The 288,358-nt window shown below is 38.7% G+C and overlaps 2 protein-coding genes and 1 pseudogene across 10 annotated transcripts; 1 reads left to right on the forward strand and 2 right to left on the reverse strand.

Moving 5' to 3' along the window:
- Positions 1 to 14,021: 14,021 nt before the first annotated feature.
- ARHGEF9 (Cdc42 guanine nucleotide exchange factor 9) lies at positions 14,022 to 227,023 on the reverse strand. 9 transcript variants are annotated; one of them, XM_059157426.1, is made up of 10 exons: positions 226,457 to 227,023; positions 160,381 to 160,560; positions 126,167 to 126,358; positions 100,556 to 100,735; positions 83,409 to 83,641; positions 78,680 to 78,809; positions 71,339 to 71,470; positions 53,957 to 54,200; positions 36,777 to 36,845; positions 14,022 to 17,314 (listed from the first exon to the last, which is right to left on the reverse strand). In XM_059157426.1, exons 1-10 carry the CDS (start codon positions 226,484 to 226,486, stop codon positions 17,133 to 17,135), a joined length of 1,572 nt encoding a protein of 523 aa, XP_059013409.1. In that variant the 5' UTR covers positions 226,487 to 227,023; the 3' UTR covers positions 14,022 to 17,132. The 9 variants fall into 9 exon arrangements, with proteins under 9 accessions (XP_059013409.1, XP_059013414.1, XP_059013413.1 ...); XM_059157431.1 differs by lacking the exon at positions 226,457 to 227,023 and adding an exon at positions 187,062 to 187,080; XM_059157430.1 differs by lacking the exon at positions 226,457 to 227,023 and adding an exon at positions 186,200 to 186,327.
- On the forward strand, positions 165,839 to 173,092 carry LOC131822082 (large ribosomal subunit protein uL22-like; annotated as a pseudogene).
- Positions 186,368 to 187,027, reverse strand: LOC131821372 (uncharacterized). The gene has a single exon (XM_059157435.1). It carries the CDS (start codon positions 186,547 to 186,549, stop codon positions 186,370 to 186,372), a length of 180 nt encoding a protein of 59 aa, XP_059013418.1. The 5' UTR covers positions 186,550 to 187,027; the 3' UTR covers positions 186,368 to 186,369.
- Positions 227,024 to 288,358: the final 61,335 nt, after the last annotated feature.

The raw sequence follows: 288,358 nt of genomic DNA on the forward strand, positions 1-288,358 counted from the left end.
ATTTCTGCTCTGATCTTTATGATTTCTCTTCTCCTGCTGGGCACAGGAATTCAGTAAAGTGTCAGGATATAAAATCAATGCACAGAAATCAGTTGCATTTCTCTACACCAACAGCAAGACAGAAGAAAGAGATATTAAGGAGTCAATCCCATTTACAATTGCATCCAAAACCATAAGATACCTAGGAATAAACCTAACCAAAGAGACACAGAATCTATACTCAGAAAACTATAAAGTACTCATGAAAGAAATTGAGGAAGACACAAAAAAATGGAAAAATGTTCCATGCTCCTGGATTGGAAGAATAAATATTGTGAAAATGTCTATGCTACCTAAAGCAATCTACACATTTAATGCAATTCCTATCAAAGTACCATCCATCTTTTTCAAAGAAATGGAACAAATAATTCTAAAATTTATATGGAACCAGAAAAGACCTCGAATAGCCAAAGGGATATTGAAAAAGAAAGCCAACGTTGGTGGCATCACAATTCCGGACTTCAAGCTCTATTACAAAGCTGTCATCATCAAGACAGCATGGTACTGGCACAAAAACAGACACCTAGATCAATGGAACAGAATAGAGAGCCCAGAAATAGACCCTCAACTCTATGGTCAACTAATTTTCGACAAAGCAGGAAAGAATGTCCAATGGAAAAAAGACAGCCTCTTCAATAAATGGTGCTGGGAAAACTGGACAGCCACATGCAGAAAAATGAAATTGGACCATTTCCTTACACCACACACAAAAATAGACTCAAAATGGATGAAGGACCTCAATGTGCGAAAGGAATCCATCAAAATCCTTGAGGAGGGACGCCTGGGTGGCTCAGTTGGTTGGACGACTGCCTTCGGCTCAGGTCATGATCCTGGAGTCCCGGGATCGAGTCCCGCATCGGACTCCCAGCTCCATGGGGAGTCTGCTTCTCTCTCTGACCTTCTCCTCATTCATGCTCTCTCTCACTGTTTCTCTCTCAAGTAAATAAATAAAATCTTTAAAAAAAAAAAATCCTTGAGGAGAACACGGGCAGCAACCTCTTCGACCTCTGCCGCAGCAACATCTTCCTAGGAACAACGCCAAAGGCAAGGGAAGCAAGGGCAAAAATGAACTATTGGGATTTCATCAAGATCAAAAGCTTTTGCACAGCAAAGGAAACAGTTAACAAAATCAAAAGACAACTGACAGAATGGGAGAAGATATTTGCAAACAACATATCAGATAAAGGACTAGTGTCCAGAATCTATAAAGAACTTAGCAAACTCAACACCCAAAGAACAAATAATCCAATCAAGAAATGGGCATAGGACATGAACAGACATTTCTGCAAAGAAGACATCCAGATGGCCAACAGACACATGAAAAAGTGCTCCATATCACTCGGCATCAGGGAAATACAATTTTCTTTTTAATTTCTTTTCAGTGTAAGAGAATTCACTGTTTAGGCACCACACCCAGTACTCCATGCAATACGTGCCTTCCATAACACCCACCACCTGGCTCCCCCAACCTCCCACCCCCACCCATTCAAAACCCTCAGATTGTTTTTCATGGTTCACCTCCCCTTCCAATTTCCCTCAACTCCTTTCTCCTCTACATCTCCCATCGTAAGAAGTTAAATAATGTAGGTATTTCTCTAATTTCTATATGAAGTAGACTTTCTAGTAATAAAAGAAATAGGGGATAAAAGCACAAGGGTAAATAGTAGGTTAAATAAAAAATAACATAAAACGTGGTTTATGGCTTCTTAATCTAAATTTGAAAGTGTCAAAATGGCAAAGGAATAAGCTGACTACATATTGTCTTCAAGAGACACACTCAAAGACACAAGAAGTGTTAGAACAAAAAGTGAAGAGTCCATAGTCTCTCATGGTGCACATCCCCTTCCAATTTCCCCCAACTCCCTTCTCCTCTCTGACTCCCCTTGTCCTCCATGCTATTTGTTATGCTCCACAAATAAGTGAAACCATATGATAATTAAATCTCTCTGTTTGACTTATTTAACTCAGCATAATCTCTTCCAGCCCCATCCATGTTGCTACAAAAGTTGGGTATTCGTCCTTTCTGATGGAGGCATAATGCTCCATCGTGTATATGGACCACATCTTCCTTATCCATTCATCCGTGGAAGGGCATCTTGGTTCTTTCCACAGTCTGGCGACCATTTCTGCTATAAACATTGGGGTACAGATGGCTCTTCTTTTCACTACATCTATATCTTTGGGGTAGATACCCAGGAGTGCAATGGAAGGGTCATAGGGAAGTTCTATTTTTAATTTCTTGAGGAATATCCACACTGTTCTCCAAAGTAGCTACACCAACTTGCATTCCCACCAACAGTGTAAGAGGGTTCCCCTTTATCCACATCCTCTCCAACACATGTTGTTTCCTTTCTTGCTAATTTTGGCCATTCTAACTGGTGTAAGGTGATATCTCAATGTGGCATTAATTTGAATCTCCCTGAGGGCTAGAGATGATGAATATTTTTTCATGTGTCTGATAGCCACTTGCATGTCTTCATTGGAGAAGTGTATGTTCATGTCTTCACCCATTTTTTCACATGATTATCTGTTTTGTGTGTGTTGAGTTTGAGAAGTTCTCTATAAAGACTATACTTTCAGGAATCATTTCTATAGTTTGAGAAGTTCTCTATAGATCCTAATATCAACCTTTAGTCTACTGTCATTTGCAAATATATTCTCCCATTCCGTGGGTTGCCTCTTTGTTTTCTTGACTGTTTCCTTTGCTGTGCAGAAGCTTTTGATCTTGATGAGGTCCTAAAAGTTCATTTTTGCTTTTGTTTCCTTTGCCTTTGGAGACATATCTTGAAAGAAGTTGCTGTGGCTGATATCCAAGAGGTTACTGCCTGTGTTCTCCTCTAGGATTCTGATGAATTCCTGCCTCACATTGAGGTCTTTTATCCAATTCGAGTTTATCTTTGTATACTGTGTAAGAAAATGGTCGAGTTTCAATCTGCTATGTACAGCTGTCCAATTTTCCCAGCACCAGTTATTCAAGAGACTGTCTTTTTTCCACTGTATATTTTTCCCTACTTTGTTGAAGATTATTTGACCATAAATTTGAAGGTCCATATCTGTGCTCTCTACTCAGTTCCACTGGCCTATGTGTCTGTTTTTATGCCAGTACCATGCTGTCTTGGTGAGCACAGCTTTGTAGTAAAGCTTGAAATCAGGTAACGTGGTGCCCCCAGTTTTGTTTTGTTTTGTTTTGTTTTGTTTTGTTTTGTTTTTTTTCAACATTTCTTTAGCAATTCAGGGTCTCTTCTGATTCCATACAATTTTTTTGGATTATTTGCTCCAACTCTTTTAAAAATACCAGTGGAATTTTTGTTAGAATGGCATTCAAAGTATAGATTGCTCTAGGCAGTATAGACATTTTGACAATGTTTATTCTTCTGATCCAACAGCATGGAATGGTCTCCCATCTTTTTTTGTCTTCTTTGATTTCTTTCATGAGTGTTCTGTAGTTCCTCAAGTACGGGTCCTTTACCTCTTTGGTCAGGTTTATTCCCAGGTATCTTATGGTTTTTGGTGCTATAGTAAATGGAATCAATTCTCTAATTTCCCTTTCTGTATTTTCATTGTTAGTGTATAAGAAAGCAACTGATTTCTGTGTAATGACTTTGTATCCTGCCACATTACTGAATTGCTGTATGAGTTCTAGTAGTTTGCGGGTGGAGTCATTGGGTATTCCATATAAAATATCATGTCATCTGCAAAGAGAGAGAGTTTGACTTCTTCATTACCAATTTGGATACATTTTATTTCCCTTTGTTGTATTATTGCTGTTGCTAGGACTTCTAATACTATGTTGAACAAGAGTGGTGAGAGTGGGCATTCTTGTCGTGTTCCTGATCTCAATGGAAAGGCTGTCAGCTCTTCCCCATTGAGTATGATATTTGCTGTGGGTCTTTCATAGGTAGATTTTATGAAGTTCAGAAATATTCCCTCTATCCCTACGTTTTAGTCAGGAATGGATGATGGATTTTGTCAAATGCTTTTTCTGCATCAATTGAGAGGACCATGTGGTCCTTCTCTCTTCTCGTATTGATTTGTTCTATCACATTGTTTGATTTGCAAATGTAGAACCATCCTTGTAACGCAGGGATGAATCCAACCTGGACATGGTGGATAACATTTTTAATGTGCTTTTGGATCCTATTTGCTAGGATCTTGTTGAGAATCTTAGCATCCATATTCATCAGGGATATTGGTCTGAAATTCTCCTTTTTGGTGGGGTCTTTGCTGGGTTTTGGGATCAGGGTAATGCTGGCTTCATAAAAAGAGTCAGAACGTTTTCCTTCTGCTTCAATTTTTTGAAACAGCTTCAGGAGAATAGGTGTTACTTCTTCTTTGAAAGTTTGGTAGAATTCCCCAGGGAATCTGTCAGGTCCTGAGCTCTTTTTTTGGGACTTTTTTTAATATCATTTTTAAAATTTTTTATAAACATACAATATATTTTTATCCCCAGGTGTACAGGTCTGTGAATCACCAGGTTTACACACTTCACAGCAGTCACCTTAGCACATACCCTCCCCAATGTCCATAACACCCCCCCCCCTTCAACCTTCCTCCCCCCAGAAACCCTCAGGTTGTTTTGTGAGATTAATAGTTACTTACGGTTTGTCTCCTTCCCAATCCCATCTTGTTTCATTTATTCTTCTCCTACCCCCTTCACCCCCCATGTTGCATCTCCACTTCCTCATATCAGGGAGATCATACGATAGTTGTCTTTCTTTGATTGACTTATTTCATTAAGCATGATACTTTCTAGTTCCATCCATGTTTTTGCAAATGGCAAGATTTCATTTCTTTTGATGGCTGCATAGTATTCCATTGTGTATATATAACACATCTTCTTTATCCATTCATCTGTTGATGGACATCTAGGTTCTTTCCATAGTTGGGCTATTGTGGTCATTGCTGCTATAAACATTCGGGTGCACGTGCCCCTTTGGATCACTACGTTTGTATCTTTAGGGTAAATACCCAGTAGTACAATTGCTGGGTCATAGGGTAGCTCTATTTTCAACATTTTGAGGAACCTCCATGCTGTTTTCCAGAGTGGTTGCATCAGCTTGCATCCCACCAACAGTGTAGGAGGGTTCCCCTTTCTTCACATCCTCGCTAGCATCTGTCATTTCCTGACTTGTTAATTTTAGCCATTCTGACTGGTGTGAGGTGATTTCTCATTGTGGTTTTGATTTGTATTTCCCTGATGCCAAGTGATGTGGAGCACTTTTTCATGTGTCTGTTGGCCATCTGGATGTCTTCTTTGCAGAAATGTCTGTTGATGTCTTCTGCCCATTTCTTGATTGGATTATTTGTTCTTTGCGTGTTGAGTTTGCTAAGTTCTTTATAGATTCTGGACACTAGTCCTTTATCTGATATGTCATTTGCAAATATCTTCTCCCATTCTGTCAGTTGTCTTTTGGTTTTGTTAACTGTTTCCTTTGCTGTGCAAAAGCTTTTAATCTTGATGAAATCCCAATAGTTCATTTTACCCTTGCTTCCGTTGCCTTTGGCGATGTTCCTAGGAAGATGCTGCTGTGGCTGAAGTCGAAGAGATTGCTGCCTGTGTTCTCTTCAAGGACTTTGATATATTCCTTTCTCACATTATGGTCCTTCATCCACTTTGAGTCTATTTCCATGAGTGGTGTAAGGAAATGGCCCAATTTCATTTTTCTGCATGTGGCTGTCCAGTTTTCCCAACACTATTTATTGAAGAGGCTGTCTTTTTTCCATTGGACATTCTTTCCTGCTTTGTCAAAGATTAGTTGACCATAGAGTTGAGGGTTTATTTCTGGGCTCTCTATTCTGTTCCATTGATCTATGTGTCTGTTTTCGTGCCAGTACCATGCTGTCTTGATGATGACAGCTTTGTAATAGTGCATGAAGTCCGGAATTGTGATGCCACCAACTTTGGCTTTCTTTTTCAATATTCCTTTGGCTATTCGAGGTCTTTTCTGGTTCAATATAAATTTTAGGATTATTTGTTCCACTTCTTTGATAAAAATGGATGGTATTTTGATAGGAATTGCATTAAATGTATAGATTGCTTTAGGTAGCAGAGACATTTTCACAATATTTATTCTTCCAATCCAGAAGCATGGAACCTTTTTCCATTTCTTTGTGTCTTCCTCAATTTCTTTCGTGAGTCCTTTATGGTTTTCTGAGTATAGATTTTTAGCCTTTTTGGTTAGGTTTATTCCTAGGTATCTTATAGTTTTCGGTGCAATTGTAAACGGGATTGACTCCTTCATTTCTCTGTCTTCTGTCTTGTTGTTGGTGTAAAGAATTGCAACTAATTTCTGTGCATTGATTTTATATCCTGACACTTTACTGAATTCCTGTACAAGTTCCAGCAGTTTTGGAGTGGAGTCTTTTGGGTTTTCCACATATAATATCATATCATCTGTGAAAAGTGGTAGTTTGACTTCTTCTTTGCCAGTTTGGATGCCTTTAATTTCCTTTTGTTGTCTGATTGCTGAGGCTAGGACTTCTAGCCCTATATTGAATAGCAGTGGTGATAATGGACATCCATGTCATGTTCCTAACCTTAGCAGAATAGCTTTCAGTTTTTCTCCATTGAGAATGATATTTTCGGTGGGTTTTTCGTAGATGGCTTTGATAATATTGAGGTATGTGTCCTCTATCCCTACACTTTGAAGAGTTTTCATCAGGAAGGGATGCTGTACTTTGTTGAATGCTTTTTCAGCATCTATTGAGAGTATCATATGGTTCTTTTCTTTCTTTTATTAATGTGTTGTATCACATTGATTGATTTGCATATGTTGAACCAACCTTGCAGTCCTGGAATAAATCCCACTTGGTTGTGATGAATAATCCTTTTAATGTATTGTTGAATCCTCAGTGCTCTGAAGCTAGAACTCAATCACAAGAGGAAATTTGAAAAGAACCCAAATATATGAAGACTAAACATCATCCTTCTAAAGAATGAATGGGTCAACCAGGAAATTAAAGAAGAATTGAAAAAAAAAACATGGAAACATATGATAATGAAAATACAACAGTTCAAAATCTGTGGGACACAACAATGGCAGTCCTGAGAGGACAATATATAGCGGTAGAAGCCTTTCTCAAGAAACAAGAAAGGTCTCAAGTACACAACCTAACCCTACACCTAAAGGAGCTCTAGAAAGAAAAAGAAAGAAACCCTAAACCCAGCAGAAGAAGAGAAATCATAAAGATCAGAGCAGAAATCAATGAAATATCAGGGAGATCATATGATAGTTGTCTTTCTCCGCTTGACTTATTTCGCTAAGCATGATACACTCTAGTTCCATCCATGTTGTCGCAAATGGCAAGATTTCATTTCTTTTGATGGCTGCATAGTATTCCATTGTGTATATATACCACATCTTGAAATAAAAACCAAAAAAACAATAGAACAAATCAACGGAACTAGGAGCTGGTTCTTTGTAAGAATTAATAAGATTGATAAACCCCTGGCCAGACTTATCAAAAAGAAAAGAGAAAGGACCCAAATTAATAAAATCATGAATGAAAGAGGAGAGATCACAACTAACACCAAGGAAATACAGACAATTATAAGAACATACTATGTGCAACTGTACGCCAACAAATTTGACAATCTGGAAGAAATGGATGCATTCCTAGAGACATATAAACTACCACAACTGAACCAGGAAGAAATAGAAAACCTGAAGAGACCCATAACCAGTAAGGAGATTGAAACAGTCATCAAAAATCTCCAAACAAACAAAAGCCTAGGACCGGATGGCTTCCAGGGGGATTTCTACCAAACATTTAAAGAAGAACTAACTCCTATTCTCCTGAAACTGTTCCAAAAAATAGAAATGGAAGGAAAACTTCCAAAATCATTTTATGAGGCCCTCATCACCTTGAACCCAAAACCAGACAAGGATCCCATCAAAAAAGAGAACTACAGACCAATATCCTTGATGAACACAGATGCGAAAATTCTCACCAAAATACTAGCCAATAGGATTCAGCAGTACATTAAAAGGATTATTCATCACAATCATTTGGGAGTTTTTTGATCACTGCTTCAATCTCGTTACTAGTCTATTCAGTCTATTCACATTGTCTATTTCTTCCTGGTTCGATTTTGGAAGTTTATAGTTTTCCAGGAATGCATCCCTTTCATCCAGGTTGTTTAACTTATTGGCATGTAACTGTTGATAATAGATTCTGAGGATTGTTTCTACTTCCTTGGTGTTAGTTGTTATCTCTCCCTTTTCATTCATAATTTTATTAATTTAGGCCTCTCTCTTTTCTTTAGGATTAGTTTGGTGAAGCGTTTATCAATCCTATCGATGCTTTCAAAAAAACAGCTTCTAGTTTCATTGATGTGTTCTACTGTATCTCTGGGTTCTATCTCATTGATTTCTGCTCTAATCCTGATTATTTCCCCTCTTGTGTGTGAAGTTGGCTTAATTTGTTGTTGATTCTCCAGTTCTCTAAGGTGTAGAGACAGCTGGAATATTCTAGATTTTTCAATTTTTTTTGAAGGAGACTTGATGGCTATGTATTTCCCCCTTAGGACCGCCTTTGCTGTAGCCCATAGATTTTGGGTTGAAGTGTCTTTATTCTCATTGGTTTCCATGAATTGTTTTAAGTTCTTCTTTGATCTCCTGGTTGAAAGAGGGGAGAAGGGAAGTTATACATATAAGTAAAGGCAGCCAGTAAGGAGTGTGTTATTTAACTAACTACTACATTGGGTAATTGAAATTTAATCTCTGGAAAAGATCCAGGAAAAAGTGTCAAACACACTTTTGAATTATTACATCTGAGGAGTAAAGGAATCAGGGTAATTTTACCTTCCCTCATCAGTCATTGGTTTAAGGCTATTCCCACGGTATGAAAAGCAGTAATTCCCAGCCCTGCAGTAATCCTGGCCTTCTAGATAGATCGGTAGATGATAGATAGATCTATATCTTCTAGATATTATAAAATTATATATAATCTAAATATATATATATATATATAATCTAAACATTATATATAGATTCTAGATATTATATATGAAATCATATATAGTCAGTCCATTGTGTGTGTGTGTGTGCGCATGTGTGTGTGTGTGTTTATGAGTGTGGGTTGCCTTAGCTAAGGCTGAACAGAAGATAAGGGTGTGGAAACTAGTGACTGGGAGGCTGGACATTTACGAGGGGCCTAGCTGAAGCTCCACATGTGGTTGGTTTGGTATGAGAGCTTGGAGAGTCTCATTTATCCCCCAAATTCACACAGATAAATTTGTACTTGAAGGCAATTTATCATTCATAAGCACAATGCAAGTAGGTGCAGTGTTTAATTTCTTCATTTCTATATTTCAGAACCTGGAAGTACTAGGCATGCCAGTAAATATTTGATGGATTAATAAATGAATATGGAGTCTTTTACTCATGTGATTTAATCTGCCAGGATTTTAATCATGTCATTCTCTTCACTTAGAATATCTTTAATTTCTTTTTCAACTTCCTGCCTTATGAATTTTTCACATATGTGTAAATACTTTGTCCTTGCCTAAAGAGAGGTCTGGCCTTTATCCTCAGCTTCTGGGTAATCTCTAAGCCTTTGGAATATTGGGTCTCATAGGGGTGTTTTTGTTTGACTGGGAGCCTTGGGTTGCCTGAGATTCTAACAATGTGATTTAGGGTGGGGTTTTGGGCCACACCAATGATGTGATTTAGAGGAGATTCTGGGTTACCTGGCATCAGCCCATTTCTTGAGGAGACTGGAGATCAGTCACAGGGACAGTGATGGAGACTTGATAAAATCTCAAGAAGCCTGGGTAAACTTCTCTTTCTAACAAAATTCCATGAAAATTGTCATGTATTAATGCCAAAAAAGTAACAATGTCCCAAGTCCACAGGGAAATGACAACTAAAACTCTCCATATGATATGTTTTCGGAGTTTGTCCTGATTTCTTCCCTTAACTGATTTTAATATGCACCCTATAAGTTTTAAAAACCATGAATATAACAGTTCTGTGAGTCTTTCTAGTGAATTATCAAACCTAAGGGTGGTCTTGGAGACCCATGGACTTGGAATTGGTGTCAGAAGGATGATCTTGTGTGGATTGCTTCTTTAACATTTCAGTAGCTCTAACCTTCACAACATGGTAGAATTGTCCCTGTTGTCTGAGGCCTAGTTTAAACTTTTCCTTCTTTGGTAGAGGTTTCCAATATTCATCCATATCTATTTCTCCTGTCTTTCAGAACTTACAGGACTTTTGTAGTTTCCTGTTCCCTTGAAGTTGGTTGAGGCCATGTGATCAGTTCTGGTCCTTTCGGCTATGACTGGAAGCAGGGATAGAGAATTAAGTGTAAATGGGAAACACTCTAGGCCTCTTTCTCCAGCTGTAGTGATTAGGGAAGTATGTGTTAAGATGGAGGTGTGACAAGGTAGAAGCAACCCAGACTGTATATTATCATACGGCAGATAGCTGATTTGGAGAATTACCTAGACTTATAGAAAGATTTGCATGGGAAAGAAATAAACTCCTGTATGTTAACCCATTGAGATTTTAGGAATATATGTTTCTTCAGCATAACCAAATTTATCCTGACTGATTACAAAGATGTCCTCAATCAGAATTAACCATTCCATTCTCTGAATGCCTCCAGAACCCCATCCATCTCTGTTATGACCCATGCTTATATGTTGCCACCAAATTCTGAGTGACTGTGGAGAGACTTTAGTCATCTTGGTATCTCTAATATACCTACTATACTATACCTAGTATACTGGCCCAGACTGCATTATCAGGATATGTGGATTGAATCTGATTCAGGGTTTACAGATTCTGGATTGAAAGGTTTGTGGAGAAGCATGTTTGCTGTGAAGATGAACATAGCCTTGTCTAGGAAGCTACCTTAAATGACCTATTGGTGAGCTAACTAGAAATAATAGAGGGTTCTAAAGAACACAGGGCTACTGCCTTCCCATGTACATTCCTTCTCTCCCTCTCTTTCTCAACTATATAAGAAAATAGTGTCCCCGTGACATGTCTGGAGAAGGAGGTCACAGCCCAAGACAGAAATAGGAGAGATTATACTGGAATAGTGTGCTTCCAGGGGACATGAATCTTACCACAAAACATTCCTCATCAACTCTTACAAACCCAGTTTATCTAATCTACCTATGGCCAGGCTTAACTATAGTCTTGCAGGTGGTGGGACTTGGGGTAATACTAAGAAGTTTCATTTTGCTACCTTGGGCCTGGGCAAACAAGATCTACCTCATCAGTCCCTTATCTTAGGACAGAAGCTTCTGGGAGCTGGTAGTGAGTAGTTCAGCATGAATAAGGAAATCCAAAAGGAGCCAAAAGCTAAGTGGGCCAAGCAGCACGGTGATGGCCTCAGTAACTAAAGTACTGAAGTAAGCTGAAGCCTTGGTCCTTATCCCACTTGCTCTTGGTACTAGAGACAAAAACCTATGGCTGCATTCACATGTTGGAGGTCTGTATTAGAAAACCTAAGAGGGCTCTCAAGGAGAGTGCAGGGGTGAAATTCATTTGTATCAGATCATTTCATATTTTTGATTCCAGGCTTTCCCAACACACGCAGCTTCAGAAATACTCTGAGAGTAAGTAGCTCTAAGATCAGTTTGACGGGGGATGAGTTTTGCATGATGAATACTCACAAGCTGGGAAACTTTGACTAGTCACTTTAAATGAACCTCTGGTTTCTACTGTGTTAAATGCAGTTAATATCCTCATTGCCAAATGGTTGTCAAGGGGATTACACAAGACCCTATACATTGAAAGGTCATTGAAAATAGGAGCAACTGTTGTATATAAACAATGCATTAGCATCCTATATCAGACCTGGTGGGAAGCTTCCCAGGATATAGATATGTCAGGGGGACTTATTCTAGGAAGAGGCCTTTCCTGGAAACTGGGAAGAGTCTCCTTTCTCTGTTTTAGTTCTGGCCATCTGCGAACACCACAGATATCTCTCTCCACCCGTGAGCTTCCCAGAAGATCCTGGGGAAAAGTAGAATAATAAACCATCATCCTTGGTACAATGATCTGGGGATTGGCTAAGGCCCTCCCCTTTGAAAGTCTCCTAAAAATGATACTTAATTTTTTTTTTTTTAATCTTTCTAGTTACTTTTTTTTAAATTTATTTTTTATTTATTTTCGGCATAACAGTATTCATTATTTTTTCACCACACCCAGTGCTCCATGCAATCCGTGCCCTCTATAATACCCACCACCTGGTACCCCAACCTCCCATCTACTACCCCTTCTGTCCTCAGTCAAGGGGAGAAATTTAGTACTTAGAAAAGGCAAATTGGAAACTTAATTAGGTAAGTGGCACTTTCATCAATGAATATGGAGGCACTCGCAACACTGAATAGGGTGTGTTTTTTTTTTTTTTTTAAACAAAACTGAGGGCAGCAATTAGGTAAATGTTCTTAGTAAATAAGCTTGTATTAGAGCCATTATTTATGGTAGTAAAGAATATGAATGATCATGTGGGCTATATGGAGCTTCCAGAAATAATTCTTCTGGTGATGAGAAAGGCTTGATTTTAGGTAGATTAGGAGAGAATCAGCTGCATCCCATAATGTAAGACCTCCCCAGGATTTACCTCCCCAATCTCCATTCTAGGACCCTCAGAAGGTAGTCAGGGAATATTCATACCAGAGGCAGTCCTCTTGCTCTGCAGGGCATAATTGAAATTCACCTTTGGAAGCTGATGAAGCTGAGAACTGGCAAGATGGAAAATGGATGTCTGAGAACTGAGTGTTCTGAATTTGCTGAAAAAAGATTACAGACCCCATGGAAAAGAGAAAAAGTGGGGACAGTAGAAAAAGAGGTTAAATTGTGAGAGAGCCAATAAACAGAGAAAGTGCAAAATTTATTGAGGGAGATGTTTTAATAATTACATTCTCCATATTCATGATTAGGGACATCCCTTAGTCCTAATAGACAGGGCTCACACCCTAACCCAGAGGCACAATATCTGCTCTTCCTCCTAACTCTGTAGCTTAGAACAATTACCTGGTCCCTTTCAGTACACAAGCATTTTATTAGTTAGTGTTTAGTCACTCTGGAAACAGGCAGGTGAGGCAGTGTCAGAACAAACCCACTATTGTATCTCTGATGGGCAAGATAAGACACTACATGTGAGCCTTGCAGGCAGCAAGGAGCATTGACTTGCAGACAACTCTATGATGAATACAACAGTAAGGTCACTACACTCACTTTGGGGGGTGGATAAGGAATGTTTCTACCTCTAAGAAGACAGAACCAGGATATGATATGGCTTCTGGCTAGATTCATGCTAATCTTCTTGTATCGTTCCAATTTTAGTATATGTGCTGCTGAAGCGAGCACTTCTGGCTAGATTCAAAAAAAGAACCAAAACAAACAAAGAAAAAGAGAAAAATAAATTTAAAAAACCCACAGACTCTTAAATAACAGAGAACAAACTGATAGCTTCTGGAAAGAAGGGTTAGGGGAATGGGTGAAAGAGATAAAGGGAATTATGAGTTACTTATTGAGATTGGCATTGAGTAATGTATAGAATTGTTGAATCACTAAATTGTAATAAGTTGTATATTAGTTGAAACTAATATAACACTGTACGTTAATTATACTTCAAATAAATAAATAAATAAATAAATAAATAAATAAATAAAAGCAGCTTTTAAGCTCCCATGAGTGCCCAGGGCAGGTACTGGATTTGTAGCTGCAAGGAAAAGGAATGGGGTCAGTAATGGGCTCTCAAGTCTTATCAAAGGGACAGGTGACATGAAGAACTGTCCCATGTATAAAGACACTCTAAGTGTCCCTGATTACATGATCAAATTTGTCTCCAGAAAGGACATGGAAGGTCACAGGAAGCCCATGAGATGCCTGCCAACAGAACAGCAGGGCTGGCAGGCCAAGACTAGGTTGGGATAAGCTTTTCCCCATCAGGAAAATTCCCTTTATTTTGCAATTAGTGAAATGCACACACACAGGAAAGAAGACTCTGCCTAGAAGTGTCTTTTTACTTCTTTTATTGAACTCCATAAATATTTTCATAAGGCTTTGTGTCATTACAACATCATGGTTTTGTTGTTAAACATTTTTTTAAACACACAACTTTGACACTTGTTTGACGAGGTCAAACAATCAGAAGAAACGAAATAATAACTGGCAAATGCAGAGCAGCAGGGGTAATCAAAATCACTGTTACCCATCCATCCACCCCAGCCCACCCCAGCCCCAAAGCACTAAAAGATCACTATTCGGCTTCACACTAGAATTTTTAGAACTCTCTTGCTGTCCTTGGTAAATCCATTAGAGTTATACACATAGAGAGAAGAGGAAAGAGGGAGAGAGAAAGAGGAGTTAGATTTCTGTGTTAGGACCATCCTACAGCAGGGCCCATAAAACACACTAGCAAAGCCTTTTGGAGAGCAAATCCAGACCTCATTGAGTTGCAAAAAGGGGAGCTTGGGGGCCATGCACACATAGAGGAAACTACAGAGTTCTTGGGGGATAGCACTGCTGTGGGAACACAGAATAGACCTGGACCCTGATTCCAGATAACAGGGCTCCCCTTGGGGCTGTTAGACACTGGTCTGCTTTGTTGCCATAGGCTGGGGGAACACTCCAACCAATGGTAAACTGATTTCTGGTTGTTTTCACAAGTTATTGGCATCTGGTGAGGCCAGCGGTTTGGGTAGATAAGAGGTGGATGGCAAGAGGTAATATTCCTGATCCTGGAGCTTTGGACACAGGTTCAGGGGAAAAGGGCATGGAGGGAGGGCAAGGGTACTTGGTTAAGAGATGTTGTAGGCCCAGGGACTTGATAAGCATTCCCTCTTGGTTTGCTCCTAGCCCCTGGAGAAACACATCAAGGTTAAGCCTAGTGGAGAAGAATGGAAAGTAGGAAAAGAATGTATACTTATGGGAGGCCTACACAGCCACTGAAATAATGCTCTTTTCCAGGGAAGCCATTGTAGCTTATGCACTGGATACCAGGTTCCTTGCCAAGGCAGGACTTCAGTAGCTGGATCATTTGCTGAGCAGTTGTGGCCAGTCCCGAGCCCCAGCCCTCTGCCCAGCTCAGGGTTACCCTTGGCTTACCCCACAAGTCCAATTTGAATGTGGCAGAATGAAAGCAAACAGCTTGTAATTTGATTCCCACAGAGGAATAATTCCCAGGCTAAGCAGGGCCTGGTCTGTGTCAGGAGGCATAGAGCAGCAATCAGTTCAGCCATACTTAGGGCCTCATGCAGCCATGACTGCTGCTTAGTAAGCTGAGGTCCTTTCATGATGAAGTTTTCTCCTAGGATCCAGAGCAAACTCACAATTTCTAGATTCCTCATTATAGTGGTTCTCCATAGCAGGGCCCATTCTCATTCCTTTGTACTCCATCCTCTTTGCTATTCAAGGTCTGTCAACCTGAAGGACTATGTGAGGAGGAGGAATAGGTACTCCTGCACCCAATAGGGAGCCTGCCTCTTAGTGGGAGAAGTTAATTTTGTCTAAGTATTAAAGTCTGCCAAAAATCAGCCTGAGGGTAATATCTCTACCTCAGATATTTTCTCCATAGAGAAGTCTCCCTGGGCTCCACACTTACTTGTTTCCAATGTCCTGGGATGGGTCAATGTTGGAAATAGGGCCTTCTTAGAATGAGACTAATTCTTTAACTATGCTAATAGCAGCAATTTTCCTGTGCCAGGAGAACAGGAAAAAGATGGACAACAGGGAGAGGAGAAGGAAGGAATCATGAAAGACTGTTCATGCGATCTGTTAACAATGGGGGAAGTCTCACATAACTTGAGTGGTAGGAGCTGCAGGTACATATTTTGGGCTAGGGCTGCCTCTTTCCATGACCATTCCTGTTCTTTCCTTTAAGAGGTTATGGTCAGCCTTGGATCCTGTCCAGGTCAATAATTTGAAGGCAGCTGATGATCTTGGTCAGATGGGCTCTGTCTTGACCCTTCATAGGCTCCCATAAATGCTGTCTGTAATCTGAAAATGGAAGCAGGGATGACCAGGCCCCTGAAATTATTCCAGTGGGGAATCCCAACTTTAAGCTTACTTGGTACTAGAGGCAGTTGAATTCCTCCCCCAGGGCAGCAGAATCTCAGTCCCTTTGCTTCAAGTTCAGATCTTTCAGGTTAGGGGAAGGAGAGGCCTAAAAGGAACACCATAACCAAAACAGCTTGAAGAAGAAAATAACTGGTTCAAGCTAAACCCCAGATGCAAAATTGCTCATGACCCAGCAGTGCTATTATATGGGATCCCCCAGTTCTAGGAGAAGAGCCCAAATGCAGAATGTTCCTTGAACAGAAGTCTTCTTCAGAATTATTATACTGACTCTCCCTTGATTCTGTTTGGTTTTGATCCCTCTACGACATCTAAAACACAGTGAAAGCAATAGAAATATCGAGCAGTTATGTCACAGGGCACAACAGAGCATGTCTAGACTGGCATGACTGAGGACAGAAGATGCAGGGAAAAAGCTGTCTGGAGCAACTGCAGAGCTGTAGAAACATTCACAGATGGTCAGCTGAGGGAGATGAGAAAGGTGAATCTTCCCTTTACCCATTGAAAAGTAAAAGGGAAAAAAAATTACACACTCCCAAACTCTATCACATCAAAGTAAATTCAAAAGTTATCAGCATCAGTATCATCAGGAAAGAAAAAAAAATACAAACACATCTATGGTAATAATGACAAGTTAATGAATCACTCACAGGAGAGCAAAGAGTTTATCTCAATTAGAAAAGGAACACACAGAAATGTAAATTTCTGAAAATAAAGGGGAGGGAGACAGGGTAAAAACAGAAAACTTCTAAGAAGGGATCACATATTTAGAAGTCATTGGTACCTCTTCCTACCAACTATAGATTTCACTTCCCCAAAACAACAGAAAACTTTTTTTTTTTTTGGTCCTTCTGTGTGTGTGTGTGTGTGTGTGTGTGTGTGTGTACTCAAGGGTCTCTGTGTGTGTATATGTGTCTCTCTATATATAAATATATATATCTGTATATATATTTATATATATATAAATTTCAACAGTGCTTCTCCAAAAAAATGTCCATCTATAAATATAATTATATTTACTTTATTTTAAAATTATCTGTCTCCCTGTAGTTATTTTTTGAAGGGAGTTAACCTGCTGAAGTTTTGCCAGAATGGTGACTGGCTGCGCTTGGGTTCGGTGAACTCAAAGACCTGTGACTGAGCGATGCCATCGGGGACCAGGTACTGGCCCTGGTTTAACGGGTCCTGCGGTGGTGGGTAGGAAGGAGGAACTGAGCGGGCAGAGTTGACACCTAGAGTAGATGGGAGAGCAAAGGGAAAGAGTATAAGTTAAGTAGCAAGGAGCTTCTCAAATTACCCAGTGACCACTTTGAACAGACAGTTAAAGGCAGCCTATATTAGAGAGTGTGAACAGGAACTGAAAATCATCCAAAGGAAGAAGTGCATTCCTTAACAGATTTTGGAACAACACACACTTTCTTTCCTGTTTACTCAGGTATCACTGAGAATCTTGTGGTGTTGTCACCAGTAGTTTTACAGATGAGGATACTGAGACCTGGGGTGAAATGTCATACCCAAGGTCATAAAGCAAAGGACAGAATCCATATTCTTTGATTTCTCAGTTCAGAGCTCTTTCTCTTTTTTAAGATTTATTTATTTATTTGAGAGAGAGAGAAAGCTAGAGTAGGGGTAAGGGGAAGGGCAGAAGGAAAGGAAGAGGAGAGAGAAACAAGCAGACTCCAAGCAGGGCAGGGAGTCCAATGCAGGTTTCAATCCCATGGCCATGAGATCATGACCTGACCCAAAACCAAGAGTTGGATGCCAACTGACTGCACCACCCAGGCTCCCCAAGAGCTCTTTTCAAGACCCCATGATCCATTATGCCAGACTTGGTCCTGCAAATCACCCAACAATTTCCATTTAATTTCAAAGGAATTTGTTTTTCTCCCCCCTCAACTATCCCTGTGTCAAAAGAGCCTGACTTCAAAGCATGTCTTTGGTTGGAAAATGGGTTTCTAAAAGCTAAGGTAAAAGTGGTCCAGTATTCTACACCCGGGTATAGTGATGGAGCCATATTTAATATGAAAGTAGCATTGGTAAATGAGGGAGAAAGTAAAGAAGACATGATTCATGGAACACAGGTAAGACTTGGAATAGATCTGTGACCTTTCAAAGGGAAAAATTCAAAAACTGCAACTTTCATATAAGTTTTTACAAACTTCAAAATTCACATGAATAGGGGATTCCGAGGCGTGTGTGTGTTGGGAGGGGTAAATCTAAAGTTCAATCGTAACGTATATTCAGAACATAATAGCATACCGCATAGGATTCAGAATGCAACAAATACCTCTCTGTTCCTCCCAAATAGCTACCTCATCTGCTATCCAATGTGTGAAATTTCAACATTCCAACTTCTTTGTTTGCCTTTGTTTGATAACTTGATCTCATTACCTTAGAAGTAGCATCATACTAAGCCATAGTCAGCCACTGGCACTTCAATAGGAACCAATGAGTTATTTTCTAAAAGCCAGTATTATTTTGCTATGCTTGGGTTATTTTGTTTTCCAGATTTATTGAGATATAATTAATACATAAAATTCTGTAAGTTTCAGGTGTGCAATGTGCAATATCTATCTACCATCTATCTATCTATCTATCTATCTATCTATACATTACAAGATGATTACTACAATAAGGTTAGTTAGTATATCCATCATTTGACAAAATTACCTTTATTTGTGTTGAGCATTTAAGAACTATGCTCTTAGCAATTCCCAAGTTAAAATATTAACTATATTTACCACATGCTATATATTATACCCCCAGAATTCTTCATCTTATAATTAAAGTTTGTGCCCTTTGACCAACAACTTGATTCTTACCCCATCTTCAGCCCCTGGAAACCACCAATCTACTTTCTATTTCTATAACTTTGTTTTTAGATTCCAATATAGGTGATATCATATAGTATTTATATTTTTCATTGTTTGTGCTTTTGGTGTCATATGCAAAAACTTGTTACTAAAACCATGTCAGGGAGTATTTTCCCTATATTTTCTTCTAGTATTTTTAATGGGGTTCAGCCTTACACTTAAGTCTTTAATTCATTTTGAGTTAATTTTTCTGAGCAGTCTATACAGATAGAGGTCTAATACATTCCTTTGCACATGAACATCCAATTTTCCCCAACACCATTTATAAAAGTCTACCCTTCCCCGCTGAGTATTCCTGGACTCCTGATAAATATTAGCTGACTATGGGTTCATGGTTCATACTTGGGATCTTGATCCTCTCCCATTAATCTATATGTCAGGTTTTATGCCAGCACCATATTGTTTTGATTACTATAACGTTGGAATGAAGTTTGAAATCAGAAAGCATGACACCACCAGTTTTGTTCATTCTCAGGATTGCTTTGGTTATTTAGGGTCTTTTTTAGTTCCATATGAATTTTATAATTTATCTACTTCTGTGAAAAATACCGTGGAATTTGAGACAGGGATTACAATATCTACAGATGACCTTGGGTAGTAAGGGCATTTTCACAATATTAATTCTTAAAATCCATGAATATGAAATATCATTCCATTTATTTGTGTTTTCTTCAATTTCTTTTATACATATGAAATAGTTTATAGTATATGGATTTTTAACCTCCTAGGTTAAATGTATTCCTAAGTACTTTATCCTATTTTGTGTTATAGCAAATGGGATTGTTACATTAATTTATCTTTTCAATGTTCATTTTTACTGAAACACATATGATTCTTGTACTTGTATTTTGCATCCTGAAACATTATTCACTTCCATTATTATTCTAGTATTCTTTTTTTTCCAGATTGGCTTTTTAAAAAATATTATTTCTTAAAAGAGTCTTTATATTTAAAATCATGTCATCTGTCAACAGAGACAATTTTACTTCTTCCTCTCTGACTTTCGTGCCCTTTTCTTGCCTGACTGCTCTGGGTAGGACTTCCAACAGTATGTTGAATAGAAGTGGTGAGAGTTGGCATCCTTGTCTTGTTCCTGATATTAGAGGAAAAGAGTTCAACCATTTACCATTGAGCATGATTGTTAATAGTGGCAAGCTTGTTACATAAGGCATTTATTATGTTGAAGTATATTCCTTGTATATAAATTTTATTGAGAGTTTTTAATCATGAAAATATGTTGATGTGATTTCACTTATATGTGGAATATAAGGAATAATGCAGAGGACCATAGGGCTAGGGAGGGAAAACTGAATGGGAATAAATCAGAGAAGGAGACAAACCATGAGAGACTCTTGACTCTTGGAAATAAACTGAGTTTTGCAGAAGGGGAGTGGGTGGGAGGATGCAGTAACAGGGTGATGGGCATTAAGGAGAGCATATGATGTGATGAGCACTCAATGTCATACACAACTAATGAATCATTGAATACTACATCAAAAACTAATGATGTTCTATATGTTGGCAAACTGAACTTAATAAAAAAAGAAAATATGTTGAATTTTTTCAGATGCTTTTATTGCATCTGTATAGATGTGATTTTATCTTATATTCTGCTAATGTGGTGTATCACATTTTTTGACTTGCATATATTGAATGATCCCTGCTTCCTAGAGATGAATTCCACTAGATATTGGTGTATGAACCTTTTAGTGTGCTGTTGAACTTGGTTTGCTAGTATTTTGTTGAGAATTTTTTGCATCTATATTTATCAGAAATATTGGCTTGTATTGTCTTGTATTGTTTTTATATAACATTCATGTCAGTGTAACCCCAACCTCATAAAATCAGTTTGGAAGTATTCCTTTCAAGTTTTTGGAAGAGTTTCAGAAGGACTTGTGTTAAATTCTTCTTTAAATGCTTTATGGAATTCACCAGAGAAACCATCTGGTCCTAGGTTTTTCTTTTTGGGAGGATTTTGATTACTAATTCAAAATTAGTAATTATTGGTTTGCTCAGATTTTGCTGAGTCATTATTGGTCATTATTGGTTGCTCAGATTTTGTATATCTTTTTTTTCTGTCAGTTTTATTGAGCTAAAATAGACATATTACCTTGTATATGATTAAAGTGTACAACATAATGATTTGATGCTTGATATGTTTGATACTGAAAAATGATAACCATGTTAAAGTTACTTCACATCTATCACCTCACATAGTTACATATTTTTTCTTTGGATAAGAACTTTTAAGATCTATTCTCTTAGAAACTTTCAAATTTTCAATACAGTATTATTAACTTTAGTGACAGTGCTATATAGAACTTAATTGTTTTGTATCCTTTTACTACCTTTACTCATATCCCCCACCACATACCCCCTTTGACTACATTTACACATATTTCCCGCTGCATACACCCTACATCTGGCAACCACCAATCTGTTCTGTTTCTATGAGTTTGAATTTTCTTACATCTCACATATAAATGAGATCATAGAGTATTTGTGTTTCTCTGAATTATTTCACTTAGAATAATATCCTCCAGGTTCATTCATGATGTGGCAAAAGGCAGAATTTCCTCCTTTTATGATGAATAATTTTCCGTGTGTGTGTGTGTGTGTGTGTGTACTTTATTCACATTTATTTTATCTATTTGTTTGCCCCATTTAGGGTGTTTCCATGTCTTGGCTATTGTGAATAATACTGCAATGAACATAGGGAGCAGATTTTTTTTTTGATACAGTGATTTTATTTCCTTTAGATATATACCCCAAACTGGAATCACTGGATCATATAGTAGTTCTATTTGTTTTTTAAATTTTTTGATGAATTCCCATACTGTTTTCCATACTGGCTGTACTAACTTACATTCCTACAGTATACAAGGGTTCCTTTCTCTCCATATCCTTGTTAATACTTATTGTTTGTCTTTTTTTTAACATCTTAATTTTATTTTATTTTTTCAGTGTTCCAAGATTCATTGTTTATGTACCACATCCAGTGCTCCATGCAAGATGCGTCCTCCTTAATACCCATCACTGGACCAAACCATCCCCCCACTCCCTCCCTGCTAAAACCATCAGTTTGTTTCTCAGAGTCCACAGTCTTCATTATTCATCTCCCCTTCTGATCCCCCCTTCATTTTTCCCTTCCTTCACCCAATATCCTCCACGCCATTCCTTGTGTTCCACAAGTTAATAAAACCATATGATAATTGGCTTTCTCTGCTTGACTTATTTCATTCAGCATCATCTCCTCCAGTCCTGCCCATGTTGATACAAAAGTTTGGTTTTCATCCTTTCTGATGGCTGTGTAATATTCCATTGTATGTAAGGACCATATCTTTATTCATTCGTCTCTTGGAGGGCTTCTTGGCTCTTTCCAGTTTGGTGACTGTGGCCATTGCTGCTATGAACATTGGGGTACATATGGCCCTTATTTTCACTACATCTGTATCCTTGAGGTAAATACCCAGTAGTGCAATTGCAGGGTCATAATGTAGCTCTATTTTTAATTTTTTTGAGGAATCTCCACACTGTTTTCCAAAGTGGCTGCAACAACATGCATTCCCACCTACAGTGTAAGAGGTTCCCCTTTCTCCACATCCTCTCCAACACTTGTTTCCTGCCTTGTTAATTTTGACTATTCTAATTGGTATTGCTTGTCTTTTGATGGCCATTCTAATATGTGTGAAGAGATATCTCAATGTGCTTATTTAAATTTCCTGAAGATTAATGTAATGTTGTGTACCTTTTCATGTACTTAGTGGACATTTGAATATTTTCTTTGGAAAAGTATCTATTCAGGTCCTTTGCCTCTTTAAATTAAGTTATTCATGGGTTTTTTGCTATTGAGTAGTATAGCAAAATATTTTAATATTTAATATTTTAGATATTAACCCCTTATCACATATGTAGATTGCAAATATTTTTCCCATTCTGGAGGTTGCTCTTTTATTTTGTTCATTTTTGTTGTGCCGAACCTTTAAATGTCATGTGATCTCACTTGATTTTCTTTTGTTACTTGTGCTTTATGTGTCATGTCCAATAATTCATTGTCAAAACCAATGTCAAGAAGATTTTTCTCCCACTCAATCATTTGAGTGGTATAACATAGGGGTCTAGTTCATCCTTTTGTATCTGAGTATCTAATTTCCCTAGAGCCACTTATTGAAGAGACTGTCCTTTTTTGACGATTCTTGCCTCCCTTGTCAATTTTTACTTGAGTGTATATGCATGGGTTTATTTCTGGGATCTAAATTATTTTCTATTGGTCTGCATATCTGTATTTTTCCCAGTACTAAACTGTTCGATAATCATAGTTTTGCAATACAGCTTTTTTTAAAAAAAGGTTTTATTTATTTACTTGTCAGAGAGAGAGCAGGAGATCACAAGCAGGGGGAGCTGCAGAGGGAGAGGAAGAAGCAAATTCCTCACTGGGCAGGGAGTCAGATGCGGGGCTCAGTCCCAGGACCCTGAGATCATGATATGAGCAGAAAGCAGACGCTTAACTGACTGAGCCACCCAAGCACCCCTGTAATATAGCGTGAAGTCAGAAAGTGTGATGGTTCCAGCTTTGTTCTTCCTCAAGATTGTTTTGGCTATTCAGGGTCTTTTATGGTTGCATACAAATTTTAGAATTGTTTTTTTTTTTAATTCTATAAAAAATGTCATTTGAATCTTGATAGGAAATGCACAGAACCTATAGATGGTTTGGGGTATGCAGACTTTTTAACAATATTAATTCTTGCAATCTAGAGGCATAGGATATTTTCCATTTTTTTCATAAATGTATTAGAGTTTTCAGTGAACACATCTTTCACCTCCTTGGCTAGATTTATTCCTAAGTATCTTATCATTTTTGATACTATTATAGATGGATTGTTTTATTTTGTTTTTTGAATAATTCATTTTTGGTGTATAGATACTACTGAGTTTTGTATGTTAGTTTTGCATCCTGAAATCTTACTGAATTCATTGATTAAATCTAACAGGTTTTTTTTTTTTTTTGTAGAGTCTTTGGAATTTTCTACATATAAAATCCTTTTTTCTTCTCCTTCTTCTCCTTCTCCTTCTTCTTTTTTTTCCGTGAGTGCCAACTCCAGTCCTTTAGTAGTCCATGCCACTGCTCCTTAGGTCTGAGCCCCTAAGCCCTGATTTGCTCTCTGGCTTTTCCCACAGAGTTCCCTCCAATTCTTGTCCAGACCTTCTGCCAGCCCTGCTGTTCCCTAGCTTTCTTCTTCCCCAGTGAAGGATCTATAGTTTAATTATGCTTGAGCACTATACTATTCTGTTCTCCTTGCTATAAAACTTCTGACTAATTTAGCTCTCTTGTGTTAATCTGCCAGATGTGGAATATATTTCCCACCAACCTTGCCCTTTATTTCTTTACCTTCTGAAACCTATATGCCTTCCCTGAGTCTTCAAACTAAAATCAGAGCTATAAATGACACCATGCCAGGCATAATGAAGCTTAATCTCTGTTCAAAACATTTATTCATACTGTATTCTAAATGTTCACTTTTGTGTGCTAAAGATTTTACCAGTAGCAACAAGTCATTAGACAAATAAGTATCAAGTGCAAATCAAGCTAGACCAGTCAATAGTCCCATTCAAAATGACTGGTTGGAACAGATAAATACAAAGTAGAAAGTGGAAAGGAAGTTCCTTCTAATTAGGAAATAAGGTTTTATATGACCTCTCCATCAATATGTTTTATCTTTCTTTTTATCTTCTATGAATTAAGAAATTAATAAGTATCCAGAAAATGGGGAGGTGAAAAATCAAATCAAATTCATCTTGTATAGTTAATCTAATTTCCAGTCTAGGCCAGTTATGATTCTCAAACTTGAACCTGTATCAGAATCACGCATCATAGGTCTGAGGAAGAGCCTGATAATTTGAGCTTATAGTACATTCTTACATGTTACTGATGATGTTGGAGTAAGGACCGCACTCTGAAATCAGGACGTGAGTCCTCCTGCTTTGTTCTTCCTTTTCAAGACTGTTTTAGACATTCTGGTTCCCTTGCAATTCCATATGAATTTTAAAATCAGCTTGTCAGTTTTTCTGAAGAACATATGCAGATGGCCAACAGACACATTAAGAGATGCTCAACATCACTAATCATCAGGGAAATGCAAATAAAAACCACTATGAGATATCACCTTACAGCTGTCAGGATGGCTAAAATAAAAAAGACAAAAACAAGCGCTGATGAGGATGTAGAGAAAAAGGAACCCTTGTGCCCTGTTGATAGAAATGTAAATTGATGCAGTGACTGTGGAAAACAGTATGGAATGTCCTCAAAAAATTCAAAACAGAAATATTATATTACCCAATAATTGGATGTTAAACTAATGGAAAAAAAACACTAATTCAAAAAGATATATGCATACATCCCTATGTTTAGTGCAATAGTATTTACAATATCCAAGATTGGGAAGCAACCTAAATGTCCATCAGTAGAAGAATGGATAAAGAAGATGTATATAAATTTATATATAACTTTATATTTATATCTTCTTTAATAACTTTAATATAAATATAAAGTTCTATATAACTTTATATACATCTTCTTTAATAACTTTAATATAAATATAAAGTTATATATAACTTTATATACATCTTCTTTAATAACTTTAATATAAATATAAAGTTATATATAACTTTATATATATCTTCTTTATCCATTCTTCTACTGATGGACACTTAGGTTGCTTCCCATGTTATTTTTTTTTTTTTGCCCATGTTATTGCAAATGACAAGATCTCATCGATTTTTATGGTTGTGTAATATGGAATATTATACAATCATAAAAGTGGATGAGATCTTGTCATTTGCAATAACATGGGTAAACCTAGAGGGTATTGGGCTAAGTGAATTAAATCAGACTGGGAAAGACAAATGTCATACGATTTAACTCTAATGTGGAATCTGAAAACAAACCAAATGAGCAAACAAACAAAAAGCAGATTCAGACCTGTAAATACAGAGAAATGATGGTTGTCAGAAGAAAGTGGGGTAGGCAACTGCATAAAGGGAAGTGGGAGATACAGCATTCCAGTTATGGAAAGAACAAATCATGGCATAGAATAATGAATACAGTAAATTATATTATAATAGAATTGTATGGTGACAGGTGGCAGCTACACTTGTGGTGAGCACAACATAATGTATAGAGAAATTGAATCACTGTGTTATACACCTGAAATGAATGTAACATTGTGTGTGAACAATACTCAAAAAATAAACTAAAAATAATCAGGTGGTCAGTCTCTACAAAGAAGTTGACTGTAATTGAGAGATTATTTTGAATCTATAGATCAATTTGCAGAATATTGCCATTTTAGCAACATTAAGTCTTATAATTCATGAACACAGAATGTTTTGCTATACAGAACTTTTAAAATATCTTTTAACAATGTCTTTTAGTGTGCAGATAATAAGTCTTATACCTGTTTTATTAAATTTATTGCTAAATATTTTGTTAATACTATAAATGGATTTTCTTAATTTCAAGATTTTTAATGTGTATAGAAATAAAATTAATTTTTATATATTGCCGAATTCATTAATTAAGTCTAATAGTGATGTGTGTGTGTGTGTGTGTGTGTGTGTATGTGTGTTCTGTAGGGTTTTCTATATGTAAGATTGTGTTATTTGCAAATAGAGGTACATTTTACCTCTTCCTTTCCAAACTGAATACCTTTTATTTCTGCTTCTTGCCTTATTGCCTTGGCCAGAACCCCCAGAACAATAGTGAATAGAGGTGAGGAGACTGGGCATCATTGCCTTGTTCCCGATCTTAGCGGAAAAAACATCAGTCTTTCATCACTAAGCATGGTGTTAGCTGTGGGTGTTTTATAGATGCTCTTAAATACATAAAATCTTGTCATCATAAAACAGAATCAATTTTACTTCCTCCTTTCTGATTTGGATACAGTTTCCTTCTTTCTCTTGCATGACCGCTCTCTGCTTAAGACGTCTAGTATTACAGTGGAAAAAAGACAGTCTCTTCAATAAATGGTGCTGGGAAAACTGGGCAGCTATATGTAGAAGAATGAAACTCAACCATTCTCTTACACCGTACACAAAGATAAACTCTAAATAGATAAAAGACCTCAATGTGAGACAGGAATCCATCAGAATCCTAGAGGAGAACATAAGCAGTAATCTCTTCTATATCAGCCACAGCAACTTCTTTCAAGATATGTCTCCAAAGGCAAAGGAAACAAAAGGGAAAATAAACTTTTGGGACTTCATCAAAATCAAAAGCTTCTGCACAGTAAAGGAAACAGTCAAGAAAACAAAGAGGCAACCCACGGAATGGGAGAAGATATTTGCAAATGACAGTACAGACAAAAGGTTGATATCCAGGATCTATAAAGAACTCCTGAAACTCAACACACACAAAACAGACAATCATATCAAAAAATGGGCAGAAGATATGAACAGACCCTTCTCCAATGAAGACATACAAATGGCTATCAGACACATGAAAAAATGTTCATCATCACTAGCCCTAAGGGAGATTCAAATTAAAACCACATTGAGATATCACCTTATACCAGTTAGAATGGCCAAAATTAGCAAGACAGGAAACAGCATGTGTTGAAGGGGATATGGAGAAAGGGGAACCCTCTTACACTGTTGGTGGGAATGCAAGTTGGTGCAGCCTCTTTGGAGAACAATGTGGAGATTCTTCAAGAAATTAAAAATAGAACTTCCCTATAACCCTGCCATTGCACTCCTGGGTATTTACCCCAAAGATACAGATGTCGTGAAAAGAAGGGCCATCTGTACCCCAATGTTTATAGCAGTCATGGCCACGGTCACCAAACTGTGGGAAGAACCAAGATGCCCTTCAGTGGACAAATGGATAAGGAATATGTGGTCCGTATACTCTATGGAGTATTATGCCTCCATCAGAAAGGATGAATACCCAACTTTTGTAAGCAACATGGATGGGACTGGAAAAGATTATGTTGAGTGAAATAAGTCAAGCAGAAAGAGTCAATTATCATATGGTTTCACTTATTTGTGGAGCATAACAAATATCATGGAGGACAAGGGGAGTTAGAGAGGAGAAGGGAGTTGGGGGAAATTGGAAGGGGAGGTGAACCATGAGAGACTATGGACTCTGCAAAATAATCTGAGGGGTTTGAAGCAGCGTGGGGTAGGAGGTTGGGGGAACCAGGTGGTGGGTATCAGAGAGGGCACGGATTGCATGGAGCATTGGATGTGGTGCAAAAAATAATGATTATTGTAATGCTGAAAATAAAAAAAATTTAAAAAAAGACGTAGTATTATGTTGCATAGGACTAGTGAGATAGGGCACAACTGTGTTCTTATATTAGAAAAATAGTTTCCAAACTTTCACCATTAAATATGATGTTGGCTGTGGATTTGCCATGTATTGTCTGTATTATGTTGACATAGCTCCTTCTATACCTAATTTGATGAGAGTTTTTATCATGAAAGTATATGCTTTTTCAGAATCTATTGAGATGATTAAATGATTTTTATCTTCCTATTAATGTGTTGTATTAATATCTTGCACCTCAATAATGAATCCCACTTGATGATGCTGTATGATCCTTTTAATGTGCTATTCTATTTGGTTAGCTAGCATTTTGCTAAGAAATTTTGCATTAGGAATATTATCCTTTGGGTTTCTTTTCTTATACAGTCCTTATTCGGATTTGGTATTAGTGTAGTGCTGGCCTCATAAAATGAGTTTGGGGGTATTCCCTTCTTTTCAATTTTTTTTGAAGAGTTTGAGAAGGATCAACATTCTTCAAATTCTTTGTACAATCCACCAGAGAAACTATCTCTTCTTGAACTTTTCTTTGTTGGAAGGTTTCTGCTTACTAATTCAATCTTTTTTGCTCATTTTTAATATGTTCTTTCTTTGTAATTCAATCTTGATACATTGTATTTTTTTGAAATTATTCATTTCTTCTAGGTCATCAAATTTGTTAGTATGTATTTGTTCACAGAATCACTCTCATGATTCCATTTCTGTGGTATCATATGTAATATCTGATTAATTTCTGATTTTATTTCTCTCCCTCTTTCCTAGTCTAGCTAAAGTTTTGTCAATTTTGTTTATCTTTATGTAAACAAACTCTTGATTTAATTGATCTTTTCTACTGTTTTTCTGGTCTCTACTTCTCCTCTGATCTTTGTTATTTCCTTTTTCCTGCCAACATTGGACTTAAACTTTCTTCTTTTGCTTGTTCCTTGAAGTGTAAATTTACGTTATTTGATTTTTTTCTTTGTGCAAGCACTATGACCATTAGCTTCCCTCCTGGAACTGATTTTGCTACATCCAATAACTTGGTTTTTTGTGTTCTCTTTTACATTTATCTCAAGATTTTTTTTAAATTTCCCTTTTGATTTCTTCTTTAACTCATTGGTTGTTCAGGAGTGTGTTGTTTAATTTCCACATATTTGTGAACTTTCCAGTTTTCCTTCTATTGATTTCTAGTTTCACACCATTGTGGTTGCGTGATACTTGATCTAATTTCAGTCTTCTTAAATTTGTAAGACTTGTTTTGTGACCTAACACAAACTATTGTAGAGCATGTTTCACTTGTCTTGAGAAAATAGCTGCTGCTATATGTCTCTTAGGTCCATTTGGTCTAAATATATTTCCAATTCAATGTTTTCTTAATCATTTTTTGTCTAGGTGATCTATCAACTGTTGCTATTATTATATTTTTATTTCTTCCTTCAGATATGTTAGTATTTGCTCAATATATTTAGGTGCTCCATATTAGGTGCTCCATATATTCATGTTCTGGGTACATACATATTATATCTTGATGAATCAACCCTTTATCATTGTATAATGACCTTCTTTGTCTCTTGTGATTTTTTTACTTATAGTCTATTTATCTGTTATAAGGATCAGATAAATACCCTTGCTCTATTTTTGGTTTTCACTTGTGTGGAATATCTTTTTCCATCCCTTAACTTTGAGGCTATGTGTATCCTTAAAGATGAACTTAGTCCTTTGTAGGCAGTGTATAGTTTTGTCTGTTTTTTCTTTTATCTATTCAGCCATTCTATGCACATTGATAAGACAATTGAATCCATTTACATGCTGGGGGGGTGGGCAAATGGGCTAAATGGGTGATGGGCATTAAAGAAGGCACTTATTGGAATGAGCACTGGGTGTTATATGTAAGTGATGAATCACTAAATTTTACTCTTTTCTAAATTATTTTTATTAACATATAATGTATTCTTTGCCCCAAGGTTATAGGTCTGATTCACCAGGCTTACACATTTCACAGCACTCACCATAGCACATACCCTCCCCAATGTCCATAAACCAACCACCCTAAATTTTACTCTTGAAACCAGTACTACACTACATGCTAACTAACTTGAATTTAAATAAAAAAATAAATAAATAAATAAACTAGAGGGGTGCCTGGGTGGCTCAGTGGGTTAAAGCCTCTGCCTTTGGCTCAGGTCATGATCCCAGGGTCCTGGGATTAAGCCCCACATTGGGCTCTCTGCTCAGCAGGGAGTCTGCTTCCTTTCCTCTCTCTCTGCCTACTTGTGATCTCTGTCAAATAAATAAATAAAATCTTTAAAAAAAACCTAGAAAAATAATAAAGTAATTATTGATAGGTAAGGACTTACTATTGTCATCGCATTAATTACTTTCTGTTTTGCAATTTTTTTTGTTCTTTTCTTCCTCTCTTCCTATCTTTCTTTATGAATCAATGGTTTTCCTAACTGGTATGATTCGATTAACCTCTTTTGTGTGTGTGTATCTGCTGTTAAGTGCTTCCTTTATTGTTACAATGAGGATTACATAAAACACCTTAGAGTTACAACAGTCCATTTTATGCTGATAACAAACTAACTTTGGATACATAATAAAACTACCATTTTACTCCCCAACCCCACATACTGTGTTTTTGATGCCACAATTTACATCTTTTTATTGTTATTCATTAATAAATTATTATAGTTACAGTTATTTTTAATCACTTTAATCATTTCATACTTTATCCTTATAAATATAAATATAATTAATTAACACACCTCAATATTAGAGTATATTAATTAGAGTATTCTGAATAAAATACTTTCTTTACCTGTGTGTTTTATGTTCATGTTACTACTCAGGACCCTTAAATTTCACCTGAAAAATTCCTTTCAGCATTTCTTGTAAGATAAGTCTAGTGGTAATGAACTCTCTCTCTCTCAATATCCAGCTCTCACTCTCTCTCAATCTCTCCTTCTCTCTGGGAAAGTCTTTCTCTCTCTTCATGTCTAAACTTCCCTGGTTATAGTATTCTTGGTTGACAATTTTCTTTTTTAAGAACTTTGAAAGAACATCCCACTCTCTCCTAGTCTGCTAAGTTCCTGCTGAGAAATCTTTGAATAGTCTTATGTGGGTTCCCTTGTATATGAGGATTTTTTCTCTTGCTGCTTTTAATCTTTTCTCTTTGTCTTTGATTTTTGACAGTTTTATAGTGTATCTTGAAGAGCATTTGGGTTGAAATTGTTTGGAAACCAGTGAACTTCGTGAAGCTGAATATTCAAATACCCAACCAGAATTGGAAATTCCTCAGTTGTTACTTCTTTAAACAAGCTTTCTCCCTCTTTTCTTCTCCTGGGAGTCCAATATTTTATGGAATGCTTCTCTTAATCTTATCCCATAACTCACATCAGCTTTTTTCACTTTTTAAAATTCTTTTTTCTTTGTTCTACTCTGGACGATTTCAAATGACCTTTGACTCCAGAAATTCTTTCTTCTGCTTGTTTGAATTTGTTGTCGAGGTTCTCTATTGCATTTTTTTCCCATTTCATTCATTGTATTCTTCAGCTTTATAATTTCTGTTTGGTTCTTATAAATTTTAGTCTCTGTTAATTTTCTTGTTTTCTGTACTGTTTTCCTGAATTTGTTGAATTGTCTCTCTATGCTTTCTTGTAGCACACTGAACTTCCTTTAAAAACTATTTTGAAATGTTTACTGGAAAAAATTGCATATCTCCATATCTTTGGGGGGTTCATTTATTTAAAAATGTGTTCCTTTGGTAATATCAAGTTTCCTTAAATTTTCATGTTCCTTGTAGTCTTGGGTTGCTGTCTTTGCATTTGAAAAAGCATTCACTTCCTTTAGTCTTTATTGACTGATCTCTTTTTCTATGCATCTAATCAAGGTTATTTGTGGGTTTCTTTGTTTGTTTGTTTGTTTTTCTCCATGAGTAGTCTGGAACTTTTCTGCTGGACTTCTGAACTTTCACAAAAGCACACTCATCTATGGGTGATTGTCAAAATCAATTTTTTTTTTTTTTAGGGGGAAGACAGTAGAAAATTATTCTGCCATTTTGATGATGTCCTCTAACAGGCAATTTTTAAAAGTGGTGAGTGTCAGAAATATGAGTGTACTGGGTGCCAACAAATGATATGAGAATACTAGGGAGAAAGTCTGGGAAGTGTTCATTTTAATTTCTCAATTAAGCTTTTTATTTTGAAAGTATCACAGGTTTACATGCAATTGTAAGAAACAGTACAGAGATATGCTTTGTAGCCTATGCTCAGTTTCTTCCATGATAACATTTTGCAAAACTGTAGTACAATATTACAACCAGGATATTAACATTGTTACAGGACACAGAGAAGAGATAGGACATTTCTGTATCAGGAAATCACTAGTTACTCTTCCATAACCACACTTCTCTCCTGACCTCTCCACTCCCCCTTAACCATTAGCAATCACTAATCTGTTCCCCATTAGTAAATGACAATGTTTCAAGAATGTTACATAAATGGAGTCATACCATATGAGACTTTTGGGGATTGGCTTTTCTCACTTAGTGTAATTCTTTGGATAGTCACCCAAGTTGCTGCATATAGCAATAGCTGGCTCATTTTTATTCATGAGTAATATTCCATGGCATGGATATTCCATAATTACTCACCCACTGAAAGACATCTGTGATCTTTCCAGATTGGGCTATCATGAACAAAGCTGCCATAAACATTTGTTTAGAGGTTTTTTTTTTTTTTCCTCCAAGATTTTATTTAAATTCAAATTATTTAACATATAGAGGTGTTTTTTGTTTGTTTGTTTTTTGTTCTGTTTTGTTTAGTAAAAGTAATTTTTCATTTCTCTGGGACAACTACCCAGGTATACTTTCTAGGTTATATGGTAGTGGTATGTTTTGTGTCTTAAGAAACCATCATACTATTTTCCAGAGTGGCTGTACCATTTAGCATTCTCACCAGCAAGGTATAAATGATTGAGCTTCTCTAAAACTTTGCCAGCATTTGGTGTTGTCACTATTTTTTATTTTAGCCCTTTTAAGAGGTATATAGTAGCATCTCATTGCGGTTTTCATTTGCATTTCTCCAATGACTTATAATGTTGAACATCTTTTCATATGCTTAACTATCATCCATATAATCCTCTACAGTAAAATATCCATCTTTTGCCCATTTTCTAATTGGAGTGTGTTTTTTTTTTAACTGCTGAGTTTTGATAGTTTTTTATATATTCTAGATAATAGTGTTTTTCTCAGATACATGGTTTGCAAATTTTTCCTAGCCTATAACTTGTCTTTTCCTCCTCTTCATGTGATCTTTCATAGAGGAAAAATGTCTATTTTGATGAGGTCCATTTTATCAACTTTTCATTTCATGGTTCAAGCTTTTGGTATGAAGTCTAAGAACTTCTTTGCATAGCACTAGATGAAGATTTTCTCCTTAAAAAAAAAAGTTTTGTAGCTTTAAATTTAAGCCCATTATGTATTTTGAGTTCATTTTTGTAAGGTATGAGTTTAGGTTGAAGTTTATTTTTGATCTATGGCTGAGGCAGCATCTGTTAAAAAGACTACCCTTCCTCCACTAAATTTCTTCTACATCTTTATCAAAAATTACTTGGGTATATTTGTATAGGTCTATTTCTGGTTTCTTTGTTCTCTTCCACTAATACAATATGTCTATCCTTCTCCCAATACCACACTGTCTTAGTTATTGTACCCATATAATTTGTGTCAAAATCAGTATAGACTGAGCACCCCAACTTTACTCTTCTTTTTCAAGATTATTTTAGTTACTTTAGGATGTTCATTCGATTTTTGAAATGGTCCTATAGCCTGTGGAGATGGGATCTTTGCTCATGGTCCTATGTAGCTCCATGATGGCAGACTGAAATAGGTTGATAGACTAGGAATTAGTATTAAAATTCCAATATGTTATACATCAGTCTTAAAACTAAGACAGTATAAAAGGTAAACATAAAATGCCTTCCTTGGAGCTAGGCTTTGTCCTCTTTGCTTATCTTACAGATAGACTTCCTCTCCTCCAGAGGAGTTGATAAGGACCCATGGCATTATGGATGAGGTCAGAAGAGAACACTAGAATAATTTCCTATCCAATTACATCTGCCTTAGAGAAATCTTAACAACAATGTTCCCATCACTTCCAGGAAGCGGTCACTGTAAGGGTTAAAGAAACTGGCTTTTATGGGTATCCGGAAGAATTCCCTTCTTGTTCTTCATATGTATAAAACTATTGAATTCCTAGGTTTGACAATTGTTTCCACATGTGTAGTTACCTCGAGTCTCAAAATATATCAGTCATTATAGTCCTGGACTAGGCGAGTCTTGAAAACTAGAAATAGAAATGAAGAAGGATATTTGTAGGAATTTTGCAAGGTTTGAAAATAAATGAGTTTGAAAACTTTAGAATCGTTTAAGGTGGAAAGTTGCCCATGTGAACCAATGTTTAGATACTGGAGAGTAAGAGAGAACCTGAAAGGAATAGTGTTGTGACTAGACAGGTAGAAAAGGAACCTGACACAAAAGCTTGGTATGAGTGAGCTGGATTATTTTGCAATTTGTTGTTTTATGGTTGTTCTTGTGCTTTAAGAGTTCATAGTGAAAGCAAACAAACAAACCAAAAAATAAACAACAAACACACACACACACACACACGCACACACAAACAGCCAGCCTCAGATAGGTTTGAGGGAATCTGAATTGAGGTAAATGGGTCCCATCCCATCATGAATGCCACTGTGGTGAGGACGGTGGAGGGGATCAGAGTAAGAGAAGTTCAAGGTTTAAGAGCCTCCAGGAAACAGGAAGCTATTAACACAGTAGCCTCTTTATAGCTTGAGGATTCCCCAACTGACTGGGATTCTGTTCTGCTTATATCTATGTATAAGGAAGGAGCACAGTCTCTCATAGGGCTGCCCTAGTCATCCAGATCATAGCTCCACTGACATTAATTCCAGATAGCTTTCTAACACTATTTCTCATGTTTTCATTCCCAGGAGGTTAGGAGTGATTGCCTTTAATTCCCTGTCTGAAGATAATCACATTTTCAAGATGAGAGAAAGAGCCAGTGAGTGCCTCCCAAGGGCAAGAAACAATAAACAGTAAAAAGGAAGACATGTCTAGCCAGAGGGGCCCCAACTAGGTGCACTGTTTAATTGGAGATCAGATATTCACAGGCACACAGCTTCCTTGGTGGAAAGGAGCTTCATTTGGGAATAACTAAGGGTGCTTTATGTGGTCACTAGAATTTCAGGCAACTTGAATCTAATCATTTTGTATGGTGACTCATTCTGAATTAAAGAGACTACTTAGAAAGCAGAGGAAGGGGCTGGGGAAAGTGAGGTCTCATTAAGATCACCTACACGTGGGGAAAATGACAGTGGTGGTCAGTAACAGAAGCAACTGTCAGTAATTGAGGTGAGACAAAAAAGTGAGCTGTTCTTTCCCAGCATGGAGAGCCAGCAGAACCCTGAGATAGTGGGGTAAGAACAGTGGACTTATAATCAAGATGAGTTAAGTTCACAATCACTTCACCCCAAAGATCTTATTTCCTCATCTGAAAATGAGGCTAATAATGCCTTCCTTTTCAGAAGTAGCATAAAGATAAAATTAAAGAACTTACATAAAATGACTGGTACTGAAGAGGCTTCATGAATTACTTTCTTTTGTTCAACTAAGCATTTTAATTATGTCTACTTCATGAAAAATGAGAAAATAAAGCTTCATTTGATAATAAAATTGATTCTTAAGGTATTTAGATATTTTTTTTTTTTTTTGAGAGAGAGAGAGAGCACGCGCTAGTGTGGGCCCATGGGGGTAGGGTGGGAAGGAAGGGTCAGAGAGAGAGAGACAGAGTATTTCAAGCAGGCTCCAAATCCAGTATGGAGCCCAATGTGGGGCTCTATCTTAAGACCTGAGGATCATGACCTGAGCCAAAATCAAGAGTAAGACAATCAACAGACTGAGCCTCCCAGGTGCCCCTATTTTCCTTTTTTAAAGTACTTTAGTTTATGGTTCAGAGAAAGAGAATGAATATCTGAATCTTCTGTCTTGGTTCAGTATGCAGTTCTCCATCCTGATTTGAAACTCCTAATCTTGAAAATGCCCACAAGCAAATGAAAGAAAATCGTATACATATTCCCAATATACTTATTAATAAAATTTATCATTATTATGGACTGTCTCTAAATTGTGAATAAAGTTTAGCTTTTCTCTCTCTTTTACTTATGTAAAAAGGAAAAGAAATAGAAATTCTATTTTTTCCTGTACCCAAAGAACTATCTTTGGACCTAACTACCTTACAGTATTTACTCCTAAGACTTATGTCTTTAGGACCATTTGCCACCTCTTATCAGGGACACCTGGAAACCCAAACACTCACCAACACAGTAAGTGAAAGTCAGCCTGGAAACAAACCTACAGATAAGCAAATCACATAGTTTATGGCTTCCCAGTCTCACAAAGAGAGTAAGTGGGGCTGCTGGGGTGGTGGTGGTTATAGGCAGCTTTACCTTTTTGTTTAGGGACTTTTCTCACAGTCATTGCAGCCTGCCTCTTCTGGTTTTCAGAAATTTCAAAGCCTATAACATAAAAATACATGATTCTGTTATAAAAACATAGACCTTTCTTAAATGTAAAATTAGTACAACTTTTCTGAAAGAGTGATTTTGGCAAGATATAGCAAAAGTCTTGAAAAACAAATAAATAAATAAATGGTGAGCGCTTGAACAAATATTTAGCTATAGCAATGCATTTCATAGTAAACAGAGGCAAAAAAAATGAGACCATGAGTTAAGAAATTGTTAAATGAAGAATGGATGAATAAAGTTTGGTGTGAAGTGGAAAACTATTTCTCAACCACAAGCAAAAACATAAACAATAATGAGTCAAAAAATAAGAGATTACAATAAGAGATTTTTTTAAGTCTCAAAAGGAAGAAAAAATCAATAGCAAAAATTAATGAAGTAACAGAAATGTCTATTTAAGTCCTTTGTCCATTTTTAAAATTAAGTTATTTGATATTTTGCTACTGAGTTGTAAGAGTTCCTTATATATTTTGGAAATTAACCTTCTATCAAACATATAATTTGCAAAGATTTCACATGCCATAGGTTGCCTTATCATTCTGTTCCTTTGCTGTGCAAAAGCATTTTATTTTTCTGTAGTTTTGTTTTGTTGACTGTGCTTCTGGTATCGTATCCAAAAAAAAATCATTACCAAGATCAATGCCAAGAAGCTCTTTCCCTATGTTTTCTTCTAGGAGTTTCACAGTTTTGGGTCATACAATCATGTCTTTGACACATTTTGAGTTAGTTTTCATGTATGGTATAAGGTAGGAAATCAACTTCATTTTTTTGCATGTGGATGTCCAGTTTTCCCAGCAACATTTATTGAAGAAAACTCCTTTCCCAATTGTGTATTCTTGGTACTATTGCCAAAAATATATTAACTGTATATGTGTGGGTTTATTTCAAAGCTCTCTATCTTATTCCATTGGTCTATATCCTATATTTATGTCAGTACCACAGTGTTTTAATTCATGTAGATTTGTAATATATTTTCACATGATACCTTCAGCTTTGTTCTCCTTTCTCAAATATCTTTAGCTATGATGGGTCTTTTGTGGTTCCACATGAATTTTAGGATTGTTAATTCCATTTTGGTAAAAAATACCATTAGAATTTTGATAAGTTCACATTAAATTTAGAGCTAACATTGGGTAAAATGGATATTTTAACAATATTGTCTGTTTATTTATGTGTTCTTTAATTTCTTTCAGCAAGATTTTATATTTTTGGTGTATGGTCTCTTACCTCCTTGGTTTATTCCTAAGTATAATCACATCCATCTTGATGTGATTATAATTGATACTGTTTGCTTCATTTCTTCTTCACATAGTTCATTGTTAGTTTATAGAAACACAACTGATTTTTGTATGTTGATTTTGTACCCTTCAACTCTACTGAATTCATTTATTAGATAAAAAAGCCTTTTTTTTTTTTTCCTGTGGAGTCTTAAAGGATTTCTATATATAAAATAATAGCATCTACAAACAGAAATAATTTTACTTCTTCCTTTCCCATTTGGATGCCTTTGATTTATTTTTTTTTTCTTGCTTAATTTTCCCTCGCTAGGACTTCCACTATTATGTTGAATAGAAGTGGTGAAAATGGGCATCCTTTTCTTGTCATTGATCTATGAGAAAAAGCTTTTAGTTATTCCCCCATGAGTATGATGTTAGCTGTAGGCCTTTCCATAGACCTTTATTATGTCCACGTAAATTCCTTCTATACAGACTTTAATGTGAGTTTTTTATCAGGAAAAAATGATAACTTATGTCAAATCCTTTTTTTCTGCATTTATAGCTATGATGATGTGATTTCTACCTTTCATTTAATTTTATCACATTAATAGATTTGCATGTTAAGCCATCATTGCATCCCAGGGACAAATATGACTTGGTCATGGTGTATGATCTTTCATGGTGCTGCTGAATTCTGCTTGTTTTTTTTTTTTTAAATATTTTATTTATTTATTTGACAGAGATCACAAGTAGGCAGAGAGGAAGGCAGAGAGAGAGGAAGGGAAGCAGGCTCCCAGCTGTGCAGAGAGCCCGATGTGGGGCTTAATCCCAGGATGCTGGGATCATGACCTGAGCCGAAGGCAGAGGCCTTTACCCGCTGAGCCACCCAGTCGCCCCTGTTGCTGTCTTATCAAAGATAGTTTCATGTGTTCATTAGTGATACTGGTCTTTAGTTTTTTTTTAATATTTAATTTTTTATTTTTTATAAACATATAATATATTTTTATCCCCAGGGGTACAGGTGTGTGAATCGCCAGGTTTACACACTTCACAGCACATACCCTCCCCAATGTCCATAACCCCACCCCACTTCTCCCAACCCCCCTCCCCCCAAGCAACCCTCAGTTTGTTTTGTGAGATTAAGAGTCACTTATGGTTTGTCTCCCTCCCAATCCCATCGTGTTTCATTTATTCTTCTACTATCCACTTAAGCCCCCATGTTGCATCACCACTTCCTCCTATTAGGGAGATCATATGATAGCTGTCTTTCTCTGCTTGACTTATTTCGCTAAGCATGATACGCTCTAGTTCCATCCACGTTGTCACAAATGGCAAGATTTCATTTCTTTTGATGGCTGCATAGTATTCCATTGTGCATATATAACACATCTTCTTTATCCATTCATCTGTTGATGGACATCTAGTTCTTTCCATAGTTAGGCTATTGTGGACATTGCTGCTATAAACATTCGGGTGCACGTGCCCCTTCAGATCACTATGTTTGTATCTTTAGGGTAAATACCCAGTAGTGCAATTGCTGGGTCTTTAGTTTTTTGTTGTTTTTTTGTTTTGTTTTGTTTTGTTTTGCTTCTTTGTTTTTGTACTGGAAGACTTAATATTGTTAAAATATCCATTCTGGTGAAGTTTATCTACAAATTCAAAGCAATCCTATCAAAACTCTCTAGTTCCATTTATACAAGGTATGAGTAAGTTCTGTAGATCTGCTGTATAACACTGAGCCTATGATTCATATTACTATATTATGCACTTAAAAATGTGTTAAAAGTATAGAGTTCACGGTGTTTTTATCACATAATAAAACAGGGTAGAGGTTTCCCCACAAAGGAGAAGAAATTCTCTCTCAGCTTAAGCCCATGTATGCAGAGTCTCAACCGTCTCATGACCCTCCTGCCTATAGATGACAGCTTTGGACTATGCCCATAAGTTTGAGCCTGCCCTTGATCTTGCATTTGACTGCCTGCTCCATAGATATTGGAGTTAATTAGCCAGGTTTTGTAATCACATAAGCCAATTCCTAGAATAAATCTCTTAATAATACATTGTCTATGAGTTATGCTTCTCTGGTTGAACCCTGATTGACAGAAGGAATTATAGTTAGATTCTATATTCCTCATCTAGAGAGTTATTTGTGATAAATTAAATTTAAAAAAAAAACAAGTTATAGAGTAATATGTTTGCTATAATTTTATAAGTAAAAAAGTTTTTAAAAAGCCTTATCTGTATATATGCTTATATGAACATAAGTATGGAAATAGGCATACCACAATTATACTGATTATCTCACAGAGCATAGGAGTGACAGAGAAGGGAAAATAATGTTAAACTTTATTAGACTTTGGTATGTGTTTAAATGGTTATTAAGGCCATGTATTCATTTTATCATTAAAAGAGAAAAAAATAAAAAGCAAAACAAAACACTATGGTAAATGCATATGACAGCCATAAAAATAATAATTAAAAATATTAATCTCAGGAGAGGCAAGATGGCAGAGGAGTAGGGGACCCCGTTTCCAACCAACCCTCTGTATTTAGCTAGATATCTAACAAATCATTCTGAACACCTACAAAATAAGCCTGAGAGGTAAGAATATATATCTGGGTCTCTATAATCAGAAAAACACTGCCTGTCACCAGGTAGAAAGGGCAGAGTTGTGAATCTGCGGGAAGATATCAGAAGATAAACAGAAGGGGGAGGGAGCCTCCATAAGCTGGTTCCTGGAAATTTATGTAATACCAGAGTGCAAAAGCCTCCTGTGCCAGGGACGGAAAAAAATCACAGAACAGTAGCAGCCAGGAAAGGGCTTTAGAGTGGCACCCAGACATGATCCAGGAGCTGTGGGTTGTGCATGGTTGCTCCTAGTTTTAGAAGCACAAAAGGCAGGGACATGCCAGGGCACCTGGAATGCCCTCTGAGAGAGTCACGGTGGGTGCACACCATCAGAGACAGCAGAAACGGAAACTGTGTTCTGGAGGGTTTAGTGAAGAGAGCAGACATCAAATTCTCTGCTCTAGGACAGATGTTTGGGTGTGGCCATTTTTGCTCTGACCCTTGGAAGAGGTGCAGAAAGCTGCCAGAGAACAAAAGCTCAAAAAAATGGGTTTCCACTGAGACCAGCATTTCCCCAAAGGGAGCAGTGCAAATCTGCCCAAGCAGGGTTGTCTGAGAAACAGTGTGGTAGGACCCTCCCTAAGAAAACAGGCTGGAAGAACAAGAGGACCACAACTTTGTGTTCCCCATAAGACTGTAAAATCCCAACACCAGGGGAAAATAGTATATTGAGCTCTAGGCATTTCCTCACAGCTTGTTTATTTTTCAGATACAACTCTCTTTTACTTTTTATTCTTTCACTTATGCTTCTTCTGTTTTTTTTTTCTTTTTACCTTGTTCTTATTTAAACTAGATATTTAAGATATCAATATTGAAGATATCAACTTAGATTTCATAGTAGCCTTTTAACTTGTACTTTTTTACACCTATATTTTTATAGATATATGTTTCATTATAGTCCTTTATTCCCTTACTCAGTACTTATATATATGTATACATATATATGTATATATATATGTGTGTTTGTGTGTATGTATATATACATACAGACACATATATGTATATAAATACATATAAATACACATATATACATATATACACATATATATGTGTCCATACACACACACATTATATTTTACTTATAATTTTAGGAAGTAATGTTCTCTAACAAACAGACCAAAATACACTCAGGAAAAACTGAAACATCCAAATTTGTCCACACTGAGAGATTATATGCCCCCTTCCTCTCACCCCCTTTTTAATTTTTTTAAATTTTATAAATATTATTCTTGTTTTTCATTTTGGTTATTTTTTTGGTGGTGGCTTCTGACCACTCCATATTTTCCTAGGGTGCATTTAGCTTGGGTCACGGTTGATATTTTGGGGTCTGTACATTCCTTCAACCAACCCTCAAAACAATGACTAGGAGGAGAAACTCCCAACAAAGAAAAGAACCAGAGACAATGGTCTCTGCCACGTATATAATGGATATGGACATAAGCAAAATATTAGAGATAGATTTCAGGGTAGCAATTATGAAGTCAATAGCGAGGCTTGCAAAAAGCATTAGCAACAATATAAAATCTATAAGGGCAGATATGAGATCTAATCTGGCCAAACTTAAAAATGCTATGAATGTGATGTACCCTAAACTGGATATTCTAACAGGCAGGGTAAATGAGGCAGAATAACAAAATAGTAATCTAGAGGATTGGCTGACAGGAAGGAAGGAAGCCAAGGAGAATAGGGATAAGCAGCCAGAAGTCCATGAGATCAGACTTAGAGAGATCAATAATGCTATGAAATGATCCTATGTCAGAATTATTGGAATTCCTGAGGGGGTGGAGAGAGAAGACTAGAAGGTATATTTGAGAAAATCACAGCTGAGAACTTCCCTAATCTGGGGAACAAAACAAGAATTTGTGTCCAAGAGGCAGAGAGGACCCCTCCCAAGATCAATAAAAATAGACCAACACCCCGGCATATAATAGTGAAAGTTGCAAATCTTAGAGCCAAGGAAGCTATGCTCGGAGCAGTTAGGGGAAAGAGATGTCTTAGGTACAGGGAGGAATATCAGAATAATATCAGAACTGTCCACAGAGACCTGGTAAGCCAGAAAGGGCTGGCAAGACATATTCAGGGTACTAAATGAGAAGAACATATAGCCAAGAATACTTTATTCCATAAGGCTGTCACTCAGAATGTACAGAGAGACAAAGAGATCCTAGGAACAGCAGAATCTAAAGAATATGTGACCACCAACCAAGCCCTACCAGAAATTTTGAGTGGGGTTCTATAAAAGAAACACCCCAGGAGTAATATAGACCAGAAATTTACAGAGACAATCTATAGAAACAGGAACATTACAGACAATATGATGGCAGTAAGCTAGTATCTTTCAATAGTTACCCTCAATGTGAATGGCCTAAATGCTCCCATGAAATGGCACAGGGTTGCAAACTGGATAAAAAGACAGCATGCATTCATATGCTGTTTGTAAGACTAATTTTGAAACTAAATCACCTCCAGATTGAAAGTGCGGGAATGGAGAATGATTTATCATGCCAAGAGACCTCAAAAGAAAGCTGAGGTAGCAATTCTCATATCAGACAAATTAGATTTTAAACCAAAGACTGTGGTAAGAGATGTAGAGGGGTTGTCTCCCTCCCAATCCCATCTTGTTTCATTTATTAGGGAGGGTATGTGCTGTTGAGTGCTGTGAAGTGTGTAAACCTGGCGATTCACAGATCTGTACCCCTGGGGATAAAATTATATTATATGTTTATAAAAAATAAAAAATTTAAAATAAAAAGAGATGTAGAGGGACATTATATCTTCTATTTAAAGGGTCTACCTAACAAGAAAATCTAACAATCATAAATATCTATGCCCCCAACGTGGGAGCAGCCAACTAATTAAGCCAACTGTTAACCAAAATAAAGAATCATATTGATAATAATACATTAATAGGAGAACTCAACACTCCACTCTCAGCAATGGATAGATCATCCAACAGAATATCAACAAAGAAACAAGGCTTTGAATGACACATTGGACCAGATGGATTTCATAGATAAATATAGAACATTCCACCCTAAAGCAACAGAATACTCATTTCTCTCGAACGCACAAGGAACTTCCCCCAGAATAGACCACATAACAGTTCACAAATCAGGTCTCAATTGATACCAAAAGACTGAGATTATTCCTCGAATGTTATCAGGTCACAATGCTTTGAAACTAGAACTCAGTCACAAGAAAAAAATTGGAAGGAATTCAAACATGTGGAAGTTAAAGAGAATTATGCTAAGGAATGAATGAATCAACCAGAAAACTAAAGAAGAACTTAAATAATTCATGGAAATCAATGAGAATGAAAACACATTGGTCCAAAACCTACAGGATACTACAAAGGCAGTACTAAGGAGGAAATATATAGCCATACAGGCCTTTCTCCAAAAATTAGAAAAACCCCAAATGCACAAGCTAACCTTACACCTGAAGTACCTGGAGAGAGAAGAGCAAATAAAACCTAAGCCAAGCAGGAGAAGAGAAATCACAATGATCAGAGCAAAGATCAATGGAATAGAAACCAGAAAAACAGTAGAACAGATCAATGAAACTAGAAGATGGTTCTTTGAAAGAATTAATAAAATCAATAAACCTCTGGTAGACTTATCCAAAAGAAAAGAGAAAGGACCCAAATTAATAAAATCACGAATGAAAGGGGAGACATAATGATTAACATCTAGGAAGTAGAAAGAATTATTAGAAATCATTACCAGCAGCTACATGCTAACAAATTAAGGAACCTGGAAGAAATGGATGCCTTCCTAGAAACTTATAAACTATCAAGACAGAAACAGGAAGAAATTGGGAATCTGAACAGACCAATAACCTATAAGGAAATTGAAGCAGTTATCAAAAAACCTCCTAACAAACAAGAGTCCAGGGCCAGATTCCCCAGAATTCCCAGGGGAATTCTAACAAATATTTAAAGAATAAATCATACCTATCCTACTGAAGTTGTTTCAAAATATAGAAACAGAAAGGAACACTTCAAAGCTTGTTCTATGAGGCCAACATTACCCTGATCCCAAAACCAGGCAAAGACCCCATCAAAAAGGAGAATTATAGGCCAATATCCCTGGTGAACATGGATGCCTAAATACTCAAGAAGATTATAGCCAATAGGATCCAACAGTACATTAAAAGAATTATCCATCATGAGAAGGTACATTTTATTCCTGGGATGCAAGTGTGGTTCAACATTCACAGATCAGTCAACGTGATAGAGCACATTAATAAAACAAAAGACAAGAACCATATGATCCTTTCAAATGATGTATCAAAAGGATTTGACAAAATGTAGCCTTCTTTTTGGATTAAAACCCTTGAGAATGTAGGGTTGGGGTAACATTGGTCAATTTCATAAAAACCTTGTATGAAAAGCCCACACTGAACATCATTCTCAATGGGAAAAGCAGAGAACTTTTCCCTTAAGGTCAGGAACATGACAGAGATGCCAACTCTCACCACTATTGCTCAACATAGTTCTAGAAGTCCTAGAATTAACAACCAAACACCAAAAGAAATAAAAGTCATTCAAATTGGCAAAGAACAAGTCAAAAATCTCTTTTCACAGATGACACCATACTTTATATGGAAAACCCAACAGACTCCACCACAAATTACTAGAACTCATATAGCAATTCAGCAATATGGTGGGATACAAAAATCAATGCACAGAAATCAGTTACTTTTCAATACATTAATACTATAAGTGTAGAAAGTAATTAAGGAATACTTCCATTTACAAGAGCACCAAAAACCATAGGATACTTAGCAATAAACCTAAACAAAGAGGTAAACTATAGAACACTTATGAAAGAAATTGAGGAAGGCACAAAGAGATGGAAAAACTTCCAATGCTCATGAATCAGAAGAGCAAATATTGTTAACTATGCTGCCCAGAGCAATCTACACTTTCAGTGCCATCCAAATCAAAATATCAATAACATTTTTCAAAGAGCTGGAATAAACAATCCTAAAATTTGTGTGGAAGCAGAAAAGACCCCAAATCGCCAAGGAAATGTTGAAAAAGAAAAACAAAGCTGGGAGCACCATGTTGCCTGATCTCAAGCTATCTTACAAAGTTGTGATCACCAAGACAGCATGGTACTGGTACAAACACACACACACACAGATCAACGGAACAGAATAGAGAGCCCAGATATGGACCCTCAACTCTATGGTCAACTAATCTTTGACAGGGCAGGAAAAAATATCTCATTGAAAAAACACAGTCTCTTCAATAAATGGTGCTGGGAAAATTGGACAGCTATATACAGAAGGAAGGAAGGAAGAATTCTGGGGAAGGAAACAAGAATTTCTCTCCAAGAGGCAGAGAGGACCCCTCCCAGGATCAATTCTCTTATACCATACACAAAGATAAACTCAACGTAATACAGGTATACATCAAAATCCTAGAGGAGAACTCAGGCAGTAACATTTTTGACATTGGGCACAGCAACTTCTTTCAAGACACATCTACAAAGGCAAGGGAAACAAAGCAAAAATGAACTTTCAGGACTTCAACAAGATAAAAGCTATCCCAAAGATACAGATGTAGTGAAAAGAATGGCCATATGCACCTCAATGTTCATAGCAGCAATGTTCATAATAGCCCATCTGTGGATGGAGCCGAGATGCCCTTCGGTAGATGAATGGATAAAGAAGATGTGGTCCATATATACAATGGAATATTACTCAGTCATCAGAAAGGATCAATACTCAATTTTTGCATCAACATGGATGGGACTGGAGAAATTATGCTGAATGAAATAAGTACAGAAAGTCAATGATCTTATGGTTTCACTTACTCATGGAACACAAGGAACGGCATGGAGGATATTAGGTGAAGGAAGGGAAGAATGAAAGGGGGGAATTAGAGGGGGAGATGAATATTGAGAGACTATGGACTCTGAGAAACAAACTGACAGTTTTAGCAAGGAGGGGATCAGGGGATGGTTTGGCCCAGTGATGGGTATTAAGGAGAGCATGTTTTGCATGGAGCACTGGGTGTTACATGTAAACAATGACTCTTGGAACACTACATCAAAAACGAATGACATACTACATAGTGACTAACATAACATAATAAAAAAACAATAAATAAAGGGTGCTGGTATTCAAGATCTATAAAGAACTTCTCAAACTCAACACACACACACACACACACACACACACACACACATACACACAAATCAAGAAAAAATAGGCAGAAGACATGAACAGACACTTCTCCAAGGAAGACATACAAATGGCTAACAGACACATGTTCTGTTCAACATCACTAGCCATCAGGGAAATTAAAATTAAAACTACAATGAGACACCACCTTACACCACCTAGAATGGCAAAAAGTAACAAGGCAGGAAACAACAAACACTGGCCAGAAGGTAGAGAAATGGGAACGCTCTTACACTATTGATGGGAATGCAAAGTGGTCCCGCCACTCTGAAAAACAGTATAGAGGTTCCTCAAGATGTTAAATATACAGCTACCCCATGACTCAAAAATTGCACTACTAGGTATTTAACCCAAAGATACAGATGTAGTGGAAAGAAGGGGTATCTTCACCCCAATGCTCATAGCAGCGTGTACAGAATAGGCAAAATGTGGAAGGAGCTGAGATGTTCTTCCAAAGGGGAATGGATAAAAGAAGATGGGGTATATATATACAATGGAATATTTATCAGCCATGAGAAAGGATGAATACCTACTATTCATATCAACATCAATGGAACTGGAGGGGATTATGCTAAGTGAAATAAGTTAAGTGGAGAAAGACAATTATCATATAGTTTTAGCCATATGTGGAACCTTAGAAATAACAGAAAATCATACAGGCAGGGAGGGAAACCTGAAGGGGGGCAGTCAGATGGGGAAACAAACCATGAGAGAATATGGACTCTGGGAAATAAACTGAGGGTTTCAGAGGAGGACGGGTATGGGGTGATGGGGTATCTAGGTCATGGGTATTAATGAGGGCATGTGTTGGTGTGGGTACTGGTGTTTTTTGCAACTAATGAATCATTGAAGATACATCTAAAACCAGTGATGTAATATAAGGTGGTTAACTAAACATAATCTTAAAAAAAATACTTACTGATTTATGGCATAGAAATGCAACTGATATCTGTACAATGATTTCATAACCTGCCCCTTTGCTGAATTCCTGTATGAGTTCTAACAATTTTTTGGTGGAATCTTTTGGGTTTTCTACATAAGAGTATCATGTCATCTGTAAAAAATGAAAGTTTTACTTATTCTTTGCCAATTTGGATGCCTTTTATTTCTTTATGTTGCCTGGTTCCTGAGGTTAGGACTTCCAGTACTATGCTGAATAGCAGTGCTGAGATTGGGCATCCCTGTCATGTTACTGACCTTAGGGGAAAAGCTCTCCATCTTTCCCCAATGAGGATGATATTCACTTTTCTTCATATATGGCTTTTATGATATTGAGGTATGTTCCCTCTATCCCTATACTGCAGAGAGTTTTAATCAAGAAAGTATACTGTATTTTGCCAAATGCATTTTCTGCATCAATTGAGAAGAACATATGGTTCTTGTCCTCACTTTTATTAATGTGGTGTATCACACTGATATGCAGATGTTGAGCCACACTTGAAACCCAGGAATAAATCCCACTTAGTCACGGTGAATAATCCTTTTTATGTATTGTTGGATCCTACTGGCTACTATCATGGTGAGAATTTTGGCATCCATGTTTGTCAGGGACATTGTTCCATAATTCTCATTTTTCAGAAGAAAGAGAAATTAAGGAATTGATCCCATTTACAATTGCACTAAAACTCATAAGATACCTGGGAATAAACCTAACCAAAGAGATAAAGATGTGTACTCTGAAAACTATAGAACACTTAGGAAAGAAATTGAGGTAGACACAAAGAAATGGAATAACATTTATTGCTCATGAATTAGAAGAATAAATACTGTTGAAATGCCTATGCTACCTAAAGCAATCACACATTCAATGAGTCCCTATCAAAATACCATCAGCAATTTTCATAAAGTTGGAACAAACAATCCTAAACATTGTATGGAAACAGAAAAGACTCCAAATAGCCAAAGGAATGTTGAAAAATAAAATTAAACCTGGTGGCATCAAATTCCAGGCTTCATGCTATATTATAAAGCTGTAATCATCAAGGCAGTATGGTACCAGCACAAAAACAGACACAAGATCTACGGAACAGAACCCAGAACCCAGAAATGGAGCTTCAACTATATGATCAACTAATCTTTAACAAAGCAGGAAAGACCGGGCGTCTGGGTGGCTCAGTGGGTTAAGCCGCTGCCTTCGGCTCAGGTCATGATCTCAGGGTCCTGGGATCGAGTCCCGCATTGGGTTCTCTGCTCACTGGGGAGCCTGCTTCCTCCTTCTCTCTCTGCCTGCTTCTCTGACTACTTGTGATCTCTCTCTGTCAAATAAATAAATTAAATCTTTAAAAAAAAAAAAAAAAGCAGGAAAGACCATGGAATGGAAAAACGTTCCTTCAACAAATGGTATTGGGACAATTGGACAGCCATATGCAGAAGAAACTAGATAATTTTCTTACACCATACACAAAAACAAACTCAAAATGGATGAATGACTTAAATGTGAGACAGGAATCCATCAAAATCGTAGAGAACACTTCTTTGATCTTGGCCACAGCAACTTCTTGCTCAAGATGTCTTCAAAGGCAAGGGAGACAAAAGCAATAATAAACTTTTTGGACTTCATCAAGATAAAAAAACTTCTGCACAGCAAAAGAAACAATCAACAAAGCGAAAAGACAACCTACAGAAAGGAGAAGATATTTGCAAATGTCTTATCAGATAAAGGGTTTGTATCCAAGTTTCATAAGGAAGTTATTAAACTCAACACCCAAAAAAGAAAAAAATCTAGTCAAGAAATGGGCAGAAGACATGAGCAGATACATCTCCAAATAAGACATAAAAATGGCCAACATGAAAAAATGTTGCAAATCCCTTGGCATCAGGGAAATACAAATCAAAGCTACAATGAGATCCCATCTCACACCAGTCAGACTGGTAAAATTAACTTATGAGGAAACAAGGATGTTGGCAAGGATGTGGAGAAAGGTGAACCTTCTTACACTGTTGGTGGGAATGCAAGCTGGTACAGACATTCTGGGAAGTTCCTCAAGAAGTTAAAAATAGAGCTACCCACAACCCAGCAACTGCACTACTAGGTATTTATCCAAAAGATATAAACATAGTGACCTGAAGAGGCACCTCAATCTTTATAGCAGCAATGTCCACAATAGCTAAACTATGGAAAGAGCCCATATGTCCACCAATAGATGAATCAATAAAGAAGGTGTGGTATGTATGTATGTATGTATGTGTGTGTGTGTGTATATATATATATGGAAATAGAGGGTATTATTGTGGGTGAAATAAGTCAGAGAAAGGCTAATACCATATAATTTCACTCATATGTAAAACTTAAGAAACAAAACATATGAACATAGGGGTAGGGAGGGAAACATAAAGTAAGATAAAATTAGAGAGAGAGAAAAACCATAAGAGACCTTTAACTATAAGAAACAATCTGAGTTGGCTGGAAGGGAGGAAGATGGGGGGATGGGGTAACTTGGTGATGGGCATTAAGGAGGGCATGTGGTATAATTAGCAGTTAGTGTTATATCTCACTGATGAATCACTGAACTCTACCTCTGAAACTAATAATATACTATATGTTAATTGACTTTAAATAAAATAACACAAATTTAAAAAACAAATGATTTAGAGAAATGCTAATGATATGATATTAAATGTAAAATGAGGATATAAAATTAGAACTGTTCATCATGGAGAGGTAGAGTTTGGGGGAGACATAAAAAAAGATTCAGCCATCTTAGCCCTAGTATTTTATTTACACACAATAGAACAGGAAAGAAATATATCAAATATTTACAAAAGTTATCTCTTTCTGGGTAGAATGTTTTAATGTGATTTTTAATTTTCTATTTTTCTGTGTTTTTCCCCAAAATTGCCTACAACAAAAGTGGTATCATTGTAATTAGAAAAAAAGAATGTTTTAGAAAAGATAATATAGGTTTGTCAGAAAGTAATTTCTGTAGCTCCATCCATGTCATTGCAAATGGCAAGTTTTTGTTATTTTTTATGGTTAAGCAATATTCCTGTGTGTGTGTGTGTGTGTACTACATCGTGGAAGGAGCTTGAGTGTATTATACTGAGCTAAATAAATCAGAGAAAGACAAATACCATATTATTTAATTCATATGTTGAATTTAAGAAAAAAATGAGAATAGGGGGGACAAAAGAGAGAAGGAAACCAGAAAGAGATTTTTAAAATATAGAGATCAAAGAAATTGTTATCAGAAGGGTGGTGGTCTGGTGGAGGGGTTAAAGAGGTGATGGGAATTAACGAGTACAGTTTTTATAACAAGCATATGGTGCTGTGTGTAGGTGCAGAATCACTAAATTGTACACCTGAAATTAACATTGCACTTTATGTTAACTATCTGGAATTTAAATTAAAACTTGAAAAAATATTTAAAAAAAAATACTTTCTGGAGGCTTTTTTATTAGAAGCAGATTCTTTTTTTTCTTTTTTCAGCAGTATCCCATTGTGATTTTATTTATTTATTTATTTATTTATTTATTTATTTTTAATTTTTTATAAACATGTATTTTTATCCCCAGGGGTACAGGTCTGTGAATCACCAGGTTTACACACTTCACAGCACTCACCAAAGCACATACCCTCCCCAATGTCCATAATCCCACCCCCTAGAAGCAGATTCTTAAAGTTACAGGTTATTAGGGCATTGTGTGGGAAATACCACAATGGAACCAGACAGAATGGTGGGGATCTTCGAGTTGACCTAGGGTCTATATAAAGCACACTAAGACAACTCCTTTAATAGGTTTAACAAACCAGATGGTATCTGAGGCTGCTGCTGCCTGCCACTGAAACAGTCCAATAGTATTTCTGTATGACTCTACATCATGTCCCATTACAACGCTCATAAGTTAAAAGCTATCTGGCTTCAGTGGGACTCTAAATGAATTATTTTTTTAAAGACTTTATTTATTTGACAGGCAGAGATCAAAGGTAGGCAGAGAGTCAGGCAGAGAGAGAGGAGGAGGAAGCAGGCTCCCTGCTGAGCAGACAGCCCGATGCGAGGCTTGATCCCAGAACCCTGGGATCATGACCTGAGCCAAAGGCAGAGGCTTTAACCCACTGAGCCACCCAGGCGCCCCTCAAAATGAATTATTAATGTGCACTCTACCCAAACTTGAGGAGAGAACTAGGATTAGATTAAGTAGTGTCTTTCTGATCATCCTTCCTTATCTCTGAACCATTTAAATCCTCAACACTGAAGGAGAGAAGAATCCATTTGCACCAGAACTCAATGGGTAGGCCCATTTTTCTAGAAGCAGTTTCTACCAGCTCGAGCATATAAGTGTTTAAATATAAAATCCTATCCAACTTTTGCATCAACATGGGTGGACTGCAGGAGATTATGCTAAGTGAAATAAGTCAAGCAGAGAAAGTCAATTATCATATATGGTTTCAGTTACTTGTGGAACATAAGGAATAACATGGAGGACATTAGGAGAAGGAAAGGAAAAGTGAAGGGGGGGAAATAAGAGGGGGAAATGAACCATGAGAGACTGTGGACTCTGAGAAACAAACTGAGAGTTTTAGAGGGGAGGGAGTGAGGGATGGGTAAGTCTGGTGGTGGGTATTAAGGAGGGCACATGTTGCATGGAGCACTGGGTGTCATGCAAACAAGGAGTCTTGGAATACTACATCAAAAACTAATGATATATTGTATGGTGACTAACATGCACAATAAAATTTTTAAAAAACCTACTCTCATTAAGAGCGGGGCAAAAATAGAAACTGTGTCTTCTCAAGGAATTACAAAGCTTGGCTGTTTGTTTTTTTTTTTTTTTAAGATTTTATTTATTTATTTGACAGGGAGAGATCACAAGTAGGCATAGAGGCAGTCAGAGAGAGAGAGAGGAGGAAGCAGGCTCCCCGCCGAGCAGAGAGCCCGATGCGGGACTCGATCCCAGAACCCTGAGATCATGACCTGAGCCGGAGGCAGCGGCTTAACCCACTGAGCCACCCAGGTGCCCCCAGTTTGGTATTTTTATGCTAGAATGGCAGGACCATGAGCAAGAGACCACATAGAATTTTGTAAACCACAGAGCTATAGTCAATGGCACCTAAATCCCACAGTTGGAAAGCAGCATGAAAAATCCTTCTACTAGTTATGTACCCTCGGAAAAAGGGGAACAACCTATTTAAAGCAAAAAAAAAAAAAAAATGTATGGCTTAGTGTAACAGAATCATGCAAGTGATCATGGTTTTATACCCAGCTATATTTTCTACAATTTATTTTAAAATGCTTTTATACAGAGAGTGTGATATATACATGCACATTAATTTTAGTCTGTGCTCTAGGGGCATTTAGTTAACATCTGAAGCACCTTAATCAGGCATACACACTCAAGAGGTAATTTGTTAACACAGTAAATACTCAGAAGACTTTGTTCCAGACACAACTATTTCCAGCAGTTCAGTCACTTTAATACAGGAGGCCTAATTAGCCTAACACATGTTAAAAATGAATTTTCATTGGTAAAATGAATGTTTTTCAGGATGTGTACTAGCCACAAATGTCTTACAGTACTTGGCCCTCACAAGACCTGGGTATAAAAATCTAGTGAACCCTATAGCTTTTACCCTTTAGAAGGAAGCCTTAAGCTCAAGATTTAAAATAGGTATGACGTCTTGTCCTCCATCAGAGGATTTTGTCACCAGACTCTAAGTAGAAAGTTAGTCAGCTCGTCCTTGACTAACCTCTTCACAGAAGATGCTGCCATGTATCTAAGAACAAAAATGGGACTTCACTGAGATTACAGAACATGTTGTATGACTTCTTTTGTGTTTATTTGCTAATAAATGTTTTTATGTTTGGGAGAATTGAGACTGAGGTTTGCCTCCATTGTAATAGTCTTATCTAGGTATGAGACTGTGATGGAGGCAAATTATAACTCTCACTTAACTCTGACTAATAGAAACTGATAACTGGCAAAAAGGACCTAATAATAGGAGACCACCAAAATAGATTAGGTCAGTTTGCAACAGAAATCTTCCCTCTGCTTCTAGAAAAATGAAAACTAATTCAAATCCTCTATGCTCTTCATAGCTATATTCTTCTTTCTCTTCTCAGGTCACTTACCGATTTTTTCATCTTCCTGTACCATTTTCCTCTCTTCTCTGAAAGCTCTGAGCCAGCGTATTTTCTCCTCCAGCTTTTTGGCAAAGAATAGATGTATCTCCTCAGTCTCCTTGTTGTGAAGCTTGAAGGCATTTTTCATGCTGACATTAAAGTCATCATCTCTGCCATCTTCAATGTCAACTACTTCATATTTATCCATGTCAATGCGGCCTTTGTAGTACAGGATATCTCTTCGGATCAGGTCCTAGGTGAGAAGGAAGAAAAGGCTTTTTACTGAAGGTATGTGGACAGTAGGTACCAGGAGAGTTGGCTCATGGGCACAGCAGGACGCTAAGGCTGCCATTGTTTTGGAGCACCATAAGGGGTTGGTTTGGTCAAATTTAGGCAGGTTAGTTTAGCAGTATGACATTGATACCTTGGTTAGATGCTCTTAGAGAAAGCCTTTGTCCTACAACCAAGGACTCTGTCTCAGACCACAGCATCAATCCTTGTATGTGTTTATAAGATGCATATATGGGAAGCAGGATGTAGTAAACCACACAAGCATTCCTAGCATGGGACTTTTCTTTTCTAAAATATTTACAAGCCCTCCAGAACTATGAAATAAGTTAGATGTTTGTCTTGGGCAAACTTGGGAATTCAAGCAGGATAAGGAGCCTGCATATCAGAATTGGGATGAGTGGTAAGAGTACCAAGGTGACCACAGGCTGCTGGACAGGAAGGATTACATGGAAATGGTTGAATACTTAGCACTCTGGGGGATTTTAGAGAAGGCCTAGTCTGGTAGGGGAAGTGGGGGTAAGAGTGAATAAATAGCTTCATATATTGATTTGAATGAATCTCACAAATATTACCACATGAAACACATAAAAGTGTAGATAGATACAAACAGTATATGGCCTATCTTTTATTATTGTTGTTTTACTCTCTGGTATCCAGAATTGGATCAATAGTCTCAGTCTATGAGGTACTCATCATTAGTTCACACAGGGTGCTCTTATTCCTCATTTTTTTAATTACATACTTTTAATAATACATTAAATTTTGGTGAACCTGCTGCTCAATTTAAAAGCTAAGGTGTTGCAACTTCTTACAAGATAAGTCTCCAAAGGCAAAGGAAACAAAAGTGAAAATGAATTTTGGGGGCTTCATAAAGATCAAAAGCTTCTGCACAGCAAAGGAAACAGTCAGGAAAACAAAGAGGCAACCCAAGGGATGGGAGAAGATATTCACAAATGACAAAACAGGCAAAAGGCTAATATACAGGAACTATAAAGAACGCCTCAAACTCAACACATAAAAAACAGACTATCATATAAAAAAATGAGCAGAAGACATGAACAGACACTTCTCCAATGAAGACATACAAATGGCTAACAGACACATGAAGAAATGTTCACCATCACTAGCCATCAGGAAGATTCAAATCAAAACTATATTGAGATACCACCTCACACCAGTAAGAATGGCCAGAATTAACAAGACAGTAAACAACGTGTAGGAGAGGATGTGGAGAAAGGGGGACCCTCTTATACTGTTGGTGGGATGCAAGTTGGTGCAGCCTCTTTGGAGAACAGTGTGGAGATTCCTTAAGTAATGAGAAATAGAGCTTCCCTATGAAACTGCAACTGCACTACTGGGTATTTACTCAAAAGATACAGATACAGTGAAAAGAAGGGCCATCTGTACCCCAATGTTCATAGCAGCAATGGCCACAGTCACCAAACTGTGGAAAGAACTAAGATGCCCTTCAAATGGACTAATGGATAAGGAAGATGTGGTTCATATACACTATGGAATATTATGCCTCGATCACAAAGGAGGGATACCCAAGTTTTGTAGCAACATGGTCAGGACTGGAAGAGATTATGCTCAGTGAAATAAGTCAAGCAGAGAGAGTCAATTATCATATGGTTTCACTTATTTGTGGAGCATAACAAATAGCATGGAGGATATGGGGAGATGGAGAGGAGAAGGGAGTTGGGGGAAATTGGAGGGGGAGACGAACTATGAGAGACTGTGGACTCTTAAAAACAATCTGAGGGTTTTGGAGGGGAGAGGGGTGGGCAGTTGGGTGAAGCTAGTGGTGGGTTTTGTGGAAGGCACATATTGCATGGAGAACTGGGTATGATGCCTAAACAATGAATTCTGAACACTGAAAAGAAATTTAAAAAAATAAATTTAGGCCATTCTAACTGGTGTAGATATCTACAATATATCTCAATGTGGTTTTTGAATCTCCCTGATGGCTAGTGATGATGAACATTTTTTCATGTGTCTGATAGCCATTTGTATGTCTTCATTGGAGAAGTGTCTGTTCATGTCTTCTTCCCATTTTTTGATATGATTATCTGTTTTGTGTGTGTTGAGTTTGAGGAGTTCTTTATAGATCCCGGATATCAACCTTTTGTCTGTACTGTCATTTGCAAATATCTTCTCCCATTCCATAGGTTGCCTCTTTGTTTTCCTGACTGTTTCCTCTGCTGTGCAGAAGCTTTTGATTTTGATGAAGTCCCAAAAGTTTATTTTCACTTTTGGTTCCTTTGCCTTTGGAGACATATCTTGAAAGAAGTTGCTGTGGCTGATATCGAAGAGATTACTGCCTATGTTCTCCTCTAGGATTCTGATGGATTCCTGTCTCACATTGAGGTCTTTTATCCAATTTGAGTTTATCTTTGTGTACAGTGTAAGAGAATGGTCGAGTTTCATTCTTCTACATATAGCGGCCCAGTTTTCCCAGCACCATTTATTGAAGAGACTGTCTTTTTCCACTGTATATTTTTTCCTCTTTTGTCAAAGATTATTTGACCATAGAGTTGAGGGTCCATATCTGGGCTCTCTACTCTGTTCCACTGGTCTATATGTCTGTTTTTATGCCAGTACCATGCTGTCTTGGTGATCACAGCTTTGTAGATATCACCAAACACCAGTTAGAATGGCCAAAATTAGCAAGACAGGAAACAAGATGTGTTGGAGAGGATGTGGAGAAAGGGGAACCCTCTTACACTGTTGGTGGGAATGCAAGTTGGTGCAGCCTCTTTGGAGAACAGTGTGGAGATTCCTCAAGAAATCAAAAATAGAACTTCCCTATGACCCTGCAATTGTACTACTGGGTATTTACTCCAAAGATACAGATGTAGTGAAAAGAAGGGCCATCTGTATTTACCCCAATGTTTATAGCAGCAATGGCCACAGTCACTAAACTGTGGAAAGAACCAAGATGCCCTTCCACGGACGAATCTGTAAGGAAGATGTTGTCCATATACACTATGGAGTATTATGCCTTCATCAGAAAGGATGAATACCCAACTTTTGTAGCAACATGGATGGGACTGGAAGAGATTCTGCTGAGTGAAATCAGTCAAGCAGAGAGAGTCATTTATCATATGGTTTCACTTATTTGTGGAGCATAACAAATAGCATGGAGGACATGGGGAGTTAGAGAGGAGAAGGGAGTTGGGGGAAATTGGAAGGGGAGGTGAACCATGAGGGGTTTGAAGGGGCAGGGGGATGGGAGGTTGGGGGAACCAGGTGTTGGGTATTAGAGAGGGCTCAGATTGCATGGAGCATTGGGTGTGGTGCAAAAATAATGAATACTGTTATTCTGAAAATAAATAAAAAATAAATTTTAAAAAAATAAATAAATAGATTTTTGAAAAGGAAAAAATAAAAGCTAAGATGCTGAACAGACATTTTTCCAAAGAAGATATACAAATGACCAACAGACTCATGAAAAAAAAAAAAATGCTCAACATCACTTGGCATCAGGGAAATAAAGATCAAAACCACAATGAGATTCCACATCACACTGGTCAGGATGGCTTAAATGAACAACTCAGGATGAGTATTCAGAGAAAGGGAAACTCTCTTACACTGCCGGTGGGAATGCAAGCTGTTACAACCACTCAGTATGGAGGTTCCTCAAAAAATTAAATACGAGCAACATCTTCCTAGGAACAATGCCAAAGGCAAGGGAAGCAAGGGCAAAAATGAACTACTGGGATTTCATCAAGATCAAAAGCTTTTGCACAGCAAAGGAAACAGTTAACAAAATCAAAAGACAACTGACAGAATGGGAGAAGATATTTGCAAACGACATATCAGATAAAGGACTAGTGTCCAGAATCTATAAAGAACTTAGCAAACTCAACACCCAAAGAACAAATAATCCAATCAAGAAATGGGCAGAGGACATGAACAGACATTTCTGCAAAGAAGACATCCAGATGGCCAACAGACACATGAAAAAGTGCTCCATATCACTCGGCATCAGGGAAATACAAATCAAAACCACAATGAGATATCACCTCACACCAGTCAGAATGGCTAAAATCAACAAGTCAGGAAATGACAGATGCTGGCGAGGATGCAGAGAAAGAGGAACCCTCCTACACTGTTGGTGGGAATGCAAGCTGGTGCAGCCACTCTGGAAAACAGCATGGAGGTTCCTCAAAATGTTGAAAATAGAACTGCCCTATGACCCAGCAATTGAACTATTGGGTATTTACCCTAAAGATACAAACGTAGTGATCCAAAGCAAAGGGGCACGTGCACCCAAATGTTTATAGCAGCAATGTCCACAATAGCCAAACTATGGAAAGAACCTAGATGTCCATCAACAGATGAATGGATAAAGAAGAAGTGGTATATATACACAATGGAATACTATGCAGCCATCAAAAGAAATGAAATCTTGCCATTTGCGACAACATGGATGGAACTAGAGCGTATCATGCTTAGTTAAATAAGTCAAGCAGAGAAAGACAACTATCATATGATCTCCCTGATATGAGGAAGTGGTGATGCAACATGGGGGCTTAAGTGGGTAGGAGAAGAATCAATGAAACAAGATGGGATTGGGAGGGAGACAAACCATAAGTGACTCTTAATCTCACAAAACAAACTGAGGGTTGCTGGGGGGAGTGGGTTTGGGAGAAGGGGGTGGGATTATGGACATTGGGGAGGGTATGTGCTTTGGTGAGTGCTGTGAAGTGTGTAAACCTGGTGATTCACAGACCTGTACCCCTGGGGATAAAAATATATGTTTTTTATAAAAAATAAAAAATAAAAAATAAAAAAAGTTAAATACGGAGCTACCTATGACCTAGCAATTCTGCTACTAGGTATTTATCTAAAGGATATAAATGCAGTGATCCAAAGGGGTACCTGTACCTTAATGTTTACAGCAGCTATGTCCACAATAGCCAAGCTACGGAAAGTGCTGAGATGTTCATCAACAGACGCATGGATAAAGAAGATATGGTGTGTATACATACACACACTTGTACACACACACACACACACACACGATGGAATGTTACTCAGCCTCAGAAACATGAAATCTTACCATTTATATCTATGTGGATGGAACTAGAGGGTATTATGCTAAGCAAAATAAGTCAATCAGAGAACGAAAATTATCATATGATTTCACTTATATGTGAAATTTAAGAAACAAAACAGGATTATAGGGGAAGGGAGGGAAAAATAAAATGACATGAAAATATGCAGGGAATGATACCAATCTTTTGATACCGGTTGAGTCCTGATTTAGGACCGAGGATGTGATCTATTCTGGAGAATGTTCCATGTGCACTAGAGAAGAATGTGTATTCTGTTGCTTTGGGATGAAATGTTCTGAATATATCTGTGATGTCCATCTGGTCCAGTGTGTCGTTTAAGGCCTTTATTTCCTTGCTGATCTTTTGCTTGGATGACCTGTCCATTTCAGTGAGGGGAGTGTTAAAGTCCCCTACTATTATTGTATTATTGTTGATGTGTTTCTTTGATTTGGTTATTAATTGGTTTATATAGTTGGCTGCTCCCACATTGGGGGCATAGATATTTAAAATTGTTAAATCTTCTTGTTGGACAGACCCTTTGAGTATGATATAGTGTCCTTCTTCATTTCTTATTATAGTCTTTGGCTTATAATCTAATTCATCTGATATACGGATTGCCACTCCTGCTTTCTTCTGATGTCCATTAGCATGGTAAATTCTTTTCCACCCCCTCACTTTAAATCTGGAGGTGTCTTCGGGCTTAAAATGTGTTTCTTGGAGGCAACATATAGATGGGTTTTGTTTTTTTATCCATTCTGATACCCTGTGTCTTTTGACAGGGGCATTTAGCCCATTCACATTCAGGGTAACTATTGAGAGATATGAATTTAGTGCCATTGTATTGCCTGTAAGGTGACTGTTACTGTATATGGTCTCTGTTCCTTTCTGATCTACCACTTGTAGGCTCTCTCTTTGCTTAGAGGACCCCTTTCAATATTTCCTGTAGAGCTGGTTTGGTATTTGCAAATTCTTTCAGTTGTTGTTTGTCCTGGAAGCTTTTAATCTCTCCTTCTATTTTCAATGATAGCCTAGCTGGATATAGTATTCTTGGCTGCATGTTTTTCTCATTTAGTGCTCTGAAAATATCATGCCAGCTCTTTCTGGCCTGCCAGGTCTCTGTGGATAAGTCTGCTGCCAATCTAATATTTTTACCATTGTATGTTACAGACTTCTTTTCCTGGGCTGCTTTCAGGATTTTCTCTTTGTCATTGAGACTTGTAAATTTTACTATTAGGTGACGGGGTGTGGGCCTATTCTTATTGATTTTGAGGGGCATTCTCTGAACCTCCTGAATTTTGATGCTCGTTCCCTTTGCCATATTGGGGAAATTCTCCCCAATAATTCTCTCCAGTATACCTTCTGCTCCCACAATGCTCTAAAGCTAGAACTCAACCACAAAAGGAAGTTTGGAAAGAACCCAAATACATGGAGACTAAACAGTATCCTTCTAAAGAATGAATGGGTCAACCGGGAAATTAAAGAAGAATTGAAAAAAATCATGGAAACAAATGATAATGAAAATATAACGGTTCAAAATCTGTGGGACACAACAAAGGCAGTCTTGAGAGGAAAATATATAGCGGTACAAGCCTTTCTCAAGAAACAAGAAAGGTCTCAGGTACACAATCTAACCCTACACATAAAGGAGCTGGAGAAAGAACAAGAAAGAAACCCTAAGCCCAGCAGGAGAAGAGAAATCATAAAGATCAGAGCAGAAATCAATGAAATAGAAACCAAAAAAACAATAGAACAAATCAACGAAACTAGGAGCTGGTTCTTTGAAAGAATTAATAAAATTGATAAACCCCTGGCCCGACTTATCAAAAAGAAAAGAGAAAGGACCCAAATAAATAAAATCATGAATGAAAGAGGAGAGATCACAACTAACACCAAAGAAATACAAACTATTATAAGAACATACTATGAGCAACTCTACGGCAATAAATTTGACAATCTGGAAGAAATGGATGCATTCCTAGAAACATATAAACTACCACAACTGAGCCAGGAAGAAATAGAAAGCCTGAACAGACCCATAACCAGTAAGGAGATTGAAACAGTCATTAAAAATCTCCAAACAAACAAAAGCCCAGGGCCAGACGGCTTTCCGGGGGAATTCTACCAAACATTTAAAGAAGAACTAATTCCTATTCTCCTGAAACTGTTCCTAAAAATAGAAATGGAAGGAAAACTTCCAAACTCATTTTATGAGGCCAGCATCACCTTGATCCCAAAACCAGACAAGGATCCCACCAAAAAAGAGAGCTATAGACCGATATCCTTGATGAACACAGATGCGAAAATACTCAACAAAATACTAGCCAATAGGATTCAACAGTACATTAAAAGGATTATTCACCACGACCAAGTGGGATTTATTCCAGGGCTGCAAGGTTGGTTCAACATCCGCAAATCAGTCAATGTGATACAACACATCAATAAAAGAAAGAACAAGAACCATATGATACTCTCAATAGATGCTGAAAAAGCATTTGACAAAGTACAGCATCCCTTCCTGATCAAAACTCTTCAAAGTGTAGGGATAGAGGGCACATACCTCAATATCATCAAAGCCATCTATGAAAAACCCACCGCAAATATCATTCTCAATGGAGAAAAACTGAAAGCTTTTCCGCTAAGGTCAGGAACACGGCAGGGATGTCCATTATCACCACTGCTATTCAACATAGTACTAGAGGTCCTAGCCTCAGCAATCAGACAACAAAAGGAAATTAAAGGCATCCAAATCGGCAAAGAAGAAGTCAAATTATCACTCTTCGCAGATGATATGATACTATATGTGGAAAACCCAAAAGACTCCACTCCAAAACTGCTAGAACTTGTACAGGAATTCAGTAAAGTGTCAGGATATAAAATCAATGCACAGAAATCAGTTGCATTTCTCTACACCAACAGCAAGACAGAAGAAAGAGATATTAAGGAGTCAATCCCATTTACAATTGCATCCAAAACGATAAGATACCTAGGAATAAACCTAACCAAAGAGACACAGAATCTATACTCAGAAAACTATAAAGTACTCATGAAAGAAATTGAGGAAGACACAAAGAAATGGAAAAATGTTCCATGCTCCTGGATTGGAAGAATAAATATTGTGAAAATGTCTATGCTACCTAAAGAAATCTACACATTTAATGCAATTCCTATCAAAGTACCATCCATCTTTTTCAAGGAAATGGAACAAATAATGCTAAAATTTATATGGAACCAGAAAAGACCTCGAATAGCCAAAGGGATATTGAAAAAGAAAGCCAACGTTGGTGGCATCACAATTCCAGACTTCAGGCTCTTTTACAAAGCTGTCATCATCAAGACAGCGTGGTACTGGCACAAAAACAGATACCTAGATCAATGGAACAGAATAGAGAGCCCAGAAATAGACCCTCAAATCTATGGTCAACTAATCTTCGACAAAGCAAGAAAGAATGTCCAATGGAAAAAAGACAGCCTCTTCAATAAATGGTGCTGGGAAAATTGGACAGCCACATGCAGAAAAATGAAATTGGACCATTCCCTTACACCACACACAAAAATAGACTCAAAATGGATGAAGGACCTCAATGTGAGAAAGGAATCCATCAAAATCCTTGAGGAGAACACGGGCAGAAACCTCTTCGACCTCAACCGCAGCAACATCTTCCTAGGAACAACGCAAAAGGCAAGGGAAGCAAGGGAAAAAATGAACTACTGGGATTTCATCAAGATCAAAAGCTTTTGCACAGCAAAGGAAACAGTTAACAAAATCAAAAGACAACTGACAGAATGGGAGAAGATATTTGCAAACGACATATCAGATAAAGGACTAGTGTCCAGAATCTATAAAGAACTTAGCAAACTCAACACCCAAAGAACAAATAATCCAATCAAGAAATGGGCAGAGGACATGAACAGACATTTCTGCAAAGAAGACATCCAGATGGCGAACAGACACATGAAAAAGTGCTCCATATCACTCGGCATCAGGGAAATACAAATCAAAACCACAATGAGATATCACCTCACACCAGTCAGAATGGCTAAAATCAACAAGTCAGGAAATGACAGATGCTGGAGAGGATGCAGAGAAAGGGGAACCCTCCTACACTGTTGGTGGGAATGCAAGCTGGTGCAGCCACTCTGGAAAACAGCATGGAAGTTCCTCAAAATGTTGAAAATAGAACTGCCCTATGACCCAGCAATTGCACTATTGGGTATTTACCCTAAAGATACAAATGTAGTGATCCAAAGGGGCACATGCACCCGAATGTTTATAGCAGCAATGTCCACAATAGCCAAACTATGGAAAGAACCTAGATGTCCATCAACAGATGAATGGATCAAGAAGATGTGGTATATATACACAATGGAATACTATGCAGCCATCAAAAGAAATGAAATCTTGCCATTTGCAACAACATGGATGGAACTAGAGCGTATCATGCTTAGCGAAATAAGTCAAGCAGAGAAAGACAACTATCATATGATCTCCCTGATATGAGGAAGTGGTGATGCAACATGGAGGCTTAAGTGGGTAGAAGAAGAATAAATGAAACAAGATGGGATTGGGAGGGAGACAAACCATAAGTGACTCTTAATCTCACAAAACAAACTGAGGGTTGCCGGGGGGAGGGGGTTTGGGAGAAGGGGGTGGGATTATGGACATTGGGGAGGGTATGTGATTTGGTGAGTGCTGTGAAGTGTGTAAACCTGGTGATTCACAGACCTGTACCCCTGGGGATAAAAATATATGTTTATAAAAAATAAAAAATTAAAAAAAAAATGACATGAAATCAGGTAGGATGCAGACCATAAAAGACTCTTAATTATAGGACACAATCTGAAGGTTTCTGAGGGGAGGTGGATGGGGGATGGGGTAACTGGGTGATGGGCATTAAGAAGGGCATATGATGTAATTAGCACTGGGTGTTATATGCCACTGATGAATCACTGAACTCTACCTCTGAAACTAACAATACACTATATGTTAATTAATTGAATTTAAATAAAATATAAAAAAATTTAAAAATAAATAAAAGCTATGATGTCACAGCAACCTTAAATCCCATGCTCATCAATCCCGTGGTTTCTTCCCTCTGCAGCCTTATCTCATCTTTATCTATTCCACTTATATGAGGTTTAAAAACCTATAAAGGAATGCCACATAATATATAGGAATGCATACATATTTACAGAAATTATACAAAAATATGACAATGACACATGCAAATTCAAGAGAGTACAAAGAGAAAGAAGATGGAAGGAAGGAAAAGAAAGGTAAAGAGCAGAGAGATATTTACAGAAATTATACAAAAATATGACAATGACACATGCAAATTCAAGAGAGTACAAAGAGAAAGAAGATGGAAAGAAGGAAAAGAAAGGTAAAGAGCAGAGAGGGAGAGGAGAAAGAATGTATTTGTAATGAATTATTTCTTAGACTGGGTAGTAAGTACATAGGTACCCATTATATAATTTATGTATCTTTTTGAATGTCAAATATTTTTTTAAAGGTTTCATTTATTTATTTGACAGAGAGAGAGATCACAAATAGGCAGAGAGGCAGGCAGAGAGAGAGGGGGAAGCAGGCTCCCTGCTGAGCAGAGAGCCCCATGTGGGGCTCAATCCCAGGACCCTGAGATCATGACCTGAGCTGAAGGCAGAGGCTTAACCCACTGAGCCACCCAGGTGACCCTGAATGTCAAATATTTTATGAATTAAAAAAAGAGGGATAGATGAAATGACCTGTGGATCTGTGGAATGTAAGGTCTGATAAGTATCTCTCAGAGTGGTCTTTCAGCTCCTCCTTCTCTTAGGACTACTCTCAACTCCCCCTGATGGCACACTGTAGAGAGCAAAATGGACTCTCTTATGTCAAGCAGGGATCTGTGTCATGTAATGATGCAGGTAGTTAAATGTACTGCAGCTACAAGATATTGTTGGGACCAGCATCAGCTGGCACCCTAGAACTGATAATGAGTGGAACCAGAGGAGGTCTGCAGGGACCCAGAACCAATTAAATCCCTTTAAAAGGGGGAGAATTTTTGCAGCAAACTATCAGACTCTTGAGACATGAAGTCTCTATGTCTGACCACTTAAAAAAGGCAACTGCCACCAAAGGCTCTACCCGATTGATCTCTGACCAGAACCGAGATCCCTCACTGCTTGAACATAATAAGCAGTAAGTGCTGAGAGCTGACCAAGACCAGACTGAGGCCTTATCTCAATGGCACACCCACAGACAGACTTCATGTTTGGTTCATTAACTTCCTACACCTCTTCTGTTATTTGTTGTGTGCTTTGTCTTATGTCCTACCCTGTGTTGCATAAGTAGCCAAGTTTTATCACATGGTGAAATGTCATTGACTTTGGAATCCTAAACCTGCTTTATAATTGTGATTAACTTTATGACTGAATAAAGTTGACACTGGAAAGACACAACTCATGTGTGCACCTTCATAGCATGCCCATGACACACATCTATTCTTGGGACATGTGGTGTGACTAAGTCTGGCCGAGAATATCCTTTGTCTTGAGAGATGCCTTCTAGTAGCCAACTCATTCTGACCAACTTTCCCTCCTCTTTGTATATATTTGGCCTTTTAGACAATTTCACAGAATCAGAAATGCTCATTAATTTTTGTTAACATTATACAGTTTGGTTAAACTATTCCTATTCTGCTGAATTGTCTTACATGCCTCACTTTTCAACTGCAGGCTACTTGCAAAGAATTTGCCTTTGTAATCCTGACTCTTCACACTGCATGGTAAACTGGGTGTTTTGCTTTGTCTGGGGAGGGCTGTCTTTAAGAATTCCCACTGTAGCTGTGTCCATTTCAAAGTCCAAGGCTATGAAATACAGGTGTTGTTGAATTGATTTGCAAGAAACAATGCCTACATTGTTCTTTTTCATCCCATAATCACTGTGCATATAAATAAGCTGTGCTGAGTACAGATGAGTTCTGATTTGTTGGGTGTCTCTCGCATCAAGTTCAAAGGAGAGGAAAAAGTCAGCTATACAGAGTGGGCCAATGTTGCTCCAAGATTGATTCAGAGCCTGGGTTCCTTTTACCATACTCAAAATAGACAAGCTCAATCCTGGCCAAAAGGATGGGGTTGTTCCCACGCGCTGACTTCCACAGTCCTTAGGAACACTTTATGAGACGTGCATAAAAAGTGGGCCCTGTCAGTCCAATATAACTACAAAAGCAGGACAAGCTAAGGAGAATGGATTGATGTAATCTAGTTTGATCTCATAAAGGCCTGAAACATGGCTTAAAACACTTAATACAAATACACATAGACCTGGGAAGCTAGGTCCAAACTGTACAGCTAATAGGTAGGTAACCATTTGACTAGAATAGGTAGCCTTAACCACCCACTATTCCTAACTTCAGCCAATGAGGCAGGGAAACTGAAGGACTCCATAAAAATCTGTTTTTCACTCCTTTTTCTGCTTCTATTCTTGCTAGGACATCCATTCCTATCCCACTTTACACACGTTTTGTAATGCAAACAGCATATGTCCTCCTTATAAAGGACAGGAGTTAATGATTTCTCTAGAATAGGTAATATCTAAAGAAGGACCAGATGAGAATGACTGGACAAAGCTACCATGTGTGTATTTTAGACAACCATGGCTAGACCTCTCAATACCAAGGCCCCCTGGCTCCAAAGAATAATATCTGGGCCCTTGTCCTTGTTCTAACTGGTACCTAGATGCCTGAGAGGACAACTATATCAGAGCACCATCTGCAATAAAACCACCCAGACCCTGAACAAATGAGACTAACACCTTTCCTTTCTTAGTCTCCCAGAAACTCTGTATCTACTCTCTCTCTATCTTCAGGAATCTCTGCTTTCACATCCTGCTGGCTCATGGTTTATTTCCATCCTTTATGAAGCCAAGAACACTCTTGGCTGGTCCTACAGGATCCTCTTTGGGTCTTTGGACCCAGCCTGCCAGCATCACATACAGCTTTCTTTAACTCTGAGTTGGTGAGTCATAATCCTTGTCAGCCTTTACAATCTTTACTAGTTTCCCGAAACAGGAAAGGATGTACCTGATCTTGGAGCTAAATTAAAAACACCAACTGAAACGCCCATTATTTCTTTAGCTATTTAATGATAACAATAAACTTGAGAGAGTTCTGCTTCTGTGGTAGGAGAGTAGGACTAGACAAATGTGTGATTAAGGTTCTCCCTTTTCCTACTCTTTATAGCTCCCCAAAGTGTTGAATGTGAGTTTTCATGCACAAGATTAGTCATAAAGCCAAGTTTAGGGATGTGATAGGAATTATTAAGAATTACCTACTGTTCAAAAAATCCCATCAGAAAATTGTAGCCAAGGCCACAAAGCAGCATGCGACACATATGGAAAGAGTGTGAGTTATACAGACTCCTAGCTGCTTAACCTACTAGCTATGGCCTTGGGAAAGCCATTTTATCTCTCTGCACCTCAATTTTCTCTAAAAATGTTTGTAAACCTCAAATCTAAACATGCAATTTCCAGGTCATGAGGCTAGCCTTGTCTAATAAATATGGTCCTGAGCTTTCTTGGTCCCAGAATAATTTTTTTATTTCTTAATTTTTACTATTTATTTATTTATTTATTTATTTGATACACGGAGAGAGAATACAAGCAGGGGGAGTAGGAGAGGGAGAAGTAGGCTCCCCACCAAGTAGGGAGTCTGATGCAGGGCTTAATCCCAGGATCCTGGAATCATGACCTGAGCTGAAGGCAGATGCTTTACAAATGAGCCATCCAGGTGCACCCAGACTAATTTCTTTGGTAAGCCTTCAAAACTCCTTTGATGAACCTAAAAATCTCACTTTTTTCTTCCTGATCCATTTAAACTTTCAAAATAATTTAAATATTGTGACAAAAATAAATCAAAGCAAAAGTAACTAAATATTTTAAACTTTACATAGCTACCTCTATGTCCTTGGAAATTCCATTTATCCTTTCAGGGTGGGGGTGGTCGCAGATCTATACTTAGGTTCACACTAATGTGTCCTCCCTGCCCCAACAATACCTCTTATTCCAATCCAATTCCAGCCTTCAGGTCAATTTTACAGATTCTTCTTCCTCAAGTCTTCCCTGAAGGCATCTCTAGCTCAAGTTGTTGCAATTTCCCTTTTCTGAATGCTAGCACTGATAATGAAGACTCTTATAGAACTTATATTTGGCCACCACACTCCTGAGTTACATTAGTTCCATTTCACAACTTGTAGTCTGCTTATTAAGTTGTGCTGAAGTAGTATACCCTCCTTGCTCTTGCTTCACTCAGGGGCTTCCCAGGGAAAAACAGCTGACAAAGCCTCAGAAGTTTCTCTGCTCAGCTTCTGGATATGGCAGAAGAGGGAAAAAGCCCTCTGGAATCCTGGTTGTCTAAGGTATCATTGGGACCAGGCTGCCCAAATGCCACATGTTAATGGTGGTCTGAGTGCTTTCATAGGCACATGGTGAATAGGTGTCCGACACCACAGATGCTATTTAGGTCATCACAAATTCCTTGCCTAAGAGCGTGCCAGCTTTCCTATTTTTCCCTTACACTCATCCAAGCTGGAGGATATCAAGGGTGCCAGTGCTTCTCCAGAAGGTCCCTGGCAGTCTGCAGACAAGCGCCAAGCCTAGCCATGGATCCAGCAAGGAGCCTACTCCAATTCCTGACATTATATAATTCAAACAGTTGGGAGATAATTGAATTTGACTTCACTGGGTATTCATGGGGTTTAGTAAGACACTGCAAACATTTTGTATAAATGACAGATGCTGCAATCAGGGGAATGCAACTCTTAGGGACTGCAGTCTGTCTCACTTGCTTGTCAGTAAGGTCTTTTTAAGAGGGGCCCCAGTTACTGCCCACCCCTAGCCTTGACCACCCTGGGTTTTCTCTCCAGAGCCTGAGGAAGGCACATAGGGATGGGACTAGAATTATTTTTCTCATTATTTCATTCCAGCATCTAGAGTACATTCTTAATAACAGAATAATAACAGCAACAATGGTAACAGTTAACACTTAGCATATATCATATGCTAGACACTGTTCCAAATGCTTTTCATTTCCCTAGCTTTATTGAGGTATAATTGACAAAGATTATATATATTTAAGGTATACAATGTGATGTTTTGTTATATGTATACATTGTGAAATGATCACCACAATCAAGCTAATTAACATATATATCTCACATAGTTACTTTTTTGTGATGAGAACACTTAAGATGTACTTTCTCAGCAAATTTCAAGTACACAATATAGTATTGTTAGCTATAGGCACTGTATTGTATACTAGCTCACCAAAATCTATTCATCTTGCATAATGCAAAGTTTTCACCTTTTGACCAGTATCTCTCAATCTCCCAAATCCCCACCAGTCCCTGGCAACCACCACTCTGCCTTTATGACTTCAACTGCTTTAGATTCCACATAAAGTGAGATCATATGGTATTTGCCTTTCTCTGTCTTATTTTACTTAGCATAATGTCCTCCAGGTTCATCTGTGTTGTCACAAATGACAGGCACTACTCTATTTTAAAGGCTAAATAATATTCCACAATGTGTGTGTGTGTGGTTGTGTGTATGTGTGTGTGTGTGTGTGTATGCATGCATCACATTTTCTTCATGCATTCATCCCTCAGCAGCTAAATGCTTTGCACTTATTAACAGATAATCCTCACAACAATCCTACAAGTTGGGTACTGTTATAACCTCATTTTATGAGGTACTATAGTTAGAACAGTTAAGAAGCTTACTCAGGAACCAAAGCTACTAAATGGTAGAGTTGGGCTTTGAGTCCAGACTACCTGGCTCAAAAATCTGTGCTTGTTCAACTATTGCATATACTGTCTCTCTCAAAAGAGATTTGCTGAATGAATAAATAGTAACACCAAATATGCAGTAATTAAAAAATACCAATAGCTAACATTTACTAAATACTATGAGCCAGGCACTGCAACTATATTGTTTCATTTAACCTTCACAACTTCTCTTCTCTGTAGAACCATTATGATTTCCATTCTGCAAATGTGAGGCACAGAGAAGACACAGCTCATGGGAAAAGTTGGTACCTTTCTGGCTGGCCCTAGAACCTATGCTCTTAATACTATAATTCACTGCTTCCCACTACCTTAGGTGGTCCTCCTCAACACATTCTGAGATGAATTCTATCATCAGTCTGATTTGGCGCTGAAGAAAATATGAACATAAAGTTAAAAAAAAAAAAAAACTGGCCCAAGGTTAGAGACAGTAGAGCCTACAGCCCAAATGTTCTGGTTTCAAATCTGCATTTCTTTTCTGCTCTTTCCCTAACCTCTGTTGCTATTGTTACATTTCTGAGTCCCGAATCACTCATCCTCCAAGTCTGGCCCTTCAGTACATGAAGAAATGGCCCAATGCAGAAAGTTCCTTGAACAGAAGAAGTCTTCCCTCCAGCATTGTTATACTCTATTTAGTGCCTGATCCTCCTAAAATACAATGGAACTAACATAAATAACTAGTAGTTATGAAACAGAGGACAACAGAGTATGTCCAGGAGGGTATAATTAAAAACAACGGATACAGAGAAAAAGCTGTTTGGGACAACTTCAGAGGTGTAGAATATTAGTGGGTGACTGAGGAGAAAGGAAAGGGGATTTCCACCTCTCCTCTGGTGGTGGGGGGGAAGGAGAAGAAAAGGAAAAATTCCCCAAAGCAGCAAAATAATTTCCAATATAATCATCTCTGGAAGAAAATAACAAAACACATGCATAATTAAAATAACAGGACAATAAGATGCAGTGGAGCAGAGACAGCCATCACAGAAGACAAGAAGAAAGAGAACAAAGAGTCTTATTCTATATTTTTTTAAAGGAAAATTGACAAAGAGGGAAAAATAGCAAAAGTTAAAGAAGGAGTCACAAAATTAGAAGCCACTGGTGTTTTTTCCCACCTACTATAATGACCACTTTATTGGGAGCTGGGGATAATGGAGAAGGAGGGTCTGATGCTCCTGAGGTGCCCATCTCCCATCTCCCTCAAGAAAGAAGGGTTTGGGGTTACCTTCTTGCAGAGAACCATCTGGTGGTCAAACAGGAAGAAGACCCGCTGCTGGTTCCGGCCATAGGGCTGGTAGATCCAGGCCATTTCCCCAGTGTAGATCAGTTCCGAGCTCCTGTCTAGGATGTCCTCACCCTGGGAAGAACATGTGATAGTGAGAGGGAGCCAGGCAGAAGGGATGGACCTGTCACCTGCCTGGAAGCACTAAAAACTGGACATAGACTGGGGCAAGAGGAGTACAAAAAAGGCCTGGTGGGGAAAGAGGGATAGAGAGGACTCCTGGGAATCCTTAGGCTCCATGAGTGGCAAAGACCCATACTCTTGTTCACCCTTGGGTCCAATGAGCCCTACTACTCAGGACTGCTATATTCCTTCTATGCCAGTTGCTCTCTAGCCCAATAGGCACCAAGGTTCATTCTGGTTCTATGAGATTTCTCTTTTACTTTCCTTGTCTTTTTCTCTATTAATTTCTCTTTCTGCATCAGTCCTTCATCCCAGATCTATTCTTTTAGTCTCTTTCTTATACCTGAAGAAGAAGCCTAAGGAAATAATAGAAGTCTCTCTGCTTTCCAAAGGAGTAAAAAAAGGGGACAAGGGAGGGCAAGAAGGAGACAATGATAGAAAGAGAAAAAGAGAATACATTCGGTCTCTTAAAAATTTTTTTCTTCTGTCAATTTATTAAAATACATTGATTAAATAGGAATAGGAAATAGGAAACTTCACAACCATATTATTCATAGCCTGAAACCACTCCTCTTCTTGCTGTATAGTCAGACAGAAAAAAAAAAAAGTACCAACACATCTGACTTCTAGCTAATTCAGTTCTTCAATTTTACAGAGATTCTAAGGCCCCCTTTTCACAGTAACTCTGCTAGGTCAGAGGTACATGGGTTATATGTCAGATGCCAAGGCAGATTTGGCACCTGTTCTCAAGAAGCTTACAGTCAGGAGGAAACTAATGCAGGTTGTGCACAGAACTCTTGGAACATGAGGCAAACTACACCAAAGCCCTGGGCACAGGGTGTGTTCCAGGACCTATATAAAGATAGGGATAAAAATCAGTAGTCCAGGATGCAGGAAAATTAATACTAGCATCAATGGGGTACCTGGATGGCTCAGTCAGTTGAGGCTCTGACTCTTGATTTTGGTTCAGGTCATGATTTCAGGGCTGTGAGACCGAGCCCCATGTTGAGCTCCATGCGGGGTGTAGATCCTGCTTGAGATTCTCTCTCCTGCTCCCTTTGACCACCCTGCCCCTCTCTAAAAAATATATATTAACACCTATGTGCATCAGACATTTACTTTTGCTCTATTTCTTCTGAGGTATACAAGAAGCCTGGGAGGTGGTCTTACTCTCACTTTATAGTCCAAGAAATGTCAGGTGATCAGCTAAGATCACCCAGCTCATTAGCTAGATATCCATGACCCAAGCCCAATTCTGTCACTCCAGAAAGTATACTCATTCTTGCCACAATATTACACTGTCTTTAGACCAGTCAGTCCCTTCCTGGCTCTTGGTCTCAGTTTTTCCAGATGTTAAATGTGGTACATGACGATGATCTCTAAGGTCCTAGCCCTGATACTCCAAAGTTAAGATCTCATCTTTGCATCCCAAATTTTCAAGTCAAGGTTAGAGATGGAGATCCCTGCATTAGCCCTATAAATAATTAGGACAGCCTAGACAGGCCAGTGGGCCAAAGAGAGGGGTAGCTGGAAATGGTATTCTTTAGCATACTACTTTTTCCAGTCTAAGTGATGAGAAGGAAAAGGGCAGCTCAGTGGAAATATTTTGTAATAATATAACCTCAAAAAGAAAGCTCACAGATACTGTGACTCCAGTTTCCATTTCAGGGGTTCCTTGGAACTTGAGTAAACATTCATCCTCAAAGGGCCCACATACTAACACAGAATTTCTGGGAGAAGAAGCTCTTAGGGTGAGAGATTTGTGCAGGGCTTTTCTGTTATATGTATGGGAAGCTGAGAGTGGTACCTGTCTGCCACATCCCACCCTGAGACAGGCCAGGAAGATGTGCTACAGTCCATTTTGGATATATATAAAATGAAAGAAAGCCATAAAAACAGGCTAAGCCCAAACAAAGTTGGTCAAGATGACTTTTTTTTTTTCAGGATGACTTTCAAAGTTACAACCACTGTACCAGCCAGGAATATTCCTATTGTAAGAACTTGCAACACATAACTCGGAAAGGAAAGGAAAGGAAAGGAAAGGAAAGGAAAGGAAAGAAAAGAAAAGAAAAGGAGAGGAGAGGAGAAAAGGGAAAGGGAAGGAAAAGGGGAAGGGAGAGGAAAAGGAAGGTGAAGGGAAGGTGAAAGGAAGGGAAGGTGAAGGTGAAGGGAAGGGGAAAGGAAATGGAAGGGAAAGGTAGGGGGAAGGGTAAGAAAGAGAAGAGTAAGTAAAGGGAAGGGAAAGGAAGGAAGAGGAAAGAAAGAGAGGAGAGGAAGAAAGAAAACACCCTTATGCTCATCAAGTTGATTGATGTCACCTCTCTGTGTGCCAGTTTCCTCATCTTCATTTTTTTTTTAAATTCTAAGGTCAATTTTTATTTCTACAAAAAAGGTAATCAAAAGAGTATAAAAGGCATGTAAAGTATATTACTGAGTGAACTTCAAGTGGAGGTGAGTCTGCAAAGACTGTGAATCTAGAGGGAGATGGAGGGCCATCTTGTTTCTGGGCTGGCCAGCTGCTCTGAAGGAAGAGATCAGCAGACCACTGACAACCCCGCACTGGTGCTGGCTATAGCCAAGTCCTGCCAATTGCAGACAATCTGAACCCTGGAAAGGGTCAAATTGTGCCTAGGGAGGATGATAGTGAGCTGCACTATATTTCCTTATCTTCAAAATGCATTCCCTACACTGACTGGCATCTTTAAAATGAGGGTAATAACAGTACCAATATCATATGGCTGTTGTGTAGATTATGTAAGTTAAAACATGTAAAGTGCTTAGGAAAGTACACTTCATACTGTAAGTTCTCTTGATTATCATTGTGCATTCTATATCCTATGTCACATATTCCCATTAATACTCACAAGAACCCAATGAGGAATGTACTGCTATTACCCCCAAAACTAAGATCAGAGGAATTGGAAGTAAGTTGCCCAAAGAATCCAGAATCCAGAATCCAGGCCAGACTCCCTCCAAAGCCACCAAAGAACAGTATAATGATAATCCTTAGTGGAACAACTAGCTACCTTGAAAGATTTATGAGATGAGAATCTCCGAAGACTTGGGTTCTGGGCCCAGTCACCAACTCACTCTGTACCCTTGGGGAGTAGCTTAAACACTCTCAATCTATTTTCTCAATTGAATAATGGATAATACAACAGTTCCTGCTTGTTTCACTTCACATGGCTGCTTGAGGCAAAAATCAGATCATACAAGGGAAATGGCCCTCTCAGAGTTCAGATTTCTCACCCTTTGCCTCTTCCACCACACTTGCACCATATATTTACTTTGCCTTGCCCCCAAAAGTACAATACCTTCCCATTGCCACCTCCCCTATGTACATGCTGTTTTCTTTCATTCCTCCAGGAATTTGCACATACTGTTCCCTCTGCCTGGAACATATTTGCCCCAGTGTAAAACCAAGGCCACTCATTCATCTCAATAGCCCAATGTCCAACACCTCATTCTAGTTATAGGCTGATTTTTCTGATGTGAGGCTGTAGCCTAAGCAGATCTAGGGAAAGAAGAACAAGGGAAATACCCTACTTTTCATATAGTTCATTTTCAGTGCTGCCTATTCACAGGATAGCAGGGAAATAACAAATCCAGCCAGCTTTACACTTGATCTCCTGGTCCCAGAAGTATGCCTCATCAAACTACCTTAGCTTTTTAAATAGATGTTTTTCTGTTTCTATGATGTTGGGTGTCTGTGTTTCCTACGACGTTTTGGATTGAATTATCCAATGGTAAACTGGAACTGGTCTTTGGGTATTACACAAGCGGGCTGTTAGGGGAGTGGTGTCACCACAATCATATACAGTCAAATTCTCAAACATGAGCTACAAATTTGGGCTCATGGTAAAAATTTCTGGTAGGGGGGGAGATTAAAAGGAAGCTTCCAGGGATATGTTCCTTTTCATTTACTTTCAAGTGGATCTAATGAGTGTGAAGGGTAGCAATGTGACAGCTCAACCAACCATCAGCATCAGAGAAATTAGAAATGTAAATTTCCCTAAAATTATAGTCTATAAGAACAGATTCTTCTCCCTGTTGCTTTCTCAGCCTCTCTAAGGTATGGATTATTACTTTAATGTATGGATGATACTCTTACTCATCCATTTATTTTTTAGGAGCCCTGGGCAGTGGGACAGAGCAGAGGGTACTTCATGAACTCTAGTTCTCATGGGAGGGGGGTGGGCAGGGAGCAGGGTTGATAACTAGAGTTGAAAAAAAGAAGTCCTGAATATTTATGGAATAAGTTGAAGTAGGGTCAGGTCTGGATATAAAACAAGGCCTCCTACTCTCTATTCAGATATTCTGATTTACTGAGTAGGTACCAATTGCCTGTATGCTGCCAACCCTCAACAATCTTTCCCAATTCTCCTTCAAAGTAGATTAAGCCCTGAAGGTTTCCCCTATGACTCTTCTTTTTAGTTTGACAAATAAAGCTGAAATTATCATGTTGATGCTTTGGCAGCCACCCTATTTGTTCAGACTTCTGGGGGAAGGCAAGAAATCATTTTCTTGATTTGCAAGGCTTGTCCACAGCAGCCCTCAGCAAGCTGTGGGACCTTTCTTTGCTTGTGCAACTGCTTGGACAAGTAGAACATACAAAGAACCTCTATCAGGGAACCAGTAAGGTTTGGCTACTTATGTCAATAGCTAGCAAGTCATGGAGTGGATATGTCTTATTGCCTTTTCAGGGTGGTCCTTCAGTACTCATCAACCTTTAGCCATACTATGGTTTGGATATTTCCCCCAAGGAATTCTTACTACCTGCTTATATATGGACCTTTTACTGCATAAACAAGTCCCTGCAGCATCACCAAGGAAAGCACCTGGGGTGTGGGAAGCAGAAGGTTGAAAAGAGTATGTAGGCAGCAGTGAAAAGAATACCACAGAGAGAATCTAGAGAACAGATTAAAATTTTAGCTTTGTGGTCTTGGTCAAGAATAGGCTTCTCAGACTTTCACCATCATTACAACATGTGTGTGTGTGTGTGTGTGTGTGTGTGTGTGTGTGTGTGTCCCTGGACAGAATTGTTGATGGGGAGAGTGGTCTCCTAAAAGCCCTGGTGATTGACATTCTAGAAGTCTTGAAGACTAGATATGACAAACATAAGACACTTTAGGCCTGCCCTCTCAAATGTACCCACCAGGGTTAGATGGAAAAAAGCTTCCTCTAGAGCTAGGACATTCCACAGTGAACCCAGAGTCTGAAAAAGGAACCATAAGGAATTTTTCTTCTTACCAAATTAGATGAAGAAGGACTTCACCAAGTAGCAGGGTGTCAGGGTTATACATATAGGCTCAGTTGAGATTAGCATGATTATGCTAACAAAGGAGGCAGAGAGTAACTATTCTCTCATTGATCCTGGCTCAAAATTGCCACTTTGTTTCCCATCCCCCACTTCTAGACAAAAGCATATGAAATTCTTTCTTAGATGCTGAGTCTTTAAATCATAGTTCAGAGTTTTTGAGTTTGGTATTAATAAGGTTCCCTGGATAAGGCAAAGAATTTCAAGCTATTGCTGGTCCTCCATGGCTCTACCTTCAATTACTGGAGGCTCAGAGCATATGGAGGAATTAGATCTCGTAGGCATAGGAAGAGGGAAAATGTGCCAGGGAATATGAAAACAACGCTTCTGGGAACCTCCTTTTACAGAGAACCCTGCAGGAGTAGAGAAAAAGAGGCCTGATAACCAGACACAATTTCAGAGTCCCTTGGAGTTGATGGGCTTGTTAGAGGTCATTTAATCTAGCTTTTTGCTTTTGATCAGGCAACTAGCCAAAGTAAGTCAGATACAAGGGAAGAAGAACCATGATTCCCTAGTAAGTCTGGGCCAGTGTTGGTTTCCTCTTAAGAGCAACAGGGTCTCTTCATTCCGTTTTCTTCATCTCAATCACTCCTGTTTTCTACTCTTACAGCAACATTATCCTTTAAAGAAGACTAAAAAATATGCCAAATGCTCAGAACTGTGGTCTTTAACAGCCATCTACATTAAGAAGGATCAGAGGTAGCAGAATAAACAAAAGATGATTTTTTTCTGGACTTAAGTAAAATAGCTGTTTGCAAGGCTGATGCTTAATCTTCTTAAAATGTGCTACTGCTTGAAATGCTAGGGAAAAACTACCTCTCAATCACAGGAAATGATACCAGAATTGAGGCAAGTGGAATAAGGAACTGGTTCAACTTCTACACTGTGACTATGAAGCTTAAGATTGCTCTGACCACTTCCTGATAGCATGACCAGCCTTTCCATCTTGGTTACGTTAGCCTTACAGACTGTCAGATTTCACAATCTGCATCTGAGAATGTGAAATGCCATGACCCCTGGTTCTCTTGGTGGGCACAAGAGATAAACACTAAATGGTGTACTCAACACACCTACCTGTGAGGCTTTATAATTCACAGCTCTGTTTCTACTGAACAGAAACCCAAAGAACCTCAACAGAGCAGTGGCATGAACAGAAGCAAAATCTCAATTTATTTGTTAGATTGTATATAGCTTTTGCAAGTGAGTGTCTAGGAAATAAGTCTTTAGTGATCTCATTCACTGAAGACTTTCTGAGTTCAGAGAAGTGGCTGTTTCCAATGAAATAGGAGGCTTTCGGGAATTATTTTTATAAGCAAATGATAAAAAACAGAATTTGGTCTGTCAATTCGGCAGGAATGATGACCTCAGCCTCAAGGGTGCAAGCTTGGGTAGACCTAGTAAATGTGTCAGGGCAAGGTAATCTCACCAATGGAAAAAAGATGTATGTTGGTTGGCCTGCACCAGAGAGAGAACCAACTTTATATTCTGTGTCTGGGAGTGAATTAGTACATACTACTTCTTAATCAAGTGTTCACCTGGAGGTGATAAAACTCCAGGACTGGAAAGGAGCTTAAAAGTATATTGAGTCGATCCAATTTGTTTTCCTGGCAACACCCAAAGAGATGAACCTTTCTTTTCTTAACGAAGTGTTGCCTCAAAGATTTTTCCAACCTTCTTAGAAAGCTACTCAAATACACCTCTCATTAGTAGAAAGTTTTGCCTTGGCTCTAAATCCTTTCTGCTGCTCTTTAAATTTAATTCCTTTTCATCCATCTTTGTCTAAGATGTGATATTCTAGCTAAGCTATTCAGACTCCCCAGTGCCCCTGTTCATGAGGATCCTACCTCCCAATCTAGGACAGACGCCTGCCACTGGGCAATCTTGTCAATATTCTCCAAACGCCGCTTGCGCTCATTGATCTGCTGAGTCACATTTCTCATGACAGCCAGAGCAGCTGCCACATACCTGTAGTCACTGTGAAGACACAAAAGTACAAGTTAGATGTATCAATGTGTTAGAGAACCAATGTGTTGTGTGCCAACCCTAACATCTAGTCTTCTCTTCCTATTTAGTAACAGAGCCCTGATTTTCAGATGGAACCCATGCCACATTGAGTAAAATATTACATTTCCTATCTCTTTACAATAGTGGGTGATTATGTGATGAGTCAAGTGATATGCAAATAATAATTCTGGGTGGAGATTTTCAGAAACCTCCTTTAAGGAAGATAGCATATGCTTCTTTAGCCCTTACTCAATTTTGATGCTTGGAATGTAGATTGATGGTTGAAGTTCCAGCAGTTATCTTGGACCATAAGAAAAACTCCCTACTCCTAGGGAGAGATAACAGAAAGTTGGAAGGAGCCCAAGTTTTTGATAACCACTGAGCTACCACAGCAGTCATGGACTGCCTACCTGCAGACTTTTTTTTTTTTTTTTATCGTAAAAGGGAAATAGACCCCTATCTTTCTTATAGCTCTATTTTTAAATTTTTTTTATTTTTTCAATGTAACAGTATTCGTTATTTTTGTACCACACCCAGTGCTCCATGCAATCCATGCCCTCTCCAATACCCACCACCTGGATCCCCCAACCTCCCACCTCCTGCCCCTTCAAAACCCTCAGATTATTTTTCAGAGTTCATAGTCTCTCATGGTTCACCTCCCCTTCCAATTTCCCTCAACTCCCTTCTCCTCTCCATCTCCCCTTGTCCTCCATGCTATTTGTTATGCTCCACAAATTGACTTTCTCTGCTTGACTTACTTCACTCAGCATAATCTCTTCTAGTCCCGTCCATGTTGCTACAAAAGCTGGGTATTCATCCTTTCTGATGGAGGCATAATACTCCATAGTGTATATGGACCACATCTTTCTTATCCATTCGTCCGTGGAAGGGCATCTTGGTTCTTTCCACAATTTGGCGACCGTGGCCATTGCTGCTATAAATATTGGGGTACAGATGGCACTTCTTTTCACTACATCTGTATCTTTGGGGTAAATACCCAGTAGTGCAATGGCAGGGTCATAGGGAAGCTCTATTTTTAATTTCTTGAGGATTCTCCATATTGTTCTCCAAAGTGGCTGTAGTGGCTGTACCAACTTGCATTCCCACCAACAGTGGAAGAGGGTTCCCCTTTCTCCACATCCTCTCCAACACATGGTGTTTCCTGTCTTGCTAACTTTGGCCATTCTAACTGGTGTAAGGTGGTATCTCAATGTGGTTTTAATTTGAATCTCTCTGATGGCTAGTGATGATGAACATTTTTTCACATAGCTCTATTTTCTTATCCAATCTGATATAATCAGCCACGGATCAAGAAGGGAACCTTATACCTGGCATGGTCCAGAGCTTTGCCATCTCTTCTACTGCGTATTTCTAGAGAACTCTACCCAAAATCACTGTGAAATAATATCTACTCTTTTCCTCCAGTACGATATACAGATAGGATGTAGCACAGTGGTTAAGAAAAGACTCTGGATCTACACTCTTTGGCTCAGACCCTAGTTTTGTCACTGAGTAGTGGTCTTTGGCAAGCCTCACTGACTCTCCCAATGACTCAGTTTATTCATATGTGAAATGGGAGAATTATAGGAGGGTTTGTTGAGGGTTTAATCATCCACATAAACTGTTTTACTTCTGGCCTATAGTAAATGTTAGCAGTATTATTAGTACAAATAAAACATTTCTCTAGAACAGACACCACATGGGTTACCTCTCAAAACCTCTAGTCTCAGAAGTGCAACTTTAGGCTCAGTTTCCTGGGACTTTGGATGGCCTACTTGTTAAAGTTTATATTGTCCTTCCCAATTTTCTCTGCTTGTCTGATCTGACTTCCAGTCAAATTGCCCCTATGAAAAGCAGATTGAAAGTGAGATCCCAGACATTTGGTGGAGTTACAATAGACAGAGAGGGCAAGAGGATGAATTATGATTCAGTCTTAACTAATCTTTCCTTAGAAAAGCTAAGCATGCTTTGTGGTCATTAACCTGCTTACTGTCCCAGCACTAATTAGAAAAAAAAAAAAAAAGGAGGAGAAATACATACACAGCAATTGTCTTTTTCTTTCCTAATACACTGAAGTGTGGGGTGGTTGAATAATAAGAGGCACAGAGAAAGCAGCAGTTCTAACTGCCAGGTCAGACACCATGTAGCACTTCCTCTTAGATGGTCTCCTGTGTTCTGTGAATACCTGCCAGATCATAGTCTTTAAGTGCTACTAAATTTTATCACCTCCAGTGGTAGGATGCTCACTGTACATCCTAACCAGTTTATTCTGTCTCAAGACAACTTAAATTAAAAAAAAAAAAAAACTCTCTTAAATTCTTATTTATTCTGAGCCTTAATAAATGTTAGTTATTAAAAGTTTTTCTTCTGGACCCAACTGCTGACTTATATTGAACTCATGGTTGACTAATGCTTCCTAAATCTCTTTAAATTATGCTGTCTAGGTCACCTAGGTGGCTTGATGTGTTACGTGTCTGCATTCGGCTCAGGTCATGATCCCAGGGTCAGGGGATCAAGCCCCACATCAGGCTCCCTGCTTAGTGCGGAGTCAGCTTCTCCCTCTGCCCTTCTCCCTGCTTTCCTGCTCTCTGAAATAAGCATATTTTTAAAATAGCCTGTCTAGAAGCTGCATCTCTCTAAGCTGTCCTTGAACTCTGTCTCCGTCTTGATTTCTTAGACCAAACTGCAAAACCTTACGTTTGTTCTTTTATTTTTATTATTTTTATTATTTTTTTAAAGATTTTATTTATGTATTTGTCAGAAAGAGAGAGAGAGAGAAAGCGAGCACAGGCAGAGAGAGTGGCAGGCAGAGTCAGAGGGAGAAGCAGGCTCCCTGCGGAGCAAGGAGCCCGATGTGGGACTCGATCCCAGGATGCTGGGATCATGACCTGAGCTGAAGGCAGCTGCTTAACCAACTGAGCCACCCAGGCATCCCACCTTACGTTTGTTCTTTTTTAAAAAAATCAATTAGTCAATATATGGTGCATCATTAGTCTTTGATGTAATGTGCAATGATTCATTAGTTGCATATAACACCCAGTGCTCATCACATCATGTGTCCTCCTTAATGCCCATCACCCAGTTAGTTACCCCGTCCCCTAACCACCTCCCTTTCTGCAACCTCAGTTTGTTTCCTGGAGTCAAGAGTCTCTCATGGTTTTTCACTACCTACCTCCCTCACAGCCAACACAGTATGGCAGGCAGAGCTACCAATGGTGGTATTCTCTCACAAAGGGAGAGTCCAGTGTTACCACATTTGGATTCAAATCTGAAATTTGTCCAAGGCTCCGGAAACTGAAGCACATGACCATTATTTGCTAAAGAAACACCATCAACTTAAAAATGAACCTAGGGACTGGTCCTAGCTTAGCATAAAGAAAACCAACTGACCCATACCCATGGCCTTTTACAACTAGGTCTGGAAGTCAGCTCCAAGAAAACCAGATAATGGAGTCAAGTGAAAGTAGGAAGTGGGTCTAATGAGAATTAGGCTGAAAGCTAAGGGAAACTGGACAACAGTCTTCTTTCTTCTTAGAAGGTTCAATCAAGAAGAAAGCTGAATGAGTAAAAGATCAGGGATTTAATACTAATTAAAGGCAGGCTATAAAAAGGCTGAGGGCTCTAGGTCATAAAGTAAAGCATGTGAAAGAGTAGGGGGGTGGTTCACTCATTGCTGGAGATGACTCTCAGCATATACTTCACTGGTAGGCTTATTTGCTGGTAGGTCATTTCCATTCAGAGAGAGATAAGCTTCTTGGTCATTTTTGGGTTGGTTTTCTCTAAAAAAAACTACTGAAAAATTAAAAAAAAAATAAACTTCAGAAGAAGTCTTAAGTCTCTTTACTCCCCAGTCATGCTCTGAGTCTGCAGAATAGGCACAATAGGGGCACCTGGGTGGCTCTGTGGGCTAAGCCTCTGCCTTCAGCTCAGGTCATGATCTCGGGATCCTGAGATAGAGCCCTGCATTAGGCTGTGTGCTCAGCAGGGAGCCTGCTTCCCCCTCTCTCTCTGCCTGCCTCTCTGCCTACTTGTGATCTCTGTCTGTCAAATAAATAAATAAAATCTTTTTTTTTTTTTTTAAAGAGAGAAGGCATAGTTGGGATGAGCCAGAAGAGGGTGGAAAAGACTAAAGAATACCAGAGATATAGGCTTGCAGAAGAAATCTAAAGTCAGTACAAGTTATGCAGGCTGTTACTAGGATATTGAATCTATCAAACAGAGCACAATAGACAGCTGAACAATTATTCCATCTAGATTATTTCCCTTAGATAAACCTAGGGCTAAGGACCCAGCTAATCTCCCTAAAGGCACGGTGTTAAGTTGTGCCATAATGATAATGCATACTGATTTTTTGTGCATTGTGATTCCCATGTTTATAAGAAACTCTCACAAGCATTCCTTTGCTTTACACATAGAATAACCCTGCGAGGTAAGCAATGATATATTGCCATCCCATTGTGCAGAGAAGTTAACAGAAGGAAGCTCAAAAAAGCTAAAGGACATGTGTTCTCAATAAAGACCAACATGTAGATGAGGCTCTCCTAACCCCTACTTTCTTTTTTCTTTTACCTATGGTCCTGGGCAGTATATTTGAGGAGCTCAGCCAGTTGTAAGGGATACTTGCAGATCTTCTGCACAGGAGTCAAAAGGAAACCATCAATAGCAATGTCGATCATCTGCTGCAAGAGGCGACAGGCCTCAAAGAAGTGCTGGTAGCGGCTGTCCTTCATTAGTTTAGAGAGTTCCATGCAGGCATCCAGGTGGTTGTTACAATATTCAGAGTATATCCAGAATCCATCTTGCTATGAACACAGGAAAAATGGAAAGAAAAATAAATTTACTGATAATTCCAAAAAAAGTTTTGGAGAAATGAAAAAACAGATCTTGTCCTTACCTAGAAATATTAAAATGGTAACAATGTGAATCTTTCCTAAATTGATTCATAATTTTTATAATAAAATAAAGAAATTATTTGGGAAGTAGACAAACTATAAACATTTGTATAGAAAAATATAAGTAGGAATAGTAGTGAAATTCTATTAAAAAATGGTAATGACAGAACACCGCTCCTCACAAAAGTGAAAACACAGCAATAAAATTCTGGCACTGGATTTTATTTTATCTTTTCAAGTTTTTATTTTAATTCCACTTAGTTAACATACAGTGTTAGTTCAGGTGTACAAATATAGTGATTCAGCAATTCCATACATCACCACCCAGTGCTCATCAAAACAAAGGCACTTCTTAATCCCCACCGTCTATTTAACCCATCCACCCACCAACCTCCTCTCTGGTGACCATCAATTTGTTCTCTATAGGTAAGAGTCTGTTTCTCGGTTTGTCTCTATTTTTTTTTTCCATTGCTCATTCATTTTGTTTCTTAAATTTCACATATGAGTGAAATCACATTGTATTTGTCTTTCTCTGACTGACTTATTTTACTTAGCATTGTATCTTCCATCTCCATCTGTCTTTGCAAATGGCAAGATTTCATTCTTTTGTGTGTGTGTGTGTGTGTGTGTGTGTGTGTGTCTGTCTGTCTGTCTTACACACCACATATTCTTTACCCATTTATCTATTGATGGACACTTGGTATGTTTCCATATCTTGGCTATTGTAAATAATGCTGTCATAAATGTAGGGTTGCATATATCCTTTTGAATCAATGTTTTTGGAATTTGGGGGTAAATATCAAGTAGTGTGGTTATTGGATCTTAGGATAGTTCAATTTTAACTTCTTGAGAAACCTCCACACTTCTTCCACAGGGGCTGCACCAGTTTGCATTCCCAATAGTGCAAGAGCATTCCTTTTTCTCTACATCCTAGCCAGCACCTGTTGCTTCTTGTGTTAATTTAGCCATTCTGAAAGGGGTGAGATGGTATCTAATTGTGGTTTTGACTTTTGCTGATGATGAGTGATATTGAGCATTCTCTCATTTGTCTGTTGGCCAACTGTATTTCTTTGAAGAAATGTCTGTCATGTATTCTATCCATTTTTTTAAATTGGATATTTTGCCTTTTGGGTGATGAGTTGTATCAGTTTTTTACATAATTTGAATACTAACCCTTTATCAGATATGTCATTTGCAAACATCTTCTCCCATTCAGTAGGTTGCCTTTGACTTTTGTTGACTGTTTCCTTAGTTTTGTAGAAGCTTTTTATTTTTATATAGTCCCAATAGTTTATTTTTGCTGTGGTTTCCTTTGTCTCACGAGACATACCTAAAAAAGTTTCTATGCTGATATCAGGGACATTATTACCTGTGCTCTCTTTTAGGATTTTTATGGTTTCATGTCTCACATTTAGATCTTTAAACCATATTAAATTTATTTTTGTTTATGGTGTAAGAAAGTGGTCTAGTTTCATTCTTTTGCAGGTAGTTGATCAGTTTTTTGTTGAAGAGACTGTCTTTTCCCCATTCGTTCCTGCTTTGTCAAAGGTAACTAAACATATAATTATGGGTTTATTTCTAGGTTTTCCATTCTGTTCTATTGACCGATGTGTCTATTTCAGTGCTAGTACCATAAAGTTTTGATTACTATCACTTTATAATTTAATGTGAAGTCTAGAATTGTGATAACTCCAGCCTTGCTTTCCTTTTTCAAAATTGCTTTGGCTATTTGAGGTCTTTTGTAAATCCATATAAATTTCAGGATTATTTGTTCTAGTTGTGTGAAAAATGTTGTTGGTATTTTCATATGGATTACATTAAATATGTAGATTTGTTTGGGTAGTAGAGACATTTTAACAATATTCATTCTTCCAACCCATGGACATGGAATGTTTTCCCATTTATTTGCATCATCTTCAATTTCCTTCATTGGTCTTTTATAGTTTTCAGACTACAGTTCTTTCACCTCTTTGGTTAGGTTTATTTCTAGCTATCTTATTTTTGGTGCAGTTATAAATCAGATTGTTTTTCTTTATTTCTCTTTATGCCTCTTCATTATTAGTGTACAGAAATGTAACAGATTTCTGCACATTGATTTTTCATCCTGCAACTTCACTGAATTCATTTATAAGTTCTAGCAGGCTTTTGGTGGAGTCTTTCAGGTTTTCTAATTAGAATATCATGTCACCTGCAAATAGTGAAAGTTTTAATTCTTCCTTACCTATTTGGAAACCTTTTATTTCTTTTTGTTGTTTAACTGCTTTAGCTAGGGCTTCCAATAATATGTTGAATAAAAATGGCAAGAGAGGACATCCTTATTTTGTTCCTGACCTTAGGAAGAAAGGTTTCAAGTTCTTCCCAGTGAGTACGAAGTTAGCTGTGGGTTTTTAAAATATGGCTTTTATTATATAAAATATATTCCTTTTAAACCTACTTCCTTGAAGGCTTTTTATCATGATTTGATAATGTGCTTTGTCAAGCACATTTTCTGCATCTATTGAAATGATCATATGGTTTTTATCAATTGTCTTATTGTTGTGATACATCATGTTGGTTGATTTGAGAATATAAAACCGCATTTGCATCCCAGGAATAAATCCCACTTGATAGTGGTAGATGATTTTTTTTAACATATTTTTGGTTATGGTTTGCTAATATTTTTTGAGTATTTTTGCATGTATGCTCAGCAGGGATATTGGCCTGTAGCGTTCTCTCTCTCTCTTTCTGGTGCCTTTATCTTATTTTAGTGTAAGGGCGATACTGGCTTCATAGAATGAATTTAGAGGTTTTCTTTATTCTTTTATTTTTTTGGAATATTTCAAGAAGAATACATATTAACTCTTCTTTAAATGTTTGGTAGAATTCTCCTGTGAAGCCAATTGATCCTAGACTTTTGTTTGCTGGGACTTTTTTTAATTACTGACTCAGTCTCTTTGCTGGTAATCAGTATGTTCCAGTTTTCTACTTCTTGCAGTTTTGGTAGGTTATGTGTTCCTAGGGATTTATCCATTTGTTGTATTTGTTCTATGTTCCCTAATTTTGTGGCATACAGTTTTTCATATTTTTTTAAACAATTGTTTGTATTTCTGTGCTGTTGGTTGTTATTTTTCCTCTTTTAGTTATAATTATAATTATTTCAGCCCTCTCTGTCTTTCTCTCTTTGGTGAGTCTGGCTAAAGGTTTATCAATTTTGTTGATCTTTTCAAAGAACCAGCTTCTAGTTTCACTGATCTGTTCTATTGATTTTTTTAGTTAATATATCATCTATTTTTGTTCTCATCTTTTTCACTTCCTTCCTTCTGCTGGTTTTGAATTTTATTTGTTGTTTCTTGTCTAGTGATAAAGGAAATGTTCAACTTTTAATGTTTGTGGACCCTGCTCCTGGGCTCCAAGGGAAGCTGTACTTTTATAAGAATCAGAACGACTTCACCAAACTTCAAAGTATGGGCTCTATATATGCCCTGAGCACACATTGTGCATCTGTTTTGTTGCAAATACCAAAAAAGAAATATTTCAAACTAGAGATAGGAGTAAAAATCTCCCCAAGTTCTATTTCCAGAGCTCTGAAGCCTGCAAACTTGCATATACTAAAAGCATAATATAAAGTTTGTAATTTTCTGAAATGTCCTTCATCATGACTTGTTTACTCTTGAAACAAAATAAAACAAACAAAATAAAAATGGTGGGATTATGGACCTTGGGGAGGGTATGTGCTTTGGTGAGTGCTGTGAAGTGTGTAAACCTGATGATTCACAGACCTGTACCCCTGGGGATAAAAATATATGTTTATAAAAAATAAAAAATTATTAAAAAAAAATCTCAAAAACAAAAACAAAAACAAAAACAAAACAAAACAAACAAAAAAAAACAAAATGTATATAACCCTGTATAAACATTCCTTTTCTGGAGCACTTTCTTCCATGTTAAGACTGTGTATCTTGTGCTTTTGTCCTTCCTTGGGCTTGAATAAAACTCTCTTCCTTTAAAAAAAAAGAAATTCTAAAAGGTTTTTATTTTCTTCCAAGTTTTTATTGTAAATTCAAGTTAGTTAACATACAGTGTGATATTTGCTTCATGAAAAGGATTTAGTGATTCATCACTTACATACAATATCTAGTGCTTATCACAAGTGCTCTCCTTAATACCCATCTGGTTACCCACCATTCCTCCAGCAACCCTCAGTTTGTCCTCTATAGTTAAGAGTTGGTTTTACAGTTTGCCTCTTTCCCCCTGTGTTCACCTGTTTTGTTTCTTAAATTCCACATGAATTAAATCATATGGTATTTGTCTTTCTCTGATTTATTTCACATAAATGGCTCCATCCATATCATTGCAAATAACAAGATTTTGTTCTTTTTGTGGCTGAGTAATATTCCATTGTGTATGTACACACACACAAACACACACACACACACACACGGATGTATACTTCTTTATCCATTTATCAGTCAGTGAATATTTGGACTCTCCATAATTTGGCAAGTCCAATATTTGGACTCACCATAATAATGCTGCTATACACATCAGGTGCATGTATCCATCTGAATTAGTGTTAATGTAAACTTTTCTAAATACTTAGTAGTGCAACTGCTGGATCATGGGGTAGTTCTATTGTGACCTTTTTGAGGAACTTCCATACTGTTTTCCAGAGTGGCTGCACCAATTTGCACTCCCACCATTAGTGTAAGAGGGTTCTCCCTTTTTCCACACCCTTGCCAACATCTGTTGTTTCCTGTGTTATTTACTTTAGTTATTCTGGCAGTTGTGAGGTGATATCTCATTGTTGTTTTTATTTCCCTGATGATGAATGATGATAAACATCTTTTCATGTATTTGCTAGCCATCTGTATGTATTCTTTGGAAAAAATATCTATTTATGTCTTCTGCCCATTTTCAACTGGATTATTTGTTTTTTAGGTATTGAGCTTGATAAATTCTTTGTGGATTTTGGACACTAATCCTTCATCAGATACAAATATCTTCTCTCATTCTGAGGGTTGACTTTTAATTTGATTATTGTTTCTTTCACTGCGCAGAAGCTATTTTATCTTGATAAGGTCCTGAGAGTTCACTTTTGCTTTTGCTACCCTTGCCTCCAGAGATGTGTATAGTAACAAGTTGCTATAACCTATGCCACAGAGGTTGCTGTTTGTGCTCTCCTCTAGGATTTTGATGGTTTCCTTTCTCACATTTAGGTCTTTCATCCACTTTGAATTAACTTTTGTGTATGGTGTAAGAAAGTTGTCTAGTTTCAGTCTTCTGCATGGTGTTGTCCAGTTTTACCAACATCATTTGTTGAAGAGACTGTCTTTTTTTCCCATTGGATATTATTTCCTGCTGTGTTGAAGATTAGATTGACCATACACTTGTGGGTCCATTTCTGTGTTTTCTATTCTTTTTTTTTTTCTTTTAAAGATTTTATTTATTTATTTGACAGAGAGAGATCACAAGTAGGCAAAGAGGCAGGCAGAGAGAGAGAGAGAGAGAGAGAGGAAAGCAGGCGATCTGCTGAGCGAAGAGAAGAGAAGAAGCGAAGAGTTCCCCGATGTGGAACTCGATCCCAGGACCCTGGGATCATGACCTGAGCCGAAGGCAGCGGCTTAACCCACTGAGCCACCCAGGCGCCCCCTGTATTTTCTATTCTGTTCAATTGATCTGTGTCTGCTTTTGTGCCATATCATACTGTCTTGATTATTACAGCTTCATAATACAGCTTGAAGACCAGAGTTGTGTTGTCTCCAGCTTTTCTTTTCTTTTTCAGTATTGCTTCAGCTATTTGGGGTCTTTGTGGTTCCATTCAAATTTTAGGATTGTTCGTAGTAGCTCCATGAAAAATGCTGGTAGTATTTTGATAGGGATTGCATTAAATATATAGATTGCTCTGAGTAGTATAGACATTAACAATGATTTTCTTCCAATCCATGAACATGGAATGTCTTTCCATTTCTTTGTGTCCTCTTCAATTACTTTCATCTGTGTTTTACAGTTCTCAGAGTACAAGTCTTTCACCTCTTTGGTTAGCTTTATTCCTCAGTATCTTATGTCTTTGGTGCAATTGTAAATAGGATCAATTTCTTAATTTCTCTTTCTACTGCTTCTTTATTGGTGTACAGAAATGCAACAGATTTCTGTATTTTCATTTTGTATTGTGTGAATTTACTGAATTCATGTATCAGTTCTAGCAATTTTTTGGTGGAATCTTTCAGGCTTTCCACATAGAAAGCCTCATGTTGTCTATAAAGAGTGAGAGTTTTGCTTCTTCCTTGCCAATTTAGATGCATTTTATTTATTATTGTTGTCTGATTGCTGAGGCTAGAACTTCCAATACTATGCTAAATAATAATGGTGACAGTGGACGTCCATCCCTGTCTAGTCCTTCACCATAGAGAAAAGCACTCAATTTTCCCCATTGTGAATGGTATCAGCTGTGGGTTTTTTAATATGGCCTTTATGATGTTGAGGTATGTTCCTTCTCACCCTACTTTGTTGAGGTTTTTATCAAGATGAATGTTGTATTTTGTCAAATGCTTTTTCTGTATCTATTGAGAGCATATGTGAGCATATGATCATATTTCTTATCTAGTTTCAGTCTTCTGCATGGTGTTGTCCAGTTTTACCAACATCATTTGTTGAAAAGACTGTCTTTTTTTCCCATTGGATATTATTTCCTGCTGTGTTGAAGATTAGATTGACCATACACTTGTATCTATTGAGAGCATATGAGAGCATATGATCATATTTCTTATTTCTTATCTCTTCTCTTATTAATATGGTATATCATCTTGATGGATTTGCAAATATTGAACTGTTCTTGCAAACAATGAATAAATCCCACTTGATCATGGAAAATGATTCTTCTACTGTACTGTTGGATTCGATTGGCTAGTATTTTGTTAAGAAATTTTTGTGTCCATTTTCATCAGGGATATTAGTTTGTAGTTCTCTTTCTTAGTGGCATCTTTGTCTGGTTTTGGAATCAATGTAATGCTGGCCTCATAGGATGATCTTGGAAGTTTTCCTTCTATTTCTATTTTTTGGAACAGTTTGAGAAGAATAGGTATTAAGTCTAATGTTTATTAGAGGAATAGCTCTGGATCCAGATAGCACCTAGATAGCTCTGTCGGTCAAATGTCTGCTTTCAGCACAGGTCATGATCCCAGGGTCCTAGGATCAGGTTCCTTATTGGGTTCCTTACTCAGCAGGGAGCCTGTTTCTCCCACTGCCTGAGGCTCTCCCTGCTTGTGCTTGCTCTCTCACTTTCTCTCTCTGAAAAATAAATATTTTATTTGACAGACAGAAATCACAAGTAGGCAGAGAGGCAGGCAGAGAGAGAAGGAAGCAGGCTCCCCGCTGAGCAGAGAGCCCGATGCAGGGCTCAATCCCAGGACCCTGAGATCATGATATGAGCTGAAGGCAGAGGCTTTAACCCACTGAGCCACCCAGGCACCCCTAAATATATAAAATCTTAAAAAAAATAAATGTTTAGTAGAATTCTCCTGGGAAGCCATCTGGCCCTAGACATTGTTTATTGGGAGATTTTTGTTCACTGATTCAATATTTTTGTTGGTTATCGGTCTGTTCAAGTTTTATATTTGTTCCTTTTTTATAGTTTTGGCAGTTCATATGTTTCTAGGAATTTATCCATTCCTTCATATTGCCCAGTTTGTTGCATATAGTTGTTCATATATTCTCTTGAAAATTGTTTGTATTTCTGTTGTGTTAGTTGTGATCTTCTCTCATTTGTGATTTTATTTATTTGGGTCCTTTGTCTTTTCTTTTTGATAAGTCTGGATATGAGTTTATTCATTTTATTAATTTTTTTCAAAGAACCAGCTCTGTTTTCATTGACCTATTATATTTTTTGTTGTTTCTGTGTCATTTATCTCTGCTCTCATCTTTATTCTTTCCTTTCTTCTGCCGGTTTTGGGTTTCTATTGTTCTTCTTCTAGCTTCTTTAGGGGTAGTTTGTATATTTGAGATTTTTCTTGCTTCATTTTTTTCTTTTTCTTTTTTTTTATTAAGTTCAGTTAGCCACTGTATATTACATCATTAGTTTTTGATGTAGTGTTCAACGATTCATTAGTTGCATATAATACCCAGTGCTCATCAGAACATGTGTCCTCCTTAATACCCATCATCTGGCTAATACCTCCCCTCTGAAACCCTCATTTTATTTCCATAGTCCAGAGTCTCTCATGGTTCGTCTCCCTCTCTGATTTCTCCCTTCAGTTTTCCCTCCCTTCTCCTATGGTCCTCCACGTCATTCATTATGTTCCACATATTAGTGAAACCATATGATAACTGTCTTTCTCTAATTGACTTATTTACTTAGTATAATACCTCTAGTTCAATCCATGCTGATGAAAATGGTGTGTAATCATCTTTTCTGATGGCTGAGAAATATTCCACTGTATATATGTACCACATCTTCTTTAATCATTCATCTGTTAAAGGGTATCTCAGCTCTTACAGTTTGGCTATGGTGGACATTGCTGCTATGAACATTGGGGTGTCTGCACCTCTTCTTTTCACTACATCTCTATCTTTTGGGTAAATATCTTTAGTGCAATTATTGGATCATAGGGTAGCTCTATTTTTAACATCTTAAGGAAACTCCATACTGTTTTCCAGAGTGGCTGTACCAACCTGCATTCCGACCAACAGTGTAAGAGGGTTCTCCTTTCTCCACATCTTCGGGTAGATTTGTTATTTCTTGTCTTGTCAATTTTTGCCATTCTAACTGGTATAAAGGGGTTTCTCATTGTGGCTTTGATTTTTATTTCTGTGATGGGTAGTGATGTTGAGCATTTTTCATGTGTCTGTTAGCCATTTGGATGTCTTCTTTGGAGAAGTGTCTGTTCCTGTCTTCTGTCCATTTTTTGGACCAGATTATTTGTTTTTTGGGTGTTGAGTTTGAGAAGTTCTTTACATATCTTAGATATCAGTCCTTTTTCTGTATTGTCATTTGCAAAAATCGTCTCCCATTCCATGGATTGCCTCTGTTTTGTTGACTGTTTCCTTTGTTGTGCAGAAGCTTTTTATCTTGATGAAGTCCCCAAAGTTCATTTTTGCTTTTGTTTCCCTTGCTGTTGGAGATACGTCTTGAAAGAAGTTGCTGTGGCCACTGTTGAAGAGGTTACTGCCTATGTTCTCTTCTAGGACTTTCATGGAATCCTGTCTCACATCGAGGTCTTTCATCCATTTTGAGTTTATCTTGTGTATAGTGTAAGAGAATCATCGAGTTTCATTCTTCCCCAGCAGCACTTATTGAAGGGACTGTCTTCTCCTTGTTTCTTGAGGAAAGCCTGTATTGCTATATACTTCTCTTTTATGACCGCTTTTGCTGCATCCCAGAGGATTTTGAGGGTTCTGTTTCACTTTCATTTGTTTCCATGTATTTTTTTTTATCTCTTCTTTAATTTTCTGGTTAACCCATTCATTCTTTAGTAGGATTTTCTTTAACCTCCATGTATTTCTGGTCTTTCCAATTCGTATCTTGTGGTTAACTTCAAGTTTCATAGTGTCATGGTCTGAAAAGATGCATCATATGATCTCAGTCTTTCGCTATTTGTTGAGTCCTGATTTGTGAACCAGTGTGTGATCTATTCTGGAGAATATCTAATGTGCACATGAAAAGTATGTGTATTCTGCTGTTTTAGGATGGAATGTTGTGACTGTATCTGTTAAATTCATCTGTTCCAATATGTTCTTCAAAGCCACTGTTTTCTTGTTGATTTTCTGTGTGGATCACTCTAAGTGGGGTGTTAATCTCCTACTATTATTATATTACTATGAATTAGTTCCTTTATGTTAATTATTAACTGTTTTATATATTTGGATGCTCCATGTTGGGTGCATTTATGTTTACAATTCTTATATCTTCTTGTTGGATTGTCCCATTTATTACTGTATAGTATCTTTCTTTCTTTTAATTTTTTTCAATGTTCTAGAATTAATTGTTTAGTGTCTTTCTTTTTCTCTTTTTATAGACTTTATTTTGAAGCCCATTTTGTATGATTTAAGTATTGCTATCTGGTTTTCTTCTGAATCCAGTTGCATAATAAATATTTCTCTATCCCCTCACTTTCAATGTGTAGGGGTTCTTGGGTCAGAAATAAGTATTTTGTAGGCAGCACATAGCTGGATTTTTTTTTTAATTCATACTGTCACCCTATCTTTTGATTGGACTATTTAGTCCATTATATTCAAAGCAATTATTGATACATATTTATTGCCATTTCATCATCTGTTTTATAGTTATTTTTGTAGTTTTTCTTTTATTTCTTTCTTCTCTCCTCCACAGTTACTGTTTTTCTTTAGTGATATACTTGGGTTCCTTACTGTATTATTTGCATATCTTTTACTGGTTTTTGATTTGTGGTTACCATTCAGATTATATGTAACATCTTTTGCATATAGCAGTGTATATTAAGCTGTGGGTGCTTAATTTTGAACTCATTCTTTACTCCTTTCCCCTCCACATTCCAGATATTTGGTATCGTATATCCTTTTGTTTTGAGTTTGTCTTGACCGAAATTTACAGCTATAATTAATTGCTTTTTGCTTTTGTATTCTCTGTTTGTCATACTCTTACTTGGGATTTTTGGTTTCCACTTACAGAATGCTCCTGAACATTTTTTGTAGGTCTGGTTTAGTGGTCATGAATTCTCTTAACTTTTGTTTGCCTGGGAAACTGTATCTCTCCTTGTATTCTGAATGATAGCCTTGCTGTATAAAGTATTCTTGGCTGAAGATTTTTTTTGACTTTCAGTACTTTGAATATTTAGACTACATCCTTCTGGTATACAAAATTTCTGCTGAAAAATCCTCTGACAGTCTTTGGGTTTTTCTTTGTCAATTTAATTACTATGTGTCTTGGTGATGACCTCCTTGGGTTGAATTATTTTGTTGCGGAGGGGAATCTCTGTACTTCCTGATTCTAGATCTCTTTTTCACTCCCCAGATTTGGGAATTTTCCAGCTATTATTTTTTCAAATATATTTTCTGCCCCACACCCTCTTCTTCTGGGATCCCTGTAATGCAAATGTTATTACACTTAATGGAGTCACTGAGTTCTCTAAAGCCTATTCTCATTATGCAGTATTTGTTTGCCTTTCACCTTTTCAGAACAACCTAATTTTTAAAAAAGCAAAATAGCATATTAAGTCTACATTAACATATTAAAATGAAAAATCATATGATCATTTTTGTAGATATATAAACATTTGAAAAAACACATATATGATAAAAAGCCACGAATACACTAAGATTAGAAAGAGAAGCCTCCAATATGATAAAGGTCAACCATGAAAAAAACTAAAGCTAATATCATTCTGAATGGTAAAATACTGAATGCTTGCCCCTAAGACCAAGTACAGATGTCTACTTTCACTATTTTACCAGTGCAATAAGACAAGAAAAAGAAAGAGAAAGCATATAGATTGGATATAAGGAAATAAAAACTAATGTAGCATTGCATATAAAAAAATTGAAAAATAAATTAAATGAAGAAATAAACTGTCTTTGTTCAGAAATGATATATGATTATATGTGTATACAATCCTAAAGAATCTATAAAAAATACTATAATCAATTATTAAATTAAGTAATATGTCAGGATTCAACATCAATACGCAAAAAGAATTGTATTTACCTTGTGTTTATCAATTATTTATTTATCATAGCAACAAACTATAGGAAATTAAAATAAAAATACTCTTTACAGTAGCAACAACAACAAAACAAAAACCAAACCAAAACAAACAAACAAAAAAAACACAAAAAACAAACCAAAAAAAAACACCTAGAAATCAATTTTTAAAAATAAGTTCAAGATTTATACCATGATAACTAGCAACAATGCTAGAAGAAATTATAGAAACATAGATAGGTATTTGTTCACAGAGCTGAAAGCCTACAAATTTTCCCAAAATTAAATCTACAAATTTATTTCTATCCTAATCAAAATGTTGGCAGTGTTTTTGCTTGTTTGTTTTTTGGAAGAGCTTAAGCAAGCTGATTTTCCTCCCAGTTTTATTGAGAAAAACTGGACATACATCACTGTATAAATTTAAGGTGTATAGCATGATTGTTGAATATATATTATAAAATGATTATATAATAATAACATCCATCATCTTATATAATTACAATAAAGAGAAGAGAAAGGGGTGCTTGGGTGGCTTATTGGTTGAGTCTGACTCTTGATCTCAGCTGAAGTCTTAATCTCTGGTTCATGTGTTCAAGCCCCATATCAGGATCAAAAAAAAAACCAATTATTCCCTGTGGTGAGATAAATTTATATAGAAAAACAAATCACCTATAATAGCCAAAATTGTTTTGAAGAAAAATTAATTTGAAACACACTACCTGCTTTTAAGACTTGTTATGAAGCTATATTAATCAAGATAGTGTGATTTTTTTTCAACCTATGTATGGTGGTAGATGTTAGCTAGACTTATTGTGATCATTTTGTGATCATTTTGCAATATATACAAATATCATATCATTATGTCATGCACCTAAAATTAATTCATTATATGTCAATTATATCTCAATTAAAAATAGCAATAAGGGGTAAATACCTAGGAGTGCAATTGCAGGGTCATAGAGAAGTTCTATTTTTAATTTCTTGAGGAATCTCTACACTGTTCTCCAAAGAGGCTACACCAACTTGCATTCCCACCAACAGCGGAAGAGGGTTCCCCTTTCTCCACATCCTCTCCAACACATGTTGTTTCCTGTTTTGTTAATTTTGGCCATTCTAACTGGTTTAAGGTGATATCTCAATGTGGTTTTAATTTGAATCTCCCTGAGGGCTAGTGATGATGAACATTTTTTCATGTGTCTGATAGCCATTTGTATGTCTTGATTGGAGAAGTGTCTGTTCATATCTTCTGCCCATTTTTTGATATGTTTGCCTGTTTCATGTGTGTTGAGTTTGAGGAGTTCATTATAGATCCTGGATATCAGCCTTTTGTCTGTACTGTCATTTGCAAATATCTTCTCTGTACCTCAATGTTTATAGCAGCAATGGCCACAGTCGCCAAACTATGGAAAGAACCAAGATGCCCTTCAAAGGACGAATGGATAAGGAAGATGTGGTCCGTATACTCTATGGAGTATTATGCCTCCATCAGAAAGGATGAATACCCAACTTTTGTAAGCAACATGGATGGGACTGGAAGAGATTATGTTGAGTGAAATAAGTCAAGCAGAGAGAGTCAACTATCATATGGTTTCACTTATTTGTGGAGCATAACAAATATCATGGAGGACAAGGGGTGTTAGAGAGGAGAAGGGAGTTGGGGGAAATTGGAAGGGGAGGTGAATGAGAGACTATGGACTCTGAAAAACAATTTGAGGGGCTTGAAGTGGCAGGGGGGTGGGAGGTTGGGGTACCAGGTAGTGGGTATTATAGAGGGTACGGATTGCATGGAGCACTGGGTGTGGTGAAAAAATAATGAATACTGTTTTTCTGAAAATAAATTAATTAATTTAAAAAAGGAAAAAACAAAATGAGATAAGGAGATAAATATTCAAAACAAAAAAAATAACAATAAGGAATAACAATATGGTATTTGGATATGAATATTCACACAGGTCACTAGAATACAATAATGTCCTTAAAAATAGTCTCTTATATATATGACTGATTTTTGACCAAAGTGCCCAAGTAATTCAGTGTAGGAGTTAAGTTATTTCAATAAGCTATGCTGGAACAAAACTAGATATCCATGTGGAAACAAATTAACTGTGACCCTTATTTTGCAACATATATAAAAATTACCTGATAAAAGATCAGAGACCTACATATAATAAACAAAACAAAATAACTTTTATAAGAAAACAGGAGAAAATTTTGTGACCCTGGGCTAGGCAAAGTTTTCCTAAATAAGACCCAAAACGACATGAATCATTAAAGAAAAGAGTGATAAACTGAATTTCAACAAAATTGAAAGTTTGTGCTTTTCAAAGACACTGTTAAGAAAATGAAAGGCTAAGCCACAAACTGGGAGAAAATATTCCCAATTCATATATCTGACCAACTACTTATGAACAGTAAATTAAAAATCTCTCAAAACTGAATAAGAAAGCAACCTGCTTAGAAGTGTGGAAAAGACATGAACAGACATTTCACCAAAGATTTTATACAGATGGCAAATAAATACATGAAAAAATGCTTCACATAATTTGCAATTAGGTAAATGCAGATTAAAATCACAAGGAAATGTCACTATATACCTATTAGAATGGCTAAAAAACAAACAACAAAAAGACACCTAACATGAAACCTAGTAATCCCACAGATGGAAGGAACCTAGCAAACAACCCAGATATCCTGGACTCCACTAATGAATGAATGGGTGGTATATTCATACAACAGAATGTTATTAATAAAAAAGAACCAACTACTGGTACATGCAACAACAGAATGATATCAAAGGCACTCTGGTATATAAAAGATGATAAACACAAAGACTACTACTGTATCATTCCATTTTTATGACACTGTAGAAAAAGTAAAATTATGGTGACTGAGTGCGGATCACTGTTTAGCCAGGAGTGGGAACAGGGAATGGTTACAAAGGGAGAATAAGAAAACTTAAGGAAGTGGTAGAAATGTTCTGTATCTTGATTATATGGTAGTTATACAACTATATATATTTGTCAAAATTCATCAAATTGTACACAAAAATTGGTGAATCTTACTATAGGTAAATGACATCTAAATAAAGCTGATAAAAATGACATTGTAGAAGTGAATAAGAAGGTAAACAATCTAATATTTTTTTAAAAAGGCAAACTAACATGTAAAAGAAATGATAATATACATGATCAGGTAGGCTTCATTCTAACAATACAATAATTTAACATATAAAAATCATTCAATCCAAATTCACTGCTTTAATATATTAAAGGGTAGAAGCACTGTGATCATTTCAACAGATCAGTGGTTCTTTTTGTCCTCCAGGTGACATTTGACAATGTCTGGAGACATTTTCGTTGTCACAACTCAGTGGTGCTGGGGTACTACTGGCATTCAGTGGGTAGAGAACAAGAATGCTGTTAAACAGACCACAATGCACAGGGAAGGCTCCAACAAAGAACTACTATTCTATATTCTATTTCCCAATCAACACTGTGATTATGATATCTATATATATTGCTATAAGTTACATACATCTAGTCTGTTATTTACTTAACTACGTACATCTAGTCTACTGTTCTTTGCAACATAATACTCTACAGTAAGCATCCCCTATATGTTTTTTATTCATCTTCTGGTGGTAAATAACTAAATTGCTTCTAATTGTACTCAACCACACACAACACCACCATACAATTAACAGCCTTACAAATGCTCCCTCATGAACCTCTGTAAGAATTTCCCTGGGATATATATGGAAACACTATTTCATACATATTTTGTAAGATACCATGTCAACACTATATCATATACATATAAATACTACCCTGGTGCTTTCTGACATGACTGAACCATTTTAAATACTGTGCAGAAAAAGTTAACATATCAGGCCTGAGACTATGATTCTTAGAAAGACCTCCTTGGAAGATTGGCTCTTGGCTGGTATCTTGGAATGTGGATTTCAAGAGGGGTCTCATCATTCCCTGACATGAGTGGCTCACTATGCCTTCACAGTTTATATACACAATGTGGCTTATGCTGAACACCTGCTTCTCATCTGAGAATCTGGAACTTTGGTACATTCTAGGCAGAGCATGCTCACATGACCAGCCCCCACAAAAATCTTGGGTACTGATTCCCTAATGAGTTCCCTGATAGAAAACATTTCACATGTATTGTAACAACTCATTGCAAGGGGAACTGAGTGTATCTTATGTCACTCCACTGGGAGAGGTATCTTGGAAGCTTGTTCCTAGATTTCTCCAGACTTTGTGCCATGTGCCTTTTATTTCTGCTGATTTTTCTTTGCATCCTTTAGTTATAATAAATCATAACCACAAGTGTGACTATATACTGATTCCTTTGAATCTTTCTAAGAAATCACTGAACATAAGATCAGTCTTATGAAATAGTCCCCCAACAAACATATGGGGAATTTGCAAAAAGATTTACTCCTAGTTGCACACTTTTCTGTGTCATTTGAATTTTGTATCATGTGCACATAATTTTGTATCATGTGCACCTCTTTAAAAATGAATATTTTATGCAGAGGAGAAGAGTTGGAAGAACAACTAAGTCCCCTGTGAATGAACCCCCTCAAAAAAATTAGAGAAACACAGAAGTGTACAATGAATGCTTCTTATATTCCAGATGAGGAAGCCCAAAGAAGGTAAGGGACTTACCCCAAATTACCTAGACAGTCATTACAGACACAGGACTCAAATCCCTGCTCTCCTGTTTCCTAGTGCTCCTTCCTCTAAGTCACATGACCCCTTTTCCTACACTTATTACTTCCTCTACCTTATTGTTCTCCTCTAAATGCCATAAAGGGGTCTATTTTCATGCTACTTTCATACTTCTCAGATCCCTGGCTTGTCCATGTAGTTTCCAAAACAATAAGTTCCATAGAAACTGATCCCAGCAGGTACAGAATAAAGAAAGTGAAGAAAATTCTACTGTTAGGTTTCTTGAAGGAGAGGAAAAAGGGAAGGGAATGGCTAAGAAAAAGTCCTAGAACCTCAGTACCTTCCTCAGTCCTCACACCCTGGCAAGAAGGTTACATCAGGGTTGTAGGAATCTATCCCCACCACAGGAAAAAGAAGCTGAGCATGACCATACAGTTCATAAACTTCTTCCATTTCTTCCTGTCCCCTTTCCAAGGGGAAGATACTTACGTGCTCCAGGAAGCAGGGTCCTATCTCACTGAGGTGGGGGTCATCATTGTTGTACTGTTTCTCCAGGTCTCTCACGAAGCCCATCTGAAACCTGTAGATGTCTTCAATGTTCCCAAAGATTACTTTCAGTTGCTCATCACTGAACATGTCCCTTCTCTTCCGGCATTGCTTCAAGTAGCCCTGCAAACAAAGGAGAAGCCCAGGATGAGGATGTTCCTGAATCCAGGAACTTTACCATTTATTAAGCACTAAGAAGGTTCCTACTTTATGAAATTGACACAGAATAATCATTTCCATTTTTCATATGAGGAAATTGAGGTTGAAAGAAGGAAGTCCCTCTACCAGTGAATTATTAGGAAAGCTTCATCACAAGCAAATTTCTTCAGAGTGCAGAATCCAGAGTATAGAGCTTTCCCCACCATTCTCTATGACAAGGAGCCAAAAAGCCATAGGGCCCTTTCTCAGAAGCTGATCAAACACAAATATTTTTTACTCATTTTAGGAGTTATTAGATTTAGCTAGATCCATTAACATCTCAAAATTTCCCATTTCTTATAAGACCAATCTAAATCGTATTAATAACATTGACAAAAATTTGGAAACAGAAGCTAAGTTAGGAAAACTTTGAATTAACAAATACAAACCATTCCTTAAAGATAGCTGATCAGCAAAGATCATTTGGATGAGCTTGGCAAGTAAGTCCACAAGTGCCTGGGCATGGTATTTAACAGAGTGAGTACTCAGGACACATTCGTGAATAAACATATGAATTAATACAGCTAACCATTGATAAAAGGGTAAATTCAATAAAAGAGATTTTTGATCTGATAAGAGAGTACTAAGATAATACAACCAGACTCGCGGCACAGTGTAAGTCAGTGTAGAAAAAGAAAGAAAGAATTAAAAAAAAAAAAACAAAAAAACTTCCATTCGGAACCAACTGGTGTAGACTGCTAATGGCCACTGTGTTCATTAGATATTATTAGTGCATGAAAATATTCTTGGTGAGACTAAATTATGGTCATTTACTTTCATCTAAAAGTTAAATATGATTTTTGTAATTGGGGTCCAAATGAAGAACATTATAATGACTAACAACTGTCTACACCTCCACTTTGTCTCCTCTTTATACAGCTTCCAATGTAACCATCATCTAGGCATACCCCAGGAAAATTCTCATTCCTGACTTCAATGCCCTTTACCAACACCAAGCAAAATCTCACTTCCATGATCACTTCCCACCTTCCAATTCAGCCATTAAATACTATGTGTCTTTCAACAACTTGCAAATTAATAGTCTGTGCCTGTGTTGATGTTTAACTAATGGCTGGTTTTCTCTTTGGTTGACATGCTCAAGATGTCCTGTATTTATTAATATTTAATTCCTGACCAGGAGAAATATATCCTCTATTTCCCAAATACCCTAAGTGCTACTTCTTTCAGTGAAGTAATTCCCGAAATTCTGCCTCCCTAGTAATCATCCCTAGACTAAGGGACAGAAAAATAAACTACATGCCAGAATGCAACTCCCAGAGTTTGCTTGTTTCTGTCTCCTTCCCCCCATCTCTCTTTCTTTCACCCTATCACCTTTGGAAATGTATTAGCCATAGTGGAGAAAGGAAAGCAGTGAGCATATCATCTGGCAGGAACTTTTCCATTTTGACCTTAGGTGAAGGGGCACAGATTTCCTCATCCCTTTCCCAGTATTCCTCCCTAAGATAAGCCTGTGAGCACAGCTGGAAAAAAAATGGTAACAATGTCACATCAGCATGTCATTTCTGCATAAATAGTAGGTACTGGTGAGTAACCATATTGGAAGACATAAGAAACCAGCTTGGACACCTCATTTATCTCCTGAGAAGCCAGTTAAGGAAATACCTAATAGTTCTGCTCACTGCTCCTATTTGAAAGGTGTCAGGGAAATAACAAATTAGCATCACATCCCCAAGGTATAGCAGGGATGCTAGAGCTAAGCACCACTAGGGAATATAACAGAAAAAAAGAAGGAAAAAAGTGAGTTCTGTTACAGAAAGAACTGATAGAGATGTCAAAGCAGTTTCCTAATTCCCTAAATATACTATTTATTGCCATTATCAAGAACATCATTTTCTTTCTGTTAGATTATATATGTTGTAGCAAGGGCATATTAACTATATATAAGGAGAAATGTAACTGCCCATAAGATGGGGGGGACTCTAGAGTGTTGTGTCAACTATTTTTCTTAAAACTCTTTTTTTTAAAAGCTAATGCTAGATATAAATATATTTTGGTGCATTTAGATTGATACAGCTATTAGATATGATGATTAGAAAGACTGTCTAGGTCTCTTCAACAAAAGGTTTTGGGAAAATTCAACAACCGCATGCAGAAGAATGAAACTCGACCAATTCCTTATACCATCAACAAAAATAAACTCAAAATGGATGAAAGACCTAAATGTGAGACAGAAATTCATCAAAATCCTAGAGGAGAACAACCACATTAACCTTGGATGCAACAAATTTTTGCTATACATGTCTTCAAAGGAAAGGGAAACAAAAGCAAAAATGAATTACTGGGACTTCATCAAGATAAAAAGCTTCTGTATAGCAAAGAAAATAGTCAACAAAACTAAAAGGCAACCTAAAAAATAACAGAAGATACTTGCAAATACCTTATCAGATATAGGGCTACTATCCAAAATCTATAAAGAACTTATCAGATTCAACACACAAACCACCCCCCCAAAAAATCCAGTCAAGAAATGGGCAGAAGACAGGTACAGACCCTTGCCCACACCATGTCTCCCAATCAGAGAGTTCTGCAAGGCCTCAATTCTCACGGAAGTAGTATCCGGTTTCATTTAACCAGGAGGCCAGCAGACACCTAGTTAAAACTAGCCATACTCAAGCCAAGGACCAAACACTGTCCCCTGCAGGCAAGGAGAGCCATTGCAAATGACTGCCCTGAAGGATAGCACAGCCAAAACACAACAGCAGAGGACACTAAGCACATACCAGAGACACTCCCTAAAGCACCAGGCCCTGAACACTACATGATGATCTGTTCTTTGAAAAGCCATTATTTTCAAGAGTAGGACACATAACTAGCATTTCTAACACAAAGAAGGCAAAGAATTAGACAAAATGCCAAGATGTAGGAAATCATCCCAAATGAAATAACAGGAGAAGGCTGTGGTCAGAGATCAAAGTGAAACAGATGTTTAAAAAAGAAAAAAAGAAAAGCCTGATGGGACATTTAAAGTACCAATCATAAGGATATTCACTGGGCTAGAGAAAAGAATGGAAGATTTCAGAGAGGAACTTCCTGCAGAGAAAAAAGATTTAGAAAACAGAAATGAAGAATGCAGTAACTGAGACTGGACATAAGATTGATGCAATAAACACCAGGCTGGAAAAGCTGAGGAATAATTACAGATACAGAAAACAAAATAACCGAAAATAATGAATCTGAACAAAAGAGACAAAGAAGAATTATGTTACATGAGAATACAGAGGGAACATAGTGACACCATCATAGCATTATAGCATTATAGCATTCATATTATAGGAGTTCCAGAAGAAAATAAAGGGGGTAGAAATTTTGAGAAATAAGAGCTAAAAACATATCTAATTTGGGGAAGGAAATAAACATTCAGGTCGAAGAGGCAGAGAACTCCTATCAATATCAACAAAGTCAACAAAACACCAAGACATATTGTAAATAACTTGGCAAAATATAGTGATAAAGAAAAACTCTAAAAAGCAACAAGACAAAAGAACTCCTTAACTTATAAGGGAAGATCTATCAGGCAAGCTAGAGATTTCTCAACAGAAACTTGACAAGCCAGAAAGGGCTGGCATGCTATATTCTGCATTAGAAATACAAAAAAACTACAGCCAAGAATACTCTATCTAGTAATCTCTTTTTTAAGATCTTATTTATTTATTTATTTATTTGACACAGAGAGAGAGAGAAAGAGAGAGAGAGAGAGAGAGAAGGACCACAAGCAAGGGGAGTGGGAAAGGGAGAAGCAGGCTCCCCATGGAGCAAGGAGCCTGACTTGGGCTCTATCACAGGACCCCAGATCATGACCCAAGCCAAAGGCAGACACCCAAGTGACTGAGCCACCCAGGCACGCCTATCCAGTAAGATTATCATTCAGAATAGGAGAGATAAAGAGTTTCCAAGACAAAAAATTAAAGGAATTTGTGAACACTAAACCAGCACTGCAAGAAGTATTAAAGGGGATTCACTCAGTAGAGAAAGAGCCCAAAAGTAAAAAGAAGACCAGAAAGAAACAGAGACAGTCTAAGGAACAGGAACTTAAGAGGTAAGGAAAAACAAAATGAAATAAAAACAGAGGTGGGAGAAAAACCATTGCATTCAGTGACATTATATCTTTTAATAATTACTCTGAATGCAAATGGAGTAAAAATTCAAATCAAAAGAAACACAATGTTAGAATGGATTTAAAAAAAAAAAAAAAGAACCATTGATGTGCTGCTAAAGAAGATTCATCTTAGAGGGACGCCTGGGTGGCTCAGTTGGTTAAGCAGCTGCCTTCGGCTCAGGTCATGATCCCGGCGTCCTGGGATCGAGTCCCGCATCGGGCTCCTTGCTCAGCGGGGAGCCTGCTTCTCCCTCTGCCTCTGCCTGCCATTCTGTCTGCCTGTGCTCGCTCTCTCCCCCTCTCTCTCTCTGATAAATAAATAAAAAAAATTTTTAAAAAAGAAGATTCATCTTAGAGCCAAAGGCATGTCCAGAAAATGAGGGGATGGTGGTGGGTATTAAGGAGTATACATGCTATGATGAGCACTGGGTGTAACTAATGAATCATTGAACACTACATCAAAAACTGATGATATACTATACAGCAGCTAACTGAACATTAAAAAAAAAAAGAAATAAAATGAGTGGATGGAGTACAATTTATCATGGCAATGAACATCAAAAGAAAGATGGAGTATCCATCCTTATATCAGAAAAACTATATTTTAACCCAAACACTGTAATAAGGGATGAAGAAGGAGACTATACCATAATAAAAGGGTCTATCCAACAAGAGCTACAATTAAAAATATATATGCCCCAACATGGGAGCAGCCAACTATATAAAACAATTAACAACAAAGTAAAAGAAATAATAATAAAATAATAGTAGGGAACATTAACACCCCACTCACAGCAATGGAAAGATCATCTATGCAGAAGATCAACAAAGAAACAAGGGCTTTGAAGGACGACCTAGAACAGATGGACTTCAGATATATTCAGAGCATTTCACCTAATGCAGCAGAATACATATCCTTCTTGAGTGTATGCAACATTCTCCAGAATAGATCATATACTGGGTCAGACCACAATATTAAAACTTAAAGTGAATCACAGGGGAAAAAAAAAAATGGAAGGACCATAAACATGGACGTTAAAGAGTATCTTACTAAGGAATTAATGGTTCAATCAGGAAATTAAAAAAAGAATTTTAAAAATACATGTAGCAAATGAAAATGCAAGCACAACAGTTCAGAAAATTTGGGACGTAGCAAAGGCAATCCTAAAAGGGAAGTTTATAACAATACAGGATTTTCTCAAAAAACTAGAAAATCTCAAACATACAACCTAAACTTACACCTCAAGGAGTTGGAAAAAGAACAACATATAAAGCCTAAATCTAGCGGGAAAATAAATAAAATCATAAATGAAAGAGGAGAGAACACATCCAACACCACAGAAATACCAACAACATTAGAAGAATATGATGAGCAATTAAATGCCAACAAATTAGGCAACTGGAAAAAAAAAAAGATACATCCCTAGAAACATAAACTACCAAAACTGAAAGAGGAAGAAATAGAAAAGTTGAACAAACCCATAACCAGTGAAGAAATTGAATCAGTAATAAAAAAAATCTCCCAAGAAACAAGCATTCAGGGCCAGATGGCCTCCCAGGAGAAGTCTAGAAAACATTTAAAGAATAATTAATACATACGCCTCCGAGTCTGTTTCAAAAAATAGAAATGGAAGGGAAACTTGCAAACTCATTCTACAAGGCCAACATTACCTTGATCCCAAAACCAAAGACATCATTGGAAAGGATTATCCCTGATGAAAATGGATGTGAAAATTCTCAACAAAATACCAGCCATGAAAATCCAACAGTGCATTAAAAGGATTATTCACCATGACCAAGTGGGATTTATTCCTGGCCTGAAAGGATAGTTCAACATCTACCAAACATTCAATGTGATACACAAAAGGAATTAAAAGAAAGGATAAGAATCTAAGAATCTGGGGTGCCTGGATGGCTCAGGGGGTAAAGCCTCTGCTTTTGGCTCAGGTCATGATCTCAGGGTCCTGAGATTGAGCTTTGCAACGGGCTTTCTGCTCAGCAAGGAACCTGCTCCCCCCCACCACCACTTGCCTCTCTGCCTACCCACACCTCTTTCTCTGGCAAATAAATAAATAAATAAATAAATAAAAATGTTTAAAAAGTTTAAGAATCTAAAAATCATATGATCCTCTAAGTAGCTGCAGAAAAAAAGAAATCTTTCTTAATAAAAACCCTCACTGCCGGGCGCCTGGGTGGCTCAGTTGGTTGGACGACTGCCTTCAGCTCAGGTCATGATCCTGGAGTCCCGGGATCGAGTCCCGCATCGGGCTCCCAGCTCCATGGGGAGTCTGCTTCTCTCTCTGACCTTCTCCTCGTTAATGCTCTCTCTCACTGTCTCTCTCTCAAGTAAATAAATAAAATCTTTAAAAAAAAAAAAAAACCCTCACTGCCTAGGGAGAGGGGGAACATACCTTAGTATCATAAAAGTCACATAGGAAAAATAAGTGAATATCATCCTCAATGGGGAAATAAAAGAGCTTTTCCCCTAAGGTAAGGAATACAGTAGGGATGTCCACGCTCACCAATGTTGTTCAGCATAATACTGGAAGTCCTAGCCAACACAATCAGAAAACAAAAAGAAGTAAAAGGTATGCAAATCAGCAAAGAAGAAGTCAAACTCTCACTCCTTGAAGATGACATGAAACTCTATGTAGAAAACCCAAAAGACTCCACCAAAAACTGCTACAACTGATACAGAAATTTAGAGCTGATATAGGATATAAAATCAACAGAGGCCAGACACATTTCTATACACTAAAAATGAAGCAGAAGAAGGAGAAATCAAGGAACCAATCCCATTTAGAATTGTGCCAAAAAACATAACTTATCTAGGAATAAACTTAATGAAAGAGGTAAAGGATCTATACTCTGAAAACTATACAACACTTATGAAAGAAACAGAGGAAGAAACAAAGAAATGGAAAAACATTCCATAATCAGGGATGGGAAGAATATTATTAAAATATCTATGCTACCCAAAGCTATCTATGAATTCAATGCAATCCCTATCAAAATACCACCAATGTCTTTCACAGAGCTGGAACAAATAGTCCTAAAATTTGTATGGAAACAGAAAGGACCCCAAATAGCCAAAGGAATGTGGAAAAAGGAAATTAATCTGGTGGCATCACAATTCTGGATTTCAAGCTGTATTATATAGCTGTAATCACCAAGACAGCATGGTACTGGCATAAAAACAGAAACAGGTCAATGAAACAGACAGAAAATGCAGAAATGGACCCTTAACTCTATGGTCAACTAATCTTCGACAAAACAGGAAAGAACACCTAATGGGAAAAGCAGTCTGTTCAACAAATGGTGTTGGGAAAATTGGACATCCACATGTAGAAGAATACAAAAGGATGACTTTCTTACACCAAACACAAAAATAAACTTAAAATGGATGAAAGAGTCCAAGAAATCCTAGAGGAAAACACAGGCAGCAACATCATTGGACTTGGCCACAGCAACTTCTTCCCAGACACAGCTCCAAAGGCAAGGGAAACAAAAGCAAAAATGAACTTTCAGGACTCAATCAAGATAAAAACCTTCTGCATAGCAAAGGAAACAGTCAACAAAACTCAAAGGCAAACTATGAAATGGGAAAAGATATTTGCAAATGACCTAACAGCTAAAGGGTTCACCTTCAAGTTCTATAAAGAACTTCTCAAACTCAACACCTAAAAAACCAAATAATCGGGCACCTGGGTGGCTCAGTGGGTTAAGCCACTGCCTTCAGCTCAGGTCATGATCTCAGGGTCCTGGGATGGAGTCCCGCGTCGGGCTCTCTGCTCAACAGGGAGCCTGCTTCTCTCTCTCTCTCTCTCTCTCTCTCTCTCTATCTCTCTCCCTGCCTCTCTGTCTACTTGTGATCTCTCTGTCAAATAAATAAATAAATCCTTTCTCTTTTCTTTTTGATAAGTCTGGCCATGGGTTTATCAATTTTATTAATTCTTTCAAAGAACCAGCTCCTAGTTTCGTTGATTTGTTCTATTGATTTTTTGGTTTCTATTTCATTTACTTCTGCTCTGGTATTTATGATTTCTCTTCTCCTGCTGGGTTTAGGGTTTCTTTCTTGTTCTTTCTCCAGCTCCTTTAGGTGTAGGGTTAGGTTGTGTACCTGAGACCTTTCTTCAACAAAGCAGGAAAGAATGTCCAATGGAAAAAAAGACAGCCTCTTCAATAAGTGGTGTTGGGAAAATTGGACAGCCACATGCAGAAAAATGAAATTGGACCATTTTCTTACAACACACATGAAAATAGACTCAAAATGGATGAAGGACCTCAATGTGAGAAAGGAATCCATCAAAATCCTTGAGGAGAACACAGGCAGCAACCTCTTCGACCTCAGCCGCAGCAACATCTTCCTAGGAACATCGCCAGAGGCAAGGGAAGCAAGGGCAAAGATGAACTATTGGGATTTCATCAAGATCAAAAGCTTTTGCACAGCAAAGGAAACAGTTAACAAAACCAAAAGACAACTGACAGAATGGGAGAAGATATTTGCAAACGACATATCAGATAAAGGGCTGGTGTCCAAAATCTATAAAGAACGTAGCAAACTCAACACCCAAAGAACAAATAATCCAATCAAGAAATGGACAGAAGACATGAACAGACATTTCTGCAAAGAAGACATCCAGATGGCCAACAGACACATGAAAAAGTGCTCCATATCACTCGGCATCAGGGAAATACAAATCAAAACCACAATGAGAAATCACCTCATACCAGTCAGAATGGCTAAAATTAACAAGTCAGGAAATGACAGATGCTGGTGAGGATGCAGAGAAAGGGGAAACCTCCTACACTGTTGGTGGGAATGCATGCTGGTGCAACCACTCAGGAAAACAGCACGGAGGTTCCTCAAAATGTTGAAAATAGAACTACCCTATGACCCAGCAATTGCACTACTGGGTATTTACCCTAAGGATACAAACATAGTGATCTGAAGGGGCACGTGCACCCGAATGTTTATAGCAGCAATGTCTACAATAGCCAAACTATGGAAAGAACCTAGATGTCCATCATCAGATGAATGGATAAAGGAGAGTGGTATATATACACAATGGAATACTATGCAGCCATCAAAAGAAATGAAATCTTGCCATATGCAATGACATGGATGGAACTAGAGGGTATCATGCTTAGTGAAATAAGTCATTCGGAGAAAGACAACTATCATATGATCTCCCTGATATGAGGAAGTGGAGATTCAACATGGGGGGTTAAGGGGGTAGGAGAAGATAAATGAAACAAGATGGGATTGGGAGGGAGACAAACCATAAGTGACTCTTAATCTCACAAAACAAACTGAGGGTTGCTGGGGGGAGGGGGTTTGGGATGGGGGTGGGGTTATGGACATTGGGGAGGGTATGTGCTATGTACCCCAGGGGATAAATATATTATATGTTTATAAAATAAAAAATTTATAAAATAAAAACAAAGAAATACTAATGGCCAACAGATAAATGAAAATGTGCTCCGCATCACTTGTCTCCAGGGAAACACAAATCAAAACCGCAATGAGATACCACCTTATGCCACTTAGAATGGCTAAAATCAACAAGACAGGGAACAACAAATGTTGGCATGGGTGTGGAGAAAGGGGAATTCCCTTACACCATTAATGAGAATGCAAGCTAGGGCAGCCCCTCTAGAAAACAGTATGGAAGTTCCTTAGGAAGTTATAAAGAGAGGGTAGGGGAAAAGACGGTCAGGAGTAGGGGACTCTATTTCAAGCAGTCCCCTCAATTGAACTGGATATCTATGAGACCATCCTGAACACCCATGGAATCAGTCTGAGATGTAAGATGATACATCTGGATCTCTACAAACAGATTATCTCTGGTGGTTAGACTTGAGGTATGAATCTGGAAGCTGTGATTCTGTGGGCAGATATCCGAAGATAAATGGAAGGGGAAGGGAGCATCCATGATCTTGCACTGGAAAAGCAAAATACTTCCATGATGGGGACCAGGCATAGGCTCACAGATGAGTAGCAGCAGGGAAAAAATTTAGGGCATCCCCTAAGCTGAAACCTGGAGCTTTGGGAGTGCAGGTAAGAACTGGGGTGGCTTGTGGTTTTAGAAGCACACAGGACAAAGACATGCCTAGACCTGGAACTGAGGGCTGGGAGTGCTGCTGTGGGGTGTGCACACCAGGATGCTGCAGTTTTTAGCAGCACAGACAAAAAACAGAGTCAGTATGGCCTGGAGGGCTTTCCGGAAAATAGACAGTGATCACTCTGTTCTGAGACAGAAGTTTGGATATGGCAATTTCTACTCTCTCAGAAGAGATGTAGAAAGCCACCAGGGAAAGCCACCAGAGAACAAAAATCCCCCCAAAATGGTTTTCACCAAATCCACCACTCCCCACCATGGAGGCGGAGCAACTCTGCCAAACAGGGTTGCCTGAGTAACAGCACAACTGGCCACTTCCCCAGAAGACAGGCTGGAAGAACAAGAGGCCAACAACCCTAAGGTCCCAAACAGGTGCATCTTGCTTGGTTTATGGTCAATAAAATGGACTCTGTAATTCCCTCATGTACCTCTCAATAGAATGACTAAGAGGAGGAACCCCCAACAAAGGAATGATTCAGACACCGTGGCCTTTGCAACAGAATAGATATTAATACAAAGAAGATGTCAGAAATTGACTTCAGAGTAACAACTATCAAGGCCATATCTAGGCTTGAGAAAAATATTAACCACAATATAGAATCTCTAAGGGCAGAACTGGGGTCTGATCAGGTGGAACGTTAAAATGCTATGAATGAAATGCAGTCTAAACTGGATACTCTGACTGCCATGGTAAATGAAGAAGAAGAATGAATTAGTGAGATAGGGGATAAGATGATAGAAAAGTAGGAAATTGAGATAGCATGGCAAAAATAAAGTAAAATGCAAGGAATCACTGAGAGAGATTAGTGACTCAATGAAACATTCCAGTATCAGAATTATCAGGATCCCTGAGGGGGTAGAGAGAGACACAGAGGGGGGGGTGGTGGTCTAGAAGATATGTTTGAGCAAATTGTAGCTGGGAACTTCTCTAATTTCAGGTAGGAAACAAGAGGCAGAGAAGACCCCTGCCAAGTTCAATGATAACAGACTGATGCCACAACATATAATACAATTTACAAATCTTAGATCCAAGGAAACAATCTTGAAGGTGGCAAGGGGGAAGAAATTTCTTACATACAAAGGGAGGAATGTCAGAATAATGTCAGTCTTCTCCACAAAGACTGGGCAAACCAGAAAGGGCTGGCAAGACATATTCAGGGTACTAAATGAGAAGAACAGGAACCCAATGATACTTTATCCACCAAGACTATCATTAAGAATGGATGGAAAGGAACTCTTAGACTGGGAGAAAAGACCAGCAGAAACTGAAAGAATACCTGACCACCAAGATGGTCTTCCAAGAAATATTAAGGGCTATTCCACAAAAGGAGAAAGAACACAAGAGTGATATAGAACAGAAATTTATAGAGACAATCTATAGAAACAAGAACTTCACAGGCAATATGATTTCAATAAAAACTTATCTTTCAATAATCACTCTCAATGTGAATGGCATAAATGATCCCATACAATCACACAGGGTAGTCATTTACCCAGTTGAAGACTGGGTAAAATAACACGACCCATCCATATGCTGTCTACAAGAGACATATTTTTTAAAAGAGTGTATTTATTTATTTATTTGTCAGAGAGAGAGAGAGAGCACACAAGCAGGCAGAGTGGCAGGCAGAGGCAGAGAGAGAAGTAGGCTCCCTGCTGAGCCAGGAGCCTGATGCGGGATTTGATTCCTGGACCCTGGGATCATGAGCTGAGCCGAAGGCAGTGGCTTAACCGACTGAGCCACTCAGGCGTCCCAGAGATGCATTTTGAACCTAAAGATATATCCAGACTGAAAGTGAAGGGGTGGAAAAACATCTTTCATGCCAACAGGCCTCAAAAGAATGCTGGGGTAGTGATTCTCATAGCAGAAAAATTAGATTTTAAACTACAGACTGTAGTCAGAGATAAAGAAGGACACTACATCATTCTTAAGGGGTCTGTCCACTGAGAAAATCTAAAATAAAGAGTCAAATTGATAAGAATACAATAATTATAGGGGATCTTAACATGCCACTCTAAATAATAGACAGATCATCTAAGCAGAAAATCAACAAAGAAACAAGAGTTTTGAATGACACATTGGACCAGATGGACCTCATAGATATATACAGAAAATTCCAAACTAAAACAACAGAATACTCATTCTTCTTGAAAGCACATGGAATTTTCTCCAAAATAGACCACACACTGGGTCATGAATCAGGTCTCAACTGATACCAAAAGACTGAGATTATTCCCTGGATATTCTCAGACCACAATGCTTTGAAACTGGAACTCAACCACAAAAAAAGGTTTGGAAGATATCCAAACACTTGGAAGCTAAAGACCATCCTGCTCAAGAATGTTTGGGTCGACCAGGAAATCAAAGAAGAACGTAATCAATTAATGGAAACCAAAGAGAATGGAGATACACTGACCCAAAAACATATCAGATAGAGCAAAGGTGGTCCGAAGGGGAAAATAAATACCCATCCAAGCCTCACTCAAAAATTAGATCCCAAACACAAATTAGCTTTGATATTAAAGAACTGGAGAAAAAAGAGCAAAGAAAGCCTAAGCCATGCATAAGAGGAGAAGTAATTAAGATTAAAGCAGAGATCAGTGCATTAGAAACCAGAAATACAGTAGAGCAGATCAACAAAACAGGAAGCTGGATCTTTGAAGGAATTAATAAAGCACTGGCTGGACTTAGCCAAAAGAAAAGAAAAAGGACCCAAATTAATAAAATTATGAATTAAAGGGGAGATATCATGACTAACACCAAGGAAATAATAAGAATTACTAGAAATTATTATCAACAACTATATGCCAATAAATTAAGCAACCTGGAAGAAATGGATGCCTACCAGGAAATCTATAAACAACCAAGATGGAAACAGGAATAAATTGACAACCTGAATAGAACAATAACCAGGAGTGAAATTGAAGCAGTGAATAAAAAAATAATAATAATAACCTCCCAAAAAACAAGAGTCCAGGGTCTAATGGATTCTTTAGGGAATTCTACCAAATATTCAAGGAAGAAATAATTCCTATTCTCCTGAAGCTGTTGCAACAATAAACAGAAGCAAAACTTCCAAACTCATTCTATGAACCCAGCATTACCCTGATCCCCAAACCAGGCAAAGACCCCATAAAAAGTAGAATTATGAAACAATATCCCCATGAATATGGATGCAAAATTCTCCACAAGATCTCCTAGCTCAGAGGAACCAAGAATACAAAAGGATTATGCATTGTGACCAGATGGGATCTATCCCTGGGATGCAAGGGTGCTTCAACATTCATAAATCAATCAGTGTGATAAAACACATAAATAAGAGAAAAGCCAAGAACCACATGGTTCTCTCAATTGATGCAGAGAAAGCATTTGGCAAAATATAGCAACTTTTCATGATTATGCTCCTCTTCAGAGCATAGGGATTAAGGGAACATTCCTCAATTTCATAAAATCCATCTATGAAAAGCCTATAGTGAACATCATTCTCAATGAGGAAAAGCTGAGAGCTGCTACCTTAACATTAGGAACATTACAATGATACCCACTCTCACCACTATTGTTCAACATAGTACTACAAGTCCTAGAAACAGCAACCAGAAAACAAAAAGAAATATAATGTATTCCAACTGGAAAAGAAGAAGTCAAACTCTCTCTCTTCACAGGCGACATGATAATTTATGTGGAAAACCTGAAAGACTCCACCACCAAACTGCTAGAACTCTTACAGCAATTCAGCAATGTGGCAGAATACAAAATGAATGAACAGAAATCAGTTCCTTTCCTATATGCTAACAATGTAACTGCAGAAAGAGAAATTAGGAAATCATTCCATTTACAATAGCACCAACAACCTTCAGATAACTTGAAATAATCATAAACAAAGAGGGAAATTACCTCTACTCTAGAAACTACAGAAAAATTACAGTAGGAAACTGAATAAGACACACACACACACACACACACACACACACACTCAGAAAAACATTCCCTGCTCAAAATCAGAAGTATAAACATTGTTAAAATATCTATGCTGCTGAGAGCAATCTATACTTTCAATGCCATCCCAATCAAAATATCAGCGACATTTTAAAAGATTTATTTATTTATTTATTTATTTATTTATTTATTTGACAGACAGAGATCACAAGTAGGCAGAGAGTCAGGCAGAGAAAGAGGGAAGCAGGCTCCCCACCGAGCAGAGAGCCTGATGCAGGGCTTGATCCCAGGACCCTGGGATCATGACCTGAGCCGAAGGCAGAGGCTTAACCCAGTGAGCAACCCAGGTGCCCCTCAGTGACATTTTTAAAGTGCTAGAATAAATAATCCTTAAATTTGTATGGAATGAAAAAGACCCCAAATTGCCATAGAAATGTTGAAAAAGAAAAACACAGCTTCATGGGCATCACGTTGCCTGATTCCACGCTTTATTACAAAGCTATGATCACCGAGACAGCATGGTAGTGCCACAAAAATGGTCAAATAGATCAATAGAAGAGAATAGAGAGCCCAGATATGGACCCTCAACTCTATGGTCAACTAAGTTTTGAAAAAGCAGAAAAAAAATCCAATAGAAGAAAGATAGTCTCTTCAATAAATGGTGCTGGTAAAATTGGACAGCTATATACAGAAGAATGAAACTCGACCATTCTCTTACACCACACAGAAAGATAAACTCTACATGAATGGAAGACCTCAATGTGAGACAGGAATCCATCAAAATCCTAGAGGAGAACACAGGCAGTAACCTCTTCACCATCAGCCACACTACTTTCAAGACATGTCTCCAAAGGCAAGGGAAACAAAACCAAAAATGAATTTTTGAGACTTCATGAAGATAAAAGGCTTCTGAACAGCAATGGAAATGGTCAACGAAACAAAGAGGCAACCCATGGAATGGGAAAAGATATTTCCAAATGACACTACAGATAAAGGGCTAGTATCCAAGATATATAAAGAACTTCTCCAACTCAACACCCAGAAAATAAATAATCAAGTCAAAAAAATGGGCAGAAGACATGAACAGACATTTCTTCAAAGAAGACATTTATATGGATAAAAGACACATGAAAAAAAGTTCAATATCACTAGTTATCAGGGAAATATAAATAAAAACCTCATTGAGATACCACTATACACCAGTTAGAATGGCAAAAATTAATGAGAGAGGAAACCACAAATGCTGGCGAGGATGTGGAAAAAGGGGAACCCTCTGACACCACTGGTGGGAATGCAAACTGTTCCAGTCACTCTAGAAAACAGTATGGAGGTTCCTCAAAAAGTTAAATAGAGCTACCCTACTACCCAGGAATTTCACTACTAGGTATGAACCCTGAAGATACAGATATAGTGAAAGGAATGGACATATGAACTCCAATGTTCATAGCAGCAATATCCATAATAGGCAAACTATGAAGGAGCCAAGATGTCCTTCAACAGATGAATGGATAAAGAAAATGTGGTTCACATATACAATGAAATACTACTCAGCCATCAGAAAGGATAAATACCTCTGTTGCTATACTGAGCTTGTGACCTATAAGAAGAGGCCAAGATGTTTGGAAGTTGAGAACGAAAGATCCTTCTAAGATGAAAGGACTCTACTGGGCCAGTGCCAGTGAGAACTCTGAAAAGGTAATTTTGTACATTAGAGACTTAAGTCTGTTACTCTAGAAAATAGGAATAAGGCTAATATCATCTGCCCTATTGGAAAATCACATGGCACAAGATGTAAATATACTTTGCTGAAGATAATACATGCATGTAAGCAACTATATTTTATCTTATTTTTTTTATTGTGTTATGTTATTCAACATACAGTACATCATTAGTTTTTGATGTAGTGCTCCATGATTCATTGTTTGTATATAGCACCCAGTGCTCCATGCAATCCCTCCTTAATACCCAACCACAGGATCACCATTTCCCCTATGCCCCTTCTTTTCTAACATGCTCATTTTGTTTCTCAGAGTCCACAGTCTCTCATTGTTCTTCTCCCACTCTGATTTCTCCTCCTTCATTTTTCCCTTCTCTTAATGTCCTCCATGCTATACCATATCTTCCTCAAATAAGTAAAAGCATATGCTAATTGGCTATTTCTGTTTGACTTATTTTACTTGGCATAATTTCTTTCAGTCCCATACATGTTGATGCAAAAATTGGGTATTCATCCTTTCTGATGGAGGCATAATATTCCATTGTATATATGGACCATCCCTTCTTAATCCATTCATCTTTTGAAGGGCATCTTGGCTCTTGTCACATTTTGGCTATTGTGGGCATTGCTGTTATGAACATTGGGGTGCATATGGTCCTTCTTTTCACTACATCTGTATCTTTGGGGTAAATACCCAGTAGTGCAATTGCTGGGTCATACATAGTTCTATTTTTGAAACCTCCACACTATTTTCCTCCAAAATACTTGCACCAATTTGCATTCCCACAGTGTAAGAGGGTTCCCCTTTCACCACAACTTCTCCAACATTTGTTCTTTCTTGTCTTGTCAACTTTTTCCACTCTAACTGGTGTAAGGTGGTATCTCAATATGGTTTTGATTTGAATTTCCCTGATGGCTAATGATGGTGAACACTTTTTGATGTGTCTATGAGGCATTTGTATGTCTTCTTTGGACAAGTGTCTGCTCACGACTTCTGCCCAATTTTTGACTTGATTATCATTTTGGGGTGTTAAGTTTAAGAAGTTTCTTATACCTCTTGGATATCAGCCCTTTGTCTGTAGTGCCATTTGCAAATATCTTCTCCCATTCTGTGGGTCATCTCTTTGTTTTACTGACTATTTCCTTTGCTGTGCAGAAGGTTTTCATCTTGATGAACTCCTGAAAGTTCACTTTTGCTTTTGTTTCCCTTGCCTGTGGAGACCTGTCTTTTTTTTTTTTTTAAAGATTTTATTTATTTGTGGGAGAGAGAGAATGAGAGAGAGAGAGCATGAGAGGAGAGAAGGTCAGAGGGAGAAGTGCTCTCAGGGAGCCCAATGGGGGACAAAATCCTGGAACTCCAGGAACACGGCATGAGCTGAAGGCAGTCACTTAACCAACTGAGCTACTGAGATTCCCTTGGAGACATGTCTTGAAATAAGTTGCTGTAGCCAATGTTGAGCATTTTGAAAAATGCTGTTGGTATTTTGATTGGGATGGCACTGAAAATATAGATTGCTCTTGGCAGCAAAGTCATTTTAATGATGTTTATTTTTTCCCATCCATGAGCAAGGAACATTTTTCTAAATTTTTGAGTCTTATTCAGTTTCCTTCATAAGTATTCTGTAGTTTCTAGAATACAGAGTATATATATTCTTCTGATCCATGAGAATGCAATGTTTTTCCATCTTTTTATGTCTTCTTCAGTTTCTTTTATGAGTGTTTTCTAGTTCCTAGAGTACAGATACTTTACCTCCTTAGGTTTATTCTGAGATATCTTATGGTTTTGGGTGCTACTGTAAATGGAATTGATTCTCTAATTTATCTTTTGGTGGTTTCATTCTTCATGTATGAGAAAGCAAACAATTTTTGTGTATTGATTTTGTGCCCTGCTACATTACTGAACTGCTGTATACGTTCTAGTAATTTGGGGTTGGAGACTTCTGGGATTTCCCTATGAAGTATCATGTCATTTCCCAAGAGAGAGAGGTTGACTTCTACTTTGCCAATTTAAACACCTTTTATTTCTTTTTGTTTTCTGGTTGTTGTTGCTAGGACTTCTAATACTATGTTGAACAATAGCAGGAAGAGTGGGAATCCTTGTCGTGTTCCTGATCTCAATGGGAAGGTTCTCAGCTTTTCCCCACTGAGAATGATATTCACTGTGGTTTTTTCATAGACTGATTTTATGAAACTGAGGAATGTTCCCTCTATCCCTATACTCTGAAGAGTTTTATTCAGGAAAGGATGCTGTATTTTGTCATATGTTTTCTCTGCATCAATTAAGAGGACCATATGATTCTTGTCTCTTCACTTATTTATGTGTTCTACCACATGATTGATTTATGAATGCTGAAGCACTCGTGCATCCCAGGGATAAATCCCACCTGGTCACAATGCATAATCCTTTCAATGTATTCTTGGATCCTATTAGGTAGGATCCTGTGGAGAAATTTGGCATCCATATTCATCAGGTATATGGGTCTTAAATTCTCCTTTATTATGGGGTCTTTGCTTGGTTTGGGGATAAAAATAATGCTGGCCTCCTAGAAACAGTCTGGAAGTTTTCCTTCTGTTTCTATATTTTTGAAACAGCTTCAGGAGAACAGGTATGATTTCTTCTTTGAATGTTTGGTAGAATTCCCCAGGGAATCCATCGGGTGCTGAACTCTTGTTTTGGGGGTTATTGATCACTGTTTCAATCTCCTTACTAGTTATTGGTGTTTTCAGGTTGTCAAGTTCTTCCTTTACAGTCTTGGATGTTTATAGATTTCTAGGAATGCAGCCATTTCTAGGATTCTTAACATATTGGCATAGCAATTGATAATTTCTGATGATTGTTTCCACTTCCTTAGTGTTAGTCATGATCTCCCCCTTTTGTTCATAATTTTATTAATTTGGGTCCTTTCTCTTTTCTTTTGGATAAGTTTGGCCAGTGGCTTATCAAACTTACTAAATTTTTCAAGGAACCAGCTTCCAGTTTTGTTCATTTGTTCTACTGTATTTCTGGTTTCTGATTCATTGATGTCTGCTCTAAACTTAATTATTTCCCTTCCCGTGCCTAGGTTAAGCTTAATTTGTTGTTGATTCTCTAGATCTTTAAGATTTAAAGATAGTTTGTGTATTCTATGTAGAAATAGAAATAGATTTTTCTATTTTTTTGACTAAGTCTTGGATGGGTATGTTTTTCCCCCTTAGGACCACCTTTGCTCTATCCCATAGGTTTTGAATCAATGTGTCTTCATTCTCATTGGTTTCCATGAATTGATTAAGTTCTTCTTTGATTTCCTGATTGATCCAAACATTCTTGAGCAGGATGGTCTTTAGCTTCCAAGTATTTAAATTTCTTCCAAACTTTTTCTTGTGGTTGGTTCCAGTTTCAAAGCATTGTGGTCTGAGAATATGGAGGGAATAAACTCAGTCTTTTGGTACTGGTTGAGACCTGACTTGTGAACCAGTATGTGGTCTATTCTGGAGCAAGTTCCATGCGTGCTTGAGAGGAATGGGTATTCTGTTGTTTTAGGGTGGAATGTTCTGTATATATCTATGTGGTCCATCTTGTCCAGTGTGTCATTTAAAGCTCTTGTTTCTTTGATTTTCTGCTGAGTTGATCTGTCTATCGCTGAGTGGAGTGTTAAGATCTCCTACAATTAACATTATCAATATGTCTCTTTATTTTGGTTAACAGTTAGTTGCTCCCATGTTGGGGGCATAGATACTTACAATTGTTACATCTTCTTGTTGGATATACAATTTAAGAATGATATATTGTCCTTCTGTATCTCTTACTACTGTCTTTATCTTAAAATCTAGTTTGTCTGATATGGGAATTGCTACCCCATCTTTCTTTTGTAGTCTGTTGGCATGAAAGATCCCTTGACTTTCAATCTGGATGTATCTTTAGGTTCAAAATGAGTCTCTTGTAGACAGCATATGGATGTGTCCTGTCTTTTCATCCAGTCTACTATCTGTGCCATTTTATGTGAGCATTTAGGCCATTCACAGTGAGAGTGACTATTGACAGATAGGATTTTTCATCATTTTGCCATGAAGTCCTTTTTTCTATAGATTGTCTCTTTACATCTCTGTTCTGTATCACTCTTGGGTTTTTTTCTGCTTTTATAGAACTCCCTTAATATATCTTGCAAGGCCAGCTTAGTGGTCGTATATTCTTTCATTCTGGGCCAGTTCTGGAAGCTTCTTATCTCTCCAACTATTCTGAATGACAGCCTTGCTGAATAACAAATTCTTGGCTGCATATTGTTCACATGTATTACCCTGAATATGTGTTGCCAGCCCCTTCTGGCTTGCCAGGTCTCTGTACAGGTCTGATGTTATTCTGATGTTCCTCCCTCTGTATGTAAGGAATATCTTCCCCCTTGCTGCCCTTAAAATGGTTTATTTGGTTCTAAGATTTTTGAGTTTTACCATCACATGCAGAGGATTGATATGCCCTCATTGATCTTTGGAGGCTGTCCTGTCTGCCTCTAGAACACAATCAATTGTTTCATTCCCCAGATTAGGGAAGTTCTCAGCTACTATATGGTCAAGTATATGTTCTAGTCCTTTCTCTCTCTCCACCCCATCAGGAATCCCAGTAATTCTGACAGTGGAACGTTTCATGGTGTCATCAATTTCTCTAATTCTGTTTTCATGGACTTTATGTTGCTTGTTCCAGGCCTCCTCCTGATCCTCCTTCTCTATCAGTTTGTCTTAAAGATCACTAACTCATTCTTCTGCCTCATTTACCCTAACTGTTGGAGTATCTAAATTAGATTTGATCTCATTGATAGCATTTTTAAGTTCTGCAGATCTACTCTCACTTTTGCCCTTAACAAATCTCTGTTGCCATTAATAGCTTTCTCTAGCCTCACTAAGTCTATTTCTGACATCTTGCTTAGATCCATATCCATCCATTAGATCTGCTGGAGAGGCCATTGTCTCTAGGTCTTTCCTTTGTTGGGAATTCCTCCTACTTGTCATTCTGTTGAGTTGTGGTTGAGGTGATGCACAGCTAAAAATAACAATCACTATCCAGGCAAAGTGCACCCTGGGAGGTTTCAGAGCAATCAAATGTTACCACCAAAAAGAAAAAAAAAATCCAGCCAACATAAGCCCCAAGAATAAGATTTATAAAGTACAAAAACAAAACAAACAAAACAAAAGTCCAACAAAAGAAAAAGAAAAAAAAACAGCCCAAATGAGCCCCAAGTGTAAGATTTATAAAGTACAAAAACAAAAGCAAACAAATACACAAAAAGACTGACAAAAGAATAAAAAATAAATAGGGGAGGTGTGAAGGGAGGCTGGTTATAATCCCCGATATGTGGGCAAGGAAAGGTATTTCAGTTCTTCCTGGGTATATCTTGTTATCTTTGTTAAAGAACTCAACTTTCCAGAGATAAGGATAACTAAAACTGGTGTATAAATATATAAAGATAGTATTGAGTAGGGAAAAAAGCACTACACTGAAGCTTGTATCTATCTATCTATATATTAAAAAAGAAAAAAGAAGAACATTATATATATGAAAAACTTCAAGTAAAAATGTTATTATGGAATATGTTTTATTGAACATCTAGTTGAAATGGTGAGTGGGTTAAAAAAAAAAAGAAGAAGAATCATGAGAAAGAATTTTAAAAAAGAAAGACAAACGTTTTCTCTAAGAAATATAGTCTATGAGGCAATACCAGTAGCTTAATATACTCTTTTCCCCTGGTATTGGGTTTTTACAGTTTTACGGGGGACCCTGTGTTTGTCGTCCTCTTGTTCTTTCAGCATGTCTTCTGAGGTAGGGGCCTGCGGTGTTGTTTTTCAGTCTATCCTGCTTGGGTGGAGTTGCCCTGCCCCCTATCAAGGGGCTGGGCTCTATGGAAATCAGTTTTATGGGCTTTTGTTCTCTGGAGGCTTTTGTTCTTTGGTGGCTTTCCATGCCTTTTCAGAGAGAGTCAGAGCAAAGTAAACTGTCTGCACCCAGATCTCTGCCTCAGAGAGAAGGCACAGACTGCTCTTCTCTGAATCCTCCAGAACACACTGTCTCCACCTCCGCAAGCCCTGTTGAATACTGCAGACTCCCACAGGCAGTGAGCACCCTCAGTGACCCTCTCAGTGGTCATCTGAGGCCCCTGCTTGTCTCTGTAGCCCTGTGCCATCAAAAACGCAAGTGATACTTGTCTGGGTGAGCCCAGTCCTAGTGGCTGCCATTCCCAGGACTCATGTTCAGCTGGATCCTCTCAAGCATGGGTGGGCAGCAGCTGTGGCTGGTCCCAGGTCAGTAGGCTTAGGTCTGCGCCTGTGGCTACCTGGTCCCAAGAATTTTCCCTTAAGTCCCTTTGTTCTGTTTGAGTGCTGTTATCAGTCCCTTTCCATCTTGCAGCCACTGGTCTCTCCAAGCTATAGCTGGTCCACAAAGGCAGGAGCACTTTCACATTGGGGTATTACTTTCCAATGGCTCATTTCTGGTGGCTCCCTCACCCTTCTGTTTATTCTCTGATATCTGTCTGTGCAATTCCAACTCTGTCCTTTGTACCTTTCAACTGATGAGCCTCTGCCCCCATACAGATCCAGAAGTGTGTAATCTTACATCTCAGGCTGATTTCATGGGTGTTCAGAGAGCTCTGGTAGATATCCAGCTCAATCCAGGGGACCAACTGAAATAGGGTCCCTTACCCCTCTGCCATCTTACCCCCTTAGAGGCCTTGTATTTAATTTTAACTTCCAACAGTATTTACTGAGCACGTGCCATGTGCCAGGAACTGTGCTAGGTTCCTCTCCAGAGGAGGAGACAGTGTGTTCTGGAGGATTCAGAGAAGAGCAGTCTGTGGCTTCTCTCTGAGCTGGAGATCTTGATGCAGTCTACTTTGCAATGATCCTCTCTGTGCTAGGTATTAGGGAAATATCAGTAAATTAACAGGTAAAATCCCCTGCCCTTCATGGAATTTATACTCTATAGGAGAGAAGAGCAATAAGGAAAACATGTAAGCAAAACATACAATATGTCAGCTAGTAATATGTAAAATAGAGCAAAATAAAGCAGGAAAGAGGGAAGGACAGTACAATTACAATTTTAAATAGAAAGTTCAAGGAAAATCTCAAGGAGAAGGTGATATCTGAATAAAGACTTGAAGGAGGTGGAAATGGGAACCATGAAGATATCAGGAGCAGGAGTGCTCTAGGCAGAAAGAAAAGCCAGTCCAAAATCTGTTGCAAGGGGCATGCCAGACATTTTTTTTTAGGAACAGCAAGAGACCAGAGTGTCTGGAGTAGGGACCGAATATGGGAAAGGTGATGGAGATGAAGTCATAGAGGTAAGAATATGTTGCTCACACAGGACTTTGTAAGTAATAGTAAGAAACTGACTTTTGCTCAAGGAGAGATTGTCAGCCGTCATATGGTTTTGAGCAGAGGAGTGATATGACCCAACTTAGATCTTGATAGCATCCCTCAGCTGTCAGGTAAATATCAGACAGACCCTATGCCATTACAAGACAGCTAGCATTTTATAGCAGTGCTCCTCAAACTTTAATATATAATGTAAGTCAAATAGGAACCTTGTTAAAATGCAGAATGTTACTTGGTAGGTCTGAAGTGTAGCTAAAGATTTTGTATTTCTAACAAGCCCCCAGGTGATTCAGATGCCAGTCTAAAGCAGAACACTTTGAGGATAAGAGATATGTCCAAGGCTAGTGTGGAGCAGAACTCTATTATATGTTTGCTGAATGAATGACTTATCAGTGGTTTGATTCCCAATGCCACATAGCACATTTCAGAGGGTAATTTTCAGCTATTTGTATGAAGGTAAGGAAGAGGAAAAGATAAAAGAAAGACATGGATGTTTGGGTGAATAGATGAAAAGGAAAGGAAAAGAAAACTACCTTTTTACAAATGACTATAATATTATGTTTACTTAGTTTATCAAGAACTTAAGGCTTTGGTGTAGTTAAGCCCACTGGACATATCAGAAAAATAAAAAGTCAGAGGAGTTAAGAGGCAACTTCAAGGCCAAGGAGATCCTAAGTGACTAAGTCAGGATGTGAAAGTGAGCATTCCATGTCCCCACAGGGTTGTTCTTTCTACTCTACTGCTTCATAGAGGGGAAGTAGAGATAACCATCAACCTCCCTAGAAGGGAGGAAAAAAATGAGTTGAGGTGAAAAAAATTAAGGCCCATAGTCCCTGGATTTGATCTTTCTAGATCTGCACTGTCCAATGTGGGTGCCATTTAGTTCTGTGTCTATTTAAATTAAAACCAAATAAAATTTAAAATTCCATTTCTCAATCATAATAGCCATGTCCCAACCACTCAATAGCCATAGAAGGCTGGCTTGTCAGTACCACATTGGAGAATGCAGAAGTATTTTATCACCATAGGGAGTTCTATTGGGTAACAATATTCTAAAGAAACAAGAACTTTTAAAAGTGTCAAATCTGTATTATTGATTCCAGAGCAGGTCCTGACCTCACTCAATAGAACTCAGGGGACAGATATTAGGACCTGACCCCTCATCTGGAAAGAAGGAGATAAACATATTCAAAGTAGAGTTTTCCCTGGGTCAAGCAGAATATTGTGTGTGTGTGTGTGTGTGTGTGTGTGTGTGTGTGAGAGAGAGAGAGAGAGAGAGAGAGAGAGATATTTTTTAAAACATTCTTTCCTCCATTTCCCATTGCTATTCCCAAACTGTTCAGTAACATGCCATTTGAAAATGTCGGCTTGTCTCATGAGCTCAAGAGAGGATGAGAAAAAGGGCTCTCATTCTTACTCAGGTTAGAAAGATGGAAGGGATAGAGTCAGGGAATGTGGAGCCACATCTGGGGAGCAAAGTGGCATGTTGAAGGAGCTGGGATTTATCTACTCCATCCTTATCTCCTCCAGATTCCTCCCCCTAAGCACTATTCAAGTGTTGTTCAAGTGAAGGAAGAGGACCAATAGCATCAGTTTCAATAGGAATGCCTCTTAGACATAGAGATGTCTTGATTTACCCAAGACTGAGATTTCACAACTTTGGGGAGGCAGAGGAGGCTGGAATCTGCATGTTCAACAAGGCACTCCAGGACTGTTCTGTACATTTAGGTTTGTGAACCACTGAGTTGGAGGGAAATGTGTCTGTGCTTTAATGAATGAAGTCAGGCTCTTATGTGGTGTGGCAACAACAAAATCAGAAGCTAAAAGCATAGAGGTAGAGGTTGAGGGAAGGGAAGATGGGGTGAGGGAAGCAGGGAGACATAGAAAAAGAAGGAATATGAAAATGAAAGATGAAACTTAGAGAAAGAGAAACTGATACAGGGACTGAGAAGCTCCAAGGGAGCTATTTCACCCACTGAGCAGAATATAGGAGGCCAATCCAGGTGCTCTTTTCAATATCTTGGAACTGTCACAGGAAAGCTCAGCAGCGTTGTTGGTTCTTCATGAAAATGTTCTTTCCCCCCACCCTGGGTGCCCCCACATACACTATCATAGCTGGGCCTACCTCACAAATGTCCTTGAGGTGCTTGATATAATGACGTTCGGTGCTCATGATCTCATTGATGACATTGGCTCGCATCTGGTCCCGGTTCTGTAGTGGCCGGCCCAGACAGAGGCAGTCTGAGTTGGGGTCCAGGTGCCCATTCTGCACATCACTGGGCCCTTCCTCCACCCCATCCTCCTGGTTCACCCAGAGCTGTGGAAGCAGGCAAAAGAATAATAATAGTTTCCTTCTTTGAAAAGTTTCTAGCCAGGCTAAAAAAAAGGATAAACTAAATTCTTCAAGTATTCATAGAACACTCAACCAGAGGCTCCTGGTTTGACTCTATGTGGCTTGCTGGCTTTAAGCATGATTTTAATCCTCTCTAGGCCTCTGATGACCTATCTGAGAAATGAAGGATGCGAAATGATACAACTAAATTATCTCCGAGAGGTTTCTTATCTAAGATTTCAGAGGAGAAAAGAGTTACATCAAGCAGAACCCATTTTTTTTTAATTTGATATATATATAGAGAGAGAGTTCACAGAAGGAGAGGGAGAAATATGCTCCCTTCCAAGAAGGGAGATGATGTGGGGCTCAATCCCAGGGCCCTGAGATCATGACCTGAGCCAAAGGCAAATGCTTAACTGACTGAGCCACCCAGGTGCCCCAAACAGAACTCATTTGTGCTTGAGCATATCTAAGTAGCACAGCTGGATTTAAAAAAAAAGATGAAGCTATATATCTCAGGTATTGATCAAACATAATACCTATGAGCATGGAAACCAAAGTTGGATACTGAACGGAGCATCTTGAAAACGGGACCTTCAGTGTTCATTAACACCAAAAGATGTACAAATAATAATTAAAATTTGACTGTAAAATGCCTTAGGTATGTAAAGATCTCTACATCTTCAATGTTGGAGTGGACATGACAGAATGTCCCCAAACCACATAATAGCAACAGTTGATTGAGCACTTACTATACAGCAATCACTATGCAAAGAGTTTTCAACTGTTACTCAGTCATGCTAGCATATACCATTCTTATCTCTATTTCACAGAAGAGGAGACTGGGGCTCAGAAAAGTTAAGGAATTTCTCCCAAGTCACACAGTTAGGAAAGCAGAAAAGCTGGGATAGGAATGAGGTGGTCTGACTTCAAAGCCTGTTTTCTTAATGACAGTACTAGCATCTTTGCACCTCTGGTTTTATGGAAAACAGGAAAGAGTAGGGAAGGGCTTGGGCTAAGATGATCTGAGAATTATCAGAATCATCAGAAATAGATACAGTTGGTAAGTGTTGAAACTATACATCCCAAAACATAAAGGCAAAGTGATACAGGAAAACCTCTTTTGGGGAGGCTGTGTGAGATGTTTCTGGATCTGGCATGACAGCTTAAATCAGGGAGATGGCTTATCTCCCTAGTCCTAAGAAGGTGGAAGGCCAGGGGGTCAGGGAAAAGGGAAGGGTGGAACATTAGTAGGAGTGGTAAAATCTGCCAGGGTACTTAGACAAAGAGCTTGTCAGTTGTCTCAACAGCTTTAATCAATAGTCCATTTTTCCCTTCCATACCCTTTCCCCCTGCACAAACTTTCTCTACTTTCCTGCCTCCAAAACCTGAGATCAAGCAATTTAGATGCATCACTATTTCTGCCACCAGAAAGGCCTGTTGGTGAGTGGCCTTAGAACGACAGAAGCTTTGGGATGGAGCTAGAGGAACATTAGTTATTTCTAAACTCTGTGTATTCTCCCCTCTCTTTTTTCCTCATAGAGAATGAGGGTTGGTTACCACCCAGCAAACCTAGAAATATCACCAGCATATAGTCTATGTATTTGTCATAGGCCATAGCAAGTAAAGAACACTTCATTTTAATGCACTTTGCATACACAGCCAAATGTGCAAAAATGTATCTCCATTCAGAAACTTTCATCCTTTATAAATGTTCTTTTGGAAGTCTCTCCATCTTTCAAAGGTCAACTTTGTGTCTTCAATATGCTAACAGCTGCCCTATAATACAATCAATAGGCAGTGATGAAGGATGATTAGTCAAGGAACAGATCTGTTCAAAAAGTGATTCTAAGGCATTGAAGCAAGCACATCATATACATGTCATCTATGTGAAACAATAAAAGCCTCATCCTATAATAATCCATTAGGTTTTCCCAGCTTTTCACAATGTAAGCTAAACTCTGTGATAAAAAGGGTACCAAACGCAGGCTTTTAAGAGATTTAAAATGAAACATTTATTTTCGTCTCAGGAGTTTAAGACAAGTCAATTCAAAATACTGGCTTTTGGGTGCTGGAATGAGATGACTCTCTGGAACAGTTCCAGTGGGAAGGAACAAGGATATCTGTCAGAGTGGGATTGAGACAAGCAAATGTCTAGAGACTGGCAAGTTGGAAGACTTTCCTGGAAGTCTTCTCAGAGTACTTGAAGACTATTTTCTTTAACCTTTACTGAACGCTAAGCAAAGTTGGGTTAATGCAATGCAATTTAACAAAAGTCTATTTTGGACCTATTCTTTGCCTCACCACTAACTACAAGACACAAAGATGAGCAAGATTTCTAATTCCTCCCCATCCCTCCTGCCTCAGCAGTTCCAGGGAGTGCTTTCCAAATCAGAAAATATCACTGGTCTTCATCTCTTCCTAGTCCATTTCCATTGTCATGGTCCCTTCTCCCTAGGTGATTTCCCTGGGTTATCTCCCAGTTCTAATTCCTCCCATTTGTCATTATCAGAACAATGTCCTTAACTATTACATTGATTGGATAGTCTCAGCCTCCAAAATCCTCAATAGTACCCCATTACCAAGTCCAAATCTCTCACCCTAGAATTCAAACATTACCATAATTTGGCTTCAATTTTCATTTCCATCCTTAGCTTCTACTATGTCCTCCAGGAAGACTAGGCTTCTCCCAAACTGGTCTACTTTCTGTCTACAAATATTCCGAACCATGGTCTTTAATCCCATACTTGATCATGTAAATAATAGAATACAGAGGCTTTCAACCATTTCAGCAACAATGAACCAACATATCAACTTCCTGATAAGAAACTTAAGCCCATAGAGGAGAAATAATGTCAGGGAATTACCAACTTACCAGATCCCCATTTTAATATGCTTTTTTATTTTGTATACATCTTCCTTTTTTTCCCTTTGTTTTTTTTTTTAACTACACAATAGATACAGAAATACATTTGCTTTGTAAAAATTTAAAATAAAGAAAAAGAAGAAAACCCAAAATATTAAAATCAGGAATAAAAGACTAAAAGTTACTGCCAAGCTAACAGAAATTTTTAAAAAATGATTCAAGGGAACACTATGAACAACTGTATGCCAAAAATTAGATAACCTGATGAAATAAATTCCTAGAATGATAAAAACTACAGAATATGACTGAAAAGGAAATAGAAAATCTGAATAAACCTATGACAAGTAAAGAGCAATTAAAAACTTCTTGGGGCACATGGGTAGCTAAATTGGTTAAGAGTCTGCCTTCAGCTCAGGTCATGATCAAGCACCATATCAAGCTCCCTGCTCAGCAAGGAGCCTACTTCTCTCTCTCCCACTACTCCTGCTTGTGTGCTCTCTCCCTCTCTCTTTCTCACTGTCAAATAAATAAGTAAAATCTTGAAAAAATTTTCTTACATGGGAAAAAGAAAAACAAAACAAAACAACAACAACAAAAGGACCAGATTGGCATCACTAGTGAAGTCTACCAAACATTTAAAGAATAATTAACATCAATCTTTCATAAACTTTCAAAAAATAGAAATGCAGAAATTCCCAACAAAATTTTTGCAAATCAGAGACTTCTCCAATGAAGACATACAAATGGCTATCAGACACATGAAAAAATGTTCATCATCACTAGCCATCAGGGAGATTCAAATTAAAACCACATTGAGATATCACCTTACACCAGTTAGAATGGCCAAAATTAACAAGACAGGAAACAACATGTGTTGGAGGGGATGTGGAGAAACAGGAACCCTCTTACATTGTTGGTGGGAATGCAAGTTGGTGCAACCACTTTGGAGAACAGTGTGGAGATTCCTCAAGAAATTAAAAATAGAGCTTCCCTATGACCCTGCAATTACACTCCTGGGTATTTACCCCAAAGATACAGATGTCGTGAAAAGAAGGGCCATCTGTACCCCAATGTTTAGAGCAGCAGTGGCCACTGTTGCCAAACTGTGGAAAGAACCAAGATGCCCTTCAACGGACGAATGGATAAGGAAGATGTGGTCCATATACACTATTGAGTATTATGCCTCCATCAGAAAGGATGAATACCCAACTTTTGTAGCAACATGGATGGGACTGGAAGAGATTATGCTGAGTGAAATCAGTCAAGCAGAGAGAGTCAATTATCATATGGTTTCACTTATTTGTGGAGCATAACAAATAGCATGGAGGACATGGGGAGTTGAAAGGAGAAGGGAGTTGGGGGAAATTGGAAGGGGAGGTGAACCATGAGAGACTATGGACTCTAAAAGACAATCTGAGGGGTTTGAAGCAGCAGGGGCGGTGGGAGGTTGGGGTACCAGGTGGTGGGTATTATAGAAGGCACGGATTGCATGGAGCACTGGGTGTGGTGAAAAAATAATGAACACTGTTATGCTGAAAATAAATAAAAAATAAATGAAAATAAATAAATAATTTTTTTTAAAAAAAATTGCAAAGCAAATCCAGTAACAGATATATTTTAAAAAATCCACATTACCAGATGGAATTCATACCAGGAATGCAAGGTTGATTCAACACATGAAAATCAGTCAACGTAATACACCATATTAATGGAATAAAGGTTTAAAAAATACATAAGCATCTCAATATACACAGTAAAAACACTTAGAGAATTCCAACACCTTTTCATGATGAAAAAAGAAAACATTCAACAAATTTGGAATAAGAAGAAGCTTTCTCAAACAACTGATAGAAATTTATGGAACACCCATAATTAATGTACTTAATGATGAAAGGCTGAATGCTTTCATCCTACAATCAAGAACAGACATCACTTCCATGCAACATGTATACTGAGGGCTAGAGCAATGGAGAAAAAAAATTCAGATTAGAAAGAAAAATTAAAACTATTCACATATGACATAATTTTAATATATATATTTATATAAATTTTTATATATAATCATATATATATATTTAATCCTAAGGAATCCACACACACAAAAATCCTGTTATAACTAATAAATGAAGTCAGCAATGTTGCAGGATATAAGATCAACATACAAATTCAAGTGTTTTTCTGAAAATAAAATTAAGAAAACAATCCTATTTAAGTAGCATCAGAAAGAACAAAATCCTCAGGAATACATTTTACAAAAGAAGTGTAAGACATGCACAATGAACACTGCAAAACATTGCCAAAAGAAACTAAAGACCTAACTGAATAAAAAGATATCTCATGTTCATGGATTGGAAAATTTAATATTGTTAAGATGGTAATATTGTGCAAATTGATTCAGATTCAACACAATCCCTATCAAAACTCTCAGCTTGTTTCTTGGCAGAAATTGATAAGCTGATTCTAAATTTCATACTGAAATTCAAAAGACAAGAATAACCAAAATGATTCTGAAAAAGAACAAAGTTGGAGGACTCACACTTCTGATGCCAAAACTTACTATAACCAAGTGAGTGTAGTACTGGCACAATAACAGATTTAAAGATCAATGAAATAGATAAGAGTACAGAAATATACCCAACATTTATGCTAAACTGATATTTTTCAAAGATGTCAACACAATTCAAAGGGGTAGCATATAGTCTTTTCAACAAATGGTGAGGGGGCAACTGGATATCCATACGCAAAAGAATAAACTTGGACCCACACCTCCACTACATATGAAAATTAACTTAAAATGGATTAAAGACCCAAGTGTAAAAGCTAAAATGATAAAATATGTAAAAGAAAACACAGAAGGAGATTTTTGAGACCTTGGATTTGGCAACAGTTTCTTGCATATGACACCTAAAACAAAAGCAACCAAAGGAAAAAATTTAGACTTTATTAAAATTTAAAAAATTTTGCTTTGCAAATGATAGCATCAAGAAAGTGAAACAAACCACAGAATGGAAGAAAATATTTGCATATACTATATCGGATAAGGATCTAGTATCCAGAATATATAGAACTCAACAATAAAAAGGAAAATAGCCCATTTATAAATGGGCATAGTATCTGAACGTTTTTCCAAAGAAGATACATAAATGGCCAACAAACACATGTAAAGATGTTCAACAGCACTAGCTATCTTGGGAATATAAATCAAAACCACAATGAGGGGGCACCTGGGTGGCTCAGTGGGTTAAAGCCTCTGCCTTTGGCTCAGGTCATGATCTCGGGGTCCTGGGATCGAGCCCCACATTGGGCTTTCTGCTCAGCAGGGAGCCTGCTTCCCCTCTCTCTCTGCCTGCCTCTCTACTTGTGATCTTTCTCTCTGTCAAAATAAATGAATAAAATCTTAAAAAAAAATTAAAAAATAAAAAAACACAATGAGGTATCATTTTTAGACTGGTTATAACAAAAAACGGGCAACTGCATGTATTGAGTAGGATATGAAGAAATTGGAACCCTCATACACTGCTGGTAGGAATGTAAGTTGGTACAACTACTGTAGAAATCATTTTGGCAGTTTTTCAAAAATTTAAACATACTGTTACCATATAATATAACTCAGCAGTTCTACTCCTAGGTATATAGTCAAGGCAACTGAAAATATATGTTCACACAAAAACTGGTATACAAATGTTCATAGCAGCATTACTCATAATAGCCAAAATGGGAAAACAATCCAAAAGTTCAACTGATATATTGATAAATCAAAATACGGTATGTATGTGAACACACCCACACACATACAAATATACACAAACACAAAATACAATACTATTTAGCAATACAAAGGAATAAAATACAATACAGATGAAACTCAGAAGCAGCATGCTAAGTAAATGAAGCCAGACACACAAAGAGCCACATATTATACACCACTTATATAAAATGTCCCAAATAGACAAATCCATCAAGACAGAAAGCATATTAGTAGTTTCCAGGGGCTAGAGGGAGGGGAAAATGGGGAGTTAGTGCTAATGGTTGCAGGGTTATTTTGGGGGAGTGAAGAAAATGTTCTGGAATAGTCAGTAGTGATTGTTGCACAATGAATATATGGTTATTGAACAACACAGATGTTAGGGGTGCGAACTCCCCACACAGTCGAAAATCTGTGTATATCTTTTGACTCTAAAAATTTAACTATTAATAGCCTACTGTTGACCAGAATCCTTACCAATAACATAAAAAATTGATTAACACATATTTTGTATGTTGTATTATATACAGTATTCTTACAATTATGTAAGCTAGAGAAAAATGTTATTAAGAAAATTGTGAAGAATATACATTTACAGGACTATACTGTATTTATCTTTAAAAAAAAAAAAACTATGTATTAAGTAGACCTACACTATTTAAATCCATGTTTTCCAAGGGTCAACTACACTAAAACCCACTTTAAAATGGTAAGTTTGAGTAATACCCAACTTTTTCATCAACTTGGGTGGGACTAGAGGAGATTATGCTAAGTGAAACAAGTCAAACAAAAAGTCAATTATAATATGGTTTCACCTATTATGGAACATAAGGAATAGTGTGGAGGACATTCGTAGGAGAAGGGAAAAATTAAGAGAAAGAAATCAGAATGGGAGTCAAACCATGAGAGACTATGGTGCCAGGAAACAAAATGAGGATTTTAGAAGGGAGGGAGGTGGGGGGATGTGTGAGCCTGGTGATGGTTGTTAAGAAGAGCAAGGGATTGCATGGAGCACTGGGTGTTATATGCAAACAATGAATCATGGAACACTACATCAAAAACTAATGATGTACTGTGACTAAGATAACACTATAAAAATAAATAAATAAAAATAAAATGGTAAGCTTTTGGAATATGTAATATATCCCTGTAAAAAATAAAAATATTAAAATAGTCTAGATAAGGTGACAGTCCCCCTTTGGCTACTCCTCGTCCTAGTTATTTTCCACCTTTTGTAAGGAAATTATGGTTATAAATTTGTATAATCCCGGCTGACGCTTCCCCATGCTTTTATATACCCATACACATACTCCAGTGAATTCATTGTTCCACATGTTAAACTCATGCTAATTCCTCTCCTGATACACACTCTTCAACATATTTAGTAGCCTCTCCCTGCAAATGGTTTAGTAGTTCTTAAAGGAGAGGTGCCATAACATCCAGTTCTCGCCGGCCCCAGCATGATGCCTTAGCACCTGTGAAAAGTGCAACAGGGGCTTAAGCAGTGTCACAGAAAGCCAGACTAGCCCTGGCTCTAGCAGTGTAATGTTTCTGAGAAAAGAATGGGTAAACAATACTATCTAAATGTTACCTCAATATTTTCAAAGGTCAAATCTAGTCAGCCAGAGAGGAATAAAAAGTGATCCATCCTCTGAGAAAGTAAAGGGTTACCAACAGTAACATTCAACAACAGAATCTCAGAGTTGTTAGATTGGAGTTATAAAGGAAATGGTAGGTCTCCAAGTCCATACACCTTCATCCCCCTAATCAGCACATAAACCCCCTTGACAATATCTGCTGCCGATCAATTACCTAGCCATTATGCTTGAACACAACCAGTGATGAAATTGCTATTTTCCAAGACAGCCCTTTCCTTTTTCAGGTAGCTCTAATTATGAGCAGGGCCCTCTAATGTGCCTCTGGTTTTACGAAAGCACCAGCCAAAAAACTCAGCAACAGGGCAAAAGACAGACAAGAGAATGGGATTGGAGGAAATGAATTCTTCCTATAACAGAGATCACTGAAACCCCCTTCTCTGCCAGAACAGTTAATCAATGGAAAAGTGGCTGCAAGGTAGAGGTGGAGAACAGAAAGAAACCTTGTGTGCTATAGGCACAGCTCCCACTTCTTGCACGCATATTCCCACCTCTGTCTTGGAGCCTCAGTCCCAGTTTCCAGGAGAATCAGATATGCTTAGAGATGCCTGACAATGCATACCAGGAAGCGTTTTACATTCCTATCTGGCACAAAGCCAAACAGCATGACATGTATAATCAGGCACAAAAACCATTCTTTGCCCCTCAAGGGAAAAAGATTTAATAACTGTCACTAATTACATGAAAGATCATTATAATAAAACTGCTGACAAATTGTTTTCCTTTTCCAGCTTAGACAAAATGAGCAATGAGCTTCAACCATAGCAAAGAAAGTATGAAAGTTTTGGTTATACAACAGACCAAAAAGGAAAAAAAAAAAAAAAAGACAGTAAAGGAAAAGATAAAATACAAGACAAGACCTGTGTGGATGTCCTGTCTCAACATTTATGGTTACTTATTAACATGTTAGAATGGACCTAGCCCACTGAATTCCACTCCTCCCTAATAAAGACCAGTAACATCAGTCAGGTGGCTCTTGCTGATCATTCTAACACACCCGACTTATATATACCTCTACCCTTGTATCCTTCTAATGGCTGCCCTCCACCCTACGTACAAGAAGACTGTTTCTCCTACTGTTTCTTACCATCCTTCTATTGTTCTTGGCTTCTCTGAAAGCCTAGCTCAAGAACAGTGCCTTCCCATTTCAAAACAGCCCTGCAAGGCAGACAAATATACCTTTATTAATCCTACATTCTATATGAAAAATCTAAGGCCAGACAGGATGATAGCTGGCGCACAGTAAATAAGAAGCAGTCAGGATTCAAGCAAGGTCTTTAGACTCAGGCCAAAATTAAGAGAGACTATGATGGAATTGAAGGATAGGGACTTCAGAACCTGGATTCAAATCCTGACTCTACAATTGTCTTGCTGAGTAATGTAGAATAAGTTACTTAATATCTCGGATCCTATTTCCTCAGCTATAAAATAGAGAATAATATTGATCTACTTCATAGGATTATTGTGAAGATGAAATAGAGTAATACATATGAAACCCTTAGAATATTCCCCAGCACAGAGTTAAATATAACTGTTATTATTATTATTATTATTATCCTCTAAGTTGACACCATCTTCCTTAGAACCACAAGGAAACATGGCATCTGGGAAAAACTGTTCTCTCTAGCCAGGAAAAGGACTTAGGAGGCACTTTTGTAATAAGCTTCATAATTTCCACAAATATCTCACATTCCAAATGTCATTTCCTTGATAGATTTTTTTTAAGATTTTATGTATTCATTTGAGAGAGAGAAAAAGAGACAGAGGCAGAGATAGCAGAAGCAGGGAGAGAGGGAGATGGAGAGTGAGAAGCAGATGCCCTGCTGAGCTGAGAGCTCAACATGGGGCTCGATCCCAGAACCTGTAGATCATGTTCTGAGCTGAAGGTAGATGCTTAATCATCTGAGCCACCTAGATGCCCCAACAGGGAGATTCTAAATAGCTGTCACTAAGGGAGACTGAGGCTGAATAGGAGAAGTTGATATCCTTTGCCTATGACAAGGCTCATCCTAAAGTGAGGGTTCAAGCTAGAATGGGGGTGGGCACAGTAAAACACTTCATAGATGACATAATTCTTCCTAGTCAACAAAAGTAGATGCCTTTGGCAAAGTTAGAAGCTGCCAAATCAATATATAAAAGTCAACAGGTTTATTTAAATTAGCAGATATCGTCTAGGGAAAAATATGATTTTTCAATGATATTTATAATTATAAAACAATACGTAACTCCTAAAAGTAAGCCTAAGAAAGTATGCATAAGCCTTTGGAAAGAAAATAAATAAGCTTTCTTGAGAGACATTAAAATTTAAATAGAGAGAAAAACCATGCTTTTAGTTAGCCTCAATATTGCAAAAATGTCAATTCTCTTTAACTTGATCTAGTGACTAAATTTTTTCAAACAGAAATCTTAGTAGAGATTTTAGAACACTTAATAGGTTCATTATAAAATGTATATAAGTCTAAAAAGAAAAACAAGAATAGCCAAGACATGCCTGAAGAAAAAATTAAGGTGGAATGACTTACAAAGATATAATAAAACTATAGCAATGAAGATAAGCCAATGGAACCAAGTAGATGGTACCAGAAATTCAAATATATGAGAATGTGATTCATGAAAGATTACTGCAAATTATTGAGAAAATAAGAATGTATATAATAAATGGAATAAAATAAAAATCAGGTCCCTTTCTCATACCATATATAATAAATTCTTGAGGGATTATATTCTTAAATCTAAAAGCAGAGCTATAAAAAAACTTTCCAAAACAACTTAGAAGAATTACTTTATAGTCTCAGAGAAAATTTCTTAAACAAGAAACAAAATAATTTCACAAAGAAACTTTGAGTGGGAACTTCTCTCTAAAAAGGTAGCATAAAGTGAAGCCAAGCTAGCCATTAGCTGGGAGGAGATGTTTGCATAAATGATTAGTCTTCACAATGTATAAAGAAGGTCTTTAAAATGTATAAAGAAGGTCTTTAAAAATGAAAGAATGACCAACAACACATTAGGGAAAAAAATGGGAAAAAATTTGAGAAACACTGAAGGAATCATGAAAATGGCTCAATCTGTTCAGATATATTAAATGTGTAAAGTAATACCACAACAAGATATTTTACAGCCACCAGTTTGGCATACATTAAAAACATGACAATGGGGAGTCGAGGGTGATTATTCAGTTGAGTGACTAGATTTTGGCTCAGGTCATGATCTCAGCATCATGAGATTTGAGCCCGATATCAGGCTCTGTGGTCAGTGGGGAGTCTGCTTAAGATTCTCTCCCTCTCCCTCTGACTCTCCTCTTCTCTCTCTCTCCCTCAAATAAATACATCTTAAAAACTTTGACAACAAAACTGTTCAAAATGTGGGGGTAGAAGGAACTAGATGTCTCTTGTGGAAAGTTTGTTTAAAGAAACCATGGCTGAAAACTTCCCAAATCCGGGGAAAGAAGTGGACACCAGGTACATGAAACTCAAAGTTTCCTAGTCAGGTTCAATTCAAAGACTTCACTAAGAAACATTATAATAACAATATAAAAAATCATGGCTGCTTAGGTCGTCTCAGTTAGTTAAGCATCTGCCTTCAGCTCAGGCCATGATCTCAGGGTCCTGGGATCAAGCCCCACATCTGGCTCCCTGCTGAGCCGGGAGTGTACTTCTCCCTCTCCTTCTGCCCCTCCCCCTACTCATGCTCGCACTCTGTCTCAAATAAATAAACAAAATATTTTTTAAAAATGTCAAAAATCAAAGACAGAAAGAATCTTGAAAGTACCAGAGAAAAGGAGCTCATCACATACAAAAGAATCCCTATAAGGCTATCAGTGGATTTCTCAGCAGAAATCTTGCAGATCAGGAAAGTGGGATGGTTTATTCAAATTACTGGAAGAAAAATAGTGCCAACCAAAAATACTTTACCCAACAAAGCCATCAAACAATTGAAAGAGAGATAAAGACATTCCCAGATAAGTAAAAGCTGAAGCTCACCACCACTAGAACTGTCTTACAAGGAAGGGAATTCTTCAAGCTGAAAAAAAGATGCTGACTGGGAACACAAAATTGTATCAAAGTATAAAACTCACTGGTAAAAGTAAATATATAGTCAAACTAAGAATACTCTAATATTGTAATATGGTGGTATGTAAATCACTGAATTCTAGTATAAAGACTAAATGACAAATTATAAAAAAATTATAGTTATGATATTTTGTTAATGGATACACAATATAAAAAGATGAGGAAGTATTGAATCACTATGTTGTACACCTGAACCAATATTAACTAATTAACTAATATTAATTAACTGTATGTTAATTAACTGGAATTTAAATAAAAACTTTTTAAAAAGGGAAAAAAATGTAAGGAATGGCATCAAAAACAAAATCTGTGGAGGGTAAAAGCATTGAGCTTTTGTATTTGGACAAACTTAAGCTGTTATTCTACTTAAGAAAGATGGTTAAAAACTCTTAAAGTGTTTTGTGTTAACCTCACAATAACAATAGAACAGAAACCTATAGTAGCTACACAAAAGATAAAAAGGAATCAAAGCATACCAATATGGGAAATCATCAAATCACAAAAGAAGAGATCAAGAGAAGAAGAAAGAAAGAATCAGTAAAACACCCAGAAAACAATGAACAAAATGACAATTGCAAATACTTATTTTTTTAAAGATTTTATTTATTCATTTGACAGAGCTCACAAGTAGGCAGAGAAGCAGGCAGAGAGAGGGAGAGGAGGAAGCAGACTCCCTGCTGAGCAGAGAGCCCAATGTGGGGCTTGATCCCAGAACCCTAGGATCATTGCCTGAGCTGAAGGCAGAGGTTTTAATCCACTGAGCCACCCAGGTGCCCCCTCCCTTTTTTAAGATTTTATTTATGCAAGTACTTATTTACCAATAATTACTTTAAGTGGAAATTCATTAAAATCTCTAATAAAAAGACAGAGTGACTGGATAAAATATAAGACCCAACTATATGTTGCCTATGAGGTTGACTTCACCTTTAAGGATATATTTAGGCTTCTTAAATTCTACATGAGTGAAATCATATGTTCTTTCTTTTTCTTCTTTCTCTGACTGACTTATTTCACTTAGCATTATATCCTCTAAGTCCTTTCATGTTGTTACAAATGGCAAGATTTCATTTTTATGGCTGAGTAATATTCCATTCCATATGTATTTATTTTCTCTAACCATTCAACTAATCTAGATTGCTTCCATATTTTGACTATTGTAAATAATATTGCAGAAAACACAGCAGTTCGCAAATCTTTATGAATTAGTGTTTTCATTTTGTTTGGGTAAATATGAAGTAGAGGAATTATTGGGTCATACGGTAATATTTTTTGCTTTTTTAAAAACCTCAATACTGTTTTCATAATGACTGTGCTAATTTGCATTCCCCCAACACTGTACAAAGGTTCCTTTCCACAGCCTTGCCGACACTTGTTATTCCTTGTATTGATTATTTTAGCCGTTCTGAGAGGTATAAAGTGATATCACTTTGTGGTTTTAACTTACATTTCCCTGATTATTAGAGATGTAGAACATCTTCTCATATATCTGTTGGCCATCAGTATGTCTTCTTTGGAAAAAATGTCTATTCAGGTATTTAAGAAACAGTACAGATGAACAAACAAAGGAAAGAAGAGACAAACAAAAATAGACTCTTGAACGCACAAAATCAACTGGTGATCATCAGAAAGGAAGTGGATGTGTTGTTTATAAAAGAGATAACAGAGATTAAGAATACACTTATATTTTTTATCTTTTTTTGGAGAGAGGAGAACATATATCTGCGTACACATATGTGTGTGAGAATGGGTAGGGGAGGGGCAGAGGGAGAGAAAGAATCTTAAGCTTGATCTCAGGACCACGAGATCATGACCTGAGCCAAAATCAAGAGTTGGATGCTTAGTCAAGTGTTGGACTGAGCCACCCAGGTGCCCCAAGAATATACTTGATAAACACCAATAAATATATAAAAATTTTGAATCATTATTTTGTATACCTGAAACTAATATAACACTGTATGTTAATCATATGCAAATTTAAAAAGTAAAAGAAGAAAAGTATACATACAGGCTAAAAATAAAGTAATGGAAAAAAGATATTCCATGAAAATGGAAACTGAAAGAGAATAGGGGTAGCTATATCTGTATCAGAAAAAAAAAAAAAAAATGACAGAGCACCTGGGCAGCTCAGTGGGTTAAAGCCTCTGCCTTCAACTCAGGTCATGATCCCAGGGTCCTGGGATTGAGCCCCACATTGGGCTCTCTGCTCAGCAGGGAGTCTGCCTCCCCGTCTCTTACTGCCTGCCTCTCTGCCTACATGTGATCTCTGTCTGTCAAATAATAAATGAAGTCTTTAAAAAAATGATTAGAAGTCAAAAACTATAATAAGAGACAAACAAGGTAATAATACAATCATAGAGGGGTCAATATATCAAGAAGAATAACAATAGTGAATACATGTGCAATCAACATTTGAACCCTTAAATATATAAAGCAAATACTAACAGACCTAAAGGGAAAAGCAGCAATACAGTAATAGTAGGGGACCTCAGTATTCCCACTTTCAACAATATATAGATCATCCAAGAGAATATTAATTCAGAAACATTAGACCTAAACTACACTTTAGATTGGATGTATCTAATAGACATACACAGAAGATTCCATCAAACAGCAACAGAATACACATTCTTCTTAGGTACTCATAGAATACTTTCCAGGACAGACCATGTGTTGTTAGGCCATAAATGAGTCTTAACCAATTTAAGAAGAATGAAATCATTTCAAGTATCTTTACTAACAACAATGAAAATCAAAACAATAATGAGATATCACCTTATATATGTTAAAATAGCTAATCAAAAAGTCAAAAGGTAACAAGCATTAGGATGTGGAGAAAAGTGAACTCTTCTGAACTATGGGTAGGAATGTAAATTGGTACAGTCATTATGCAAAAACATTTTGGAGGTACCTCATAAAATTAAAAGTAGAACTGTTATATGATCTAGCAATTTCACTTCTGAGTACATATCCAAAGGATATAAAATCACTATTTAAAAGAGAATTCTATACTCCCATGTCAAATGTCAATGTCAAAGAAGTTCGTGCCTGTATTCTCCTCTGGGACGTTATACAGTTTCATGTCTCACTTAAAGGTTTTTAAACCATTTTGAATTCATTTGTGTGTATGGTGTAAGAAAGTGGTCCAGTTTCTTTCTTATGCATGTTGCTGACCAGTTTTTCCAACACCAATTGTTGAAGAGACTGTCTTTTTCCCTACAGATATTTATTCCTATTTTGTCAAAGATTAATTGACCATATAGTTGTATGTTAATTTCTGGGTTTTTTATTCTGTTCTCTTGATCTATGTATCTATTTTTCTGTCAGTACCATATTGTTTTGATCAAGACAGCTTTGTAATACAAATCGAAGTCTGGAATTGTGATACCTCCAGCTTTGTTTTTCTTTTTCAAGGTTGCTTTGGGTATTCAGAGTCTTTTGTTGTTCCATACAAGTTTTTGGATTGTTAGGATATGAAAAATCTCCAAAAAGTACTAGAAATTGAATCCAACAAAATATTTATAAGAGAAAAAAAAATCCTGCCACGTTACTGAATTGCTATATGAGTTCTAGTGGTTTAGGGGTGGTCTTTTGGGTTTTCCATATAAAGAATCATGACACCTGCAAAGAGAGAGAGTTATTGTACAGAAATCAGTGACTTTCTTATTCACTAACAATGAAAATACAGAAAGGGAAATTAGAGAATCAGTTCCATTTACTACAGCATCAAGAACCATAAGATATCTGGGAATAAACCTAACAAAAGAGATAAAGGATCTGTACTTGAGGAACTAAGAACACTCATGAAAGAAACTGAAGAAGACACAAAAAGATGGAAGACCATTCCATGCTCTTGGATTGGAAGAATAAACATTGTTAAAATATCTATACTGCCTAGAGCAATCTATACTTTTAATGCCATTAAAATCAAAATTCCACAGGTATTTTTCATAGAGCTGGAGAAATAATCCTAAAATTTGTATGGGACCAGAAGAGACCCCAAATTGCTAAGGAAATGTTGAAAAACAAAAATAAAACTGGCGGCATCACGTTACCTGATTTCAAGCTTTACTACAAAGCTGTCATCACCAAGACAACATGGTACTGGCATAAAAACAGACACATAGACCAGTGGAACAGAGTAGAGAGCCCAGATATGGCCACTCAATTCTATGGGCAAATAATCTTCGACAAAACAGGAAAAAATATACAGTGGAAAAAAGACAGTCTCTTCAATAAATGGTGCTGGGAAAATTGGACAGCTATATGTAGAAGAATGAAATTCGATGATTCTCTTACACCTTACACAAAGATAAACTCAAAATGGATAAAAGACCTCAACATGAGACAGGAATCCATCAGAATCCTAGAGAACATAGGCAGTAACCTCTTCGACATTGGCCTCAGCAAATTCTTTCAAGACATGTCTCCAAAGGCAAAGGAAACAAAAGCAAAAATGAACTTTTGGGACTTCATCAAGATCAAAAGCTTCTGCACAGCAAAGGAAACAGTCAAGAAAACAAAGAGGCAACCCACGGAAGGAGAGAAGAAATTTGTAAATGACAGCACAGACAAAAGGTTGATATCCAGGATCTATAAAGAACTTCTCAAACTCAACACACACAGAACAGACAATCATATAAAAAATGGGCAGAAGATATGAACAGACACTTCTCCAATGAAGACATAAAAATGGCTATCAGTCACATGAAAAAATGTTCATCATCACTAGCCATCAGGGAGATTAAATTAAAACCACATTGAGATACCACCTTACATCAGTTAGAATGGCCAAAATTTGCAAGACAGGAAACGTGTGTTGGAGAGGATGTGGAGAAAGGGGAACCCTCTTACACTGTTGGTGGGAATGCAAGTTCGTGCAGCCACTTTGGAGAACAGTGTGGAGATTCTTTAAGAAATAAAAAATATAACTTCCCTATGACTCTGCAATTGCACTACTAGGTATTTACCCCAAAGATACAGATGTAGTGAAAAGAAGGGCCACCTGTACCCCAATGTTTATAGCAGCAACGACCACGGTCGCCAAACTGTGGAAAGAACCAAGATGCCCTTCAACAGAAAAATGAATAAGGAAGATGAGGTCCATATACACTATTGAGTATTATGCCTCCATCAGAAAGGATGAATACCCAACTTTTGTAGCAACATGGATGGGACTGGAAGAGATTATGCTGTGTGAAATAAGTCAAGCAGAAAGAGTCAATTATCATATGGTTTCACTTATTTGTGGAGCATAACAAATAACATGGAGGACATGGGGAGATGGAGAGGAGAAGGGAGTTGAGGGAAATTGGAAGGGGAGGTGAACCATGAGAGACTATGGACTCTGAAAAACAATCTGAGGGTTTTGAAGGGGTGGGGGGTGGGTAGTTGGGGGAGCCAGGTATTGGGTATTAAGGAGGGCACATATTGCATGGAGCACTGGGTGTGGTGCAAAAACAATGAATACTGTTACACTGAAAAGATATAAAAAATAAATAAAAAATATATAAAAACTTAAAAATAAATAAATAAGTTTTAAAATTCAATAAAAAAAATCATTCAGCATGATCAAGTGGGTTTATTCCTAGGTTGCAAATGTGGTTTAAATTAATCAATGTGACACTGCACATCAATAAAAGAAAGGATGAGAACCATATGATGATTTTAATAGATTCAAAAAAAGCATGTGACAAAGTAAAACATCCTTCATTATAAAATCCCTCAGCAAAGTAGGGTTAGAGGAAACATATCTCAAGATAATAAAAGCTATATATGAAAAATCCACATCATCCCCAATAGGGAAAAACTAAGAGCTTTTACTCTACAGTCAGAAATAAGACAGGAATGTCCACTTACACCACTGTTATTTAAAATAGTACTGAAGTCCTAGCCATGGCATCAGACAACAAAAATAAAAGTCATCCAAATCAGCAAGGAAGAAGTAAAACTTTCAATATTTGCAGATAACACGATGTTCTATATAGAAAACCCAAAACATTCCACCAAAAATGCTAAAATTAATACACAAAGTTAATAAAGTGGCAGGATATAAAATCAATGTACAGAAATCTGTTGCATTTCTATACAAAAAAAATGAAGCAGCAGGAAGAGAAATCAAGGAATAGATCCCATTCATAATTGCACCAAAAACTGTAAGATACCAGGAATAAAGCTATCCAAAGAGGTGAAAGACCTGTACTCTGAAAGCCATAAAACACTGATGAAAGAAACTGAAGATGACACAAAAAAATGGAAAGACATTCTATGTCCATGGACTGGAAGAACAAATAATGTTAAAATGTGTCTACTACTCAAAGCAATCTACACATTTAATGCAATCCCTATCAAAATACCACCAGCATTTTTTTACAGAGCTAGAATAAACAATCCTAAAATTTGTATGGAACAACAATTGATGATTTTCTTTTTTTAAATCTCCCCAAACCCTAAAATTTCCTGGCTATATGAGTCAACATCCATTGCTCACAGATCATTTTAAGAAGGATGAAATCCAAGCCTTTTGGCTGGATCCAATTCAAGTTCAGTCATACACAAACATCAGCTAGAATTTCTTTCCCTAAGCAAGACCCATGGAGGGCCACAGGTAATGACTCCTAGAGAATGAAAACAAACAACATACTGATAACATATCAATGTTGAAGGCTAAATAAAGGGTCCACAAGACATATTATTAGCCAAGTGAGATTACAGCGATATGCATCCTGTTTTTAAGGCCTGTTTCTAAGCATTTTCAAACAGCATAAACTTCGATCATCAAAAATTAATGATGTATTTTATGGTGACTAACATAATGCAATTAAAAAAAAAAACCCTTCTAGTAGGCAGCTTACTAGGATTAATAGAAACAACACTGAGCTCAACAGCCAAAAGGGCTAAATTAGAGATTTGGTTCTGCTCTGCAATTCTAACTTGCTATATAACTCTAGAAAGTTATGTCTAATTTGAGGCCTCATTTCCCTCATCCCCTATCTGCAATGGGGATGAGAAATACTAGTGATGAAAGACTTTCAAGAGATAGGACATGTCTTAAGTGATCGATGAAAGTTTAAAGGATGCCCCTAGATAATTAAAGGAACTATCATAATAAACAGGTTTCTCCATTATGACATTTGTTTAGCTAGTAAACGTAATGGGAGAATGGGATTCCAGGCTGAGGACATACTGCTTTTAATTGAGCATGCTAAAGCCATGGAGGCTCCACTGGTGAGGAAGGGCTCCATAAATACTTGGTAGTGATGATAATAATGGTGAGAGTGACAGAAGTCCTTCCAGAGAAAGAACTCCCTTCTTCTTCCCATTCATTCCCTCCTTTTCCCTTGGGCTCTGCTCTCCCATTACCCACCCCTGTCCCTGTTATCTGTTTAGTGTCTATCTTGTATTTAGCAAGTCCAAGAAAGCTGAGGCAGTTATTTTGTTTAGTTATCTATTATCTGTTTAGGGGCAATTACACCTTCTGGGTCTTCTACTGCTGGATAGGGGGCAGTGGATGAGTGGTAAGGTGGGTGGTTGTGAAGTGCTGGTGGTAAGAGGAAAGGAGGGGTAAAAAAGTCAGATCCCCCAAATGTTATCTTCAACTACTTTTTAACAAGGAACTCTGAGCCCTAACCACCTCAAATATATTTCTCCTTGTATAGCTGCATATTTTCTCAGCAAAAAATAAGAAAATCAAAGTGAAACAGAGAAGTGGCCTTTTATGATGTAGAAAAGGCCTTCCTTCTACCTTTTAGGACATCATCTGCATTTCCAGGAGGCCTTTGTTTTGCCTTCTCTAGCACCACTCCTATAGAAGGATCAAGGGGGAAGCACCTGGGCCTAGCACCAGTTTAGATATTCTGTTGTAGAAAACCTCCTTCCCAGCCTCCCTCTCAATACTATCATACCGCATCCAAACAGTCATGTCAGTTTAATGTTTTATGTGAAGGAACAGAAATTAAGCTGAATGGATATACTTGTGAACTCTAGTTATTTCTGTTCCAGAGCTGAAGGGTTGTATTTGGAGATAAAAGTAGGGGACAAGCAGGGAATAGTCTCCAATATGTCCCCAATCAAGAAAGAAAAGGGACATCTGGGTAGCTCAGTTGGTTAAGCATCTGACTCTTGATTTCAGTGCAGGTCCTAAATTCAGGGTCATGAGATCAAGCCCCACATCAGGCTCCATGGTCAACACAGTGTCTACTTGAGATTCTCTCTCTCTCCTCTCTCTCAAATAAAAAAATAAACAAAACCTTAAAAAAGAGAGAGAGAGAGACAAATAGAGCAAGATAGGCTAACAGAAAAGCTTTTGGAAAAGTAGTAAAGGCCAAAGGGAAGAAGATGGTTTGCGGAGGTTTCTCTTCATGATATACTTCCTTGGAATGGCATCTTATGACTGATAACTTATGAATGGGATCAGCTAGGAAATTCAAGAACTTTTAGGAGACACCCCAACTTAAACCAGTAACTGCTGTCCAGGGATTAGAATTTTAGATCTTTGAGATTGGCAGAGACTTAGTGCTGACCCTTTGTTCTGACATATTGTAGTCCCAACTCATCCACACCCATGTTTGATACCCACATAGCAAAGCAGATCACCTGACCAGATGTACTGCCCTGGGAAACAAGTTATCTCAATGACTGTAACTGGTAAGACCGAGGATGGGAAGGAAAGATAAGAAAGAAGTAGACATAAACCCAAACTTGGTAGACTTGGAGATTTCATAGCCAGGGTCTATCTAAGGTGTGTCCTGATCTCTCTGAGGGGATCAAGAAAGGTAAAGGCTGGCCCTTGCAAAGTCATAAAGAGGTCTGGAGACTAGAAGCCTAGGCAATGTTACTGACAATCCTGGCTTTTGTATGGCTTAGCCAGGGGTAATTTTGGCCCCAGGAGAGGACAGAAACATGCCATCATGAGAGAGCTAATAACCCTGTCATCTTGGAACTTGAACCACAGGACAAGAAGGAACCAAAAGAGAACTTCCAGGGCTAAGCTATCATGATCTAGTGGTCCTGACAGTACCAGTGGCACTCTTTTGCTGGGTGGCTGTCTTCTGCACTGGACTCTAGTCCTCAAGAAACTAAACTCAACTTTCAAGTTTCTCTTTCAAGGGAAGAGCAAACCTAGTCTCTCATGGGGACATAGACCTCAAAATTGCTAACCTCATTTCATAACAAGTAGGTCTTTTGAGCCCCACAATGTTCATGGGAAATGGGGAAAGCATTGAATTGTGAGCCCCAAGAAGCTGAGGCTTCAGGTACTACTCTAAGTCTCTAAGTAACCTGGGTCTCTGGAGAAGTTGGTCTCTGTACTCTGGTATTCATCTGTAACCAGAATTTGCACCTCTCTGCCCTGTTCTGCTAAAGTTAGAATTTTGCATATGAGAGATGGTAAATCATAGCCATGTCTGCAAAGACAATATCAAACTGTCACATGTTTTTCAAATGTCAGGGTCTGATATTTGAGAAAAAGCAGGGCTCAACATCCTCATTTTACAGATGAGAAAAATTAAAGGTTCAAAGATATGAAGGAATATGTTAAAGATCATACCACTCACAAGCACTGGATATAAGATGTGAAGTCAGTACTATCTGACTCTCAGTCCAGTCTTCTAGAATTTGAATTATTTCCTATGGGGCATGGAGCCTTAGCCATGTGGAAGGTGAGCTGCCCCCAAGGAAATGGAAGTGCTGGGAAGGTGTGTATGCTTATAGCCCTCTCTTCCCATTGTGTCTCTGTGAACATTTTTATTCCCATCTACCTTTTTTTTTCTTTGCTTAGCTCCTTTCCTTGCTTCTCTCATGGTCCCTTCTCCTCTCCAAATCATTATCAGGCAAAGATTTGATATCAATCATTTATACTTCGGATTGAATAGGCTAAAGTTAATACTCACTTATTTTCTCTCAGTCTGTATCCTAAAACAAAGTTGTAATTACAAAATGAAAGTCTATGATTCCTAATAAAGAGCAACCTGGCTTCAGGGAGACAGTGGGAGAGGCATATATAAAGAGGTGAACTTGAGGTCTGAATATTCACACCTCTGTAAGCTTCCTAGTCAATGGATATGGGTAACTTTGGCAGAGACCAAGAGAAAACTGTTTCTTAACTTAGAGTCCGGCTGCTCAAAGAACAGGAAAGCAGTTTCTGAGCTGAACTGGTTCATCATGCCACCCTGTGTCGCCCTCCCAGGTAGTACTAACTGGTCAGTGCCTCACAGAAACAGCCTCTTCACCTGGGGATAAGGTGTTACCTGTTAATATGTCAAAGGTCTCTCCACCCTCTAATCAACAACTATAGCATTGACCCAAATCCTTCCTGTTCCATTGGGAAGCTCTATCAAATTAATTTGATGTACTGTTCTCAGTGGATGCAGACTGGTAAACACAGGTAATCCTGACTCTAGAATCATGAAAAAAACCTCAGATTGGTGCAGATAAGGCCTTTAGAAACCACCTGGCCCAACCCCTTGAGTTGTCATTTGAGACTGAGGCCCAGAAAAGGAAAGTTCCATGCCTCACATTCCCCAGAGAATTGGAAGCAGAGCTGGCCCTTCAAATCAGGTCTCTGACTTCACAGCCCAGTGTTCCTGCTACTTTCACTGTGCTCTTCCTGCACAATAATATGTCTAATGTTTTATCTCTCCCAACCCAGGAGCTTTACCATTCTCTATTCCTCTACAGAGACTGACCCCTGCTCAACACACACAAACTGACCTTTGTTATGCACACATGGCACATTTCCAATAGAGAAGAACCATTCAACCTCAAAAGGCTAGCATAGTTTCTGCCTAAAACTCCCTATTAATTTGCCTCTCCTGTCCTCTTAGTATCATCTGCCTGTGTTCTTGGTTCCTCTAAGGCAAAAGACTTAGGAAAAGTCAGCCTATGACTCAGGTACCCTGGATCTGAGTTCCAATCCTAATCAAGGAAGGGGGAGGATATTTAGATTCCTTAAGGACACATACATTCAATTGATCAGTCCAGCCCACCATGCTCAGGGAGTACCATCCTTAATGATGATATCTGCCTTCTTGCTTAAGGTTCTAGTCTACTTTGCTTTATCCATATCCTCTGAATGGCAATAGTACATATATGTCTCTGAAAGAAAATGGTACCTATATGTATTTAGACCAGGAGGTGTCAGACTCCCTCATGACTGGATCTCTAACAGGAATAGTCCATATGAGGACCCAAACTCTTTGCTCCAACACACATATCCTATAGATTTGTAATTAGTGCTCATGTTCTCCAGAAATTAGTACCCTGTGTCAACTTGAGGAATCAAATCCATTCTGGGAACAGAGATAAAGTAGAAAAAATCAATTCTCTCATTCAACACTAAGATATCCCAAATCAAGTTTTTTCAAAGAAGACTCACTTCTTGAAACTACAAAAGAAACCCCTGAGCTTCTGAGCATGGTTTCTCTAGTAATCCTCCAGTAAGCAGGACAGGGTACCTGGAAAGAGGCCTTTTGAGATGTCAGATACATTTAGCCCTTGTGTACCTGGCCCAAGAAGGCAGGTGTGCTAAGTGCTGAACAGTTACTTTTGTTCAGGGCTTAGTAAATACCTGCAAGGAGATATTAATAGCACTAGCAATGAGAAGCCATGAGGAGAGAAAAAGGTTTACCCTGACTCATAATGATATCTGTATTGATGAAAAAAAAAATCATACACACAATTATTATTTTCCAAAATTTCATACATCTCCAAGAGCATTCAGTCAATCATGGTCTTCCTCATCTCAGGTGATCAATACCACCAAGGTAGTATAGACATTGTACTAGGTCAGCACAAAGTAATCTTTAAATGAACCCAGGGATTGGATATAGAGAGAAAAACAGGCCTTGGGGCCAGATCACAGCTTTTAACTCGGGTAGCCAGTCAAATTACTGATTCATTTTATGTATCAAGAACTGGGCCTCAGGAGAAAGATCCACCACCAAGAGAATAATACAGACTCTGTTCTACTGGTGTCAGCTCTTAAATATCATTTGCCTACTGAAAAAAGCAATGTGTTTCAAGAAATTAGCTTAGATTACAGCATAAGGATTATCAGCTTTAAATGAGGAAGTAGACAAGTAGTTCAGATTTTCCTGACACATGTTGGCCAGTTCTCAGAGGGTCAGAATGATTTGGTTATCCTGCCTGGAAGCCATGGGATATACTATATGACCTTCAAGGTTGCTTTAAATTTGGGGGATTCTAAGAGAGATTTGAATTTGGAAATCCCCTGGGTCACGTAACAGCCAGATTTAAGGTATTCTTTGAGCTACAGATGTCTCCATATTTAAAAAAAAAAAAAAAAAACTTTTTAAAAAATTTTTTATTTCTTTTCAGTGTAACAGTATTCATTGGTTTTGCACCACACCCAGTGCTCCATGCAATACCTGCCCTCCATAATACCCACCACCTGGTTCCCCCAACCTCCCACTGCCCCACCCCTTCAAAACCCTCAGATTGTTTTTCAGAGTACATAGTCTCTCATGGTTCACCTCCCCTTCCAATTTCCCTCAACTCCCTTCTCCTCTCCATCTCCCTTTGTCCTCCATGTTATTTGTTATGCTCCACAAATAAGTGAAACCATATGATAATTGACTCTTTCTGCTTGACTTATTTCACTCAGTATAATCTCTTCCAACCCTGTCCATGTGGATACAAAAGTTGGGTATTCATCCTTCTGATGGAGGCATAATACTCCATAGTGTATATGGACCTCATCTTCCTTATCCATTCATCCGTTGAAGGGCATCTTGGTTCTTTCCACAGTTTGGCGACCCTGGCCATTGCTGCTATGAACATTTGTGTACAGATGGCCCTTCTTTTCACTACATCTGTATCTTTGGGATAAATACCTAGTATTGCAATTGCAGGGTCATAGGGAAGCTCTATTTTTAATTTATTGAGGAATCTCCCAAGATATGTCTCCAAAGACAAAGGAAACAAAAGCGAAAATGAACTTTTGGGACTTCATCAAGATCAAAAGCTTCTGCACAGCAAAGGAAACAGTCAACAAAACAAAGAGGCAACCCACAGAATGGGAGAAGATATTTGCAAATGACAGTACAGAAAAAAAACCCTTCTAATTAGTCAAAGGATACACTTGATGATCTCATCCAAAGCATGTGCAGTGAGAAGCCAGTAAAATGGATTATGTGACTGCATATTAAGTGTTAATAATGCCATTGGAAATTCTCCCTAGATTACAGAGATTATAGATTACAGATTACAGATAAATCTCTGTAATCTAAGAAGAAAGGACCTTCTTACTAATATCACAGATCCTGTAATGAGTCACCTCTAGAACCACAAATAAGACTTTCTACATAGATGGTTAAGGCTGAAGACCTATCTCCATTTGAAGCTTGAGTGGATAAACAAGGGCTGGCATAAATTAACTCATTACAAGAAAGCAAAACAGTGTTGCCATTAGCCTACAATGGGAGGCAGGTCCTCAAATGTTAACAGTCTTCTTAGCAGACCAAGTATATCCTTTCCTGATTGTTCAACAGCCTGGAAGGTACAGGATTAAGATTCAAGAGGGGCATAACATCACTAAAAATTGTAGATTAGGATGCACAAAAAAACCAGTCTCTCCACTGTAATAATCCTTAGCTAGTGAAGACTGACAGGACCAACATTTTCAGAATTCTAGACTCTGATCCAAAACTTATTGTAACCAGGGTTTTTCTTGATGTAAAAAGAGAAAGCTAGAATGTGATAATAGAATACAGAGGCTTTTTTTCTCATTTGACTACTATCCCCATTTCCCCAGCAGCTGAAAGGAAGGTGGTCCATATTCCTCATGCAAATTGTTGGTGCCAGACTAATGGTCTTGCCTTGCTCTTAAAATGGTATGGCTGTGTGTTTTGACCTGTTTGGCCCTGAAGGACAGACACAGTGGCTGACCTTTGCTTTGTACCCTCTCCCCCTTGTGCTAAAGTGGCTTTCTAGCCTGTGACTGCCTATATTGAAAAATTTAAAGACATACATTGCTCCTGATCACCTTGAGTTAGGCATGGCAGAAGAGGAGAACAGAGAACAGACCCAACACAGCACAAGAAGGAAGAGACTGAAGAAGACATTTATTGGGAACATAATAACTGGGAAGGGCCATTGTACATACTGAGGAAATGGGGCACAGGATACATGCATTGGACCAGATGCATGAAAAGATTGTAGGTTTGCACTTTTTGGAGGATCTGTGGGTCCCATGCAAGCAGCAAAGTAAGAAAAGAAAATTAAGGCAGAGCTGTGGGCAGCCTGGAGTAGTACTGAAGAAGTGTCCCAGCTCAGAGCTAAGCTTCAAATACCAGGACATTAGTTGTTTTTTTTGTTGTTGTTGTTTTTTCGTAGTTTAGTATTTAAAAAAAAAAAAATCTCTCAGGTCACAGGCTGACCAACAAGAAAACAGAACAGACTTTAGTGACCACACATGATAAGGAATGCAGTCTGATTTTGTTTGTTTGTTTTTAATTTATTTATTTGGTGGGGGGATAGTTTGGAGAATTCACTAAATAAATAGACAACAAGAGAACGACCAACAATAGCAAACCCTGGGGAAGGTGGAGAATCTGGTTTCTAGGGTTACCACACTATAGTGTTCAAAATGTCCAGTTTCAACAAAAAGAAATCAGAAATGCATAAAAAGCATATAAAGGTATGCAAAGAAACAGGAAATTATGGCCCATTCACAGGATAAAAAAATGATACAAATCATATCTGAGGAAGCTGAGACACTGTACTTACTAGACAAATATTTTAACTGTCTTAAAATTCAGGAGGTCTAGATATAAGTGCTGCCTTTTCCACTAACTCTGTACAATCAAGTCACTTCCATTCTCTGGATTTGTCTCCTCATAATCTATACAGTGAGGTGGTCTGGCTGATCAGTATTCACAAGCTAGGACCTGGAGAGACAATTTAGCCCATAGATGTGTTTCACTTGTCCCTCACAGTGTTTCTTCCCCCCCCCTTTTTTTTAAAGATTTTATTTATTTATTTGGCAGACAGAGATCACAAGTAGGCAGAGAGGCAGGCAGAGACAAGGAAGCAGGCTCCCTGCTGAGCAGAGAGCCCGAGGCGGGGCTCACTTCCCAGGACCCTGAGATCATGACCTAAGCTGAAGTCAGAGGTTTAACCCACTGAACCACCCAGGCACCTCCCTCACAGTGTTTCTTTTTAAAAAAAAGTCAGTCACTGGTCAACATTTTTAAAATATGGAGATTTTTTACATAAAATCCAATATTTGGATTTTCTTGAAAAAAACTGGAAGATGTCAGCCCCCTGGACTTTCCTCCCTCCTACACCCTACCTCACCAATGAGAACCATCCAAATCACTTTTGTTCACTTTAGAAGGCAGAGATTTTCCAACTGGATATAGACTCATGCATACTCTAGTCTCAGATTGTTTTACTCATGTAACCGGTCTAGACCCTACCAATATCTAAGTTGCCCACTGCTGACTAAAATGAGTCTTTCTATCTCTAAATCTGCTATTAGTATAAGTTTTCATACAAGTGACTATCTTTCCTAAAATATAGTTAAAGAGATTCTACACAATTAAAAGCCAAGTAATACTCTGAAATAGTGAGCTTCCCCACAAACAGAAGTTCTATTTGTGTGACATCTGATCTGTAAAATTGCAAGGAATGACAGTAATGAACTAATTACTTCATCCTTTCATACACTGCCCCAAGCCAGGACAGAAACCAAAGAAATCTAGAATTTGAGGAAACAAGGAAAATATATGCTGATGACATCTGAACGGGCTCTATTTTCTGACCAAAACCATGTTTTATCACATAGGCTTCACATACCACCACCAATAACAGGTTGTCATGTGCCCTGTGCACATCCTGTCCTCAAGTGGGGAGTATGTCCTCCTGAGACCATGGCCCAGAGTCAGAAACAAAGCCCTTTTTTACACAGTGACAAAGAAAAAGAGCCTGAATTATTTGAGGTTAGTGTTCAGTATGTAAAAATCCTACCCCTGTGGTAGGATTTGTAACTTCTAGGTACCATCATATCCCAGAAGCTTGCTTTCAGCTCCCAAGGGGGAAATCAGCCCAGGAAAGCAGCTAAAGATCTCAACAGTTAGATATGGGGACCAATGTTCAACAAGCAGTAATTTACTTAACCTGACCAACAGCTAGGAAGGCAAATCAACTCCTGTAGTGCTCTTGTGAAACCTTATCCCATGTTCAGAAGGGAGAAAATCTGAGAACACACACACAGAATAAAATTCAGAACAATAAGAGAGGCAGATATTTGACTTTGTAGAAGACACACACACCTAGCAATTTCCTGTAAAATAGCCAAAATGGGACCAAACTTCTTATTTATAGGTAACCAAGATATCACTGGTTACCAATTTTCACAATACTCAGTCATCCCCAATTTACAAGGAGGAAAACTGAGTTTCAAAGATATACAGGAAACTACTCAAGCTGCACATCTAATAGCACAATAGAAGCAAGAATCTGGGTTTCTTACAAAAGTAAAAATAAACTATTGAGACTTCTTCAAAATAAAAAGCTTCTGCATAACAAAGGAAACAATCAATTATAGGTAAATGGGTGATCTACCCATCTAAAGGGAATCTACAGAATGGGAGAAGATATTTTCAAATGAAATATATAATAAAGGATTAGTATCCAAAATATATAAAGAACTTATAAAACTCAATACTCAAGAACAAATAATCCAGTTAAAAAATAAAGAGAAGAAGTGGATAGACATTTTTCCAAAGAAGACATATACACGGCCAACAGATACATGAAAAGATGCTCAATATCACTGATCATCAGAGAAATACAAACAAAACTACAATGAGATAGTACCAGACACCTGTGAGAATGGATAAAATTAAAAACACAAGAAACAGATTTTGGCAAGGATGTGGAGAAAGTGGAACCCCCTTGCATTGTTGGTAGGAATGTAAACTGGTACAGCCATTCTGGAAAACAGTATGGAGGTTTCTTAAAAAGTTCATAATAGAACTACCCTAAAATCCAGCAAATGCACTACTAGCTATTTACCCAATGGATACAAAACTACTGATTGAAAGGAATACATGTATCCTGATGTTTATAGCAGCATGTTCAAAAATAGCTGAACTATAGAGAGAGCCCAAATGTCCATCAACTGATGAATAGATAAAGAGGATGCAGGGAGAGGGTGCGTGGGTGGCCCATTCAGTTAAATGTCAGTCTTCAGCTCAGGTCATGATGCCTGGGTCGTGGAATCAAGCCCTCTGTTGGGCTCCCTGCTTGGTGGGGAGTCTGCTGCTCTCTCTCCCTCTGCCTGCCATTCCCCCTGCTTGTGCTGTCTCTCTCTGTGTAAAATAAATAAATAAATAAGAGGATGGGGGTGTGTGTGAATAATGGAAAACTACTCACCCATAAAAAAGAGTGAAATCTTGCCATTTGCAATGACATGGATAGGGCTAGAGAGTATTATGCTACATGAAATAAATCAGTCAGAGAAAGACAAATAACATGATTTTATTAGTAAGTTGAATTTAAGAAACAAATGAACATGGGGTAAAAAAAAGAGAAGAAAGTCAAAAAACAGTCTCTTAACTATAGAGAAAGAACTGATAGCTACAGAAGGGGAGGTGGGTGAGAGGATGGGTTAAATAGTTTATGGGTATTAAGGAGTTCACTTGTGATGAGCAGTGGATCTTGTATATAAGTGATGAATCACTAAATTCTACATCTGAAACTAATATTGCACTACATTTTAACTAGCTGGGGAAAAAAGAATCTGGCTTTCTTAGATTGCACACTAGATTTTAATCTGCTTAATGAAAGGTAGGGCTACCTTAGGGGCACCTGGGTGGCTCAGTCGGTTAAGCAGCTGCCTTTGGCTCAGGTCATAAATCTCAGGGTCCTGAGATTGTGTTCTATCTTGCTGTCAAATAAATAAATAAAATCTTAAAAAAAAAAAAAAAAAGGTAGGGCTAGTTGGACAGAACTAAGTACCCTTGATTATTCATCCTAGGACTGGGATGCTCACACAACAATGGGACTTCCAGGAGGGGAATGGGGATTCTACAGTGACCAAGTTGGTTCAAAGATCTACAAAGATGTCCAGCTGGTATGGAATTCAGAAGAAAGTGTTTTACCACCTACTATACTTTCTTGTTATATGCCAAATAACCTAGGGATAGTGTTTTCAAGGAGCTACTGAATCTCAGCTTCCAGTGAGTCTGAATAAAGCAGACAACTGTCCCATAACATGAAAGTTACAGTATCCCAGGAAATCACCCATCTACCTACCAACTACATCAACATTAACGAAGATTCAATAGTTCGGTATGATTCCTCTCAATGTCCTATCTAGACATGTTGGAGCTTGAATAAATTCTAGAAAGTGCTTCAGAGATGGAGTAAATAAAAGCCCATGATCATATACCAAACGGTTGGGAGAGCCATGACTAGAACTCAGGCCTCTTATTTCTTAATATTTTTACTACCATTTCTATAAGACCATTCTACCCTCAATGAAAATCAATGTAGAATAATGGAGATAGTGATTTTATTTTAAAAATATCGACTAGGAAGAAGTCTACATAACCTCCATCATTTAATACCTTGTATATCACAGAATCTTACCAGAAATGTAAACCTAAACATAAATACTCATTAAGGAGAATTGAAGTTCTACCTGTGAGATAATATTCATATCATTCATGCAACAGCCTGACTCCATTTCTTTTTACTGATGATACCAGAACAGTGGGCCACTAAGGTTCTATGGTACTCCCCTGGAGAGATGAAAAGACCATTCAACTATTGTTAAGCAAAAAGGTTCACAATGATCTAATGTTCATTCTGAAAACAATCTCAGGCAACATGAAATGCTATCTTAGTTTCTCAAAGAATAAACATTATTATAGTAGACAGAATATTTGATCTCTAATTTATAATTTTGGCCCTATCATTAATGGTCCTGGTCTATTATCACAGTCCTCAGTCTACACTTGTGTTATTTAATACAGTAGCAACTAGCCACATGTGGCTAATGAACCCATGAAATGTCACTAATATTAATGAAAATCTGTTGTCAGTATAGAATACACTCCAGATTTCAAATACTTAGAAAAATATATTTATTAATAATGTTCATAATGATAATATATGATGTTCTATGATAATATTTTAGATACATTGGGCTAAGAAAAATATATTAAAATTAATTTCACCTATAATTTTTTTTACTTTATTTTTTTACTATGGCCATTAGAAAAATTTAAATTATATTTGTAGCTTGCATTTGTGGCTCACATTATATTTCTACTGGACTGTGCTAGTATAGACCAGTGGTTCCTAACATCAAAGATTCTGATTTAACTAGCTTGGAGCCTGAGTATTGGTTTTTTTAAGCTGCCCAAGTGATTTATTTCATCATGTAGCCAAGACTGAAAACCACTAGGCTAGACTCCATACCATGCATGCCTGAGTCAGCCAGTAGTTTTCTCAAAGGTCAGCTTCAGCCCATGCTAGTGGCTGCTGGAACCGTGTGCTTAGAGATACACTTGTCCTGACCTTGCATGTAAAAGCATAAATGTCAGTTCATTAGTAAGCCAAAGCCTGGCTTTGCCATTTGCCTCTCTGAGTCATTCTGCTTTGCTCAATCATTTTGCCCCATCCCTTGATTTACTGTTTATTATAAAAATGATATTTTGGGGTACTTGGGTGGCTCAGTTAGTTAAGCATCTACCTTTGGCTCAGGTAATGATCCCAGGGTCCTAGGATCCCCGATGAGTGGGGAGCCTTGTTCTCCTTCTCCCTCTGTTGCTTTCTCTGCCTGTGCTCTCTCTTTCAAATAAATAATTTTTTTCAAATGACATTCCACAGAAAGTGAAATACATTTGGATTGGAATGACAGTTTAGTCCTCCATTTAAAGAAGGATCTGTTAGCCCAAGATACACAAGCTGTTTCTTTATAGGACCTCACACTCATCCCAAAGGGCCATGGTTACTGATGTGTTCTTTCTGACTACCCCTGAGACCAATTCATCAAGCAGCAAGGCTGAGCTAAGACAGAGATAACATTTGAAGACTCAGATGGAAGATGCCACATAAGTAAAGGAAAAAGGACTGGATATTTCATTAGGAGATTCCCAGGACAGAAGATGATGAGAAATCATTTTGTCCATCCCTCTGCTTCTAAGTACTGTCCTCATCTAAATCATTCTAACCAGATAACAGTATTTCTTGGGTTTACAGTCCTCCAAGGAAAGAGGTCTCATTTAACCATTAAGTCCAGCCTTGATACATATACCTTTTGGGACTAATAAAGTAGTGGTGGTAATAATGAGCAAGTTACTATTTGCCAAGTACCCAGTGTGCGACAAGCACTATGCTAAGTACTTTACTCCCCTATGTGATCTCATTTAATCATCATAAAAAGTCTGTTATCCCTGTTCTTCAGATGAAGAAATCAAGGTTCAGGGAATTAAGTCTTGCCAAAAACCAAGGAGTTGGGAAGTAGGAAAGGTGATATTGCCTTTCAGGTTCTCTGATTTCAAATAATCTGCTCCTTCACTCATGTCACAATATCATCATTGTAGTCTTGAGGCCCTTCATCTTCCAAGAGCCCAAACTACTCTCATCTTTTGTTTGACATCAGGTATCCTACAGAAGATACTAACAAAAGATGATAGATATGGTAAAGATGATCATAAGACATCCTGATGTAGCTTGGGTACTTGTACTGCTACAAAGTTGTTTCCATGTGCATGATCTCATTCATTGTGATATCCACTGGGATTAAAGAACTATCAACACCATTTTGTGGGTGGGGAAAATCAGAGCTCACAAATACCAAAGAACAGATTCTAGCTCATAATTCGTAAGAGCTGGGATGCCAGGCCAGTGCTCTTACCCTGTAGTATCTTGCCAATTGGTGACCTAGAGGAAACAGAAACTGCTAAGGAGCCCTTTCTCAAGAGCCTGTTCCATTAAAGGCCAGGTTCTTCATGGCACAATGTCAAAAGGGCCAAGGTCTTTTAAGCACTATCAAGTTGCCTGCTTCCCACCCTCAATACATTTTAGATCCCAGACACCTGACTCAATGTAAAATCTGCAATCAGTAAACTGTAGCCTCTGAGAGGGTAGGGAGCCAACAGTCTTATATTAACAGCTGAAGACAACACATGGGGGTATTCACACTTCCCTAAATAAGAAAAAGAAGGCAAAGGAGGCAGAGGGGAGTGAGAAGGGAGGGGAAGGGAAGAGAGAGATCTATAAAAAGAAAGAACAAAAGAGGGGAGACAAGGAAAATAATAAAAGCAGAAAGGAAGAGAGATAAAAAATGTAAGTTCACAGCAATATAGGGTTAAAAGAGTCTTCAAAAACCAACCAGACCAAAAGGGAAGTGATTTGTACAAAGTCACAACAGGTAGGAGGCAGGAGACAGACAAATATGGGGATTGTTAAAATAATCAAAGAGAAAAAAAGAAAATAATTCAAAATTAGAGGGGAAAGATTAAAGGAGGCCCATGTCTTGGGTAAAAGACCAAAAAAGGGAAAGGAAATGTGAGAGGAGGCACCAGGAGAGAAATGAGAAGAACAAAGGCTGGAGAGGGGAAAGTCAAGGGTAGGTAGCCAAGGAGACAGGAGAAGAAAGTGAAGGCTGAAGAGAGAGGAGAGTGAAGGCTGACACTCACCCTCACAAAGCTGGCAGGAAACCATCCCTCCTCATCGTCGATCTGGCCCCACCACCAATCCTTGTTGGAAGCATCCAAGACTTTGATGACGTCGCCAGCCTTAAATGCCAACTCCCGGTTGGCCATGGTGACGTGATCCCATACTGCCTCAGCACTAACGATGGAATCTCCAGTGATCAGCTTAGGAGACAAAATGAGAATGTGTTCAGTCCACACAGCTAGCTACCTTACCTGCCCCTTACCCCACCCACAGAACTCTAGTAGTTATGGAAATACTGACATACTGGTGGTGAAGGGTTGGGGAAAGGGAGATGGCACTAGGAGCACAAGCTCCACTGGACCACAAGACAAACAATACTTGTCAACTCTCCATTAGCCAGTGGGTGGAATGGCCCAGAATGTGAATATGGACTACACAGGCCTCATGTTTTTATTCCTACTCATGAGCATTTTCCCCAGAGAAAAAAAGAAAGTTCAGTGCCAGGAATGGGTGAAGAGGTTGAAATCAAAGGCCAAAATGAAACTCAAACATATTTGCTCTAAATTTCCTGTGTTCTCCCCCTTGTCCTTCTCCTCCTTGGAACTGACCAATTGAGAGCTGGTGGTACATTATTGAACACCACTGTACCCCACCCTCAAGGGGTTACAGACCATGGCATTCCTCACACACAATGGACTCCAGTCCTGCAGTGTCCTGTTCTCACCCACACATGATGCCATCCAGAGAGGTCATGGGTATGAAAGAATATGACTTTCTGTGATGCCTTGCTTCCAAGAAACTCAACCTTGTCACAAATTCACTCAGTGATTTGTTACCACCACTCTATGAGATAAATAAGGAGTCTAGATTGAATCCTGCATTTGATGGATGGCATAATTGAGCCAACAGTGAATTTAAGGGGAGAGTTCATGATCACCCAGCAAGGCAGGGGCTGTGCAAAGATCTTAACCCTGGTCATTAAAGTCTGTGACAAGTGGGACTGGGCTACAGCAAACAACAGGAAGACATCTATCCCATTACCACATCACACACACACACACACACACACACACACACGAACTCATAACACTTGTCTAAGCACAGTGATAGTGATGAAGATGGAGGAAGAGTCTGCCTCTATTTCTGGCTGCCATCCTGATCCCTGTGTTGTTTGTTCTTTTTCCCCAACTGGTTCCAACCTATACAGGCCATCAATCTTCCTGACATTCGGAGAAACAGATCCCAGGACAAAGAACATATGGCTTGTCAAGGCAAAAGATTCAAGAACTCTTTCTCTAGCACTAAATTTCTGAACATGTTCTCTAGAAGTCAATTTTTCTATCAGTCTGCTTTGAGGAAGAACTGATTCCCCAAGGTAACTGTAGCTCCACAAGACCAAAGACAAAACAGTTCAAACAACAGAGAAAGAATATGAAGCATGCAACTGGAGGATAACCCATGGTTATGAAATTAACACATTACATACATATGAAAACACACTCACGTACTGATCTTTTGACTTAGTTAAGTAATTATGTTGGTTAGGTAAGGCATACTGGGAGCTCCTCAGCACAGATGCAAATGAGATTTCCAATGGGGTCTTTTATAACACTATCTTTCAAGTATCTCATCCTTTACTATTTATAAAGTATTTTCATATCTACTTCACCACTTGATCCTTACTGAATGACTAGGCCTCACTATTACCCCTATTTTAAAGATAAGGAAACTAAAAGGCTCAGATAGGTGACCTGTCCTTTGTTCAATCATACAAGTAATAAATTATGGAGCCTGGCCTTCTGATTGCATGTGTTCTAATACCCATGATACCATACTATCAATGCTACAGGGAACTCCTAGAACTCCATCCATAATATCAGAAACCAGATGACTCCTATTTGTAAAGAACTACAAAGAGAGAGATATGGACAGCCACCTTTAGTCACCAATTGTCCTGCCTATGAAATGTTTTGTTTTGTTTTGTTTTGTTTTATGATGAACCTGCTTTCTTCCAATTGCACTAAAATTTAATTTGTTCTTGTTCTGGTCTCAGTGGAGAATTGCTGGTAGCTGGCCTTAATAACATAAATCTTGATTAAAAAATTTCCCTCTTCTACCAAAGATGGGTTCCAACTGGTGTTGTTAGAGCTCAATAAGTACATACAGCCCCAACCCACAGCACCATGAAAGCCTGTGACTTAAAATTATTACCTTGGCTTTTTAACCAAAGGTCAAGCATATCTTGGCATCAGTTCAGCCCTCAGCTCAGGATGCTATCTGTGATGCTGTCTGAGGTACCCTAGGCTGATTCCACTGCCTGTGCTCTTTCTATAGTGGTCATCTTTTTTAGCAACTTCATGTTTGGCTTTTCCTGGCAGCAGTGGGCTCATTCTTGTCCCCATTTAGTTCAGCTGATCTGCCTGAGCCCTCAGATCACAGAGCTCAGCTATACCCTAGACAAGGACAATCTAGGATACGTTGACTATAATCCAACTGGTAATCCTGTTGTCAGGGCCTACCTGGAATCAAAAGCAGTCAGAACTAAATGGCATTTAAAAGGTTGTCACCCTTAAGCCATTTCATAGATCAGGTACAATATAGCAAGAGAACTTGCCTGCAGTCATCAGATGGCCAGCTTCCTAGACCATGCTTTCCTCAAAGTAACACTATAGATAGAGAAGGTAGAAAAGAACACCTGTATTTAAGACCTTCCTCTGCTACTTGCTAAAGGTGTGATGATAATGATGATGATGTTATTAGCTAGTATGGAGTACTTGTTATATGTCAGGCACTAGTCCATGAACTTCACACACATTAATTCATTAAAGCCTCAGAGTAGCTCTTTGAGGAAATAGTATTATTATTCCTATCTTAGAGGTGAGGATATTGAAGCTCAGAGAGATTAAATAATTTTCCAAAATTTACACAGACAATAAGTATTAAAGACATAATTCAAATGCAGCTACAGTATGGCTCTAGAGTATCTGCTCTTACAAATTATGGTCCCACTGAGTCAGTTTCTTTACCTGTTAAACAATATTGAACAAAGAGTTGATGGATATGTGTGCAGACATAAGAGAAGAGTAATCCGAAAGAGGCTGGTAGCTGTATGGGGTTCCTGTAGTCTCCAATTACAAATATAAGCAGAAATAAGGGTATGTTACATGCCTATCCTCTGAGTTGTTTTAAAAGTGAATTAAAACTGGAAGGTATTATGCTCCATGAAATAAGTCAGTCAGAGGAAGACAATTATATGGTTTCACTCACATGTGGAATATAAAAAATAGCAGAGGATAAAACTGAATGGGAGGAAATCAAGGAGACAACAAGAGAACATGTGATGTGACACTGAAGATAGACCTTAAAGAATGGGTAGGATTGTAACAGATATGGGAGGGAGAAGGAAAGGCATTTGAGGCAGAGCAATGAGGAATGAGATTACATAAAGTCTCATAGGTAAAGACCATAGGGAATTTGATGGCAAACAGGTAGTAGAGTTTGGAAAAGGCTAGGAAGGGGTTGGGGGAGTTGGGGAAGGAGAGATGGAAAGCTAGGCTGGAGTCCTTTTTGAAGCCTCTTTAATCTGAGGAAAAGGAGGAAGTCTATAGCTTGGCTTTTGCCAATCTCCCCCAAGAAAGCAAAGAGAGAAGGCTCCCAGCTGGTTTCTCTTTCCAGGGATACCAGCCCACCCTGTGAATGACCTTCAGTAGTAGTTCTCGACTTCTTGGAGGACTTATTAAAACACAGATTACCAGGCCCCCCAAGTCTAAGTGTCTGATTCAGTTGGTCTCTATTTAGAATTTTATTTGGTTGAGAGAAAGAAACAGCAGAGTGAGAGAAAGAGAATGAGTTGGGGGCAGGGGCACAGGGAGAGGGAGAAGCAGGCTCCCCACTGAGCAGGAAGCCTGCCTCAGGACTCAATTCCAGGACCCTGGGATCATGACCTGAGCCAAAGGCAGATGCTTAACCGACTGAGCCACCCAGGCGCCCCTAATTCAGTTAATCTTAAGCATGACTCAAGAGGTTGCATTTCAAACAAGTCTCCAGGTGATGCCTATGTTGCTGGTTTAGATACACACTTGGACCTTCATAGTTTAGGCTCACCCTTGCCTCTCCTGATGTCTCATTTTTCCCAGGGATCCCCATGCCACCCTGTAGGTTGGGCTCCCTGCCTAACCGAAAGGTTTTCCTCAGTGGTTGGTATATCTGAGAAAGGATATTTTGGGTCATGTAAGGAGAACTCCCAATGCCAGGCCTTGCCAATATACAAAAAAAGTGGGATCCCAGTTATCCAGAGCCGTAACAACTCTCCTGTCAACCTTTCAAAGCCTCACTTACAGATCCAACTTTTATCTTTACCCTGGCAGGGACCTTCCACTCTAGCCAAACTGTTTCTCTTGCAGGCAGATGTACTCTTACCTCCGTGCCTCTGACTCAGACAAAGCCTTAGCCATGGTTAAGTACAGGAACACTAGATTTAGGCTGCCTCTTGCTAGTTGTGTCATCTTCATCTGACTGTTTGTTAATCCCTCACCTGATGACTCCAGTTTGTATTCTTTCTTCCTTTGCCCTTTCACTAATTTTTAAGTAGGATAAGAAGAAAATAAGGCAATATGGACTTATTCAAGTTGTCAACCAGATGTACACTTAGGAAGATCTAAACAATCTGCTTAATTCATAATGCATAGCAGTTTTTAGTCTCTACAACCTGATCCTTAAAATCAGGCATGTTCTCAGATCACAACAACAGAATTACCATCTCTGTCAGGTTGCAGAACATACTATGGGGCTAAGAAAATTATTTACGTTATAAGTACCAGGTTGTCTATAGGACAGTCTGTTGTTGATAGGATTTATGGCCAAGTGGCTTGTGGGGTGGGCTGCTAGTTTTGCTGAAGATGGTCATCAGGGAAAGGAGAAAAGATGGCAGGTAAAGAAAACAGGGAAAGGAGAAAAGATGCCAGGTAAGAAAAACACCACTATGAATATTTTTTAAATCCCAAGAATGGATTTTTCTCTTCCCTACAACTTAATTCACACCTGGCTGATTTCAGCTTTAACCTGGATGTTGCTATCACCCATAACTAACTAACTAAATAAATAAATAAATAAATGTATGTACTGAAAGGAAGTATGCAAATATCATCTTTTCATGACAGGATCACTTTTCCCTACTTTGTTCGTGTGATTTGTGAGTCACTGCGCACCAGCTTGCTTCAATGTCCCATTGTACCATCCATTTTTCACTTTAAGAAAATGAAAGATCTGAGGCGCCTGGATGGCTCAGTTAGTTAAGCATCTGCCTTCAGCTCAAGTCATGATCCTGGAGTCCTGGGATCGAGCTGCATGTCAGGCTCCCACTCAGCACGTAGTCTGCTCCTTCCTCTCCTTCTCACCTCTCCCCCGGCTCATGCTTTCACTTTCTCTCCTCCCTCTCTCTCAAATAAATAAATAAAATCTTAATAAAATAAAAGACCGATGGTTAGTGTCAGCAACACCTGGAAGACACAAAACCCAGCTGGATCGCTTGATTTGGAAAGGTGAGCCTAGATAAGGGTCAGGTTCAGCAAGAGCAAGATGGATCACCTGAACCAAAGTCCAATATGTATTTGGTCGCAAGCCGACTCATACCTGTCAGGACCTAAAAGTTTGGGAAGCCAAGATAAGCTTCTGAATTTTCTCGCTCATTATAGACAAAGAATAACACCTTTCTGTACTTCTTCCAAAGAGATTACATGTGATCTTAGCTATAAGTGACCAAACATATATGAAAGAAGTAGAGTTACTTGCTTGGTCTGGACCTTAGCAATGGACTGTTCTGATAATGAAATTTCGGCCACTAGCTCAACCTGACAGGCCCAGTGAGATGCAGGTACTGCCCCAAAGTTCATGATGTTAAGTGTTTGGTCTTGTTGAAGAAATAAGTCCTTTAGAGAAGATGCAACCAATTGGTCAAGGATTGGACAGATCGAGAAGACATGTTTCTGGACCACCAATCAAGCATGCCCCTGTTGGCTAGAGAAGTCTCTCACCCAGGGCACCTCCCAATCTGATAAACATCAGCTTGAATGCCCAAAACACTGGAAATAGTAGTTATTGTCAAGTTATTCTGGGATCTTTTGGCATCACCCCAGTGTCTCGAACACATTAGACAAGGCTTTCAATGTGTGGTTCACAGACCTGCTGCTCAGAATCACCACAGAATTTCTAAAAAGCAGCCCAAGTGATCACGAATCATACATCATATTGAAACAAGTGTCTTAAACTTACTAGAGCCAAAGTTTGAAATACAAGAATTTTCTCTTACTGCACTGGATCATTTGGAAGAAATCAGAATCTCTGAAACTCTGTCTCCTGGCTTATCCTTGTATTAGATTCCAGGCAAGCCAAGGAGTTACAGTAGCTTGTCCAGGAGAATCTTCCCAGTCTACCTTGAGAGGCTATCTGCACCTGCTCTCTTGAACTCCTACTCCCTCCCACCTCTGCCCTGATCTTCAGCCCTCAGGTCCCCGGTGGCCTTAATGGAAAAATCCTTGCAGGATATCTCTATGCTGTAGTCTAGAAGCAATTTCCAAGAGCTATGATCAATCTATTCAAATCAGACTCTAATATTCTGAGACAAATTATTAGTAAAACAAAGAAACAATGACTCAGCAATGCTCCCTCCATGAGCTGAGTCAGAAGCATACCTCTTGAACTGGAGGTTACCCTGACCCTTCCTGTCTCTTGAGGCAGACTGGGCTCCATCTCCAAAATATTCCTGCCCTGGGCATTGTGATCTTCTTCCTGGACTTGCTGTCTTGCTGTGGGTACTAAGTTCCAGCCACCCATTAGCTTCTCTTTGTTGCCTTCAAACCTTGAGAGATGGCCAGGCCAGACCCAAGGAAGAGACAGGAAGCCCAAAAAAACCCCAACCCCTGAGGTTCCTTAGACCTATCTAAGATTCTGAACCTGGGTTCTTGAATTACTTCATGTGGTTCTACTGGGACCAGCCCTGTGATCCTTAACTTCTCTTGGATTGTGACCTGAAGGCCAGCCTTGAAATTTCCTAAGAAGCAGTGGGGGTGGGGATCCTCTAGGTTTACAGAAGGGGAGCGGGAGGGGGCTAGAACTACATGATGAATCTGTCCTCCATGCCTCCCACATGTATAGTTCCATATTCATAAACACCACAGCTAGAGGGTGGGTAGGCAAGGCAGAGAGAAGAAAGGAAAGTCATTTTTTATCCATTTGACAGATGTCGTGTTAAAACATTCTAAGGGAAGGAGGGCTGTAGGTGGGGGGAGGAGCAGAGGGAGAGATAGGTTAGAACTAATGGTTCTAATATGGTCTTTAAACATGGCCATCTGCTCTAAGGTGGTGAGAACAGGAATAGCACTTATAGGAGCATTTTGACCTGCTCCTATATCTGGAGAACAGGAAAAATAAATATATTTCAATCAACTTAAACCACCTTGAAGTCTATTAAGCATGCCCACCCAGGACACAGATTTGCAAAGACTCTGAGACTTTTCAAAGAGAATGTAATATCCTCCTAGGGAGTCCTTAAAACCCAAAAAGGAAATCTGCATTTAAAGAGCCCATGCGGGGGGGGGGGGGGGGGGGGGGGGCGGGGGCGCCTGGGTGGCTCAGTGGGTTAAAGCCTCTGCCTTCCGCTCAGGTCATGATCCCAGGGTCCTGGGATCCAGTCCCGCATCAGACTCGCTGCTCAGCGGAGAGCCTGCTTCCTCCTCTCTCTCTCTGCCTGCCTCTCTGCCTACTTGTGATCTCTGTCTGTCAAATAAAATAAAATCTTTAAAAAAAAATTTAAAAATTTAAAGAGCCCATCGGAAAGCAGAAGATGGTTTCCAGTGGCTTACTGATTTCCCTCTGCCTATTGACTCACAGTGAGAGAAAAGACATTGGCCAAAGCACTAAGCAGTGCTTTCGATCCCTGTCAGCAATGATTCCTATTCAGGGATGGGCCATGTCTCTAGCAGAGTATAGCACAATCCTGGTTTTCCAGCAGACATGGTAAGTAATGGATGGTGGATGGCAGGGGTGTTTGGTGAGCAGCCACTGGACAAGGCACCAGAGGACAAAATGGCTGAGTTGGCTTCCCTTCTGGCAGAGGGATGGATGTAACATCTAAACTTAAGCTGTCAAAGAGGACACAAGCACAATCAGACCCACACTCAAGGCCTAGGAGAGATAGCATTGGGTCTTTGTTTGCATAAAAAGTAGTTGTGCTTATAACAACAGAACTTCAAGTAGGTCATCCAGGCTTATGCAAGACAACTTCTGACTATTTAAGCTAGGTGAAAGAGATGAGGGCAGAGGAAGGAAGGCCCAGGTAAACTGAGGAACAAAGCAACCAGTACAGTGCTAGAACTTGAACCTATTCTTCTTAACTCTATGTCATGTTCAAGAGACTGACAGTGGATTCTTCTTATTGTTGTTGTTGTTATCATCATGATTATTATAGATTTTATTTATTTATTTAATGGGTATTAAGAAGGATACTTGTTATAATGAGCACTGGGTATTACATGTAAGTGATGAATCACTAAATTCTACTCCTAAAACCAATACTACATTATATGTTAACTGACCAGAATTTAAATAAAAAAATTTGAAAATAAGCTATAAGCAGGTTTTGACAAGAGACAGAAAGGAGGTAAAAGGAACAGAGAGGAGGCAAAGAAAATGTGGAAACAAAGAATTCAGAAGAGGGATGAAGTGAGATTTAAAAAAAGGTCAAAAGACAAAACTTGACTCTTGAGTTTTGCCATGAACTATCTTGACCCAGAATAGAGCTCCAGTTCAGGAATGACCTTTGGGTTGTACTATCAGAAGAAAGGGCAATGCCTTCTCCACCCAGTTCAGGCCACTGGGTTCAAGTTATCCAAAGGGGCTTCTATGAAAAGAGTTAAGTAGCACCATTTCCATGTGCTTAAGCACATTACAGTTTCTAAGTTGCTTTCACATCATTTCATATTCATGAGCTCACTGGATCCTCCTAGCAACTCTAGAAGACAAGCAGAGTAGGAATGAGACCTTACATTTTAAAGATAAGAAAATATCCCAAAGGATGCCAAAGGATGTCACTCAGCTATCCCAGGAGCAGAGGCTAGAAGAGAACCAAGATTTCCTGACTCATAGTACAATGCTTTTCTTATAATAATAAAATATGGCTGACTGCTTACTATGTGTCAGAGATAAATCTAAGTTTTTACATAAACTAACTTATTTGATCCCCATCTTAAAAATGAAGAAACCAAGGTTTGAAGAGATGATGTGATTGCTGGAGGTCACATAGAGCCAGAACCAAAACACTAGTAGTTTTACTCTCGAACCAGTGCTCTTAACCTCTGCTCTCCATGACAAAGAACATCCAAAGTATAATAAGTCATAGAACAGTGAATATATTACCATAAAAAAGAGAAAATGAATATATCTATACACGCTTGTATATTCATAAAACATTTCTGTGGAAGGACTCACTGGTGGCCTCCGCAGAGGAAGCCAAGTGGCTGGAGGGGAGGGGCAGGAGGGAGACTTCCCATTGTACACCCGCTGGTATCTTTTAGATTTTGACCACAGAAATGTATTTCTTATTCAAGAATAGAATAATAAAAAAGGACATGTCTAGAGTCAAGAGAGCTAGGGAAACTGTGTGGCTGCTTCTTGGCAGGACTTTGGCAGCTCACCCTTTCCTATTCACCTCCTTGTCTCTCAAACTTGAAGAACAGAAGGTATCTCTCTCATTTTCCCTTTAGTTTCCACACCCCAGAAACTGTCTAATGCCCTAGAAAGGACCATACCAAAGTTATCCTATAGGTTTTAGCAGCACAAGTGAAAAACAACACTTTCAGTTAGGTTCCTACAGCCAATCAGGGGGACATAGGAAAATAATGTATTAGTGGCAGGACAGATGAAGAAGACACAAAAGGCCATCTTCCCCAATACCTAGCACCAAGGCATGAGCTCCACAGATTATTCCATCTCCTTCCTCTCACCAATCAGTCTCAATGTATCTGTCCTGGGTGTTATACACAAACAATGAATCATGGAACACTACATCAAAAACTAATGATGTACTACTGTATGATGACTAACATAATTTTTTTTAATGTATCTGTCCTGGGCTCAGAAAGGCAAAAATAAACAATCTAGAAAGGCTCCAGGAAATCTGGCCCAGCTCAAGAGTCTGTGGTGTACAAGGAAAAACACTAAATGAGAAAAAGTCAGCCCAGCTGAGATGTAATGTCCACATCAAGGCCAGGTGAGAATCAGCCTGTCTCAAGGGAATTTTCTAGCTTTGGTTCTTGGATTTCCACTATCTTATCCCTCAAGAGCTGGCAAAATACTCCACAGAACAAGACCCTCAAACATTTTCTCGGATACCTTTTGGCCTAAACCCTTATGCAGGTCAGCCACACAAAGCTTCTGTACCCAGGAAGCTGTGAGGAGGTGGGGGTAGTAGCCAAGGAGGATAGCTGCCTTCAGGGACTCTTATGAAGTAGCTTAAATGGGCAACACAACTCCCTCTCACAACAGCTTAGCATCTTCTCCATTACTTCACAGCTTCTAACCCACAGGTGAGTAGGACATGAGCTACTGTAGAATGGACAAAAGGTCAGTGTGTCTTTTGTGGGGAAGCAGGGTACTGCTGGGGAAGGCTGGGGCCCAGATAGCCACCCCCCCCACCATTATGTTTCAGAGACAAACCTAAGTTTTTAACATATATTAACTTAAGCTGCTACTGGCAGCTTCCTTTAGCACTGGAATTCTGGCTGGTAGCTTGAAGCTAGATAGATCTGAAAGCATGATTTCTAATCCTGAATCCACCACTGCCTAATCCTACATCATCAGGCTGGTCCCTCCCTTCTCTAGTCCTCAGTATCCCCGTCTGTAAAATGGAGCCAATATTGGCTTAAAAGAAGGACATGGGGAAGGAGTGAGAAATAAAGAAAAGACAAGCTCCTGAACTACCTCTAAGCTACCTGTAATAATGAGCTGGATGTATTCTTAACAATCCAAATAGCAGCAAAACATGTTCAACATTTTACAAGGCACTTTTCTTATCCTTTGCCATGATGAATTCTTGCACCCAACAATCCTGAGATTTATAATTAAGCCCATTTTACAGACCAGAAAACTGAGGCTTAGAAGAACTTTGCCTACAATATACGGGGTGAAGAGAAATCTGAACTTCAGCTACAGAGTTCCTGACCCACCCCCTTTCAGCAAAGCAGGTGAAATGACCCTGAGTACAAAATGGAATAAGGCACTCTCCCCGGGTCAGAACTGCCATTCTAAGTTGCTTCTTCTGGCAGGTGGCAGGTACAGGTGGTCTGACTTTGCTTTTCCTAGTACAGGAAAAAGTCCTTGATCCTGATGTCCTCCACTTTTCCCCACTGCCAAGGGTTCCCAAGGAGTCAAAACTATATGATCACCTAAATGTTGCAAACCTGTTTTCTGAAAAAGGATTGACCTAGCATTGAAAAGTATCTGTAAGGGTGAGGGTGACTTCAGCATGACTTTGCCCAACAACAGTGCTATGAGGTTTCCTTCCCTCAACGCCCTTTTCTTTTTATGGCTACTGTGAGAAGGATCAGGCCTGGTAGTTGGTGGGTGAGACTAGTTTAGGGATGGAGGTATAGCTTTGTGGGTAAAGAATAAGTACATCTGCAAAGCATTATCTCAACTCTTTCTTTGCCAGCATCTGAGGGATATACCGACTGTTTTACCTGCAGGTCAAATAAGAGCCAGACAGAGGAGGGAAACCTGACCGAGGCACACTATAAGTTGCAGAATAGTAACTGGAATTCATGTTTCTTGATCTCAAGTCCAAAGTTGAGAAATGAGCATAAGGCTGTGACAGTCAACAGTATCCTGCTCAGACTCTGAGGCTGCTGCTGTTTGCCGGTGCAAACCTGGCACACTCTAACCTCTTCACTGCTTCATACCATTCAATCCAGACCCAGTCTAGGATTCTCTCCTTTCAGCTCCAGCCTTTGATTATTAAAGGCCAGAAAGGCCTCCCCAGGACATCCCGACCTGGTTTCCGGCTTGAGAAACTCTAAAAATAGCAGGTCTTCATTAGTGGGGCCAGATGGCTCAAGCTGTTATGCCTAGGGGCAGGGTTGTGGTCATTAAGAATGTGGCTATTCAAGAGGCCTAGGGTGATCTCTGAAAATGGCTCACTATTCATTTGACCCAGAACACCCTAACAAATCACAACAAGAGGTTCAAACCTCAAGAACATACATGAAACTGCCCAGGCAATCGAGGATATGCATATCTGAAAAATCACCAAGTATCTTAAAGATGTCAGTTTGCATAAGCAGGCACCCCTGTGCCATTCCATCGCTACAATGGTGGAGTTGGTGGATGAGGTGTGCCCAGGCCAAACAGTGGGGTTGGAAACAGGGCCAGTGCCCCCAAAAGAGTACTGAATTTTTACTGCACATGCTTAAAAATGCAGAAAGTAATACTGAACTTAAGGGTTTAAATGAAGATTCTCTGGTCATTGAGCATACCCAGATGAACAACCACCCTCCTAAGATGCAGCATAGAAATTACAAGGCTCATGGATGGATTAAGCCATACATGAGCTCTCCCTGCCACACTGAGATGATCCTTACTGAAAAAGAGCAGATTGTTCTTAAACCAGAAGAGGAGGTTGCACAGAAGAAAATGATATCCCAGAACAAATTGAAGAAACAAAAAGTTATAGCCCGGGAGTAAATAGTAAATTCTGCATAAAATAAATGGAAATAAAACTAAAAAAAAATATTGGAACACTGCATCAAAAACTAATGATGTATTTTATGGTGACTAACATAACACAATGAAAGTTTAAAAAAAAAAAGAATGTGTTTGTTTTCTCTACCCACCACTGAAACAGAAGTTGGGACTCTGTACCCCTTATGCATCCTCCCTCCCACAACTTAAAAACACTTGATCTGGCCAAGTTGTTACTTCATTCCTAAGAAAAGAATAAGCTTTAATACCCAGTTACTTTATGTTTTCTAGGGCATTATTCAAAATCAAATTATTCCATGGTGGTTTGTTAAGTAGACTGGGGATGGAAGAGCTGGATATCTTTCTGCATTGATCACTGCAAATTTATCTTCTCCATCTGCATATTAGTTCAACATCTGAGTTCAGTTGTAAACATTGTTTGCCTTGAAGACCCTGCTATAACACATACCATCTTAAGCATCCATTTTATTCCTGATGGGGCCATTGCCTTGTTCTACCTATTTGGAAAACTGTGACAACAAGCTGGTCCTAAGGGTAGCATATGTTCTGGATCAAAGTGTGTCCCACAGAGATGTGTGGGGCATGTGAGTATGTACCATAGGTGTGTTCAAATGTGTCTCATGTGGGGAGGGTGGTTTGTTCAAGTAACTCCTTAAAAGTGTATCTCAGGAATAAGAGTGTATGTCCTGGGGGTAGGAGCACATCTGAATGTGCATCTCAGCATGCCCCATATGTATCTGGGTGTACAGTTGTGCTTTATATGCATTCATGTGTGTCCACACACATAAATTTGCATAATCATGCATCATGTGTATCTTTGTGTATATACTCTGCCTGTAGAGAGTATGCCCAAGTGTGAGTGTACTCCATTGCTAACCGAATGTATGTGCTCCAAGCATGTCAATGTAAAAGTGTACTCCACATGTGTATCCCAAATATACCTCACAGAAAGAAAACTTCCAAACTGAACATGAAGGGGCATAAATTCTAGGGCCACCCTTCTGCATTTGGCAAGGCCTCTCATGCATCTCTGGATGATATGATATTTGAGGGGACATACCATAGGTGAAATAGATGTATCTGAATTGCCAATTAGTTCGATGCTAATCTAGCCAGAATTATCCAGTGACATCTGCCTGGTTCTATCTGCTACTGACTAACTTTTATAACAAGACTTAGATAGAAGCAAAGTACAGAAGGCATCTTTAGAACAATCTCCTTGCCCATTTGGTATGGATGGGTTGATAACATGCTAAGCTCTTCCTTGCACACCACTGCTTTTAAGAGGCAGCACTGATCTGAGTCAATATGAGCAATTCTCTGAGTTTCGATTTCCTTAGTCATAAAATGGGAAATAATCCTGGCCTTGCTCACCTCATAGCATTGTGGAGAAAAGGCCAATGTGGCAGGACTATACAATGGTCCTTATCTTCTCACCTAGACCCCTAGAGCCACGAGAATGTTCCATATAAAATGATGTAGGCAAAGGTGAAAATGTTGATTTGTCCTAAGTAGGTCATTTGTCAAAAGCCTGTAAAATTTCTAACACAACTCTTAATCATATCATGAAAACTCAGTAATGCTCATCACAAATCCTAGCCAAGAAATTGGGGGCCAAGAATTGATTTTTAATTGCCAAGTGCCTAGATGGTTCTGGCTTGATGGACTTGAGAAGGCACTAAATAAAAACACAGTTAATTCTGGCTTTCTTCCAAGCTCTTCTTTTAGCTTTGCAGGAGACAGGGAGAGAAAACGTTCCTCTGCTATTCATAGCAGCATGTGTGTGGACTGGTAGGGGAGATGGAGCTGAGGATAAATAAAAGAAAGCTCCCTATATAAAAAAAAAATCCAGCTTTCCACCAAGGAATCAAGACATGAGCCAGGTCATAGGACTTTTATACTTTTAAGGGAGGGAAGCAAAAAAAAAAAAAAATTCCTTCATGCTGTGATGGAGAAGGCAAAAAGACAATGATATTTGTTCAATGTCACCCAATGACTGAGTTCATTTGCAGGCTCTCTTAAATCATTCATATGTATTTCATTAACAAAACCTTTGTAAAGGGCTACTGAGCATCAGTTCCCTCCATTATAGCAGTCACATAGAGATTTCTGACCCAGACAGTTCTCAGGGATTTTCGACTCCAATTAGCAGAAAAGAAAACTAACTCAGAGAAGCTAAGTAATTTGCCCAAGATCACAGAGCTAAAAAATTATAGATTACTAGTTCAGTGACCCTTTGCTTCCCATCACACTATACAGATTTCCCTCACCACCCCTGAAAGGCAAGAGCAGCTTGTAAGTCATGGGTCCAGGAACTCACATCCTTACTAGGCAACGTGCTAGTTCCAGTACTACTATAAACATACTGTATTTCCTTGGATGAGTTCTTTCTCTTTCTGTGCCTAGTTTCCCAGCTTCCACAATGAAGGAATTAGATTAAGAACAGATGCAATACCCCTTTTCTAGAAGGTATAGCTATCTGGAATGATGTTAAATGGCACTATAACTTCAGAGCTTGAGCCCAGATCAGTTATATGACAATAACTCTTTGAGCCTCATTTTTCTCATTTGTAAAATGATAATCCCTGCCCTTCCTACTTCACAGGGCCACAGAGAAGATCAAGTGAGATAATCTGTAAAACCCAATGATCAGTGTAAAAAAATGTTCAAGAAGGAGAGTCAAGAATCAAGTGAGTAACACTAGCCCCAGAAGTCTTTCTCTAAACCCAAGTACAGAAAGTGTCTATGTACATTCTGTTCAATAAATCTTCCTGAACCTTCCTGCACAATTCAACCTATATTCTTTTTTTTATATTTAATATAATTTTTTTATTTTTTATAAACATATATTTTTATCCCCAGGGGTACAGGTCTGTGAATCACCAGGTTTACACACTTCACAGCACTCACCAAAGCACATACCCTCCCCAATGTCAACCTATATTCTTAAAAACAAACACCTCACTGGTTGCAAGTGCAAAGGAAATTAGTAAGTCCCTCCACTCCCTTTGGGCCTTAACCACAAAGCAGTCTCTCAATTCTGTGTGTGTTCTGAGCCCTCCCACTATACTAGGTCTACCATAGCCACTCCTAGGGATGCCTGGCTCTCCCTTGTCTGCCTCTTTGCTAATACCAAAGCACCCACTACTGCCCAGCCCTCCTGCCAACCAGCAGGGTTCACAGAAGGAGGAGGAAGGAAGAGAGTGGGTGGAAGAGAGGCTGTGGGAGGTACAGCTAAAAGTAGCTACTGTCTTTAGGCACCACATTCTAAGGGGGTGGAGGGTGGGCTCTTAGCATATCCTTCCTGCAGCCAGCTGGACATGAAGGTACATGGCTCCCCCTCCTCTAATGAAGGCAGGCAGGTAGAGAGATCAGAGTTGCCAGAACTATTCCCAGAGCTCTTCTGCACCCTGAGGGTAGATGGTTGCACAACACAGTGCTGCATCCAGGGCTCTCTCCCTCGGGAGAACTAATGTAATCTGTAGGAGATTCTAGGATTCCTCTTTTGTACCTCATCTCACTGCCTGATACCTCAAGGTCTGCTGACAGGCCTGCTTCCCTCTGGTAGGTTATATAATACTACTGTTCTCCCAGTTTCTGTGTCAGCTTGCTTTCTCCAGCCAGACTTGAGAGTGCATTTAGGTCTCTGATAGAGCCAAAGGAGCACTAAGCCAGCATCCTATAGCATAGGTAGCATGTTACAGAGGATAAAGTCCTGATTTGAGGGGTTGGGATCCCAGGCCCATCACTGAAATCTTGGAAAAGTCCCTTTTCCCTTAATTGTTTCACTTGTAAAATAGGAAATGGAAAAGGGAGAGGCATGCTGCCGATCTCCAAGGTATTCTTATCTCTGCCTGAACCTTCTCTCCCACCCAGGGCTGTCCCATCTTCCAAGCAGTCTGTCTGCACTGGGCAGAGCTATCCCTGCTCTCCTAATCCCAATTCCCCTAGTGACTAACTAAGGTCTACACTGGCAAGATGATTACCTGAAATTCTAGACTCTGTCCTTCACCTCTGTCCTAGGCTGATTTCAATCATACGACTTCTGCTTTTTTCTGTTCTATATAGAAGTTTCTGGCTCAGGGGCGCCTGGGTGGCTCAGTGGGTTGAGCCTCTGCCTTCGGCTTGGGTCATGATCCCAGGAGCCTGGGATCGAGTCCCGCGTGGGGCTCTCAGCTCAGCAGGGAGCCTGCTTCTCCTCATCTCTCTCTCTGTCTGTCTCTCTGCCTAAAAAAAAAGAAGTTTCTGGCTCAAATTTCATTTGAGAACATGGATCTTCTATTGAATCCACTCCTCAATTTTAATGACATGGAAACTGAGGCCTAGTGGGGAAGGGCCTTGATCAAGTTCTGGCAGCAAGGTAGGAACAGGACCATGGCTTGCTTCCAGGGGCCCCAAGGCCACTTCCAGTGTTTTTATTCCCTACTGAAGGTCTGCCTTCCATATACTGTCTCTGCTATGGATGCATTAGTTTCCCTCTCCTCTGCTACCAATGCTTAACCTTGATGCTGAAAGACTAAATGGCCAACTTTTGTCAGGGGAAACTTGCACAGAAGAATGATAAGGACAAGAAAGAACTTACCTCAAACACATCCCTCCTTTAATGTTTCCTTTTTCCTCCAGGTTAGCCCTTTTCTCCTTTCTTTTAAACTTCCTCTGTTAGTGGAACCTCTTCAATTCTGAGTCATGACCATATACTGACCAGGGTCCACTATGTAGGCTACACTGGAAGAAGAACTGCAAGATGTGGTATCAAGGGGCCTGGGTCAAGAACTACCACCTCTTGAACTGTGTGACCTTGAGTAAGTCACTTAATCTCTTTATGCCTCAGTTTCCTCAACCACTTCCTGATTTTGGAAGTAGCCAATGAAGTAACTAGGGAACTTTATTTGTTAAAATAAAAATTCTTATTAACAATATTGGTATTAACTAAATAAACAGCTACTTAAAATACCACAGGAAGGAGTCCTGGGCTGTCAAAACAGCCAGCCCCTATTCTCCTTTCCCAGAGCTATGAGACTGATATTTTATCTATAACAGGCAGTTCTCAATTATCCACACAACACGTTTTTTTAATGACTGCTAAATCTCAAACTGGCATCCCAATGCCACTCAGCTCACTGTAGGGCTCCCCTCCCTGCTGGCAACTATTGTGTGCTCAATGAATACAACCTATAGTTGAGTGTTTTAGAAGAAACTTAAGCCAAATAAAATTAGGAAGGCAAGTCTATTACCCCCCAAATCACCTTATGCATTCCAAATCTGCTATAAGGGATCGGTGGATTACCGGATGGTTTTGAATAATAATATTCTTAATCATTTTGATCATTTTTATTAATCACAACGTAAGCACACATCATTAGAGCCAGAAGAAATCTTTGAAACCAACTAATCCTCCTAATCTTATTTGAAGATGAGGAATCCAAATGTCAAAGGGGAGAAGTAATTTACCCAAGGTCAGTCAAAAATGAACAGGATCTTCCCCACTATTACAGCAAATGCACAGGGGCTCTTTTTCCTAAAGGGTTCAAACCATCTCACAACTCATAATTTTAAATTCATATAGGTCCCCAGACTACTCATTCTCTAGGACTGAGTCCTTTTTAGAGTGGGCACAAGCCCCGCAAATTCATCAAGGCCCCCACAATCCTAGAATAAAATCTCACCATCTGCAAAGCCTGCCTATTCACGTGTGTGATAAGCTAGATTCAGGCTGATCTGACATTTCCTTTTAACATAGCAGTCATCCTCATCCCTGGCTGAACATTCTTGTCATCTCATGGAGCTTTTAAAAAATATTGATGCCAGGGCCTCACCAGATCTCCCCCAGAGATTCTGGGAATTCGTCTTGTTAACTTCCTGTGCAGCCAGGCCTGAGAACCACGGGTTAATAGAAACAGTTCAGCCTGGGAAGTCATCAGAGAGGGAGACCAACCATAAGAGACTCTTAAGTATAGGGGAAAAAAATGAGGTTTTTCTGGAGGGGAGGGGGGTGAGGGGGATGGAGTAATTGGGTGATGGGCATTAAGGAGGGTAGATGATGTGATGAACACTGGGTGTTATATGCAACTGATTAATTATTGAACTCTACATCTGAAACTAATGATGTACTATATTTGGCTAATAGAGTTTAAATAAAATAAATTTACATATATAAAGAAATTTCTTTAAATATTTATATGTATAGACAAAAAATAAAGAAAAAAAAAAAACAAACAATTCAGCCAACCAAGTGAAACATGCACAAATATTTCCCTGAAATTTTGAAAGCCAAATATATTCTGCTTTAAAGCTATATCTATGATGTCCTGCTTTTTCTTTTTTTTTTAAGATTTTTTTTTTATTTATCTGACAGAGATCACAAGTAGGCCGAGAGGCAAGCAGAGAGAGAGGAGGAAGCAGGCTCCCTGCAGAGCAGAGAGCCCGATGTGGGGCTCGATCCCAGGACCCTGGGATCATGACCCGAGCCGAAGGCAGAGGCTTAACCCACTGAGCCACCCAGGTGCCCCATGTCCTGCTTTTTCTAAAAGAAAGTGATGGTACACAGAATCTACAGTTGTGGCACTGGCCTTCAGCAAATCATGGACCCAGTTAAGAAACATAGTTAGAAAGAAAAAGAGAAACATACAGTTTATGGGTATTAAAAGAAATTGGGAACTCTGGAGCCTGCAATAAGATTTACCAGGATTAAGATGCCAAGTGAGGGGCGCCTGGGTGGCTCAGTGGGTTAAAGCCTCTGCCTTCGGCTCAGGTCATGATCCCAGGGTCCTGGGATCGAGCCCCACATCGGGCTGTCCGCTCCGCGGAGAGCCTGCTTCCTCCTCTCTCTCTTTCTACCTGCCTCTCTGCCTACTTGTGATCTCTGTCTGTCAAATAAATAAAGTCTTTAAAAATAAAATGCCAAGTGATACATACTCCCTTTTTCCGATGAGGTCATTGGCTTGGTAGATGATTACCACGAACCTAGAATACATCTAGGTTCTACAAAGCATACCAACAAATCTATCATGCCACATTTTCCTTTTTTACACATTGGTAGGATAAATGATGGCAGTCCAGTGGATTCTGCACTGGTTGACCAGATATATACAAAAATTAAAGGGCTGTAACTCCAAGAAGGGGCTCTGGTGAAATGAACGCCATCTTATTTTTTTCTTTTTTTTTTATTAACATATAATGTATTATTTGTTTCAGCAGTACAGGTCTGTGATTCATCAGTCTTACACAATTCACAGCACTCACCATAGCACATAACCCCCAATGTCCATCACCCAATTGCCCCATCCCTCTACCCCCCGCAGCAACCTTCAGTTTGTTTCCTGAGATTAAGAGTCTCTTATGGTTGAACATTTCTTTAAATCACCAATTCAGATGGTACTTATTCAGTTTCCAAATAATGCAATGCTAAAAGAAACTGCTAATCTGCTTCATGGCATAAAAAAAAAAAAAGAAATTAGCCCACCACCCCCCAAGCATGAATACACAAACCGATGGAAATAAAGTTTAACTCATGTACTGCTAGAAGGGACTGCTAATTTGTTGCACAGTATAAAGAAAAAAAAAATAAGGCCCATAAAAAGCTAGACTGGACTAACCAAGCAAAATAAAATTTAATAAATTGGGTTCAAAAAAGTCTCAAAAATCCAATTCCACAACAGAGTAGAAGACTGGACTGAACAGCAAAGCGTTTGAGCCTACATTCCAAAAAGGTAGTACAATGGCCCTTAATGCTGACTGCACATTTGAATTACTTTGGGGAGACTTCAATTTTTAATTTAGGGAAAAAAAGTTGCCAGGGACCTATCTCACACCAATTAAATCAGAATTTTTCAGAGTGGGGACTTGGAATGGATATTAAAATCTCCCCAACTGATCTCAATGTTCAGAAAGAATTGAGAACCAGTAGAAGGCAACATTATTAGATATTTCACAGACAGATCAAAGTCCCTTTGTACTTAATCCTGATCAAGTAGCACCTAGAGTAGCATAGTAGTATAATCAGTTCTGGGCAACACCACTTCATAAAGAAATATAGAAAAATAAGAGTATTTTGAGAGGAAAGGAAATTGGATGAAAACTGCAGCTCCTTCAAAACCATCCTGTATTTTAGGCTTCACCTATTCACATTCCTTTCTCTTTAAAGATTCCAGATACTGAGTTTTCATAAGATTAAAAGAAATTTTCTGATGTATATTTAAGATAGTCATTTTATTGAATGAGAAATTCTGTGTAAAATTGCTATAAAAATGAAAAATATGAAAAAGCACTAAAAATATGAGTAAGCTGAGGGAGATAGTATGACTTCAGGAATGACTCACAAACCTACCTCTCCACCTGACCTCATTCAGCTTCACACTAGTTGGGGATGATCAACTCTGACTCTCCCCACTCTCCATTTGAAAGGCAGACCTATGTCCATGGCACCAATATCTCTGACCTTTACTTACCTCATCTGTAAAACAGGGAATAACAATCATCCCTACCCACTTCACAAGGGTGATGTGATGCACAAAATTAGAAAAGATGTGAAATTGCTTTGTAAATTCCACAGACCCATGTACTGACAAGGGATTACTAGTACTGTCATTACTGGATTTTATCCCAAGTCTTCTCTATCCTCTAGGCACTTCCCCTTCATAGCTTTTCCACTTTGTACTTTGATGCCAAGGTAAACCATGCTTAACTAAATGTTCTTGAGAGCTAGACCCACCTAATGACAGAAGACACTCTGGGCAGATATCAGAAGAGCTAAACTTTGATCAAGGATTCTTAGAAAGCCAGAGCCTCAGTTGGCCTAAAACAAGTTGCAGAACTAGAAATAAAAGCCAGAAAGTATAAAATCCCTCACCTCCATATCATTTAGGGGGCAAAGCAACTGGGGCTGGATCCAGAAGTTTAGTATGAGATCTTCTAAGGAAGCAGTTATTTTGGGAGAACAGGTTCAGTTCCCAATTATGTCCTTGTCCAGAGCAAACACTCAGAGGCCAAGATAACAGACAAAGGCTAGGGGGACATGCTTTGGCCCATGTAACTGTAAGTTACTGCAACTGTAAGACTGTGCCTTTTGCTCATAGCCAAGTACTCTCAATCTAAGCCTCACCACAGGGCTAATTACCTTACCCACAGGCTCACTGGGATCTCGAAGCTCTCAATACTTAATCACACACAGTGGTGAATGAGAGAATCAGCCAAGGCCAAGCCCAAGCCCAACCTGTTCACCAGGCTTACAATCAAAATGGCCTTCCTAATTTGCCCAGCCTTCCCATTTGGAAACTCCTCAGAAACCAATGACATAAAAACAAAATCCCCTAAATTCCATATAGCGGCCAGCCTGAGCAGAGTTCCCTAAGCCACAGACAAAACTGGGGCACATTACACAAGTAGATGTTACAGGTTCTGACAGATAGGGGCTGTCTCAATAGGGAAAAAGCACTGCTCAGTTTGTTCCCACCATACTATCCCTTCACCTCCTCTCTGCCTCAGCCAAAAGTCAGGGTGAAAAAAATATTTTTCATGATCTACAGACTTCCTTGCACTAAAACTAGATTGTGAAATGACTCAGTTAATCTTAGGAAGACATTTGGAAGAAAGGAGAAAAGAATTTGAACCCAGGAGCTTTCCAATAAAGAGCCCCAATGACTGGAATGAGGCTAGTATGGTTAATGAGGCTAATATACCTTCTCTGGATGTGTTTTCTAGGCATTTGCAGGCAATGAGGATCTTGTTTCTTCTTTGTTCACCAACCCCCCCACCAAAGCATCTCTCCAAGTCCTGCTGGGCTGCAGCTCCCTTTCCCTAGAGCCCTTTGTGCCTGGACCTTTTAAAGGGTGGGCTCCAGAGCTCAGCAGGAGCTAAGTGATGCAGGAGGTTGCTAGGATACTGGTAACAGGCTGCTTTTGAATCCCCTGGTGGGGAACTGGGAGGGAAAATTTCTGAGCTGGAATTCTGTCCTTTCTAAGAGCAAAAGCTTATCCTCTACCCAAAGAAATCAGAGAAGAGGTAAGGAAGCGAGAAACTTAGTTGGAAAAAGCTGGGACAATCAGAGATGAAAACCCCTCTTCTCTTCCTACTCCTCCTTCTCCCACCAACCACCCACTTACAGCAGGAATGTGGGCAGGGTAGAGGAGGCTGTATCAGAGGGGAGAGTAAATGGAAGAGGGAGAAGAGACAGAAGAGGGAAGAATAAAAAGTCAAATGCAGAGGATTCCACTCTTCTGGGCTGCATTTTTCATTTTCTCCCACTCTTCTCTTTTTGCATATCCTCACAAGTCTGAAGGAGAAATGCCAAACCTTTAGGATTCACAGAAGTAAAAAGTCATACTGCCAACTTTGGTTCTCTACTTCCCAAACTCCCTTTTAGCTGCTCTTGGTTGGCCTGCCATCTGGCTAGCAACATCTCCTTATTTGCCTAGAGATAAGTTAATTTGAAAAATGCTTACCCATTTTGCCAGCTAAATTGCTGATGGAAGGGCTCAATCAAGTGACTCCTTTAGCCTAAGGGGCTGTGGGGTAGAAGGGTTGGAGGAGTGTAGGGGAAATACCCATCCAATCTGGCACCGGTCAAATCCTTACAGGCCCTAGCACAAGGAGGCCATTCAGAACTATGGAACAGTCAATGCATGCCCTGCTATTTTTCCTCATTCCTAGCACAACCAACCCCCACCCACTTTCAAGAGTGTGCACCCTCTCCCCTCTATATACACAGAAGGGTGTGCATACACACCCACAAACATACTGCCACACACCCTACACACATACATTCACAAAGGTTCTCTGCCAAGGGTCTGTCAGGCACCCAGAGGTGAAGATTGTGGCATTTCATGACCCTACTTTGCCACAAACCTGGCTCAAAGACTAGCTTTAGAGAACCCTTCTCACCTTAAAGGGGGGGAAAAGCAAAAAGCATTCCATTGCTATAGTCCAGTTTTCTTCCCATAAAGCTAGGTAAAAATTCTCAAGTTTTTCCAGATACCAGCAACCAGGTATTTCCAACCCCGCCCCATCATCCATTGATAAAGATTTCATTTTCCTTTTCACTTGTCTTTCCAGTTCCTCCCCTTCTGATTTCAAGTGCCTCTAGGCACCCAAAATCACCGAATGCAATAACTTGGAGGCCACTTAGTCCAATCATCCCCAAATGCCAATGTTACAGGGAAGCCCAAACACACTGAGAAGGAAAAAAAAAAAAAGCCCAAGGTCAAATAATCTCTCAACAGAAAGAACCCAAGTCTGTAGCTGCCCAGCCTAGAGATTTTCCTGTCCAACATGTCTCAAAACAAAGTGCCCAGCCAAAACATAACCTTATTTTAGATAATACCATTGGAGCTAAGAGTATGTGGTGGGGCAAGAGGAATCACAAGATTTTCTTTGCAAAGAAACAAGTTCAGTTCAATCCAGCCCCCTCCCAACAAAGGAACCAGAGAGTAAATAAGAATCTTCCAAGATCATGCTTATACCATGGTACAACAGAATAATATTAATTTTTTTTAAAAGCCTTTTACCCACTCGGTGCCAAGTGCACATACCCTGAGGCTCAAAACCTCTTTTGACGCCATTAAATAATATTCTCTGGATTCTGAGATCAGGACAATTTCAAGTGCCCTTCACAGCCCCTTTCCCTTCATAATCATTTCCAAAGAGATTGAACAATAAGACATGGAACTTGACAGCACAATCCCAGCAGATTTGTACATCACACGTGAGCAGCCAACCCCACGGGTGTAGGGGGAACATGCGTGTAGACTGTATGCACCCTGATTCATTGTTACATGGGCCAGAAACAGCGCTATTTCAAGTCAGGTAAACATAGAATGGAATACCTGCCAATCAGTGGGAGGAGGTAGGGGGAAAATAAGTATCTTGTACATTGGCATCAGAGACCATTTCCTGGCTTTTCCAAAAGCTTTTTTAACAGAAAGAAAAATATAAAAATAATAGCAATAATGACAGCAATCACCACCACTACCATCTGATAGAGAAATGCAAATATATGTCAAAATTGAATGTTGCTTCTAGCTCCTGTTTTCCCCAGCTCTCAGCCCATTCCACGCAGACTTTTTTTTGCGGGGGGGGGGGGGGGGGCGCTGCTCAAAACTTAATTTAGCATGTTACATACTTTCATTTTGTTATGGAAATCCTTCAATTAGAAACCTCTGATCTTTAAAGAACAAGAAAGCAAACAAAACCCACCACTTTATCATTAGCACTAGAAAGTTCTATTTAAAAACGTAGTTCAAGAACATCATTGCAAATAAAGATTATCCAAAAGAGGCATATACATGTACCATTATTCCCAAGGTGGGTAAAGAGCTGGATTTTGTTGTTTTTTCAGATGACACAGAGAAAATCCACAAACTCAAATCCAGGGGTACAATCTTCTTTGGGAAAATGAACCCAAACAGCTCTTGTCAATATCTCTTCTTGCCAATTCATAAACATCAAAGAAGACTTTAATGCTTCAGTCCATAATTCCAAAAAAACTGACAATTAATGCTATAAGAAATGTTTTAAAGATGGCTTATTTCCAAATTGGAAACTATGAACTAAACCCTAGACAGCTAATTGAGTCAAAGGACACAGTCACCAACTGCCAGCTCAACGCACCCCACCATATCACTTCTCAAATTCTTACTTATCATTAGAAACTAAAGAATCGTTTTTCCTGAATTCATTCCTTGTTTCATTTTTATTCCCTCTTAACATCCAGTGCAGGGCTGACTTTCCTAAGATGTCAAAAATCCATCACACTCTTCCCACAACCATCCTTGTCCAGAAACAAACCCAAATTCACTCCTGATGGCAAGAGATAATTTTTGACTAAAATTCCTTGACGGAAATTATAGGTAGTTTTCAAAAAAAATGAACTGAAAAACAAAAACACCACACACAGCAAAGCCACTGTTTAAGGACGCAGATCTTGCTCCGTGAACACCACATAGATGGAGAATGCACACACACACGCACACTTAAATAGAATACATTTCTTTATCAACTATTTTACTCAAGCAATAAGCAACTACATTCACAGGCATATTTAAAAGACAAGACATGACAAAAGATTTAGGGAGAGATAATATACCAACGTCATACATATCACAGCGAGGCCATGTTGAAGCTCAAAACGTTTTCCCCCCTGAGTAAGAAAGCTTGCTTTCTCTCTCTTTCCCTGTCTCTGTCTGTCTGTCTCTTTTTTATTCTCGGTGGTTCTCGGGATGAAATCAAAGCGAGAGTTCGCAACAGCTCAGGAAGCTGGACTCCATTCAGCGCGTTCCCAGGAAAAACATGAGTATGACATTGACAAGCAGGAGGACTACAATCACGGCAAAAACAACTACAGTTTGCACATCCAGGGTCATGGTGCAATGCAGAACACTGTAGTGTTCCAAGTGGGGGGCCGGCAGATTGGGAGATGTCAGTCTCTGCTCTGTCAGACTGTCCATACAGCCACCATGCTAGAAGGGAGAGGAGGAAGTCGGATGGTTGGGGAAGGGCTGGGTTTGGCGCCCGAGTTTGGTATGGGGGGGGGAGGACGGGGACAGGGGAGATTGCTTTCCCCCTTCTCAGGATTAAGCTGATTTTTCTTCCCTAGCTGAGAAATCTTAGCTCGCGCTGAAGTCGGCAGAGTCCAGCATTCTCTCTCGGGCGCCAAGCAAAAGGCAAAATCCTGGCTTTTCAAGGGAAAGGCGGGAGGAACCAGTGCGAGGTTCTCCTGCGCCTGCTCGGTTGTCTGTCCGGGCGTGCGTCTGTCCAGCTGCCTGGCTACAGGTCAGTCGCGGTCTCCCCTACTCCCTCTAGGTCGCTCGCTTTCCTAGTTTCCTCGTTTTTCTAGCCTGGTTGCTTGCTTTCTCCGCGGGTCTCCCGGCTTCCAGCCTTTCATTTAAATCCTGCCTTGCTGGCTCTCTCCCTCTCCTCTCCCCACCCCCCAAGCCCGTAGGCGGTGTTTTTTATTCACCTAACGACTGTGGGCGCCTGCGTGAGGAGCTGCCGGAGGGGTTGACAGTCCCCTCAGCCAATAGCAAATGCTGCAGCCGTGCGTTTACTCGCCGGGTGGGGCGGGACTTCAGCTGGTGTGCTAGCCCCGGCAACCTATCGGAGGGCCCAAGCCTTCCCTTCCCCCAAACCCCCACTAGCGCGAGCCAATGGCCGCCGGTTCTGGCGTGGGGGTGGAGAGCTTGTTGGGGGTGGGTTGAGGAGAATGTAGGGAGAGGAAGGGGGAGGGTGCACACAGAAGTGGGAGGAAAGGAGAGGGCGTGGCAGGCAGGGACGGAAGGAGGATAAAAGGGAAGACTAATAGAAGGGAAAGAGAAGGAAAGATGGGAGGGAGAAGAAATAGGAATAAGGTGAAGAAAGAGGAGGGTGAAGGAAAATGTGGGGAAAAAAAGGTTGAAGAAGAGGGAAAAGGAGCAGAAAAAAGGGATGGGTGGGTGGGGAGGAGGCATGCCTTGGCATCCTCTTGTTTTGGAGTCTGGGCCAGGGAGATAGCAAAGGTTTCTTTGGCCACTGCCCAAGTATTTACAGGCAACTCATAATTAGCTATACACATTCAAAACAACAACAACAACAAAAACAAAACAAACAAACAAACAAACAAAAACAGTGCTGTTGACAGAACCACAAGGACACACTACAAATTATCCAAAATCCAATTCTGTTTTGTCTTCTCTGATATTCCTGCACTTGCAGGTCAATTTTCTTTCCTGTTTATGGTTTCTTTAGACTATGTATGCACTCTTCCAGCAAGATGGGTATTCTGAAAAGACTCCAAGTTTGTGGTTGAAAAGCCTCTACAAAACTTGCAATATGTTTGTAATCACTACCCTGCTCAATGTTCCTGATTCTATGTCTGGAACTAGGGAAAAGCCCTGGGTGGGAAGGTTTCAGATTTACTCCCAGCCCTATTTTAAGCTTGCTTTATGACTTTTAGGCAACTCCTTTCCCCTCTCCTGGCCTCCATCTCCTTTCTGTCACATGAGGACTTAGACCTACCTGAAAATTCAGTGAAACCTCTGAAACTTCATCTCAGAAAAAATACATGCAATTTCAGTAAACCTCTAAGCCCTTCTTCCTCTTATACCCTAGGACTGTAAAAGTGAGCAGACATATATTGGTGGAAGGGGATAGAAACTAGATTAGCCAGGAATAGGACAAGCTAAGTTCTGGAACTCCTAGAATACTATAGACTCTAAAAGGAATGAGAATTGCTATTTATTCTCTAGAAATCATTGAGGCTAGAACAGTCACTGATCTTAAATAAATGACTAGAAATTCTGGATGAATGCAAGTCATAAACAATATGGCCCATAGCCCTACAAAATAGAATAAAACCTAAAGAAGTTCCCACTTCAAAGGTTTGGGCTTATAACACTACCAATTAATGACTCATGCCAAAACAAATTATATAAACCCTGAATCAGATCAAGCTTCTAGATCAATAATGAATTTATAGAACACACAAAGGACAGAAAAACATATTAAATTGCGATGTGGAGGTAAAGACTAAAAAACAAAAACAAAACAACTACAGGGCCAACAACCTGGATTTTTTTTCAAAGATTTTATTTATTTGACAGAGAGAGATCACAAGTAGAGAGAGAGAGAGAGGAGGAAGCAGGCTCCCTGCCTAGCAGAGAGCCCGATGCGGGACTCGATCCCAGGACCCTGAGATCATGACCTGAGCCCAAGGCAGAGGCTTAACCCAACAACCTGGATTTTTAACAAAAAATCCAGAGATTTTTTGTTGGGCAGAGGCAGCCCAACAACCTGGATTTTTAACAAACAAATAGGAAGGAAAATTTTTGACTTAGGTGGAACACGAGTGTGTGTGCACGTGCGCACATGCACGTGCATGCATCTGTACACACACATTTGTGATATATGTGAAACAACTGGAAATTTGAACAGGTTGGACGCTTGATGATAATAGGAATCACTATTACTTGATAAGATGTTATAATGATATTGTGGCAATTTTAACAAAATGGGGGCAATAGGAATAATTTTGTGACCTCGAATTTGGCAATGGTTTCTTAGATATGACATGAAAAACACAAACAACAACAAAATAGACAAATTGGATGTCATTAAGATTAAAACCTTTCATGCTTCAAACGACACTATCAAGAATATGAAAAGACAACACACAGAATGGAAGAAAACGTTTAGAAGTTATATCTCTGATAAGAAACTTGTACCTAGAATATATAAAGAGCTCTTACAAGTCAATTATAAAAAGAATAACCCAAATAAAAAATTGGCAAACGTTCTGAATAACATTTTTTTCCAATGAAATAGTCAATAAGCACATGGAAAGATGTTCATCATATAAGCCATCAGGAGAATGTAAGTCAAATGCAGGAAATGCAAATGCAGGATATTTACTACAGCAGTATTTGTAATAAGATACCCCAAGAATGGTTACAATAGAAAAGCTAGATGTGGAGAAATCAGAACCTTCATAACACTGCTGGTAAAAATGGTTGAAGCCACTTTGGAAAACAGTCTGATAGTTCTTCAAAAAGTTAAACATAGGGTTACTATTTGACCCAAAAATTCCACTGCTGTGAATATACCTAAGAGAAATGGGAAAAAATGTCCACATAAAATCTTGTACATGAACATTCATAATAGCATTATTCACAATAGCCAAGTGATGGAAAAAACTCAAATGTCCATCAACTGATGAATGGATAAACAAAATGTGGTATATCCATACCATGAAATATTATTGCACCATAAAAAGGAATGGAGTACTGTTACTGCAACAGTATAGATGAACTTTGAAAATATTATGCTAAGTGAAAAAGCCAGACAAAAAAGGCTTTTGTATGTTTCCATTTATATGAAATGTCCATATAATTATGGTTTAATCAAGCTTTTGTTTCATTTATATATAAAAATAAATGTGTTAATTGTGATGTAAAATTTATTTTTTAAATATTTTATTTATTGAAGAGAGAGAGAGAGACAGCACAGGTTGGGGGAAGGTCAAAGGGAGAGGGAGAAGTAGACTCTCCACTGAGCATGGAGCTTGACATGGAGCTCAATCCCAGGACCCTGAGATCATGACCTGAACCAGTCAGATGCTTAACAAACTGAGCCACCAGGCACCCTGTAAAATTTATTTCTTTTGGCAAGTAATGCCAAAATAGTTTAAAAGCTACTCTGCTAGGTTATGTTGAGACAGATACTAGTGACCAGCATAGTACCATAATGTAAGCAACTAGAATCTTTATCCTTGTTTTTTTTTTTAAGTTTTTATTTGAATTCATTACTTTTTAACTTTATTTTTATATTTTATTTTATTTTATTTTATTTTTTATTATGTTATGTTAGGCACCATACAGTAATACATCATTAGTTTTTGATGCAATGTTCCAAAATTCATTGTTTGCATATAATTTAACATATAGTGTAATATTAGTTTTAGGTGTACGATATAGTGATTCAACACTTCCATATGTCACCCAGTGCTCATCACAACAAGTATACTCCTTAATCCCCATCACCTATTTAACCCATCCTCCCACAGGTAGCCCCTCTGGTGACCCCGAGTTTATTCTCCATACCTAATGGTCTGTTTCTTGGTTTGCTCCTCCCTCTCTCTCTCCGTCTCTCTCTCCCTCTCTTTCCCTTTGTTCATTTGTTTTGTTTTTTAAATTCCACTTATGAGTGAAATTATATGGTTTTTGTCTTTCTCTGACTCATTTTGCTTAACATTATAATCTCTAACTCCATCCATGCCATTGCAAATGACAGTATTTCCTTCTTTATTACAGCTGAGTAATGGCTGTGTATATATACCACATCTTCTTTATCCATTCATCAATCAATGGGCACTTGAGCTATTTCCATTGTAGATAATATTCTTTTGTATAGATAATATTCAAAATATCTTTTTTTCATATATATTTTCAAAAAAAAATTTTTGTATTTTGGGGTCAAATACCTAGTAGTGCAATTGCTGGATCATAGGGTAGTTCTATTTTTAACTTTTTGAGAACTCTCCATACTGTTTTCCATAGTGGTTGCATAAGCTTGCATTCCTACCAACAGTGCAAAAGGTTTTCTCTTTCTCCGTATCCTTGCCAATACCTACTGTTTCTTGTTCCTTTTGGCCTTGAAAGTGCAATTATATCCTATCTCCACTTCATTGTCTATTGACCCTTTAATCCACTGCAGCCTGGCTTTCACTCCCATCATTTCATAGGAAACTAGAACCTTTTGTGAATATAAACAAATGACCAACTTGTTACTAAATGGTATGGCCAATATTCCATCTTTCTTTTCCCTGACTTCTCTCATTCTTGATTCCACTGATGCCTTTCTCCTTCCTGAAATGCTCCCTTTGCCTTGGTGACATCATCCACATGACCGGTCTGGTTATACAATCTTTACTTCCTGTCTGGGTTCTTCTTCATTCAATCATTTAAGACCATGATTTCTCAGGGTTCTTCTAATCTCAGTCCCCTTGTCTTCATTCTGCACTTGCACTGAATGGTGGACCCATCCATTCCCAAAGCTTGAACTACCAACTACGTTACACACTGATGCACCTCCTTTCAATGAAGTTACTGAACACTAGGGGGAACAAAATCCTTGCCTGCGTACACCTTACAATTCTCTGCTGATGAGTTCCAGGTAGTTCTCTTGAATTCCAGAGACGAATTTCCAACTGCCTTACAGATATCTCCTCCTGAATATGTCACAAGAACCTCTAGCTTAAAATTGAAATCATCTTTTCCCATCCATGCCATTCCTCTTTCCCCTGAGTTCCCTCTCTTGTAGGAATGTCTCCTTGCAAAAACCCTAGGAGATATCCATAAGTCTTTCTTCTCACTCATCTTTCTTCCAGCCACCCAGTCCTCTAAGTCATGGTAATTCTCTTCCTCCTTAAACTCTTTCATGTGTCCTTCCTCTGTCTCCCTGCTACCGGTATTTTTAATCAGCTCCTCATCATCTTTGATTCCATTACCATCTATTACTTGGTCTCTTATGCTGCTCTCTCTCCCCAGTTCAGCCTCTACTCTCCTGCTCAAATTATCTGTCTCAAAAGCACTTCTGCTCTTAGCAATCCTATGGTAGATACTATAGACTGGTTGCTCAGGATCCATGCCACCCTCCTTCTAGCCTACCCTCCTATATTGCTGAAAATCTCAAAACCAAAAACCTACAACAGCCTGTCACTTCTCAGGCTCCTTTGCATCCAGTGTTCTGGATGTGATTTATTTCTGGTAATCATATGCATACACACAATATTTGAAAGGAGGTAATGACGCAGAAGCCATATTTCTGCTGCTTCTGTTGGCAAGCATAGTGATGGAGATTTTAGGGTTTTCTGCAGCCATGTTACTTTCCCAAAGGCCCCAGTGTCTGGTCACTGGCTTTGTGTATTTGAGGAACGATAGAAGGGGATATTTTATTCTATATTATTAGTATTAATTATTATTATTATTTGCTAGTGAGTATCTAGAAGTCATGACGATACTCTACTCAATAGTTAAGGCAGTGGCATATTCTTGATTCCTAGGCTTCAGATAAGGTGGTGTGTTTCCAAAGTCCCTGGCGCCTCACTTTCCTGCTTGTGGCACAGAAAACAGTTCCCCTGGTATCCTGGGAGTTATTCCTGGGGGCCTAGCCTAAAGGTTGTCCCTCCAGCCCTTAACCCAATTTTAGAAGCACCTGATTTTCTGTATTAGGACTCTTTCTACTGAAAATAACTAGAGTGATTTAATTTCTGCTGCTGAAGCCTGAATTATATAACTCCTCTACTTAAAGGCCTTCCATATCTCCCTACTACCTTTGTGGCAAATGCCATATAATGCCTTGCTAATCTGGTGTCCTTTGGTCTTTCTAACCTTAGATTTCACTAATTCCTTCTTACTCTGTACTCTCCAGCTAAACAGAGCCTACCATAGTTCTCATAACCATCAAGTACTTTTGCCTTAAGAACTATCCATCTGCTGCTATTCTTCCTGAGCTCCCATCTCAAAACTCAAATTCCACCTCCCCTAGAAGGTTTTTTCTGGTTCTTGCTTCAGAATTATTCCGGAAATATTCTTCTCCCCCAGGACCCTGTATTTGCCCCTCTTAGAATACTTATTAAACTGTATAATAATTTTTTTCTTCTTTGTTTCCTGCACTAGACTGTGGAGCTAAAAGGGCAGAAACCACACCTATCTTATTCACTGCTTTCTCCCCCAAGCCCAGCACAGTGCCTACCATTTAGCAGATGCTTAATAAACATTTGCTGAATGCACGAATGTCTTCTTCATCCACTTGTTTCCACTCAGAGAGTTATATCTTCCAACATAGAAAGCCAGAGATGAAGAGTCCACAGAGAAAATCTAGTCTAAAACTTATGTTCTAGGTTAGAAAACAGGCCCAGAGAATGGAAACAACATGCCTAAGATTACACAGCTAATTTCTGGCAAAGCAGAAACCAAAAAACCCTTGTCACTTGAGTCTCAAAGTACTTTTGGGAGATTTTAGACCCTGGGACATGAAATTTGATCTCAGCTCCATCCATGTGCAGTTAGCATGCTGAGTGAAGTGACCACCCAACTCTGTGTACAATATATAAAAAAAAAATAGACAAATCCCCCATATTTCAGCAGCAGTATCCCCACCCCATAGCTAACACTTCTGCTGACAATGTACCAAGAAATCAGAGAATTAGAGGTATAGCAAAATCCCACTCCCATCCTTCAATCCTCCTGCAGTATCCCCACTAAATAGTTATCTAGTCTCAACTCTAACACCCACAACAACGAAAAGGTTCTTCTCTCCTGAAACAGTCTATTCATCTCTGGCACAATCGCAGTTGGCAGAAAGTTCTTCTATCTCTTTGAGCCAGATGCTTTCACCACTTCTACCACAGCCACTTCTGAGGAGCTAATCAATCCATGAAATGGTATGGAATATAAATGCTCCCAAACTCACACTGAAATTACTATAAGCTCCCAATATATATCTCAGGATCTAAAGACCATTCATTAGATAATAATACTTATAAAGTGCTTACTCTGTGCCAGGGACTATACTAAACCTTTTGCATATATTAACTCTTAATCCTCACAATCACCCTATGATACTAAGATACTATTACTGTCCTTATTTTACAGATGAGGGAATTGAGGCACAGTGGTAAATAACTTGCCCAAGGTCACATGGCTAGTCAGTGGTGGAGCCCAGATGAAAATCCAAACAGTCTGACTCTACAGCCTATACTCTTAGACACTCTGCTATATAAATACCACTAAGTAATACATATCCTATCTTCCAATAGCATCTGACAAGGTGTCTCCTGTGTCATAGGAATAAGCCATTTCAATGTTCTGATCTGAATCCCAGTGGCCTACCTCCCAGGTGCAAGTCTTAAATCTTTTCCTTCTTTCAGGGCAAAGCCAATGTCTGTTGTATTTTGTCTCTCATGGTTCAAATAGCTCCCAAAGTCACACTTCTTCCAGGAAGTATAACCAAGGAAAGTTCCACATTTTATCCTGATCCCTCTGCTACTCACTTACTGCCATTCAACCCCACCCAAGCCACCTGATAATCTCCACGTTTGCCACAATCTAAAGATATCACATCTTGTATGCTCATTGTCTCGGCTACTGATATGCTAGATACTTTTGCATATTTGTGCATGTCCACCCTATTTAAGAGAATCAGCTCCCTGAGGACTAAGACTCCTGGTTAGTTCAATTATTCAGCACAGAGATCACTGCTCCTCCAAAATCAGTTAAATGCAATAAGCACTTCTTCTTCTTCTTCTCCTTCTCCTTCTTCTTCTTCTTCTTATTATTATTATTATTATTATTATTTAAATTTAATTTTATTTTTTTCAGTGTTCTAAAATTCATTGTTTATGCACCATACCCAGTGCTCCATGGAATATGTGCTCTCCATAAAACCTACCACCAGGCTCACTCAACCCCCCATCCCCCCCAAAACCCTTAGTTTGTTTCTCAGAGTCCACAGTCTCTCATGATTTGTCCCCCCTCCAATTTCCCCCAACTTACTTCTCTCTACCCCAATGTGGGGCTCAAATTCATGACCCTGAATTCAAGAGTTTCATGCTCTACTGACTGAGCCAACTCAGTGCCCAGTAAACACTTATTCTGACAGCAAAGGGGTACAGAGATGCTCTCAGGAAGCTTACAGCCTAGTGGGAGACACAGCCACACACATAATTTCCATGTCTATGTCATTCCAGTGTCCTAAGCATAATCAGATAATGAATAAAGTTGCTGATGACTATAGAATGAATTATTGAATTTTTATATTCAAAATGGAAATAAAAGGTAATTTCCTCCCAATTTCCCTACATAGGAATCCTCTCTACACTATGTGATGAGGTAGGGGGAATGGAAGGAGAAGGAGGAATCACCTACTTTTAGCATGCATGGTGCTAGGCCTTTCAATATACCATTTTCTTAAATCTTCCCCAGAAGCCTGAAAAGAAGGAATTGTTATCACTACTTTAAAGAGTAAGAAACTAAGGTTCAGAATGTTTACATCAACTCATAGCCATACAAGTAAGATATATTTCCAAAGCTTACTATCTCTTATGAGTTCTGTCCAGCAGCTGCTGGAATATTTTCAGTAACAGAAAGTTCACTCTAAAGCCTTCAAAGCCATTATTTGTTTTGAGTTGAAATTCATCATTCAGTGGTTTTGACCATTTGTTAGAACACTATCCTCTGGCCAAGTACTAAACAATAGTCTTCTTAAAATGTTTCAAGGTATCTATCATGGGTTCAAACTCTGATTCTTACCCCCCACCACCATACACACAAGCACACACCACTTATTCTCTAAGATAAACATGACCATTTCTTTTAAGCTCTTCCTTGTGGTATGGTTTGCAATCCTCCCCCGGCTGGTTGCTCTTCAGTTTGTCCAACATACCACAGAACACATATCCAAGTAGGAGTGACAACGGGGAATGGGAATATCATCTCCCTTATTCTAAACACTAGTCCCTAGGAAGAGCTACCTGTGAGCTCAAATGCAACTAAAATATCTGATACTCATGTGTGCTGCTGTGCTCCCACCATGCCTTGAGAAGTTCATGGAAAAGTGAAAAAAATGCAATGGATAAGAAGTTAAAACTTCAGATGTAAGTCCAGCCTCTGCTTCTTGGTTTGACCTCAAACAAATCTCTTAACTTCCTTAAAGCTCAAAAAGCTATGACTTGTTTTCAGTTGTAACTTAATATAAAGCAGTGTTTTAAAATTTCAGCCGCCTTACCAAAGGTGGAAGGCATGAAGTTGGTAGCCTGAGGAAAGGGTGATGAGTGATTGCTTAAATTAAAGAATAAGGATGCATAGAATTGTTGGTTGTGAAGGGTAGAGTTTTAGGGGAGGATCAGACATAGGGTTAAGAATTTGACTCTGTTTGGGCACCTGGGTGGCTCAGTTGGTTAAGCAACTGCATTTGGCTCAGGTCACGGTCCCAGAGTCCCGGGATCGAGTCCCACATCAGGCTCCCAGCTTCATGAGGAGTCTGCTTCTCCCTCTGACCTTCTCGCCTCTCAAGCTCTCTGTCACTGTCTCTCTCTCAAATAAATAAATAAAATCTTTAGGAAAAAAAAAGAATTTGACTCTGTCTGAAAACTTTTCTCCTAGCTCTCTGTAAGTTTAGCTCTTTCATCTTTTCAAAAGGAATCCTTCCCTGACCACCCTCTTTGAAACTGTATCACTACGTTACTATCCTATATCATGATTTTCTTTCTAGATCTTTCACTATATGAAAAGTTATATAATTATTTTATTATTGATTTATTGTCTCCCTTTATAAACTGTAAACTCCATGAAGGCAGAAATTTACGTTTTCATTGTTTTATCTCCAGCACATAGAGCGGTACTTCACACTCAACAAATATTTTTTTTTAATGACTGAATAACTAAATGAATGAATACATGAAAGAGTGAATAAAAGGATATCTCTACTGACTCGCAATGTTGGATGTAGAGGAAATGTGTCATAGAATGAAGTCAAGCAGACAGAGTCAATTATCAAATGGTTTTGCTTATTTGTGGAGCATAAAGAATAACATGGAGGACATGGGGAGATGGAAAGGAGAAGAGAGTTGGGGGAAAATGGAGGGGGAGATGAACCATGAAAGACGTGGACTCTGAAAAACAGACTGAGGGTTTTGGAGGGGTAGGGGGTGGGAGGTTTGTGGATCCTGGTGGTGGGTATTATGGAGGGCACGTATTGCATAGAGCAATGGGTGTGGTACATAAACAATGAATTCTGGAACACTGAAAAGAATTTAAAAAATAATAAATAAAAATTTTTAAAAAGAATATATTCTCGACTGCAGCCTGTGAATACCAGTATTCCAGGTACAGGCTTAGAATTTCAAACTTCTTTGGTTTTCTGTTCCCAATTGGCACAGACTCCACTCAAAACCACCACCCAGAATCCTTTCCCTCAAGAATCACTGCCTACACCAACTTCATGTAGCCAAAGACAGAATACGTACTTGAATAAATACCTAGAAACAGCAGTTCCCTTACATGGATTTATTTCAGGCCTGTTTTGTAGAGGGAGAGAGGCCAAGGAAACTCATTTCAGTTCTATTTCAAGTAATCCACTGGACCAGACAACCTGCCTGTGCTCAAGGTAGAAAGGACTGGTTGGAAAAGAGAAACAACAGTCTACAAGCCCCTTCAGAAGAAGTACAATGCTTTCCTATCAGGCTTAGATCTTTCTGGGGCAGCCAAATCCAATCATGCATCAATTTAAGAGTGTTATGAGCAGTGAATGCTTCCCTTAGTATCAGGCCCAGTATTTAGTTTTGAAGCTTAATCTCCTTGACAGTTCCATTTTGGGAACTCATGACTCATTCAACCAGCTACCCCCTCTTATCCCCGTGTCCAAATTTTGTATTTATGGGCTTCACTTAAACAGTAAACTACTGGGCAGTCAGACACCAAGATCTCATTATCAAATTAAGCATGGGGTTTTGCTCATACTCTCTCTCTTCCCTACTCCCCCCTTACTGTTTCAATTAAATAGGCCACGAACAGCCCTAGACTTAGAAGCAGTATAGCTTGATAGCTGAGAACTCAGGCACTAGCCAGTCTGCTGAGGCTCAACCTTAGTTCTGCCAGTTGTTGGTTGTGTGATCTGGAACAAGATAATGTCTTTTTTTTTAAAGTTTTTCTGTTAATTCTGGTTAGTTAACATACAGTGTTATATTACTTTCAGGTGTATAATATAGTGAGTCAACAATTCCATAAATCAACTGGTACTCATCATGATAAACTCACTCCTTAATCCCCATCACTTACTTAAACCTATCCCTCCATCAACCTCTCCTCTGGTAACCATCAAGTAGGTCTCCATAGTTCAGAGTCTGCTTTTTGGTTTGTCTCTTTCATTACCCTTTGTTCACCTATTTTATTTCATAAATTACACATATGAGTGAAATCATATGGTATTTATATTTCCCTGACTTTCTGCACTTAGCATTGTACTCTGTAGCTCCATCCATATTGTTGCAAATGATAAGATTTCATTATTTGTTATGCCTGAATGATATCCCATTGTGGTTGTGTGTGTGTGTGTGTGGGTGTGTGTGGGTGTGCGCGCACACGCACACATGCATGCACACGTGCATGTGTGTACATTATTGAGGATTTCTGCAAAAATTCATTAGGGATATTGGCCTGTAATTCACTTTTGTAGTAGTGTCTTTATCTGGTGTTGGTATCTGGCTAATGCTGGTCTCATAGGATGAATCTGGATGTTTTTCTTCTTTTTCTACTTTTTAGAATAGTTTGAAAAGAATAGGTATTAATTCTTCTTTAAATGTTTGGTAGAATTTGCCTTCGAAGCATTCTGTTCCTGGACTTGTGTTTGTTGGGAGACTTTTGATGACTGATGCAATTTCCCTGCTGGCAATAGGTATGTTCAAATTATCTATTTCTTCCTGTTTCAGTTTGAATGGGTTAGATATTTCTACGAATTTATTCATTTCTTCCAGGTTGTCCAATTTGTTGGCATATAATTTTTCATAATATTCTAATTGTTTGTATTACTGTGTTGGTTGTTATCTATCATTTGAGATTTTATTTGAGTCCTTTCTCTTTTTTTCTTGATAAGTCTGGCTAGGGGTTTATCAAATTTATTGATTTTTTTGAAAGAACCAGCTCCAGGTTTCATTGATTTCTTCTATTTTCTTAAATTTCTATATCATTTATTTCTGCCCTAATACTTATTACTTCCTTCCTTCTACTGTTTGGGGGTTTTGTTTGTTGTTCTTTCTCTAGCCCCTTTAGATGTAAGGTTAAGTTGTCTATTTCAGACTTTTCTTGCTTCTTGAGATAAGGCTATATTTTTATAAACCTCCCTTTTAGAGCCACTTTTGCTGCATCCAAAAGTTTTAGACCATTTGGTTTTCATTTTCATTTGTTTCCATGCATTTATTATTTCTTCTTTTGTTTCCTAGTTGACTCATTCATAGTTTAGTAGTCTTTTATTTAACCTCCATACATTTGTGATCATTCCAGATTTTTTCTTGTGGTTGTCTTCTAGTTTCATAGTGTCATGAACAGAAACAATGCATGGTATACTTTGATCTTTTTGAATTTGTTGAGGCTTGTTTTGTGGGCTAATATGTGACCTAATCTAGAGAATGTTCCTTGTGCACTTGAAAAGAACGTGTATTCTGCTGTTTTAGGATGGAATGTTCTCTGTTAAATCCATCTGTTCCAGTGTGGCATTCAAAGTCATTGTTTCCTTGTTGATTTTCTGTTTAGATGATCTGTCCATTGATGTAACTGGGGTGTTAAAGGCCTTACTGTCATTGTACTCTTATCAATTAGTTCCCTCATGTTTGTTATTAACTTTTATATATTTGGGTGCTCTCATGTGGGGTGTATAAATATTTACAGTTGTTGTATCTTCTTGCTGGATTGATCCCTTTATTATCAGTGTCCTCCTTTGTCCCTTGTTACAGCCTTTATCCTAAAGTCTATTTTTTTCTGATATAAGTATTGTTACTACAGCTTTCTATTGACATCCATGTGTATGACAGTTTCTACATCTCATGACTTTCAATCTGCTGGTATCTTTGGTTCTAAAATGAGTCTCTTGTATGAAACATATAGATGGGTCTTTTTTTTAAATCTGTTTTGATATCCTATGTCTTACACACTCTCTTTCATCTTTTCAAAAATGAAAGACACACTCTATGTCTTTAGATTGGAGCATTTAGTCATTTACATTCACAGTAATTATTGATAGATATGTGTTTGTTATCATTTTAGTACTTGATTGTGGTTGTTTCTGAAGATATTTTCTGATCCTTTCTTGTCTTTCTCTCATGGCTTGTTGGTTTTCTTCAGTAATATATTTGGATTTCTTGCTCTTTATTCTTTCCATATTTACTGGCAATTTTTTAAAGATTTTATTTATCTATTTGACAGAGAGAGAGAAATCACAAGTAGGCAGAGAGGTAGGCAGAGAGAGAGGGGGAAGCAGGCTCCGTGCTGAGCAGATAGCCCGATGTGGGGCTTGATCCCAGGACCCCAAGATCATGACCTGAGCCAAAGGCAGAGGCTTAACCCATTGAGCCACACAGGCACCCCATGGCATTTTTTGATATATCGTTGCCATTAGGTTTGTATAGAACCTGTTCTGCATAAAACAGTCTATATTAAATTGATGGTCATTTAATTTTGACCCATTCTTTACTCCTCTCCTCCCCATTTTTAGGTATATGGTGTCATATGCCTTTCTATTTTATGAGTTCCTTGACTGATATTTTACAAAGACATTCATTTTTATTGCTTTTGTGTTTCCTACTTTCATACTTTTACTGTTGGACTTTCCTTTCACTGTTTCACTGTTTTAGGGGTCATGAACTTCTTTAGTTTTTGTTTGGGAAACTCTCTCTCCTCTTCTGAATGACAGACCTACTGGATAGAGTAATTTTGGCTGCATATTTTTCCCATTCAGCATTTTGAATATATCATGCTACTCCATTCCAGCTTGGAAAGTTTCTGCTCAAAAATCTCCTGATAACCTTATGGGGTTTCCCTTTTATATAACTGTCCAGTTTCATCTTGCTGCTTTTTTTTCCCTTTATCATTATTTTTGACATTTTAAAACGATTCTTATTTATTTATTTGTATTATTGAAATATTTATTTATTTATTAAAATATTTTATTTATTTATTTGAAAGAGGCTTGATCATGAGCGGAAAGGAGGGGCAGAGAGAGAAGGAGAATCAGATTGTGAATTGAGCAAGGAACCTGATGCAGGGCTTGATCCCAGGACCCCAAGATCTGACCTGAAGGCAGATGCTTAACAGACTGAGCCTCCCAGGCACCCCATATTTTGACATTTTAATTATAATATGTTGATTTTGTTTGATTCTGTGCCTCCTCAAGCTGATATCTGTTTCTTTCCCCAGATTAGGGAAGTTTTTAGCCATTGTGTCTTCAAATAAATTTTTCTGTCCCCTTTTCTCTCTCTTCTCCTTCTGGGACTCCTATAATGAATGCTATTACATTTGATGGATTCACTGATTTCCCTAAGTCTATTCTCATCTTGCATAGTTAGTTTTCCTTTCTTTTGTTCAGCTTAATTACTTTCCATTACTCTGTCTTCTAGGTTATTAATTTGTTCTTCTGCTTTTTCCATCCTGCTGTTTATTCCATCTCATTTTGTTTATTTAGCCCTTTATCTCTGCTATGTTTTTCCATATTTCTGTGTTAAGGGTCTCACTGATACCTTCCATTATTTTCTCAAGTCCAATATCTTTGTGATTATTCCCTTAAATTCTCTATCAGGCATGTTACTTATTTCTGTTTCACTTAGGTCTCTGGCCATGGCCTTGTCCTCATCTCTTATTTGGGACAAACTCTTCTGTCTTCTCATTTTGTCTAAGTCTCTGTATTAGGGAAGGCAGCTAGATCCCCTCTTCTTGAGCATAATGGCCTCATGAAGAAGAGTCTTATAATGCCCTGAAGTGTAGTGTCTTATGTATCTCCAGTGCATGCCACATGTGCTCTACTGTTGGGTTCTGACTGCTTTATCCTCAGGCCAGTTGTCTGCAGAGGATCCCTTTGCCTGTTATGGGAACTGTTTGGTCCCTGGCCCAAATGTGAATTTTAATTAGGTGTGCTCTAGTCTGCAGCAGCCATGATTTGTTTTTTCTCCTAAACCATATCTCCACACTCCCTGTCTTCTTCAATGCAGCCTGTTCTCTATCTTTAGTTGTGGAGTTTGTTCTACCAACTTCAGGTCAATTTCTGGGGGTATTTACAATGATTTGCTCTCTAGTTGTATTCATCTGATGAGGTGAGACTAGGTTCCTCATAGTCTGCTTCCATCTTTCCTTCTCTCTCTACTTAATGTCTCTGAGCTTCACTTTTCTCATCTTGAAAATGTAGAGAATGGTATAATGTCCTTTACTCACAGCAAGCTCCTATACTCACTACCTTAGTTTCCTCATCTGCGAAACACAGATTTATACAGTTGTTGATGAGGGATTAAAGAGTGAATACATGCAAAGCAATTAAAAAATGTCTGGCATATAATAACACTCAGTAAATACTAACAAATACTTTAATTTGAAGAGAACAAAAACTGCAAGTCCACAAATAGAAAAGCAACCACATTTTTGAAGGTAAGAGTTGCAAAGAATTGACTTGGGGGCAATATAACTGCCAGTATTATGGTGGGGAGGGAGCCCTGCTTATGGAGGCTACCACCAAAGGTTATATGCAGCAGAGCATAAAATCTGAAATTTTAGAAGTCTTCTACCATGGAGGATATGTCTGGCTTAACGGTGCTCAAGTGTTAAAGCAGAGCAGAATCCCAGCAGTACAGCATGGCCTGAGGATCCTTTGGGTCACAAGAAGAATGGGTGGTGCTAATATGCTGTTCCCAGACATAAGAATGGGGATGCCAGCTTAGAGCAACAAGTCTTGGTGCTGGCTTTCTGCTCTGTTCTGTCTTAAACTGAACTGCTGTGCAGTCACATGACTGCCTTTCTAGGATGGACTGGCAAATTGCAAAAGCATGGCAAGACAGTCCCCCAGAGGATCACTGTGGGTCCAGACCATGGCAGTCTCTAAAATTTCAAGTTTTGAAACTCAGTCACATGCTTGAGAAAAAAGCTTGGACACAGTCAGGGTGAACACAGAGTTCTGACAGAAACCAGGAACATAAAAGGAGTGATTGGTTGCTCTTCTGTGAGGGCTCTGTGAAGAGTGGAGAGCACGAACTCTCAGGACCGGGGCTAGAGAGTTGGGCACTGCCATTTTCATCCTGCTCATCAGTGTTGAAAGCCATCATGGAGCAAAACAGCACCACATAGTGAAGGCTGGAGGCACTTACAATAAGCCCCACTCTGCCAAGCCCTGGAGGCACATTTCTACTACAGCAAGTTCATCTAATAATCAACACAATAGGCCCTTCCCCCAGAAGAACAGTATTAACAATCACACCAAGTCTACTGATCACAGTGCTGCAAAACTTCAGCTCTAAAGGAAATAGGATCTAGCTTCCTCTTTATTTTAAATGTTTTTAATTATTATTTTCTCAGTTATTTTCTTATTTTTTATTTCCTTTATTTTTTATTTTTATATGTATATTTTTTCATTTTCTGTTATTTCATTATTGTTATTGGTTCTAGATTCTTTTAACAAGCATATTAAAACATACCCAAGATCTAGATTTTTTTTTCTTTCCTCTTGTCTTCTCTGGAAAAAATGAAGAGATAGAGAAACTCACCCCAAAAGAAAGAACAGGAAGAAGAAATGTTCAGGGATTTAATCACTACAGATATAAGTAAATGTATGAACTTGATTTAAAACAACAATTATAATGATACTAGCTAGGCTTGAAAAAAGCATCAAAGATGCTAGAGAATCTAGCAGTGATAAAAGAAATAAAACTTCATCAGGCTGAAATTAAAAATGCTATAATTGAGATACAATCTCAAATGGAAGCCAAAAAAAAAATGAGGACGGATGAAGCAGAGGAATGAATCAGTGAAGGTAAAGTTATGGAAAAATAATGAAACTGAAAAGAGGAGGGAAAGGAAAGTAATAAATCATGAAGGTAGGCTTAGGGAACTCAGTGACATATTAAAACAACAACGTTCATACCATAAGAGTCCCAGAAAATGAAGAAAGATGAAAAGTGGCAGAAATTTTACTGAAGAAAATTATAGCTGACTTCCCTAATCTGGGAAAGAACACACACATCAAAATTCAAGAAGCACAGAAAATCCCCCATTAAATTCAACAAAAGCTAACCATTGCAAGGCATATCAGAGTCAAATGAACAAAATACACAGCAAAGGTAAGAATCCCAAAAGCAGAAAGGGAAAAAAAAAGTCCTTAACCTACAAAGGAAGAAAGATAGGATTCACAGCAAATATGTCCATAAAAACTTGTCAGGCCAGAAGAAAGTGGTGTGATATATTCAACATGTTATATAGGAAAAATATGCAGCCAAGATTTCTTTATCCATCAAGGCTATCATTCAGAATACAGAAGAGAGAAAGACTATTCCAGACAAACAAAAACTAAAGGAGTTTATGACCACTAAGCCAACCTTGCAAGAAATTATAACGGGGACTATCTGAGTGAAGAAAAGAAATACTAAAAGCAACAAAGACTATAAAGGACCTGAGAACATTTGCTGGAAACACTAACCTTACAGGTAATACAATGGCACTAAATTCATATATTTCAATAATCACTCTGAAAGTAAATGAACTAAATGTCCCTAATCAAAAGACATAGGGTATCAGAATGGATTAAAAAAAATAAGATCCATCTATATGCTACATAAAAGAGACTCATTTTAGTACTAAAGGCAGCTGCAGACTGAAAGTGAGAGGCTAGAGAATGATCTATCATTCTAATGGATGTCAAAAGAAAACTGGAGTACTCATACTAACATCAGATGAACTAGATTTTAAAATAAAGACTGTAACAAGAGATGAAAAAAAGGCATTATATCATAATGAAGGGTTCTATCCATCAAGAAGATCTAACAATTGTAAATATTTATGCATCTATTTTGGAGCACCCAAATACATAAAAATTAATAAGAAACATGAAAGAATTAATTGATAATAGTACTATGATAGTAGGATCTTTAACACCCCACTTACATCAACAGATAGATCATCTAAGCAAAAATTTAACAAGGAAACAATGGCTTTATTTTTTTTTTAAGGTTTTATTTATTTATTTGACAGACAGAGATCACAAGTAGGCAGAGCTAGAGAGAGAGGAGGACGCAGGCTCCCTGCCGAGCAGAGAGCCCAGTGCGGGGCTCGATCCCAGAACCCTGGGATCACTACCTGAGCTGAAGGCAGAGGCCTTAACCCACTGAGCCACCCAGGCACCCCAGAAACAATGGCTTTAAATGCCACACTGGAAGAGACAGGTTTAACAGGTATATTTAGAACATTCCATCCTAAAACAGCAGAATACACATTCTTTTCAAGTGCACATGGAACATTCTCCAGAATAGGTCACATATTGGTTCACAAAATAAGCCTCAACAAATTCAAAAAGACCAAAGTAATACCATGCATCTTTTCTGATCACAATGCTATGAAACTAGAAGTCAAGCACAAGAAAAAAATCTGGAGAGACCACAAATACATGGAGGTTAAAGAACATCCTACAGAAGAATGAGAGAGTAAACGAGGACATTACAGAAGAAATTTTAAAAAATACATGGAAGCAAGTGAAAATGCAAACATGGGAGTCCAAAACCTTTGGGATGCAGCAGAGGCTGTCAGTCTGAAGAAGGAAGTATATTGCAATACAAGCCTCAAGAAGTAAGAAAACTCTCAAATACACAACATACCTTTACACCCAAAGGAGCTAGAAAATGAACAGTAAATAAAGGCTAAAGTCAGCACAAAACGGAAACAAAGATTAGAGCAGAAATAAATAATACAGGAATAATAAAAAAAAAAAAAAACAGTAGAACAGATCAATGAAATGAAGAGCTAGTTCTTCAAAAGAATTAATAAAATTAATAAACCCCTAGCCAGACATATCAAAAAGAAAAGAGAAAGGACCAAAATGTAAAATCATGAATGAAACCAGAGAGATCACAACCAACACCACAGAAATACAAAAAATATAAGAGAATACTATGAAAAATTATATGCCACCAAACTGGTAAATCTGCAAGAAATGGATGAATTCCTAGAAATGTACCAACTATCAAAACCAAAACAGCAAGAAATAGAAATTCAAACATACCAAGCACTAGCAAAGAAACTAACCAAAGTCTCCTGGAGGGGGGCAAGTTGGTGGCTGAGTAGAGGACTTCAGTTCATCTGGTCCCTCCAATTTAGCTGGAGAACAATCAAACTATTCTGAATACACATTAATTCAATTTAAGATATGAGATTTATTTGGATCTCCACAAGCAAGAAAGGAGGTGCAGAAGGTAGGAGGTGCAGAACTTTGTATCTTCAGGGGAAATATCCAAAGATAAGTGGAGGGGAAGGGAGCATCCATAAGCCGGTTGCCATAAAGTGATATAACCCCGGAGCAAAAAAAAAAAAAAAAAAAAAAATCAGCACCCTTGGAAATCTACTGTAGTGAGAGGCATCTCCTACTGAAAAGGGCACATGGGGCAAATAGGGCAGAATTCTAGGGGGATCATTGTGCCCTCAGGATTCCAGGAGATTCAGAAAGAACAGGGGAGCCTGAACCAATAGAATCCCCAAGCAGTGGAGCGGGGAGACTGGTTACGGTCAGTGAGTCCAGAGGGGACATCCAGCTCTGGGCACCACGTACCACGAGCAGAGACAGTAGGGAGACAGCCCTCTGCCTGACCACCCTGAAAAGGACTAGAAGGTGTGGGCTGTCTAAGATCCTAAGGGAGATATAGAATGGCTTGTGCCCATGACAGGGACAACTCTCAGGGTTGTGTGGCCCACGAAGAGATGCTGGGGTGGCACCCAGCAGGACCTAGAAGCTGTGGAAGAGGGTACACATGTGCAAGCCCACAGCCACTGGCAGTTGTGGAGTCACAAGGCACAGAGATGTTCATGGGTCCCCGTGACACCCCTGGGAAAGGTGGGCAAGGATTGCTAGAGTTTGTGGAGTTTGGTACATGCAGAGATGGACACAGATTGACCTGGAAGGCTTGTTGATTGGGGGTGGGGGCAGGGACTGTGACATTGTGACTGACTTTGGGCTGGAGAGTCCTGCATGGTGATGTTTGCTCTGACTCACTAAAGAGAAGCAGAAAGATGCCAGGGGAAAAAAGCTGCCAGCCAAACAGCTCACATTAAGCCTACCCCCACCCCTGACAAGGGGTGGGGAAACTCCACCCAGACAAAGATGACAAAGAAGCCAAGCAGCAGGCCCCTCCCCCAGAGGGACAGACTGCAAGAACAGGTGAATGATAAGCTTATTTCTTAATAAGCTGTAAGATTGTATAATAAGCTGTAAGACTTGTAAGTCTCCAGCACCAGGGAAAAATAATATAGAGTGCTCCAGATGTTCTCTCACGACTTGTTTATACTTCAGGCTAAAATTTTACATTCCTTTTTTAGTTTCTTTTCTTATTTTTTTTAAACCCTGCCCCATTTCAAATAGATTATTTCCCAGTGTATTTTTTAAAAATAGTTTCCTTTTCTCTTTATTTTCTTTTAATTTTATTTTTTCAGTGTTCCAAGATTCATTGTTTATGCACCACAGCCAGTGCTACATTCAATGTATGCCCTCCTTAATACCCACCACCAGACACTCCCAACCACCTCCCTCCCTTCCAAAACCCTCAGTTTGTTGCTCAGAGACCACAGTCTCTCATGGTTTGTCTCCCCCTCCGATTTCCCCCAACTCACTTATCCTCTCCTTCACCCAATGTTCTCTGTGTTATTGTTTATGCTCCACAAGTGAAACCATATGATAATCGACTCTCTCTGCTTGACTTATTTCACTCAGCATAATCTCTTCTAGTCCCGTCCATGTTGATACAAAAGGGTATTCATCCTTTCTGATAGAGGCATAAAATTCCATTGTATATATGGACCATCCCTTCTTTATCCATTCGTCTGTTGAAGGGCATCTTGGCTCTTTCCACAGTTTGGCAACTGTGGCCATTGCTGCTATGAACAGTGGGGTATGGATGACCCTTCTGTTCACTACATCTGAATCTTTGGGGGTAAATACCCAGCAGTGCAATTGCAACATATCTTTTTAAGTGACTTCTTAACTTTTTTTTTCACATATATGTTTTTTAGATTTATGCCCCATACTAGCCCATTATTCACTCTTACTCAGTTTAATCTTGATACATATCTAAGTTCTTATTTCTTTGCAATTTTGAGATATAGTATGCTCTAACACAGAGACCAAAAGTGAAGCAGGAACAGGCAGATCACCTTGCTGTGTCCAGCCTGAGAGATTATAATCTGCCTCTCCTTCCCTCTTTTTTTTTCTCTTTTCTTTTTTCTTTCTTTTTTATTGTTTTGGATCATCTTGGATTTGGTGCTGTATCTGTGGTAGCTACTGACCACTTTGTATTTTTTGTAAAGTGCATTATGCTTGGATGCTAGTTGATATTTTGGATTCTGTACATTCCCTCAACCATCCCTCAATGAAATGATTAAGAGGAGGAACTCCCAACAAAGGAAAGAACCAGAGACAATGTCTTCTACCACAGGTCTAATGCATATAGATATAAGTAAGATGTCAGAGATAGACTTCAGGGTAGCAATCATGAAGTCAATAGCTAGGCTTAAGAAAAGCATTAGTAACAATATAGAATCTCTAAGGGCAGAAATGAAATCTAATCAGACTGAACTTTAAAATGTTGTGAATGAGATGCAGTCTAAATTAGATACTCTCACAGCCAGGGTAAATGATGAAGAAGAACAAATTAGTGCCTTGAAGATAAGCTGATAGAAAGGAAGGAAGCTGAGGAAGATAGGAATAGACAGCTAGTAGCACATGAGAACAGACTTAGAGAGATCAATGATGTCATAAAATGTTCCAATGTCAGAATTATTGGGGTTCCTGGGGGGTGGAGAGGGAGGACTAGAAGGTATATTTGTGCAAATCATAGCTGAGAATATCCCTACTCTGGGGAAGGAAATATGCATTTGTGTCCAAGAAGCAAAAGAGACCAATCCCAAAATCAATAAAAATAGATCAACACCCCAACATATAACAGTAAAACTTTCAAATCTTAGAGTCAAGGAAGCTATCCCAAGAGCAGCTAGGGGGAAGAGATTTCTTACATACAGAGGAAGGAACATCGAACAACATTGGACCTATCCACAGAGACCTGGCAAGCCAGAAAGAGCTGGCAAGACACATCCAGGGCACTAAATGAGAATATGCAGCCAAGAATATTTTATCCAGGGGTACCCAGGTGGCTCAGTGGGTTAAAGCCTCTGCCTTCAGCTTGGGTCATGATCCCAGGGTCCTGGGATCAAGCCCTGCATCAAGCTCTCTGCTCAGCAGGTAGCCTGATTCCTCCTCTCTCTCTTCCTGCTTCTCTGCCTACTTGTGATCTCTGTCTGTCAAACAAATAAATAAAATCTTTAAAAATATATTTTATCTAGCAAGACTTTCTGAATGACACCCAACCATGGACAGAAGATACAGAGCTTCCAGGAGCAGCAGAAACTGAAAGAATATGTGACCACTGAGCCACACCTGCAAGAAACACTAAGGGGGATTCTAAAAAAGAAGGAAGACCCCAAGAGTAATATTGATGAGAAATTAACAGACAATTTATAGAAACAGGAACTTTACATGCAATATAATGGCACTAAATTCATATCTTTCAATAATTACTCTCAATGTAGATGGACTGAATAGTCTCATCAAATGGCACACGCTTTTAGATTGGATAAAAAAGCAGGACCCATCCACATGCTGTCTACAAGAGACTCATTTTGAACCCAAAGAGACCTCTAGATTGAAAGTGAGGGGATAGAGAACAATTTTTCATGACAACAGACCTTAAATGAGAGCCAAGATAGCAACTTTCCTATCAGACATATTAGATTTTAACCCAAAGACTGTAGTAAGTGATATAGAGGAACACCATATCATACCTAAAGGATCTATCCAAAAGAAAGTCTAACAACCATAAATATCTATACCCCCAATATGGGAGCAAACAATTACATAAATCAACTAATAACCAAAATTTAAAAAGCTACTGAAAATAATACATTAGCAGTAGGAGACTTCAGCACTTCACTCACAACAATGGAAAGATAGTCTAAGCAGAAGATCAACAAAGAAATGAGAGCTTTGAATGACACATTGAACCAGATGGACTTTGTAAATATATAAAGAACATTCCATCCTTAAAAAAAAAATACAGAATACTCATTCTTCTCGAGTCCACACAGAACTTTCTCCAGAATAGATCACATACTGGGTCACAAATCAGGTCTGAACCTGTACCAAAATACTGAGATGATTCCATGCATATTTTCAGACCATAATGCACTGAAACACGAACTCAACCACAGGGAAAAATTTGGAAGGGATGCAAACACTTGGAGGTTAAAAAGCATCCTGCTAAAGAATAAATGGGTCAACCAGGGAATTAAGCAGGAACTTAAGCAAATCATGAAAACCAATGAAAATGAAAACACATCAGTTCAGAACCTATGCTCAGAACCTATGCTCCTCAGAACCTATGCTCCTGTACTTCCTTGTAGGGAAGTACAGAACCATCCAAGCCTCTCTCAAAAAGTTAGAAAAATCAAATGCACAAGCTAACCTTACACCTAAAGGATCTGGAGAAAGTACAGCAAATACAGCCTAAACCAAGCAGGAGAATAGAAATAATAAAGATTATAGCAGAAATCAATGAAATAGAAACTAGAAGAACAATAGAACAGATCAATAAAACTTGAAGCTAGTTCTTGAAATAATTAAGAAGATTGATAAGCCTCTGGCCAGACTTATCCAAAAGAAAAGAGAAAGGACTCAAATTAACAAAATCTTGAATGAAAGGGGAGAAATCACAACCAATACCAAGGAAAAATAGACAATTACTAGAAGTTATTACCAGCAGCTATATGCCAACAAACTAGGACATCTGGAAGAAATGGATGCATTCCTGGAAACTTATAAACTACCAAGACTGAACTAGGAAGAAATAGACAATCTGAACAGACCAATAACCAGCAACAAAATTGAAGCAGTGATCAGAAACCTCCAAAAAATACAAGAGTCCACGGCTAGATAGCTTCCCAGAGGAATTCTACCAAACATTTAAAGAATAAATCACACCTATTCTACTGAAGCTGTTCCAAAACATAGAAATGGAAGGAGAACTTCCAAACTCATTCTATGAGGCCAGCATTGCCCTAATCTCAAAACCAGACAAAGACCCCATAAAAAAGGAGAATTACAGACCAATATCCCTGAAGAATATGGATATCAAAATTCTCACCAAGACCCTAGCCAATAGCATCCAACAGAATGTTAAAAAGATTATTCACCACAACCAGGTGGGCTTTATTCCTGGGATGCAAGGGTGGTACAACATTCACAAATCAATCATTGTGATACATTAACAAAAGAACAGATAAGAACCATATGATCGTCTAAATTGATGCAGAAAAGGCATTTGACATAATACAGCATCCTTTCCTGATTAAAACTATCCACAGTGTAGGGAAATAGGGAACATACCTCAATATCATAAAAACTATCTACGAACAGCCTGCAGTGAATATCATTCTCAATGAGGAAAAACTGAAAGCTTTTCCCTTAAGGTCAGGAACATGACAGGGATGACCATTCTCCCCACTACTGTTCAACATAGTCCTAGAAGTCCTAGCCTCAGCAATCAGACAACAAAAAGAAATAAAAGGCATTCAAACTGGCAAAGAAGTCGAACTCTCACTCTTCACAGATGACATGATACTGTATGTTGAAAACCCATAAGACTCTACCCCAAAATTGCTAGAACGCATGCAGTAATTCGGCAATGAGGCAGGGTACAAAATGAATGCACAGAAATCAGTTGCATTTCTATATACTGACAATGTAACTGAGGAAAGAGAAATTAAGGAATTTCTCCCATTTATAATTGCACCAGCTAGTGCAACTAAGAATAAATGTAACCAAAGTGATAATAGATCTGTGGTATAAAAACTATAGAGCACTAATGAGAGAAACTGAGGAAGACACAAAGAAATGGAAAAACATATCATGCTCATGGATTGGAAGAAAAAATATTGTTAAAATGTCTATCCTGCCCAGACCAATGTACACCGAGGGAAAGAAAACAAAGTTTTCTTGGTTGAAAAAGAAAACCAAAGCCAGTAGCATCACAATGCCAGACTTCAAGCTGTATTACAAAGCTGTAATAATCAAGACAGGATGGTACTGGCACAAATACAGATACATAGCTCAATGGAACAGAATAGAGAGCCCAGAAATCGACCCTCAACTCTGTGGTCAACTAATCTTCAAAAAAGCAGGAAAGAATATCCAGTGAAAAATTCTCTTCACTAAATGGTGCTGGGAAAATTAGACAGCCACATGTAGAAGAATGAAACTGGACAATTTTCTTACAACATGCAGAAAAATAAACTCAAAATGGGTGAAAGACCTAAATGTGAGACAGGTATCCATCAAAATCCTGGAGAGTACACAGGCAGTAACCTCTTCAACCTTGTTCACAACAACTCTTGCTAGACACATCACCAATGGTAAGGGAAACAAAAATGAACTATTGGGACTTCATGAAGATAAAAAGTTTCTGCATAGTAAAAGAAACAGTCAACAAAACTAAAAGGCAACCGATGGAATGGGAGAAGATATTTGCAAATGATATGTCAGATAAAGGGCTAGTATCCAAGATCTATAAAGAACTTATCAAATTCAACACCTAAAAGACAAAGAATCCAGTCAAGAAATGTGCAGAAGACATGAATAAACATTTTTCAAGTGTTTTCATGTGTCTGTTAGTCACCCAGATGACTAACAGACACATGAAAAAATGTTCATCATCATCAGTCATCGGGGAAATACAAATCAAAACCACAATGAGATACCACTTCACATCTGTCAGAATGGCTAAAATTAACAACACAAGAAATAATAGGTGTTGGAAAGAATGCAGAGAAACTGGAACCATCTTGCACTGTTGGTGCAAATGGAAACTAGTGCATTCACTCTGGAGAACATTATGGAGTTTCCTCAAAAACTAATGATGTACTATATGTTGGCTAATTGAATTTAAATTAAAAAAATAAAGAGAAAAAAACCTAAAAATAGAACTACTCTATGACCCAGCAATTGCATTACTAGGTATTTACCCAAAAGATAAATAAATACAAATTTTATGGGGTACATAGACCTGAATGTTTGTAAAATCATTATCAGGAATAGCTAAGCTATGGAGAGAACCCAAATAGCCTTCAAATAATGAATAGATAACAAAGTTGTGTGTGTGTGTGTGTGTGTGTGTGTGTGTGTGTGTGTGTGTGTGATGGAATATTACTCAGCCATAAAAAAGAATGAAATCTTGCCATTTGCAGTATAGTGGATGGAGTTAGAGTGTATTATGCTAAGTGAAATAAGTCAGTCAGTAAAAGACAAATACCATATGATTTCACTCATGTGTGGAATTTAAAAAATGAAATCAGATGACCATATGGGATGAGGAAAAACAAACAAACCGACAGAAGGAAATAGTCTGTAAGTCCCTTAATGAAAAGGAATGAACTGAGGGTTGATGGAGGGAGTTGGGTCAGGGATGGGCTAGATTGGTGATGAGTAGTGAATAGGGCACTTGTGATGAGCATTAGGTATTGTATAAAAGTAAAGAATCACTGAATTCTACTCTGAAACAAATATTGTGCTGTATGTTAAGTAAAATTTAAATAAAAATTGAAAATAAAATATAATAAACGTAATAAAATGTGAAGAATTGTTTATAGTAAAGTTAGGGGGCATAATAAATGGAGATTCTACCTATTCAAGGCTCCCTACTGCCCCCTACATCATTCTGAAGGAGCTCACATCTAAAAGGTAAATGAAGGCCATGAGTTATTTGTGTATTTTTTAAATAAGATTTTGTATATTAAATGTCAGGAGATGAGTCCTGGTTCCCACCTCTCCAACAAAAGTGTCCTCCTACCAGTGGTTGCCACTGCATTGTCAAGTGTTTCCATGTAACTGTTCCTATTTGTAGGAGGTTCTGAGGCATAGTGATGCCCCACCATCCCTAGCAGCTTCTCAGAAAGGAAAGTGGCACCCAGTCTCAATTTCCATCATACACACATATGCCCAGTTTACAAAGTACAATACTATTCACTTAAACAGGAGTTGTAATTCTCCAGATCCTGACAACCTGCCCTTACAGGCTCATATTATTACATATAAGCGCCCTTTTATCCCCATTATATGGTTTATACCTCATAACAGCCCAAGAAGGCTCTCAAGGGCTGAGGGGTAATCATTCCTATTTTACAGAAGATAAACACTCTGCTTCTCAGAGGGACAGTAACTACCCTAGCTCTCACACCTTCCTGGGAGAATGGAAAGTACAAAGGATTAAGAGTCATAAGACCAAGTTCTTAGGAAAGTACTTTTGGAATTTTGTCCTTCCAGGGCCATGCTTAGAACCCAAACTTCCTGTCCTCCAGACCATAACTCTTGCTGCACTGATGACAGAGAAGGAAACAGCAAATAAGGACCAAGAGAAAATTATACCTCCAAGAATAACTGCAAATTACATTTAAATAGAACTTCATAACTTCTTAAGTATTACAACCTTTTTTTTTTAAGATTTTATTTATTTATCTGACAGAGATCACAGGTAGGCAGAGAGGCAGGCAGAGAGACAGGAAGGGAAGCGGGCTCCCTGCTGAGCAGAGAGCCCGATGCGGGGCTCCATCCCAGGACCCTGGGATCATGACCTGAGCTGAAGGCAGAGGCTTTAACCCACTGAGCCACCCAGGGACCCAGGCACCCATTAAGTATTACAACCTTTTATGGCATTTCAACTTCATGGCAACCTTCAGAGAGAAGTACAGCAGGAAATAGGAATTTAAAATTTTAACCATCCACACACATAGTTATTCCTCTTTCCTGTTGTATTTTTTCTCATTAGCACATAGAACTAACATAGTATGTACTATTTAATCATTTGCTTATCATGTGTTTTCCCTACAGAAATCTATTCCATAAGGACAGGATTTTTGTTTGCTTTGTTCACCATTCAGTGCCTGGAATAGTGCCGGGTACATAGCAGATGCTCAATAAATGTTATTGAATAAATGAATGAATAAATGTGTATGTGGTGTGTACGGGGGGTGTGTAGAAAGAGAGAGACAGGGACAAGGAGAGACAGAGAGAATGAAAGAGAGAAAATGGCCTATTTTGCATATGAGCAAACTAATATCCAGAGAAGTTAGTTTTTCCCAGGAAGGACTTCTGAAGTTCACCATTTCACCATTTCCGTCTATTCCCCTCACCTTACTGCCTAGCTGGTTCAGGGACATCTTGCCTCCCCAAGGGAACATTTACTACAAATGCCTTTCCTAGGCCAGCTCCAGGCATGGTGGCCACAGGTAGCCTGGGGTTCACTACTTCATCAGCACATTTTTCCATTCCACAAATATTCAGAGTGTTTGCTATATGCAGAAAAGGTGCTCTGTCAGGCCTCATTGCCCTTTACACACCCCAAAACTCACAAATACTCAAAAGGTTTCCCTGAGTTTTCACCATCCCTGGACTATATAGTGGTGAGAGAGAAAGGAGAAAAAGTTATTTGAATTCTCGGTATGTGGCCTGAGAGTCCCACAGAATTGTGTCTGCCTCATAGGATATTTGGAAAAAGTTAGATACACGTGCAAAACACTTTGAAAAGTGCCTGGCACAAAATAAATGCTGGCCTGGTAAACATCAGCTATTTTTCTCAAGCCTTATTGCATTCATGATCCTATCACTTGTACCCCTCACCTCTGGAATGAAGGATGCCAGGCAAACATCCACTTCTGGCAAGTGAGGAGACTAATGCTTGAAGAGTTACTATAAAGTTACAGACCTATTTCTCATCCTGGCTCCATTGGAGATAGGTGAGTGGAGAAGATACTTCATCTCTCCCAGGTTTAGTTTCCCCAACTTTAAAGTACAAACACTGTTGTGAGACTTATATCAATTCATATGTGTGAAGGTGCTTTGAAAATGCAAAACACCAAAGAAATGTGAGAAATTATTATTGTATTAAAATAATAAAGGTTATCATCAACTGAGCCCTTGCTATGTGAAAGACACTGTAGCAAGTGCTTTACATGGATTAAGTCATTTCATCCTCACATAGTACCAATAACCAACTTTCATAGATAAGGTACTGTGGTTAATTTTATGTGTCAACTTGAGTGGGCCTTGATGCCCAGATGTTTGGTCAAACGTTATTCTGAATATTTCTATGAAGGTATTTTTGATGAAATTAACACTTAATCAGTGGACTTCAAATAAAATAATATTCCATAATCTGAGTGGGGCTAGTCTAATCAGTTGAAGGCTTTAATAGAGCAAAGACTGAACTCCCCTAAGCAAGAAAGAATTCTGCCAGCAGACTGCCTTTGGACTCAGACTGCAACTCTTAGCTTTGCTGGCCTACCCCCGCAGGTTTTGGACATGTACCTCTATATTCACATGAACAAATTCCTTAAAATCTCACTCCCTCTTCCTCTAAACACACACACATGCACATGCACACCCTGTTGCTACTGTTTCTCTGGAGAACGCGGACTAATACAAAAGGAAACTGAAGATTAGAATGGTTAAATCCCTTGCCCACGGGGCGCCTGGGTGGCTCAGTGGGTTAAGCCTCTGCCTTCGGCTCAGGTCATGATCCCAGGGGCCTGGGATCGAGTCCCGCATTGGGCTCTCTGCTCAGCAGGGAGCCTGCTTCTCCTCATCTCTCTGTCTGTCTCTCTGCCTATTTGTGATCTCTCTCTCTGTCAAATAAATAAATAAAATCTTTAAAAAAAATAAAAATAAAAAAATAAATCCCTTGCCCACAATTACATGGCTAGTCAATGGCGGAACCAGAAGCTTAAGGATCATCCTCCTTGTTTCCTTCCTGTCCTACACCTCTTTCAATCAATCCAGCAGCAATTACCATTGATTCTATCTCCAGAATTGATGTTAAATTTGCCCTCTCTCCCCAACTTCACTGACTTCATTTCTGCAGCAATCTGTTCATTGGGCTTGCCATCCCCACTGTTGTCCTCCTCAATCCACTTTCTATAGAGTTTGTAAAAGTCAGCTTCTCAGATTAATAAGTCAACCCAATAATTCTACCACTTCAAATGTTTCCTATTGTACTTAGAATAAATAGCCCTTGCCAGTGTCCAGCACTGTCACATACTCCAAGCTTATTAACTCAATCCCCATAACACTATGGGTAGTACCATTATTAACTCCATTTTTGAGAGGGTATATCTGAGGCACAGAAAGTTTAGAGAACATGCTCGTGGACAAAACTAAGTAGTGGAATCAAAATTTGAACCTTGGCAGTCTAGTTCCAGAGTATGTGCTATTATCCATGGAACCATGCTATCTTTGAGGATAGCTGATACACACCCTCCCTGGGCCTACAAGGCCCTGTGTGAGCTGGTCCCTGCCTGACTCTCTACCATTCTATCATGCCACATGTCCCTCTCTCCTTGTGCTCCAATCATACTGGCCTTCTTTCTATCCCTCAAGAATAGTAGATTATTTCAACCTCAAGGACTTCGTACATGCTATTCCTGCTGCCTCCCCCAAACTCCCCACAAACATCATTGTCTGTTTTCTCTTTTTAATCCAGTTATTGGGATCTTTCCCAGAATCTTTACATGGTTGACTCAACTTAATGTCACTTCCCTGAGACTCTTTGACAAAATGTTTCCTCATGACAATAGGGCTTCTTAGACCTAGCTGAATGCATTTATTTCTACCAACTGCCTGGTTTCCATTACTGAACAGCTTAATCACTTGCAGAACTAGTCATGTTCTAACACACACATAGACACATCAAAAAGAGCATGACGAGAAAACGTCTCAAAGCAATGGGCTCCTAAGAAGTTCCTTTCATCATGTCATGTATTTGGGGCCTTTCTCAGTCTCTCAAGCAGAGAATTCAGGAAGCTTCAGCCTTAGGTGGGAGGATTTGTCCCTCGTGAATGAAATTCTTTTTTTTTTTTAAGATGTTATTTATTTATTTGACAGAGAGTAGGCAGAGCAGCTGGCAGAGAGAGAGGGGAAGCAGGCTCCCTGCTGAGTGGAGAGCCTGATGTGGGGCTCGATCCCAGGCCCTGAGATCATGACCTGAGCCTAAGGCAGAGGCTTAACCCACTGAGCTACCCAGGCACCCCGTGAATGAAATTCTTATTGTATCTCTTAACACTCAGCAAAAAGTTAGGTCTGGTCTTCTGAGGCCTGAATTCAGGGAAGAAGAAAAGATTGTATTCTGCCCACCCAAGTGTATACCCTTCTGTCCTGTCATACTAATTACTCCTTACATGGGTGGAAAATAGCAGAGATCACACAGCCCTTTCCTGTCTACTCACTCATCTGATTCTCACAACAGACTCCGAAGATAAGCAAGGCTATGTGATGGTTAATTTTATGTATCAACTTGAGCTAGACTGGGCCACAGGGTACCCAGATATTTGGTTAAACATTATTCTGGGTGTTTCTGGATGAGATTAACATCTGAATCTATAGACTGAGTAAAGCAGAGTATCCTCTCCAATGTGGATGTGTCCCATCCAATCAATTGAATACCTGAATAAAACAAAAATGCTAAAAGGGAACTCCTCCTGCCTGACAGCTTGGGCTAGGATTGCACGCGTGCGCACGTGTGTGTGTGTGTGTGTGTACTACCTCCAGCTACCAAGGCAACTTCTCCCATTCTCTTACCTCTCCATTTGTGCAATGAAAGGAACCCTCCATCACTCAGTCTTATCATGTCATTGCCCTTTCTAACCAGGCAAAACTTTTGAGTCTGGCATTCAAGGATTCAAGGTCTTTCTTGATGTAGTCCCAGTTCATCTTGCCATAATTATTGGATCCAGCCACACCAGAGCACCCATATTGTATTTCCAGAACATACTATCATTTTCATGCCTCAGTTCTTTGTCTAATATTGTTCTATCTGCTGGGAACATTTTTTGTTTCACCTATGTCTACTCTCCACACCAGGCCAACTCCATTATCTGAAAGGCTTGACAGTACAGCTTAAATACCTATATTCTAGGAAGTCATGCCCAATCCTCTGAATCCCCTCAACCATGTATTTGCTCTACTGTACTCATATCACCGTCTTTGTACCTTCTATAGCATTTTACCCAGGCTGACTTTTATCTCTCCTACTGAATTATAAGCTCCTGAAGGCATAAAGTAATCTTTTCTTGACTATCCCATACCTCAGGTTGAGATAGTGTCCTGGAAGTAGCTGCTTGATAAACATTCATTTTCTGAAATGGCCTGTTAAAATCCATTGCAGCATTGTTTATCATGGCAAATGACTGGAGATCAATAAAGGATACAGTAGAATCCTATGAAGCCATACAAAAAGAGGCATATCTGCAGGTAATGGTATGGAATAATCTTCAAGAGTATTATTAATTGAAAAACAGGCAAGAACAGAACTGTTGAATATGCTAACTGTATAAAGAAAAGAAGTGTGTGTGTGTGTGTGTGTGTGCATATATATATATATATATATATATATATATGTAAATGTTTGAAAAGGTGTAGGATATATCTATGCAAACACCTAAGAAACATACGACAGTGGCTGTCTGTAGACCATGCAACCAAGAACCAGGGGCAGAAAAAAAAAAAAGAAAAAATTTATGAAAACAATTTTTACCTCAATCCCTTCCCTGTTCTTTGAATCTTGTGCCATGTGCATATATTGCCTATTTAGGGTAAATAAATTGTCATGCATCTATTACATGGGGAAGGGAACATATTGAGTTGTTATTAAGTATTGACATAAATTTATTTTCACATTAGCTAGAAGGACCCTGAGGAATGTATATGATTAGTTGGCAATTGCAAACAAATGAAGCTGTGGTTCTGAGCCAAATGGGATGGGCTCGGGCTCTGAAAGGAATATAAAAATTAAAACAATAAATATTTATATAGCTTTTACTCTCCTCCAGGCATTGTTCAAAGTACCTTATATGCATCCACTCATTTAATCTTCACAGCAACACTATCAAATGGGTATGTACTACTATCTTCCCAACTTTAAAAATGAGGACCCCAAGGGGTTAAGTAGGCTGCCCAAGACCACACAGACAGTAAGTGGCCAGAGCAAGTATTTGAATTCAGGGAATCTGGTTCCAGGGTCTATGCTCCCAAACGTTATACAATGTTGCTAATACCAAGATGGAGTGATGAATGCTAGATAACTCTACCTGTTATCACCAGCACCTAGCAGTTTATAAATAATCAATAAATACCTTGGATTAATGTATGAACTGATAGATGGACCAAATAAATTGATGTGTGCATGGATGAGTAAATCAATGAGTGGATGAGGAATGGATAGAGGGATAGGGGTGAATGGGTTGTAGCTGGGTGACTGGGTTGTGTAAAGAGTAAGGTTTTTAAAATCAGATCTTGATTTGAAATCTGATGCTGCCCTTTAGTTACCCCTGAGCAAGGTACTTAAACTCTCTATCCCTGTTTCTAAACTAGACTAGGCTATGAACTCCCAGAGGGCAGGGATATTTTTCTGTTTCATTCCCTGCTGTATACCCAATCACTAGAAAGGTACCTATGTATCACATGGTAAATGCTCAGCAAATATTTGTTACAAAATCTTATAAACTAACAAATGTGGTATTAAAACCCATTTTGTAGGGGCTAATGTGAGGACTGACTGAGATTACATTTAGTGTAACTGGCATATAACATGTGAGCTTCCCTTCCCTTGCCCCCTACTAATGAAGAGTACAGAAGGCACATTTAACTGAGAATTGAGATATGCGGATTCTTTTCCCAGTTACTGAGGGGCATTCAGGAAGGGGTCTGCAAACCTTTTCTATAATGGGTCAAATAGTGAATGTTGTAAGCTTTGCAGGCTATGTGGTCTCTGACAACTACTCAACTCTGCCTTTGTATCATAAAAGCAGAATGGGCATGACTGTGTTCCCATAAAACTTAATTTATGCACACTGAGATTTGAATTTCATATAAATTTTCATATAATTTCATATATGTGTCACAAAGTATTATTTTTTTCCAATCTTTTTTCCAGCTATTTAAAAATATAAAAACCATTCTTAGTCTGTAGGCTGGATTCGAACAGCAGACTGTAGTTTGCTGACCCGTGATCTAAGGACTTGGACTAAATTATTCCCAGTGTCCGTCAGCTTAGACATTATACCTGAGGCATCCCAGAAGTAACATAAGTATTATAAAGAATAAAGCCTGAAACTATACTTGCCATCAAATTCTGGAAAGTAGATAACAGAGCGGACTGGATCTGTTCTAGTTTAAGAGAACACCTCAAAAAAGGAGGAGGCTCAAATTTTGTCCCCACCCCTCATTTACCCAGGCTGAACTGCATTTTGAAATAGATCTATTGTCAGAACTTCAACTGTCACTAATACCTCCCAATTCACTGAGTTTGATACAGAGGTCACACACTGCCTATTGGATATGCCCCATACATGGCTATCCAAGCATCTCAGACTCAACATGGCTCATACTGTACTTGCCATCTCCTCTCCACCTCTTTCCTAAACACTAGTCCTCATTTTGCATTCCCCATTTCTGGAAGGGATATTCTTATTCATCTGGTCTCAAAAGAAGACTCTGTCACTAGTAGGAAGCAAAGGAAGACTAGGGTATGTCACATCTTAATTGATCTTTCACCAGATTGATGGCAGTATTTTGACTATGGCAGCATCAATCAGTCTATGGCTCATAGTCCAAAGCCAAATTAAGTCCTGAGATTCTGCATTTTTACACTGGCAGGTATACATGTGAATTAACTGTGGCAATGACTGTAGATTGTCTTCCTCAGCCCACTCTCCTCTTCTTCCTTTGCATCAGAAACTTTGCCCCTGATTGTTGGCTGTGCACACTGCCACCCAGTTTACATGACTACTTTCCCAAGTTTCCCTTGCAGCTGGAAACATTCTTGTGACTCAGTACTGACCAATGAGATATAAGTAGAAATATTAAATAGGACCTTTAGGAAGATTTCTTTAAAAAGGATAGCGAAGTTCTTTTCCTCTTCTTTTAACCTTCCTGTTTCTTAAATTGTGGATGTTAACAGATGTTCTGGAGCTTCCACACCTATCTTGGGACCATTAAGCAACCTCAACAATGAAAGCCAAATGCTCAGATAGTGCAGGAGAGATGTTCCTAAAAGCTTCATGAAATTGCCATACTGGCCCTAGTATGCCTATCTCCTGACTTCCTTTATGTGAAATAAAACCTGTGTGTTTTAAGCCAGTGTAGTTAGATCTCTGTTATTCATAGCAGAATCAAGCCAACTATCAAACTTACTAATTGGCCATTTTATCTCACCTATGCAGAGGTTTCTACCAACTTCAACATTGTGGATTTTATAAAGGTCACATGAAATTTGGCATTGAATTTAGTCTATGATTTCATATTCTCCAAAGCAGTGGCATACTAAATGTGGGACAGTGGAAGTGGGCAACTCTCAGTGCAGGCGATTGGGGGGGGCGGTGTACTATCTATAGAATTTTTTTTAAAGATGAAAAGTCAAATTATTTTTATCACTATGAATCAGTAATTTTAAACAATGTCCATAATAGCATACTCCTCTCTATAGAAAACCTTTTGTTGGTCAAAGTTCTAAGCTGCTGTTGTTATTATTGAGTTTTAAATCATCCCTTATATTACTTATCCTTTAATAACACTGCTTTCTACAAGGAAGTGAATTCAGTTGTGCCCCCCACACCACCACCATATACACAGACTTTATATGTGTTCCCTCATTTCCTTTCACTTGCAAAGTTTTAGAATTATTCAAGGTAGCTTTGGGTGAATTTCATGTCTGCAATCTCTCTGGTATTACATGTTTCATCATTTAAATAGTAGGTTCAAAGTAAACAATGATAGCACTGTTTGTAAAGTCAAAGAAACAGAATGTAAGTCACTACAATTCTGTCATTCTATTTGACCAACTGGAGTTTTTATTTGTGCTTAAAATTTAAAACACCAAAAATAATACAAACTGCAATGTGTACTATTTTTGTTAGTAAGCGCACATTTTAGGTTATATGTGAGATGTTACTGAATTTAAATATCTTTTAAACTGAAATTCATTCCACTTTTTCATTACTAATTATTTTAAAATTAAAGTCAAAACAATAAAATAATTATTAATACATGATTATTATTGAAAATACTTTTGTCATATAAATGAGCATATTAAAATGAGTTATTCCAGATATCACATATGCTAAGTATACCACATCTCTAAAGTAGTAATAATATAATATAATTAATCTTATTGTACAGAATTTTAGAAAGCAAGGAACTGGCTTGCTGGTAATTCACATAGAACCAACCCTCAATTAGCCCCATCAGAGGCCAGGAACCCAAAGCAGATCATTTGATCATTGACTTAGAGATGAAATGTCCTTGCCTACATCTACCCATTCTTCATTCATTCTAGACCCACACTCAGCTGTATGAGAATCAGATGGGTGATGAAAGGAAAAAGACACAAAGTATCTACAAATGACTCTGGGTATAGCCATTTTACTCTTGTCCAAGCCACCATCCCCTCTAACCTGGATATTTTAAGAGCCTCCTTACACCTTTTACCTTTGTTTCACTCAATTTACTCTGTTAAATTTTAAGGCAGATCATGTTCCTTATATATTCAAACCTTCCAAAATCTACCCATCTCACTCAGATTAAATGTCCCCAGGGAAACTGACTTCCATGCTGTTCCTTAAACAAGCCAGTTGTCCTCTACCTCTCTCCAGCCCCCTTCTCCAGCTGTTTCTTATGTCTAGAACCCTCTTCTAAATATCTGCACAGAGCTTGTTTCTTTATTTCCTACACATCTATCTTAATCAGATAGACTCTAAATCAATCTGTCTAATATATCATCCCATCCCCTATTTCTCTCTATTCTTTTACCAGGTTTTCTTTTTCTTCTTAGTGCTTAGCACATGTGACACGTGCAATCAGTTAAAGTAGTCCAATGTTCTAAAAAGAAATACCACTGTTATAAAAAGCCTAGCATAAATTTCAAGCACTTTGCAAATGAAAGAACAAAGAGTAAAGACCTTTTGACTGGCCACATTATGAAATGGTTGCTAAACAAATAATCCCTATTTTTTTTTTTCCAAAGTGAGCCACTAGTTACATTTTGTCCAACATTTACTTTTAGGAATCTGGAATCTCAGATCTCCAAGGAATTTTGGTCATCATTAATAGCCCCATTTAACAGGTGAGAAAACTGAGATTCAAACATTCCTATCAAAACAATAGCAGGGCCAAAACTAGAGGTTTCCTGCCTCCAGACTGGAATAAATTTTCTTGAATTCTAGCAAATGATTAAATAAATGCTTTCATCATATAATATTCACCACTCAAGTCCCCTAAAAATATTGTAAGAATTCCCCATCAATCAATCTTTAATTCTAATTCTATAGTTTCTACAAGGTATCTGTTATTCCCTCCTTTCTCTCACACACAATTGGCAAAACTTCAGATTTCTCCCACTAATTTAATCTGTTGTCAATGGGTGGCTCTGGACCCCTATACTAAAATATATTTAGAAGAGGTGGGAGGTCTCACCCATACTCAGCTACAAGAAATACCAGGACTGTCATGTTTTGTTTTTGTTTTGTTTTGTTTTTCAGGCAAATTTCATGGCATTAGTTCATCCTGAAAGAAGTGTTTCCCAAGATCATTACTATTTGTTCCTCTCTGCCTATCGGCACCACTTGAACTGATGATTTTGTGAAGCAGTGGAGAGAGACAATGATAAAAATACAGAAGACTCCTGTGCTAGACACAATTTTGCCTTCATGGATCTGTGTGGCCCTGGGCAAGTCTCTCCCATTCTCTGGGCTGCAGCTTTCCTGAATGGATGACAAGGACTTGAAGGTCTTTTCTGGTTCTACAAACATTTGAAACAGCTTTGATGGGACCCCAGGGAAGGAGAGAAGTCTGAAAAGAGTCTCTTAAAGCTCTGGCATGTAGGAATATAAACTGGTTGCCTTTAAGAATCAGTGAAATAGAATCCTAAGGAAACCATGAGGAAAGGAGGACAGCTCCTCTGAATACAGTCCTAATCCATACCAAATTCCTCTTCCCTTCCAGAACAGGAGGAAAAAAATAGTTAAATATCAGTTTTTACCCAACTGCTTCAGGCTACTTTCCTTCAGCTGTGGGTTGTGGCTGGCAGTGCAGAAGTGTGGGCTAAGATTGCCAACAACTGCTGCTACCCCAATCCAACTGCCCTCTAAGACCCTCTCGCCCATGCCTCCAACCCCCCAGAGTCTCTGACCAGACTTGAGCTACCCCTGGCTGAGTGAGAGACGCATCATGATGCAGCCACCATTTCCTCTCTTCAAGGGAAGTCATTCCAAGGTCTCCAGGTGGAGAAAGGAGCACCATAGAATAGAATGAACTGTTGGAAGATAATACTAAACACACACACAAGCACACACTCCTTAGATGTGGGGTGGGAATGAGAAAGAGCTCTTCTAACTGAATAGAGCTCAGGCATATTTCCAGGATGAGGGTTTCTGCAGGTCTCTCTCCTTTACAAAACCCCGAGTGGACAGGGTGACTCCAGCCCAGGCAAGAAAGAGCTCCAGGGCCCCCCTATGCAGCATCCTTGAGAATCACTCCCTGGCCCTCAAGCCCTGAAACTGGCCAGGGTGAAGGGGTACATGCAGCCTATTTGGGGGACCATGAAGCTCTTCCATACTGCCTTCTCCACAATCCCAGGCTTTTTGATTACCCCCTCCCTCCCAAACCCATAGCAGCTCACCGGCACCTTCAAGACTCACTGTTCCCAGGGAGACCCTCTGCCAGTCCCCCTTGCCCCCTTCGCCTTCCAGGTAACCCCCACTCTCATTACACCCCAATGGGGGGGTGTGGATAGGGATGCAGAGGGGGATGGGAGGGGCCTTTCTTCAGCAGGCGATTGAACAAGGGCTCCTAAAATGGCCACAGCAAGCTCGCTACTGTCTCAAGGACAGTAGCAGAGAGGGCGGTGGGCAGAAGCCAGGGGTCTTACTGCAGGGCGGCAGAGGGTGAAGAAGCCCGGGGTGGGGCTAAGGGACTGAGGTTCAGGGAGGGTAAGCCGAGGTTATATGCACTCACCATTCCTGATCCGCCCCTTATCCACTGCATGGTGCCCGTGAAGTCCGGCTTCTCTGAGGCCTGCGTGGCTGGCGCCGGTAGTCTCAGGCAGGCTGGGCTGGCAGGGCTGGATCGAATGAAAGCCCAAGCGCCCCCTCCGCCTCCCCTCCTCCACAGCCCTACAGCCCAATCCCCTCCGCCCCAGACCTCCCCTTCAGTCAGGTTGTTCCTTCCCAGCGGGCAGGCTCTGCCTCTCCGCCCTCCAGCTCCAGAGGTGCTTGACTGGGAGAAGCGTAGGAGGAGGGTCCCAACCGACTGCCTTTGTCCCCTGCCAAGGCTTCAGAACTGGGAAGTGGGGTGCAAGGAGAGGGTGGGTGAAAATGACCTTCACTGGGGAATAGGTGGAGGCCACCTCTTCCTCCCTCCCCACCCGTGCTGTAGTTAGATGCTGTTTATTGTGGGGCTCCCCAGTTGTGTCAGTTGTGTCGAGTCAGCTAAAAGTCCTCTCTAAAGTTGCCAGAGGTGTTGGGCCAGCCTCTGAAATAATAAGATCCCGCCCCAGTGGAGCCCTGCCAACAGTCTCTTGCCTCCCTTCCCCCAGCCCTCCCTCTGCATACTCCCCTCTGATCCTCTCTCCTATTGTGTACTCTTCTGGGGCTTTCATCCTCATTACTTTCGTTTCTCAGAACAACCCTGTGAACACAGGCATTAGTATCTTCATTTTACAGATAAATAAATGGAGGTTTAGAAGATGGAAGAGACCTATCTAAGGTCACATAAAAAAGATAAAGCCTCAACTTTACCCTCTGCAGCTTTCCAAGCTTCTTTTTGCTAACGCAATCGCGCCTGCGCGCGTGCGCACCCCTGCGGCGCGCGCACGCAGGCGGACACACAAACCATTCCAGGATTTTACTTCACATCCTCAGGAATGTGAAAGGTAGCTTGTTGATGGATGAATTTTCCGCTTAATTATTTTGCTGAGAATGAGTCAAAAGAACATCAGCAAAACAGGCAAACGGAGATACCACCCACCTCTTCATAAAGTCCCTAAATCTGGGCAATGCAACCCAGGCTGATACTTAAGCTGCTGAGTGTTGACATTGTTGGTCACATTCATACCCATTATTATTCCATGTAGTCCTTACAGTTACCCTGTAAGAAGAACATGACAGGGAGTGTTAATTAGCCCCCTGTTAAATACATAAACACTGAAGCCCGAAGATTGAAAGATATTTGCCCAAGGTAGCACAGCTAAATAGAATTATAAGTTGTTGTGGTTTTTTTGTGTGTGTTTTTTTGTTGTTGTTTTTAAATCAGGGACAATGAATCACTCACCTTGGTATTTCCTACAGTGGTGACTGTTACATAGAAGATATCTAATAAAAACTTGGATTGGGGTGTCTGGGTGGCTTAGTGGGTTAAGCCTCTGCCTTCAGCTCAGGTCATGATTCCTGGGTCCTGGGATGAGCCCCCATGGGGCTCTCTGCTCAGCGGGGAGCCTGCCTCCCCCTCCCTCTCTGCCTGCCTCTCTGCCTATTTGTGATCTCTGTCTGTCAAATATATAAATGAAATCTTAAAAAAAAACTTGGATATTTTTGATGGATGCATTCATTCAATAATATTGAATCCCTATGTGCCAATAATTGTGATAGATGGTCAGGATGCAAGACAGAGAGTTCTTCATGGACTTTAAAATATACTTTGAATGGAGGGAAAATAGACAACAGATAAGTAAACAACAGGATAATTAAAGGTTATGATACTTTCAAAGATTATGGACTAATTTATGTGATAGTGAATAGTCCTGGGATTGTAGAAGTTATAGACAACTATAGATAACAAGTTATAGACAACTATATCATTCATAATCCATTCAAGAAAATAGAAACAATCCTAGATCTTTTAAAGAGAGAGCATTTAATATAGGAAATATATCTTACCTGCAGAGCTAAAAATCAAACAGGAGATGGTGAGAAAGCCAACATTTAACAACCACAGAAAACTGCTACCACCCATAGGGCTAGATAGATAATGGGAAAGGTAATGTTGCCAGGACCCAGAAACTGGTGCTAAACTGAAACTAAAAGCAAGGGGTGGGTGGCCTGATGGTTCAGAAGCGGTGAATGGAGGAGTAGTTAAGCAGATGCTAGAATTGTGTAGGAGATACAGCCATTTCCAGAATATACCTCTCTGAAGCACAGGTATATATACAGGGAAATAAAGGTAATACCCGGTTTCTTCCTTCTACCTGCTCACAAGTCTCCCTCAGGTGTCTCTCATTGGACAAAAGAAGTGAGAGGACAAGAAAGCCTAAGAAATTTAGTATGGAAAAGAAGAGTGGAGAATAGATCCGAGAGCAGACAGCCCTGTGTTAATGTTAATGTTTGTGCCTAGAAACTCTTTCTGAAGAATAAATGTTCATCCCAGAAGTATAGAGGCTATTGAATTCTTTATGACTTACATACCTATGACCAGTTAGAGGTGATATGATATAGTAGGTAAGAGTAAAAGCTCTGGTGCCAGAACTGCTTGGATTCAATTACTGGCTTTGTTACTTACTGGAGAAAGTTATTTAATGTCTTGTATCTTGAAAGTTTCTTTATCGTAAAATAGGGATAATAATAGTGCCTACTTCATAAGATTTGATGAATTCATCAGTGGAGAAAAAGTATCTACCACAGGACCTGACAACCAGTAAACATTCAGGACAGGATAACAAAAATTTGGAAAAGGGGTTTCCACAATCTCCTTGTCCCAGATATCTCCCTTAAAGCCCTGTGATCTCCTAGAAGCCCATTTGGTACTTAGCCTGGCACCAAATCTCTAGTGAACAAGTGCCCAATGCTGTCCTCTCTTCAGCCATGAGCAGCTTAAGGAGCAAGACAGTCTTAGTTAAGTCCCCTGTCTACCACATTCTTTTTATTTGAGTCCACAGTGATACAAGAAGCCCAGAGGCAGGCTTCTTGAGGGCAGAGGCAGGCTTCTGGGGGCCAGAGGCACCAGCTTAAGCTGGTCCTTACCTGTGTGCAGAACTGAGTGAAAAGCTGAATTCAATACTGATGGGTAACCTGCGACAGTACCCAGTTTCTTTGTGTCTCAGGTTCCCCAACCATAACAATGAACACACTAATTTTCATATGCCTAATAGTGTTAAGCAATCAATTATCCATAAATCAGAGTTGGCAAGATCTTAAAGATTATCTCCTCCAACATTATTATTTTACAAACGAAAAAATATACCCCCTAGGAATGAAAGGGATTTCCAAAGTCATAAAATTTGTGGCTGAGCTAGACTGAAAACTCAGCTCTTGATTCTCAACAGTGAGTGGAATGCAATAGTAAAAAAAAAAAAGGACAAAAATTAGAAGTATACAACTACAATAACGCTAGTATTGAAAGCCTAAGCCTGACATCTGTACTATAACCCATGTTGTTTTGAAAAAATGCTATTATTTATTACAAAGATCACTACCTATTCTTATTCATTCTCTTGTAAATTTAAAAATAAACAAGTAAATAAGGTAAATAAATAAATGTGTTAATACAGATGGTGATAAATAATAAGTGCTATGAAAGAAAGTGAAAAGATAGTGGGGGAGGGGAGAGATAATTTAGGTAAAGAATGATTCTCCAAGGAGATGACATTTAGTTGAGGCCTACAGGCTTAAAATAAGCCAGCCAAATAAAGAGGTAGGGAGAAATTTTTCTAGGCACAGAAAACAAAGTCCAAAGTCCAAAGGTTTGAATGGGCTTAGTGTCTCAGGAGTTAGAAGCACAATGAGTCTGAAACCTGGAGAGAAAGGGAGAGAGTTCTAGGAAACAAACTTGGCAGAAACCCGGTCACATAAAGCCTTGAAAGTCATACCAGAAAATTTGTATTTTAATCTAAGGACAACAGAAAGAGAAGGGAGGGAATTGATTGGGTTTAAGGGAGAAAATAAATTGACTTGATTTACATTTATAAAAACTGTCCTGGGTGGTAAACAGATTAAAGGAGAGACAAGAAGTTGAAACTGTTGCTGTTGCTGTCATCCAGGAGAGAGAGGAAGTAAATAGACTGTAAGATTAATGAAGACAGCAAACAGAGGTAAACATTCTTAGGATGTATTTTTGATGTAGAAACATCACAACTTGGCAATGGATTGGATGTGGTGTGTGAAGGAAAAGAAAGAGGAATTATAGATGACTCCAGGTTTTTGGTTTAAGCAACTAGGTAGATGGTGTCACCATTTGCTGATGCAGGAAGAGTGGAATAAGTGCAGGTTTGAGGAGGGAAAGAAATCAAAACTTCCATTTTGAATGTATTAAAAACTGTGAACTGTCAATTAGTCATATTAGAGGAGATGTAAGAAAGACAATTGAATACACAATCCTGGAACTCAGGAGAGAAGATCTGCTTAGAAATATACATTTTAGAGTCATCATCATATAGATGTATTTATTTATGTATTCATGTATTTATTTATTCATTCATTTTATTTAAATTCAACTAGAGTACATCATATAGATGGTATTTAAAGTCAAACAACAGGGGAGTGCCTGAGTGGCTCAGTCAGTTGAGTGTCTGCCTCTGGCTCAAATCTCAATCCCAGGATGAGCATCTGCCTGGGTCCAGAGATCAAGCCCCACATTATCAGGCTCTCTGCTCAGCGGGGAGCCTGCTTCTCCCTCTCCTGCTCCCCCTGCCTGTGCTTTCTCTATCAAATAAATTTTAAAAATTTATATATTTAAAATATATATATACATAAATATAAAATATACAATATAAAATGTGTATATATATACACACACATATATAAAATATACATTATATATACATATACATATATGTATATATATAATCTTTAAATTTTTTAAAAAATAAATAAAGTCACACAACAGGATGTGATCATCCAGGGAGAGAGTATAAATAGAAAAGGTCCCTGAACCAAGACTTGAGGCTCTCCAATGATTGACTAGAGTTGAATAGAAAAAGAAGAATAAAAGAATAAAAATGAATACTGAGAAGTAGTGGTCAGTAAGGTAGGAAATCAGAAGAAATTACATTCAGGTGAAAAAAAGTTTTAAGGAATGACATTGAGAAGTTGAATGGATGATGACAGATATGTCCAATGTATGGCAACATGGTTGCCATTGATGGCTTTAACAAGAGTAGCTTCATGGGCACTAGGGTAACAGAAGTCATTCGGGAGTACTTGAAGAGTGAGTGAGAAGTAAAGTGGAGATAAGTACAGAAAACACTTTGGGAAGTTTTGCTCTGAAGGGAATAAGAGAAATAGGGTAATATTTGAATGGGTATATGAGGTCAAGGAAACATTTTTTTTTTCTTGTAACATGAGGTTAGGAGCATGCCTATATGATTATGGGAATGAAGAGAGGCTAACAATATAAAACCTTGCTACTTGAAGCATGGTCTACAGATCAACAGCATCATCATCACCTGGGTACTTGTTATAAATGCAGAACCTCAGGCTCCACCTCAGACCTACTGAATTTGCATTTTAACTAGATCCCCAGGTGATCTGCATGTAAATCAAAGTCTAAAAAGCACTGGTGTAGCAGAGGGGATGCTTGCAGGAGCAAAGTCCTTGAGAAGTTTGGGAGGATGGGGTTCAGAGAAAAGAGAGCAGTGGTTCTCAACCTTGGCTGCAAACTGAAATCACCAGGGGAGTTTAAAAACAAAACAAAACAAAACAAAACAAAACATTGCTGTCTAAATCCCACCTTCAGGGATTATGACTTCATCAGAATTAGGTATACAGCCTGGGCATCTGGATTTTTATAAATTCCTTAGATGATCCTAAATGTGCAACTAGGGTTGAGAACCCCTGTGTAAGAGAGAATGGAAAAGCAAACATATTAGTGACATACTGTAGTGTGTCCAGGGGAAGAAACTGGACAGAGAAGAAAGGAGGACAGGAGGAGGTATGATGAGTACTGGGTAGGGTTAATGGAACAGTAGGATCAGTAACTGGAGATCTTGATGATGTGGAAGAATTGTTGGTTGGAATAGACGTCCCAGAGTAAGTGAGATGTAAAAGTAGGGCAGTGATCAGAGAAGAGATGCCTGAAATCAAGATTCTGGAAGAAACCTAGATCTAAGGTATTACTATAAGAGTCTGCCAGCTTTAGTGAAGTGAGTAAAGAGGTTGTTGAAAGTGAGTCCATGGCTGAATAGGCCATCTAATAGGGATTGTTGAGGTTAGAGAGACAAGAGAAAGATGAAGACAGTGATAATCCAAGAGTTAAAGTCCTCAGTGAGGAGGAATGTCCAGAAAGACAATCTATCAGCCAAGAATTATGTGTAAAGTACCTACTACATGCCAAGTCCTGTTCTAGGTAGTAGGAGTACAGTAGTAAACAAGACAAACTAGGTCTCTAATTTCAAGGAACTTATTTCTAATGAATGGATTTAGACAATGAACCCAAAAAAACAGTAAATAATATTGGGTATTGAATAGCTACAGAAATAATATATTAGGTGACATAATTGAGGGTAACTGAGGAAGAAAGACACTGTCTTACCTAAATGGCCAAGGAAGGCCTCTCTTAGGAGGTGACATCTGAGTTGATGCCAGAATGATGAGAAGAAATTATTGATGCAAAGATCTGGGGGGAAAGCTTTACAAACATGAACAAATGACAAAAGCAAAAGTTCAGAGATGAAAATAAGACTGATATATGCACACATCAGAAAAAGATCAGCATGGCAGAATATAGTATAGTATAAGACAGTGGTGGGAGATGATGTCAGATAAGGAGGCAGGGCCAGAATGTCAAGAGATGGAAGCAAAAAGAAGGTGGCAGAGGCAGATGGCATGTGCTTCCAAGAAGCTGGGAGTTGTGAAGGCAGGAGATGAAGAAATGAGAAACATGATAGATGTCATCCCAAATAAGCTAACGTAGGCAAGAATTCAAAATAAGATGTTAGTATAATAGTAAAAGTATGTATAGATTAAATATAATCTATTTTAGACTTTGAAAAATAAAATTTAGCTGGATAAATTTCTAAGGTTGTCTCTCCTCTAGTTACTACTCAAAGTTTGGGCCTCAGATCAACAGTATCAACATCACCTGGGATCTTTTAGAAGTGCAGAATCCAAGGCCCACCTCAGACCTACTGACTAGAATCAGTATTTTCACAAAATTCTGAGTGATACACGTGCACATTAAAGTTTGGCTCTAGACCAAACTCCTATCTCTATGTTGGAGTCATTGAGATAATTTTTTGCCTAAATAAGAATAGGAAACATCTTCATCTGTATTTAGAACATTAATAGTCAGAGATGTTGAGGACAGTAAGAGTTCCTAATTTGGGAAAGAAAATTTGCTGGGCATGTGGGCTCCTATTTTCTCTGTGGGAGTATCTGCTAAAAGTCATTCACCTGGAAATGCAGTTCCTCATTCCTAGGATTTCCAAGCAGCTATCTGCCCTTGTAGACCTAGGCCAGAGAAAAGACTCATTAGACCCTATAGCCATCTGAAGCAAGCTCCAAGCAGCTCAGGGAAGTGCAGGGAGGAAGTAGCTATACTTGTCTTTCTTCAGGCCTCAACAGGTAGAGTGTGGAAACAGGGTGAGAAGCTGCTTAATGGGCTGCTACAGAAAGAACCATCTTGGAATGCCAGGAGCCTTGGCCCACAGCCTCCCCACAGGGCCACTTCAGCTTGACCATAGGGACCAGACAGATGAAAACTATATTCCTTTCACTGTGGTTAGGGATGCAGTAGTTATTCTCCTTCTCTAAGCTTTCCATGGGTTCTGTACTCTCAAGTTATCATAAATGACTTCAAGTTTACCACCCCTTTTCCTAGCACTCACCTCTTTCCTCTTTAGCTCCCTTTTCTTTGTCTGCCATGTCATGCCTTTGGCCTCCAACAACTTTCTGTCTATCTAAGGAATTTGCTTTCTAGCCCACTACTCATTTTCAATACAAAGGCAGGAACTGAAATAACTTCATAAGGAATTTCAATTAGATGAGCAGTTTTAACCCCTATCTAGGTTGAAGTGCTGCTTAAACCACTTGGGCAGATTCAGGACCTACAGAGCTCACAAACAATATGTATCTGTTTGAAGATTTCAGCTAAGCCAAACCCACATGTTAATGTCCAATCTTATGAAGTGATGAGCTTCCCATCATTGAAGTTATCCAAGCGAAGTCTGGGAGAGTACTTGCCAGCTATGCTATAGAATGAATCTTCCATCAATGGAGGGCTGTGCTAGAGCACCATGCAAAGAAATCAGTGAACCAAGATGAGAACAGCACTGGACTGGAAGTCTGGTGACTGCTAAATTGCTGAACGAGACACTCAATCTTTTCATCTGTCAAATGGTATTGTTAGAGTTTCTCAATGCTTTCTGACCTGTGCTTTTATAGAACATAAAGAGTGCCCTTCTAGACCTGTGGGACATGGGGGAGGATGAGTGGGAGGATCTCTGGGCCCCACTTCAACCAAAGTGGTTCTTTTTCCATCTGTTTAATACATTAGGCTTCTAGGTAAGATTGTGATTAAACAAAGAGTCCCTCCTGCTAAAAACAAACAAACAAGTCTAGACTACTTCAGAGGCTATAAGCAGAAAGTCTGGCCACAGCTCACCACAGTGCTTTAAGTTTGTTGGATGTTAAACTATACTATACTATACTATAAATTATACATATAATTTTAGTCAGGATATTTTATAAAATAATCTAGAATTCTAGCTTCTTTTAAGACATCAGAAGACATAATACCTGGGCAGCAGCCTCCTTTAGAGCCAGAGTCCCTGCCTACAGGACCCTGCCTAGCCTCTGCAAATGTCTGAGGGGTGATCTCTGCACTCCAGGGCTCTTCAGCTTATTTACCTCTCCACAGCTCCAGGCAAACCCAGAATGTGTTGCTCTAGGAATGGCAGTGCCTGTAAAGGGATATAATCTATGCATAACAGGGCTTTTCAAAGTTAAATTTTCACAGATAGTTCTTGTTAAAATGAAAATTCTGATTTAGTAACTGTAGGGTATGTCCTGAAGTTCTGCATTTCTAAAAAACAAAACAAAACAACTCCCACAAGATATGCTGCTGGTCCACGGATGAAAATTTCAGAATTAAGAAGATTGTAGAAAGAGCAAGAAGTGGAGAAGCAAGAGCTGTGACTTCTATCCCCAGCTCTCACTGACCTTCATTCACAGCATTGGGTGAACTGCTAAACCTCTGTTCAACAGGCCCAGTAAACCATTCTCCAGGGAAGTGGTAAAAAGATAGAAAGAGATTTCCCCAGCCAAAGTAGTGCTTATTTAGGACAAACGTTAAAAAGAAAGTTAGCAAGATATCTGTTTAATGGGAGATGAGGCTCATTTTAGGGGATCTGCCTTCCGCTACCTGGGATGGCTTGAGATACCTTTCAGGTTCCAAGTGCTGACTTCTGAACTTGTTTTTTTTTTGTTTTGTTTTGTTTTTTTTTAAGATTTTATTTATTTATCAGAGAGAGAGGGGGGGGAGAGCGAGCACAGGCAGACAGAATGGCAGGCAGAGGCAGAGGGAGAAGCAGGCTCCCCGCTGAGCAAGGAGCCCGATGCAGGACTTGATCCCAGGACGCCGGGATCATGACCTGAGCCGAAGGCAGCTGCTTAACCAACTGAGCCACCCAGGCGTCCCTCTTCTGAACTTGTTTTGTTGGTGAATATCCTAAGGAGGGTTAGGGAGAGAAAGGTGAAAAGAAGGGAGACAAAGAAGGAGAAAAAGATGAGGAGGAAGTTGAAGAGGAAGATGAGAAGAAAAGAAAGAGGTGAGTACAGAGGTGGAAGAGACAGTGATGGACGAAAAGGAATATGAAATTGAGATGAAGAGGGAAGACGGGGAGGAGGAAGAGGAGGTAGGGGGAAAAGGTGAGCTTAAGGGATCAAGTATCAAGTCTGAGGCTTTTCCTAAAGGTTCCTTCCTTGTTAGACACTTCCATCTTCATTTGCCCCTCTTCACAGTAGGATATCCTCATAGCAGGATCCTGAGGTCCCTTTCTAGATCTAAAACTCTATGATCTTCTGAAATGCTATGGCAACAGGATAAGCTGGCTCCCCCCAGCCTGGCCTCCTGGCTTGCCTATGATGAACTGTCTCCTCTTCCTTACTTGTAGGTAAGGAGACACCCACCCATACCCACACTTCCTTTTCCTGCTATAGATGAATTCATAGAGTTCATTAGGTTGCTATGGAAGCCCTGAGGGGAGGGACAAACCAGGAAGGAGGAGAGAAGACATCACCTCTACATATAAACATAAATTAGTTGCAAAGTCCTGTTGCTTCTACCCCAATGCCATTTCTTCTGTATGCCCCCTCCTTTACATACCCATAACCACTATTCCAGGTCAGACCCTCATTTATGTTTCTCCTAGACCATTATATTAGCCTCCTAGGTGACTACCTACCTCTGTTTTTGCTGCCTTCCAATCCATTCTCACACTGCTGCCAGTTAGAAACACTTTTAATGACTCCTTATTGCCTATAAGACGAAATTCAAACTCCTTAGCAAAATTTCACAGTTCTCCACAACCTGGCCTGAAATCCCTTTCTAAATGCTCTTCAGTCTTTCTATACATCCACATTTTCCAGCTTATATGCTTTTCTTTTTTTAAAAACATCTAAGAATTTCATTTCTCCTGTTTCTGTTTGTGCAAATCCTAGCCACCCTTCCAGGTTTGGCTCAAAAGCCATCTCTTTTTTTTTAAAATTTTTTTCCTTTTCTTTAGCCATCTCTTTTCTAAAGCTTTAACTCAAGTTAAAATCCATGTCCCTTTTCCTGTGTGCTCATAACATTTCATGTCACCTGATACAACTTACCTTATGTAGTTAGCTATTTATAAGCTTGTCTCCCCCACATAATTTTGCTTCCTCATAGCCTCTAGCCTCTAGCCTCTAGTGTTGAGGGGTTCAGAAAATGCTTGTTGAAGGATTTTATGCTCAAAGAAGTGAGCATAAATGGCTAAGCAGATTCTGAGAGGAACAGAGTAAGCAAATTTCACCTGGCATTCTGAGGCATGCTAAAAGTGCCTCCATCTTTCCCCCACCATGTCTCTCTTGAGTTCTCACATTCCATGATTAGAATGACCCTCTTTGAGGTTGGAGACATTTTGGAGGTCTCTAAGAAATACAGATAGCCTTAAAAGAGGAAACCCACCCTAAAGCAGTGATTTTCAAAAGGTGGTTTGCAAGCCTTTAACAAATCGTGAAGTAGACCCATTCGGGTGGTAAAAATCAATTAGGCATGTCCTGACCGTGTTTTTTTTGTTTTGTTTTGTTTTGTTTTGTTTTGTTTTGTGTGTGTGTGTTTTAACTGAAGAGAAAATACCAGCCTACAAAGCAAATAGTATTATTCCATGAAAAGTCTGTTTAAATTTTGTATGTTAGTTGTGATGTAGAATATATATATTTTTAATGTGGATCTCACAGAACAGTTTGAAATATGCTATACTAACATAACATAATTTTAAAAAAAGGAATATGTTATACTAAATCAACGTCAGATAGCAGCAAGATAAATACTTGAGTTAGTTACTTTACTTCTCTGAATATATTTCTTCATGTGGAAAACAGGAATAATAATAATACCTATATCAAATAGTTACTGCGAGGAGTAAACAAATGATTAGTCTTTCGCTCAGTGCCTTGGCACAGGTTAGCTCTGGTGATGGTGATTAACTGGGGGTTGGGGTAGGGATAATGTTAAAGGGATTACAGTAAGAACCTCTAAGAATAGTGAAAGACCTTGCCAGACTTATTTCAGGCCACATGGACTAATACCAATACACAATAGATACAGATATGATGTAAACTATGTACAGTAGTGTCACTCACACACACACACACACAAACACACACACACACAAGCTCACACACACTCACACACACACACACACACACACTCATGCACCTAATGTCTCCACACAACCTTTATTCTCTACGAGCAGCCAGGTGTGCCTTTTGCTTCACAACTATGAGGAATTTGATCCTGTCATAGAGCAAGATTTGGGGGTCTAATATCCAGGATGGCCAGGAGGAAAATGGGGCCCAGTTTGGGGGGTTAGGAGGAGTGAAAATATGCAGTCTCCAAAACTCAGGGCCCAGTTTGAAAAAGTCTCATTAAACACTGGCAGCCAGGCAAATGAAATACAAATAGTAATAAGACGACTTGCTTATTTTCTATCACTCTTTCTCTCCTTTTGGGGTGTGATTCCTCTGTGACCTTGCCCCAGGATCCTTTCAGGATAGTTAGGCCTACTTTACATTCTTGGAGAGAGGGAAAGCAATATAAGGAGACATTGCAGTAGAGCAGTTATTTTCATTTATTTATTTAAATATATTTACTGGGTAGCTTCTGTGTGCTAGGCAATTCCTGTTCCTGGCATTGGGGATTTTTTGGTGAATGAAACAGTCAAAATCCTTGTTTCATGGAGCTGATATTATAGCGGGGAGAGACCAATAAAGAAACAAACAAATGAATAACACTTATGGTATGTCAGATGATTATAGCTGTTGTTGAGGGGGGAAAATGCCACAAGAGGATGGGAGTAGCAAGTGTTCAATTTTTACAAGGATAATGAGGGAAATTTTCACTAAGAAAGAAACGCAGTACAGATATCTGAGGCCAGAGTGTTATAGGTGAAAGAATTAGCAAGCAAGGCCTTAAGGCTGGAATATGTCCAGTGGCTTTGAAGAAGAGGGGAGAACAGTGTGACTGGAATGGAGTGAGCACTGTGGTGAGAAATAAGGTCATGGAGGTGACTGAGGCCTGATCATGTAGGGTCTTACAGTTTATTGGGAGGATTAGGCTTTTAGTCTGAGGGAGTTGGGAGGCATGTGAAGGGTTTTAAATAGAGGACTGACATGTGACATGATTTAACTTGACTCTGGCTTCTGTGTAAAGAATTGACGGCAGGAGGTAAAGGGAGGAGACTGAAAGAACAGTAAGGAGAATAATGTACTTCCAGTGACAGATGATGGTGGTTTAGATTAGGGTGGTAGCAGGTGGAGTTGTGATAAAGTGATTGATGCTACATGAATGTCAAAGGTAGAATAGGATTTCTGGAGGGAATGCATGTGGGGTGTGAGAAAAAATGAATCATCAAGGATTTTGGTCTGAGCATATAGTAGGAAGCCTCTGGAAGTTACTGTTAATGGAGGCAGAGAAGAGTGTAGGAGAAGCAGATCTGGGGTTTTATAAGAGCTAAGGTTGAGACGTATTAAGTTCAAAATGCTCATTAGATATCCAAGTGGAGTTGTAAAGTAGGCAATAAGATATATGTGTCAAGGGGGGCCATGCTGGAGACATAAATTTGGGAGGCACTAACCTATAAATGTTATATAAATCCATGAGCCTAGATGAAGTCACTAAAAAAAAAAAAAAAAAGAGTATAAATGGAGAAGAGGCCCAAGAACTGTACCCTGGGAACTTCTAACGTATAGAGGATGGGGAAATGAGGAGAAAATAGCATAGGAGTCTGAGAAGGAGTAATCAGTGAGGTAGGAATGAAACCAGAATGTGGTATTCTAAAAACCAAGGAAGACAGCATTTCAAGGATGAGGGAGTGGTCAACTTTGTCAAGTGCTTCTGAGAAAGGTTATTTTAGGGATCAGACAGAGATCCAGTCCCATGCCAAGCTGATACAGTGGTGGAATGTGTTCTCAGGGAAGAGTAAATGTTTGTTCCTTAACAGCTCCCTGAGTGGCATAGAGATAGTGTGGCATCAACATTCTAGTTTGAAAGTCACATGGACCTGTGCTGGATTGGCCAGGAATCTTGTATAGTTGATGTGCCATCTGAGGCATATGATTCAGAAAGAACAGCTGGAGTAGTGGACTGGCCTACCAGTCACAGATGTAGAGGGAGTAGTTATGCATAGGGTATAATCAGAAACAGACTAGAGCGGCCTCACTCCCCTATCATGACTCTTCCATAATAAGACCAGTTCTAGGCTTTCTTATTTATTCAACAAATACTACATGTGAGACACTGTTCTAAGTACTTACAAAATAATACCTCATCAAATCACTAAAACAACCCTGTGAGATGAGTTCTGTAATTATCTCATTTTTACAGGTGAAGAAACTGAGACAGAGAGAGGCCGAATGATTTGTTCAATTGCACAGTTAATTAGAGGTCAAGCCAGGATTTTAACCATGCTGTCTGCAGTGTGCAAGTTCTTAACTTTCTACACCAAACATTAGTAGGTGTGGGTTAAATCCTGTCCATGCTATTTTTATACAATTCTTAAGTGTTGTTAAAAAAGAAGGAAGGAAGGAAGGAAGGAAGGAAGGAAGGAAGGAAAGAAAGAAAGAAAGAAAGAAAGAAAGAAAGAAAAAGAAAGAAAGAAAAATATGCAACAGGGACATAATCTGGTCTGCAAAGTCTAAAATATTTACTATCTGGCATTTTAAAGAAAAAGTATATCAGCACTGTTCCACACTATAAAATGGAAAATATAACACCTCTAATTTGATTGTGTGTAGATCTAATGATATATTTTGTACCTGCAAGAACTCAAAAATAGAAGTTTCCTATGATTAATGTTATACTTATTCTGTCATCAGCCCTCTGTTTCCTATACTCTCCTCTAAAGGAATTCCTCTTAAATTTGACTCATTCCAAGCCCCCAGATCCTCCCCACAACCTTTGCTTAAAAGTTACCAGAAATAATTGAACTAGACAATGATACTAAACATTATTATGTGAATATCACCCTTGAACACAACACATTAAAAAATGTTAAGTGCGGGCGTCTGGGTGGCTCAGTGGGTTAAGCCGCTGCCTTCGGCTCAGGTCATGATCTCAGGGTCCTGGGATGGAGTCCCGCATCAGGCTCTCTGCTCAGCAGGAAGCCTGCTTCCCTTCCTCTCTCTCTGCCTGCCTCTCTGCCTACTTGTGATCTCTCTTTGTCAAATAAATAAATAAAATCTTAAAAAAAAACTCATTTAAAAAAATAAAGAAATAAAAAAATAAAAAATGTTAAGTGCAATAGGACTTCCAGTTGCCTTTAGATTTCTAAGTGAATTGGATGAAGCAAATAAGTTTTATCTAAGGAAGTCTTGACAACAAAGATTGATAAGAGACCAGGTATTTCTCCAAGATGACAATTCCAGGGATGGTAAATCAAAATATGCAGCAATGTCTGCAATAGCCAAACCGTGGGAAGAGCTGAGACGCCCTTTAACAGATGAATGGATAAAGAAGATGTGATCCATATATACAATAGAATATTACTCAGCCATCAGAAAGGGTGAATACCCAACTTTTGCATCAACATGGATGGGACTGGAGAAGATTATGATGAGTGAAGTAAGTCAACAAGAGAAAGTCAATTATCATATGATTTCACTTACTTATGGAACATAAGGAATAATATGGAGGACATTAGGAGAAGGAAGGGAAAAGTGAAGGGGGGAAATTGGATGGGGAGATGAACCGTGAGAGCCTATGGACCCTGGGAAACAAACTGAGGATCTTAGAGGGAAGGAGGGTGGGACAATGGATGAGCCTGGTGGTGGGTATTAAAGAAGGCATGCATTGCATGAAGCATTGGGTATTATACATAAACAGTTAATCTTGGAACACTACAGCAAAAACTAATGATGTGGAGAAAGGGACAAGATGATGGAGAAGTAGGAGACTCTGTTTCAGTGGGTCCCCTAAAGTGAGCTAATTATCTGACAGAACACTCTGAACACCCATTAAACCAGCCTGAGATGTAGGATTATACACTACTCAATCTCTACAGGGGCAGAAAATGCCAGTGAAGAGGTAAAGCGTACTGGAAACAATCAGACCGATATCCGAGGAGAAACAGAAGGCGGTGGGGAGCCACCAGAAGCAACCCATTGGAAAGTAATACCCCAATACAAAAGTGCCCTGTGATTCGGGACCAGCATTGACTTAGAGTCTAGTTAAAAGCACTAAAAAAGAGCCAAAGATCTTAAACGGCAGCTGGTGGAATCTGGTGGTCACAGACACAGGCTGAAGCCCAGAGACCCAGGTCAGCCACTGCTGGTGACCACCCATGCCAGAGACCAGTGTGGCAGGGGAGCATACAATTCCTGGTTCCAGAGGCCCCAAGGTTACATGGCTTGAGGGAGTTTGGTGGGTGCTCTCTAGGGCCACAGCCTTTTTGTACTCTGTGCTCACTGCGTGACCTGGGTCTGAACCGTGCTCCCCACCTGCTCATGAGAGTGGTCCACGTGGGCACTAGCCGGTGGTCTGTAGGACTTGCTGAGAGACTGAACTCTCCCAGCCCAGACTTGGAGGAACTACCCCAGACAGCAGTCCCAGCAAAGGCAGGTACCAGAAGCAGGCTCCCTGGACAAATAGTGCTTGCAGGTTTGGCACAGGGGTGCAGGGACAGGTGGGTCCTTTGGGCAATCCCTGAGATGGTGGCTGGGGATTTGCACTGCCTGTGGGAAGTTGAAGAGCTCAGCAAAGTTTGCAGAGGGGGAGTCTTTCTGTTCTGGGCGACCCAGAGGGGATCAGACTGAGGCTTCTCTTTGAGGCAGAGGTCTGGGTGGAGTTTGCTTTCCACTAAACCTCCAAAAAGCTGCAAAAAGCTGCAAAAGAATAAAAACCTCCAGAGAACAAAAGCCTGAAAAACCGGTTTCCATAGAGCCCAGCCCTTTGACAGGGGGCAAGATGACTCAACCCAAGCAAGATGGACTGAAAAGCAACACTGCAGGCCCCTCCCCCTGAAAGCCAGCCAAAAGAATGAGAGGACAACCACCATAGGCTCCCCATAAAACTGTAAAACCCCAATATCAGGAGAAAACAATATATTAAGCTCCCAGTATTGTCCTAAAACCTGTATATTACATAGATACAACTTTTATTTTTAATTCATTCACACTATTCTTCTTTTTAATTTTTTAACCACTTGCCATTACAACTAGAGATTTAATACAACATATAACATAAAAACCTTTTAACTTGAACTTTTTCATACATATACCTGTATTGTTCTTTTTCTTTTCTTTTTAATATACACATAGATATAAGCTTCAAGGTAATCCTCTTTCCCTAATTAATACTACTCCTATATATAAACCAATTTTAATCTCCCTTTATCTCTGGAAAGCTGAGTCCTTTAACAAAGATATCAAGATATAACCACAAAGAACCAAAATAAACATTCTCAAACTCATCAAGCATTTATAACTACGCTTCCATCTTTTTCTTCTATCAGTGTTTCAGTGTTTTTGTTTTTGTTCTGGTATTATACAACTCTTATACTTGGTGTTTATTTTGACTGAGTTCTTTTGTTCCCTTGTCATTTAGTCAGTCTTTTACTTTGTCTGGTTTTGTTTGTATACCTTATAAATCTTACCTTTGGGGTCCATTCTGACAGGGTCTTCTCTTTTGTTTTTTCTGCCTCTCGCTTTCTCTCTCTCTTTTTCTTTTTTCTTTCTTTTTGGTGGGGACTTCTGATTACTCAGAAGCATTCAGAATGCACCTTACCTGGATTATGGTTGATATATTCAGCTACAAATCCCCTCAACCACCTCTCATCAAAATGATTAGGAGGAGGAACATCCAACAGAGGAAAAATTCAGAGACTGTGCCCTCTCCATCAGAGCTATAGGATATGGACATAAACAGTATGTTGGAAAGAGAATTCAGGCTAACAATTATTCAGGCAATGGCTAAGTTGGAGAAAACCATTAATGACAACATGGAATCAATTAGGGCAGAAGTGAAAGCCACCAGGGAAGAAGTTAAAAATGCTATATCAATGAGATCCAAACTAATCCAAATTCTCTAACAGTGAGGGTAACCAAGGCATAAAATAGAATTAGTGATCTGGAGGACAAACTGATAGAGAAAAAGAACAGAAGCAGACTTGGAACAAGCAGCTCAGAAGCCATGAAAACAGAATTGGGGAAATAAATGATGCTATGAAACAGAAACATTCAACGTCAGAATTATACAGATCCTTGTGAGGGAGGAGAAAAAAGGAGACTAGAAGATGTAGTTGAACCAATTCTCCATGAAAATTTTTCCAATCTGGGGAATGGAACCAGCATTCATGTCCTAGAGGCAGAAAGAACACCTGCCAAGGTCAAGAAATCTAGAAAGACCTTGAGACACTTAATTGGGAGACTGATGAATCATAATTTTAGAAAAGAGCTCCTGAGGGCAGCTAGAGGGAAGTGATTCCTTAGGTACAGAGAAAGACCCATCAGAATAATGTCAGACCTGTCCACAGAAACCTGGTAAGCCAGAAAGAGCTGGCAAGACATATTCAGGGCCCTAAATGAGAAGAACATACAACCAAGGATACTTTATCCAGCAAGGTTGACATTGAAAATGGATGAAGAGATAAAGAGTTTCAAAAGACCAGCAAGGTTTAAAAGAGTAGGTGACCACCAAGCTTGCACCTCAAGAAATATTAATGGGGGTTCTATAAAAGGAGAAGGAACCCAAGAGTGTCATAGAACAAAAATTTACAAAGACAATCTATAGAAACAAAGACTTCATAGGAAACATGATGTCAATAAAAACATATCTTTCAATATTCACTCTCAACATGAATGGCCTAAACACTCTCATAAAACGGCACAGGGTTGCAGACTGGATAAAACGACAGGACCCACCCAGATATTGTCTGCAAGAGACCCACTTTGAACATAAGGATACATCCAGACTGAAAGTGAAGGGATGGAGAAGCATCCTTCATGCCAATCGGCCTCAAAACAAAGCTGGGATAGCAATTCTCATATCAGAAAAATTAGATTTTAAACTAAAGACTGTAGTCAGAGATTTTAAAAAAAAAAAGATACTACATCATTCTTAAAGGGTCTATCCACCAAGAAAATCTAAAAATTATAAATATTTATGACTCCAATATGGAAGAAGCCAACTACATAAGAAAACTGTTAATCAAGATAAAGAGTCATATTGGTATGAAATCATTAATAGTAGGGGATCTTAACATACCTCTCTCAGTAATTGATTATTGAAGCAGAAAATCAATAAAGAAAAAAGGGCATTGAATGACACATCGAACAAGATGGACCTCATAGATACACACATAACATTCCATCCTAAAGCAACACAATACTCATTTCTCTTGAGCACACATGGAACTTTCTCCAGAATAGACTACATACTGGGTCACAGAACAGGGCTCAACTGATCCAAAAATTGAGATTATTTCCAGTATAGTCTCAGAACACAATGCTTTGAAACTAGAACTTAACTACAAGAAAAAGTTTGAAATGAATTCAAACATTTGAAAACCAAAGACCACCCTGCTTAGAATGTTTGGATAAACCAGATAATCAAAGAATAACTTAAACAATTCATGCGAACCAATGAGAATGAAGACACTTCAGCCCCAAAACGATGGGATACAGGAAAGACGGTCCTAAGGGGGGAAGACATAGCTATCCAAACCTCCCTCAAAAAAATTGAAAAATCCAGAATACACCAGCTGTCTTTATACCTTAAAGACAGAGAACCAACAACAAATTAAGCCAACCTCACACACAAGAAGGGAAATAATCAAGATTAGAACAAAGATCAATGAGATAGAAACTAGAGATATAGTAGAACACATCAACAAAACTAAACGCTGGTTTTTTGAAATAATCAATAAAAGTTATAAACCATTGGCCAAACTAATCCAAAAGAAAAGAGAGAGAACCCAGACTAACAAAATTATGAATGAAAAGGAGAGCTCACGTCTAACATCAAGGAAATAGAAACAACCATCAGAAATTATTATCAACAGTTATATGCCAATAAGTTAAGCAACCTAGATGAAATGGATGCACTCCTGGAAAGCTATAGACTTCCAAAACTGAATCAGGAAGAAACTGACAACCTGAATAGACCGATATCTAATAACGAAATTGAAGCAGTGATCTAAAAACTTCCCAAAAAACAAGAGCCCAGGACCTTGCAGATTCCCTGGAGAATTCTACCAAACATTTAAAGAAGAAATAATACCTATTCTCCTGAAGCTGTTTCAACAAAAAGAAACAGAAGGAAAACTTCCAGACCCTTTTTATGAAGCCAGCATTACCCTGACCCCCAAATCAGGCAAAGATCCCACCAAAAATGAGAATTTCAAATCAATATCCATGATGATTATGGATGATAAGATTCTCAACAAGATTTGCTAATAGGATCCAACAGTGTGTTAAAAGGATCAACCACCATGACCAGTTGGGATTCATCGCTGGGTTTCAAGGATGGTTCAGTATTAGCAAATCAATCAATGTGATAGAACAAATCAACAAGAGAAGAGAGAAGAACCACATGGTCCTCTCAATTGGTGCAGAAAAAGCATTTAAAAAGGTACAGCATCCGTTCCTGATTAAAACTCCTCAAAGTATAGGGATAGAGGGAACATTCCTCAACTTCACAAAATCTATTTATGAAAAATCTACAGCAAGTATCATCCTCAATGGGGAAAAGCTGATAGCCTTCCCTTTGAGATCAGGAACACCACAAGGATGTCCACTCTCATCACTGTTCTTTAATATAGTAGTAAAGTCCTAGCAACAGCAATTGGACAACAAAAAGAAACAAAAGGTACTCAAATTGGTAAAGAAGTCAAACTCTCTCTCTTTGCAGATTATATGATACTTTATGTGGGAAACCCAAAAGACTCCACCCCAAACTACTAGAACTTACACAGCAATTCAGTAATGTGGTGGGTTACAAAATCAATCCACAGAAATCAGTTGCTTTCTTATACACTAACAATGAAATAACAGAAAGGGAAATTAGGGAATCAATTCCATTTACTATAGCAGCAAGAACCATAAGATACCTGAGAATAAATGTAACCAAAGGGGTAAAGGATCTGTACCAGAAGAACTACAGAACAGTCATTAAAGAAATTGAAGAAGACACAAAAAGATGGAGAAAGAGCATTCCATGATCATGGATTGGATGAATAAGCATTGTTAAAATGTCTATACTGCCTAAAGCCATCTATACTTTCAATGTCATCTCAATCAAAATTCCACTGACATTTTTCAAAGAGCTGGAATATAGAATCCTAAAATTTGTATGGAACTAGAAGAGACCCTGAATTCCTAAGGGAATGTTGAAAAAGAAAAACAAAACTGGGGGCATAATGTTGCCGGATTTTAAGCTTTACTACAAAGCTGTGATCACCAAGACAGCATGGTACTGGCACAAAAATAGACACATAGACCAGTGGATCAGAGTAGAGAGCCCGGATATGGACCCACAGCTTTATGGTCAACTAATCTTTGACAAAGCAGGAAAAAAAATACAGTGGAAAAAAGACAGTCTCTTCAATAAATAGTGCTGGGAAAATTGGAAAGCTATGTGTAGAAGAATGAAACTCGACCATTCTCTTACACCATACACAAAGATAAACTCGAAATGGATAAAAGACCTCAACCTGAGGCAGGAGGAATCTATCAAAAACCTAGAGGAGGGGGGAGACAAAATGGCGGGGAAGTAGGAGGAGGCGCCCTTTCAACCTGTACCCTAAAGTGAGCTGATTACCTTCCAAAGAACTCTGATCACCCACGAAATCAGCCTGAGATCAGAATTATACACGTCTAGATCTCTACTGGAGCAGAAGACGCCAGTGGGCAGGTAAAGCGGAGTGGGAAAGTCGGACTGATATTGGAAGATAAACAAAAGGGGGAGGGAGCCACCAGAGGCGACCCATTGGAAAGTAATATCCCAATACAAGAGTGCCCTGTGTCTGGGGACCAGCATTAACTCGGGATTCTGGTAAAAAGCACTCAAAAAGAGCAAAGGATCACCTGGGGAAAATTGCGGGAATCTGGGTGTTAGGGTCAGGAGCTTAAGTCCCCAGACCCAGGACAGCCACCCCTGGTGCAGAGCCAAAGAGAGTGAGGCAGAGAAACCAGGTCTCAGTCCCTGAACCACCGGCGCGCCTGAGAGCCATTGGCGCCCAGCTCCCATAAGGGGCTGGGAGCCTCGCCAGCCAACAGAAGCACAGCCCTTTTGCAGTCCCCACACGAGTGCCCTGCCATGCCATCAGAGTCCCAGTCGTGCCCTGCGCCCTCCCCTGAGAGAGGTGCACACAAATGCCAGCCAGGTACGCTGGGACCTGAAAGACCAGGCACTCCCAGCCCATGCCAGCGGGAAAATCTCAGTGTGCAATCTCTGCTTGGAACTTCTCTGGCAGTCTGGAGCTGCACAGACAGCCTTCGTTGCCATGGTTTTGGGTACAAGCAAAAAATCCTGAGTCCCCAGGGACCGCGACTGGGAACCTGCTCTGCCAGCAGCCAAGGGGGGATTTATTTGGGCTCTGCAGCCAGACAGAGGCTTCTCTCTGAGAGGGAGGTCAGGGTGCAGTTTTCTTTCCTCTAAACCTACAAAACCCATCAAAAGCGCTCAAGGCCAGAGAGAAAAACAAAAGTTAACAAATATAAAAACCTCCAGAGAACAAAAGCCTGAAAAAACCAGTTTCCTCAGAGCCCATCCCCTTGAGGGGGGTGGGAGGACTTAACTCAGAGAACATCATTGACTGAAAACCCACTTGGGAGGCCCCTACCCCAGAAAACCACCCAGGAAAGGAAAAAAAAAAAAAAAGACAAGATCACAACCACCACTACTTCATAGGACAATTTTTATTATTAATTTGTTTCCACTATTCTGGCTCATTTTCTTATATAGATAATATTTAACCTATTTACCTTCAAGTTCGATGTCCAGTACATCAAATTCCATAATAGCCTTCTAATCTGAACTTTTTGATACATACACCTGTGTTTTCCTTTTGCATTTCTATTTTTTAATTTTTTTTAAATTTTAGTTTAGTTTAATCTAGTTTATTCCATTTGTTAATATTTATTTTCTAATATTCATATAGAGTTAAACTTTAAGGTAATCCCCTTTCACCAATCAATGCCACTCCTATAGGTAAACCAATTCCTAACCCCCCTTTATCTTAGGAAAGTTGAGTCCTTTAACAAAGATATCAAGATACACCCAGGAAGAATCAAAACAAACTTCCACACCCACACTAAGAATTGACAAGCACTCTCCCATCTTTTTCTTCCACCAGTATTTCTGTGTTTTTGTGTTTGTCCTGAGAGTATATAAATCTTACACTCAGGGTTCTTTTTGACGAGGTTCTTCCTTTATTTGCATATATATATATATATATATATATATATATATATATATATGCAAATATATATATATATATTTTTTTCTCTTGTCATATACTTTTATCAGTCTTTTTGTTTGTCTGTTTTTGTTTGTATACTTCATAAATCTTACCTTGGGGCCCATTTGGGCTGAACCTTCTCTTTTATCTCACCTTTTGTTCCTGTCTCTCTCCCTCTCTCTTCTCTCTTTTTTTCTTTTCCTTTTCTTTTTCCTCTCATTTGGGTGGGGAACCCTGATTGCTCAGAAGAGTTTCAGGGTGCACCTTGACTGCACCATGGTTGATACATCCAGCTACACCCATTCAGCCATCTCTCACCAAAATAACTAGGAGAAGGAATGCCCAACAGGAGAAAAATACAGAGGATGGACCTTCTGCAACAGAGCTAATGGCTATCAACATAGACAATATGTCGGAAAGAGAATCCAGGCTAACAATTATCCAAGCAATAGCTAAGTTGGAGAAAGCCATGGGTGGCCAAATGGAATTGATTAGGACTGAACTGAAAACGACCAGAGATCATGTTTTCAATATTAGGGAAGAGCTGAAAGCTACCAGGGATGAGCTTCACAATGCTCTCAATGAGTTCCAATCTAATCTAAATTCTCTCAAAGCTAGAGTAACTGAGACAGAAGATAGAGGACAAACAGATAGAGAGAAAGGATCAGGAGGAAGCTGGAACAAACAGCGTAGAAGCGACGAAAACAGAATCAGGGAAATAAAAGATGCCATGAAATGTTCCAATGTCAGAATTCTTGGAATCCCTGAAGGGGAGGAGAAAGAAAGAAGTCTAGAAGATATAGTGGAACAATTTCTTCATGAAAGTTTTCCAAATCTCATGAATGGAACCAGCGTTCATGTACTAGGGGCCGAATGGTTTCCCCCGAAGATTACAGATTCCTGAAAATCCTCGAGACACCTAATAGTAAGAATGAAGAATTATAATTGTAGGCAGAACCTCTTGAAAGCAGCTAGGACAAAGCGGATCCTTACATACAGAGGAAAGCCCATCAGAATAACATCAGACCTGTCCACAGAGACCTGGCAAGCCAGAAAGGGCTGGCAAGATATATTCAAGGCACTGAATGAGAAGAACATGCAGCCAAGAATACTTTATCCAGCAAGACGGACATTCAAGATGTATGGAGAGATAAAGAATTTCCAAGACCGGCAAGGCTTAAAAGACTATGCAACCACCAAGCTGATACTGCAGGAAATATTAAGGGGGGTTCTATAAAAGAGGATAAAGCCCAAGAATAGCATTGAACAGAAATATAGAGACAATCTACAGAAAGAAAGACTTCAAAGGTAAAACGATGTCAATAGAAATGTATCTATCAATAATCACCCTCAATGTGAATGGCCTAAATGCGCCCATAAAAGGGCACAGAGTTGCAGATAGGATAAAACGACAGGACCCATCCATATGTTGTCTGCAAGAGACCCATTTTGAACCTAAAGATACACCCAGACTGAAAGTGAAGGGATGGAGAAGCATCTTTCAAGCCAATGGGCCTCAAAAGAAGGCCGGGGTAGTAACTCTCATATCAGATCAATTAGATTTTAAACTAAATTCAGAGATCCAGAAGGACACTACATCATTCTTAAAGGGATTATCCACCAAGATGACCTAACAACTGTAAATATCTATGCCCCCAATATGGGAGCAGCCAATTACATAAGAAAACTGTTAATAAAGATAAAGAGTCATATTGATATGAATACACTAATCGTTGGAGATCTTAACATGCCTCTCTCAGAAATAGAGAGATCATCAAAGCAGAAAATCAATAAAGAAACAAGAGCATTGAATGACACATTGGACAAGATGGACCTCAGATATATACAGAACATTCTACCCTAAAACAATAGAATACTCATTCTTCTCAAGTGCACATGGAACCTTCTCCAGAATAGACCACATACTGGGTCACAAATCAGGACTCAACTGATACCAAAACACTGAGATTATTCCCTGCATATTCTCAGATCACAATGCTTTGAAACTGGAACTCAATCACAGGGAAAAGTTCAGAAGGAACTCAAACACCTGGAAGCTAAAGAACACCTTGCTTAAGAATGCTTGGATCAACCAGGAGATCAAGGAAGAACTGAAACAATTCATGGAAACCAAAGAGAATGAAGACACTTTGGACCAAAACCTATGGGATACAGCAAAAGCTGTCCTAAGGGGGAAATACATAGCCATCCAAGCCTCCCTCAAAAAAAATTGAAAAATCCAGAACACACAAGCTGTCTCTACCCCTTAATGAACTGGAGAATCAACAACAAATCAAACCAACTCCACACATATGAAGGGAAATCATCAAGATTACAGCTGAGATCAATGAGGTAGAAATCAGAGATGCAGTAGAATGTATTAATGAAACTAGAAGCTGGTTTTTTGAAAGAATCTATAAGATGGATAAACCAATGGCCACACTAATCCAAAAGAAAAGAGAGAAATCCCAATTCATAAAATTATGAATGAAAAGGGAGAGATCACAACTAACAGCAAAGTAGTAAAAACAATCATCAGAAGTTATTATCAACAGTTATATGCCAATAAGCTAAGCAACCTAGATGAAATGGATGCATTCCTGGAAAACTATAAATTCCCAAAATTGAAACAGGAAGAAATTGACAACCTGAATAGACCAATATCTAGTAATGGGATTGAAGCAGTGATCAAAAAACCTCCCGAAAAACAAGAGCCCAGGACCTGACGGATTCCCCGGAGAATTCTACCAAACTTTCAAAGAAGAAATAACACCTATTCTCCTGAAGCTGTTTCAAAAAATTGAAGCAGAAGGAAAACTTCCAGACTCTATTTAGGAAGCCTGCATTACCCTGATCCCCAAACCAGCCTAGATCCAACCAAAAAGGAGAATTTCAGACCAATACCCCTGATGAATATGGATGTTAAGTTTCTGAACAAGATCCTAGCAAACAGGATCCAACAGCACATTAAGAAAGATTATCCACCATGACCAGGTGGGATTCATCCCTGGGTTGCAAGGATGGTTCAACATTCGCAAATCAATCAATGTGATAGAAAAAAATCAATAAAAGAGGAGAGAAGAACCACGTGGTCCTCTCAATTGGTGCAGAAGAAGCATTTGACAAAATCCAGCATCCATTCCTCATTAAAATGCTTCAAAGTATAGGGATAGAGGAAACATTCCTCAACTTCATGAAATCTATCTATGAAAAACCCACAGCAAATATTATCCTCAATGGGAAAATGCTCACAGCCTTCCCGTTGAGTTCAGGAACACTACAAAGATGGCCACTCTCACCATTCTTGTTCAACACAGTGTTAGAAGTCCTAGAAACAGCAATCGGATATCAAAGAGAAATAAAATGTATCCAAATTGACAGTGAAGAAGTCAAACTTCTCTCTTCACAGATCACAGGATACTTTATAAGGAAAACCCAAAAGACCCCGCCCCCAAACTCCTAGAACTCATACAGCAATGCAGTAATGTGGCAGTATACAAAGTCAATGTACAGAAATGAGTGGCTTTATTATACACTAACAAGGCAAATACAGAAAAGGAAATTAGAGAATCAATTTCATTTACTATAGCACCAAGAACCATTAGATACCTGGGAGTAAGCTTAACCGAGGAGGTAATGGATATGTACTCAAGGAACTAGAGAACACTCAGGAAAGAAATTTAAGAAGACACAAAAAGATAGAAGACCATTCCATTCTCCTGGACCGGAAAAATAAACATTGTTAAAATGTCTATACTGCCTAGAGCAATCTATACTTTCAATGTTATTCCGATCAAAATTCCACCAGCACTTTTCAAAGAGCTGGAGCAAACAATCCTAAAATTTGTATGGAATCAGAAGAGACCCCGGATTGCTAAGGAAATATTGAAAAAGGAAAACAAAACTAGGGGCATCACGTTGCCTGATTTCAAGCTTTACTACAAAGCTTTGATCACTAAGACAGCATGGTACTGGTTCAAAAGCAGACACATAGGCCAGTGGAACAGAGTAGAGAGCCCAGATTTGGACCTCAACTTTATGGTCAACTATTCTTTAACAAAGCAGGAAAAAATATACGGTGGAAAAAAGACAGTCTCTTCAAGAAATGATACTGGGGGGGCGCCTGGGTGGCTCAGTGGGTTAAGCCGCTGCCTTCGGCTCGGGTCATGATCTCAGGGTCCTGGGATCGAGCCCCGCATTGGGCTCTCTGCTCAGCGGGGAGCCTGCTTCTCACTCTCTCTGTCTGCCTCTCTGCCTGCTTGTGATCTCTCTGTCAAATAAATAAAATCTTTAAAAAAAAAAAGAAAAAAGAAATGATACTGGGAAATTTGGATAGCTATGTGTAGAAGAATGAATCTCGACCGTTCTCTTACACCATACACAAAGATAAACTCAAAATGGATAAAAGACATCAATGTGAGGAAGGAATCCATCAGAATCCTAGAGGAGAACTTTGGCAGTAACCTCTTCAACATTGGCCACAACAACTTCTTTTCAAGATCGCTCTCCAAAGGCAAAGGAAACAAAAGCAAAAATGAAGTTTTGGCACTTCATCAAGATCAAAAGCTTCTGCACAGTAATTCTGTAACAATCAACAAAACAAAGAGGTTACCCACAGAATGGGAGAAGTTATTTGCAAATGACAGTACAGACAAAAGGTTGATATCCAGGATCCATAAAGAACTTCTCAAACTCAACATGCACAAAACAGACAATCATGTAAAAAAAAAAAAAAAGGACAGAAAACATGAACAGATACTTCTCCAATGAAGACATAAAAATGGCTAACAGACACATGAAAAAATTCATCATCACTAGCCCTCAGGGATATTCAAATCAAAACCACATTGAGATACCACCTTACACCAGTTAGAATGGCCAAAATTATGTTGGAGAGGATGTGGAGAAAGGGGAACCCTCTTACACTGTTGGTGGGAATGCAGTTTGGTGCAGCCACTTTGGAAAACAGTGTAGAGATTCCTCAAGAAATTAAAAATAGAGCTTCCCTACAATCCTGCAATTGAACAACTGGTTATTTACCCCCAAAATACAAATGTAGTGAAAAGAAGGGTCATCTGTACACCAATGTTCATAGCAGCAATGGCCACTGTCGCCAAACTGTGGAAAGAACCAAGACGCTCTTCAACAGACCCATGGATAAGGAAGATGTCATCCCTATACACTATGGAGTATTGTGCCTACATCAGAACAGATGAATACCCAACATTTATATCAACATGGATGGGACTGGAAGAGATTATGCTGAGTGAAATAAGTCAAGCAGAGAGAGTCAATATGATTGTCGATATGATTATTGTTTCACTTATTTGTGTAGCATAATAAATAACATGGAGGGCATGGGGTGAGAGAAGGGAGTTGGGGGACATTGTAAGGGGAGACGAACCATAAGATTATGGACTCTGAAAAACAATCTGAGGTTTCTGAAGGGGGAGGGGGTTGGAGGTCGAATGAGCCTGGTGGTGGGTATTATGGGCACGTATTGCATGGAGCACTGGATGTGGAGCATAGACAATGAATTCTGGTACACTGAAAAGTAATTAAAAAAAAAAAACATTAAAAAAAAAACCTTCACAGAAAAACAAAGAGTCAACAAAACTGAGTCAGTTGCATTTCTATACACTATCAATGAGGCAGAGGAAATAGAAATTGAGGAATTGATCTCATGTACTGTTGCACCAAAAACTGAAAGATACATAGTAATAAACCTAACCAAAGAGATAAAGTTCTGTACTCTGAAAACTATAGAACTCTTAGGAAAGAAATTGTGGAAAACATTACAAAATGGAAAAAAACTTTCCATGCTCATGGGTTGGAAGGATAAATTTGTTAACATGTCTATGTTACACAAAGCAATCTACACATTTAATGCAACCTCTATCATAATACCACTAGTATTTTTCACAGAGCTGGAACAAACAATTCTAAAATTTGTATGGAACAAGAAATGACCCCAAGTACACAAAGGAATATTGAGAAAGAACAGGAAAGCTGGATGCTTCACAATTTCAGACCTCAAGCTGTAGTACAAACCTATAATCATCAAGACAGGATCATACTGGCACAAAAACAGACACATAGGTCAGTGGAACAGAATACAGAACCCAGAAATGGACCCTCAACTCTACTGTCAACTATCTTTGACAAATCAGGAGAGAATATCCAATGGAAAAAAGACAGTCTTTTCAATAGATAGTTTAGGGAAAATTAGACAGTCACATTCAGGAGAATGAAACTGAACCACTTTCTTAGAGCATACACAAAAATAAATTCAAAAGAGATGAAAGAAGGGTTCCTGGGTGGCTCAGGCAGTTGAGAATCTGCCTTTAGCTAGGGTTATGATCCCAGGGTCCTGGAATTGAGCCCTCATTGGGCTCCTGGCTCAGCAGGAAGCCTGCTTCTCCTTCTCCCTCTACTTACCACTCCCCCTCCCCACACACAAACTCTCTCTGTTAAATAAAGAAAATCTTTTAAAAAATGGATGAAGGAGCTGAATGTGAGACAGGAATCCATCAAAATTCTAGAGGAGAGTGTAAGGTTTTACAGGCAAGGTAAACACAGCACCAGGTGAGGTATGTGCAAGGCAAGATTTATTAAAGGCACTCCCTGGAGAAGTTTCAGGGCTCAGGATAAGGGGAGCCAGGAAAGTTGTGCCAGGAGGAGGTCAGCACTCTTGAGCGAGATTCCCCAACTCGGGAAGGGGGAGCTGGGGAAGTTCGCACTGGGAGGAGGTCAGCACTCTCTGGCAAAGTTCTGCGACTCTGGAGAGGAGAGTTGGGGAGGTCACTCTGGGCAGGAGTCGCTGGGGTCTTTTACTGGGCGAAGGCAAGGCATGTGTTCACATCCATATATGGTAAGGTATTTGGTGATCAGAGGGTATGGGGTAGTCCTGATTCTCTTGTTTCCTGAGTAGGTATCAGGTTACCTATGGAGACGTGACCTGGGCATACATCCTTTTGGCGGGAGAATCAAGGGTTAAGGAAGGGGGGTGCTGGAAAATGGCAGTCCAGCAGTCATTTCTATTGTTCCTCCTGCATTCCTGGAGCCCCCGACCCAAGAGAGAGCACAGGCAGCAACCTCTTTGACTCAGGCTGCAACTTCTTGCTAGTCACATCTCCAGAGGCAATGGAAACAGAAGCAAAAATGAGCTATTGGAACTTGATCAAGATAAAAAGCTTATGTGCACTAAGGAAACAACAATACTGAGACAACTGACAGAATAGGAGAAAATATTTGCAAATGACATATCAGATAAAGGGCTAGTATCCAAAATCGGTAAAGAACATATCAAACTCAACAAACAACAAAAAAATCCAGTCAAGAAATGGGCAGAAGACATGAACAGACACGTCTCCAAAGAAGATATTAAAGTGACCACCAGGCACATGAAAAAATGCTCCACATCACTCAGCATCAGGGAAATACAAATCAAAACCACAGTGAGGTACCACTTATCACCAGTAAGAATGGTTAAAATTAACAACTGAGGAAACAACAGACGTTGGCTAGGATGCAGAGAAAGGGGAAGCCTCTTACACTGTTGGTGGGAATGCAACTGGTGAAACCACTCTGGAAAACAGTAAGAAGGTTCCTCAAAAAGTTTAAAAAAAATAGTACCACCTTATGACCTAGCAATTGCACTAGGTATTTATACAAAAAATAGAAACATAGTGATTCAAATGGGCAGATGCACACCAATATTTATAGCTGATAGCAGGAATGTCCACAACAGCCAAAATATGGAAAGACACCATATGTTCATTGATAAATGGATAAAGAAGATGTGGTGCATATATACAATAGAATATTATTCAGCCATCAAAAAGAATGATATTTTGCCATTTGCAATGATGTGAATAGAACTGGAGGGTATTATGTTAAGCAAAATAAGTCAGTCAGAGAAAGACAAGTACTGTATGATTTCATTCATATCTGGAATTTGAGTGAGAGTTTGATTTCATTACCTATTTGGATGCCTTTTATTTCTTTTTGTTGTCTTATTGCTGAGGCTAAGATTTCTAGTATTATGTTGAATAACAGTGGTGATTGTGGACATCGCTGTTGCAATCGTGACCTTAGGGGAAAAGCTCTCAGTTTTTCCCCATCAAGGATGATGTTTGTTGTAAATCTATGGCTTTTACAATGTTATGTTCCCTCTATTCCTTCATTGTGGGGAGATTTTACCAATAGTGGATGCTGTATTTTTCAAATGTTTTTCCTGCACATATTGAGAGGGTCATAATATTCTTGTCTTTTAATTTATTTTTTTTCAGATTTTATTTATTACCTTTTCTTTATTAATGTATTGTATAACATTGATTTGTAGATGTTGAACCACCCCTGCAGACCCAGAATAAATCTCACTTGGTCCCATTTAATAATTCTTTTAATGTACTGTTGGATTCTATCAGATAATATCTTGGTGAGAATTTTTGCATCCATGTCCATTGAAGATATTGGTCTTTGATTCTCCTTTTTAGTGGGGTCTTTGTTTTAGGAATCAAAGTAATGCTGGCCTCATAGAATGAGTTTGGACATTTTCCTCTTCTTTGGGAACAGGTTAGGTATTAATTAACAGAGGCTGGGTATTAATTCTTCTTTAATATTTGGTAGTATTCCCTTGGGAAAATATCCAGCCATGGAATCTTGTTTGTGAAGAGAGTTTTGATTACTGCTTCAATTTTGTTGTTGGTTATGGGTCTGTTCAGATTTTCTCTGTTTCAGGTTTGATAGTTTATATGTTTCTAAGAATGTCTGTTTCTTCCAGATTGCCTAACTTGTTGGCATATAATTTCTCATAAAATGCTCTTATAATTGTTTGTATTTCCTTGTAGTTGGTTGTGATCTCTCCTCTTTCACTCGTGATTTTATTAATTTGAGTTCTTTCTATTTTCTTTTTTGTAAGTCTGGCTTGGAGTTTATCAATCTTGTTAATTCTTTCAAATAACCATCTCTTAGTTTCATTGATTTCAGTAGAATACTGTGTTTTTGATTTTTAATAATTGATTTCTGCTCTAATCTTTATTATTTTTCTTCTGCTGGATTCAGGCTTTATTTGCTCTTCCTTTTATATCTGCTTTAGGTGTAAGGTTAGGTTGTGTATTTTGACTTTTCCAACTTCTTTAGAGAGGTACATAATGCTATATACTTCCCTCTTAGGACTTCCTTGGTTGCATACCAGAGGTTTTTGACTGTTGTGTTTTTGTTTTTATTAGATTACACGTATTTTTTTAATCCTTCTTTAATTTCCTGGTTGGCCTATTAATTCTTTAGTAGGTTACTCTTTAACCTCCATGTACTGGGGTATTTCCAGTTTTTTCCCCCCTTGTGGTTCATTTAAAGTTTCATAGCATTGTAGTTTGAAAATTTGCATGGTATTATCTTAATCTTTTTGTACTAGTTGAGTCCTGATTATGACCCAGTATGTGATCTATTCTGGAGACTCTTCCATGCAAACTAAAAAATAATGCATATTCTGCTGCTTTAGGATTAAATGTTCTGAGAATATCTGTTTAAGTCCATCACATCCAGTGTGCTGTACAAAGCACCTATTTTCTTATTGATCTTTTGCTTGGATGAGCTGTCCATTGTTGTGAGTGGGGTGTTGAATTCCCTATTATCATATTATTATCAATGAGTGTTTTATTTTTATTTTTATTTATTTATGTATCTGGTTGCTTCCATGTTAAGGGCATAAATATTTACAATTGTTAGATCTTTTTGTTGGGTAGACCCTTTTATTAGTATATAGTGTCCTTCTTCACCTCTCATTACAGTCTTCAATTTAAAATCCAGTTTGCAAAAAAAAAAAAAAATCCAGTATGTCTGATACATGGATGGCTACTCCACCTTCCTTTTGATATGTGTTAGCATGGTAAATTGTTATTTACACCCTTATTTTCAATCTGGAGGTGCCTTTGGGTCTAAAATGAGTCACTTGTATGGAGCATATTGATCATCTTGGCTTTTTTTTAAAGATTTTATTTATTTATTTATTTATTTATTTATTTATTTGATAGAGAGAGAGAGAGAGCACGAGAGGGGAGAGATCAGAGGGAGAAGCAGATTCCCTGCTGAGAAAGGAGCCCAATGCATGACCAGGTGAGATTTAACCATGGGTTTCAAGGGTGGTTCAACATTCACAAATCAATCAATGTGATAGAACAAATCAATGAGAGAAGAGAGAATAATTTCATGGTACTCTCAATGGATGCAGAAAAAGCATTTGACCAAATACAGCATCGATTACTAATTAAAATGCTTCAAAGTACAGGGATAGAGGGAATATTCCTCAATTTCATGAAATCTATCTATGGAAAGCCCACAGCAAATATCATCCTCAATGGGAAAAAGCTCACAGCCTTCCTTTTAAGATCAGGATCACGACAAGGATGCCCAGTCTCCTCACTCTTGTACAACATAGTGTTAGAAATCCTAGTAACAGCAATCAGACAATTGGCAATGAATAAGTCAAACTCTCTCTTCACAGATGACATGATTCTTTATATGGAAAACCCAAAAGACTCCACCCCTAAACTACTAGAACTCATACAGAAGTTCAGTAATGTGGCAGGATACAAAGTCAATGTACAGAAATGAGTGGCTTTCTTATTCACTAACAATGAAAATACGGAAAGGGAAATTAGAGAATTGATTCCATTTACTATAGAATCAAGAACCACAAAATACCTGTGAATAAACCTAACCAAAGAGGTAAAGGATCTATACTCAAGAAACTACAGAACACTCAGGAAAAAAATTGAAGAAGACACAAAAAGATGGAAAAGCATTCCATGCTCATGGATCAGAAGAATAAACATTATTAAAATGTCTATACTGCTTAGAGCAAGCTATACTTTCAATGCCATTCTGATCAAAATTCCACCGGCACTTTTCAAAGAGCTGGAGCAAACAATCCTAAAATTTGTATGGAATCAGAAGAGACCCCGAATTGCTAAGGAAATGTTGAAAAATAAAAACAAAACTGGGGGCATCACAATGCCTGGTTTAAAGCTTTACTACAAAGCTGTGATCATTAAGACAGCATGGTACTGGCACAAAAACAGACACATAGACAAGTGGAACAGAGTAGAGAGCCCAAATTTTGACCCTCAACTTTATGTTCAACTATCTATACAGTGGAAAAAAGATTAATTCATCAATGGATGAATGGATAAGGAAGATGTGGTTCGTATACACTATGGAGTATTATGCCTCCATCAGAAAGGATGAATAACCAACTTTTGTATCAACATGGATGGGACTGGAAGAGATCATGCTGAGTGAAATAAGTCAAGCAGAGAGATTCAGTTATCATATGGTTTCATTTATTTGTGGATCATAAATAATAACATGGAGGACATGGGGAGATGAAGAAGAGAAGGGAGTTAGGGGAAATTGTTGTGGGAGATGAACCATGAGAGACTGTGGGCTCTGAGGAAGTAACTGAGGGTTTTGTAGGGGAAGGGGGGTGGGGGGTTGGATGAGCTTGGTGGTGGGTATTGTGGAGGGCATGTATTGCATGGAGCACTGGGTGTGGTGCTTAAACAATGAATTCTGGAACACTAAAAAGAAATTTAAAAAATAAATAAAAATTATTAAAAATTATTTATTTGAGAGAGAGAGAGTCAGAGAGAGAGCACGAGAGGGGAGAAGTCAAGGGGAGAAGCAGACTCCCTGCTGAGAAAGGAGCCAGATGTGGGACTCAATCCCAGGACTCCAGGGTCCTGAGCTGAAGACAGTTGCTTAAATAATTGAGCCACCCAGGCTCCCTGGTCTTTTTTTTTTTTTAATCCATTCTAATGCTTAATGTCTTTTATTGGAACACTTACTTTCAGAGTAATTACTGAAAAATATGAAATTGGTGCCATTGTATTACCTATAAAGTCGTTTTTCCTGTAGAGTGTCTCTGCTTGTTTCTGTTCTTTGTTACTTTTGGTCTTTTTTCCATTCAAAGGGTCGCTCTAAATTCCTTAATGTAATTTGCAGTGGTGGTTTAGTATTCACAAGCTCCTTTATTATTATTATTATTATTATTATTACTATTACTATTATTTTGTCTTGGAAACTCTTTCTTTCTTTTCTGAATGACAACCTTTCCGGATAAAGTATTCTTGGCTCCATATTTTTCCCATTTAGCATGTGGAATATATCTTGCCAGTTCATGCTGGACTGCAAGGTCTCTGGAGACAAGTCTGCTGCCAGCCTTATGTGTCTACCCTTGCAGGTTAAGGGCCTTTATTCCCTAGCTGCTTCCAGTGTCCTCTCTCTATCTTTTAATTTGCAAATTTCACTATAATATATCATGGCATTGATCTATTTTTGTGTATTTTGAGGGGATTTCCCTATGCCTCTTAGACTTGCATGCCTGTTTCCTTCCCCAGATTAAGGATGTTCTCAGTTACAATTTGTTAAAATAAACTATCTGCCCATTTTTCCTGCTCTTCCTCTTCTGCGACTCCTATAATGGATATTATTTTGCTTTATGGAATTGCTAAGTTTTCTAAATCCACCTTTTGATCTAAGAGTTTTATTTACTTCTTCCTTTCAACTTCATTAGTTTCCATAATTTTCTGAGCAGGTTCAAAAATTTGGCAACTTGAAGCTTAGTTGTGTGCCTGAGATTAAAAACACTTGGTCACTGACTGAGTGAACACAGAGTTCACACGGAAAGCAGAGAGACAAAAGTGACTGGATGCTTTTCTTTGAGGGCTCACTGAAGAGTGGGGGTGGAAACTTTCAGCTCTGGGGCTAGAGAGAGGATACCACCATTTTCATCTCTCTCATTGTTGCTGAAAGCCTCCAGGGAGAAAAAGAGCACCACATAGGGTGATCCAGAGCTGTTTAAATAGAGTCCAGCCCTCAGGGAAGACAGGCACAATTCCACCAGGATGAGGGCACCTGAGAATCAGCAGAACTGGCCTTTCCCTAAGTAGATCAACAGGAGCAACTGGTTAATACCAAGTTTACTGATTATAAAGAACTGCAAGACTTTAGCTCTTGGGGAAAACAGTATATAGCATTTGTGGGGTTTTTAAAGTGTATTCTTTAGAGTTTCAGGAATCATATATATATATATATATATATATATATATATACACACACACACAAAATTTGGTTTCCATTCTTTGTATTTTATTTTATATTACTTTATTTTTATAAATATATATATATATTTTTTTCTTTATTTCCTATTTTGGGACCTAGTTTTTATTAACAAGCTAACCAAAATGCACCCAGAATCTAGTATTTTGTTTTGTTCTCTTTTGTTTCTGGTTTGATATTTATTTTGTCTGACTTTTGTTTTATTCTGGTTTGCTTTGTTATTTTTTAATATTTTTTTGGTGGGGGTACTGTATTCTCCTCCCTCTTTCTTCTTTTCTTTTCTGGAAATAATGATGAGACAGAGAAATTCACCATAAAATACAGAACAGGAGGTAGTACTCTCATGATAGGGATTTAAGAAATATGGTTATAAGAAGATGTCCAAACTAGAATTTAAAACAATTATTATAAAGATACTAGCTGGGATTTAAGAAAACATAGAAGATGCTAGAAAATGCCTTACAATAAAAATAATAGAACTACAATCCAATCAGGCCAAAATTAAAAATACTTTTACTGAAATGTAGTGAAAAAAAATGGATGCTGTAACATCAAGGATAAAATAAGTCAAAAGAGAAAGTCAATGATAGAGAAGACAAAATGATGGAGATCAAAGAAGTTGAAAAGAAGAGAGAAAGACAACTACTGGATCACTAAATGAGACAGAAATCAGTGATACCATAAAGTGAAATAATATTCAAATAATAGGGGTCCCAAAAGAAGAAAAAGAGAGAGAGAGAGAGCAGGGAAGAAGGTTTATTTGAACAAATTGTAGCTGATAACTTCCCAAATCTGGGGAAGGAAACACATTCAAGTGCAGGAGGCACAGAGCACCCACTTCAAAATCAATAAAGATAGGTAAAAAACATGACATATGATAGAGAAACTTGTACATTTTAGAGATAAAGAGTAAGTCCTGAAGGCAGCTCAGGACAAGAGGTCTTTAAACTACAATAGTAGAAATAAAAGGCTAATAGCAGGCTTATCCATAGAGACTTATGCTGGAAAAGACTGGAATAATATATTCATGGAATATATTCAGGAATTCATATTCAATATGTTTTCATACAATATATAATGTGTTCTAAATGGGAAAAATATGAAGCCAAGAATACTTTATAGAGAAGGCTATAATTCAGAATAAAAGGAGAGATAAGGAATTTCCAGAACAAACAAAAAGTAAAGGAATTTGTGAACACTAAACCAGCCCTGAAAGACATACTAAAGAATCTCTTCAGTGAAGAGGCAGACCAGAAGTAACATAGACCAGAATGAGAGACAATCTACAGAAACAGCCACTTTACAAGGTAATAAAATGGCACTAAATTCATGTCTTTCAATAATTACTCTGAATGTTAATGGGCTCAATGATCCAAACAAAAGAAAAAGGCTATCAGATTGGACAAACAAACAAACAAACAAGAGCCATCGATATGCTGCTTACAAGAGACTAATTTCTGACCTAATGACACCTGAAGATTGAAAGTAAGGAGGTGGAGAAACATTTATAATGCAAATGGACATGAATAGAAAGCCTGGGTTGCAATATTTCTATCAGACAAAATAGATTTTATTTTATTTATTTTTTAAAATATGTTATTTATTTATTTGACAGAGAGAGATCACAAGTAGGCAGAGAGGCAGGCGGGGGGGGGGGGGAGCAGGATCTTCGCTGAGCAGAGAGCCCGATGTGGGGCTCGATTCCAGAAACCTGGGATCATGACCCGAGCCAAAGGCAGAGGCTTAACCCACTGAGCCACCCAGGCACCCTGACAAAATAGATTTTAAAACAAAGACTGTAATAAGAGACAAAAAGGATAGCTATATAATCATAAAAGGGATAACCCAACAAGAAGATATAACAATTGTGAGACTATATTCACCCAACATGGGGGCACCAAAATACAGAAAACAGTTAATCACAAACATAAAGGAACTAATTGATAGTAATACAATAATAGTAGGAGACTTTAGGACCCTATTTACGTCAATGGACAGAGCATCTAAACTGAAAATCAACAAGTAAACAACGGCTTTGAATGAAACATTTGCCAGATGGATTTAACAGATACATTCAGAACATTCCATTGGAAAACAGCAGAATAAACATTCCTTCCAAGTTCACATAGAACATTTCTCAGAATAGATCACATATGAGGCCACAAATCAAGTCTCAAAAAATTAAAAAATTCAAAGTCACATTTTCTAGTGGAGAGGTTATGAAGCCAGAAATAAGCCACAAGAAATCTGGAAAGTTCACAAATACATGGAGGTTAAATGACATACTACTAAACAATGAATGGTCGAACCAAGAAATCAAAGAAGAAATCCAAAAGTATGTGGAAATGAATATAAATGAAAACACAACAACCCCAAATCTTTGGGATACAGCAAAAGTGGTTCTAAGAACGAATTTTATAGCAATACCGGCTTACCTCAAGAAGCGAGAAAATTTTCAAAGAACCTAAATCAGTACCTAGAAGAGCTAGAAAGAGAACAACCAAGAAACCCCACAACCAACAGAGGAAAGATATAATAAGGGTTAAAGCAGAAATAAACGATATGGAAACAAAACCAAAAGCACAAACAAACAAACAAAACTACAATAGAATAGATTAATGAAACCAAGAGCTGGTTCTTTGAAAAGAGCAACAAAAATCACGAGTCTTTAGATATATTCATCAAAGGGAGAGAGAGAATGCAAATTAAAAAAATGAAAGAGGAGAAATAAAAACTTACACCACAGAAATGCAAAGGACTGTAAGAGAATATTATGAAAAATTACATGTCAACATATTGAAAAAACTAGAAGAAATGGATTAATGAGAAACATATAAAGTACCAAAACTGAAACAGGAAAAAATAGAAAATGTAAGCAGACCTATAATCAGCAAAAAAAGTTTAGGCAGTAACCAAAAAACTCCAAACAAACAAAAATCTGGGACCACATGGCTTTATAAGCAAATTATACCAAATATTTAAAGAAGAATTAATACCTATTATTAAACTTTTCCAAAAAATAGTAAAAGAAGAAAAACTTCCAAATTCATTCTAAGAGACCAACATTACACTGATACCAAAAGCAGGTAAAAACACCACCCAAAAAAGAGAACTGCAGGCCAATATAAATACAGATGCAAAAATTATCGACAAATTCCTAGCAAGCAAAATGCAACAATGCATTATAAAATCATTCATCATGATCAAGTGGGATTTATTCTGGGTTGCAAGGGTGGTTCAATATTGGCAAGTCAATCAACATGGTATATCACATCAGTAATAAAAAGGATAAGAACCATACAATCATTTCAACAGGCAAAGAAAAAACATTTGACAAAGTTCAACATCCATTCATAATAACAATAATAAACTTCAAAAAGTAGGTTTAAAAAGAACATACCTCAACATGATAAAGGTTGTATATGAAAAACCCACAGGGAACATCATACTTAATGGGGAAAAACTAAGAGCTTTCCCCATAAGGTCAGGAATAAGACAGCGATGTCCATCTTACCACTTTTAGTCAATATACTATTGGAAATTATAGCCACAGCAATTCGATAAATAAATAAATAAATGGCATCCAAATTGGCAAGGAAGAACTCAAACTTTCACTATTCGCAGATGACATGATACTATATTTAAAAAACCCTAAAGGGTCCATAAAAAGACTACTAAAACCGATAAATGACTTATGTTAACTTTCAGGATAAAAATCAATGAACAGAAATCTGTTGCATTTCTATATACCAATAATGAAGCAGCAGAAAGAGAAATTAAGAAACCAATCCTATATATAATTTCATCAAAATAATAAAATATCTAGGAATAAATTTAAACAAAGGGGAGAAAGACCTGTACTCTGAAAATTATAAAATGATGAAAGAAACTGAAGACACAAACAAATGGAAAGAATTTCCATGTTCATGGATTGGAAGAAAAAATACTGTTAAAATGCCTATACTAAGCAAAGAATCTACAGATTTTATGATCTCCCTATCAAAATACCAACAGCATATTTCCCAGAACTAGATCAAAGAAACTAAATTTTTTTTAAGGACCAGAAAATATCCCAGATAGCCAAAATAATCTTGAAAAAGAAAAACAAAACTGGAGGTGTCACAGATGAACATAGGGTTAAAGGAAGGAAAAATAAAATGCGATGAAAACAGAGAGATTGACAAACTGTAACAGACACATGACTGTAAGAAACAAACTGAGGGTTGCTGGAGAAGAAGGAGGTGGGGGGATGGGCAGTTAGGTGATGGACATTAAGGAGGGCACTTGACGTGATGAGCACTAAGTGTTGCATGCAGCTGATAAATCACTAAATTCTACTCCTGAAAATAATAACATAGTAGATGTTACCTAAATAGAATTTAAATAAAAAATAACTGGAGGCATCACAATTTCAGACAAAAAGATATATTACAGAGCTCTAGTGATCAAGACAATATGGTACTATCACAAAAACAGACACATAGATCAATGGAACAAAACAGAAAACACAGAAATAAATCCACAATTATTAATCTTCAACAAAGCAGGAAGAACATCCAGTGGCAAAGACAGACTTTTCAACAAATGGTGTTGGAAAAACTGGACATCTGCATGCAAAATAATGAAACTGGACCACTTCTTAAAACCACAAAGAAAAATAAACCCCAAATGGATTAATGACCAAAATATGAGATCTAACACCATAAAATCCTAGAAGACAGCACAAGCAATCATGTATCTCATATCAGCTGTGGTAACGTTTTTCTAGATGTCTCCTGAGACAAAGGAAATGAAAACAAAAATAAACTATTGGGACTGAATTTTTTTTTAAAAAAAGAGAAATCAGAAAGGGAGACAAACTATGGGAGACTCTTAACTATAGAAAACAAGGTGAGGTTTTCTGGAAGGGAGACTGATGGAGGAATGGGGTAATTGGGTGATAGATATAAAGGAGGGCACATGATGTGATGAACTTTGGATGTTAAATGCAACTGATGAATTATTGAACCGTAAATCTGAAACTAATGATGTATGTTGGATAATTGAATTTAAAGAAAAAAGAGAAAAAGAATATTGAACAAGAAAACTGAAGCTGGCAGCATCATAATTCTGGACTTCAAGCTATATTACAAAGCTGTAATCCTCAGACAGTATGGTACTGGCACAAAAACAGACACATAGGACAGTGGAATGGAATAGAGAACCCAGAAATGGACCCTCAACTCTGATCAACTGATCTTCAACAAAACAGGAAAAAATATACAGTGAGAAAAAAAAGACATTTGTTCTTCAATAAATGGTATTAGGAAAATTGGACAGCCACATGCAGAATAATAAAACTGGACCATTTTACTGCACCATACATAAAAAACAAACTCAAAATGGATGAAAGACTTAAGTGTGAGAGAATAATCCATCAAAATTCTAGAAAAGAATACAGGCATCAACCTTTTTGACTTGGACCACAGCATCTTCTTGCTAGACATGTGTTCAAAGGCAAAGGAATCAAAAGCAAAAATGAGCTATTGGGACTTCATCAAAATAAAAAGTTTCTGCACAGCAAAGCAAAGAGTCAAAAAATGAAAAAGAAATCTACAGAATGGAAAAAGGTATTTGAAAGTGGAAATGTCTTATCAGAGAAAGGGCTAGTATTCAAGATCTATAAAGAACTTATCAAACTTAACCCCCCCAAAACAAAGAATCCAGTCAAGAGTGGGCAGGAGGGCGCCTGGGTGGCTCAGTGGGTTAAGCCACTGCCTTCGGCTCAGGTCATGATCTCAGGGTCCTGGGATCGAGTCCCACATCGGGCTCTCTGCTCAGCAGGGAGCCTGCTTCCCTCTCTCACTCTCTCTCTGCCTGCCTCTCTGCCTACTTGTGATCTCTGTCTGTCAGGTAAATAAATAAAATCTTTAAAAAAAAATAAGAGTGGGCAGGAGACATGAACAGACAATTGTCCAATTAGAAGACATACAAATGGCCAAATGACACATGAAAAAAATGTTCCATATCTCTTGGTATCAGGGAAATACAAATCAAAACCACAATGAGATATCACCTCACTCCAATCAGAATGCTTAAATAAAGAAGACAGGAATATGCTTCCTGTCTTGCCATTGGCAAGGATATAGAGAAGGAGGAACCCTCTTACACTCTTAGTGGAAATGCAAACTGGTGTAGCTATTCTGGAAAATAGTATGGAGGTTCTTCAAGAAGTTAGGTATAGAGCAACCCTACAACCCAGCAATCACATTACTAGGTATTTATCAAACATACTAATACAGAATACAAACATAATAGAATACAAACATACTAATTCAAAGGGGCACCTGGACCCCAGTATTTAAAGCAGCAATTTCCACAATAGCCAAAGTATGGAAGGAGCTGAGATATCCTTTGACAAATTAACGGATAAAGATATAGTTTATATATACAGTGGAATATTACTCAGCCATCAGCGAGGATGGATACTGACACAGATGGAACTGGAGAGTATTATGCTAAGTGAAGTAACTCAATCAGAGAAGCACAATATTCATATGGTTTCACTCATATGGAACCATGTGGAAGACCATAAGTGATGGGAAGGAAAACTGAATGGGAAGTCATTAGAGAGGGAGACAAGCCATGAGAGACTCTTAAGTATGGGAAACAAAGTGAGGGTTACTGAAGGGGATGTTGGTGGGAGGATGTGGTAACTGGGTTTGGGATTAAGGATGCTCATGATGTGATCAGCACTGGGTGTTATACACAACTGATGAATTGTTGAATATTACATCTGAAACTAATGATGTATTACTATGTGTTGGTTAATTGAATTTAAATTAAGAAAAAAAGGAAAAAATATTAAAAAAAACAAAATAGAAATGCAACTGGCTTCTGTGCATTGGTTTTCTATTCTGCCACATTGCTGAATTCTTGTATAAGTTCTAACAATTTTGGGGTGAAGTCTTTTGGATTTTCTACATGTCATCTGTGAAGAGTGAGAGTTTGCCTTCTTTGCCTATTTGGATGCCTTTTATTTCTTTTTGTTGTCTGATTGCTGAGGCAAGGATTTCCAGTATTATGTTAAATAAAAATGGTGATTGTGGACATCCCTGTTGTGTTCCTGACCTTAGAGGAAAAGCTCTGTTTTTCCCATTGAGGATGATATTCGCTGTGGGTTTTTCATAGATAGTTCTTATGATACTGAGGGGTGTTCCCTCTATTCCTACACTGTGGAGGGCTTTTATCAAGAAACGATGCTGTATTTTGTCAAAGGTAAATCTCTCATTTCACATTAGTTCTAAAGATGACACTGAAAAAAGTAAATATGACTCTATGCTTGCCAGATTTTGTAGGGAGCTGGTAGCTTTAAGTATATGCAATGGGTGGGAGCATGGATGAAGGCCACAATCTCACTGGGTAGACAGGGATTAGTCGCTCAGAAGATTGGTGTGTAATTGAAAGACAATGAGTAGTTGGCAGATCTCAACCAGCATCTTATCTCCCTTCTGACTGCCTGATTCTCAGGAATTGGAAAACAGCTGCCCTTTAGGGATTCTTGGATTGTCTCTCAAAACTGTTTCCATTTCTGGTTTAGAGCTGTCATAGGTTGGGAGAGAACTGTGGAGTGGAAAATAAGAGAGGCAGTCTATAGGGTGTCTCTCTCCAACTGAGGACCACTTTCTACCTCATCCAATCTCTTAGAGGAACCCTATTCCCCCAGGTTAGTATCCATATATGTACCCTATAGCCCAATAGGCCCGTAATTAATAAGATGCCTGCTCATCATATTTTCATTTGGTGGGTTCATATCAGAGCACACTCTAACTCTCCCAGTCCTTTATTCCCCAGTCAAGGAAGGCCTCGTGTAAAATTGTGACACTGACCTTCCCCCAAATCTTTCTAACTCTCCTATTCCTGCAAATTATTACTTTTAATTTTATTGTATAAGAAAAATATTCCCAATACCACTATGATGAATGGGTCTGAAAAAGTACTAGGGGTTGTGGATTGGGATAGGTAGGGGTAACTGGGTGATGGGCATTAAGGAAGGCATTTGATATAATGAGCACTGGGTGTTATATGCAATTGATGAATCACTAAAATCTACCTCTGAAACTAATACACTATATGTTAATCAATGGATTTTAAATTTAAGAAAGGACATATCTAAATTATACATGAATTTGAAAGGTTTCTGCCATACATTCCAGAAGCTGACCACACTTGTTATGTCTAAACAGAACTGAACTAAACACTTGTCAGTAGTGATTCCAGAGGACATATAGTTTCCGATACACACTTCTATACCATTTTGGACTTTGTAACATGTGTGTGTCTTACTTATTAAAAATGAATCAAGAATATTAATGTCATGGGACCCCTGGGTGGCTCAGTGGGTTAAGCCACTGCCTTCGACTCAGGTCATGATCTCAGGGTCCTGGGATCGAGCCCCACGTCTGACTCTCTGCCCAGCAAGGAGTCTGCATCCCCCTCTCTCTCTGCCTGCCTCTCTGCCTGCTTGTCATTTCTCTCTCTCTCTCTCTTTCAAATAAATAAAACCTTTAAAAAAAAGAATACTAATGTCACAGGCTGCAGCTATGTCATAGATATGGCTCTAGCAGCCTCTAGTGACATCTTGCCTGTTACCAACACTTGTGAAAAATAATCTACTGTACATCTCCTAGCTAACACCAAGTCTTTGGGCCATCACTCTCTTCTCCACTAAATGATCCTAAGAATTCTTGGAAGTTAGCACACACCAAATTTTGAGGTAAAAATAATTGAGATGTGCCTGAGACATCTTGATTTTTCAAAAAGCAAGCCAGAGTAATACCAATAACTAATCTGATATAAAATACTTACTATGGTCTAAGATCCTGTTTGGAATTAACTTATTTAGTTCTCATGGTCACCCAATAAGGAAGATATAATTTCTAACAACTCTATTTTACCGAAAAGGAAACTGAAGAAAAGAGAGGTTGAAGCCATTTGCAGAAGGTCAAAATCTTTTCAGAGATATCTGGAAATTTTTTTATTCAAGGACAATTAAGTCAAACAGTGGCAAGTAAAAAAGATAATGACTAAATAAACCAAAGTAAGTCCATGAGAAGAATTGTCTACTCACAAGAATATTTAAAAGTGGTTAATAGGAGACAAGATGGCGGGGAAGTAGGAGGAGGCGCTTTTTCAAGCTGTTCCCTAAAGTGAGCTGATTACCTACCAAAGAATTCTGATCACCCATGAAAACATCCTGAAATCTAAATTATACATGTCTGGATCTCTACAGGGGTAGAAGACACCAGTGGGCAGGTAAAGTGGAGTAGGAACTTTGGACTGATATTGAAAGATAAACAAAAGGGGGACGGAGCCACCAGAGGCAACTGATTGGAAAGTAATACCCCGATCTGAGAGTGCCCTGCGTCTGGGGACCAGCATTAACTTGGAGTCTGGTTGAAAGCACTCAAAGAGAGCAAAGGATTGCAGGGGGGAAATTATGGGAATCGGTGCAGCTAGGGACAGGGGCATAAGTACCTGAACCTAGGACAGCCTCCCCTGGCACTGAGCCAGAGAGAGTGCAGTGGAGAAACCAGGTCTTGGTCCTGAGCCACCAGCCACACACCAAGATCGTGTGGGGTCTGGCTCCTGTGAGGGGCTGGGAGCCTCGCCAGAAGGCAGAGGCTCCAGAGCCAGAGGGCAGGTGCTACAGAGCCTGAGATGCGAGCTACCCCCTGCTCCCCCGCGCTCTTAGACACGCGCCATTCCACCAGAGCCTGAGACGTGCACACACCCCCCACACTACCCCTGAGAGAGGTTTGAGCAAGCCCGGCACTCTTAGACCCAGAAAGACCATGCACTTCAGCCTGGGCCAGCGGGAAAATCACAGCATGTGATCGCTGCTTGGAACCTCTCTGGCAGTCTGGAGTTGTTGAGACAGCCACCACTGCTGTGGTTTTGGGTACATACAGAAGATCCTGTGTCCCCAGGGACCGAGACTCGGAACCTGCTCTGCCAGCAGCCAAGGGGGAATTATTTGGGCTCTGCAGCCAGACTGAGGCTTCTCTCTCAGAGGGAGATCAGGGTGCAGTTTGCCTTCCTCTAAACATACAAAAACCATCAAAAGCAGTCAAGGCAAGGAAAAAAAAAGTGAACAAACATAAAAAACTCCAGAGAATAAAAGCCTGAAAAAACCAGTTTCCTCAGAGCCCCCTCCCTTGAGGGGGGCGGGAGGACTTAACACAGGGAACATCACTGACTGAAAACCCACGTGGCAGGCCCATCCCCCAGAAAACAAACCAGGAAAGCAAAAAAAAAAAAAAAAAAAAAAAAGACAAGAGAACAACCACCACTACTTCAAAGGACAACTTTTATTTTTAACTCATTCCCACTATTCTGGTTCTATATATATATATATATATATATCCAGATGTACTGAACATCTCACTGTGATGGCAAAAAGGGTAAAATATTATATATATATATATATATATATATATATATATATATATTTATCGTTTTTCTCTCGTTTGGGTGAGGAATCCTGATTGCTCAGAAGGGTTGCAGGATGAACCTTCACAGCACCACAGTTGATATATCCAGCTACATCTGTTCAGTCATCTCTCACCAAAATGAATAGGAGGAGGAATGCCCAACAGAAGAAAAATACAGAAGATGGGCCTTCTGCAACAGAGCTAACGGCTATCAACATAGACAATATGTCGGAAAGAGAATTCAGGCTAACAATTATCCAGGCAATAGCTAGGTTGGAGAAAGCCATGGATGACCAAAAGGAATCGATTAGGGCAAAGATGAAAGCCAACAGAGAAGATGTTCACAGTGTTAAGGCAGAGCTAAAAGCTACCAGAGCTGAGGTTCACAATGCTCTCAATGAGTTCCAATCTAATCTAAATTCTCTCAAAGCTAGGGTAACTGAGACAGAAGATAGAATGAGTGATCTGGAGGACAAACAGATAGAGAGAAGGGATCAGGAGGAAGCCTGGAACAAACAGCTTAGAAGCCACAAAAACAGAATCAAGGAAATAAATGATGCCATGAAATGTTCCAACGTCAGAATTATTGGAATTCTTGAAGGAGAGGAGAAAGAAAGAAGTCTAGAAGATACACTGGAACAAGTTCTTCATGAAAAATTTCTTAATCTTGAGAATGGAACCAGCGGTCAATCCCATTTACAATTGCAACCAAAACCATAAAGATACCTAGGAATAAACCTAACCAAAGAGAATCTATACTCAGAAAACTATAAAGTACTCATGATAGAAATTGAGGAAGACACAAAGAAATGGAAAAAGGTTCAATGCTCCTGGATTGGAAGAATAAATTTTGTGAAAATGTCTATGCTACCTAAAGCAATATACACATTTAATGCAATTCCTATCAAAATACCATCCATCTTTTTCAAAGAAATGGAACAAATAATCCTAAAATTTATATGGAACCAGAAAAGACCTCAAATAGCCAAAGGAATATTGAAAAAGAAAGCCAAAGTTGGTGGCATCACAATTCCGGACTTCAAGCTCTATTACAAAGCTGTCATCATCAAGACAGCATGGTATTGGCACAAAAACAGACACATAGATCAATGGAACAGAATAGAGAGCCCAGAAATAGACCCTCAACTCTATGGTAAACTAATCTTTGACAAAGCAGGAAAGAATGTCCAATGGAAAAAAGACAGCCTCTTCAATAAATGGTGCTGGGAAAATTGGGCAGCCACATGCAGAAAAATGAAATTGGACTATTTCCTTACACCACACACGAAAATAGACTCAAAATGGATGAAGGACCTCAATGTGCGAAAGGAATCCATCAAAATCCTTGAGGAGAACACAGGCAGCAACCTCTTCAACCTCAGCTGCAGCAACATCTTCCAGCAACATCGCCAAAGGCAAGGGAAGCAAGGGCAAAAATGAACTATTGGGACTTCATCAAGATCAAAAGCTTTTGCACAGCAAAGGGAACAGTTAACAAAACCAAAAGACAACTGACAGAATGGGAGAAGATATTTGCAAATGACATATCAGATAAAGAGCTAGTGTCCAAAATCAATAAAGAATTTAGCAAACTCAACACCCAAAGAACAAATAATCCAATCAAGAAATGGGCAGAGGACATGAACAGACATTTCTGCAAAGAAGACATCCAGATGGCCAACAGACACATGAAAAAGTGCTCCATATCACTCGGCATCAGGGAAATACAAATCAAAACCACAATGAGAAATCACCTCACACCAGTCAGAATGGCTATAATTAACAAGTCAGGAAATGATAGATTCTGGCGAGTATGCGGATAAAGGGGAGCCCTCCTACACTGTTGGTGGGAATGCAACCACTCTGGAAAACAGCGTGGAGGTTCCTCAAAATGTTGAAAATAGAACTACCCTATGACCCAGCAATTGCACTATTGGGTATTAACCCTAAAGATACAAACGTAGTCATCTGAAGGGGCATGTGTCCCCAAATGTTTATAGCAGCAATGTCCACAATAGCCAAACTATGGAAAGAACCTAGATGTCCATGAACAGATGAATGGATCAAGAAGAAGTGGTATATATACACAATGGAATACTATGTAGCCATCAAAAGAAATGAAATCTTGCCATTTGCGACGATGTGGATGGAACTAGAGGGTATCATGCTTAGCAAAATAAGTCAATCAGAGAAAGACAACTATCATATGATCTCCCTGATATGAGGAAGTAGAGATGCAACATGGGGGGTTAAGGGCTAGGAGAAGAATAAATGAAACAAGATGGGATTGGGAGGGAGACAAACCATAAGTGACTCTTAATCTCACAAAACCAACTGAGGGTTGCTGGGGGGAGGTTGGTTGAGAGAAGGGGGGTGGGGTTATGGACATTGGGGCGGGTATGTGCTATGATGAGTGCTGTGAAGTGTGTAAACTGGGCGATTCACAGACCTGTACCCCTGGGGATAAAAATATATTATATGTTTATAAAAAATAAAAAAAAATGATCCAGGATGCACAGAGAACTCCCATCAAAATCCACAAAAGCAGGCCAAAGCCATAACATATTGTAATTAAATTGATAAAATATAGTGATACAGGGGGAAAAAAAAAAAGCCTTTAAAGAAGGAAGACAAAAGGAGCCCTTACCTTACAAGGGGGGGGAATAAGGTTAACTGGAGATCTCCTAAAAGAAATCCAAAGGCCAGAAGGGAGAGGTGTGATACATTCAATGTGCTGAAATGGAAAAATCTGCAGCTAAGAATGCTTTTTCCAGCAAGGTTAGCATTCATAATAGAAAGAAAGAGAAGTTTCCCAGACAAAAACCAACCAACCAACTAAACAAAAACTAAAGGAGTTTATGACCACTAAACTAACCCTGCAAAAAATATTAAAGGGGACTCTGAATGGAAAACAGACTGAAATTGAAATGTCAAGAAAGGATCGGAGAAACTTTCTGGAAACAATGACAAAACAACTAATAAAATGGCAATAAATAAGTATTTCTCAATAATTAATTTGAATGTGGCCAACAGACATATGAAAAAGTGTTCAACATCACTCACCATCAGGGAATTACAAACCAAAACCACAGTAAGATACGACCTCACACCAGTCGGAATGGCTAAAATTAACAAGTCAGGAAATGACAGGTTTTGGCAAGGATGCAGAGAAAGAGGAATCCTCCCTCCTATATTGTTGGTGGGAATGCAAGCTGGTGCAGCCATTTTGGAAAACAGCATGGAGAGTCCTCAAAAAGTTGAAAATAGAGCCACCCTATGCCCCACCAATTGCACTACTGGGTATTTACCCTAAAGATACAAATGTAGTGATCCGAAGGGGCACATGCACCCCAAAGTATATAGCAGCAGTCTCCACAATAGTCACACTGTGGAAAGAACCAAGATGCCCTTCAACAGATGAATGGATAAAGAAGATGTGGTCCATATATACAATGGATTATTATTCAGCTATCATAAAAGATGAATACCCAACTTTTGTATCAAAATGGATGGAACTGAAGGAGATTATGCTGAGTGAAATAAGTCAAGCACAGAAATTCAAATATCTTATGGCTTCACTTGTGGAACATAAGGAATAGCACAGTACGTTCTTTCAAGACACAGAACAACTTCAAAGGCCAGGGAAGCAAAAGCAAAAATGAACTTTTGGGACTTCACCAATATAAAAAGCTTCTGCACAGCAAAGGAAACAGTCAACAAAACAAAGAGGCAACCCATGGAATGGGAGAAAATGTTTTCAAATGACATTACAGATAAAGAAAGGGCTGATATCCAAGATCTGTAAAGACCTTCTCAAATTTAGCACTCAAAAAGTGAATAATCCAGTCAAAAAAATGGGCAGAAGACTTGAGGAAATACTTCTTCAATGAAAACATACAAATGGCTAACAGACACATGAAAAAATGTTCAACATCACGAGCCATCAGAGAAATACATATCAAAACCACAATGAGATAACACCTGACAGCAGTTAGAATGGCAAAAATTAACAAAACAGAAAACAACAAATGTTGGAGAGGATGTGGAGAAAGGGGAACCCTCACACTTTTGGTGGGAATGCAAGCTTGTGCAGCCACTCTGGAAAACAGTGTGGAGGTTAAGATGTTAAGAACCCTATGACCCAGCAATGGCACTATTAGGTATTTACCCCAATGATACAGATGTAGTGAAAAGAGGGGGCACATGCACTTCAATGTTCATAGTAGCTATGTCCACAATAGTCAAAGAGTCAAAGGAGCTGAAATGCCCTTCTACAGATGAATAGATTAAAAAGATGTGGTATATATATATACACAATGGAATATTACTCAGCCATCAGAAATGATGAATACCCACCATTTGTGTTGACATGGGAGGAATTTGAGAAGATATGTTAAGTGAAGTAAGCCAAGCAGAGAAAGACAATTACCATATGGTTTCACTCATATGTGGAACATAGGAATAGCATGGAGGACCATAGGGGAAGGAAATCCAAAGGGGGAGAAATCAGAGAAGTAGATGAACCATGAGAGACTATGGAATCTGAGAAACAGTCTGGAGGTTTCAGAGGGGAGGATGGTGGGTGGAGGGGGTAACCGAGTAATGGGTATTGAGGAGGGCACATGTGTGATGAGCACTGGGTTTTATACTTAACTTATACTTAATGAATATAACTTATACTTAATGAATCACTGAACAACACATCAAAAACTAATTATGTACTGTACAGTGGCTATCTGAACACAATTAATTAATTAATTAGTAATAAAAAATTCCAAACAAACAAGTCCAGGATCAGATTGTTTCACAGGCAAATTCTACCAAACATTTAAAGAAGAGTTCAAACCTATTCTTCTCAAATTATTTAACAAAATAGAGCAGGTGGGAAGACTTCCAAATTCATTATATGAGGTCAGCATTACCCTGGTACAAAAAGCAAGTAAATAGTCCTCTAAAAAAGGGGGGGGGGAGGCAAGTTCAGGCCAATATCCCTGATAAGGATAGTTGCAAAAATTCTCAGTAAAATACTAGCAAGCTGAATTCAATAATACATTACAAAATTCATGCACCATGATCACATAGAACTTGTTACTTGGTTGAAAGTGTGGTTCGGTATTTGCAAATCAATGAATGTGATGCACCACACTTATAGAAGAAAGGATAAAGGACCATATGATAAAAAAACAATAAAAAATTAAAAGAAGAATCATATGATCACTTCAACAGATGCAGGAAAAGCATTTGACAAAGTACGATGTCCATTCATGATAAAATCCCTCAACAAAGTATGGTTAGAGGAGACTACCTGAAGATAATAAAGGCCATATATGAAAAAAAAAAAAAAAACTAATATCCTCAATTGGGAAGAACTGAGGGTTTTTCTTCTATGGTCAGGAAAAACACAGGGATGTCCACTCTCACCACTGTTATTCAACATAATATTGGATGTCCTAGTCACAACAATCAGACAACAAAAAGAAGTAAAAAAACCATTCAGACTGGCAAGAAAGAAGTCATACTTTCACTATTTGCAGATGACATGATACTCTATATAGACAGCATGAAAAACTCTACCCAAAAACTGCTAGAAGTGATAAGTGAATTCAGTAACATTGCATAATACAAAATCAATGTACACAAATCTGTTGCATTTGTATACACCAATAATGAAGCAGCAGGAAATGAAAACAAGGATTAATTCCATTTAAAATTATACCAAAATCTATAAGATACTTAAGAATAAACCTATCCAATGGGGCGCTTGGGTGGCTCAGTGGGTTAAAGTCTCTGCCTTTGGCTCAGATCATGATCCCAGGGTCCTGGGATCAAGCCCTGCATTGGGCTTTCTGCTCAGCAGGGATCCTGCTTCCTCCTCGCTCTCTCTGCCTCTCTCTCTGCCTACTTGTGATCTCTATCTGTCAAGTAAATAAATAAATAAAAACTTTAAATAAAAAGAATAAACCTAACCAAAGAGGTAAAAGAAGTGTACTCTGACAACTATAATACACTGATGAAAGAAACTGAAGATGGCAAAAAGAAATGGAAAGATATTCCATGTTCATGGATTGGAAGAACAAATAGTGTTAAAATGTATATGCTACCCAAAGCATTCTACACATTTAATGTAATCCTTATCAAAATAGCACCAGCATTTTTCATGGAGCTACAACAAACAATCTTTTTTTAAAAAGATTTTATTTATACATTTGTTGGGAGGAGAGAGAGAGAGCGCATGCACAAGCAGGGAGAACAGCAAGCAGAGGAAGAGCAGGTCCCTGGTGGAACAAGGAGCCTGGTGCAGGACCCGGTCCCAGTACCCCGGGATCATGACCCAAGCTGAAGGCAGATGCTTAACTGACTAAGCCACCGAGGTGTCCCTACAACAAACAATCTTAAAATGTGTTGGAACAAAAGTCCCCTAATAGCCAAAGCAAACTTGAGAAAGAAATGCAAAGCTGGAAGCATCACAATATCAGACTTCAAGTTATATTATGAACCTCTAGTGACAAAGACAGTATGGTACTGGCAGAAAAACAGACACATAGATCAATGGAACAGAATAGAAAACCCAGTAATGAACCCATAACTCTATGGTCAATTAATTTTCAACAGAGAGGGAATGAATATCCAACAGGAAAAAGTCTCTTCAACAAATGGTTTTGGGAAAACTGGATTTCAACATGCAGAAAAATGAAACTGGACCACTTTCTTACATCATAAACAAAAATAAATTTAATATAGATAAAAGACGTAAATGTCTGAAACCATCCAAATCCAGCAGTAACTTATTTGACATTGGCCACAGCACATCTTTCTAGATATGTCTCCTTGTGGCAAGGAAACAAAATTAAAAGTAAACTACCTCAGAATAAAAAGCTTCTGCCCAGTGAAGGAAACAATCAATGAAACTCAAAGGCAACCTACTGAATGGAAGAAGATATTTGCAAAGTGATATATCTGATAAAGCATTAGTATCCAAAATATATAAAGAACTTACAAAACTCAACACCCCCAAAATGAATAATCTAATTTAAAAATGGGCAGAAGATGCAGAGATATTTTTTCCAAAGAAGACATACAAATGGCTAACAAATACATGAAAATATGCTCAATATCTCTGATCATCAAGGAAAGGACAATCAAAAATACAATGAGATAGCATCTCAAGTTTGTCAGAGTGGCTAAAATCAACACCAGAAAAAACAGCAGGTGTTGGAAAGGACTGGAGAAAGAGGAAACTTCTTGTGGAGTTGGTGGGAATGCAAACTGGTGTAGCCTCTCTGGAAAATAGTATGGACGTTCCTCAAAAAGTTTAAAATAAAACTACCTTATGATGTGAATTGTGTAAGACTGATTAATCACAGACTTGTACCCCAAAACAAATAATACATTATATTTTAATCATAAATAAATAAGAAAGAAAGAAAGAAAGAAAGAAAGAAAGAACGAACTACTCTACTATCCAACAATTCCATCACCAGGTATTTTACCCAAAAATACAAAAACACTAATTCAAGGGGATGCATGCACCTGATGTTTGTAGCAACGTTATTACCTTAGCCAAATTATGAAGAGAGCCCAAGTATCCACTGACTCATGAAGAATGTAAGTGCTTGTATATGTGTACAATGAAACATTATTCAGCCATAAACCAGAATGAAACCTTGTCATTTGTAAACACTTGGATGGAATATTATGCTAGATGAAAAAAGTAAGTCAGAGAAAGACAAAAAACATATGATTCCATTCATGTGTGGAACGTAAGAAACCAAACAAATGAAGAAAGGAAAAGAGAGAGGGGCTAACTGAGAAAGAGACTCTTTTTTTTTTTTAAAGATTTTATTTATTCATTTGACAGAGAGATCACAAGTAGGCAGAGAGGCAGGCAGAGAGAGAGAGAGAGAGAGAGAGGAGGAAGCAGGCTCCCCGCTGAGCTGAGAGCCCGACCTGGGACTTGATCCCAGGACCCTGAGATCATGACCTGAGCTGAAGGCAGCAGCTCAACCCACTGAGCCACCCAGGTGCCCCGAGACTCTTAAACATAGAGAACAAACATGGTTACCAGTGGAGAAGTTGATGGGGGGAAGGATTGTAGAGATGACGTGGATTAAGGAGTGTTCTCACTGTGAAGAGCACTGGGTGTTGTATGGGCACTGGGTGTTGTATGGAAGTGCTGAATCACTACATTGTACACCTGAAACTAATATTACACTCTATGTTAACCAGCTGGCATTTAAATAAAAGCTGAAGAAAAAAAAAAGAACACCTACTCTGGGATTCAGAATCTGTTTCCTTGTTTTCTTCAAACAGAATTAAGCAGTTCTTGTATAGACCTAGTTTCAAGTCTTTTTCTCAGGTTATCACATTGCTCTGATTCCTCACTGGCTTGTCTTGTTGTTGTTGTTGTTTTTGTTTTTGTTTTTTTTTTCTTTCTCTGATTAGGTTGTGAACTTCTTGCCAGCAAAGATTTCTTTTCAAATTGTGTATATCAGCACCCAACTCAGCTCCTGAAACACAGTCTCTGTTTCTAAATGAATAAATAAATGAATAAACAAACTTACTAGATGGCTTAGAGAAAACAATTTCACTTCCTGTAAGTTTGCAAGATTTAGAACAGGGATCATTACCTTAAATTACATTGTTTTAATTTAATCATTACATTATATTTAAATCATTACCTTTAATCTTTACATTTAATCATTACAATAAATTAATAAATTTTATTTTATTTGTGTGTGTGTGTTCCAAAATTCATTGTTTATGCACCACGCCCAGTGCTCCATGCAATACGTGCCCTCATTAATACCTACCACCAGGCTCATCCAACCCCCATCCCTCTCCCCTCCAAAATCCCCAGTTTGTTTCTTAGAGTCCACAGTCTCTTATATTTTGTCTCCCCTCTGATTTCCCCCAACACACTTCTCCTCTCCATCTCCCCATGTACTCCATGTTATTCTTTATGCTCCACAAGTGAAACCATATGATAATTGACTCTCTCTGCATGACTTATTCCATTCTGCATATCTCCTCCAGTCCTGTCCATGTTACAAAAGTTGGGTATTCATCTTTATGATGAAGGCATAATACTCCATTGTATATATGGACCATATCTGTTTTATCCATTTGTCCGTCGAGGGGCATCTTGGTTCTTTCCACAGTTTGGTGACTGTAGCCATTGCTGCTATGAACATTAGGGTACAGATGACCCTTCTTTTCACTACATCTGTACCATTGGGGTAAATACCCAGTAGTGCAATTGAAGGGTTGTAGGGTAGCTCTATTTTTAATTTCTTAAGGAATCTCCACACTGTTTTCCAAAGTGGCTGCACCAACTTACATTCCCACCAACAGTGAAAGAGGGTTCCCCTTTCTCCACATCCTCTCCAACACATGTTGCTTACTGTCTTGTTAATTCTGGCCATTCTAAGTGGTGTCAGGTGGTATCTCAATGTGGTTTGGATTTGAATTTCCCTGATGTTTCCCTGAATTTCCCTTTGTTTCTGTTGCCTTTGGAGACATGTCTTGAACGAAGATGCTGTGACTGACGTCAAAGAGGTTACTGACTACGCTCTCTTCTAAGATTTTGGTGGATTCCTGCCTCATATCGAGGTATTTTATCCATTTCGAATTTATCTTTGTGTATGGTGAAAGAGAATGGTTGAGTTTCATTCTTCTACAAAAAGCTGTCCAGGGGCGCCTGGGTGGCTCAGTGGGTTAAGCCACTGCCTTCGGCTCAGGTCACGATCTCAGGATCCTGGGATCGAGTCCCACATCAGGCTCTCTGCTCGGCTGGGAGCCTGCTTCTCTCTCTCTCTCTCTTTAACAGCCTCTCTACCTACCTGTGATCTCTGTCAAATAAATAAATAAAATCTTTAAAAAAAAAAAAAAAGCTGTCCAATTTTCCCAGCACCACTTATTGAGGAGACTTTTTTCCACTGTATATTTTTTCTTGCTTGGTCAAAGATTATTTGACCATAAAGTTGAAGGTCCATATCTGGACTCTCTACTCTGTTCCACTGGTCTGTGTGTTTGTTTTTGTGCCAGTACCATGCTTTCTTGGTGATCACAGTTTTGTAGTGAAGCTTGAAATCAGGCAACATGAAGCTCCCAGTGTGTTCTCCCAACTTTTTGAAGACAAACTAGTTATTTCTAATTTTAACACTATTTCTCTTTATTTTTTTAAATTTTTTTCTTTTTTATTATTATGTTCAATTAGCCAACATATAGTACATCATTAGTTTCTGATGTAGTGTTCAACGACTCATTAGTTGTGTATAACACTCAGTGCTCATCACTACACATACCCTGCTTAAAGCCCATTATCTGGTTATCCCATCCCTCCCTTCCCTTCTGTAACCCTCAGTATCTTTCCTGGAGTCTCTCATGGTTTGTCTCCCTCCCTTATTTCTTCCCATTCGTTTTTTTTTTTTTTTTAAGATTTTATTTATTTATTTGACAAAGAGAGATCACAAGTAGGCAGAGAGGCAGGCAGAGAGAGAGAGAGAGAGAGAGAGAGGAGGAAGCAGACTCCCTGCTGAGCAGAGAGCCCAATGCGGGACTCTATCCCAGGACCCTGAGATCATGACCTGAGCTGAAGGCAGCGGCTTAACCCACTGAGCTACCCAGGTGCCCTTCCCATTCGGTTTTAACATTCTGGCAAAATTATAGAGATAGAAGATTAGTGGTTGCCAGGAGGGTGGAGAGATAGGGCTTTTATAAATAAACAAGGGGGAACTTTTTAGGGTGATGAATATGTTTATATATCATGATGGTTTTGGTGGTTACATGACTATACATATTTACCAAAACATAACAAATTGTAGACTTAAACCTGGTGAATTTTATTATATATGAATTATATAGTTATAAAGCTCACCCAAAATTGTCTGTATTCTCCAAAAAAATGAACTTTAAAATCCAAGGCCATGAAGATAATCCATGTAGATGTAGTAAAAAGAGCACAGACCTGTTAATCAAGACACCCAAGTTCCAATTCTGGTTTTGTTAATAGTTAGCTAGATGACTTTAAACAAGTTTTTTTTTAAACTTCTCTAAGGGATTCTCTGCCTCTGTCAAGTAAGGACAGCAATACCTGCCTTGGCCTCCCAGGGTACAAGTCTCCAATAATGTATGCATATGGCTTAACTTCTCAGAGGAAGTTTGGCAGGCTTTTTGACAGGTGACACATGAAGGCTGAAGAAGAGAAAAGAAAATACACTGAATGGAAGCCAACAAATTTTTTCTTTCAGAAAATGGGGGCCTGGGCACTGGTCTTGTCTCCAGCATATCCCCATCAGAGCTTCCTAACTTGTCAGCATCATAGCACTTTTTTTTTTTTCTGTCTGAGACCATCAGCTTATTCTCAGTCTTCCAAGGTCAAGGCCAGTCAAGCTGGAGCCATAGAGAAAACACTAGATGGTGGGGGAGGTAGAGGCAGAATATGACTAGATTTATTTTCTTTAAGACCTCCTACAGATATCCTACAATCTTACCAAAGTTGAAATATGGAATGGGGAATCAGGTCAACTCTCAAACTGAAAACAAAACAAAGTAACTCAGCTTCATAACACATCTCCCTGGCCAAGAATTTCTAAGTGGTAGCTGTCATGAAACAAGCTTGAACTGCTATGACTACAAACCCATTTCTGAGTAGCAACATTCAAGAGGATGAGTGGTAGTTTGGAAAGCTAAGCTACTAGGCCAGATATCTCTGGGGGTTATATTCTCAGCTTTCATTGCTCACCAAGGTTTTTCCATAGGGCTATACCATTATATGTCCAAACACATTTGCTCCCAGATAGACAGTCTCATGAAGATACAAAGACACACTGGAAGGCAGGTATTTGTACACACCCTCAAGCAAAAAGATGCAAATGGACAGGCTCACTAGATTCAAACATGCAAAAAAGCACCAGATGTTAAAACACCCAAAGATATACCCAGACAAAAGTAAGTTAGTGTGTGTGTGTGTGTGTGTGTGTGTGTGTGTGTACACAAACACAGGCACACAAGGAGAATTAAGCTAAAAAATAAAACATATTGTAGTCATGGTCATGATGCTCAGGGACACGTGTAATGCATCAAAGAAGTAGTTTAACAGGCATGTTGATGGGCTAACATGCATATATAGGCATATGTGGACAAGCATCCACATGCCCAGAGATATAGCAAGAAAGCTACACATGAACTAGAGGGTATTATGCTAAGTGAAATAAGTCAATCAGAGAAAGACAATTATATTATTTCACTCACATGTTAAATTTAAGAAACAAAACAGATGAACATAGGGGGAAGGGGAAAATAACATAAGAGCAAATCAGATAGAGAGACAAACCATAAGAAATTCTTAACTATAGGAAACAAACTGAGGGTTGTGGAAGGGAGGGAGATGGCAGGATGGGTGAGCCTGGTGGTGGGCGCATGCCCTTAATAGAAGGCATGTATTGCATGGAGCACTAGGTGTGGTGCATGAACAATGAATCTTGGAACACTGAAAAAAAAAAAGAAAAAAAAACTATAGGAAACAAACAGGGCTGTTGGAGGGGAGGTGGGTGGGGGATGGGGTAACTAAATGATGGGCATTAAGGAGGACATGTGATGTAATAAGCACTGGGCATTATATGCAAATGATGAATCCCTGAACTCTACCTCAGAAACTAGGAATACAGTGTTTGCAGGCTTCTTTACGTCCAGGTCTTTATATCCATGTCTGTTGAGTATTTATGTGAACCTTTGTTCTTTTATTTTATTTAAATTCAATTAATTAACATATAGTGTATTATTAAACATCAGCTATTATATCTGCATTTATAAAAAACATTTTCTCCAAGGAAATGCCCATAAATATGTCACTGGTTAGTACTGAAGATGAAAACGGAAAGAATGTAATAAAAGCAAACCAAGGTACCCAGGGTCTAAAATATTACAGCTCCCCTATCTACCATGGGAAAGGCAGCGAAAGACAACAGCAGCAGTAGGCTGCTTGGAAGCCACAAAAAGTCACCGATTTATTTCAGAAAACTTAACTTCAAGGAAAAAAAGGTTAATGCTTCCAACTTTTACAGAGCTATAAAATAGTCCAGAAACCCATTTTTAAAATTGCTTCCATTCCTCATGTTGGAAATTCCAGTAGTTATGGTATGTCTAGAAAAAGGAAAGCTTAGAGGAAATAAATGGTTCTAGAGGCCTGACAAGTTCCTTTTTAAAATTAATTAATTATTTTTTTTAAATTTTTTTTTTTATTTAATTTTTTATTTTTTATAAATATATATTTTTATCCCCAGGGGTACAGGTCTGTGAATCACCAGGTTTACACACTTCACAGCACTCACCAAAGCACATACCCTCCCCAATGTCCATAATCCCACCCCCCTACTCCCAACCCCCCTCTCCCCAGCAACCCTCAGTTTGTTTTGTGAGATTAAGAGTCACTTATGGTTTGTCTCCCTCCCAATCCCATCTTGTTTCATTTATTCTTCTCCTACCCACTTAAGCCCCCATGTTGCATCACCACTTCCTCATATCAGGGAGATCATATGATAGTTGCCTTTCTCTGCTTGACTTATTTCTCTAAGCATGATACCCTCTAGTTCCATCCATGTTGTCGCAAATGGCAAGATTTCATTTCTTTTGATGGCTGCATAGTATTCCATTGTGTATATATACCACTTCTTCTTGATCCATTCATCTGTTGATGGACATCTAGGTTCTTTCCATAGTTTGGCTATTGTGGACATTGCTGCTATAAACATTCGGGTGCACGTGCCCCTTTGGATCACTACATTTGTATCTTTAGGGTAAATACCCAATAGTGCAATGGCTGGATCATAGGTTAGTTCTATTTTCAACATTTTGAGGAACCTCCATGCTGTTTTCTAGAGTGGCTGCACCAGCTTGCATTCCCACCAACAGTGTAGGAGGGTTCCCCTTTCTCCGCATCCTCGCCAGCATCTGTCATTTCCTGACATGTTTATTTTAGCCATTCTGACTGGTGTGAGGTGATATCCCATTGTGGTTTTGATTTGTATGGAGCACTTTTTCATGTGTCTGTTGGCCATCTGGATGTCTTCTTTGCAGAAATGTCTGTTCATGTCCTCTGCCCATTTCTTGATTGGATTATTAGTTCTTTGGGTGTTGAGCTTGCTAAATTCTTTATTGATTTTGGACACTAGTCCTTTATCTGATATGTCGTTTGCAAATATCTTCTCCCATTCTGTCAGTTGTCTTTTGGTTTTGTTAACTGTTCCCTTGGCTGTGCAAAAGCTTTTGATCTTGATGAAGTCCCAATAGTTCATTTTTGCCCTTGCTTCCCTTGCCTTTGGCGATGTTGCTGGAAGATGTTGCTGCAGCTGAGGTCGAAGAGGTTGCTGCCTGTGTTCTCCTCAAGGATTTTGATGGATTCCTTTCGCACATTGAGGTCCTTCATCCATTTTGAGTCTATTTTCGTGTGTGGTGTAAGGAAATGGTCCAATTTCATTTTTCTGCATGTGGCTGCCCAATTTTCCCAGCACCATTTATTGAAGAGGCTGTCTTTTTTCCATTGGACATTCTTTCCTGCTCTGTCAAAGATTAGTTTACCATAGAGTTGAGGGTCTATTTCTGGGCTCTCTATTCTGTTCCATTGATCTATGGGTCTGTTTTTGTGCCAGTACCATGCTGTCTTGATGATGACAGCTTTGTAATAGAGCTTGAAGTCCGGAATTGTGATGCCACCAACGTTGGCTTTCTTTTTCAATATCCCTTTGGCTATTTGAGGTCTTTTCTGGTTCCATATAAATTTTAGAATGATTTGTTCCATTTCTTTGAAAAAGATAGATGGTACTTTGATAGGAATTGCATTAAATGTGTAGATTGCTTTAGGTAGCATAGACATTTTCACAATATTTATTCTTCCCATCCAGGAGCATGGAACATTTTTCCATTTCTTTGTGTCTTCCTCAATTTCTTTCATGAGTACTTTATAGTTTTCTGAGTATAGATTCTGTGCCTCTTTGGTTAGGTTTATTCCTAGGTATCTTATGGTTTTGGGTGCAATTGTAAATGGGATTGACTCCTTAATTTCTCTTTCTTCTGTCTTGCTGTTGGTGTAGAGAAATGCAACTGATTTCTGTGCATTGATTTTATATCCTGACACTTTACTGAATTCCTGTACAAGTTCTAGCAGTTTTGGAGTGGAGTCTTTTGGGTTTTCCACAT

The sequence above is a fragment of the Mustela lutreola genome, chromosome X, assembly GCF_030435805.1.
Source record: "Mustela lutreola isolate mMusLut2 chromosome X, mMusLut2.pri, whole genome shotgun sequence".
Taxonomy (NCBI): Eukaryota; Metazoa; Chordata; class Mammalia; order Carnivora; family Mustelidae; genus Mustela; species Mustela lutreola.

What these genes read in the sequence shown, in the direction of transcription:
- LOC131821372 (XM_059157435.1), bottom strand. Translation starts at nt 186,549, where the DNA reads ATGGACAGTCTGACAGAGCAGAGACTGACATCTCCCAATCTGCCGGCC.
- ARHGEF9 (XM_059157426.1), bottom strand. Translation starts at nt 226,486, where the DNA reads ATGCAGTGGATAAGGGGCGGATCAGGAATG. An exon ending in TAAGGGGCGGATCAGGAATG is followed by an intron (nt 160,561 to 226,456) that starts GTGAGTGCATAT and finishes TTGTCTCCTAAG; the next exon opens with CTGATCACTGGAGATTCCAT. An exon ending in TTCCTGCCAGCTTTGTGAGG is followed by an intron (nt 126,359 to 160,380) that starts GTGAGTGTCAGC and finishes CTGCTTCCACAG; the next exon opens with CTCTGGGTGAACCAGGAGGA.